This window comes from Oryzias latipes, chromosome 21 (genome assembly GCF_002234675.1).
Source record: "Oryzias latipes chromosome 21, ASM223467v1".
NCBI lineage: Eukaryota > Metazoa > Chordata > Actinopteri > Beloniformes > Adrianichthyidae > Oryzias > Oryzias latipes.
Window position 1 is genome coordinate 12,086,339 of NC_019879.2, and position 278,452 is coordinate 12,364,790.

At 41.4% G+C, this 278,452-nt stretch overlaps 6 protein-coding genes across 35 annotated transcripts; 4 read left to right on the forward strand and 2 right to left on the reverse strand.

Moving 5' to 3' along the window:
* Window positions 1–1,698: 1,698 nt before the first annotated feature.
* On the reverse strand, window positions 1,699–28,251 carry dnajc10 (DnaJ heat shock protein family (Hsp40) member C10). Its single transcript, XM_023950818.1, has 25 exons — window positions 28,163–28,251; window positions 25,552–25,775; window positions 24,886–25,048; window positions 24,720–24,770; window positions 21,112–21,194; window positions 19,551–19,682; window positions 14,699–14,792; window positions 14,519–14,596; window positions 14,310–14,353; window positions 13,752–13,817; window positions 13,458–13,523; window positions 13,291–13,380; window positions 13,083–13,193; window positions 12,894–13,008; window positions 12,325–12,452; window positions 10,902–11,018; window positions 9,653–9,754; window positions 9,510–9,570; window positions 5,744–5,838; window positions 5,516–5,649; window positions 4,662–4,715; window positions 3,279–3,426; window positions 2,992–3,114; window positions 2,572–2,685; window positions 1,699–2,497 (listed from the first exon to the last, which is right to left on the reverse strand). Exons 2-25 carry the CDS (start codon window positions 25,759–25,761, stop codon window positions 2,486–2,488), a joined length of 2,391 nt encoding a protein of 796 aa, XP_023806586.1. The 5' UTR covers window positions 25,762–25,775; window positions 28,163–28,251; the 3' UTR covers window positions 1,699–2,485.
* A 1,549-nt stretch (window positions 28,252–29,800) lies between these two features.
* nup35 (nucleoporin 35) lies at window positions 29,801–38,764 on the forward strand. The gene is made up of 9 exons (XM_004081601.4): window positions 29,801–30,093; window positions 31,201–31,368; window positions 31,443–31,576; window positions 35,197–35,254; window positions 36,388–36,496; window positions 36,579–36,648; window positions 36,858–36,986; window positions 37,088–37,222; window positions 38,554–38,764. Exons 1-9 carry the CDS (start codon window positions 30,081–30,083, stop codon window positions 38,629–38,631), a joined length of 894 nt encoding a protein of 297 aa, XP_004081649.1. The 5' UTR covers window positions 29,801–30,080; the 3' UTR covers window positions 38,632–38,764.
* A 5,538-nt stretch (window positions 38,765–44,302) lies between these two features.
* Window positions 44,303–56,487, forward strand: ddx3x (DEAD-box helicase 3, X-linked). 13 transcript variants are annotated; one of them, XM_011489475.3, is made up of 21 exons: window positions 44,303–44,614; window positions 45,495–45,546; window positions 45,721–45,768; window positions 46,299–46,355; window positions 46,811–46,861; window positions 48,347–48,454; window positions 48,793–48,925; window positions 49,007–49,111; window positions 49,193–49,292; window positions 49,376–49,511; window positions 49,605–49,702; window positions 49,778–49,876; window positions 49,947–50,107; window positions 50,192–50,336; window positions 50,417–50,561; window positions 50,823–50,873; window positions 51,478–51,659; window positions 52,632–52,749; window positions 52,844–52,994; window positions 53,065–53,183; window positions 53,417–53,502. In XM_011489475.3, the coding sequence occupies exons 1-21, from the start codon at window positions 44,570–44,572 to the stop codon at window positions 53,500–53,502; spliced, it is 2,190 nt and encodes a 729-aa protein (XP_011487777.1). In that variant the 5' UTR covers window positions 44,303–44,569. The 13 variants fall into 13 exon arrangements, with proteins under 13 accessions (XP_011487777.1, XP_020568635.1, XP_011487779.1 ...); XM_011489474.3 differs by having other exon boundaries at window positions 44,304–44,614; window positions 46,296–46,355; window positions 53,417–56,487; XM_020712976.2 differs by lacking the exon at window positions 48,347–48,454 and having other exon boundaries at window positions 46,296–46,355.
* Window positions 56,488–71,082: 14,595 nt separating this feature from the next.
* nyx (nyctalopin) lies at window positions 71,083–79,788 on the forward strand. The gene is made up of 5 exons (XM_004081634.4): window positions 71,083–71,194; window positions 72,103–72,167; window positions 73,734–74,020; window positions 75,354–75,658; window positions 77,786–79,788. Exons 2-5 carry the CDS (start codon window positions 72,146–72,148, stop codon window positions 78,603–78,605), a joined length of 1,434 nt encoding a protein of 477 aa, XP_004081682.1. The 5' UTR covers window positions 71,083–71,194; window positions 72,103–72,145; the 3' UTR covers window positions 78,606–79,788.
* A 3,980-nt stretch (window positions 79,789–83,768) lies between these two features.
* cask (calcium/calmodulin dependent serine protein kinase) lies at window positions 83,769–210,967 on the reverse strand. Of its 18 annotated transcripts, none has more exons than XM_023950886.1 (29): window positions 210,236–210,967; window positions 163,382–163,494; window positions 148,513–148,618; window positions 143,690–143,767; window positions 143,523–143,595; window positions 125,996–126,098; window positions 121,379–121,554; window positions 120,874–120,999; window positions 120,328–120,411; window positions 120,147–120,246; window positions 119,941–119,958; window positions 119,193–119,314; window positions 112,757–112,834; window positions 109,373–109,420; window positions 107,795–107,875; window positions 104,395–104,583; window positions 104,213–104,291; window positions 100,993–101,078; window positions 99,675–99,743; window positions 95,247–95,315; window positions 94,582–94,617; window positions 92,774–92,815; window positions 90,876–91,072; window positions 89,759–89,874; window positions 87,122–87,202; window positions 86,959–87,039; window positions 86,684–86,886; window positions 86,524–86,607; window positions 83,769–84,752 (listed from the first exon to the last, which is right to left on the reverse strand). In XM_023950886.1, the coding sequence occupies exons 1-29, from the start codon at window positions 210,292–210,294 to the stop codon at window positions 84,576–84,578; spliced, it is 2,874 nt and encodes a 957-aa protein (XP_023806654.1). In that variant the 5' UTR covers window positions 210,295–210,967; the 3' UTR covers window positions 83,769–84,575. The 18 variants fall into 18 exon arrangements, with proteins under 18 accessions (XP_023806654.1, XP_023806655.1, XP_023806656.1 ...); XM_023950887.1 differs by having other exon boundaries at window positions 120,874–120,996; window positions 210,236–210,524; XM_023950888.1 differs by having other exon boundaries at window positions 87,122–87,187; window positions 210,236–210,524.
* Window positions 126,118–128,678, forward strand: LOC105356782 (probable G-protein coupled receptor 34). The gene is made up of 3 exons (XM_020713029.1): window positions 126,118–127,099; window positions 127,504–128,042; window positions 128,123–128,678. Exons 1-3 carry the CDS (start codon window positions 127,091–127,093, stop codon window positions 128,670–128,672), a joined length of 1,098 nt encoding a protein of 365 aa, XP_020568688.1. The 5' UTR covers window positions 126,118–127,090; the 3' UTR covers window positions 128,673–128,678.
* Window positions 210,968–278,452: the final 67,485 nt, after the last annotated feature.

Below are 278,452 nucleotides of genomic sequence, written 5' to 3' on the forward strand. Positions count from 1 at the left end.
TTCTAAAGTGAACTATTTGTTTTTAACATTCCTTTTAATTTTATTTCCTCGTCAGCTATCAAAACAGTATCATCGGTATAAGATAATGTGCTCAAGTTCAAATTATTAATATAGATACCCAAGTTGTTTTTCTTAATTTCTTGAGCTAAGTCATTGACATAGATAGCAAAAAGGGTTGGTGAACGAACATCTCCCTGTTTGACTTCAAATGACGTAGGAAACTAGCTTGTTTTTAGCTCATTCACCTGAACACAGGCTAATGGAGCCTTGTACAGAGCTTTCATTGCTTCATAAGACTTACCATCAATACCATACATGAGTAATTTATATTCTAGAAGATCGTTATTTATCCAGTCAAATTCTTTATTAAAATCCACAAAACAAATAAAAGTATTTTTACTTTCTTGCAATGTAGCTCTCACTACCGAGGACAAAACATAGATATGGTCAATACATGCTCAATATTTCCTGAATCCAACCATTCTGCTTCTCTATAAGGACTTATAGAGTTTATTTCTAGATATTCAGATAACCGGTTATTTAGAACGCTAGAGAACACCTTATACGCGGTACTCAGAAAACCAATGCCTCTATAATTCATAAGGAATCTTGAGTCTGCTTGAAGTGATTTTGGAATCTGCTTGATAATCGATTTATACCAAATAGATGACATAAAGTCCTTTTTAAAACAAAATCTAAAAAAAACATGTAAAATATTTAACATAAATTGTAATATCCTGATTTATTTTATCAAAGCAATTCAGAGAATGTTTTATACTAATGTCTTCAAGCAGTTTTTTAGATTTGCAAATATTCAGAAGAAACTGGTCATCAAACAGGAGGGAACAACTACTACAGGCAAACAGGTTCTTATTATCTGACCCCCATATGTTTAACCGCTGCTCTGTTAGACAGACAGATTCTCCTGAGTCTGTTAGAATCTCATGTGGAATTGGTCTTCAACTTTTAGGTCCAAGTTTATATTTTTTGTCTCCAAATTTGCTGTGAATTATTATTTTGCAAATGGAATTGTAGCTGAAACGTCTTTGATATGATCTTCAATTTTTATCAAAATCAATCTGGCAGTTTCTAAACTAAAGTCTGTTCCAATGGTTTTAAATTGCATCAAGTAGGTTCATCAGATAAGACTCATTGCTTTAAATAAAACTGAGTTGAACTGACTTTACTGCACACATGAGCTGACTGATGTCAAATGAGACCCTCTTCCTCCCAGCTTCTTCCTCCCAGCTTCAGGACCAACAATTGACATCTCTGTTTTGTCTCTTTTGTCTTTAGGGCGGTAAAAGCTTTTGAAAAACGAAAAACGTATTTTGTGCACACAAAATACTAATTTGTGGCCACACATTATTATTTTGCTGAATTTAGATTTGGTGGTCACAATTTAGTACTGTATGGCCACAAATTAGCATTTTATTAGCATTTGTGGGAACCAATTGATATTTTGTGTGTTGAATAAAACATTCTGGGGTCACAATTCAATATTGTGTAGCCACAAATTAGCAATACGTTGGGGTTGTGTGGACTCAAATTGGCCCTTTTGTGAACACAAAATAGAATTTTATTAGCATTTTGTGTTTACAAATTAGTTGCAATAGAAGTCTGTTGTGGTTACGGTCTTCCTCTGCACCCACTGAGTAAACAGTGCTGCTGGCCAATCTTTGAAAAGAGTAACAGCTCAAAATTTGAACGTCCTTATGGACAATTTTCTTTATTACAGACAACTAACTGATACACAAGATGTTTGTCGAAATTTCAGAGATGGGGGAAAAAAAAGGTAGCAACGATATACAAAAAACCCATCATAAAACAAAATATTCCACAGACATCTCCCTATAAAATCTGTCCCCTTTTTTAACAGTTTCAACCATTGCGCATGTTTTTAATGGTTGGTTTATTACAAATGAACACTAAAACCAAAAAGGCCCCCAAAAACGTTGTCATTTATTAAACGTGAAAACCAAAAGCATTTCAGAATAAATACTAACAATACAAACCCCAAAATGAACATGGATGTTTAGAAAGTCTGGTGTGTTAGCTATAATGCCAAATATAAACTCAGTTGAAATGAAAATAACAGTTGCCAGTAACTTTCTTTGGACAGAATCTTGTAGTTTTCTTAGTGACTTGAAAAATGCAGTAGAAGCAGTAAAAGTGAAACATTTTTTTTCAACAGAAACACCGTTTTTATCCTGTTCCAATGCTAAAAATAAAGCACAGTGTGATGGATTTACATCTGTCTGCATCAGTAACCTACAGTAACCCTCAGTGTCCCACAGCTTTACTTCATGGAGTAAATACAAACAATGGAGACCAGAAGAAACCAAAGAAATCAAGGCAGGAGTGTTCATCACGATGAAGAGCACAGCGGCTGACAGTCTGTCTGTGCACATGAGAGCGCTGACTGATCACAGGCACTCCTCTCCGACCAATCAGGCTGCAGTTCAGCCTCACCACGCCACCTCTGTCAGAGCTCATCCTGTGAACCAATAAAACAAAACGTTGAATTCCAGCCCTTAAAGCAAAGGCTTTTATTTTGAAGAGTTGGTTTACCTTTGGTGTGCTGTGCAAGCGTGGGGCCAGCTGTTTTAGTCGCTGTCTGATGATGTCAGAAATGGTATTAGCGTCCCGGCTGTTGATGGGCTCTCCACTCGGCTGATGCTGCCTCTGAACACATGTAACAGCCAATCAGGAAGAGGACACTTCTGTTCTGGAGCAAGAGCCCAATCACGCTTAAGATTACCAGCAGAAATGGAATGTCATAGGAAACCCACTACAGACCACTCAGGCTTGTGGCCTTTTTTCTAATGCCTCAGGACTACTAAAAGCCCAAACCTGTTTCGGGGCCTGTAGGAAAAAAACCTGCAGTGCCACAGCAACTGCATGAGTCAACCCCTTTACGGGTATATGTGACTAACACTTCATGTTGGTTTGCCTGTGTGTGTGTGTGTGTGTGTGTGTGTGTGTCTTCACCTTCTGTGATCCCAGGTAAGGGTAGAATTTAACAGTTGGGTAAGCTGTGATTCCAGCTGATTGGCAGGTCTGATAATGAGCCTGACAGTCCACCTTTCCTGCCCGGACCTCCCCTTTGAGCATCTGTCAATCAAAAGAAGCACATCCCTTTAAAAGCCCTCCCCACACACACACACACACACACACACTCAAACACAGAGGACCGTCGGCTCTGAAAACCAGTCAGTAAATGCGTCATGTAGCCATCTGAACGGCTGCTGCAGACCAGAAAGAGAGAAGTCTCTCACCCGGGCCAGAACCTCAAACTCTGGGGCAAAGTGCTGGCAGGGTCCACACCAGGGGGCGTAGAAATCCAGAACCCAGTGGTGCTGGCCGGACAGAACCTTCGATCTAAAGGTTTCTGGATTCAGATCCACTGAGGCTCTGGGTAAAGAACTGAAGACAAAAAAAACTCCAAACATTTGAACAAAAACTTTCACCGGAAAACTATTTTTTTAAATCCTTTCAAAACAAAAAGAAGGAAACCCAAACCGAACACAAAAGACTGACGTCCTGCTGGAGATTTTACTCACTTAATTCTCCATTTTGACAGACTTTTCTCTCTACCGTCACCCTTTGCATGATCAGTACAGAGATTCCTTCAATGTCATTTGTTGGTCCCTAATATTTACCATAATCAAAATAGAAGTAGAACAATCTGTCCTTCTCAGACTCATCTGAATTCAGTCATAACAACCGCAAGGAGGCTAAGCTGGTGTGGTTTTTCTCTCCTGATGTAACATTTCTCATGAAAAACTGGAAGTTTCTCTTTTTTAAAGAAAATAAAATTTAAAAAAGTGAAGCTGAGGGAATAAAAAAGATGGATGAAAAGAGCAAACGTAAAAGGAAAAAATAAAAATAAAGTCAGGGCAAAGAAGAATGAATGAAGAGATAGGAGCTAAAAGAAAGAAAGAAGGAAGAAAAATGAATAGAAGTAAGAAAAGTAAATAAGTGAGTAAATAAGTGAGACAAAAGGAGATGGATTAGATCAAGTGTAAAAACACGGGTTCCTTAGGAATTCACATCTGCGTTGTGGGCGAGACCGTTGGTGCAGAGCAATCCCCCAAGCTTACAGCCCCTCACACCCCCAACCTAACTTTACAGGTGGGACAAAAACGGGGAGCAATATTTGAGTAATCCAGTTTTTATCCAGATACCAGCCCAAAAGAGGAAAACAAAGACGTGCGTGGATCTATTTGTCTGCAAGTGAATGCATCAGGACGGCGAGGAGCAGAGAGTTTGAGCCCCGCCCAGCCTATTTTCTACGTCACAAATACAATCTTTTTCTAATTTCATTTTTTATCTGCTCCTGATTTACAATAATTTGAATAAAGAAATACTCAGAAATCCAATTTTAAGCTTAATTTTCTTTATACATGTTCTTTATCAAAACAAAAAAACAACATGTTAAAACACCAAAAACAGCATTTTCATTGCAGTAGGTCTTTCAAATAGAGGAGAGTGGAAGGTAGTGGAGATGAAACGAAGACAGTAGAAAAGAAGATGAGCTAAAGCAGGACAGAAATGCTGAAGATGAGAAGTTTTTAGCAAGGACAGAACAAAAGAAGGTAGAAATGCAGACTAAAATGACATAAAAACCTTGCGGAACATGAGGAGAAGATGAGTCTCACCTGAGAGCCCAGGCTCTGAGCGAGTGTGCGTCTCTATGCCAGCCATTGTAGGACCTGCAGACAAACAGTAGAATGAACCCTGAATGTGTTTGGGCTTCAGAGTCCTGAAGACTCAACCCCAAAACCAAATCAATCTCTAATTAGAAGATACTATATGATTCATTAAATCCAGTCAGGGGAGTCATTTCCTGAATGGTTTTGCAGGCAAAAAGCTACTTTTAGTTAGTATTGATTGTAAGAATTGCTTGTCTCATTTATAGTGGCTGGGTAGCTTGGTAGGTAAGGCGAGAGGCTACCATGCAGGAATCCAGGGTTCGACTCCTGGAGGGGAATGAACAATGAAACAATGGTACTGGGGCAATTATCTTATCAATGGTGAGCAATTAACATCATATGTTTAACGCTATAAGTAGAGAACATGTTTTGAGCAGCGATCCCGTCGTGATTTGGTGAAGATCACAAATCATTGAAGAATCCAGATGACCCCACTGCCAACATTCAAGTGCCTAGGATAGCACCTAGACACCGAACCCCATGTTGCTCCTGGTAGTTACAGGTTGGCACCAGTGGCGAACGTCTGTGTGCATGTGTAAAACACTTTATATACTTTATATACATGTGTAAAACACTTTATATACTCCATTTGTTCAGGAAAGTCTTTTTCTACTTTAGGACAGAAATTTGAAGTTTGTCGTCAATCCAAGTATCCTGTAAACTCAAGAATGGACAAAGAATTGCTGTGTCCAGCTTCTTCCAGCTGACTGTGCTGTGAAAACCTCTGCGGTTTGTGTGTTTGTTTGTGTATGCACGCTATAACACCTCAGACATTCAGGACGAGCGTCAGTGCGACTCACATGTAGCGGTTTGGCTGCAGAGTGTTGCCGGGATACAGGCGGATTTCCGGGTACCCCCTCACACCCTGACTCTGGCAGAAGGTCTGAAAGCGCTGGCAGTCGACTGAACCAACCAGGATCTGACCGGCAACCAGCTGTACAACAAAGACACCAGAGACTTTGTCTGCTGTGGACTTGTGTGCTGGTTTCTGCTCTGTGCTCCGTCGGTACGGAGGCTGTGTGCTTTACCCGAGCCATGCGCCTCCACTCCGGCATCAAGGCTTGACAGGGACCGCACCAGGGGGCGTAGAAATCCACCGCCCAGGTCTGCCCCTCGTCTCTACCTGCAACAGACAAATAAATACCTCATTTTTGTTTCTGTGGAGAAACTGGGGTGTCTGACTGCAGGTCTTGTGGGGCCAGTGTCTGGATTTTTTTAAATCAAATCTATCCAGCCTTAGACTTTTTCATCGGCAAACACACCTAATCCAAACCATAAGTCACAGGTAGAGCAGATACATCGGAAACCTGCAGGGCACTAATGCTCCAGCTCTGGAGTTTGTGAGAATAAAATGTAGTAAAACTTTTGTTTCCAAGGCAACACTGTCACCTGCAAATGTACTCAATCAGTTCAGCACGCAGCCGCTGTAGGATACAGAGTAGTTTGTGCATTTGTGAGATAAACCTTCTGATGGGTTTGGTTGGCCTCTTTAGAAACAACACAGTGGATGACTTTCAGTCCATTTTTGACATGCTGTGACATGTTTGTGAGCAACAGATTTCCACCATTTAAGTTTTCCATGAGCAAAAATAAATAAATAAATAAAAAGCCAAGCATCAATGTGCAGATGTCTTCAATCAAAAGGATGTCCCTCAAATCACCAGAGACGTGTGAACCTGACTTCATTTAAACGGGTATACATAGTGGCAAAGAAAGAAACGTGGAAGCCTCAAACCCGAAAAAGCTCGGGCCCACATCTCCTCCTGTTGGCTCACTAGAGAGCTGCATCCCCGTGTCAATCATCAGAATCCAAATTCAATTTGTTGGCTTTCCCCAAAACTCTGAAATTCAGCATGTCAATGAAAAGTTAATCAATTCATTAAGATTCCAAATATTAAATGAAATCTTTTAAGGCCAAACTTTTTCAGGCAACGGACCAGTTAAATGTCAAACATTATTTTCATGTATGAGGTAAGTGGGCGCCTGATATTTTTTAGCTTTTAATTTCCCTAAACCTTTGAGGGTCAAGTTTCTGTAAAATATCTGCAGCCGCTGTAAACTTTATTTGTTCACTAGATCTCTTTGTAGGAACCATTCAAATGTGATCTATAAAATCAGATGCCAACTTCGTCCGACTTTTAAGGTGCAATGAATAAAAAGAAAAAAAGAAAATAGGTCAATAAAACTGGTATTTTTTAAAAATAATAATAGACATGAATTTACCATTTGAACAACTTTATTAGCAGCATCTTCATAATATCAGATAGCCGATTGATAAATATCATGCATCATTATTTATTTATTTTTTTTTTTTTATGCATCATTATTATGGTCTGTGAGAACAACTGTTGCAATAAATAACTCCTGGTTCTTGTCTGTTTGGACTCTTTTTAGCCATAAGAAACTTTTCAAACAGGTTTGGTTTTTGTTAACTCTTTTAGCTTGCAAGTTTCAAGTCCGCCGTCGGCGCAGCCGCTTCAAGAAAGTAACGGATGCATTTCTGAGACATGACTGAGGAACTTGGCATGCATCAAGAAGGGTCAGATGTGCCTGGAGTGATCGTTGTGCCATTATTCCAAGTGTAGTACTCACTGTTTGAGCAGTGAATGCTCAAAACTCACAAATACGTGAAAACAAAGTTATTTTGATCACGGACAAACATGCCCATATTTTTGGGGTTTCAAGGACTTTTCTGTTTCAAGTGCAAAATAAGTTTTTGAGCACAAACAATATTTACTGTTTTATGCTCCAAATGGTGTGACACATTTTACTGTTCCAACAGGGGGTTGTGGATTTTCTAACACACCAGGTGTGGATTTTTATTAACCCTTTTTGTTATTTAGGCTACATTTTATTTAAATTGATTACATTTGTATCCTTTTTTTCGTTGGACCGGACGGAAAGAAGAAGAGGAAAGTAGGGAGAAATGTAGGAGACAGGGGAAAAGGGGAGTTAAGGAGATGTGGAGGATGATTACAGACGTGGTGGTGGGGTCCAATCATAAAGCAAGAAGATGCTGGAGGATTATTATCAACACTGTCTGGGGTAAATGTTAGTCAAAAGGGGCGGGGCCTGTCCACACACACATACACATTTGTGTTACAGACATACCTGTTGGCTACCAAAATATTCACATACAATAATCTAAACAACTACAGCTCACACGCACATTTACATAAAAACCAGCACATGTAAAGCATTTCCTTCTGTCACACACACTATTTGTGTAAACTGAGCTGACAGCTCTGCTCAGGTGGGGGTCTATGTTCTGCTGAGGTGGATGATGGAATGCCAAAAGAGAGAGAGTGCCCGGCCGTCCCCACACCAAGACCTCCGCCAAAGTGGTAGCAGTAGCCAGCCAGCCAGCCACCCCCCCCCCCCCCCCCCCGCCCCACACCACACACACACACACACACACACACACACTGACATAGTATAGCAGATAAAGGGAATCCAGCCGCCTGGCAATCCAGTCAGATACCCAGAACAGGGCTAGCAGGACCGCCCCACGGTTCCCAACGCCAAAGAGCAGAGAGGCACAGTAACACATAGAGAGCAGGCCTCAGCCCAGCCAGGAGGATAGCCCTGTGCCCAGCATGGGACACCACCCCCAGAGAGTCCCCCAGCCCCAAACGAGCCGCCCACCACCACCCTGTAGTCCAGGGGTGGGCAAAGTACAGCCCGCGGGCTCGATCCGGCCCGCCTCCTTGTTTGGTCCGGCCCACTGAACAATATCAGACCCATGTTTTATTTTGTTTTTTAAATCTGGCCACACGATCAAGACGTGACATTTTCTTCCCCCCTTCTGCAGTCTGTGCTCCAACCTGAAACCCTCTCAAAATCTCTGTCAAACAGAAGAGAAGACAAACTTCCCTTTCTACGTCGCAGTTCATCTTTCCTGGTTTAGCTCATTCTTTTAAAGCGATTATGCTGTTTCTTTTAAACAGCGCACCCTGTTCTGGGTCCTGATTGGCTGGAGACCCTGTCAATCAATCTCCACCGTCCGTGCCGTGTTTCCTGTTCAGATCAGAAATCTGTGATCAGATCTTTGTTTTCATTCTAAGATCCTGGACCTAATTTCTATAAAGGTTTGAGAATTCAAACAAAAGAAAAGGGTGAAAATGTTCATGTCTGTGTGAGAAAAGTGCATTTAGGCAGTGAGGAGTTTTACTGCCATAAACGTCTGGAATCAGACTCCGTGGATTTCAACAATCACGGTTATCAAGATCAATCAAGAGGCCCTAAATGTCTAAGGTGCAGTCAAAATTGGCGGGTGGGGCACTGAGAAGACATCTCAAAATGCGCATGCTACTCATAGTAGTTTTGTTCTGTGGGCACAAATGAGTTTTACTAACCTAGCAGCTCCATATTTAACATCACCCCCCCCCCCTTTTTTAAATACTAAAGTTCTGTGATCATCAACGGTTTACTTTGATTTCTTAAAGAATAATTCTCTGCTGCTACTGCTGCAGAGGTTTATTCATTTTGGTCTTGTTCCGTCTGCTAATCAGCACCACAGCTATCTTTTATTATGGTAGGAGTTAGACGGACTTCCAATTTTTGTTTTGAAATCAAGATATGAAGGTGGTTGGGGCCCCAAAATGTCCCTCAGGGATTTTACATAAAGTTTCCAGACAATTTTAGGTTCTTCAGACAGCTGCTTACAAAAACAGGCGTCTAAATTCTGGTTTATATTAGCAGTTTTCTAAATCCGGACTAGAACACACTATGGATGAAACCAACAGTTCCAGCTGCTGGTTTGCTGTCAGAAGAGACCTCAAAGCAGAATTTTACCTTTTACCCTCTCTTTGAAGCTGGAAGGATCGAGTGCCAGAACAGATGGGCTGACCAGGTCCTGCAGAAACAGGCAGAAGCTCTCACTGAACACCAGTCCACGTAGAGAGGAGGACATAATGAGGAAGAAGTGGAGGCAGCACCTGTATGAACTCCAGGATGCCGTCAGCAGAATGATGGCCTTCATACTCGTGAACAGAGGAGCCATTAAAGATGACTGTGGTGGGGTAAGCCTGGATGTTGTACTGAGATACCAAAAGATACAATCATGTTGTGTTCTTAATGCAGGCTGGAGCGTATGGAAGCGATTCTGTAGCATAATTAAAAATAAACGTCAAAACCAGAAATGCTTTTTCATTTTCAAAATGAAGCTGCATTTTTTGACTCAAAATTAAAATGAAAAAGCAATCCGCCAAAATGCTTTTTCCTTCTCTTTTTCAACACAGCTTATTCTCTCACTTAATTCAAATGATAATGAAAATGGTATTTGACATTTCATTTTTAAAAAGTTCTCTGGTAAATGTGTAGCAAAATTGATTTAGAAATGTCTAATTTGACAATTTAAATGGATTCACAGAAATGCTTTTTAATTTTCAAAATGTAACAGCAACAAATGACTCAAAATGAAAATGAAAAATCAGTACTTCAAAATGCTTTTTCATTTTATAATTAAAACCGCTTATTCTGTGTCATAATTAAAACGAAAATGCAAAGGGGGGGATGCATTTTCATTTTAACATCCACCCTGCAAATAGTGTCGCATAATTCAATTCGATTTAGCATTTCCTCCTTCGGACGCACCGCAGTTCGTCGAAACTCCCCCCACCGGACAACCTTTGTCTTCGGACCGGCAGCCGCCCCGCCTCCCCTCTGGAAATGCTAATTTGAATTGAATTATGCGACAGTTTCACAGTGGATGTGAAAATGAAAATAAAATCCCCTCTTGGCATTTTCGTTTTAATTTTGACACAGAATAAGCGGTTTTAAGTAGAAGTGAAAAAGCATTTTGAAGTTTTGATTTTTCATTTTCATTTTGAGTCATTTGATGCAGTTACATTTTGAAAATGAAAAAGTATTTCTGTTGTTCCATTTTAATTGTCAAAATAGACATTTCTAAATGAATTTTGCTACACATTTACCAGGGAAGTTTTTGATAATGAAATGTTAAATACCATTTTCTTTATCATTTTAATTAAGTGACAGAATATGCGCTGTTGAGGAAGGAAATGAAAAAGCATTTTGGTGGATTGCTTTTTCATTTTCATTTTGAGTAAAAAAAATGCAGCTTCATTTTGAAAATGAAAAAGCATTTCTGGTTTTGACTTTTAGTTTTAATTATGCTACAGAATCGCTTCCATAGGAGTGGACCATGGAGGAGGTCCATGACTTTACCGTGGAGCAGAGGTTGTGGTGGATGGTGCAGTCCAGAGTACCAAACTTTATCTGTCCGGCCAGCTGGATTGAGGCTTTTCTCAGCTCGGGCAGCAGGGCCCGGCATGGGGGACACCACTGCACAGAGGGGGGAGGATTTTTGAGAACACACAATCACACACAAACAACTTTATGACCCACTCTGATGAACATTGTATTTTGGTGTTTTTAACATGTTCTTGTGGCATTTTTCTGATGATATAAGACATATATAAAGAAATGTAAACATAAAATTGCATTTTGGAATGATTCTTTATTCAAATTGTTGTAAATCAGGAGCAGACAACAAAATACTGTTTGAAAAATATTGTATTTGTTACGTAGAAAATACGACTGATGGAGCTCCCTGCTCTGCTCCTTTCTGATGCATCCACTTTTAGACAAATAGATCCATGTACGTCTTTGTTTTCCTCCTCTGAGCTGGAATCTGGATCTAAACTGCACGGATGGATAGCTCTGATATTGCTCACCATTTTTGTTCTACCGCTAATGTTTGCGTGGGGTTGTAAGGGGAACACTTTGAAAATAAATCAAAAGATGATCGGAGTGGAACTACAGAGTGAAACTCCCACTTTTGTTCTCAAACCAGATACAAAGCAGGAAGGACCAAATCCTGCAGTTCCTCCCAAGACCACTGAAGGCTGGTGTCAGAAAGGAGCAATTCTCCATTGACTCCCATGTTAAAGCTTCAGATTTTAAAGCAAAAACAAAACATATAAATAGCCTGGTGTTGAAAACTTTTTTTGTAATTCCAAATAGTCCCTATGTATCCTTTAAAAAGCAGGTTTCATGGTGCCTTTGGTCCCTCTGCTGCTCTCTATCACCTTATGTGGAAGCAAACAGGGAATGTAAACAGTTAAACCAAAACCACCCAAAAGAATGAATGAACAGATTTTAGCCACTTGAAAGCGCAAAGATGGGTCCCACAGAACTAATGTTTGATTATCAGATCTGGTCATGCCAACACTAGTTAAGTTATTTTTTCTCAACTAAAGACCTTTTTGTATTTAGACATTTTTTCTTTAGATTAAAAAATATATATATACGGCAGCCTCGGGAGCCAGTTTTTCCACACAAGGGTAAAACATCTCAACACGGCAAAGGTCCAGTCAAAGGAGGCTACTGAAGATCCCTGTGGTGATGCTGTCAATAAGTGAGCATGTATGGTCTGTGGAGCTGCTGGCAACTAATGACTTCTCAGGTTCACCTTCAGAAAAGCTGTTCCTTTCTATAAATCAAATAAAGTGGTCTTTAACTTGACTGTATTAAAATACTGGATGTCTTCGCATGATAAGAACATTTTATAAAATATAATCAATCATTTAAGGCACAATTTTTCAAGGAGAATAAAATTATTTCCATGCTGAACCAAAAAAGTACAAACCGGAGCAAAGAAATCCACCAGCCAGGGTTCCTTCCTGTCAGAGGGGAAGTTGTCCGGCCTCAGGGTCGTCACATGGGCACGAACGCTGTCCTTTGCAAAGGCTGCGATGTTGTACAACACATCTTTACCTGCAAGAAGACACAATGTCACAAAAATACACACGTCACAAAAACAGGCAGAGAGGGCAAAGGTACAGATGAGCGTTGAACTATCGTAGAAAATATGCTGGGCTCCGTGCTCCACTCCATTCTGATGCATCCACTTGCAGACAAACAGATCCACGAACGTCTTTGTTTTCCTCGTCTGAGCTGGAATCTGGTACTAAACTAGATAGCTCCAATATTGCTCGTCATTTTTGCGGCACCAGTAATGTTAGGTTGGGGGTGTGAGGGGCTGTAAACTAGACCTAGACAGGAAGTGGGAGTAGGCTTAGTCCATGCTAATGTTCCCGGGAATGCTTTGTAAATAGATCAAAAGAGGATCGGAGTGGAACTTTAATTCTGCAGGAATAAAAAGATCCGGCAGGTGAAGCGTAGACAGATGCAAGACAGAGAAGATCCAGTACTGACCATGGTGGATCTCAAAGTCGTGGATCCCCAGACCTTTGAAAACAGCCACACAGGGTTTGTGGATGTAGAGAGAATGACACAACTCTGAGTCGGCGACACAGTCCACTCTGCCGATCTGGACACAGAAAAACAGTCTGTTAGCAGGAAAACAGCCAAAAACGTGGAGTGGGACAGACGGACTGAAGGTACCTGTATGTGGTCATTTCGCAGAAACGCTTGGAGCTTCTTGTACTCATTTGTGGTGGAACTTCTGTCTCTAAATGTGAAGCTGATTAGCCAGCGGTGATGGGCCAGTTTCTCCTGCACATGAACATATTTAAACATGTATTTTTAAGCTAACCTAGACACGTGTGCTAAAGCAGTGGTAATCTGAGAGATTTCGTTTTTTTTTGAGTACCTCAAAACTCTCTGCAGTCAGCAGCTTCAGATCTGGTAGATGGTTTAGGACCTGGTTGTAGATCTCTTTACTGTCGAGAGTCTTGATCCACTGAAGCACATAAACAGAGGCAGAGCTGCAGCGATAGAAAATACACTTCTGCAGTACTTCACTGGTTCAGGTCTTACCAGTACACTGCCTTCTTTATCCAGAGAGCTTCCAGGGGGGAAAAAGGCTGTCGCTCCACTCACCACCTCAAGGAGGAGGATTAATGTTAAATACCAGCACTGCACAATGCACCAACACAATATGAAACTTATCAACAAGCAGAACAATTAATGGGACAAATGAGAGAAATCTGATGTCAAAGCAAAGAAGCAGTTTGCAGATGATGATGTGGTTTATTTGACCTTTAAGCAGAGCATAAACAGAGCTCTAAACAATCAAATATTCCTGAAAGGAAACAAGTTTTTGACAGTTACCTGGAAACTGTCACAGAGCTGTGGCTGTACGGTGCAGTCTATCCATCCCATCTTCACCAGACCTTCCTTCATGCAGACACACATGGATCAAATTAATCAGATAAGATCAGTTTCTTAACCACTGTCTAAAGAATCCTGATGTTTTCAGACTCTCTGCCACTTATCTAAAGATAATACACAGATTGAGGACACATGCTTCTCTGCGCATCAAGACCGTCTTTGACTTAATGTTGTAAACTAGCAGAAGAAAAATGAGGCAAGTGTTGTTCTAAGGCCTTGGTGTTTTATTCCAGTTCTTGCTCTTTGACCTCAACTGGTTCCTTATAGCAACTGGCTGCTCTACTGAGTCTGGTTCTGCTGTAGGCTTGTCTCTATTCATCCATTTAGAGCGAGTTTCTCCTTATAGATGCCCAGTAGCCTCCCAAAATGCTTTCATTTAATCTGTTGGTTGTTAACATAGGCCATCATTAGAGTTCTAATAGTTTGGCTGCACTGGAATCATCTGGATCAATTTGGAATTGCGTTCTTTCAACTAAACTGGATGGGAAGAATTCTCACCAGCATTCCTGCCAGCTTCTGTCTTGTTCTTGGCTCCAGACAATCTTAGAGACAAACACATGAGGAACACAAAAAAACATTAAAATGACATTAAAAAATTTTAAAAACAACAACTATATGGTAAACGTGTGTCTCATGACACCAGGTGAGCACAGACGCTAAACTTTCCACTGGGAGCTGTGAAGAGTTTGTGGCAGACTGATGTTTACCTCCTGTGTCAGAGCAGAAGGTGATCAGCCAGCCCAGCCCTGACAAAAACGACTTCTCAATCTCAGTGAAGACGTTCCCTGAAAAGGTGAAGATCTAGTCACAAACACTTCATTACAAAGAAAAAGATTTTTAAAAAGTGGATCTCAGCTGAGGTTGTAAGGGTCACAGTCGTATCTCACCCTGCCAGAGCTGAGTGACGGTGGTGGTGATGAACTGCATGGCAAAACCAACCAGATCGTCTCTGGTGCGCTCTCCATTAAACTTCTCTGGTCTCTGCAGAAGCAAAAGTAGTTATTGATAATTTACGACAGAACATCGCTGTGGCTGCAAAATCCAGTTCAAAACTTGAGGAAAATGTGGTTTACAGGCTACGACTTCTAAGTCATGGCAAAGAGAAAGACGGGAACACCTTAGAAACCCAAAGTATGGGGCTTCTAGTGGTGGAAATGCCATATAATGTTCATGAGACGGAGTGAAAAACAAGATTATTGGTGGTAAATGCTGTAAACACACACACACTGTGTACAGAGGAAACACAGGACGAGGAGATTCATGAATCAGCTCAACCGCATTTATCTAGCTATGCTTCTCAGGTTCCACAGCCCAGCACAATTTCTCAAACTACCGTAAGTAGCATTTTAAAGAAAGTATTCAATCGCCGATTGGAAGATTGCAAGTTCGAGTCCCGACTTGTCTGCCCATGAGTCGAAGTGGCTCTGAGCAAGACACTTAACTCCACATTGCTCCTGGTGGTTATAAGTTGGCGCCAGTGTTTGGCAGTGGAGCCGCCATCAGTGTGTGAATATGTGTGTGTATGGGTGAATGGGACTGTAACTGTAAAGCTGTAAAGCGCTTTGGGCCTTCGAGGGAGGTAAAAGTGTTTTACAAGTAGACGCCATTTACCATCTACCATTTAAAATGACAAGATGAGTAAATGCGCACACGCCCTTTAAGGTTCGGACTGAAAAAGAACTAAAACGTCAAACTGAACGTGCATTGGTGGCAGTTTACCTAAAGACCACAAGACAGATTCAAGTGTCAATGAATGTCAGAAAAAGCAGCAAACATTTTGACTATTATCACCCTCCAACCCCCCCCTCTCTCTAGCGTCCCTCTCTCTTCTTCCCCTCTTTCCTTTTCCGTCCGGTCCAACACCAAAGATTTTCAAACATGATTGAAATTAATAAAGTTTGGCCTCAATTACAAAAGGGGTTTATTCAGACATACCTTTGGTTTGTCTGAAGATGAATAACCCCTGTTGTTAAAATAAAATATGTCCAACACAAGAGGCCCTCAGCTCTCATCTGTTTGCCTAGCTGTTGGACAGGACAAGTTAAAAAAAAAACAAAAAAAAAACAAAACATTTTGACTTGTTTGGCTTGAGCACTTTTGTATTCAGCATCATACACCAATGATTTATTGGAAAGTCACTTACAATAATATCAACTCAAACAGATTTCCATGGCTGACGAGACTAGCTCTTCTCACGTTACCTGTTCACTAAAGTTACTAAAAACTCAGTGAATATCTGTGCTTTTTAACTTCTGACTTCTGATTTAGAAAACCAGAGGAATTGTAAAAAGAACAGACAGAAGAAAAAATTTAAAATGGAATAAGAGGCCAATCCTGGCTGTTCGGACTAGAAAGGATGTGGAAAACAAGTGTTTCTGCTAAAACAACAGCAACAAAATCTGCTATAAAACATGTTTGGAATGCAAAGACAATCCTCTGCTGATAACCCGCATTCTACACCACAGATTGTAGTGGCAAACTGCAGTGACAACTACATACAATGGAGGAATTAAGTATTTTATTCCCAAGTAACCATCAAGAGTTCTGGTCCACACAGACCAGTTAGACCAGGGGGGTCAAACTCATTTTGGTTTGGGGGCCACATTTAACCCGTATGATCCCAAGTGGGCCGGACCAGTAGATAAGATAAATAAGATAAAGATACTTTATTGATCCCAGCTTGGGAAATTGGGTTGTTGCAGCGTCGGCGTTAGGCTCAAGATACAAACATACACACAATAGACGACAACAGAGGACCAGAACCATCAATCGGAAAGAAACATCAGTGAATAAAAACAGTTGTATTGCGTGACACATCAGGAGAGAAAAACAGACAGACCATAATGACTTTATCTATTGCACATGGATGACAAGTCATAGAGACCAATGGAGTGAGGTATGAAAGATCTCCTGAAGCGGTTTGTGTGACAGCGAAGCTGCCTTAGCCTGTTGGAGAAGGAGCTCCGCTGACCTTCCAGTACAGGATGGAGAGGATGCTCAGGATTATCCATGATGGATACCAGCTTATTTAAAGTCCTCCTCTCCATCACAGATTCAAATGTGTCCATTTGACAACTGATTACGGAGCCAGCTCTTCGGATCAGTTTGTTCAGTCTATTACTGTCCCTAGCAGATATGCTGCCCCCCCAGCAGACCACCGAGAAAAACAGTAACATAAAAGTAAAAAAACAGCTTCATTCACAGAGACCAATGGGTCTCAAATAAAATGCATTTCACTTAAAAAAAAGGGTTTATTCAATTTTATACAGTCTGAAAATTTTACATCTGACACTGAAGCAATCCTAATAATAAACTCAAAAGGGGCTACGGGAAAAAATGAAACACAGGATTCAGATCCTGGGCAGAAACATATTTACTGTCATTCAAGTGTGCAAAACACAATGAAATGTCCAAGAATCTTGTCCTGGTTTGCTGCCTGAATTTTGTGGCAACACCTGTCGTCTTCCTGACCTTTGAGGGACAGTGAACAGACTGACATCACATGACCGTCTGGTCACATTATCCAGCGCAGGAACTAGAGAGCTGACTATGTCATCAGCTGTTGTTGTGTCAATCAACTCAAGAAACTCCGCTGTGACGGCCTTTTTAACACCTCTAATATTATGCAATATCTGTATCTGTGCTTTCATCAAGTGACCAAAAATACAATTAATGACTGGATTCCTTCATTTGGCGCCCAAGTCTCCTCAGAGATGTTTTATCTGCAATTGTAATCCTTTACAGATTTATGCTAGTAAAGCAGCTGAACTGCTTTTTTTGGGGCACTAGACTTCTGCAGCCTTCAGTATTTTTCAATAAGATCACCATCCGAAAATGGTTTGGATGTTTGCTCCAACTTTTTTGCAATAGGGTGTCTGTCACTGCTCCATCACTGACGTTACGGCTGCAGTAAATGCAGACGGTTGTTTTTTCAGTCCAGCTAATAGTTGGTAAATCTTTGCTTTTCTTAACTCCAAATGGTAAAACGTTTCTTTATGGTGAGTCTCATTGTGGTGCTGAATGTTGTATTGTTTGAGTACTGCGACCTGTTGATGACATACCAAGCATACAGGTTTTGCATTCAGCTCCGTCAACAAGTAAAACTCTTTCCATTTTCCTGGAAAGCTCAGCACTTCACTTCAACCTTTTTTTTCTTTTTGACAACATTTTGGTCATTAGGGTGTCACTACTGATCATTCTTTTAGCAGTGTAACAGTGGTGAAGCTCACGAGAAACCAAACTACATCGTACACAGAGCTGTTAGGTTTCGCTTTTGGCACATGCAAAGATTTTCTGTTTCACCTGTTTGGCTTTTCCTTTGCTCCCCCTAGTGGCGGAATTGCACATTTTGGTTATTTCTTTAAAAAATCCTAACTCGCCACAGGAAGGGACTTGAAACGTGCTACTTTTTTTAAACATCCTTATAATTTTTACTCTTCATGACTGGGCCGGATATAACCATCTGGCGGGCCGGACACGGCCCGTGTGCTGGATGTTTGACATCCCTGAGTTAGACTCTCCTAATCAACCCGCACCTGAATTAAAGACGCCTGTTTGAACTGCTCACCTGTAGAAGAGTCACCTGTCCACAGAATCAGTCAGACTCAAACTCTCCAACATGGAAAGACTAAAGAGTGGATTTAAGGGAGAAGATTGTAGACCTGCACAAGACCAGAACGGACTACAACACCATCAGCCAGAAGCTGGAGGTTAAGGTGACAACTGTTGTGCCAAAATACAGGAATTACAGGGACTCCAAACCAGATCTGACCTGGTGGGGTTGACATAATCATGAAAATGGTGAGAAATCAACCTAAAACAATAGGGCAGGAGTTGATCTCAAAGCAGCTGGAACCACAGTCACCAAGGAGACCATTGCTGATATTTTACGCTGAAATGGTTTAACATCTTACAAACCTCACAAAGCCCCCCCTGTTTAAGAAGTCACATGTGCAGGCCCAACTGAAGTTTGTCAATGAACGCCTTCATGATTTAGAGAGTGATTGGGAGAAGGTGCCACGGTCAGATCAAACCAAAACTGAGCTCTGTGGCATCAATTCAACCAAGCATGGCGGTGGAAACATTATGGTCTGGGGGTTTTTATCTGGAAAGAGGTTTCTTCAATTAAATACAATTAAATGTATATAAACTCTTTAAAGCTGATTTTTTTTTCTAGCTCTCACTGTTCAAATGAAGCTACCATTAAAATGACAGACTGTCAATTACTTTTTAATTGGGCAAACTCACAAAATCAGCAAAGGATCAAACACTAATTTCATCCATTCTGCACGCAGAACAATGCACAGTACCACAAACTAAGGCAGTGCAAGCTTGAACAAAGGCTACCCCCACGTCGTCCTTATTGTAATGCTTTGCTCTCTAAATGTTATTCAGGAAGATGCAGTGTAGTTTGTTTTAATTCCATGAAAAATAAACCCCTTTTTTTCCTGATGTTTTTCATAAAGAATGATACAAGCTTGATACATTTTGGCGGAGTATGTAAACGTATATATAGGCTCAGCTGCAAGTAACTGTACTAGTACTTTCCAAACGACACTTGAACCGTCAGAGCCTAGTGCTGTGTGGATGCTTTTGAGGATTCTCAAATTCTCAGAGGGTTCGCCTATGCCTTTGGGCGCTGGGGGGCCCCCTGAAGGAGTTTGCATGAATTGTTATCAGTTGAATACATCCATCCATCACAGTTTAGAAACACTGACGCTGCTGTGTGGATGGTCCCACCTGTCCTGCTCTGTAAATGTACAGGCTTGGGTAGCTGGTGACGCCTTTCCTCCTGCAGAGGTGGTTGTTGTCTCCGCAGTTTACTGCACCAATCCGGATCACTCCATCCATTTCTTTGGCGAACTCCCTCCACTGTGACACCAAAAATAGGTTTGATGGGTTCAATTTATGATTTTTGTAATACAAAACAACAAAGAACTAAGAACTCATACATTTTTATTATCCTTTTATAATGAGGAGTAACAAACAAAGAAAGGCCTTTTATTTGGTTTTATTTAACCTGGCGTGATGTAATAAAACAATACATCAATTTTTTCTTAAATTTAGCACAACCCGTTGTATGCAATAGGAATGCAAAGACTAACTTTCTCCAAGATCTGGTTCAATGGTGTAACAAACGGTTCAGTTTTAAACCCAGAATTGTGGCATTCCAACTGTACATGCATCTGCACACGTCTCTGTGCACAAGCCTATGCGTGCAGACGTTTGTGTGCATATCTTTGTATATGTGAGTGTTTGCATCATTTCTCCTCTATGATCAATTTTCAAACAGTTGGCACTTCCATGTATTGAAAGAGGACGCCATCCGTACATCGCTACCATCTCCCAGCCCTTGATTGGTCAAAGTTCAGCTGTTTGACATTCAAGCAGTCATAAGTTCGACTGGTTGAACTGTCAACACATGTTCAATGAACGCCCAAAACGGACTTAAAAAATTGTGTAGCCATGCATGGACACGTTAGTTTTGAACGCTGAGGCTTCAGACCTCAGCTCAGGTTTACAGGCATTTACATAGACTTTTCATTTAAAGCGGTCGCTAGAACGCCATGTGCCAAGGCCGGTGTGTACGTAGCTCGACTCAGACCAATCACTTCTTACTGACTGAATTGACGTCATTTGGTTGGAGCCAGAAGAAAGCCATTTTCCATTAGTGGTGTTACAATCACTCTGTCCAGTTTCATTTCCAGTCAGTGGTTTGCATCCATGTCTCTGTGTGCATGTTTGTGTACCTGTGTGTGTGTGCATTTGTTCGTGTGAGATCAGTCTCAGTTTCTTTTTGACTGGTGTCATGGTTGGTTCTCTGTAGCTGTCTTCACTTGTTGCCCAAACTGTTGTATCTAGGTATAGGCGATATATCGGTGTCAGTATCGGTATTGGCCGATATTTGCATAATTTGAGTTTATCTGTGTCTGCCCCATATTAAAAAGATCTGCCGATATTCTTCTGACTGTTTTCTGACACCCTTTCTCTTTTAAATGTATACTTGGTCCAATTAGATCCCCGGCAATAGGGAGCTTATGTTTTACAGTTATATCCAGGAAATGTAAACCTTGTGTGAATGTAGACACTTAAGTATCGGTGTCTGCAAATCTTGGCCATCGGCCACAGTTGCAGGGGAAATGTCTGTTATCGTATCGGACAAGAAAAAATGATATCGGCCCATCCCTAGTCTTGTTGTACAAAAATTGGCAATGAAATGAAGATGAGAGTCTTGGGATATTTTCCTGCAAAAGTCTATCTGCATGTTAAGAGCGTTTTTTATGTATTAGTGTTATATTACCGTAGGAGCCAGCTGGTGACAGTGTGAGCAGCGTGGAGAGTAGAAGTTGACAAACCAGAGTTCTCCAGAGTTTACTGCCGCTTCTGCAACAGACACACTCCACCTTAATACCCACAGTTAAGATGTTATGTTCATAGCAGTCCTATTTTTCAGAGATTTAAAGCACTTTCATGACCTTAAAAGATGACTCCGTCATTTAAATCAATTTAATTTCCATTGTTGTGTTTTTATTTTTATTTTTAAAGTCTAACTCCGATCATCTTTTGATCTAGTGTACCCAGTGGTCTTTTAATTATGATGATCCCATTTGTGGACAAAATAAAGAAATAAAAAAGACAGTCGTTTTCAAGGACATAGTTACTGCTGAGTTGTGGGTGGGATCATTGGCGAAGAGCAACCCCGCCCCCTCTTCCCCTCCCCATTGCTGAGGGTTTGGGTTAAGGAACTTGTGTCCCACCCAGTATATTTTCTACGTCCCAAATAAGCCATTTTTTAAAACTACACTTTTTCGTCTGCAACTGATTTACAACAATTAGAATAAAGACAAACTCAGAAATGCTATTTTAAGCTGAATTTTCTTAATGTCTGTCCTCCATCAACAGAAAAATGCTCCAAGAACATGTTTAAACACCATTTTCATCATTTTAGCCGCGGTTACATGGGCAGAATATCTTGATCGGATCAATGGTCGGGTTAAAATTCACCCGTGCACATGGGCACAGAAAACCTTTTTCCGATTAGAACAAGCGTTCCCATGGCTCACACCTTTGGTCGGAATAAATCGTTTGGGCATGCGCAGCAGTGGTAAAAAAAAAAAAAAAAAACCCGGAAGAAGAGGTGCGCCTCGTTGTAAACAGACCGCTGCCACAGACTTTTATGCAACAGCTCCGTAACACGAGGCGATCTTCCAAACGTGCTTTTATTAATGTTATGAATAGTATGAAGCGCCTGCTCGCTCATCGTTTATTTAATCCGTGTGGTCATTGCTTTTTATGTTGAAGAACGGAGCTGGAAGAGTTAGGACAGGCTTTAAACACGCACTAACAACATTAGCCTTGCTTGTGGACACAAAATCCCGGACCGTGCGAGAGACGCAGCAATCTATCTTGGCTGCACATAAATATGTGGGAATAACATCGGCCTTTATTTTGCCGGGACAGCTTCTAAAGGTCGGAGCAACATTTATTTCTGCTCTGAAACGTTCACACACCGCCCCAAACAACACGGTTCCTCCTGAGTCCTGCAGTCCCTAACCCAGAGCGGCGGGACGGCTCGCAGTCTGAATTCTCCCACACATATCAAAACAAAAAAGCGCACATGTAACTAAGCATCCCTCCCTCCCTTCACACACAAAGTTATCTGGCTCCTCTGCTCACTTGGTCCACTGGCACCGGGACTCGGGTGCCAGTGGAACAAAGCGCTGCTGCCCCGCATACCCCTCGTGAAGGAGGGAGAGGCAGACAGCCAGAGGGGCGAGAGCGGAGCGGCGCTTTTCACGGGGCGTCCGCAGAGCAGCTGGTGGTCCCGTATGCGCTTCAAAGCTTTCTCTATGCGAAACACCGTCTATGCATGACGTAACCCAGAGCAGTAGTGACACACGATCGGAATGACCGTTTACATGCTCCATGATCGGATAAACGATCGGTATAACCCACCTATCTCGATCGGAAAGAAATTCTGATCCGAATGAGTCTGATCGGGGCAGAGTATTCCGAACGGCGCTCTTACATGACGCATTTTCTTTCCGATCAGGCGTTCTTTCCGATTACTTTTGCCCATGTAAACGCGGCTATGTGGGTCTTTAAAGCATGATTGGACTGAAAATAATCCATCAGGAAAGTTTTTTTCGAACTAAACTGCTGCCGCGGTTACATGGGCAGAATATCTTGATCGGATCAATGGTCGGGTTAAAATTCACCAGTGCACATGGGCACAGAAAACCTTTTTCCGATTAGAACAAACGTTCCCATGGCTCATACTCTCGTTCGGAATGAATCATTTGGGCATGCGCAGTAGTGTAAAATCACCCGGATGCGGATATAGGTCCCGTTGTAAACAAACCGCTTCCACAGACATTTATGCAGCAGCTCGGTAACATACGAGACGATCTTCCAAACGTGCTTTTATTAATGTCATGAATATTATGAATTGCCTGTTCGCTCATCGTTATATTTAATCTGTGTGGTCAGTGCTTTTTTTGTGGAAGAATTAAGCTGGACGAAAGCTTAGGACAGACTAACACGGGCTAACATCATTAGCCTGATGGATGGACACAAAATCCAGGACCGTGCGAGAAACGCAGCAATCTGCAGCTTTCTAAGGACTGAGCGACATTTATTTCTGCTCTGAAAGTTCACACAGACCGCCCCAAAGCCACTCTGTGAGCTAGCGGCCCGAGCTCTGTTCAAACACGGTTCCTCCTGAGTCCTGCAGCCGCTAACCCAGAGCGGCGGGACGGCTCGCAGTCTGAATTCTCCCACACATAACAAAACAACAAAACGCACACGTAACCCCCCCGACACAACATTATTAATCCAGCTGCTCTGCTCACTCGGGTGCCAGTGGACCGAGTGAGCGCTCCTCCTCCGAATCTCCCCCGTGAGGGGTGTAAGAGAGGGGAGAGCCAGCGGGGCGAGAGCGGAGCGACGCTTTTCAAGGGGCGTCCGCAGAGCTGGTCGGTCCCGTATGCGCTCCAAAGCTTTCTCTCAGCGAAACACCGTCTATGCGTGACGTAAACCAGAGCAGCAGTGACACACGATCGGAATGACCGTTTACATGCTCCACGATCGGATAAACGATCGGTATAACCCACCTATCTCGATCGGAAAGAAATTCTGATCCGAATGAGTCTGACCGGGGCAGAGTATTCCGAACGGCGCGTTTACATGACGCATTTTCTTTCCGATCAGGCGTTCATTCCGATTACTTTTGCCCATGTAAACGCGGCTACTACTGGCTCTTTTTCCAAACCGATTTCTTCTGTATTATTATTTTCCTCCCTGTGGATCAATTAAACAACCGTTACTTTATGTGATGACTGAGATGTGATTAAAGTTCATGAAAATGAAAAACTCCAACTGTCAGAATGAAGGGGAATAGGAGAAATGTCGCTAAAGAATTACCAACAGAACTAATGTGTTTAGAAGAAAATCCAGTTTTAACATTGACTTTGGTCTTATGTATTCATCATTTGCCATTTTTGCAAAGCAAAACTACAGAGTAAAACTCACAAAAAAACAACAAATACTTTCATGTCATAAACTACATGGACATGAAAAAATTGTTTAAACCCAAAAGTATTTTTGCATTTAAGCCTTTGACGCCCATTGATCCAAATATGCACGATACCACTTTAGCTACCTTATTTTAGAATCTACCTGAAAACAGAAAGTCTTTTTTTTATAATTGAAAATAAATTAAGGCGTCAAGGGGTTCCTTCATCTATTTCCAATTTGGCATTTTTCATGTTACTTTGTTTTATGATTTATTTCACGCCGGCTTTCAAACAGATAGCTGTCTATTCACTGCAATTGATTTGATTCTATTTCATCTGAATGATTGTAATTATCTTCTGTCTTAGATAAATGTCAGATTTAAAATAATCTTACCAAAGTCTCCGCTGTCCAGGGTGATGATTTCCAAATCATCATCATAGATACCTGTCAACAGATCAGAACTTTAAAAAACCTAAAGACACAAACGTCTCCGCATTTCAAAGAGTTGACGGAACAAACAGTAATGTGCTGCTGCAGTGTCTGAACAGAGGAAACTCACCAAAGTCGTATCTGTAATAGTTCCAGCTCTCATAGCGTCCTCCCTGCTGGTCATCCAGACCCTTTTCTCCATACTTATCGTACTTTTTCCTCAGATCTTCATCTTTGAGAACTTCATAAGCACGGTTCACCTTCAGGAACTTTTCATGAGCTGACGGGTCACCCTGAGAAGAATCGATCAGTTTAATTGAGCTTTTCTGAGGGAAGGCAGCTTTTATTTTGAAAACCAAAGTGTGTTTTGGGGATAATCCATGTGCAGTAGTCCTGGCTCAGAGCTAGGGCTGCATGATATGAGGAAAGCTTGGGATGCTCAATATTAATGATCAATAATATGTGTTGCGATACATGATCATATAGTAAAACAAAAAATATTAATACATCATTTTCATTGCATTGAAAGCGTTTCATTGACATAAAGTCAACATAACTTAAATTGTACAACAAATGATCCTCGTCTTACAAAAAAGCTCCACTTGATTGGTCAAATGGATAAAGGACTCTATTTGATTCGTTAAATACTTCAAGCTGCCATGAGATGGTTGGTAAACATCAACAGTTATCGCAATGTACATCGTCTTTACCGATGCGGGTATCGCACAGGCTGATATCGCGATGGCGATAAATTTGCGATTCACTGTGAAGGCCTAGTCAGAACTATGGGGCTTACCGGGTTTTTGTCGGGGTGCATGGTGAGCGCCAGCTTCTTGAACGCCTGCCGAATCTCTCTGGTGGTGGCGTCTCTGCTGATCCCCAGCAGGTCGTAGTAGTCCGACACTCCTTCAGCGGGCGCCGCAGCCAGCAGGAGGATGACGAGCAACAGCGGGAGCCGCATGAGCCGGACAGGCCGCAGGGCCCCGAGGACCGACCTGTTCTCCATCACCGGGGCTCCACCTTTAACATACAACTCGAAGCTTACTGGCGCTGGCAGCCTCATTCACCCACTGATAAACCGTTAAAGATGGCAGCCCTGAGGGCATCACCACCTCACAAGAGTGTGAACTTCAACAGACAGCAAAGCACATCCTACCGCATCAGGAAAACGTTATGAGCCTGTTTGATTAAGAACCTGCTAACAAGTGAGGAGCGTGGGCAATAGTCTGAAACGTCCTCCAGACTGCAGACAACAATTAAAGACAAAGTATGAGATCATAACCCAGTAACACTCTTTGTTGGAGCTGAGCTAGAAAATATCCTTCCTGAGGGAAAATTCTGCATTTTTTTTTTATTTCACAACTTATGCAGTACTTTTATTTTGGCAGTGAGCTTCAAAGCCTTCATAGAAAATCTCCTGCAAGAGGAAACGACAAGCATGATCAGATTCTTCAGCTGTGCAAAGACAACAAGTGCTGAAGCATGAAAAAAAAAACTTTATACAACTTTATTTACCAATCAAATGAGAGTTCTGTTTTTTGTTTTACGTACTAGCCTTCAAGAATGAGCCTGCCTGATGCCCTTCAAAATGTTGGTGACTGATAACGTTCTTTAGGCGTCAGTTTTATCAGGCGGACATATATTTTTTCTTCTTTGACGGCGGCTGAAATCTCCTCTGTCCTCTTCCTGAATTTATTTTGGTTCTTCATGTCACATCATGCAGTTAAGGAACCAAATCCCAGCTCATCACAGAAAAAGTCAGCCTTCTGAGACAAGTGATGACATCACATCCTTCAGGAACCTCATCCTGGAACTTCTGCATATCCTGTCAATGTCAGACATTTTTGCAGAATACATAAATATTTAGACCAAACAGAAAAAAATGGAAGAATTATTGGTGTGGGATCATTATCTTGTTTGATTGCTTTTAAATGATTGTTAGTGATATGGATATCTTTGAAAACTGTCTTTTTTGCCAAACCAGACACCTGCAGGAAACACCATAGGATGATGCAGCTGTTTAGCTCCATGAGAACAGCTGCTGGATCTGCACTAAAGTCCCATTAAATCATAGCAGAATTTAAAGAGCTCCAAAACATTTCTAATCACGGGAAACTACAAAAAAAAACCTAAACCGTGATTGTATTTGTCACGGCTCATCTACCTCACACAACAGCAGAGATACATATTTCCTTTAGATTGCAGTTTAAGCTCCTTTTCCAGAACTTGTGATAGTTATAGTTAGGGGTGAAACAATTCCAAATCATAATTTGTGGTTGACAATACAATTCATAGTCAATATTGGTTCATTCTGAACGATCCGATTCACTGCCCTAAAATCTGACTCAGAGATAAATACCTGCTACTGAACAGTGCAGGTGAAGTTTTTCAGATTCCTTGGATTTTGCAAGATAATCAAGTGTAAATTAAATATCTATAAGTAAACAAGAACTAATGTCAAGTCCATTCATATTTTAGTTTCCTAAAGTTCAGCCCACTGTTGTTTTTCCACATCAACATAATCCAAAGGGAACATTAGTAGAACATTCTAGCACACTGTGTGATGACACTTGTTTGTTTTTATATTATAGTAAAGTATGCCTCAACCCAAATGGTATTTTCCAATATCATAATAATAGATTTATTTCATTTTGAAATATTTTTTAATGGTATAGGGAAATTCAATTCGATTAACAAACTGCAGGTCAATCTGGTTGGATTATAGGAAAAATAAATCAACTCAATGATTAAGTCGATCAATCATCACATCCCCAGTTACAATTAAGACTCATCCTTTCCTCAACTGTGGATGTGCAGTTTGCAATTAACCCCCAGCTTTTATTTTCTCAGTCCACCACTGTTTCGGGCCACATTAGAGAGGAAGAAGCAAGGTGTGGTGAAAAAAGATCTAACAAAGAAATTCACCAAACCTCTAGTTGGTATAATTGATCCCTGTCTAGACAAGTACTACCAAAATAAAAGTCTCCAATTAACAATTATCGTGCTAAAACATAAAAAAACAATTAGAAAACTTGAAACTCATATGCAGTCTCTTCAAAAACATAAAAAATAATAATATAACATAATACACTTACACAAATTGCAACTACTAAATACTAAAGATAAGTACGAACAAAATTTAATTTTGAAAGATAATAAGACTGTTTAAGACATTTAACAAACTGTTAGACTGTCCTCATTCACTATTAAACTATAACTTAGAAAATGAGCTAAGCTAGGTTAGCTGCAGCTCTATATTATTAAATAGATGCATTTTGTTGTTGGGGAAAATATCAGCCGGAAGCACAGGCTACATGATTTTATATGAATGGGGTTTTAATGGTGGGTCACTATTCACCTATCGCTTCAGAAAAGGTTCAAATCAGATAAAGAAGACGGGCCGTTACCTAAGAGGGATCCCAACTTCCAGAAGTCTGCAGATCCGCTTCAGCGTCCGGCTTGCGCCGGCATCAAGTTCCACCCAAACACAGCTTGTTCCGTCCCTGCCTTTCAAAATAAAAGACCTGTGGGTAAGTCAGACTGAGGTGACACTGCGAGAGAACTTGTGATGATCATCCTATATAAAATATAATAAACATGTTTATTTATGTCTATTCAATTCAATATCTATTCTATTTTATTTATATAGCCCAATATTACAACAATAGTTATCTCAATGGGCTTCATACCGGTAATTGTATCATAAACAAGAAATCATAATGAACATGAAGTCACTTAATTCAATAAGTAATGGCTAAACTAAACAGACTACGCTAAACTGGGCATCCCTGCCCTTTGACCCGCCTTCTCGGTAAGGAAAAACTCAAAAAAAAACGGATTCTGGGAAAAAAACAAGAAACCTCAGGGATGTCCACATGAAGGAGGGATCCTCTCCCAGAACTCACAACCCCAACCTAATATTACCACTGCAACAAAAATGATGTGCAATGTCAGAGCTATCCAGCCGTCCAGTTTAGAGCCAGGTACCAGCCCAGACGAGGAAAACAAAGATGACATTGATCATCAAAACATGGATCTATTTGTCTTCAGGTGCATGCATCAGAATGGAGCAGAGCAGGGAGCTTGAGTCGTACCAGTGTAGCTTCTACATCACACTTGCAAGCTTTTCCAACAGCGTTTTTGGTCTGCTCCCGATTCACAACAATTTGAATAAAGAAATTCTCAGAAATGCAATTTTGAGCTTAACTTTCTTGTTTTATGTCCTCATCATGATACAAATGCCACAAAAACAACAAAATCACAATTTTCGTCAAAGTGGGATTTGAAGGCCAGTTAAGAAACTGCATGAATTTGCATTTTTTTCTGTCTAGATTATAACAAGGTTCTAAGTAAAACTTTATAACGTAAAAGAATAAGAAGTGGGGACAAGAAACCAAACTTTCTGTACAAACCATTTAATTTAAAAGAATAACGGAAATGGGTTTTGTTGAAGACCCATTTTTTTAGAACCTTTCATAAATCCAAATTGTTGCATATTTTCTTAACTGATCTTAAGATTTTGATCAGGAGTTTATATTCCATTAAAAATTATGTATTAGGTCTAATTCAGCAGCTGTGGTTTACATGCGCATTTACATTGAAACCGGAAGCTTTATGATGGACGTGTTTGATTAACTTGAAAATAGACAGACACGTCTTTATGACGTACTTTGTTGCGTTCGGGTTTTGTTAAATCAAAATTTCGAACAGAACCACGGGTAGATTGACAGCAAGGACATTTTTACTGTAAAAGACTGATTCTAAAACATGTTTGCTTCTTGGAATTTACCCATTAGTTCATACGTAACTTAACTGCATACCGACAGATGCCGCTCAAAGAACATCTTCATAATCTTGTAAACGTAAATAATTCGAACCATGATTTCTATCGATCTATTATGGTAATATTTGCTCTCAGCTTAATATATGTGTCTGCCTTTTCATACAAAGGCCCCAAGCCGATAGTTTTTCTACACACAATGTCGTATTTTCATATTGAGGATCTAGCAATTACTATTTAAAACAACAGACCTGAATGCATCATGTCAATGACGTCATCTAGAAGAGCCTGGAGCGAGCGGCTTGCTGCTTTAGCGTCAGCCCACGCTAGAGATCCATTAAGCAGTTGAAGAACTGGGTTTGTGGAAGCAGATAATCAATCGATTAATACATCGATTGAAACCGAACCTTCATTGTAACTATTTATTGAATATAAACAGACATAAGAATCAGAACACTGAATTTTAGAGGGTAAATACCTCTGCTAGCCATCAGTTTCTCCATCGTCACTTCCTACGTTTGAAAATCGCGGCTAAAGAAGCTCAAATGGAACTACAAGGTACACCGACTTTTAAATAAATTATTCTGTTTATGGGGAAAATATGCAAACACTTTAAAGACAGTTAACTTAATCCGGTACTTCCTGGCAGCTTCTATCGACGTTTATTTTTCTCTACTAGAGACTGACAAGATAATTGTAAACTAGCTAACATTTGGTCAACCTTTGGTTTGTTAAAACAACCAATCCACTTATTGTTTCATAACGGATTGCTTTATGTTTTATGTGCTGCAGTGGCTTTTTACCGGAGGTTTATCTTGATTCAAAAGAAGAAAAGTCTTTCACTTTTCCATTTACACACTATGAAAAGTAACGTCTCACTAACTTCTCATGCTTTAAAGTTTTATAATTCAGACATTTGGTCCTCACATTTCTAATGTAGCTCTCAATAGATGGGTCAAAGTGATCTGCTGGGGTGAATCAGACTGCCTCAAAGAGCCTCTAAAACGTTTTTCCTACCCAAAAGAACTTTTTCTAAGTGTAATATTTACAGCAAAAAATAAATAAATCCGTCCAAAAACAGTCACAGCCCCTCGATGGGCTGATCAGAGGAGGACATCTCTTCTAAGTCCTGACTATTTAGTTTAAAGCCGTTCTTTCTTTTTTTTTTAATACAAAACACAATTTTCTTTTCTTTTTTCAACGTTTTTTTTCTTTTGTTTTGGATGAATTTTAAAGTAAAATCCATTTTGAAGCGATGGATTTCCTTCATACAAACGCCAGAGAGCAGCATATAGGATGCTGATTGGACGAACTTAGCTTGCTGAAACATGTCTAGTTTAGCATACTTTAAGGCAGGGGTGTCCGGCTTGCTGATGGTTTCCACCTGTGGTAAGCACCAAAGGCAGGAGTAGACCGAAAAGAAGCAAGACACGCTTTGAGAAAGGTCACTCCTCTGTTACAGGAAGTCATAAAGATGGCTTTGGATGTCGTCCTTGGTGTTTACTCTTTATTATTATTTTGGATTACTGATCATTGATTTTTACCTGGCCTAAAAGGTAATTGGGGTGAGAAAATGAAGACACAAAGATCTTGAACGTTCCAGTTCTTGCTGCATAATAACAGAAAGCTGCTGCTAACCTGAGCATAAAATGTTGTCTGTTTCAGTGGGTACTGAACCAATGAGTCTGGGTTCTCCCACCTCTCCTAAACCAACCTCTGGAGCTCAGTTTCTGCCTGGTTTCCTGTTGGGGGATCTTCCTGCTCCTGCCAGCCCACAGCCCCGCTCCTTCAGCCTGTCCACCCCCATCTCAGAGAGCAAAAGTGCACACCGAGGTGAGCTGGGGGACGCATCCGCTGCCTCATTTGGGATAACCGTACGGTCATTTGTCCTGAAACTGTGTTTGCAGGAGGACCAGGCGGTGTCGGTTCACCCATGCAGCCTGTTGTCCCAACACCTAAAGACAAGAGTGGAGCTCCTCCTGTTCGCAGTATCCATGACGACCTGGTAACAATGGGCACGCCCCTCGGTGCTCACAGGCAGGTTTGTATGCTTGAAAGTAATTGTTGCATTGCAGCATCCACCAAAAAACATAACTGCTTAAGATTTCTACTGTATTGTTGGAGAGTTAGAGTTCCATGTGATGAATTTGATGCATCAGCTAGGGACATTTAGGTTAACTTGATACCACAAAGTTAGAAAAACTTATACCATGGTCCAGGTAAATACCTGATTCTGATTGGCTGCTGGGTGTGCATTAAGTAAGGGTTAATGGCCGACGAAGTGTGCGTTTATTACTTTTTAACGCACGCCGTGGAAGCCTGAACTTTGCTTCCGCGAAGCGCGTTAAAAAGTAATAAATGCACACTTCGAAGGCCATTAACCCGCTTATACCATGGTCAGTTACAAAAGCAATACATACTAACCAGGTTTTAGTCCTTAATTCTTGTTTTTTTTTTTTCGATTTGGATCGTTTTTCTCACAAAAAGCAGACTATATGTTACGTTATGCAGCGCATCTGCAGCACCACTGCAGTCAAGTTTCGGCGATATATATATATATGCTGATCGTCCCGATGGGTTGAATAAAGCATCAGTTCAGAGAGAAAGATCACCTCTTACCGCTTGTTTTTGTCCAGATGATGAAGCAAAAGGTTATTTTAAAGAAGCTGGCGCAGTGATACAAAACGTTTAAGCTAGCTGACCGGAACTTCTTTTTTCACCGTGCGGTTATCATGTTTTAATGCATACCCAGCAGCCAATCAGAATTGAGTATTCAACCGGACCATGGTATAAAAAGTGATAATCCACAGTGATAAAAAAGAAGTTCCGGTCACATTTTCTATATATTTTCTTATAATAACTGCCTTTTAGATGTTCTTAACAATTTCGCTCCTGTAAAAACCCGGTCTGTTTTATTTGTTAAATCTTCCCCCTGGTTCACCCCTGAACTCCATAAAATGAAAGCCAAATGCCGCCAGTTGGAGCGGCTCTGCAAAAAAACTGGCTCTCCCGTCCATAAGGAAATATACAATGAACGGATTTTACAATACAAGGACTTGGTTTCTAACACTAAAACAAAATACTTCACTCAACTGATTGATGCAAATAAGGGAAATTCCAAAATGCTGTTTTCTCTAATGGATAATGTCTTTCAACCCCGTAACAGTTTTCCCCCTCATTTTTATTCAGATGAGCACTGTAATTCTCTTCAATTATTCTTTAACCAGAAAATTCTAGATATCCATCAGCATCTCCATTCCTCCACCTCTCCTCCCACCCCGTCTGACTCATTTTCTGTAACTCATACATTCACTTCCTTTTTCCTCCCTGATCCCAGTGAAATTTCCCACCTCATCCATAAGTCCAAACCATCCACATGTTTGCTAGATCCCCTACCAACATCCCTGGTTAAATCCTGCCTTCCTTCTCTTCTTCCTTTCATTTGTGCCATTATTCACTCCTCATTGACATCAGGTATTGTCCCCTCACTCCTCAAGATCGCTGCCGTCAGACCCATCCTAAAAAAACCCGGCTCAGACCCCAATTCCTTTCATAATCTTCGTCCTATTTCTAACCTCCCCTTCATTTCAAAAATTCTTGAAAAAATAGTCGCCTCCCAACTTTCCCATCATCTCACCCAAAATGATCTTTTTGAACCCTTTCAATCTGGTTTCCGTCCCCTTCATAGCACAGAAACTGCCCTACTAAAAATCACCAATGACCTTCTCCTTGCAGCTGATTCTGGACTCTTCACCATCCTCATCCTCCTCGACTTGAGCGCAGCATTTGACACCATATCTCACTCCATCCTTCTCCACAGACTTTCAGCCCTCGGTATCGAGTCCACCCCCCTCCGCTGGTTTCATTCTTATTTTTCAAGCCGCACTCAGTTTATTCAACTGAATTCTTTCAAATCCCAACCCTCACTCATTTCATCTGGTGTTCCTCAAGGTTCTGTTCTCGGTCCCCTCCTCTTCATTACCTACCTGCTACCCCTTGGCAATATATTTCGTAAATTCAATATTGATTTTCATTGTTTCGCGGATGACACTCAGCTCTATCTGTCCAGTAAACCCAACTCTTGTATTCCACCTGCCTCCCTCTCCTCCTGCCTGTCTGAAATAAAAACCTGGTTCACCCTAAACTTCCTCAAACTTAACAGTGATAAAACCGAATTACTCCTCGTAGGTTCCAAATCCACCCTTTCCAAAATTCCTAATTTTAACATTTCCATCGATTCCTCTCCAGTTTTCCCCTCCCCTCAAGTAAAGAGTCTGGGTGTCATCCTTGATAGTACATTATCATTTCAATCCCACATCAATAGCATTACTCGGTCAGCCTACTATCATTTACGTAATATTAATCGTCTCCGCCCCTCCCTCACCATCCACTCCGCCTCCATTTTAGTTCATAGTCTGGTCACTTCTCGTCTCGACTATTGTAATGCTCTTCTCTATGGTCTTCCCAACAAAACTCTAAATAAGCTTCAATTGGTCCAGAATTCAGCTGCCCGCATCATCACCAGAACCCCCTCCTTCCATCACATCACTCCCGTTCTCCAGCAGTTGCACTGGCTTCCAGTAGCCTTTAGGATTAAGTTCAAGCTCCTTCTCTACACTTTCAAAGCCCTCCATAGCCTGGCTCCCTCCTATCTCTCTAATCTCCTCCATGTTAACACTCCCTCTCGCTCTCTTCGATCTTCTTCCTCCCTTCAGCTCTCTGTCCCTCCGGCCCGTATGGTCACCATGGGGAGCCGTGCCTTCAGTCGCTCTGCTCCCCAACTCTGGAACTCTCTCCCCCCAGACCTCCGTAACACTGACTCCTTTCTGATCTTCAAATCCAGACTCAAAACCTTTCTGTTCAAGCTTGCATTTCCGGAACACAGTTTCTCATTTTCTGTCAGCTGATTTTATTAATGAATCCAATTTATTTATTGTTTTTAACTTGTGATTTTATTGTGTTTTACCTCTAACTTTGTACAGTGACCTTGGGTGTTTTGAAAGGCGCTTTTAAATAAAATGTATTATTATTATTATTACATAGCTTAAATGTTCTATATCACTGTGCTGGCTTCTTTAAAAAAAACTTCTGCTTCATCATTTGGACAAAAACAAGTGGTAAAAGGTGAACTTTCTCTCTGAACTGATGCTTTATTTAACACATCAGAAAGATCAGCATATATATATATCGCTTTCCTTTGGCGCTGCAGTCGAGATCGGTGCCGACTCAAAACGCCGCACCAAGTAACAAATAGTCCGCTTTTTGTTGAAAAAAAACAAAAAAAGATCTAAACTGATAAAATACCAAGAATAAAGTACTAAAAACTGATTGAATTATTTTTTTTGTAAGTGACCATGGTATAAGCAGGATAATGGCAGTCGAAGGGTGCATTATCAGAAATTAGCGTACTTCATGGAAGCAAAATGTCGGTTGCATCCGCGAAGTGCGTTCATTTCTGATAATACACGCTTCGTCGGCCATTAGCCCTTACATAAGCTACCGTTTTCAGCTGCACAAAGACAAATGATCAACGTCTTTGGCAGCAAAACATGAATCAGACACTGTGAGGAGTAGATGACAGCTTTAATGTGAACACAAGGTAGCTATAGATGGTCAACTATAGGATGTTTAACGTTTCTGAACGTTTTCTCTTCTCTTCAGTCTTTTCCTGTCATGCAGTCCCCCCTTTCTGGACGCCAAGCTTCCACTCCAGGAACAGGTGAGCACTGAAGCCGTTTTGTTTCTTTTTAAAAAGCACAGCCTGAATCAAACAGCTCACTGTGACTAAGCATGTTTTGCATGATATGAAGGAACATTGAAAGGTCAGTCCCTTCAGAAAACACGTCTCCTCCCAAACCTTAAAGGAAAGCTGCACAGTGTTCCATAAATAACCCGCGATAGGCGAAATAGTAGCAGCTAGGACCACAGATGTTTTAAGGATGTAAAACGCCTCACTAACTACATGCTTTCTACACTTTTCTCTGACAGACGTGAACATTTTCACACTTGCATCTCTTGTTTAAACTGTCAAAATTCCAACCTTCATAGAGAAATAACCTGAACAGCAGGCCCTCTGACCGCATCCACAAGGTTGTGGACGTCACGTCACAGCGTACTGACCCACCGATCCGTTACCAAAGGGAACATCCAGCTGTGGATGTGAAGTGCAATTAAATTCTATTAGGGCTGCCCGATATGAGGAAAACTCGCGATATTAGAGATTAATATTGCGATAACGGTATAATTTGCGGTATATAAACAAATAACAAAATAACCAAAAACATCATTACCATTTCATTGTAACAGTTTAAAAATTATACTCCAAATGACCCTCGTCGACATAGGAGGCAAACATCTAACATAACAGGCCTCCATCTGATTGGTCAAAAAGGTGAAGGCGTCCATCCGATTGGTCAAATGCATAAAGGGATTTATTTGATTTGTTAAATGCTTCAAGCTGCCATAAGGTTGTATTAACACATTTAAGGTTTACGATTTATTGCGATTTTCGCTACCTTCTGCGATATGCATACTGCAGAGCTGGATATTGCGATAACGTTACATTTGCGGAATATTGTGCATGCCTACTAACTATAGTTTGTGAGGACATGATTGGTCAAGTTTTAAAAACCATGGAGTTTATCTAGAGCAAAACCTTCATTCATTTCAAAATGAGAAGCATTTGATTTCGACTTCATGGGGAACCACATCAATTTATCCATAACAAACGGCTTTGATAGTCTTACTGCAGCACTTGTAGTAAATGTAAAATGTTATATCAATTCTCAAATGTCTCATTTTGTTTCTTTTTTTTTAATTGTCTGGTATGTTTTTTACACTGGTGACACTCAGGTATGCAGCAGGTGTGCATGTCTCCAGCTCAGGTGGATCCCTTTTACAGCCAGGGCGAGTCTCTGTCGTCTGACGACCAGCTGGACCAGACCTGGGTCACCGTCTTCGGGTATTTCTTGTTGGTGGGAGCACATTGCACCAGTTAGGTTCTCTGAAATGTGTGTGTGTGTATATATATGTGTGTGTTTCAGCTTCCCCCCAGCCTCAGCCTCATACATCCTGCTGCAGTTCGCTCAGTATGGAAACATCCAGAAACACAAGGTGGGACAGTTTGCATCTCTTTGACTGGACTGAAGTCACATTTACAGTGTTTTCGCGTTTATGGCAGGAGTTACATGGTAAAAATTAGCCGCAATAGGTGAAATCCTCAATGTAGGATTCTAAATTTTTACAGCAGTAAAACTCCTCACTAAGTTGTAGTTTTCCCACTGATTGATGTTTGAGATGAGGCTCTGATGATGTGTTTACAGATGGCGTCTCCTGGTAATTGGATGCATCTCCAGTACCAGTCCAAGCTTCAGGCCAGGAAAGCTCTGTCAAAAGACGGCAAGGTGTTCGGCGACTCCATCATGGTGGGAGTGAAGCCCTGCATAGACAAGGTGAGCCGGGCTGTTGGCTTCCTGTTGCCGTCACTCTCTGTCATGCGATTGGCTGTTCCATCATGAGAGTTTTAGCTTTGATTGCTGTCTGTTTTCCACAGAGTGTAATGGACAGCGGTGAGGCTGTCTCTACCCCTCGCTCTACTTCTTTTTCATCCTCTGTCTTCCCCACTACGCCTCGCTCAGCCATCAGACCACTCAGCGCCACCTACAGGAGCTCAGGCAGTGACTACCAGGTAATTTCTGGAGCTGCCTTTAACCTTTCAGCAGCAGAGATGTCGTTGTCGACTCTTCAATAACACACACTTCTACCGTTCACGCAATCACTGCAAAAGTAATGTAAAATGTCGCATATCAATGCAAAGCCGCTTTTCTCTGCATCAGAATCAGCTGATTTACATTGATTAAGAACTTCACTACGAATGCTACGTTCACAGCAAGCATGAATGTACGCTCAAGAATGTGCTAAAAGGATGTTCTGGAAGGCGTGTTTAGCATATGGCGTCCTGATTAGACTGTTGCTACCCGATACTAGTGCATGTCTGCCACCTACAGTTGGAAGAGGCTTGGTGTGAAATGTCAGAGTGGTGCAGATCTGGTATATCTAGCTCTTAGGCTTTTTCTTTCACGGCTCTATTCCAATTTTTGAATGACTTGGTTTCATGGAATTCCGTCCGGACACAAACTTCAACTAGGAGCTGCATTTCCATAAGAAAAGGCAGGGTTGTATGCTATGTTGCTGAATGAAAATGAAACTTAAAGGGTAATAATTGGCACACAAAAAAATAATAAAGAAATGATCAAAGTTTACCATAAATAAAGTGGAAAAATAATATTTAATTGAATAATTGGAATATCTTGAAAGGTTCAAGGATTTGAAGGACCAAAAGTCATAGCTGGAATAAGCTGAAAGAGCTGAACATTTTAATAGCTTAATGGTTAAAATAGCTGAAATTGTAGAAAGAGTTAAGTGCCAAAAAATGGCAGAACATACTTTAAAAAAGACAGAGAAAATGGAAAACAATGGATTGAATTCTTTATAGCATTCAACCAATTAGTAATTTCTTCTCCATGATCAACTTTTACACGGTTGGCACTTCCTTGAAGTAAAAGAGGAAGCCATCCATCCATACGTCACTGTCAAATCTGAGTCCCTGATTGTTCAAAGTTCAACCTGGTTTAACTTTCAATGCGCGTTCAATGGCTCTTTTAGATGTAGAGTTCAAATACTCATCTAAAGCTTGCGTAGCAATGCGCACACGCGAGGGTTTTGAAGGCGGAACGCTCATACATACGCGTTTACATGGACTTTTCTTTGGAAGTGGTGGCTTGACGTGCGTTGCCAAAAGCTACATAAACAGAAAGTGTTGTTAAAAGTGTTGCATATCAGCACGAAGCTGCTTTTCTTCGCTTCAGAATCAGTTGCATGATTGCATAAACGGTGGAAGAGTTATGATAGTCAGAAGAATGTCAACACTGGAGCTAAAGCTCTGGTGTTGAAGGGGTGAGGATATTCTCTTCTTCTCAACACGTGTTGACTGGCTTCTAAATCTTTTCTCATCTGAAGGTGGTTGAAGATAGACAGACCCCAAGGAAAGACGACAGTTTTGTTTCCAAAGCGATGGAGTACATGTTCGGCTGGTGAAACCTGCAGCCGAAGAAACTAACTACAGTGCGTTTGTGTGTGTCTGTGTGTGCGAAGTGAAAGATCTTTCTGCTTTTATAATCTCTATTTTTAATCTAATTTTTCCAATAAAACCTGTCTTTTTTGTCTGAGATTGTTTGTTTCATTTATGGCTCATTTACATCCTACAAATGAGTCTTTTTGATGAAAGTGTAGCACTCATTATCACTTACGCATCTCCACGTTTTGAATATTACGGCCTGGTTCTTCTTAATTTCTTGATTAACCTGAGAGCTTGTGAAATTGAAAAAATGATTTATGAGAGAAAGATAGGAGGAGGAATCCTCACATGTGCAGGTAAAATGTGCAGTGGGGCAATAAAGAATGTAAAGAAATGGAACAGGAAGTCACATTAATGGATTTTAAAGAATGTATCAGTATAATGGCGCAGAAAGTAAGAATTTGGTCAATATGTATTTTTTTTTCATTTAACCTTTATTTTACCAGGAGGATCAGATGAGAATAAATTCTCATGTACAACAATGACCTGGCAGCAAAAGGTCACCTACATACTCTATAACGTGACCCTGGTCTTCAACTACAGAGGTCAAAGGTTTCTTGTAGGCCTTCAGCAGGTTTGTACTGTAGCTGCTGTTTTGGCCCATTCCTCCATGCAGATCTTAACCCTTGTGCTATCCTAGGCACTTTAACATTGGGAGTTGGGTCATCTAGACCCACTAGACAGTGCTCTGAACCTTTTTTCTTCAATGATTTGTGATCTTCACTTGTTTCCATGGATTAAATGAAATCTTTCCACCTTTATCCACCTTTGTCATGGTAGGAAGAACACGTCCATGCAAGGTTGGGGTCATCTAAGATAGCACAAAGGGTTAAGAGCTGTGATATTTTTGGGCTGTCGCTGTACAACACTGATTTTCAACTTCCTCCACAGATTTTCTCTTGGATTAACGTCCAGAGACTGGCTAGAGTACTCCAGAAACATTGAAATGTTTTTTGTTGTAGCCACTTCTTCATTGCCCTGGCGATGTGTTTGAGAGCATTGTCTTGCTGGAAGACCCAAACCTGTTTCATTCTCACGTTCGCACTGATGAAAGGAGGTTTCTGTCCAAGACCTCATCATACACGGCTCCATTCCTCCTTTCCTTAATACAGATCAGTTGTCCTTTCCCATTTGCAGAAAAGAAGCTCCAAATCATGATGTTTCCACCCCCATGCGTCACAGTGGGTATGGATTTCTTGGGATTCAGTATTCTGTCTCCTCCAAACAAGGCGAGGGGGGGTTTATACAAAAAAACAATCCATTGTGGTTTCATCTGAGTCCATGACATTCTCCCCATCCTTCTCTGGATCATCCAGATGGTTTCTGGAGAACTTTAAACAGACCCGGACATGGTTTCGCTTAAACAGCGGGACCTTTGGAGAACCAAAGAATTTGAATCCAGGGCTTGTAATTCTATCTCAAAATGACAGAACTCTTATCATTTTAAGTGAGACAACTAGCAGAATCAATGACTGACAAATAGTTTTCTCTCTACGAATGCTTAGTACTAATTAACAAATATTTCCACAAAAACAAAACCCCTATATTCAATCACCCACTGTGGTTTTAGAGAAAACTGTGGTGTCTGGTAAAGTTTTATGAAATACAACTGTTTTCAAATCAAATGTTTTTACATCAACTGACTTTTCTAATATTTACAAATGTTTAGTACTAAAGGCTTTACCAGCTGCAAAAAAATTACTTTACTTTTTAAATCATGTGACATTTCTGTACAAGAAACTGATTACTGAAGAAAACAGATTATTGTTTTTGACTGCTGTTAAAGTAATTTATTTCTTGGGTGGACTTGGAAAGGCTGTTTGGATCCAGAGAATGTGTCCAGCAAATGAAGTCACACCAAGCTAGAAGCTGTGCAGCATCAAGAACAACTGCAGGCCAAATTCAGAAACACTCCACTAAACCCCAAAAGGAAATGAAGTTGATGTTCAAGTCACAGGTAAAGTATTTTTGTTCTGAATGAAGCAATAAATCTACTGAACAGAGAATCTCTGCGAGTCTCAACATCCAACAACACAAGACCTTATGAGATAAACGACATGTATCACATCGTCTGGGTCAGAGTTTCTGCATTTTGCAAAAGAAAAAAATAACAGTTGGAAAGACGAAGCTTTCCTGACTGCTTCCATAATGACGATATGATTACGGGGTTCGTTTGTCAGAGTAATCTACATGTCTGGAGTGGGTTAATGTATTTATACAAAACCCAATCTGTGTCACTCCATGACAAAGAGGAGATAACTATTCACTTCTGCTGACTGTGCAAGAAATGTCTGGATCTCTATCAATGACACCAAAACCCTTTCTTTCTTTAATACTGAATGATGATATGTATACTAAATCTCAATGCACATTATGGAGAGACGTTCAGACGTGGATGCCCAAGCTTGTAAATAAAACAAATCAGCAGATTAAATGACAAAAGTTTGACTCTTTTGTATAAAACACGTATAATAATGATCTGTAGAGGCCAAGACTTCAGCAGTTTTGTCAAGGACACCTAACTCTTCATATCAGTAGCGGATTAATGGAGATTATGTTCCACACTGCAGCCTGGTCACCTTCCAATGAGCCAACAATGAGGTCGACCATCAGCATTTGTGAAGCAACAGTTAAAGCTTGGCCAAAACTGGGTCATGCAAAAGACCTAGTTTCAGCTGAGGGACAATTACCCAAAGAGCAAAAGCAAATCTGTGTCAGAATGACTGAAATAAAAAGTAAAAAAAAAACAGTTCTTTGATTGGGTTGGTCAGTCGCCAACACGGCGAGGTCTGAGAATTGCTGAATGCCCCAAATCTAGATGAGGTTGAGCAAAAAAGAAGAATGGAAAAGAACTATAATTGCATATAATATCTGCTGAGTCATGAAGGAAAACAACCAGGTCAGGTTGATGATACTAAAGATTTATCTAGAAACAACTGAATGGAGGACATTAATCCACTTTTTCAGTTTTTTGGCCCCACTTGTCAACCTCAATGATGGAAGGTTTAGTTCAGGGCTCTGTAACCTCCAACTCCTAAAGAGCCATTTGGGTCGATTTGTCACTGACAACAGTTGGAGCCACAAAGTCGGATTTCACCCTTTAAAAAAATAAAACAGGGATTTGTAACTAATATGAGAAATATAAATGAACTTTTTGGCATAAAAAAATATCCACATAATAAGAATATTGCCTTTTTTCATAATACGAAGTAGTATATAACTTTTGACAGGGTTTTATGTGACATCCTTTTCAAAATAAGACACCCTGTGTCACAAGGATCATCTCATGCAGCAAATACAGCAACAGCAGTAAAGAAAAACACACTGCTTATTTTACCATTTGTGGTGCATCTCTGCCAGAAGTTTGTAAATCGAACTGAGCTAATTAAATACAGAGCTAATTAAATTACCCTTACCATATTTTCAAGCCATAAGGAACACTTAAAAAACCCTTTGTTCAACCTATTTGTTCAAAGATTGGAAATCTGCTTTATAATCTTATGTGCCTTAATTCTGCTTACTGACCTCAAATTGATTTTATGTGGTATAAGAGGCGCAAATTTCTGTCAACATTTTTTTGGGTTAAACTTTGGTAAGGTACATAGCCAAACCGCTTGTTGGATTGTTAGAGCATCATGGGTACTGTAGTCAGGATCCTCACGGAGTGATACGTTCTGTCCTTCAACTGTCTGTGAATGAGCTGAATAATGTTGACTTTTTTTTCTTAGTTTTTACTTTTTACTTTACTGTTAATTTAAAAAAAAACTTTGTTGTTGACCTTTATCCCTTCAGGGGTTGCCCCAGCGAATCAGCTCTCACTGATTCACACAGGTGGTTTGGCAGAGATTTTTACGCCGCATGCCCTTCCTGACACAACCCTGTATTTAATCTGGGCTGGGGACCGACACAGGGGGACCCAGATCGGTTGACCCTTGTGGCCACATAGTTAGGCAGTAGCATGAAGGGTCTTCCCCAAGAATCCACAGTAGATCCTGGAGCTGCTTCTTTATAAACTTTTTATTTTTCTTTAAAAAGAGCTATATGTGACAAAAGCCTTTAGTTGCAAAGACCATGGTACAGTATGAGAGTGTAATTATCAAAAACAAAGACCTTGTGCATTTTTGAAGGTGTGCAGTGCTGTCCATAACATTCAGTAACAAGCGGCCAGTTTAATATTAGAAGAAATTAGAGGTTTTAGAGCAAATGTTTTAAGTATATGATACAGAAGAATCTTCAGTGTGGACCTGGTGTTTCTACATCCATTGTGTCTGCACATTCAACAGCAATCCACAGCACAGAAACCTTTTTTCCAACCCATATTCATTCAGGGGAGGCCTGTTGATCAAACTTTCCTTCTACACAGACAAACTGTTCACACTCTGACCAGATCATCTGCAAGCTGCATTGTGCAACCAGTGAATCACCTTTGGGGAGTATGCAGGCTCAAGTGTTTTGCTCAAGGGCACACACTCAGAGTAAGTTAGACTGGGGTTGATACTGCTGAGAATTTATCTCATCCAAGGTTAAACCTGTCAGTTCAGGGACTTCAATCACAAAGTCGACAAGGCCAACATCTAAGGACCCTCTGTCCTTTTCTGTTAACAGTCTTGGTGATGTGGCAATGCCATTAGCACTTCTATCAACCTGATCTGGACATTTTTTGTGTGTCAACAGGGGGGAAGCCTAAAGGAAAAGTAACAGTAGTCAATCCAAGATTCTGTTAATAATACATAGAACTTCTTGTTCTGTTCTTTTAAATGTAAATCTGACTCCTGACAAGTCAGCGCCTCACCAGACATGAACCTCGCTGCACTCTGCAAAGGTCAAAGGTCAAAGGTCATAGAAATCAGCAGTGGATTTTTCCATGTCTAAGCTTTTACTGCACATCTAAACTCTCAGAGGCTACATGATTAAAGAGGTTTTTCTTTAAACCAGTTTTTGACTATGTTATCGAGATTCTGTTACTAGTTAAATTGTTGTAGTAAATACACATACCGTGTAAAATGGAGTGTAAATTTGCTACACTCCATGTAAACTCAGAAAATAGACTAATTTTAATTTAATTTTATAATTAATTTAAAAGGGGACAGTTAAATTAAATATATATATATATATATATATATATATATATATATATATATATATAACAAATAGTTTTTGAAAAGCCATAATTAGCCAAAGGCTAGTTTTCATCTGTAGTCCTTTAGCCATGATGTAAAGAAAAGCACACATATACATACAATAATATACAAAATAAAAGTACAAACATTGCGATGCAAACAGAAAAAATACATAGCCTTCATTTATCTGAGCACACACATGGGTGAGTGATCTTTGGAGGTTTGGAATCTTCATGATAAGCTTAAATCCCTCGACATTTTGACAAAAGAGCTCGCATTTATATGGGTTAATGCATTAGCAAACTGTCTTAAACAAACCTATCATTTAAAATTTGTTGTTTTGATAACATACGCAAATGTATTGCAAAGACAAGTGTACTCTTTCACTTATTTTCTTGATTGACCTCAATAATGTTTCTTTCCTTGATAGCGTGTGTGGGGAAGCATCGCGAGAGCTGCTCAGCCCACCGCGTGCCTGGGGTTACGAAGGCAATATCTCGCGCTACCTGTACGATGAGAGTCTCATTCCGCCACGGTCAGTCTTGTCGGTCGGAGTATCCTTACAGCAGCTCCGCAATAATAATTTCATCTACGAACAAAATTGAAATTTCTATTTGAAAGAAACATTTTTATTTATTTAACGTCAACTTTAGCTTACTGTCGGTACAAAATTTGAATTTGTTTAAAAAACAGGCTAAGTTTTAGTTTAGGCTCTGCCGATAGTGCTAACAAAGAAAATCGTTTCTCTTCAGAAGTAATCCCTCGACCTTCTTTAGTTATGAGTCATGTGGTCGTTGATAATCCACACGGTCTAGATCAGCAGGTAAGCACTTTAAATTTTATATATTCATATATAGTAATACTTGGTATTGGTCTGCACATTTCGTTGTGGTGAAGAAAAGAGTTTCGCTGGCTCAGCTACCAAAATGGAGGTGATGTCGCTGCGGAGGGGGATTGTGATGGCGGAACTTCGTGTTCTTTTTTGTTCGAGAACTCCTCGACCAATTCCAACTAGTTGAATTTTAAGCTTTTGATAACGGGGTTTACCGTTAAATGTCAAAAATATGTTTGGGGTTTTCCATCGTCGACTAAAACCTGTCGAAGTTGATGGAAAACTACTGGGTTAACTGTTGTTTCGTCGACCGGCCGGCACACCGCGTCGGCTAAAGTGAGGCCTCCTCTGCCTGAAACGTGGCGCAGGAAAAAATGTTGGCTGCGGTTTGCCTTTAACAGACATTTCTTTTTGAATGGACTTCATCCATTACTTTCACGGTACACATGAAAATAGGTTAAACGTATTTTATGTTCTAAATGCGACATTTAACTATTTTTTCTTTCTTTTTTAAATAGTCTAAAGTAAAGGCCTGTCCACCGTTGGATAAGAACTAGATTAACGTACATTTATGACCCACATACAGACAGAATTATTTTTAAGTTGGTTTTAGATATATACTCGACTTTACGCTTTTTAAAGTTGAGAATTTGTTTGTATGTAAATACAAATGTGTAATGATGTCACCACCGTTCTGACATTCTTTAACTGCTATTATTAACTTTTAAATTTTTAAATGAATGGTTTTCAAGTAAAAAAATTAGTAATTTTTCAGTAGGTTTTGATTGTGGCGTCTTTGTTGGACCATTTAGCCCTTCTAGGCTTAATTTTAGCCCCGATTTCTGCTCAAATTGTTCCTTTGTTTTTTCAGCTTGCTGCCCTAGACTTAAACTCAGCTGACGGACAAGGCGGCGGAACTGGCAGTAAGTAACAAAAGTGCCCTTAAATAAGAAGACTTGTATACTTTTGTTTTTTTTTTTCAGTGGCTGTCTAGTTTTGTTGACATTTTAATAATACAATATTCCTTTATTACTTGGTTTTCTCACTTAACCTTAGCTGGATGGACACATCTAACTGTTGGTGTCCTGTGCTTGCAGGGCGTTACATTCCACCTCATTTAAGGAACAAAGATGCTCCCAGAAACGGTGAGTTTTACCTTCATCCACGGAGTCCCTGTCACACCACCAGTTCTGGTCTGACATGGGGTCTTTTTATGAATGAATTAAAAACCAAAACATCAGAGCATGGTAAAAGCAAGCACAATCGGGAGTGAGCCATTACATTGGTGAGGCTTTACACAATGTGTTTTGTAACATATTGGTCTTTACCAGTCCAGATAGAGAGGGAGGTTCTTCTTGGCTTTAGTTCAGCACATCTTCCTTGTGCACAGAAGGCAGCCATGTCAGATGGGGTTTTGCTCCTGTGCATGGTGAATTGCAGATTGGCTTCACCCTTGAATTCACTACAGATTGTTCATAACGAGGATAATTGGGATAATTTGGTCAAAGAAATTCGGAGTCATTATCTCTGGAGGCTGGTGGAGGGTCTCACATGTGAACATGAAAGCGTGCTAGCTGTTGGCTGCTCTGATAAAGGGAAATTTGGAATCATGGTACTGTGTGATTACACACTTGACCTTTTTTCTCGTTTTTACTGTCTGCTTATTCCACAGCAGGAAATGCTTATTCCACTGGTAGACAGTGCGGTTATTCAGTGGCACCAGTAAATTTCTGTAAGTCCCTTCTGTCTGCTTTCGCTGAGGGCAACTTGCATTTTCAGATGCATGAAACAGCCATTTTACACACCAGCAAAGCCAATGCGAAGGGGGAGTGTTAGTTTAGATCTGTGCTCGACAGTCACGATATCTTTCACTCTTTTGAAATGCTTGCATTTAATTAGATGTATTAGAAAAGACAGAATTGAATTATAGGTTAGATTACTAAAATCCTCATTTACAAACATTTGGTTTTCTGATGAACAAGAGTTTACTCTCGACTCGTGCCAACCACCACATCCCTCACATTTCCTCAATCTACCATGGCAGGTTGAGAGTCAGCAAAGGCTGTCTGTGAGGATGGAGTTACTAAGATTTGTAACTGTTGTGTAAAGTCAAACACATGATAGATAACTGCATGAGCCAGTATCCTTGGGTGACTCTTTATAGCCTGCTTCCCTACTTTTGCTCAGGTTACCCAGGACTGGCCTCTCAGGAGCTTGCCTTTTACCATGCCTACAGTGGTGGGTGGAGAAACTGATGTGGTATACTTTGACCACTACCTGCATGTTATGTACTTCTGGGTACACTTCAGTGTTTTCAGCTGAGCACTGTGGCGTAACTGTTGTGCTCTTGCTTCTATCAGAAGTGCCACTTAGAGTCAAAGCTTGCAAAAAAGACAAGTTGCTTGTGGTGCATGTTTATGGTGCCTTCAAGCAGACCTTGTACCTAGCTTGTACTTTAATTACAAAAACTTCTTTTTGTTCTGACCTCACCTGCAAGAATCGCTTTCACGCCTTAGAGCTGTTTAAAGACATAACACATTTTCTTAACTAGATTTTATTTTTTTGTGAAGCTTGTGTGTTGCGTGTCTGTATACTGCCTTTATATCACTACTCACACGTGCTTCCCTCGCACATTTAATGCGTATGAAGCTCCACAGTACCAGGCAGTGTAGTTTGTCCCTTATGTCTCCATGAAATAGCTGTTTGGAGCGCTGTTTCCCCTTCCCTGGTCCCTAAGCCCCCCTCCCCCCTGCACGTTATACTCGGCACACCTGATGCGGCTCATCAGAAACCGGACCATGAGTCAGTAATTTGACTCAGGAGTGCCAGATAAGTGAAAGCAGTAAAACATGCAGGATGGAGGTAGTCGAGTACCAGAATGAGAAACACTGCTGTAGACTACATTTGGATGGCATACGTCTTTGCGTTTACATTTTTACATCATCGCTTCAGTTACATTTTACAGATTTTTCCAGAGTCCAGCAGTAGTGATGTCCATATTTTTGTTTAAGCAGCTTCTAATTAACATGGCACGGCACTGCCCCCTTGTGGTTTTAGTTCAGCTTTGTCACCATTAGTGATTAAAACCAGAGAGTTGCAAATTTCTAGAGTCTCTTAAATTTGTTTTTCTAAACACCATGAAGTTCAATCAGACTTCTCAGGATCCTTCCAGCATTTAACGAATTTATATTGGTTTGCTTAATTGGCTGGAATCTTTTTGCCGTTTGTAGTGACGCTCCAACTTTAACTGCATTGTGTGCATTGCTGTGTTTGCCAATTTAACATGCGACACTTTTGCTTGAGTAACTAAGGTCCACCAGAAGTCTAGTTTTTAATCATTACATTTCTATACGGTTGCCTTGTTTTTGTGAAATTCCAAAGCTAGGATCTTTGACAAATGCTGCTTTGACATAATGACCCACTAAAACAAACAAAAGGGCACAAAAATGTTTGGGAGAAAAACAACCATATGCAAACCCTAGGCTTGTTTAGGAGACTTAAGAAGCAGATTGGCTGATCTACATTTTCAAGTGTAAATCTTGGATCTTAATGTCAATGACAGCCATTCCATACTGAGGCAGCGCGTGTCATCGTAATGCTAAACTACTCACCAATTGGAAAAGCAACTATCTGAAAATAAGTTGTCTAAATCAGAAGTTACATTTTCAACTTTGGGTTTTGGTCTTATACGCCTTTCATGCAGTTGTTTTTCTTCCACTTAAGATGCACCAGGATGGGATGGGGGACGCACCAATGGATTTGTGAATGGTTACCATGACAACCGTGCAAACGGGGGCTTTGGTGGACGTGGATCCTCTCGCAATGATAGAGGTGGGCGTGGCGTTTACCTTGTAAACAGGGGTGGAGATCCTGCAGACGGTCCCCCGAGATGCGAAGCTCTAGATGTAGATTAGAATTCTCCAAAAACCTCTTATGTACACTCCACCCTACTCCACCTTGTAAAAACATTTTCATTTAAGTCGGGTATTTTTCCCTGACAAAACAGGTGGCACGTTTCATTTGGTAGCCATAACAATTTAGTTTTCTTTAGATGAAGTTTGGTTTAGCATCTCCTCTCAATATGAAACTGTCATCAAAAAACAAGTCCAATGCCATAAATCCGCAAGTGTCTAGAATCCACGTTTCCAACTTCCTTTCTTCGGTTTTAGCTTTTGGTGGTTATGAGAACAAGGAGGGGAGCTGGGGAGGAGCATCCAGGGATTCCTACAACAGCTTTGGAGGACGCAATGACCGGACCAAGTCATCCTTCTTCAATGACAGAGGGGCGGGCTCAAGAGGAAGGTGTGTAAAGGAAACTTGTTTCTTCTGTATCAACTTTTGGCAAGCAGTAAATCACCTACAGCAATATTTGTGAATCTGCAGATATGAGCGTGGGGGCTTCAGTGGGGGAGGAAGTAGCCGCTGGGGGGAAGACACTAGAGAAGATGACTGGTCCAAGCCTACTGCTCCCAATGAGCGTTTGGAACAGTAAGGCTGATTCTTTTCTTAAACTACTAAAGGAACTGGTTTCTGTGTTTGCACTTTACTCATTCTTATAAAATCTTTTAGGGAACTTTTCTCTGGAGGCAATACTGGAATAAACTTTGAGAAATACGATGATATTCCTGTGGAGGCTACTGGATCCAACTGCCCACCCCACATTGAGAGTGTAAGTCTGTCTTCCCTTTCATGTTAAGGTGACAGTTTGATCTCAACTGCTTTCCTCTATAAACTGGATGAATTATTGTGTAGTTCCATGATGTGGACATGGGGGAGATCGTCATGGGGAACATAGCATTGACCCGTTACGATCGGCCCACCCCAGTTCAGAAGTACGCCATCCCAATCATCAAAACCAAGAGAGATTTGATGGCCTGCGCTCAGACCGGTACGTCTTTTGGTGGAAATGGGCTGTTTTGGATTACTGTTTAAAACTTGCTGTTTATTCTACTGCATCTGTGTGTAATCCCTGCTGTTTCAGGTTCGGGAAAGACGGCTGCTTTCTTGTTGCCGGTGCTGAGTCAGATCTACAGTGACGGGCCAGGCGATGCTCTGCAAGCTGCAAAGAACAACGGACAGGTACTACCTAGTTTGAAATGACTTAATTGCTCCTGTGTGTTTCACTTGGACTAAGCATTAGTTAAAAACCCTCAGGACAATGGCCGATATGGACGTCGTAAACAGTACCCACTTTCCCTCGTTCTGGCTCCAACCAGAGAACTGGCTTTGCAGATCTATGACGAGGCGAGGAAGGTGAGTTCAGTGTGTAACTTGCATAGTTTTTGTTTTGGAGAAAACCCCAATTTTTTCTTTTTCTCTCTAGTTTGCTTACCGGTCTCGTGTGCGTCCTTGCGTGGTTTATGGCGGTGCTGACATTGGGCAGCAGATCAGGGAATTGGAGAGGGGCTGCCACCTGCTAGTGGCCACACCTGGACGTTTGGTTGACATGATGGAAAGAGGCAAGATCGGCCTGGACTATTGCAAGTCAGTAAACTTGATTCTGACCGAAAGGTAATTGTGTGTTTGGCTTACACTGATTCTAAAACTTTTCAATGGCTTTACCTCCAGCTACCTTGTTCTGGATGAGGCCGATCGCATGTTGGACATGGGTTTTGAGCCACAAATCAGACGTATTGTGGAGCAGGATACCATGCCACCTAAAGGCATCCGACAGACCATGATGTTCAGCGCCACTTTCCCCAAAGAGATCCAGGTCTGTAGAAGCTGTGAAGCACACAACCAGGCTCATTTGCTGTCTGCAGGGATACTTAAGCATTTATAATTCCCCTGCAGATTCTGGCTCGTGACTTCCTGGAGGATTACATTTTTCTGGCGGTGGGTCGTGTTGGTTCCACTTCAGAAAACATAACCCAGAAGGTGGTTTGGGTGGAGGACAACGACAAGCGCTCATTTCTCCTTGATCTGCTCAATGCTACAGGTACAGAACAGTTGTTTTGTGAACGGGGTTTTTATTTTTATTTTCATTTTAAGTCGATGTCTTCTCTCCCTCCCCCCCCCATGCCGAGCTAATCTTGACACAGATTAATTTGTTAGTTGGTGTAAAGTTCCAGAACGTAAACGTGTGCAGGGTTACGCAGTGACAGGTGGCTTTTGGGGTTTTCTTTTCATGAACATCTAAAGTTATAAAACTGTGTGCTGTGCAGCCTTGCATTTACTGGCTGGTCTGGTTTTATCTTAGTTATTCCAAGTGAGGTTCAGGAAAGTATCACAGAGTCTACAGAGAAAATAGGTGAGTAAACAACGCTGTAAATGTATTCTAAAGCAGAAGCATCACATCCCACAGCTCATCCTGTTCCCTGGCTGACATGCTGCCTCAGTTTCCTTTTGTTTTCTTCCTCCCTCATCAGAGTTTGAAGGATGAGCGGTGATTTTTGCTGCACTTGTTTACCATCCATGTAGATAATGGGAGCTGTACTTGGTGCTCGGCCGGTAAAAATTGTGCTCAGGTCATGAGTTAGTGAGGTTATGGTGCATTACCTAACTGACCACTTCAGCTTGTTTAAAGTGGTTCACATTAAAATGAAAGTTTAATAGTTTATTTCTAAACCATTTTTGGTAGAAATCGAGATAAGGACATTTTTCTAATGCTCTAGTCTAAATTGTTTAAGATGAGGAATGAACATATTTTTAATGCTTCCTTTGTCTCCATTTTCAAGTTTTCATTTTTGGTATATTTTTTGTTTTGTCTTGAAGTTTCTTTTAAATACGTTTTTTCTTTTATCTTTTATATTTGATTTAAGAGTCAATTTCCTGCTTCACTGTTCCTATGGACACACACCTGGTGCTGCCCCATTAAGATACATTTTTTTAAACTGTCTGTACTTGTTTCACAGGCAAAGACTCGTTGACTCTGGTCTTTGTGGAGACAAAGAAAGGAGCTGATGCTCTGGAGGACTTCCTTTACCGTGAAGGTTACGCCTGCACCAGCATCCATGGCGATCGATCACAGCGTGACAGAGAAGAGGCTCTGCATCAGTTCCGCTCTGGACACTGTCCCATCCTAGTGGCTACAGCTGTAAGTCCTGCAGACTTTCTTTCCCCTAATGTAAACATTCTTCTGCTTGTTTTTGAAATTTTGTTTGTAAGTTGAATACATTTTTAGAAAATGGTATTTTATAAAGGGATGGTATTTAACCAGTTGAATGATGTTGCCTTTTAAGACTGTTTTTTTTTTTTAACTGTTTTTAATAATTTCTTGTGGGATTTTTCTGATGGAGAACTGAGTATAAAAAGTAATCCCAAAATTCAGGGTTTGTATGGTCATGAAAAACAAATACCAATTTCTATGTTTTTAACAAACTTTTCAAGGACAATCTTCTGTAAAGCCTAAATACTTTGGGTGCAAAAAAATAGTTTAACATGAGATTGAAATTGTGGCAGAAGTTCAATCTCAGGCTGTCGTGATGGGAGTTTACGTTGCTGTAAAGCAGTTATGAGTTGCGGTCAGTTCAGCGCATGGCAAACTCCGGCTGTTACTCGTTTTCTGCGTCACCGCAGACAAAAATTCACTGTCTGTACTGGTCATTAGAAGTACGTCCAATGTTTTGTTCTGTAATGTAAGTTGGAAGAACAGAAAGGGGATATTGTGATGAGCACAAACAAAAAGGATCCTGGTAAATGGGGTAGACTTGTATAGCGCTTCCTCAAAGGCCCAAACTGCTTTACAGTCACAGTCCCATTCACACACTGATGTCCGCTCCATGGCGAACACCGGCACCAACGTTCCACCAGACACTCTGACATATGGGTGGGCAAAGCGGGAATCAATCTACTTATGCTCTTCCGATCATGTCTATGACACGGTCACTTTGTAGTTCTTTATCCTAGAAAACCACAAAAGTTCTTTAATTATGCCAAAAGACGACATAATCATCCTTAAAAGACCACCAAAAGATGACAGGAGTTTGATTCTGAAAGAAGTGTTACATTTCAGTGCTTGAGCCCATTTTTAAGTTACTAAATGTTTGTTTTTTTCCTTCTTCTGTAGGTGGCTGCTCGAGGTCTGGATATAAGCAACGTGAAACATGTCATCAACTTTGACCTGCCCAGTGACATTGAGGAATACGTTCACCGTATTGGCCGTACGGGACGTGTGGGCAACCTTGGTAAGCTCAAATGTCTTTTTTTTTTTTTTTAGGAAGCTGTTACCTTTACCATCTGTCTGACTGCAGCATAAAACACTTGAATTCTCTTGCTCAGGTCTGGCCACGTCGTTCTTCAACGACAAAAACAGCAACATAACCAAAGATTTGCTGGATATCTTGGTCGAGGCCAAGCAGGAGGTTCCCTCCTGGCTTGAAAGCTTGGCCTATGAGCACCAGCACAAGAGCAGCACCCGAGGCCGGAAGAGGTAAATGGTTCAGCCATGTGGTCAAAACAGGAAGTTGTAAACGTGTCCTAAGAGCGTGACATTTGTTTAGGTTCTCTGGTGGATTTGGAGCCAGAGATTACCGTCAGACATCTGGTGGCTCTGGAGGCTTCAGCAGCAACCGTACAGGGCGCGGCGCTGGAGGTCATGGAGGGAACCGTGGCTTTGGAGGTACGTGTTGTTGCTTCTTGACTTTTCTGCTCTGTGATGCTCACCATAATGGTTCCATAAGAACTAAATGGCATCAGCTGCACATGTTTTGTAAAATGGGATTGGCTGAATGTTTAAAGCTATTTTTTTAAAATATTGGTAAGAACGATGACCATGTTTTGTCGGGGGTTCTTTTCTTTTTGCCACTTTTTAATTTTAAAGGCTGATGAATAATGACACCCTGTTCTTTGCAGGTGGCTTTGGTGGAAACTTCTACAACAATGATGGCTATGGAGGAAACTACAGCCACGCCGGTAGTGTGGATTGGTGGGGGAACTAGTCAGCATAGGAATAGGTTGTCATGCCAACCAATGGAAACCACATGTTAACTTAAGCCAGACCATAACAATCCTCCCTGTGTAGCTTCACTGACACACAGTACATTACCAGCCCTGGATCTCTGCCATTCGCTTCACACATAAGTGCAGCACAGCACGAAGGAACTCACCAGCACGTGCACGGCACCAGAGACCGCAGAGATTCGCACTCCTCAGAGTGAGCATGGATGCTGACATGCTTCGTCCGACAGCAACCTCGGGCGTTTGTCGTTTTCAAAGTCTTTTTTTTCTTTCTTTTGTGGCGATTTAAAAAGCCCGACTGAGTAATCTGAGGATCATTCGTTTGTTAATGTACTGTGCCTTTTGAATTCAAACAGGAAATCTGTGCTTTCATTTCACCAAATGAACATGGCCAAGATTTCTAAATTTGTTTTTACTATTTGTTTGGAAAATCCAGTGAAGGGTTAAAAAAAAAAGCTTTGATCTTAATCAAACCTTGGCAAAAACTTTGGTGTTGTGACTCCTGAGTTGCAATTCCATTTGAACCTCAAATTTATTGCAGGAACATCATGTAGCCTTTTCTATTGTCGGACAGCTAATGGAGCCATTACTGTATTTTAAGGAACTAGGCCACTGTGTGAAGCAACTGTGTTGAACCGGAAGGGACAAAGTTACTTTTTTGTTTTTGTTTGCTCACTCTATCCTGGACAGGCTCCTTTTCTGGATATGGTCGTCTTTGGAAATAAAATAAAAAAGCCATTCCTCTTGTAATCTTAAAAAAAAAAATCACCCAAGTCATTAAGCTCGGTGCCAACTATCACTGAGGTAGAAACGGAATAACCAAACTAGCTGGAAGTCGTTACTCCACTCTTACTGATTGACTAACTAACCAGTGTTACGGCAGCTAGTATGTTACCAAGTGCTAGCTACATGAAGTGGGCGGTGTTTTTGTTTTTTACTTGAGACATTTTCAGTGCAGGCATATGTGAATCTGAATCTTCACCCAAAACGAGCATCAAACCGGCGCCTGCCGCCTCGAGTTTGGTTCGGACCACAGCATTGGGAGGGCGCGGCGTTGATTGGGGCGTGCAGCTGGAAAGCCTGCATAGTATTTTACGCTTGCAAGTGTTTTGTTTTTTGGTCAAGGAGAAAAGACGTGAACAGAGTCGCTGGCTTAACTTGATTACAAACGTTTTCTCTTTTCAAGCTGCGTTGGAGTCGTGCTTCATCCTTAAAGACTGATCACTGAAATTTTCAATTTACGGAGGAAAACTGCGCGGGTATTAGCGGCACCCCTACTTGTAGGAGTGGGGGGGTAGTTTTCTTTTTAGTTTTCTTTTCAGTGCACCATCAAGTGGCTATTGCTGCATAGCCGAGCTTTGGCTGCAGCCAAAGAAGGGGGGTGGGGGGTGTTTCCAAGACTCCTGTATGGAACCTTCAAGTACTGTCAGACCTCCTAGACCTCATCTGCTCAGACTATTCTAATCAGGGGGTGGAAAAACCTGCCGTTCGGGGTGGGAGGGCTTTTCTTTACTAAGAGAAGCAGCCGTGGAGGGGGGCGGAGAGGTGGGGGGGTTTTCCACAAAAATGCTCCCATTGCTCTCCGGGGGTGCGATGTGCCTTGAAACTTATGCTTTTGTTTAACAAATTGAGCTAACAGCAGATGCACTGACAGTCTGGAGAACTTGAGATTGAATGGTGCTACTTGAGTTGGGTGTGTAGGCCCGTGTACGTCTTGCCCGTGGAGTTTTACAGAAGTTGTTTTATTGCACATCTAGAGTTTTATATAGATGTCTTGGATATGTGTCCTTATGCTTCCAAATATTGTGTGTGAGGACGTTTGTGGAAAAGCGAAACGCAGCTTGTTTACAAAGGGGGATGGGTCGTCAAAGTTTAAAACCAGGATTTATTTGGGACCAGGGGATTTAGCAGTTTGGGGGGAATTTAGCCATTTGCACAGATTTCTAGATTCAACTTTTGCTGCTAGTTTTGTGTAATTTATTAAGCATTTTTGACAAATATTTATTTTTGTAAGCCTCAAAGTGATTCTTTGAAAGTTTGAGAAACTTGACCAAAAGACAGTACAAAAACACTGGCACTTGAATGTTGAATGTCACCTGTATGCGTGAAATTTATATATTTCGGGGTAGTGTGAGCTTTTTAATGTTGAGATTCATCGATAAATAATATCCACAGCTGTTTCAGGGCCAGTCGTCTCTAATAGAATTTGCCAATTGGTGATCAAAATTTGAAAATGGAATTCAACAAACATGCCAAGGTTTGGAATAAAGCTGTCAAAAAGCAAACAAATTTCCTGAGCACAAATGTTGCAGAAACGTTCAGATTGCCCAACTGTGTGCATTCTTAGTTGAGTCTGATTTGACCTAATTTTTCTCTAGTCAATGTCTGGCACATGGCAATCCTTAAAGAAACATGTGGTTTGTTCTCATTGTTGTATTTTTGCATATAAGTCGTGGGTTCTCCTGAAGCGTGGAGCACGTCTGCAGCTGGGTCTGCCCCCACAGCTGTGGGGGGAGCGCACCTCTGCACACCTGCTGACGTGTTTGTGCGTCTTTGGAGAACGCAGGAGTTCTTTAGATGTAGACTTTGCTTTTCTGTATTAGCACCTAGGCTACTGCACTGCATGGGAAATACTCAGCTGTGCATATGTATGATTTTTACCAAAATAAAATGTTTGAAAGTTTTTCAGGGGGGAGGGGGTCAAGCATGTTTCATGAAGGCCTGTTTACTGTAGATGTGCACAAATGTGTAGCAAGCCGCCTCTGGCGCTGCGGCCCAGAGGCGGCCAAACTGAATTTGGCGTGGATTGAATGGGATTGTTGTTTTTGAAGAGGTTAAATGCATAAAGATTTCATTTGTAAACAGATATGTGTCTTTGGTGTGCTTTCAAAGGTTTGAGTTGTTGGAGCTGACCTCTGAATGCAGGAGCCTTCTGTGAAATTCAATAAAGTTGAGTTCAAACTAGAGGCCTCCAAATCCCACTTTCATGACTTCAAAACAAATCTACAGTCCAGAAAAAGCAGACCGGTCAGAATCTGAGGGCTGCGTCTGCCTTTCCACGTGATTGCATTCATGTTTCTAACTCAAGATTAATTTCTCTCTAGTCTGTTAAGACCGAATAATTTAAATCAAGACATTTGAAGCTCATGTTAGTTGGAAGACATTTAACCCTGAAAAACATAAGAACGGTTATTGTAAATTTGACCTTTTTGTGTGTTCATATATGAGCAGCTTCTAATGGTCGCAAAAAAAAAATTTACATGATAAACAAATTCAGCCGTGGTCTAAAGTGAGGGTCTCGTATACTCTCCCCCCCCCCCCCCCCCCCCCCCACACACACACACACAAACACCAGCTGTAAGAATGTGAAGAACAGAGAAAACGGTTCCTGAGGCTTTGAGCTGCAGGTCGCTCTTAAGGTCAGATATGACCTGAGCTGGACTTAGATGACCCCCTTTGGTTTTTTCAGTCTCCTGCATTATCAGTCTTAAAAAGAGACTGCAGTCTAAATAGTAAAGATTCTTGAAAGTTTTGTAAAGGTCTTTTTATTTTTTATAAAGTGAACTTCCATTGGTCTAAACCAGGGGTCTGCAGCCTCAGGCACCGGGGCCACTGACGGTTCCTTTATCCCTCCATTGTGGCTCTTTGGTTTTGGACAAAAATGCAAATGGTTTGAGGTCTGCACAATAAATCGCAAATTTAACATTACAATATCACGCAGTACAATATGTATATTTTTTTAAATATTAACTCAATAAAATTATGCCTATGACCAATCGGACAGACCCCTTTGATCTTAGATGCCTGGCTTCTTTGTAGACTAGGGTCATTTGGAGTCATTTAAGGTACCGTATTTTCACGACCATAGGGCGTACCGGATGTTAGGGCGCGGCTCAGTCACGGGATTTCTCCGTCTTTGACACACACAAAAGGCGCACCGGGTGTTAGGCGCGGGCACGTTAACGCCCCGTTCAGAACCTCAGCGCTTCTAGAGTGGGTTAATAAAACATCCAGTCTCTGATTTTTTTTAGAGGAAACATTTTTATCTTGTTACTGTTCTCCCTAACTGATCACAAACTGAATGGTCGCGCACTTGCAGCGCTCTGTCTCCCTTCCTCCTTACAAGCGCTAAACACACAGCACACACACAGACGCTGCGTGTGCCGTCTCCTTTCTTCCTTTCTATGCGCTAGAAAACTGAGCTGCTTTCAGCACACACACAGAGACACACACACAGACTTGCTGGTCTCCTTTCTTCATACGCGCTGGCGAAAACCTGCTCCTTTCAGCACACACACAGACACACACAGAACTGCGCCAGTCTGTCTCTGCATTTCTCCTTTGCGCTAGCGAAAGCAGCAGTTTAAAGCAGTGGGCCAGCTGCTTCTCTGCTCACTCCTCCTGTAATGTTTGAAGGCTTTGAGGTAGAAGGAGCATAGAAGGCTTTAAAATGTAGATAGTTGCACTGCAGTTAGGTTCCACTTGGACTTTACGTCTCTCTCCCTCCCTCACTCCATCTTCTACGACCAACAACTACACAATAGACGCACCGGCTCATAGGGCGCCCCCTGCTGGCGGAAGAAAATTTATGACTTTTAAGCGCGCCTTATAGTCGTGAAAATACGGTATGTTGACTTTCATTTTTTTAAAAACTTGCAGTGAAATAGAAATGATATATTTAGTTGTTTTGCTATTTGTTCATGTGTCGCAAGTTATTTCGCAATATTGATCACTAACATCGCAAATCGCAATATATTGTGCTGCTTTAGTTTGAAGTAATATCTGGTTTATTATTTTAGGTAATCTGTTTATATTTATAATAAAACAAATATTGTTAATGTATATTTTTCCCAGTTAGTTTACTTCTGTTGCTTTTGTTTTCATAAATGTGAACTAAAACTTGTTTTTCTCTGAGCTCCGCCCTCCGCTTCACACGCTCCACCCGAGCACAGCAGAGTCCCACAGATGGAGCAGTCCCGCTGGGAATGGCTCTGCCTCTGAAGTCAGGTGGAGCAGACGCGAGCAGGTGTGAAAGAACAGCCTGTTCCTAAACACAAAACAAAAGGAGCTGATGACTCCATGTAGGAGTAGAGGTCCTCGCTTTCTGCTTCCTGGGAACTCAGAAAGAGGAAGACCTGACCTGAAGCACCACTGAAAGCTGACACTCGGAGCTCTGAAGAATCCTCTAGCAGGAGTGAGAGAAAAAAGCCCTCCAAAAAACTTTTACCTCCTAGACACCAAATCTGCATAATATTGACCCAGCTACTGTCTGATGAAGGAGGGTACAACCTGGATGGGTTGCCAGCCTCAACAGGCACAAGTTCCCACCTAGGAACCAATTAAACATGTTTTTATGGACTGTGGGAGGAAGCTGGAGTGTCTGGAGAAGGTTCACACGTGCACAGGGGGAACATTACAGCTCTGGGATTTGAACCAGGGCCTTCTTGCTGTGAGGCAAGAGCGCTAACCACTGCACCACCATAAGAAACAAAGAGACTCAAAAACCATGAGTCACTGTTAACCCAGGGCCATAAATCCCCTTTGGAGATGTTGCTTCAGACTTAATTAACCCTTGTACTGTCCTAGGCACTTTACCATTAGGAGTTGGGTCATCTAGACCCACTAGACAGTGCTCTGAACCTTTTTCTTCAATTATTTGTGATCTTCACTGGTGTCCATGGATTACATGAAATCTTTCCACCTTTATCCACCTTTGTCATGGTAGAGAGAACACGTCAAAGTAAGGGTGGGGTTATCTAAGAGAGCACAAGGGTTAAATGATTTAAAATCATATATTCAAATTTCAAATGAAAGAAACAGATCAAATCTGATATGTTGGGCTTTTTCAAAGAATGACGGATGACACAAAGTCTTGTTAAAAACAATATTATGATCATAAACACCATATCGTACTATATATAACCTTACATTAGACTAAAGCTAGTAAAAATTTAAATATGCTAAACATAGTTATAAAGAAATATTAAATGGAATTTAGAAATGTAATAAACTTCTTTACTTAAAAGGTTTAGTCTTAGTCATCCATCCATCTATCCATCTTTCCATCCACATCCATCCATCCTGCTGAATCCCTTTCAAGGTGACAGGTTGCTGGACCCTATCCGGGCAACTGTTGGGTGAAAGTGGGCTACACCCTGAACAGGTCAGCAATCTGTTGCAGAGCTGGTCTTATAGTAGAGATAACTTGATCTTTTATGTTTTACGGCAAAGAAAGAAGTGGATGTGGTGTTCATTATTGATTCGAATGCTCTTGAAGCTTTAGGTGCTCTCTTGAGGATTCTTTGGTTTCTCCGTCTACAGGAGCTCTAATCCGACCACATGCAGAACCTTATTGTTATCTGGTCTTTTGGGGGTAAAGAAAACATACCGTCTCATTCTGCGTCATTTTCTTTGGCCAGGCTTGAAATCTGATGTCTCTAAGTATCCCTTGTGCTATCCTAGGCACTTTAACATTGGGAGTTGGGTAATCTAGACCCACCACACAGTGCACTGAACCTTTTTTCTTCACTGATTTGTGATCTTCACTGGTGTCCATGGATTACATGAAATCTTTCCACCTTTATCCACCTTTGTCATGGTAGGGAGAACACGTCAGTGTAAGGGTGGGTTCATCTAAGATAGCACAAGGGGTATTGTCGTTCATGTCACATTTGTCAGATGAGTGAAAAACCAAACCAGGTTATTCCACCTGGACCTTTGCATCCAATAATTAAACACTGCACAGGACTAAAGACTTTTCATTTATTTATTTAGTCATCTATGTTGAGTAACAACTCTTTGAGAGATGATAAAGTAAAGAATAAGTAATGACTAAACATTTAGTAAAAAATAAAGTATATTACAGTTTTTCTCAATTGCTAAAACGCTGAACCAAGTGCTCAGTTGCCAGAACCCACTGAACGAATCACTCGTTCTTTTGGCAAAACCAGAAGCACTTCTCATCTGTTTAGACACAACTTGCCAACACATTTTCATTGTGATGAACCCATGCTGCATGAATGGTGTGCCCAGGTGACAAAAGTCAAACACAAACTAAGCCAAACAATCACAAGAGTGGCTAATGGTGTGAGAAAACAAATACCCCTTGTGCTATCTTAGATGACTCCACCCTTAAATTGACGTGTTCTCTCTACCATGACAAAGGTGGTTATGTGGAAAGATTTCATGTAATCCATGGACACCAGTGAAGATCACAAATCATTGAAGAAAAAAGGTTCAGCGCACTGCTCTAGAGGAAGATCAGCACAATTATTGTAAGCATTTTTGCAGCTTCGGTGGCAACGCCTATTCACTCATTTCTGTTGCTTTTGGCTTTGCATTATGGGTAAAAATTCCCTGAGTTGACTTTGTTCGATAAAATCCCAAACTATATTTACAACATTACATTTTACCAGTAAACCACTTTCTCTTTACCTAAAAATGACATAAAAAAGGAATGCATTAAAAAAACAGGAATACATACATATTTTTAAAAAATTAACTGAACAGACTGTAAAAAGCAGTACGGTAATAGATTACTTAACAGATCCTTTTTTCTGTAACTAAATAGGCATTACTAATGAATTTTGAGTTACATTTTTCCCATTGCTTGTCCAGTAACTTGTGTTTTGCAACAGATTTACTGCCCAAAATTAAGTATTAACCATTGTGCTATCTTAGATGACCCCACTCTTACTTTGACGTGTTCTCTCTACCATGACAAAGGTGGATAAAGGTGGTTAGATTTCATGTAATCCATGGACACCAGTGAAGATCACAAATCATTGAAGAAAAAAGGTTCAGCGCACTGTGTAGTGGGTCTAGATGACCCAACTCCCAATGTTAAAGTGCCTAGGATAGCACAAGGCTCAAAAGCCAAAAGTGCTCAAAACAAAACAACACATTTGATCTGCATATCTCATATGAAAATCAGAGAAACAATCTTCTATAACGTGTCTTAATTTTTATGGCCCGCAGCGGCAGTCACTGACTGCAAGGACCATATTGTTTTCGCCACGAGGGTCAAACAATCAAAATGCTTCAAAACGCCAAAAAAAAACATGTCAGAAGTCGTCAAAAGCCCAAAACGACATGATAAATGTGTAGCAAAGCAAAAAATACACTCACACACACACATCACCACAAAAGCGTCCACATTGTCATAGCAAAAATGACGAAAAAACACAAAAAAAGTTCAATAAGCCCTAAAAGGAAATGTATAAGCCCAAAAAGACATGACCAGTACATAGTAAAAGAAAAGCTGCATTGAAAGACATTGCCATCTCAACCACAAATAGGATTTTGGTCTGATGATGTAATCTGTGGTTACATCATTAGCTCTTTTATGAGACATCATATGACATCATATGATATCATCCTGAAATATCATGCTGATATATCAGGATGATATCATATGATATCATGCTGATTACATCAATATGATATCAGCATGATGTCATTTGATGCCATCATACAAGAGCCGATTGGTGTGACCACAGATTACATCATCAGACCAAAATCTATATATACCGGTAGGAGTCAGGTTAGTGTTTATTCTGGTCTTTCTTAGTAAAGAGTGATCACGTTTGAAACCTTTACGTTTTCAAAAACTCAATTCAATAACTAGAGTATTTTTACCAAGCAGACTATTTTTAGCTCTCATCAAATTTCAACTAAAATGGATTGCATCACAAATGACCAACCGGAAAAATGTTCCCTTTGGAAACTTCTTCACACAAAAGAAGTTTCTTCTTTTAAACTGAATCAGATCAGATCCATTCTGCGTCGAGTGGCAACTGCTTTTCAGGACCCTCAATACGCTGATGGAATTCTGACGCCAGAAAGAATTCAGGTGGTTGTTAAAAGAAACCAGAGACAACAGGTCATTTCTACTAAATTTAGTGGAGTTGAGAATCTTCCTCTGGATTCATGCCAACATTTCAGGTGGTACATGGCCCCAGAGACACTTCTTGGTTTAGAGACCACTGAAAAATCCCATGTCTGGTCCCTTGCTTGCATTGTTGCTGAGATGTTCCTTGGCTCTCCTTTCTACACTGCCAATAGTGATTTTGAGATGATCAGGAACATAACAAAAACTCATGGCCGCTTTCCAGACCATCTCTTAAATGCTGGATCCAAAACCAAAGACTTTTACTTCAAAACCTTGAAAAAGCAGTGGCTTCTGAGGACACCAAAAGAAGATAGAAACAGGATCCTTAAAGATGTCAGCTGTGTTTCAGCAGATGACTTCAGAAAACACCAACAGAAGTCGGGAATCTGTTCAGAGACCAAACAGATGAAACTGGAACAATTTATTGATCTGTTCAAGAGAATGCAGTTATTGGATCCTGCAAACCGTATTGCTCTTCATCAGGTGCTTCAACATCCATTTGTAGCAGGTAACACGGATCTCCCAAGAAGCTCTGTAGGAAATGTTACCAGTTTTACTGGCCAGCAAAATCTGTCTTCATCAGAAAAGATAAAAGAGAAAGACACACCATGCCAGTCTGGTAAAGAAAGAAAACTGCCTACGGTCTGGATCATGGGATCAGAATATTACATCAACGGAGCACAAAAAACAGCAAATGAATGCTATGGAGAAAACTTTGGACTCGATTCAAAAATAAATTGGATTGGAAAAGTAAACATGCGCTGGAGGGATGTCTTCGATCATTTCAAAAGTGAGGTTTCCCAACAAAGGAGTATACCAGACATTTTAATTCTCCATGTTGGCAGCAACGACTTGGGGAACACAAATGTGTCTGATCTTCTCTGTCAAATGGTGAAGGACTTGAAATGGCTGCATGACAATTTTCCCACAATGAAAATTGGGTATTCCTTCATAACTCCAACGTCAATACGGGGAACAGAGAAAATAGATAACGACAGGATCAGGATCAACAAAACAATTCAATCCAGCGTCGAATTATTCAATGGCTTTGTGATAGAGCATCCAAGACTGATACCATTTAGCCATCTGTTTAAATCGAATGGAATACATTTCACCATAGAAGGATTTGAAATGTTTGTAAGCTCTATCTATGACAGGCTTGAGCAAATTCTCAACTCGACCTTTTCAGGAGGCCAACCTCAGTCAACCTCAGTCCCACACATCCTTCCAAAGGTGCAGGTACCAACACCAGAGAAAGAAACCCCTTCAAAAGAGTTTGTCAATGGAATGTCTGCAACAGTGAGACAGCTGGAAATGGAGACATCCTTGCCAAAGCACAAAAAGTGTAATCTGAAAAGGAAACACATTTCAGAATCAGACTCAGAAAGCTACTTACCTGCACCAAAGATAATTAGAAAGATTTGTCTGAAATTCACAACAGAAAATGCACAGTCACCACCTGAGGATGAACACTGGCCTAACAAGAAAAAGCCTTTACTGAAGAGAAAAAGAAGTTCAGAGGAACCCCCTTCCCCAGTAAAAAAGATCAAGCTAATCTATGAAAATGTCTCTGAGGATGAACTGGGTTTTGAAAGTCCTTTTGCCAGTTCACCAGAAACTGTGATCCAACCTGAGGAGATGGAAGAGGACACATGTAGCATTACATCGGACAGCTCACCAACAACCCAAACACATCATTTAATAGGAGCACCTGATGTCTGGATCGTTGGCTCACAATACATTTCCAATGCAAAGCATGCAGCGGTTGATGAGTCCTTTGGAAAAAGCCTTCATTCCAACTCCAATGTTAAGTGGATTGGAAGTAAACACTCGGCCTGGAAGGACATTGTTAAAGCAGTCCATCAAACAATCTCTAAGGAAAGTGGTCCCCCTGAAGTTTTGGTCATTCATACTGAAGGTGAGGAATTAGGAACAATTCCTCCAGCGGTGATTGCAAGTCAGATGGCAGAAGACCTGAGGGTTCTAAAAGAAAAGTATCCTCAAATGAATGTAGCTTTATCCCTCATCATCCCAAGAAGACATTGGAGATTTGGAAATCCTGCTCATATGAATAAACTCCGGACCTCTGTCAACAAAATGATCAAGGAGTATACTGACCTGTTCGATGTGGTGGTTGAACATGAAAATTTGGTTCCAGCTGAACAGAACATCTATCTACCTGATGGAGTAAATTTAACCAAAAGAGGGAGTCAGGTATTTTTAAATAACATTTGGACTGCCATCAAGACATTACTCCCAGAAGAACAACCAGACTTGATCACTTCTTTTCTTGATGATTTTAGTGAGAGGGATTTTCTAAATTGGGTGAACCAAATGATCACAGGAGATTAAATGATGAGTTTATGTAATCTGAATTTTTTTTCGTGTGGGTTATTATTTCTTTATCGTAAGGACCTGTTTGTTTGGATTAAAAATGACCTATGCTTTAGGTTCACAATGTTTGGGTTTTCTTGTAGCACTTTAGTTTAATGGGGATTCTGGAAGTGACTTAATTGTCTTTTGTATAGTAAAAAAAAAAATAGTTAGATTAAGTTTATAGGTTAATAACTTTTTTTTATTCTATTCTGTGAAATTTTTATCTTGTGTGAAAATAAAAATTGGGAGTTGTCCCCCACACACATACTTTGTAAATTCTTAAATTTTTATTTATGTTATTGTTTTGTGTAAATATTTTATTCTGGAAAAAGACAAGGTTTTGTTCGGGGGGGGGGTTGTTCATGAACTCTGCCCTCCCCCTAGACACACACTTTGTACATCTGTAAATTCCTTTTTTCTGTAAAACCTTCACTTTGGAAAAAAAAAGACAAAAAATATACTTTAGGGGGGTTTCTTTGTAAATTCTTAGGTTTTCTTTTATTCTTTTCTGTAAAACCTTTACTTTGAAAAAAAACTTTGGGGGGTTTTCTCCAGGTACTCTGGTTACCCCCCCATGCTTTGTAAATTCTTAGGTTTTCTTTTATTCTTTTCTGTAAAACCTTTACTTTGAAATAAAAATTGGGGGGTTTTCTCCAGGTACTCTGGTTACCCCCCCATGCTTTGTAAATTCTTAGGTTTTCTTTTATTCTTTTCTGTAAAACCTTTACTTTGAAAAAAAATTGGGGGGTTTTCTCCAGGTACTCTGGTTACCCCCCCCCCCCATGCTTTGTAAATTATTAGGTTTTCTTTTATTCTTTTCTGTAAAACCTTTACTTTGAAAAAAAAAATGGGGGGGGGGTTCTCCAGGGACTCTGGTTACCCCCCCATGCTTTGTAAATTCTTAGGTTTTCTTTTATTCTTTTCTGTAAAACCTTTACTTTGAAAAAAAAAATTGGGGGGTTTTCTCCAGGTACTCTGGTTACCCCCCCATGTTTTGTAAATTCTTAGGTTTTCTTTTATTCTTTTCTGTAAGACCTTTACTTTGAAAAAAAAACGTTAGGGGGGTTTCTTTGTAAATTCTTAGGTTTTCTTTTATCCTTTTCTTTAAAACCTTTACTTTGGAATTTTTTTTATAAAAAATTAAAAAACTTTAGTGGGTTTTCACCAGGGACTCCTGTCCCCCCCACATTCAATTCTTAGGCTTTCTTTTGTGTTCCTTTAAAAATATCCTCTTTCCTTGTAAATGTATATTTTTTTGTAAAATCTTTGGTTTCTTTTACTGTATTTTCAGTTTCAGTTTCCTTATTTCAAACACAAATGAAAAAGTTAACACAGTAGTTTAAAAAAAGACAGAAAACAATAAAGTGGGCTTGAAAAGGAGTTGGTTGAAGAGAAATCTTGTCTGATCCCACCACTTGTTTTACAACACCTGATGATGCATCTATTTCTATTTACAGATATTTACAGAACATTCACATTACATTCTGCATGCCAACTTTTTCTTTTATTAATCATATCTTGCTCCATAAAGTTCTATTAGTGAATTCTTCTAGTTTTTTTTTAATACATGTACATTTTTGCTTTGTTTTAAACCTTCATCCAATCCGTTCCATAAATCCACACCACAATTTGATAAACACATTTTGTTTTTTAGTACAAATTCACTGCTTTTTGAAATTCAGTTGGTTTCTTAGATCGTAACTCCCGTCTCTGACTCTGAACATTTGCTGTATGTTTATTGGAAGTAAGTTGCTTCTGGCTTTATACACGATAAGTGCTGTTTACAGTTTCACTAGTTCCCATAATTTCAATAAACCCAACTTTAAAAACAATACATTTGTATGTGTCCCATAATCCACTCCATGAACTATTTGAATGGATTTTTTTGTAAGATGTACAAACACTCTAGATTTGTTTTATAAGTATTTTAACAAGCATGTGATACAAAAACAGGTTATGTGTGATAGTTTTTAAAGTTAATAGACTAACAATTATTCCAAATGTATTAGATCATTTAAAGTTGCATACCGGTTGGACTGCAGGTTTTGCTTTACCTTCCATGTTCAGTCAAAAAAACAAAGGCACTGGTAGATGGTACTCTGGCTTCAGCTAGACGGGGTTCAACTCCCTGCAGTGTCCTTGAAAATTCTTTGACTTTGACATGAAACATCAAAGTAAATAGTATTCCAAAAAAGATTATTCTAAAGTTTTAAAGATTATTCTAAAGTTTTAAAGATTATTCTATGTTGATAAAGAATAGTTTAGGAATTAATTAACCCTTTTGCTATCCTAGGCATTTTTACATTGGGAGTTGAGTCATCTAGACCCACTAGACAGTGCTCTGAACCTTTTTTCTTCAATGATTTGTGATCTTCACTGGTGTCCATGGATAACATGAAATCTTTCCACCTTTATCCACCTTTGTCATGGTAGGGAGAACACATCAATGTAAGGGTGGGGTTGATATAGCAATAGGACATGTATGTCATGTAAATGTTTTCTTTTTTTCTCAATTGGTTGCATTGGTTTTGTATTATGATGGTTCCAAACAGTGTTGCCAGATAGTGTCAGTTTTCCAGCCCAAAAGTCATCTGAAAAACCGCCAGACGTAGCAAAAAACTGCCCACCCTTTTATGACCGCGGGTTGGGGGGCATTGAAGTGCGGTGAGGTTGATGGCTGGTGAGGCACTGACTCCTCTGGAGTCAGATTTACAATTAGGTGTTAGAGAAAAGAAGAGCACAGATAGACAGCAAGTGGGATTGGGGGTGTTGGGGGTGGGGGTGTTAGAGGGGTTACTGATGAACCTGACTGCAGTGGGAGCTGTTTATGAAGTGGAAAGGCTGGACTGACCTGAGAACAGCTCCTTGGAGGATTTTCAAGTTCTTACTGATGAGCTTTTTCATCCCTCTGATGACCATGGGGCACAGACTCTGGGAGGGGGGAAAGAGCTAGGGGGAGTTCCAGGGCCAAGGGAGAGATTTATTTTACCACCATGTCACACTTTATGGGCCAAACCTCACAAGACGGCCTCAAATGTTACTCTCCTCTAGAGCAGTGATCCCCAACCTTTTTATCGCCTTGACCCGGTATGACGTCACAAAAAGTTTTCACTGACCAATCTTTTTTTTCTTTTTTCAATAAACTTTATTGCACATTTTTCAATTTAACGGACCGGTCTTTAAAATGTCGACGGAGGATTACTGTAGCAACGCCACGCAGAAGGAGGAACAGAAACGTGACAACACAAACCCCAAGCTTTAATTTTGACACGCATGGATACAACATCGCACAGGAGTCATCATCCTCTCCCCTTGCCACACTCATGGTGCAAAAAAGAAGTACTGTCTATTAAATGTAGATTTCTTTTTTTGGAAGTTGACGGTTCCTCTTCTGTCTTCTGGCTGGGCCTTTTCCCCCTGGCAAAAAAACTTTCTAAAGATGTTTGTTTTTTACTCTTTTTGCTAGTTCCTGGGTTTTATTTTATTTTATTTCACATTGATCGTTTGATTGACAGATTCCCCCAAATTTGCTTTCAGATGGTAAGGGGTGTGGCCTTCCAAAAACCTCACTACTGATTGGCCAGAGTGATTGCCATAGAAACGTTGACTTAGACCGATTCAGTCTGCTTACTGATGATAATTTGCTGTTTCATTTCTCACATGCGATCAATGGAAACACTCCACGGTGAATGATATTACATTTGGTTATTCATTTCACTTTCAAAATGACATAAAATGTGTTTTTTTTACAGGCAAATATCTGCAGTCAGAAACCATAAGCGAGTGTTGTGTTTGTGTTGTGTTACGGTGATGTTGTCCTCTTTACCCAGGCTCAGCAGGTGAAAAAAAATGGACTTTCCATTTTCTCATCTAAGCTTCAGCAGACGGGAACATGGAAGCCGCTCCTTATTACACAAATTTTGGTACTTGAGTCACAATGACCACAACATGTAATTCGTTCACCAACCTTCAGAACCAATTCTGCTAAACTACAAGCACGGCTCCTGCTTTACACTCAAATTACAAATCTAAACCACCACACAATATTCTATGCTTTTGGCACAGTTTTCAAGCAGAAAATATCTTGTTTTCCCACTGCCATTCAAATATGCCCACTGACTCACCACAAGGGCAAACACCCTCCACACAGTTTTACAGTAAACACTCAGAGCATTAGCATGAAAGGACAAAAGGTGTTCTATTCTGTTTTGGAGCAATGGATGCCAACATTGGGAACAGAGGCAGAGCCAGAGGAGTGATAGTAATAGGAAGAAGACGAAGAAGGCCAAGGACCGTGATCTCTGATGACATCTGAACCACTTTGGTTGATCATGTGGTCAACAATGGTCTAACAATGAGGGAGGCTGCGGGAAGAGTACAGCCAAATTTGAGCAGGTACACAGTAGCATCCATCATCCAGACTTTCCAAAGTGAGAAGAGATGTTTATCTCCCTCCATATTCTCCATTCCTCAATCCTATTTTTTTTCTGCTTGGAGATGGAAAATGTATGACCAAAATCCACAAGCGCGTGTACCTCTTCTCCAAGCTGAGGACGCACATGAAGATCTAGCAGCTGATGCTTTTCATGGCTGGATTCCTCATGCTAGGTGATATTTTCCCCCCTGCTTGGCCAGGGAAAACATTGCTTGTGAAGACCGTAACATGCAGCATAGTTTTTTATTCGCTTTTTTCCTGTAACTGTATCCAGTAAATTCTTTTGCTGTTTGCTGTTATCTAACGTATGTGCAATGTTTTTGTGGGAAAAGTCAAATAAACTTCTACCATGTATTTGTGTGTTCATTCAGTATGAAAATAATATTATCAAATATCTTAAAACACATTTAACCCTTGTGCTATCTTAGATGACCCCAATGGTAAAGTGCCTAGGATAACACAAGGGTTAAGTATAGACTGTCTGTTGTAAGTGTAACAAGTATTATTTTCCCTTCATCATAGTGTTCTACATTGAGCACATCAGTGTTCAGCTGGTTCTTATACATGCTGATCCCTTGTGCTATGTTAGACGACCCCACCCTAACATTGACATTTTCTCCCTACCATGACAAAGGTGGATAAAGGTGGAAAGATTTCATGTAATCCATGGACACCAGTGAAGATCACAAATCATTGAAGAAAAAAGGTTCAGCGCACTGTCTAGTGGGTCTAGATGACCCAACTCCCAACGTTAAAGTGCCTAGGATAGCACAAGGGTTTCAGTGCCTGGGATAGCACAAGGGTTACTCATATGATGGTATGTGTGTATCATTTGAAAACACAATCCCATTTGGAGAGGACATAACATTGTTTTGAATGTAAAGTTTCATTATGCAGGAGAATTGAAGGTGTTTTTTTTTGGGATATGTGTGTAAAGTTGTGAGAATGAGGCATGCTTTCAGAAAGGTGTAAATGATTTAGAAAAAAAAAAAAAGGTTACCTGTTTTCATGAACAGCATCTCTGAATGTGACCTGCTATTAGCTTTTAGCTTGATTACAAATGTCACTTTTAATGAGATTTGAGTCTTCCTGGAACAAAACCCAGAAATTGTGTCACCTCAGCTTTAATGGTTCGTGTTGTGTGTCTGACCCAGATTTGTGCTTCTCTTTCCACTCACCCAGATGTACTGGAGACGGGGGGCATGCAGAGAGGAGAAACCTCTGGAAAACAGAAACCCTGACCTCCTGTTTTTTGGCCCAACTGATGGTCTCTGCTTTCACCATCTGCAGATGCTCTTTAGAACGGGAAAGAAACTCAGCTGGTTTCATCTTCCTGTTTCATTAGAAGTGGACTTTACCACGTTTTCAGGGGTTTTCCCATGATACTTTCAAGAGGTTACATGATCCTTTGTGTGCTTAAGCACCAAGCAGGTGACACCTACCACAGCTCTGTAGTACCATTCCTGTGTGGTGTTGAGAATGAACATAAAGTGGGGTCAGCTCCTCACACACCAAACCTTATTTAATCAATGGGATCGATCGCCTCTGTCCCCAGATCAGGCCTCTTACAGTCTGCTGATCCTCTAATCCACCTCAACATTTGCATTTCTGACCATTTAAAATCCAACTTCATGCTCTGTAAGTGTGCTGCATTGTGTAAGTCACTCCTCTGCACTCTGAGAGCCTGGCTTCACTCCCGTAATCCCGCCATCCGCCCAGCCCCGGCTCCATCACTCCTTCCAACGCCACATCAGGGGGATTTGAGGGCCATTAAGAGATGGCTTTTGATGTGTTTGTGTGTCCAACCATAAACACACACACACACAGAAGCTGGGAGGGTGAATGTGAGAACACACCAACACATCGGGTGGAGCAGAGCCACATGCCAGGCAGAAGGACGGGACGGGCGTGATGGACGTGTGCATTTGGAAGGTCAATTTTACGATACATGGATGTTTGGAAAGACCTGCAGGTACGTCCGTCTGGCCTCCATACACCTTCATGTCTGAGCAGCAGCTGCTCACACGCTGACCAAACTGTGTGTGGCGGATTTTACTGCCTCACGTCATTTGGTTTGACGACTGGAGAAAGATGAATTGTTTTCTATTTATTTAATGACAAACAGGAGCCTCAGCGGTGCGATAAACAGAGACATGAGACTGACACCTCCTCATTCTGGTCACCAGCAGTATGCAGTGGGAAGCAGCATCTGTGGAATGGTGTTTCATTCTTCCAGCAGAATTTATCAGCTAACGTCTCAGTCTCTCTGGCTCCAATGGGTGGTCAAGCCAGTCCAGGAAGTGCTGAGTGAAGCTGGCATCAGGACTGGAACACTCCATTCTCTCTTCTGATGAACCTGCACTGTAGGGACGATCTTTGAGTTCTGACTGGGAATGGCTTAAGATCACCTCCAAATCACCAGTTAGGTGATGCTGCCCCATCCCATCACTCTAAGTTTTTGAGAAAATAATTCGTAAAGCAGGACAAGTGAACATTTACTTAAAGTGAGATCATTTTGCAAAGTTCCATCTCAGTGAAATGTTGTCAGTCAGTGTCTTGTATAAAACAATACGAGTGAATTAGACCAGAAAGGACAAAAATAGATGAGTAGATGAGTTATTGCTGTGAAGAAAAGATTTATGGATTCTTTTTCTTACGTTTTAAAGCTTTTTCTTTACAAAGCAGACACCATGTGAGGGTGAAACAAGCAGGTCTGACAACGATTCAAGGTCTTTCTGCTCAGCAGCATTCTTATTCCAGACAAATAACGTCATTTGCTTCTGCCTTGTGATGATTGAATGCCAACATTTTTCCAGACAGTGCTCCGATCCTTTTTTTTTTTTTACAGATGTTGCAACTGCTGGTTTTGTGCCATTTCAGATCTCCCTTAATCCTGGCATGTCCCAGATGAGAGACTGCAGTAATGACTGTCATCACGTTTACTGGTCAGTCCCCCCCCCACACACACACAAAAAACACTATTATTTGTTGCCTCTGCGCATCAGAAATTGAAGACACTTTGAGACTCCATTCCTTACCTTTTGCACAGAGAGTGACGGATCAGCCTAAACAGGACAGGTGGAGCTAAGTGAACAAGGCTGAGCTCAAATCCAAGGTGTGGACAATACCTATTGTTGTGAGGCTTATGCCAGATGTAGGCTGGCCTGCGTTTTAACCCTTGTGCTATCATAGGCACTTTAACATTGGGAGTTGGGTCATCTAGACCCAGTAGACAGTGCACTGAACCTTTTTTCTTCAATGATTTGTGATCTTCACTGGTGTCCATGGATTACATGAAATCTTTCCACCTTTATCCACCTTTGTCATGGTAGGGAGAACACGTCAGTGTAAGGGTGGGGTCATCTAAGATAGCACAAGGGTTAAGCACACCATGGTACCCCAGCAGCTGACAGCAGGCGGTTTAACCTTTAGACTGTCCAAAGAACCTGTTCCTGCCAAGAACTGCAAGTTCAACATTGCTGGGAGTAAACAACATAGATGCATGTTGTTTATGCCTGTTGTTATTTGTTTTTTGGGATTAAGTGCATCTTGTATTTTCAGGAGAAAATGTCAGAAAAAAATCATTTATGACTGCAAAACAACATGGCTAAGATCTCATACTCATTTATCAAAAATCTGATGAGGCCTCACTCAAAAGTCAGGTTTTGGATTATCAAAATAAAAGGATGACAGTAGACTGTAGACAAAGAGCAGCTGCAGATGTGAGTCAGAAGATTTCTGACAGACAGTAAACTGTTGAACCTGATTCTTTCAAAGTACCGGAACACATAAAAAAGGTGAAGCTTAGTCCCTTCATATAACGCCTTTCAATGGTTGCTGGACAGAAAATATAGTTCTTTTTTAAGAAAATCCCTGAAACTGTTCATTTGTAGTTTTTATTCTAGTGGTGTTAATACAGTGAGGCATTAAGTTTTTTTCAGTCACAGATTCTGTAAGTTGATCCATTTACATAGATGAGTTTGGTCTGTAAAAAAAAGTGACAGACAGAAAGAAAGAGAATCCAGGGAATCCCACTGATTGATTTAGAAATGATGATGCAGTAAATAAAAAAAGAACAAAACTTCACCTGAGCTCTTTGACTCTGTCATCAACAACAGAGGTCAAAGGTTTCCTGTAGGTCCTCAGTAGGTCTGCTCTGTAGCTGCTGTTTTGGTCCAGGAAACTTGGAGAAAAATAGCTGACACTCTCCTAGGATCAGATTTATTTCTGATACAAAGATTTCTTCTTCCAGCAGCGAAGAGAAAGCTGGATCCATTTGATGAATTCACTTTCAGTCATTTGATAAACACAAACATTCAAACTGAGTCCACATCTGCTTCAGAACCAGCAGCTTGCTTTGTAATCAGTCTTTGAAGGTTTCCACGGCAACACACTCATAACGTTTGGATGCCCACTGGTAGACTATATAAATAAAATGAAATCTGTTGGATCATCAATTTTTGCGCCGCAGCCTGAGACTGTCTTCTAGCTTGATTGTGTCCTCCTTTCAGTCTCTGTGCTGTGCCTGCTGCCACCGGCAGTTCTGGCCCGCTGGGCCTGTGTTCGGGCCTGCCCCCCATCCTGCAGCTGCACCGCCGAGAAGAGCTGCAGCGTGCTCTGCGACCGCTCGGGCCTGGCCGAGCTGCCCAAAGAGTTTCCCTGTGAGGCTTCGGCCATTAACCTGGAGAAGAACAGCCTGAAGTTCCTGTCTGAACGGGCCTTCGGAACCCTGCCCTCTCTGAAGATGCTCACTCTGGACCACAACAACATCTCCTTCATCACTCCAGGAGCCTTCAAGGTCAGCTGGGTCTTTGGTTTGCTCTGGCACAAACAGTTCCGATAAAGAGGAAGATCAGTCTTGGTTGGCGTCCTTGCGGATGCTTTGTTAATAAAAACATTCCAGGTTTACTCACATCCCCATGAAGCTGCTCTATAATGTTCGGCATCTTGGGCATTACTTGTGTTTAGAATACTTTGCAATCCAAAAAACAACAGTAAGGACGCTTCATGTGTAGGTCAGTCTTAATCTTCCATAAAGGTAGATTATTTTATTTTATGATAAGGCATTGAAATGTTCAACTGTACAGTTTCCGTCTTGAAGTTATTGAAATCGTAGGCGGCATGCTTTGGCCCACAGCCCCCACCCTTGTGGGCTCCTTTTGACCCGCCTCCACAGCCCTCACTCCACCCCTCTGCCTCTGCCACCCTGGTCAGAGCTGCATGGGTCCAATTCATGAAAAAACAACACTTTTTTCAAAATGGCGGCTTTTCTGTTGGTTTCATCTCCATAGCAACCATTATATTTCTATGTCACCTGGGAGGGATGAACCGATGTATGTACGTTTTAGAAGAATCGGCAAAAGTAAACTTTTGGATTTCCTTGGCAACAGAGGTTTTGTTCAAATCGTAACCCTTGTGACATCCTAGGCACTTTGACGTTGGGAGTTGGGTCATCTAGACCCACTAGACAGTGCTCTGAACCTTTTTTCTTCAATGATTTGCGATCTTCACTTGTGTCCATGGATTACATGAAATCTTTCCACCTTTATCATGGTAGGGAGAACACGTCAATGTAAGAGTGGGGTCATCTAAGACAGCACAAGGGTTAAACCAACATTTTTCCCAATTAGTTTCATGATGATGCTTGAGGAATTAGAAGGTGATAGGTCATAATCCCTAGGAGGAGTTGACATTTGTAGCTGGTACTAAAGGTGATATTTTTTGAAGATTCAAGCCTCTTCTCAAGGTCAAAGGTCAACAGAGCTTCAGTTGAGGTTATAGACTTAACCTGGTGGCATGTGGTACGTTTTGTGAAGTTCACTCTTACAAAAAAAGTTATCATCCCATTTTGTGGAAAAATGTAAATAGCAGCAAATATTCCTTCTAATAAAGCCACAAAATGGCTGTCAAGCTGTAGGTCCTTTGTCCATCCCATAATAATTTCCAAACTTCCTTTAGGTAACCTAGACACGTGTGCTTAGGTTTAGTTGGTGTATTTGGACTTTTTGGCTCCCTTTTTTAGGATCAGCTGTTTCCTGTTTGTGGAGATCCTGTCTGATTTGACAGGATGGAAGAAAACAACTTTTGGAGCAACTCAGTGGGAAAAGTGTTTACTGAACTCTGTCCTGCAGGGTCTCTCCAACTTGGTGGAGCTAAAAATGGCGCACAACGAGTACATTAGCTACCTTCACACGCGGACGTTCACGGGGCTGAAGAAGCTGCTGCGGCTGGACGTGTCAGACTGCAACCTGTTCAGCATCCCCGACCGCATCTTCCTGGAGCAAACAGCGCTGAAGGAGCTGCTGTGCTTTCAGAACAACTTTAGGAGGATCCCGGGAGCCCTCAGAGGCATGGAGAACCTCACCCACATCTACCTGGAGAGGAACAAGATTGAAGCCGTGGCATACAACTCCCTGCTGGGCCTGGGGAGTCTCAAGTAAGTCTGCTGTGGGCGGGGCCATGTCATGCCACTGCGTGTTACTTCACCAAAAGTGGGGGTTTGTGTGTAGACGAAACACTTCAGCTGGAGTTGTTCCTCAGTGAGGTCTTCGTCGCCGTTTTACAGAATGTCCCACCTCAGAAACAATCCTGTTTTAGAAAAGACTCTTTATCCGCCTTTTTCAAAATTTTTAGAGGGTTTTTCTGCTTCATGAAGGTCTGAACTTGACTCCGTCATTAAACTACAGCCTAAAGGAGGTCAGTGATGAAAGTATCCAGACCTCAGCACTCCCTTCTTCTGGAGCTTTTCATTTTCCTGAAACCAGGAGTCTGCAAACTGAGGGTTCGTAGTAAAAACCATTTGGACAGATTCTTGGGCGCCATTTACCTCAGAAAACCAGCTGGAGGTCAGAAAGCACAGCCAGAATTAAGGGACACTGTAGTGGGAAGCAGAAACTCTTTTTTAAAAAACAAATGCAAGGATTGTAAATGTGCTCTATGGTTAAAAAAAATAATAGCTTGATTTGCATCATTTCTGCCTCAGATGCACCAAACAGTCAAATAAACCATTTTTTTTCTTCACTGCTGACATCACACTACACTATATTACACAACACAGGGTGTCTTTTATTTCTAAAGGAATTCTGTCAAAATTATACACTATTTCAGATTTTGAAAAAAAGCTATTTTTTTCTTTAAATTCATCTTTTATTTATGCCAAAAAACTTGATTTTTTTAAAAATATTTATCGTAAAGGTAACAATAACAGATACAAAGTCGTGCCTAAAGGGTTTGGGTTGTTGTCAGTGGCTCTTCAGCTGTTGAGGGTTGCAGACCCCTGCCCTAAACCAAAGGAACCTCTTCCTGCTCTTCAAGCATCCGTCGGATACTTGGTCTGCAGTTAGAAAACCGTCTTTGCTGCACATTAGTGATGCAGAAGTGAATGTTTATCCAGCCTGTAACTGGAGCAGTGATCATCTTAAAGCAGAAACTGAAAGTGACAGCTGCCACTCAACTCTCTGTCCTCGACTCTCCTGCGTCTCCTCAATCTTTGTTCTTCCTAAAGAAACAACAACAAACAGCTGCTTGGAGCTGCCTATTCATTTCTTAAAAGGTCTAGATTTTAGGTTTGATTTTGATAAAAAAAATGGTTTATTTCAAGCACTCAAAGCAGAAAAGATAAAGACAAGACAACCAAAATGTACAGTGGTGGACAAAATTGTTGTTACCCTTCAGTTAAAGAAAGAAGGTCCACAATGCTGAATGAAATGTCTTGAAACGTTCAAAAGTAACAATAAATTAAAATTGATTGAAAATTAAATAATCAAAATCAGCCATTACTTTTGAGCTGTTGATTAACAGAATTATTAAAAAAAAAAAAACTAACCATCAATTTTGTCCACCACTGTATATCTATGCAAAGATATAACCAGCTTTAGTCATAAAAATTGGTTGCAAAATACACATCTATTCATATTACTCGTAAACATAGTGAAACATTTACGGTTTTGCATACAGTTCATGACACAACATGAAACTATTACAAACTAAAAGGACAAATGTTTTCATATTTGAGTAAAGAAGTCAAGTTTTGCTTTGCTTGAAACTGTGGTTGTCATTATTTGGAAAAGTCTTGTTAGTTGGTGAGCATCTGCAGCTGGGAGGCTCCACATCTGGATCCCTGTTGGGAGAATAAAAACCATCAGTGTGTCGCATTTTCACGATGATTTTAGGTCATCAAGCACCACAGCTAAACTAGAAACAAAGACTTCTCCAGTCATGGGCAAAATAATAATAAAAAAAGTGAAATTAAGTCTTTAATTAAGGACTTAAAACTGAAACAAGGTCCCACAGCATTGCTCTCCCGTCACTATGGAAACTTTTTTTTTGGTTGAGTACGGGGTTAACAACCCTTTCCTTAAGAAAATGCTTTTATGATTCTCCCCGTTTTAACCAGCTTTCTAGCAGACGGGAAAGGGAGAATTCTAAAACAGACCAGGCTCTGTTGGTCAGAAACAGGTTTGTAGTTGAGTCTTTTTAAATTTGACACTTTCGTAGCTCTAAAAGCAGAAACAAGGAAACAAAAGTAAAAACTCCAGGATGTGAAAATCCAGTTTCTTTCCAGGTACCTGAACCTCCAGGAGAACCGGATCAACGTCATCCATGACAATGCCTTCCAGGACCTCATTCGTCTGGAGAACTTCTACCTGAACGACAACCTGCTGTCCGATCTGCCCAGGTCCGCCTTCAGAGGCCTCAGCCGCCTCAAGATGCTGAACCTGGGGGGGAACCAGCTGATCAATGTGTCCAAAACCTGGTTAAGTGACCTGGTTGAGTTGGAGGTTCTGTACCTGGACAGGAACCAGCTGCAGAACATCGAGGAAGGCACCTTTGAGAATCTGACCAGCCTGATCACCCTCCACCTGAACAGCAACAACCTGACCACCCTCCCCTTCAGTGTCTTCCAGCCCATCTACTTCCTGGGCCACCTGTACCTCTTCAGGAACCCCTGGGAGTGCGACTGCTCCCTGGAGTGGCTGAAGGACTGGATGGAGAACTACAAGCTGGTGCGGGACATCCCCTGCGCCTCGCCGTCCTCCGTGGCAGGGCTGGATCTGAGTCAAGTGGTCTTCGCCAACATGAACGGTACTTGTGTGGACCCGACGGACCTCAACCTGACCACGGCTTCCTCAGACTTCATCCCCACCACGGAGAACCGCTTCAACAGCCTCATCTCCAAGCTGCTCCAGCAGGAGCTGCGGGAGGAGACGGGCAACAGCACGGACGGCCTCCGCAACGGGACGCTGATGGAGTCGGAGGAGGGGCAGCTCTCCGCAGGGGCGGGAGGGCAAGGCGCCCAGAGGAAGCAGCTGCTGCTGTGCTGGGCTGTGGCCTGGCTCCTCTTTGGTTTGGCTGGCCTCTCAGACGACCTTCCCTGCACATGAGAGCTGCTCTGACCAGGGAAGAGTTTTTTGGGCCTAGTTGCATGTCAGAGCGGCAAACACAGGCGTGAGGAAGGGCGTCCGTGCTGTGGCAGTGCTGCACCGTCACATGGGATTCATGTGTTTACAAGTGCTACACGAGTTCCAGCAGAGCCGGTTTCAGGTGAAAGGCACACAGACGTCCTCATTTCCTGCCAAAGGCTCTGTTTGGATCGTGTCGTATTAGTTTTCTACTCCTGCATGTCAGCTGCATTCATTCACATCTGTGTGTAAAGTTGAAGGAGATGAGCGATCTCCCAAACAGACCTTCTCGCCGCGCTTCATTCTGCAGCTTTTCCAATAAATGCATTCATATTCTTCTGGCGTGCAGCTCTGGGTCGCTGCTGCTGGCGTTTGCCACCACGTGACGGAGGCTTTGGCCTCAAGTGGACGTCCTGTTCTGGAGCATCCGACGTGCAACAGCAAGAAGCAGTTGATGGACGGACGGCGGGGGGAGATTTCCACACTAGATGTGTGCTCATGTGGGGGCTTTCATTTGCAGCTTGGTGTCCCAGGCCGTTGGTCCGCTTCTTCTCAGAAATAAAGAGACGTCTGCTGGCGATGCGCCCGCTCAGTCACTCGTTCAGCCACAGTTGAAGAGTTGACCGCTTTCCGAGGTGAGCTCGCATTAATCCCTCAGCCATTACTGCTGGATTATAGGCCGGTACTTAGATTACTGAGGGGGCAGCACACTCTCATGCAGCTGTTTGTGTCCTGGAGTGCAGATGAAATGTAACAGAGACTCAAACAGCAGCTCTGGGCAGTTTCTTTTGATGGCTTTTTCATTCGTTTCTACAAAAGAATTTTAAAAAATTCATTTTTAACCACCATCAGCTTTATTTCCAAGCAAAGAAATTTGTATTGAAATGTTTTCTTTTCAAGAATTTTCAAGTAAAATCTGAATAAAAAAAGCATTAAATGTTTGAAAGAGAGACAGAAAAATCTGAACTTTTTAATAGAAAATGTAATTGTGTTTTATTCTGGACTGCAATGATCACATCGGTTTTGTAATCCTTCTTTCTTTCTTTGCCTTTAAGTAAAAAATACTTACAAAAAGAAATCAATTCGCAGATATATAGTACCTAGAGTGAAAATACATTTTTGGCATAAATACCCCCCCTCCAAAAAAAAAAAAAAAAAAAAAAAAGAGATCACAGCAGGAGAAACAGTCAAAAACATCGGGCTTAAAAATAAATGTTAAAATTCACAAATGAAATCCATACTCGCGTGTCAGGGATATCCAAAGGAAGCTTTTAAATTATTATAGGATGGATCTATGGCTTGGCTTGACAGACATTTTGTGGCAAAGTATGAAATCTGACGATTTTCACATTTACCCACACGATCGAGTGATCTTCACAAAATTTCACACAAGCCACCAGGTTGAGTCTACAACAAACAACTGAAGTTTCATTGACCTTTGACCTCAGGATCAGGTTATCATCTTGAAAAAAAAAATCCCCTTTACTACGAGCTACAAATGTAAACTTGGCTCTATTGGGATTTGAATTGATCACATCCTAACTCCTCATTAGGAAGATATTTGGGGGAAAAAGTGTTAGAATTAGAAGTTTTGAACGGTGTTAGCACAGCGAGCTCTCAAAAGTGGCATTCCCCTGTTAATCGCACTTTTTTTTTACCAGAATATTGCAAAAAAAATGTTATATATTACTCATTGAATCAAGCTGAACTAAATAATATAACATGTGCTATGACTTTATTAGGAATGTGGGCGTGGTTAGCAAAAAAAACCTCAGTTGCCAGGGAAAAAAGATTTACTTCTGCAGATTCTTCTAAAAAAGACACAAGGAGAAAAAAGGAGAAAGAACCAACAGAAAAGCAACCATTTAAAATGAATTTTGTCCCATGCCACTCTAATCAGGGTAGCAGGGGCAGAGGTGAAAGTGAGGGGTGGGTAACAGCCGCTCAGCCAGTGAGGACGGGGCCCCAAGGGCTGGGGTGGGTAGCACCAGTAGGCCGCACAACGCCGCTCGTGGCTTTATTTAGTGTTATACCATGGTCCGGGTGAATACTGGATTCTGATTGGCTGCTTGGTGTGCATTAAAAAGTGATAAACCATAGGATAACCGCACGGTGGAAAAAGAAGTTCCGGTCACCTATCTTAAATGTTTTGTATCACTGCGCCCGCCTCTTTAAAATAACCTTTTGCTTAATCATCTGGAAAAAAACAAGAGGTGAACTTTCTCTCTGAATTGATGCTTCATTCAACCCATCGAAAAGATCAGCATTTATATATCGCTTTTTATCGCTGAATCTTGACTGCAGCGGTGGTGCGGCACAACACGGACTATTTGTTACGTGCGCCGCACCACATATAAAATAGTTGGCTTTTTGTGAGAAAAGCTATCCAAATTGGAAGAAAAACAATAATTAAAGACTAGAAACTGGTTAATATGTATTGCTTTTGTAAGTGACCATGGTATGAGCGGGTTAATGGCCTTCGAAATGAGCATTATTACTTTTCAACGCCCTTCGTCGGACGGTTCAGGCTTCCACGGTGTGCGTTAAAAAGTGATAATGCACACTTTGTCTGCCATTAACCCTTACTTACTTACTCCTGTTGAAATTTTGCAATGAAGGACCTAAATTTCTGGCGAGCAGCAGCACCACCTTCTTTCTTCGCCTCACCCCTGTTTTTTTCTAGCAGCAAGTATTTCTAAATGTATCTATGAATACTGAAGAATTTGGGGCTAAAAGAAGAAAAAACCTTTAAACATGCTGTGTCATTTGGTGCGACCTTGTTACATACAGACAATGACCTGACCGTAATCATACATCAGCCTTTGTGCTGGAATAATGTGGATTTGTTCAGATATTTAAAGTCTTCGTCCCATACGGGGAAAACAAACTGTGCCGCACTCTCTCAGATTGTGGGGGATTATGCAGGAGCAGTAACTGTGGCGTTCAGGGTCCAGTTTGCTCTAATCACTCACTTGCATTGATTGAAATGGCTGGCGGAGGCGAACTGAGTACGCATTCACCTGGAACATGTAAGCCACGGGACTGGGTCACCGTGTTTCCAGACACTGGGACTCTCCAGCAGAACTCAGGATCAACTGTCTAAAACGTTCTGAAAGCCAGGACTTTGGATTTATTCTACAAATGTGTAGTTGTTTGTTTGTTTTGGTGGATGATTAATTCCCTCCCCCTGGCGTTCCAAAACAAGAAATACCTGCTGGCTTCAAGAAGGCAAAAACCCATAGACTTTCTATAGAGGAATTAACAGCTATTCCTCACTCATTGCATTGGTCAGAATAAGCATTCTTGCCTTTGGGCATCCTATGGGCGCCTGCACGCGGTCAGTAAGGAGCCACTACTGCACCTTACCAATGACTAGAGTAAGGACAATGTACGACTGCATCACTCGTGTGTCAGAAGCGCGTGGAACTTACATTATCCTTACAAACACTTCACAATACATTTACCACTGGCACAACAATGGTACGAGCTCAGTTGGCTGGGTGTAGGACTGTCATGCAGGAAACCTGGGTTAGCTTCCCTGGGCGTGCTGATCTTTGTGTAATGACCCTTGTGCTGCTATCTGGGGCTCTGTCCGAATTCCCACCCCAACCCCTACATAGCGCACTATATATCATTTTTTAGTAGTCAGGGTGGGAATGCGGACAGAGCCTGAGTCTCCATGAGCTTTGATGATTAAAGGGTTGTGACAGATGGTGTAAAAGCCAAACCGCCAATACGAAACCACCTGTGCGAATCACTGCCAAATCATTGGCTGTGGCGACCCCCGCCATTACTTACATTTACATGTAAACGTCTGTGCTTTAGAGCACACCCATGTGAAGAAATGGTTTCCTGTCCATGAATCGATTATGGACACCCCTATCCCTCCAAATGCCCCTACAATGGGAGGGGTAGGGGAAGAATTCAGCCTAAAATAAATAAGATGCAACAATGAAAAAGAAAACTAAGTGAACGGTGGCAGTAAAGTTTTGCTATCCTGTAGTCCTGTTGTTTCAGACATGACCATAAAAACACTTCAATCCACTTCTGACTCTGACCCCCTTGGATGACCCATTATCCTGATGCCACACCCTAATGCCCCCTTCTGGACGGGAAGGGCTCTGCAGCGCATTTGAAGGATGAGCCGTTCGTCCTCTGCAGTCGTTTTGGTGAAGGGACCTTCAAGGTGACGTAGCGGTTCATGATAGGGACACTGAAAGGTAAACTTTTGAAAGACAATAACTAATAATCAATAGTGTATTATAGTTGGGAAGTGAACCGCACAACACTGACCACTTTGGGGACTTCGCTGGTTTCCTGCAAAAACCATGACCTCGTCAGCAGAAGACCGGATGTCAGCGACTTGTGTCAAGTCCTCAAAGGGCCCCCTGGGCTGTGCTGCAGTGCCCCCTGTGGACTCAGCTGTTAATGCAGGCTGTGAGCACCAGGAGAACATCTGAACTTCAAAAATGAAGACCTTAAATTAGCTCCAGAAATAAACAATTCCTTTAGGTTGAACTGTCATGTGTTTACAGCACTGACTGTATATGAGAACTGGACTGAGTGAGTGTGATGTCACCCATAGAAAACGGCTTACTTCCAGCTCCAAGCACGCAATTCAGTCACCCCCCCCCCCCCACATACAACCGTTGCCATGTTGGAACCAGACATCAGTAACCAGTTTCTATGGGAACCACTCTCACCAATCAGAAGCGAGCTTATTGGAAGTCCACTTGAAAGCCGGCTCTGGAGGCATCCGATTGGCCAGTTTATAACTTGAATAACTAGAAGTACAGAAAAAAATAATAAGGATTCTCAAGACCATGTTAAAAAGGTATCTGAGTAAGAATGGTTACTCTGACCAACAGAATGGAACAGCTGATTATTTCTCTTTAGAAATCTATGGGATTTTGGCTTCTTGCAGCCAGCAGGTTCTTCCTGTTTAAAACACTGGGGGGAGGGGTCAGTTCACTTCTCATATACAGTCAGTGGTTTACATTAAAGCTGACCTCTGAGTTTCATTTTATTTTCATTTTGTGAAATGTTGTTGACCTGGAAAAAACACATTTTTGAGAACTGAAAGACCTCTGGACACCACATTTCTAAAATGCTTCAGTTAGATGAAGATCCTTTCCTTTAATTAACCAAAAAAGAAGAAAAAAAATCAAGACTTTATTAGAATGTTTCCTTACAAACACATCGGACACACATCCTTCTGTTCTTCCTATAAATCAGGTTTAGAAACGTCACTCAGACTGGAGGGATGTGCATAGGCGTTGAGTCAAGGTCCAGATCCATCACTGTTAGTTAGTTTGTGTCTTCCAAACGGCAGGAATGTTTGCTTTTTTGTTTGTTTCTTTTTTTCCTGTCATGTCACAGAGGGACACGGGGAACACCGACTCCACATGCATGACGACCTCATTCAAACCTCTAAAACACGGAGGGCTTCATTTAGGAGAAACAGTCCGTGGGAGGGGGGAGGACACAAACAGGAGCGATGGGAGGAAAGCAGCTCCGCACAGAACCAACAGAGGGGCGGCGAGGAGCCGACCACCTCGCCCACCAATGGGAGGCGTCGGCCGGGTGCTTGTGTGCTTTTTCCTCGGTTAGCTACAGCAATGACAGGGAGGGGGCACGGTACTGCCTCTTTAAAACCAACTGATGAAAAATGTCACCTCCTAGCTAGAACAGACAGGACAACAATCACGGTTTGTTTTCTCGGTTTTCCTTTTATCTTTTTTTTTTTTTTTTTTTTACAAGATCTCAACCGGGTCGGGCCAGTTCTGAGCTGGGTCTGAGCGGGACGTGTGCTCGGAGTTCTGGAGGGCTTCACGGAGGATCTTCAATCTCATGATTCTTTTTTTTGCTGGGAGAATGACCAGAGTTTTGTCTCAGTGCTGCTGCAGGAGGAAAGCTGGAGGCGCAGAGACCTGGAGCAGGAGGTGGAGGAGGTCAGTAGACCCAGGACACGGGGACCCACTGGCTGGTGGTGCTCACCGCGTCCATGGCCTCCTCCAGGTGTCTGATGGTCTCGTCGATCTCGTTGTTGATGATGGTCATGTCAAAGCAGTGAGCGTAGGTCTTCTGCAGGATCTCAGACTCCTTCTGCAGCCGCTGCAGTGACTCGTCCTGAGGAGGAGGAGCCAAAGAGAAGGTGAGAGAAACATCACCACAACATGTGGCTTTTACGCAGAGGAGGAGGAGGAGGCTGAGGGGGAACCAGAGGAGGCGCTACCTGCTATAACAGTACCAGGAGCCTATGGGCTTTATGAACGGAACTGTGTGACGGATTTCTGCTTAAACAGAAGACCGCTGAGTTACTTCTGCATATCGATTTCCCAAAAAACAGAAAACAAGTCTGTGTTTGAATTGATTTAGGTTTTTTCTCCTTGTGTATGTTAGTCACCAGAAGTGACTGAGCGGTCTTCAATCAAACGAGGAAGTAACGTGTGCATAAAGCCCATGGAGGTCCAGGACAGGATCTTAGTTCTGTTTTACTTACGGGCAGCGTTCGACACCACCGGGGCGTCTGAGAGGAGAGCCGAAGAAAAACAAAGACATGCAGCGTGCATAAATGAAGTGACAGAGACCGAAGTCATCAACATGCACGGAAAGTCATGGAGGAGCACTGACAACATGACATGGGACAAAAACAGAGACAATGGGTTTTAAAAACCCAAAATAAGAAACAATAACTTATGAGAATATAACAGGAATCATCAGAGCTCTGCTCAGACTGTATTTCTTTTTATTTTATCTTGTCCAAACAGCTGAGACAGCAGATCAGAGCTGAAGGCCTCTTGTGTTGGACAGATTTTACCGTTACAATAGGGGTTTATGGATCTTCAGACAAACAGAGTGTATTTTGTATAAACCCCTTTTGTGTTTGAGGCTAAGCTTTATTTCTAATGATTATATTAATATGCATTCCTTGTTGGACCGGACTGAAGAACGGAACAGAACAGAATACAGAGAGAGAGAGAGAGTGGGATGGTAGAGATAGGGGGTTAAGATGGGGGAGGCAGACGGGGTGCGGTCACGTGACATATAGTCCGCTTTTTGTGAGAAAAGCGGACTATGTGTTACGTAATGCGGCGCATCGCTTTTTGTGAGAAAAGCGATCCATATTGAAAAAAAAAACAAGAATTAAGGACTAAAACCTGGTTAATATGTATTGCTTTTGTAAGTGACCATGGTATAAGCGGGTTAATGGCCTTCGAAGTGTGCGTTTATTACTTTTTAACGCACGCCGTCCGACGCAAAGCGAAGTGCGTTAAAAAGTAATAAACGCACACTTCGAAGGCCATTTATCCTTACTTAACCTCTGCACACAGACAGGGGTATCAAAAATGCCAATATTTGTGCAAAAGTGAATAAGCTGGTGGGTTGAATGAAAGTGTGCTCACTCTGATCATCTTTTGATCTATTTTCAAAGCGTTTTAGACAAAATCCAAAAAATTAATAGCTGTATGAACATTGACTATGAAATTGCCTAAATTGGATTTGCGATCATAAATTTGCCTAATGGAAACGCAACAATTTGATCAAAAAATGCTCTCCCACTAACTTACAGCCCCTCACACCCCAACCTGGGGCTACCCAGCTGTCCAGTTTAGATCCAGATTCCAGCTCAGACCAGGAAAACAAACACGTTCATGGCAGAGAGTTTGTTTCTTTTTTGTCACAAACATGATCTTTTTCCTTCGTCTGCTCATGATTTACAACAATTTGAATCAAAAAATACTCAGAAATACAATTTGGAGTTAAATTTTCTTTCTCCACCTCCATCGTCAGAAAGAAGCCACAACATGTTAAAAACACCAAAAACAATCTTTTCAGCAGAGTGAGTCTTTAATTAAAGTATTAAGGTGTTGAGCATGTGACCCCACTGTATTCTTACCTCGCTGATGCCTGGTGTGATGGTGGGGGCTGCAATAAAAACCACATAGGGGGCAAACTCTGCTGTCCGCAGGACCTTCAGGGCCTGGTGGGTAAAGTACGGTCAGGATCGACGTTTCATTAGCATCCTCCCGGTAACCCCCCCCTGCCCCCCCACAGACCTGGGGCTCCACATCCAGGATGGCAACCAGCCCCTGCTGGTTAATCTTCCTGATGGTCTCCAGCCGCGTCCCGTACATGGCGTCTTCATGGCTGCCGTACTCCAGGTACTCGTTGTTGCTGATGTCCAGCATCATCTGGTCGTGGGAAACAAAGTAGTAGTTCTTCCCGTTCTCCTCGTCTTTCTTTGGAAGTCTGGTGGTGTCTGGGAGCGGAGACGAGAGAGTTAAGGCCGGGGCCGCCAGGCGGGGTGAGCACGCTCGGATGTGCGTCTTACGTGGAATGGGGTACGCAAATCTGTCGGGGTGTTTGGTGATGAGCGTGTTCTTGATGTGTCTTCTGCCCACTCCATGAGCGCCTGAACACAGATACACACACACACAGGTCACGGACCCACAAACCCCTCCGGGTCCCTGCGGGTCTCACTCGGCAGCACTCACCCAACAGAACCAGAGTTTTCCTCTTGAAGGCGGGAAGCTTCACCACCTCCTCGTATGTCACCAGATCTAATTGATCAAAAACTGCGGGGAAAAACAAGCAAACCGCCGTCAGAGGGAAAGAAAAGACAGAGAATCACCTACAATAGAAACTATGAGACTGAAGGTGAGAGGATTTAATGAGGGCCGGCTTCCTGCCGTCAGACCTTCTACCCTGTTTACCATCACAGATGGGAATGAGGATCTTTCTAGAACTCTGTTCTGTTATTTCACTGATAAACATGGAGATTAGACTGCAGTTTGCAGTCAGCTGGTCTCCAATGCAATAAAATCTGCTTATTTATGAAAAAAAAATGTGTTACAAGGAAAACAATTCTAAAATCTGATAAAGTTTGCTCCCCTAATCTCTCCTCTCTTCTCTTATCATTTGCAGCTGCTTTTCTCATCTACCGATTATTTAGAGGTTGGGAGTTTTCCTGAGAGGTCAGGGGGGTCAGCCTGTTGTAGGCACTGCAGAAGGTCTGTGAAAGAGGAGCTCGAGCAGACGGGGATACACAACACCTGAACCCTTCTGGCTTCTTCTGCTTCACACTGACTGTAAATGAGAACTGGAGCTTTTTTGACAAACATGTTCTTTGTAATCCTCTTTTTTTAAATGATATTTATTCTGTAGAGCAAGCTATTCAAGTTATAAACTGACCAATCAGATGGCGCGAATAAAGTATGTGGTCTCACGTTCAACGTTCAAAGCGTTTGAGCGACATATTCTCTTGAGTCCGCTTTTAAAATGGTGATTGGTTGCCATAGAAACGAGGACTCAGCCTGAACGTGATTAATCACTGCTCGGTGATGATTTCTCGCTCCAACATGGCGGTGTCCATCCCTAAAAAATGGTGACTGAATTGCCTTCATTTGGTGACGTCACACTCAGTCCAGTTCTTAGATACAGTCAATGGACCAGACTCACTAGCATGACAGGCTGCAGTGAAGCACAAAACCATTTTGGCCTCTCTAATGAACTCTCTATGTCGGCAAAACTGTACGAGAAACAGAAAAAAAATAACCAAACCACAGAAAGGAGAAGGTAGAATGATCTCAAACTGGTTTCCAGACAGTAAACATGTAGAATCAGTTCAGATCACAACGTTTCAGGCACTCAGACTGATCCATGAGGCTTCACTCTTTTGTTCCCACTTCCTGTTGTTGCACAGGAACAGGAAGCAGCGTGAAACTGCAGGTCTCATCCACACACACACAGGCACTGGTTGTTACTTACATGCACAGAGGCCGTTCAGCAGGGGGAGCAAGAGAGATGGGGGGGGGGGGGGGGGGGGGGGCAATAACATTGTTTGGTTACAACAGCACAATTTCAGAGACGGCAACAAACAGCAGCTGTGTGGCTTTGGAGGCAGACAACATGATGCTGTTGTTGTGGTGGTGGGGATAAGGGGTGTCACCAACACCACCTATCAGACAAAACTCAGGGCGGCAAGCCACACAAATATTTATTTCCTGGGAATTTGACCCTCCTAACCAAACAGAACCACAGCAACATTGAAGCGTGGTGTGTGCCCTACCTGCTGGCAACTTGTGTTTCCCAAAGTCCAGATCAGTCAGATTATCCTGAACAAACAGGCCTGTTTCGGCTTCAGTCAAAAAATAAAACCAATTTGAAGTAATTTGGTAATTTGATTAAAAAATTCCAAGGAAATAACGGGAAAACCTACAGATATTAATTGGGATAAAAATGTTTGTCACATAAATGATTTGGTTTTAACCGATGAATGGTTCTTCATCTGCTGCTGAGAAACCTTCTGCATTACACGCAAACAGTTCCACTGTCAGATGACAGCTGGCTGTCCTCCACTTTAGAAAAAAGCCGCAACAATCGACAAAATATTTATCTTGGTTGGTTTCTATGCAGCAGCACCAAAGGGTGTATTCTCCACCAATGTCCTGTTCGACCTTTCCACCATTCTGCTATTGAAGTTTGTGGTCTGCAGAACAAACCCTGGAGGAGGACAGAACCTTTCCTTCACGTCGATGAGGCTCGCAGACGGGCCTTTCAACCAAGCCTGCTTTCAATCAAAGCATGCAGAGCTTTACAGACAGATGAATGACTTCTATTAAGCTTACAGCACACAGCGAAAGCTGAATTTCCTAAATTACAGTGAAGGAAATACATTTTCGATGTCTTGCTGATTTTGAAGGTTTTCCCCCCTTAAGAAGAAATTGACAGTCAGTAATTTGCCTCCTCTCCTCTATTGGAGAAGAAAATGTTACTTTTATTAGCGGGCAAACCTTCAAAATCAGTAATGATGCGGCTTGAAGTCCAGAAGCTTCTCTGACAGCTTTTGTTTCTGTGGTTAACAGTGACCGTCTCTTCAAAAACACAGATAATGTCATAGAATTAGGTCTGAGAAGCCGCCATGAGCTGACTCCATCCACGAGGGCTGCCGCTCTGCTCTGGTTTCTGCTTCACATGCAAACCTTCCTGTCAGTCCTGGCTGAGGCGCTGGGACTCATGCTCCGCCCACACAGACACACACATGCTTATGCCTGCTCACACACGTGAAGCGTTGGAACACGCGACTGCAGCCTGTGCAGCGTGTTCTCTGAACCTGCAGGTGAAGCGCGTACCTGCATTGTGCTTTGCCAAATACTTGTCCTTGTACTGCTTCTTCTTCTTGCCAAACCAGGTGCAGCTGGCTTGCTGCTCCTGCTTGGTCTTCTCCATGGCCATGCAGGCCACTCGCCTGTCAAACACACAACACAAACACGTTCAGCTGCTTTTTCTCACACTCAACCTTTGAGATCTTATCCATGTTCTAAGTTTACCTCCTGCGATTTGGGCGTTTTTCAGTTTTCACCATTTTGAAACTTTAAAATCATAACAGCTTTTCCAGATGTGACGATTTCCGCTTTTAACATCAAATCAGGAGCTGCATAATACGCGCATACTCCGCCCCTGTCTTGACGCCAAGCGAATTCGCTGCTGGATGCTTGTAGAAAAACGTGTTCATAGACCTGACGCTCCCGCTGCGTGTGGGAGGAGCAAACCGTTTAGCCTCATGGCTACATGAGAGCATTGACTGTATTTCTCATGTTTAATGTAGACACTCATGATGTTGGGAGATCAGGTTTATTTATTTTGATGAGTTCTACAAAAGCGACAGTAATCACGCCTCCACGTCTGAGCTGTTCATCAGATCATTCAGAGACTCTCCCGGTACGGTGAGCTTCGCCATCCACTGCATCTACTGCTGAACGAAGGCGCTTTCTGTCTCTCTGTGACCCAGTTTATTGACTCGCTGTCTCGCATTAGTCAAAGAAGGAAATAATTAAAAAAAAGAACAAAATAAGAGGATCTTTTTATCATTGTCTTGTTGCAATTAAGAAAAATATCAAAGTTCAGGAGGAGAATGCTCAGCTTCTCCTGTTGGTTTTGGATCCACCCGCTGATCATGCCATCAATATGTCACGGGCCAAAGTCAAATTCCTTAATGGCTGATGCCACATATCTTCTTCCTCAAAGTTCGGTGCGCCTGAATCAAGCTGCTGCCATACCGCTGTGCCGCACTCGAGGCTCGTGGATTAGTCTGAGGGCCTGAAACGTTATGATCTGAACTGATTTGACATGTTTACTGTCTGGACAAACATCTTAGAGTCAGTGCGGCCGTGTAGACGTTTCTTTGTTGATGCTTGTTACATGTTTGTTTTTCTCTCCACCAACCCTCTGTGCGTTTGCTCCACCCACCATTCTTGCAGCTCTGGCGACGGGATGAGGCCCGCCGTGCCGTTCTTGGTGTTTTCCAGCTTTCCCTGCCACCAGTTGTGGTCGTCCTTGGAGATGATCTGGATGATGTCCCCCACGCGAAAACGAACGCCCGCCTCCTTGCAGGGGATGAGTTCATCCTTGGAGGGGTCATACTCGAACTGGGCTCTCACGTAGATCTGTGTTGACAAAGAAAACTGGAACTGAGACGGCAGTAGAGGGCGTCTAAAACAGTGTTTTTCAACAGGTGTGTCGAGGGAAATGACCGATTTTTACTGATCTAAAAACATTTCCCATCTCCAGGATCTCCGCTCTGTGTTCATTTAAACAGGTCCTCTTAAAACACTGAGTAGTTAGAAATATGAAAGATCATAAAATACTTTTTTCTTTGGGTTTATTTGTTTCTGTTAAAAATACTTTGATAAGAATGACAGTACTGTGATTTAGCTGCAGCTTCAGCTCTTTTTGGAAAAGTCCCGCCCCTTTAACTGTCTCCACCAATCATTCTTGGACGCCTAATCATACGTCATCAGTCTGACCAATCACAAGTGGTTAAAGTCTTCACTTCCTTGCTCTGAGTTAGCTGATAAAGTCTCTCAGTTCCAACAAAATACAAGCTAAAGCTCGTCTTTAGCAGTGTAGCTTTCCACAGAATCCGGTGTCAGACCGTGAACAAGTGAACAAAACAATGAAGCTCAGATACGTGAGTCTGTCTGGCATCGGCGTCAGTTTTTGCACTACATCTCCCATAATTCATTGGGTCCAAGTGACAGCACATCTGAGCTACAATGAGTCTTCCCTGTTAAAGGTCTTGAAACCACAATGAATAAACACATCAAACAGTTTTTAAATCTTCTTGATGAAATCAGAGGTCAACAGTTTAGTTCTCCTTCAAGGTTTGTGTTTATTAACAGCCAAAAATCCCAAAGTTTGGTCCAAGTCATCTTTCTAACTCAAACACTTTTCTAATAAGGTCTGGATTGAAGGACAAATTCAGTTTCAGACTTCTAAAGTTAAGGTTGAATAGAAAAAATAACATTCAAGAATCAGGATTAATGTGAAGTGGCCAACAGACACATTTAAACTAAACTGAAACAATTTATTCACCTAAAAAGAAATAAAAGATTTTTGTTAAAGTTTTTAAAGACTTCATCTTTGTTTAAGACAAGAGAAAAACTAATAAAACTTCCAAAGCAACACTTTTTGTGTAGCTACAGTAAACATAAATATAATGCTAGTCTTTTTGTGTAAAGTTTATCAAACATATTGTGATCATACAATTGTTTACTGTTGCTTTTACACAGACATTTGAAAAGTAAAATATTTCTAAAAAAAATCCCTATTTTGAAGTATATAATTGGTTTTTGGTAAGGTTACATAAAATTGCATATTAATAAACTGGAGGGAAAAAAACATCAGGGTAAAATTTCATATAATTTAGTTTAAAATCATTACTGAAAAACTATCTCAACTTTGAGAAAAAACATCTGCAACTTCCAGCTTTTTCTGCCTCAAATATTACAACAAAAGCCTGTGAGATCATGGAGGGACTGGACATCAATACAGACTATAGACTTTCTCCTTCTTTTAAAAATATTTTTGGATGCTTGTGTGGTTGGTGGGATTTTTGACGAGGAAAAAGTGTATCTTGGCTCAATAAAGTTGAAAAACACTGTCCTAGAAGATGTGATTTTTTTTGAGCGGGGGGCTACTTGTTTCTGGTTTACTGATCTGCAGTGAGATCGACCCAAACACAGACAGGGTACAGGTTCTATCAACAATAACAGGTAATAACAGCACAGGTATTGTTGTGCAGGTTTGGAGGTAAGTCACTATTCTCAGGGGGGAATGGTGTGGGGTGGGGGTGGGGGCATTCTTACCTTAACTGACATTTTGTCCTTGATTGGAGTTCTGGATACAATCTAGGATGTAAAAGCATCATACACATCATGCAGCAGAACGACGGTCTAATGTCTGAACTGCAGCGTGGCGGGGTGGAGGGGTTTACAAGGATTTCAGTGATTCAAGTCTGCTGCCCCCTGCTGGCCATGTCTATAACTCCTTATTTAAAATTGAATGAGATGCAATTACCAAGTGGAGGATGTTGGGAGGGGTGGCATGAGGGGGTTGGAAATACTATACACTGACATTAATTTAGTTTCCTTACATGCATCAACTTCTGAAACTAGACTGTAAATATTTTACTGCAGATCAGTTAGAAGATTACCAATGCCTGTGCTGTTATTACTTGACATGGGAGGAAAGAAATTTGGATGAGGTGCAGGTTCATTACATGTGATCTGTTGTTATAATGTTAATTAAACAAAGGAAGGAATAGCAGGGTATAAAATTGGATATTTTTCATGAAATATAAAGAGAGATGGATCTAGCTTAAAAGTAAGCTTTTATTATTTTAGACATATAAAAGAGACTGATAATCATAAGAACGTCACAAGAAATCTAACATTAGGACTGAATTTTGCTGATGATCAATGGGTCGTCTTCGTGGTTGTGCTGCTGCTATAACTGCTGTCATCCTGACATGTTTCCCCCTAAACCAATCCAACATTTTCTTTAGAAAAAGAACAGTTTGGATTTGGACGTTTGGCTGCTACACAAATGTCTGAAGCTATGGCAGAATTACCTCACCACACCCTAGCCCAGGGGTGTCAAAGTCCAGGCCTCCAGGGCCAGCGTCCTGCATGTTTTCCAACCATCCTACCATTGAAGCTCCGTATTGGCTAAACACAGCTGATCCAGGTAGTTAACAGCAGATTAAGCAGGGTTTTCTGGAAAACTAGCAGGAGGCCGGCCCTCGAGGCCTGGATTTGGGGACCTCTGTCCTAACAGGATATATAGTGTGGGACCATCCAGTGCCCTGGACTTTAAAGCATTTGGACACATGAAAACTATTAATGAATCCACTGTGTTCTGATGATGAAAACTTGGATGATTAAAAAAAAAATCCATTTTAAAACATAATTTTTCAATGAAAAATTGGTAAAACACAATGCATTGTGGTCTATATTTGTAAATCTAGTGAGTGGATGCAATGGTTTTGCGCACTGGGAGGAGTCCTGGAACTCACAGAACCTGATGCTCTTTGCACATTAAGCAGCTAAGAAAGCCTGTGTAAAACTACGGCCAGGACAGTTTTTCAATGTACTAGCTTCACTTCCATTTTTTCTAACAATCTCTACATACCAGTACTGGAAATTAAGCTCAAATCCTTTGCATAAAAACAACCTTTTCTGCATATATTTGTTGAGTTTTGTTAAGCATGGAAGAGGGTAGGATGAAGGGAGGGATGCGTCTTTCCCACTGACTGTATATGATAACTGGACTGAATGGGTGGAATGTCACCCAAAGAAAATGGAGATGGTCTGTTTACAGTATTTGATCAAAAATAATCGTGGTTAGAAAACTCAATTTTCAACAAGTGAATGTGAGATAAAGAAGTTTCAAACAGCACAATTTTTAAAGGCTCAGATATCAATATTGAATTCAATGCTTTTAAAAAGTTTTAAGACCCGTGTGAACCCTGTTTGATTCTCTATAGAAGTCTCTGGGATTTTGGCTTTTGGAGCCAGGGGGTCGGAATACCAGCGGGGGAGGGGGGCCTCAGTCCAGTTCCCATTTAAAGTCAGTGGTGGACAGAATGACAGAGAGAGTCATTGAAGTAGATTACCTGTCGACCATGGGGCTGGATGGTGGAAGGCAGGTCCTGTGGAGTGATCATTTTTTTTCAGAAAGACAGAATCCGTCAGATACAGACATTAAAAGGCAGACTGACACAGAGGACACACAGAGGACATGCATGCTCAATGGTCTGCATCTCCTGACAGAAGTGAGGAGGACGATAGAGGAGAAACAATCAACTCTTCCTAGTGAGAAGCAAACAAGCAGGCAGAGAGCAGTCCAGGCAGCTGCAGAGACTAGACTGCAGCGTCTGCAGGGAGCCCGAATGAGGAAACAGCAATCTGCAGAGCCGGAGAGGTCGGACCTTTCAGGGCCCAGTTCTACAGCCAGCAGCGAGACGCAGCATGCAGCAGGCTCTCTGTAGCACACCAATTTGTTAACTTAGATATCGAACTCGAGGGTGTGTGTCTCAAATAGAGGACTAGGGGGGTCAAGACTTGGAAGCAACATCAGGACCCGGCTGGAGCTTCTCCTCCTGAGAGCGACTCAGAGTGAGACACGAACAGAAGCGAGGACGTTTACAGATGTATGTGGAGGACGCGCGGGGCGCCATGGATGACACGCAACGGAGGGGTTGGTGGCGGTGGGGGGTACAGGTGGGAGTGGGGGTTTCATAGTTAGTGGGAGGGGGGGGCTCTAAAGATGGGTCCTTACCAAGATAGAACTGTTAATGCTGGAATGGCCATTGGCAGGGGACTGCCTGGATGTGGTGGGGGACTCTTTCTGAAATAAGACACACAAGTCAGCAACACACACACACACACTAGGCAGCAGGTAAGAGTTTATAAGAGGAGCGCCATTGTGCCAACGTCATGAAATGCTTCAAGAAGAGGCCTCGGACTTGCAGGGCCTTATGTCACCACAAGGAGGCACCAGACAGATGAGCAGCACAGACCATGAGGTCCGGATGGTGGGAATGGAGGAGTTTAACAGACAAATGGACTAAAGAGAAAAGTTGTTTCAAAGTCTAAACTTGTTCCAGCATTAAGCAACTTTATTTATTTTTTAAAGCATTTTTAGCTTCCATCATTGTCATCCAGCTTCTGTTGTCTTGAATTCTCAATTTCCTTAGGCCCCTCCCACGCCACCAGGAGAGGAAGATGACCTTCCAGCTTTTAAGATTCAAATATGGACAACGACAACACACATGATCAAGAGGAAATTACTGATTTTTTTTAGACCCTTTGAATACAAACAGATTCAGAGAGAGAACATGTTTTCAGGCCAATTTGGGACCAAAACTGCTTTTCCTAATGAGGCAGAGAAAGTACTGAGACTTCACGCAGATTAAGATGCAGATCTTAATGTTCATGTTTACACAGCTGAGTGACAAATATCCTGTTTTCCTTTTTAAATGAATGCAGTGTGAAGGCAGCTCTGCTGGGTGTCTGGAGGCGGAAGCGTAAACCGCTTCCCATGAGTCTCTACTTCTAGCAGAGAACGAATCAAATGCTTGAAGCCTGATCTGTCCAGTTTTCTAAATGTATCTAGTTACAAAACAGATACTTTTATCTTCTTTCACAGATAGAAGCTGTGAAAATCCACATACAGACCCTTTTCAAAAAAGGAGATGTTATGAAAAAGGGTATTCATTTCCATAATTTCCTTCAAAAAATGCAACTTTCATAGAAAATTAGGGTCGACTGTTTAGTTGATTTCAAGTATTTGTTTATTTTTTCATAAAATAGGGTTCCAACTCATAAAACCCATGAAAGGATTTTAAAAAAAGCAGAAAACAGTCAAAAACTCACTATTTACTTCTGAGTTTAAACAAAAAGATAAAGACAGACATTATGATCACATCCAATCAATCAAAATAAATGATATATCCATCTTCAATAGTACAGACAGAGAGCATGTCCTGCTGGAAAATCTGCATCTCCATCCAGATCCTCAGCAGGAGGAATCCTGAAGTCCTCCAGAACATTCTGCTAGACTGTTGCAGTGATTTTGGATTGAAGAACGTAGAGTTTACCAACACCAGTGCTGGACATTGCAGCCCAAATCATGACTGACTGTGGAGATTTCATTCTGGATCTTCAGCAGTTTGGGTTCTGCTCCTCACCAACCTTCCTCCAAACCCTCGGACCTTGATTCCCAAATGAAAGGCACACTTTCTTTTCACCAGAACCAGGACCTTGGATCACCCTCCAACGGTCCAGTCCTTCTTTTCCTTGGTCGAGTTGAGACGTTTCCTCCGTTGGCCCTGGCTTAGAAGTGTCTGGACCCGAGAACCCGACAGTTGTAGCCCATCTCCTGAATGTGTCTGAATGTTGTGGTTTTTGAAGCTGTTCCTCCACCTCCTTCTACTCTTTCTGGATGTCTGCAGGTTCTGGAATCTTTTGATAATCCGCTGAAGCCCACAGTCGTGTCTTTTGCTGCCCTTTCTTCTCCTGCCACATTTCCTCCTTCCATTAGACTTTACTTTGATCTGCTTGGACACAGTCTGTGAACAGTCAGCCTCCTTAGCTTGGAACTATGGCGGCTTATGCAGACTATGGAGGGGATCAATGATGGTCTTCTGGCTTGTTGTCAAGTCTTCCCCATTATGAACCAAACTGAGACAATGTAATGTCATCTGGGGAATCTGTGCAGGTGCTTTGAGTTTAGTAGATAAGTTGGTGAAACTCAGTTGAAAACATTCATGTCCTGCAGAATTTAGGCAGATTTCTCATTAATTTTATACTTTGAAATCCTGTTTCTGTGGGTTTTATTTGATAGATCCTCAATTTACAGTGGCTTGCGAAAGTATTCGGCCCCCTTGAACTTTTTGACCATTTGCCACATTTCAGGCTGCAAACATAAAGATATAAAACTGTTTTTTGTTGTGAAGAATCAACAACAAGTGTCATGATCATGAAGTGGAACAAAATTTATTAGATAATTCAAACTTTTCTAACAAATAAAAAAAGTGAAAAATTATGTGTGCAAAATTAGTTTAAGTTAATACTTTGTAGTTCCCCTTTTCTGTGATTACAGCTGGAAGTTGTTTGGGGTTTGTCTCTATCAGTTTTGCACATGGAGAAACGGACATTTTAGCCCATTCCTCCTGAAAAACAGCTGGACCTCAGTGAGGTTGGATGGAGAGCATTTGTGAACAGCAGTTTCCAGTTCTTTCCACAGATTCTTGATTGGATTCAGGTCTGGACTTTGACTTGGCCACTCTAACACCTAGATATGTTTATTTGTGAACCGTTCCATTGTAGGTTTTGCTTTATTTTTTGGATCATTGTCTTGTTGGAGGACAAATCTCCGTCCCAGTCTCAGGTCTTTAGCAGACTCCGTCAGGTTTTCTTCCTGAATGGTCCTGTATTTGGCTCCATCCATCTTCCCATCAATTCTAACCATCCTCCCTGTCCCTGCTGAAGAAAAGTCGGCCCAAACCATGATGCTGCCACCACCATGTTTGACAGTGGGGATGGTGCGCTCAGGGCGATAAGCTTTGTTGCTTTTTACGCCAAACATCACGTTTTGTTTTTACCAAAAAGGTACATTTTGGTTTCATCTGACCAGAGCACCTTCTTCCACATGTTTGGTGTGTCCCCCAGGCGGCTTGTGACAAACTTTAAACAACACTTTTCATGGATATCTTTAAGAAATTGATTTCTTCTTGTCACTCTTCCATAAAGGCCAGATTTGTGCAGTAAACGACTGATTGTTGTCCTATGGAAAGGCTCTCCAACTTCAGCTGTAGATCTCTGCACTTCATCCAGAGTGATCATGGGCCTCTTGGCTGCATCTCTGATCAGTCTTCTTCTTGTTTGAGCCAAACGTTTAGACGGACGGCCGGGTCTTTGCAGATTTGCAGTGGTCTGATCCTCCTTCCATTTCAACATTATTGCTTACACAGTGCTCCTTGGGATGTTTAAAGCTTGAGAAATGAATCACCCCAATAGAACACAGGGGTTCCTGTCTGATATTCCCCATCAGTTACACAAGAACAGAGAAGGAAGAAACCAAACGCTCTCAGATTCACAAATGTCAAGATCAGTGAAGATGATGACTCAAACAGCCTACTGAGTTAACCTTCACTCATTACCATGACGACGCGCAGCAGATGAAATCCTTTATGTGACAGAAAACAGCTGTGCTGTCATGCTGCCATTTACCTGACTGATGACAGAGACGGCAGAGGCATGACAAACATCTTAATACACGCTACCATCCAGCCAGCCTCTAACTTTGACAGAGTCACTGACAGGTGATAACGTTTTAGGGAACTTTTGGAACACAGAAGTTACAAGAAGACATAAAACTCTCCCATGAATTTAGCCAGATAAGTGACCTAAGAAAACTGCTGGTGGGCACCAAACAAGCTGTTTGGTGCCATTCAGTCCATGAGGTCAAACCTGACATTCAGTGCGATGGATACCTGCTTTTGTTACTTAAAAGAAAGCAAGAAGCTTCCAGATTCTTTCAAATATGCTCTGGCTGTGGAACACATAAAAACCTCATGTTAAAAGGCGTTAAAATGTACGACCCGTCCTAACGAAGGAGATCCTTACAGAGCAGGTCAGGGTTGGTCCTGTCCATGCTTATAAACTAATTGTTATTATTATAATGATGTTTTCATTCATCATCATTAGGAAAAACTGTCTGGGACGTGTCATAAAAACAGCTGCCAGATCAGGACTCTCCTGACCCTTCACTTCTGGGGAGAGATTACAACCGCTGGGTCGAAGAGGACCCGTGTCGCTGCAAAGCCCTGTTAATGTGGCAGACTGCTATCCTGTCTTCTATATTTATGTGTGTGTGTGTGTGCAGGTGGTCTGTAAACAACTGCAGGGCGGGATCACACAGAGAGGCGTGGCCTATCAACGGAGGAGAAGAATGGGGATGAGGCAAGTTCTCGTATCTTTGTTGTGAAATTGGTGTGCTGAATATCACACCCAGCCACAGCCAAACCAAAACACACACCATGAACACAACAACATCCTAGGGTTACACACACTCGCCAAGTTAAAAGGCCAACAGTTAGTACCCAGATCAGAAGCTCGTCTTCAGCAGAAATGAGGAGGAAGAGCAGTAGGAGGAAGAGGAGGAGGAGGAGGAGGAGGAGGAGGAGGAGGAGGGGGGTGTTACCTCACATGAAGAGCCGTGCATTTGGTAACTTGGTACTATTTTGAACGTGATGCTGCCTCGCATCTCCCTCTGTGGAGAAACACACACAGTTTGTGGTCTTAGGCAACTCAAAAACAGCAACATAAACACAGAAACACTGTAGAAACAACGACACACACACACATATACAAGCACACAATACATTCGGAAAGACAAAGAAATGACATCTGAAATGAAGTTTTGAAGGTTGATACTGCAGTGAAGCCTTATGTATGTAAAGGTCTAACCAGTATGTGTCACAAGCAAACACTAAACTGTACAGCCTGATGTCAGGTGCTTTCAGATCATTGACTATATATGAGAACTGGACTGAGCGGCCCCTCCCCCAAGCATTTCATACCTGAAGTACCTGCTGGCTCCAAGAAACCAAAAACCCATAGATCTCTCTAAAGAAATAAACAGCTATCATTCTTTTGGTCAGAATAACCGCTCTTGCTCCTTTTATTTTTTAACAGGTTCTTGATAATCTTCATTTTGTTCATGATATTTTTTCTGTAGTTCAAGTTATTCAAGTTTATAAACCAATCAGATTCCTCAGTAAAAGTATGTGGTCTGACGTACAAAACGTCTGACAGTTTCTCCTGAGCCTGCTTTCAAGTAGTAGACGTGTGGACTTCCAACAAGCTCACTCCTTATTGACTCAAACCAACTGGGACCAATCACTTCTTCATACAGGCATCGTCTGGCTCCAACATGGCAGTGTCAAGCGTCGACACTCACTCAGTCGAGTTCTCATATGGTCAATGGGTCTCGGTTAAAGCGGGGAGTTGTTTTTTACAGTCTGGTCCTACCAGACGTTTCTTCCTATCTTTATAGAGCATTCAGCATGATCAGTTTAATCTGTTGGTCTTTACTAAAGGTCATTACTGAAATACAACAGGAACTGTTTGGTCTGGTCAGAATGATTTTGGCCTGACTGGACTATAAAAACCTTGAACTGAATGATATCATTGGTAGATTATTATTAACCCTTAATTTAACCAGGATATTCCTACTGAGATTAAAAACCTCTTTTGCAAGGGAGTCCTAAATGTAGTTTTTCTTCTGCTTTAGTGTTTTTCTTCAGTTAGTGCTTTGATTTGACATCGCTGTGAATTGGACAAACTCAAATGGAACTTTGATGCCTCCTTTTAAAAGGCTTATAGTCTAGATCCTCACAATTAGAACACACTAAAAACCAGAGAAGATCAGAGTAAGGAAAGTATTCTGCATGAAGATTCATGGGAAGATGTAGTGCTGATGGGGATCCATCTGTCTGTAAGGTCACAGGGGGACTCACCAGCATCTTCTGCAGCTGCTCCACAGTCTGGTTGAACACACTGATGCCGTTGATTTCCCTGATCTCATCTCCGACGTGCAGCGTTCCTGCAAAAACAAGAGAAGAGGTAGGGAAGACGGGGACGGTGGTGAAACCTCCAAACCATCTGTGCATTTCATCCGCCTTTGTTCCTAATTTTCCATCCACAGCAGAGAAAACAGCAGTCTGTATCTGAAGTGGCTTTTTAATTACCGCAGGATAAACGAAGTCAGGGTTAATTAACAGGATGTCGCTACAACAAAGAATCCGAAACAAAGAAGCTGCCACTGTGATGTAAAACAAAAACAAAAAAAGAGGGAAAAAAGTAGGGGTGTGCATTGGCAAGAGTCTGGCGATACGATAAGTATCCCAATATTGTGCCGGAACACATTTGTTCTCTCTTTTTTAAAAAAAAATTATGACTTAGGAAAAACTCTACTTGAATTTCAATGCATCTTTCATTGTAATAAAATTGTCAAATTCAGTTTAGTTAAAAATCAAAATGTTAAGCAATGCAACTGTATCACATATATAAGTTGCTCTTACCCAGGCAACTCATAGTGCTTTTATTTTGGTAACCTAAAATATAGAAAGGGAACAGTCAGCCTTATCTGATTTCCACCACAAAATATATTTCAGTATATGAAAAAACAAAGAATGAATGTGCTTTAACCAATAGGGTTGTAAAAGCATAATTGGGGTAATAAAGCACTTTTTATTTTCAATATTGCTTAACCCTTGTGCTATCTTAGATGACCCCACCCTCACATTGACGTGTTGCATTCAAAAACTTTTTTCTTTGCTTTCAAAAACTTTTTTTGCGTTTGCAAAAAAGGTTTTCGCATGTGTTGTGTGTCATCTCACTTTTTTCCTATCTTTGATTTTGCTGAGTTAAGTTTCAGTTTGACATGACAAAGCTGCCAACAAACAACCCGCTGATTGGTCCAGATTCTAAAAAAACGCATGCGAAAAGATGTGTTTTGCAAACGCAAACAAAGTTTTTAAAAGCAAAGAAAAAAGTTTTTGAATGCAAAAAAAAATTGAAAGCAAAATAAAAAATAATTTAAAAGCAAATATTTAATATTTTCATTTGCAACTTAGAAAGTTTTGTATGCAATGTGGTGGCCGAAATATCACTCCATAAGAAAGTTCCTTTAATGTGACAAAGATGCTTTGTTTACATATCTGCACCGCACCGCTGCAGCCACGCTTTCGCACGCCGAAGTAAACTACCGCCGATTGCCACGATGTTGGCCTTTTTCAGAGCCTTGTACACATCACCCTGATCCATCAGGTCGCTGAACTAGAATCTATTGCTGGGAGGTTCTGCAGAACTTTGGCATTAGCCTATTAGCTGCTGTGCAGCTGCAGTACTTCACTCGTTCTTATCAGAGTCCGCTAAAAAGCACAGCAATCCGAGTTTTTATATGTTGCTGGCAGCAACATTGCGCAGAGTTTCAGTTCGGTACCCATCCCAAAGAGAAAATAAGTAGTTCATGTCTCATAACAACAAAAAAAGCTGCTTCGGGCCGAGGTCTTCCTGTTTTGTGCATAGTTGAGCTGCTCAAAGAGGCTCCGTGTGCTCTGCTGCCAACTAGCGGTCGGAGGTTGAAGTGGAAAACAAGCATCAGACACTGAAGGACACTCAGAAATAATTAAATAAATATCGTTCTGACAGCATTTTGAATCGATACAAGTATCGCCAAATGAACTATCGCGATATATTGCTGAATCGATTTTTTCTAACACCCCTAGAAAAAAAGTTTAGTATGTTTATCTCACACATTATTCATAAAGAAACCCTGAGAATATTTGCTTATTGAAGATTTGCATTCAATTCAATTCAATTCTGTTTATTAATTAAACACCAGTTTACAATAAAGATTTTCTTGAAGTGCTACAAAGCAAAAGAGATAAAAAAAAAGTATTCAGTAAAGAAGTTGCGGAAAAACACCCAGTGCTTCCTAACATTCAGGAAACAAATAGATTTTGGGATGAAGCTATTTCTGTTACTTTAAAAAGTGGGAGCCAGATAGCATGAAAAGGAAGTGGGAGGAGTTAAAACATCTTCAAGCACAGCCTTGACCTTTCTCCACACCTCCTCTTGTCCCTAAATGTGAGTGTGGTGGGAGGAATTTGAGGTCTGTTTCTTGTCCTAAAGCAACCCTCAGCAGTCTTCCACAGTAGGAAGACAAAAGACGTGTCACCTATATGTCTTCTTTAACCATTACCTTAGTGAAAATGGAAGGTTATAGGTCTAGAATTGAGGACAAGTATTCAGTCTGGAAATTATGGAACTATGAGCTCTTTGAGATAAGATGTAATTCTGTTTAAAGCTTTATATGTTAGTAAAAGATTCAATGTTCTGCTTTTATCAGGCATCACTGAAGAGAAACTAACACTGGTGGAATCTGATCTTCTGCCAGTTTTCATTCAAACTCTGGCTGTGACATTTTGGACCAGATAAAGGTTTTGAGAGAAGTTTAGGAGCAGCCTGAAAGTAAAGATTCACAGCAATCTCATCTTGAAGCCACAAGTCCATGAACTTATTTCTCTGTGTTATTCTGAGATACTCTTGATTTCAAAAATATAATTTTAGGTGAGAATTAAAAGTCAAGTCCTTATCAATAATGATTTCAATGTTTCGCACAGCAGAACTGAGAACAAATCAATGCCATCCAGTGAGATTATAGCATTACAGACTAAATGAATGAAGATTTCTGGTCCAAAAAGCACAATCACTGTTTAGAAAAAGCAAATTATAAGCAATTTCAAGTCTTTGACTCTATAAAAACATGCCTTAATTATTGCAGACCGTGAAACATCTTCTGGTTTAACGGATGAGTACAGCTGAAGTATAGCTATGGGAAAGTATGCTGTACAGCCTAATAATGTTACCTCATGGAAGAATATTTGGAATATTTGGACCGAGCACAGAGCCCTGTGGAACACCATGATTTTCATAAAAAAAGGGGAATCAGAGTAATATGACTACCTGCTAAAATTTTAAACAAACTAAAAAAATGACCATAAAATGCTTTTCTTAAAATGCTTTCTAGGTTTTAAAAATGTTTTCTCCTTAAATCATTTTAACGGTAGAAAGTCGATGCCTCCTCCATAAGGTTTACAGCAAAAGATCAGGCTTATGCTCCTCATTCAAAAATAATCAGCTTCATCAGGTGTATGTCTGGGGAACCTTTACCTTGCCTGTGTATCATTCCACCGTACATTATCCTCGCCACAATGCAGTGGTTCAACTCGTTCAACTTCAGAGTGATTCCCTGAAAAAAACAAAGCCCTTCAGAGCTGCAGTGTGAGCTAAAGCCGAACAAACGTTTCAGAAGTTCGGCTTCTCAAAGTTGTGCTGCTTTTTCTACGATGTACCATGGGCTCATCTGTGTTTTTCTGAAACTGGACCAGGCGGACTCTGGTGACGTTTTCCAGGTCCAGGTCTCCATTGGCGCTCTCCGGAGAGTCTCCATTCAGGTAGGGCGAGGCAGGTGGGGGGGTCACTCGTAGGGCTTCATCACTGTAAACCTCGTGGGCGACCACGTCATGGGCTTGCAGCAAGGCCTGTGGTGACACGAAAACAAAGCCAATGGAGAAAATCTGTGCACATCACGGAAACAAAAGACCTGGAAGCCATGTGGAAATATTGTCTTTAACCATTGATGTTTGAATTTATTTTCCTGCCATAAAAAATAGTGACTTATATGTTTGCCTTTGAGTAGATGCTAAATTAAGGTAATTATTGAGCTGAAGGGGTTTGATGCACCAACAAGCATCAACAGGGTTAAGTTTAAGTAGATATAAAGATGAAACTGCTCCAATGTCAGCTTTTAATGTCCCACTCTGTTTTAAATATGAACTGCTCACAGCTTTTCTGTGACCTGTGTTTTATTTTGAAGGATTTCCAAAGGAAACCTTTGTTTTTCTTTGGATTATCTCACTGTTTCTCTGTCACACTGAGGAGACCTGAAATCCACGTTCAACTGTCAGGGTTTGGTCTGTATCCGAATCATTTGGATCTACTCAGCCCCCAATAGAGTGGGACAAAAAGTATTTAGTCAGCCACCAGTAGTGCAAGTTGCACCAGTTGTGCAAGTTGTACCTGACTAAACAAATAAAATAAAAAAAACAGTGTCGTTTTTCTAGGACATAGTTTCTGGAGAGCAGCAGGAGCTCATCCCTGCATGGGATGTACCACCGGACCATAACTGAAGTGGCTGATGGGAACTCCTACCAATGGCTAGAAAGGGCTGGCCTACAGGACAGCACCGAACCGCTCATCCTGGCAGCTCAGTAACAAGCCCTGAGCACCAGAGCAATAGAGGCTCAGATCTACCACACCAGACAAGACCCAAGGTGTAGGCTGTGTAAAGAGGCGCCTGAAACAATCCAGCACATAACTGCAGGATGTAAGATGCTGGCAGGTAAAGCATACATGGAGCGCCACAATCAAGTGGCTGGAATAATATACAGGAACATGTGTGCAGAATATGAACTGGAAACCCCAAGGTCAAAATGGGAAACACCTCCAAAGGTCGTAGAGAATGAGGGGGCAAAGATCCTGTGGGACTTCCAGATCCAGACTGATAGAATGGTGATGGCGAACCAACCAGACATTGTAGTGGTGGATAAAGAACAGAGGAAAGCCGTTGTGGTGGGAAGTGATGGGAACATCAGGAAGAAGGAACATGAAAAACTGGTACCAGGGACTCAGAGAAGAACTGGAGAAAGCCTGGAAAGTGAAGGTGACAGTGGTGCCTGTGGTAATTGGAGCACTCGGGGCAGTAACCCCCAAGCTGGAGGAGTGGCTACAACAGATACCTGGAAAGACCTAAGACCTCTCAGTCCAGAAAAGTGCAGGACCCTCAAGCTCCCAGGCCTCTGGTAGAGGACCCGAGCTTGGAGGAGAAACCACCCGCGGAGGGTGAGAGGGGCGTTTTTTATTTAATAAAAATCTATTTATATTTAATTTTATTTAATATATATATATATATAAACTGGGCATCCCTGCACTTAGATCCTTCTCAGTAAGGAAATACTCCTAAAAAAAAAAGATGAAACCCCAGGGGTGTCCACAGGAAAGAGGGATCCTCTCCCAGGACGGACAGGCGATGTAACCGAACTCTCAGAGAAAGAAGAATTAGCTTATACAACTACATGTTTGAATATTGTAGCAGATAGGCTTCATCCAGATGGAACTGGGGGACGGCTTTGGGCGCAGGATGAGTCTGAGGCGAGGTCCACACGACCAAGTACAAGAGCACAACAAGCCAACTGTGCTCTATAAACATAAAATGTTCAAAATGTGTGGATTATTTATTGGAAATAGTTATACTCAATGTGTTGAAGCCACAAGGAGAAACTCCACCATCAAGCTACGTTCACATCGCCCTTGGCAACGCGAGTTCCAGCGACCATTTTATATGAAAATGTGCGTAAATGCATGTTTTTGGCTTTCACGTTTAAAACTCTGGAATTTATGTGTAGCGATGCACGTTTAAGACCCTTTTTAGGCTCTACATCAGTGTTTTTCAACCTTTTTTGAGCCACGGCACACTTTAACCTTGACAAAAATCCCGCGGCACACCAGCATCCAAAAAAATAGATAAAAAAAAAAAAAGAAAAAGCTCAGTCTGTATTGATCTACAGCCGCTCCGCAACCTCACATGCATTTTTGTGATAATTGTTGCAGAAAACCCTGGAAGCTGCAGCTGTTTTTTCTAAAAGATGTATTAAAAATTAAGTCAAAAGATTCAAAAACTGTATGATGTGTGTTCGTTGTTTTAAGACGTTAAGAGGAGAGACTCATTGTTTTTATTTTGTTCACTTGTTCCAGTCTGACACCAGATTCTGTGGAAAGCTACACCGCTAAAGACGAGCTTTAGCTGGTATTTTTGTTAGAACAGAGACTTTTTTGCGCTAAATCGAAACAAGGAAGTGAATACTTTAACCACTTCTGATTGGTCAGACTGATGACATGTGATTAAGCCTTCAAGAATGATTGGTGGAGACAGTTAAAGGGGCGGGACTTTTCCTTACACACTTATAGCTGCAGCTAAATCGCGCTATCCCGTTATTCTTATCAAAATATCTTTAATACAATCATATAAACACAAAGAAAAAATAATTTTATGATATTTCATATTCTTAACTTCTCAGTGTTTTATCAGGGCCTGTTTGGATGAACAAAGAGCTGATTTCCTGGAGATGATAATTGCTTTTAGATCAGTTAATGAGGGCAATTTCTCACGGCACACTTGACCATCTCCCACGGCACACTAGTGTGCCGCGGCACACTGGTTGAAAAACACTGCTCTACATACAAAACATGCAGCCGTTTAACCACGCTGAAAGTTAAACCAGGTCGAACTTTGACCAATCAGGGACTCCGATTTTGTAGTGACATATGAATGCATGCCTTTTAATTCACAGAAGAGATAACTATTTGAAAATTGATCATGGAGAAGAAATTAATAATGCGGTTTGTGCTCAGCTGGTTCTTCCAGGGCAAGTCCTCCTGAGAATGAGCAGGTCGCTCATCAGAAGAGAAAGCTGGACGTATTAAAATGATGGGGCCAGTGCAGGGAAGCTGTAAATAGGCCCAGAGCAAATGTTAGCAATGCAGAAAATAACGTTTCCCCTTTATTTAGCTCCAGACCTTAAGCAGAGAAAAAGAAATAAATAAAAAGGATGGTGGGTGGGTTGAGTGAGCCTATTTCTAAACAGGAAAAACCAGAGGTTCAAAACGTCCGCAGTGAGGGGGTTTCTGACTCACCATGAAGTGCGGCTGGGTCAAAATCCGCCTGAGCTCCTTAGCTTCGTGGTTCTCTGGGTAGCAGGAGATCTCTTCCAGCACCTGATGACATTAAAGGGAGAAGTTTGGTTTTAATGGCTGATGGCTAAAGCCCGCCCACACCTTTATAACCATCAGTATCTGCTGGATCCCAGAGAGTGCATGCAGAGCAACTCATCAACCTCTGCGTGCGACTCCAGGGTCCAAGTATGAGACGACGCTTGGACCACACGAAGAAAGTCCTGGTCCCTTCCCATGAACCTGCCTGATGTGATTTAGCTCGATGTCAGCTGCAGTTATGTTGCACCTGACTGGTAAATGTAGCATGGTGGAGGTGAGACCTCATTCGTAGAAATGCTGAGGGTTTTAGAGAGTATCTGCACTTCCTCGTAGTCATCATGTATAAACCACAATGACCAGAGACACCAGTTTCTTACATGTCAAGGAAATGCCACAAAACAACACAACAGACCATCTGTGACTGTTTCATACTTTATTTAGATACAACTGCAGGTCAACTTGCTTGACAAAAAAACCCAGGAAAACCTCAAAAAGTCACAAGGGTTCAGTCATCTTCCTCTTGAGTTGGATTCTTGAATTTATAGTGGCAGGTACATTTATACCACCAAGATATGTCCATCTGGTTAACAACCATTTTCTTGATTTGGTGGCAAATTTAGATGGCTTCCACGCATGAAGTGTACTTTGGTAAGAGGTCAGTTTAGCCATCAGCTGGTGATCAATGAGTGGAATTTTTGGAGTTTCTTTTTCCACAGGAGTGTCTGAAAGTGACATGGGCATCGAGAATCCAGAGTGCTGCAATGATTCAGCCTAAGCCACTGAACAGCTGAAGTCAGCTGAAGAAGCTGTTCACTATCCCATAAACCAAAGCTGCGAACATCAGACCCAGTCATAATTAAGGGGAATTTTTTTAAAAGCTATGTAAAGTCGGAAGCCAGCATTTTGGTGGAGTAATCATCACCAAACCCCTTTTCCTAAAGATCTGGTGAATACGATTGTATCCCCAGTACAGTTATGAAAATAAAAGCCAGCCACAAACTTTCCTCTGAATTAAACTGGAAGTTCATTTTTGTAGCAAAGTAGTAGATTTAAACATCAATCCGAATGTGGACTGACTTGCTTCAGCAATAATCTGCTTGATGAAATCCAACCGAGGTGTGCAGACGTGCTCATGCACAGCTCTCTCATGTTCCTGATTCTGCATTTCAGTCTGGACTTTGGGAAACTTGGAAAGACTAGAGTTTACATAAGACCGAGGTGTAGTTCCTTTATTGTAAACCTTTTTATTTGTCACTTTCTGGATGGTGGGGACCTCCTGGGAGACGTAAAAGCCATAGTTTGAAGGGGCGTTCCACCCATCTCTCTGCTACCTTCAGCCTTTATGGTGTGGATTCAGATCTAGTTCATTAAAGCTAAAGAACACAGACCAGAGGTTGACAGAACCTCCACCTTCAGGCGCTCAAAGCCACAACTCTCCAGCCTCCTGATGCTCTGCTTAGCTGCGATTGTGAACACAGCAGCAGTGTGAGGAGCTCTTACACATTCCAGATGCATCAAAGCGTCACTCGCTCCATCTCGGAAGGAATTCTTAAGCAGAAGAAGACACAAAAATAAGGATTACAGGAGGTTTCTCACTTTAAATGTCATAACCTCTGCCCAAACTCTGCAACGCCGTCCGAGGGTTAGATTATTTCCCGCAGCCAAAGCAACAACGTGTTTCTAAAGACAAATGTGAGTGACAGAAAAGCTGAGAAGGTTCTTCCTTAAAAATGTGGGGAAAGACTTTTAATCAAGCCAGAAAAAAGTTAAAAATGGAAACCCCCTCCTAAAGACAGAGCAGGAGACGCAGCCAGAGCGGTTAAAGCATCCCAGCTGGAGAGCATGAGCAGAGGAGGAGGAGGAAGAAGCACGACCATGAATGAACTGCAAAAAAGAAAAAAAAACACAACCGTGTCTGATAACAGAAGAACCTAAGTAGTCAGTGCACAGCAGCAGTTAGCGGCCGGCGCTTCTTAAATACAGCAAACTGAAGATCTGAAGCAGCATTTCCATATGACAATAAGGTAGGGACCTTTTGGGAGTCAGAGGATGTTTTGGAGGTTATATAAATGCACAAGCTTAAAATGCAAAGATAGAGCGCTTCGCTTTTGTCTCTTTTCTAAAGAGAGATGGGTGGAATATTATCACAATCTAAACAGCAGCTTCATTAGAATTCTGCATCTCCCAGCTAAGCTGTGGAGCAAACTGTCGTCTGGAAGGTCTAAAAGAGAAATGCTCCACCCTAACAGACCTCCGAACAAACTCCAACCATGAGGGGAGAAAACCTCTGTACACAGGATTAACTATGAGCAGATATGATTGAACTTTTTTTAAATTCATAAATAAATAATATTTTTGTTCATGCGTCATCCATGCCATCGCCTCTGGTTCATATCAAAATAGAGTTTGTGAGGGAGGCGTTTTCAGGAAAGTATTTCAAACTCAACTAACATAATGGAAGGCCAACAGTTCATCAACGTAGTTTGATTTAAATTATATGTGAAGCAAATTTATAATTGCATTTGTTAGCCTATCAAGCTTAATCTTTTTTTTGTTTTTGCTTGAATTAATTAATTACTTATTTAAATTGTAATTAATTTTTTAGCATCACAGCTGAGCACTCTTTGCAAAAATATTTAATTTTTTAAAAATTTTAAAGTAACAGCTGGACAATCCCTGTGGTCACATGACTTGTTGGGGGTTTTTGTGGGCTAAAACAAAGGCCTTTTTTTTTTTAGCTTTGAAGATATGATGACATTAAACCCCTGGACTCAAACTAAAATCCTTAACGTCACTAAAAATAGTCGACCATGATTATTGCCCGAGTTACAACTGCCCATGAATCTGTACGACGTGTCGCAAATGTACAGCATAAAATATCAAGATCATTGATCACTGATCAGTGACACTAATGTTCATGCACATTTTTTTCCACAGACAGGCGGTAGTTGTAGAAAACACGTATACAACATACAAGGTAAGTAAGTAGGTATGACGCAGGCGTCTGTAGAAGGAGACTGCTCGTGCCTTTCAAGTGTGTGCTCCCTGCGTGCAGCCAGACTGTTAGGATTTAGGATCTTAGACAGAGTGTAGTTTGTGTTGGCGTCCTACAGGCACTTACAAATCACGTGCACACCCCTTGCGTGCAGCATTCGTCAGTAAGGAGGTACGCGCACACAGGAGGTACGCGCACCTCACTAACGACTATAGAGTGTGGCGTAAGGGGACGCTTCAGCAGCATCATCTGTACATCATAAGTGCTTGTAACTTCCACTATTATAATCATAATAAAAAAATGCTTAATCAATTATTGAAGATGGTCTAAATGAATGATTTCTAATTATATTACTTCACTTGCTCCAAAAATTGATTCAGGATTTTTCCTAATGATATATAATTTGCACATATTTCTAACTTTTAATGCTTGATCAATATATGCTATGAAGATTGCTGAAACAGTGTTATGTTTATTTTTTCTGATAGTGTTAGTTTTAATCATAGTCATAATTTTTCTAATGAATACAATCTGCATTTATTTTAGATAACTGATCTGCATTTGCTTTGTTGATTTCTAAAATAGTTATGTCTATTTTTACATAATAAGTAATTCATCATTGTCATGTTTGTCATATTGAGACTTCAGGATTCTTAAGTCTGTCTGATAGAAGTTAGGAACCGGATTATGATAAATTATGAAATACAAATGGTAGTAGAACAGGGGTGGGATTATATAAGTTTGTTTCCTTCCACTCCCTTTCAAGCAATCTTTAATTTAATGTCTAATTATCCTAAGTTTGATACATCTTTGTATGAATGTATAACTGATTATTGAATAGTTTTGTGCACTATTCTTATCTGATTGCTTGAAAAAACCATTTCACATCAAATCAAATTATCTTACCACACACCGGACAATGGTACGTTCCGTTTTCTTTTCGTTCCTCTTCTACGACCCTCCACACAACCCGATTTGTCAAGTGGAAGGACAGAAGAACCCAAAGCTATGAGATCTTTACCTTTCAAAATAAAAGTTACTGCAGTGGAATGCTTAAAAAGGACATCTATCTGAGATGCACACGCAGTAAAACTCTGCTTTGGTTATTAGAGCGGTTAGTCTTCCTCAACAAGCTGCGATGTGCCTCCCTTTAACTGCCAGCATCTGCACCTCATCCCCCTCGGCTGATTTAAGTGGGAGGCTTGAATGTTTTATACAAAGATCTGTGTTAATTAGCGAGCTTCTCTTTGACTTGACGCAGAGCTTTGTAAAAACGGAGTTTAAATGTTTTCCACTGCCTCCGCCGCTCTGGGATTTACATCGCCCACTCCTTCGCTGTTCACACTTTAATTGCTCCCTAAACAAAAGACGCAGCGCAAACACAACAGCCTCCCGTGTTAGTCGCCTGCACGCACGAACACATCCGCTCGCGCTGCACGCAAGCGATCCTAACTGTCTGGCAGGCGTTGCAGCGCGCCATGCAAAAGGCCACAGCAGTGTTTGAGGCGAGTCAATGGTGGCCGGCAGTAGACCTTTGTGGAAGGAATCAGGAGCAGCTTTAACAGCCCGCAGATCTGCTGGTTGTTACACCCAGCAGGCTCTGTAATGAGCACACGGATGGGATCTTCATAAAAACTGCTCTGCTGAAGCGAGAAGATGTGATCCTGAAGGAGAGCAACTTCTACTGAGCAGTGGTTTTTCCCATAGTGACAAAAGTTTTACTCAAAATTTTAAAAACTCTGGTTGTGTCTTAAACCACAGATCCCCCCCAAAGAGGGCAGAAGGGTTAATGCAGCTGGAAAAGTGAGGAAACAGCGTTTTCAGGAAGCAGTCAGCTCATCAGACCCTCCTCCTAAACGTGTGTGGATGCAGAGCGTCCGCTCAGTCACCTCTTTGGCTCTTTGTACTGCATCGCTGGGAGGGGTTCGGATCTGCGGGGAGGACTTGGTGTTGATCTTGTCGTAGAGCTGAAAGGAGGAAAGAAAGGAGTCAACAACCTGGTTATCGACCACCAGCTTTACGCTCCAGCCGCCCAGTGACACCAAGCCGCTGATGGCAGCGCTTCAGTGAGTCCACAGTTAAAAAATGACCGTTGGTGGAAGTCTGACTTTTACAGAAATTATATTATATTTTTACTGTCTTTGCTTCACTTCAATCCATGAAAATGCCAAATTCTTAATGAACTCTGTAGAGCTTTTAGACACAAGAGGCTGGTTTCTAAAAAATGAGGAAAATGTTTGAATTGAAATGAGCAGGTTTTGATCTGGAACAATGTTCCTCTGACTAGACCACTTTAACACCACAAATGCATCATAAACTCCAGATGATTTTAGAGCTCAATTAAAAAGTCATTTTAAGACCCACTCAAATGAAACCGGAGTTCTTAATAAGTTCTCGTGGCATTTTTCTGATAATGGAGGACATATTTAAAGAAAAATAAGCTCAAAATTACATTTCTGAGTGTTTCTTTATTCAAACTGCTGTGAAACAGAACATGAAAAATTGTGGTTATTGAAATTGAGTTTGTCTGTGACGTTGAAAAAACACTGGGCGCGCAACCAGCTCCCTGCTCTGCTTAAACAGAGAGGTCCCACCAATGGGGAGGGAAGGGGGCGGTCCTGCCCACGACTCAGAAAGGTTAAATTTCTAAAGAACTCCTGCTGCTCTGCAGAAACGACATCTTAAAAACGACACAGGTTTTTAGATTTTAGCTAAAGACGGAATAAAAAAAATCTCTAAAAAATTGTTTAGTAAATGTTTTTTAAAGCTTTGATCTGTGCTTCATTTCCCACTGACAGTAGGGTGGCAGATGCAGGAGAAGAGTTTCCTTAAGCCGACTCTTCAGTGCATCAGGTCTGGTTCCAGGTGTGAGAAGCCTGACGCTGCTTTGGAGTGGAAAGAAACTCAAAGGAAAGCAGCAGCTGCAGCTTAGATAACTGCTGCACTCTGCAGCTTCTGTGATCATCCCACCTCAATTTGCCCTGCTGTTCAGCTCTGAGAGCACGGGGAAACGTGCACACGTGCACACGTGCACGCACGGCAGACAGACAAACAGAGGCTTGTGTCCGGCGGTTCAATGAGAGCCCGCTCTCCTCTGTCCTCGCTCTGACAGCAGCCGCTCTGTTAAAGATGATGCTCCACATTCATGGTCAAAACACGCTCGACCACAAGAAGGATTCCAGAAACAACCAGAATCATTAGGAAAAATGTCATCTACACCCTTTTCTGTCTTAAATGATTAAAACATTATGAGTTGACAGGAAAAAAAAGCCATAAACAGGAAACATCTCATTATAAACTCCAATAAAAAAAATGTCTTCATCAAAAACTAGGCAAAGATTTACAGAAATGCAAAACTTATTGGAATATTAAATATTTACAGATTACACAGAAGCTGTCTGGCAGGAATACGACCTTTTGCTGATGACGCTTTAATCTGAAAAATGTAAAGCATGCTTAAATCAACGATGGTCTTTAACAGAAATCTACTTTCTCACATCATCGTGATGGATGTCACCTTCAAAGGAAGACAGTTCACGAGCTTTTACTGTATTAGAAAAGGAAACCACAAAGGAAACATCACAGAGCAGTCATCCCCTCTCTTGAAGACAAAGCTGCTTAGATGTTCAGTTTTCTAGCTGAAACTTCCACTGGCATGAATGGAATCTCAGGAGTGTGGAGTAAAAATGTGGATCCACAGCTGAGAGGCTGAAACACGTTCTGTGTTGAATCTCACTCGTCCCAGGACGAACCTTGTGGTCACATGACTTGTTGGTGTTTTGTAAGCTAAACCAAAAGATGTATTTTTTTTAGTTTGATAATGAATGATACGGTGGAATCAAACCCTAATCTCCAAAAATGGACAAATAAGAGAAATAACACACAGGTGAAACATAAAAAAACAAAAACAAGAAAGGAGCCGACTGTCTGAGAACTATCTGATATTAAAAAATTTCTACTTTTGAGAAAATTAGATGTCCGACATGAAACAAAAAGATGAAATTCATAAAACCTCCAATGAAGTTGTCTTAGATGTGAGCTTTAATCCCAGATTCACAGAATTATTCATGTGTTTGTTGGATCAATTGTATAAGACAACTGGACTGAGTGAGTGTGACGTCACCCAGAGAAAACGGTCAATTTCCGGTTCCAATGAAATGAAGTCAATTCAGTTGCTATTCATTCACAAAACGAACACAGTCATGTTGGAACCAGGTGACTTCTTTTATTGAGACATCTGATTGGTCAGCACTACAACTTGGAACATCAGAGGGGGAGGGGGCACTCTGTCTAGTTCCCACATACCTGTTGCAAAGAATTGGGATGGGGGGGGGGGGGTTGCCACAAGAACCAGAATCCATCATCCCAAAATGAACACATTGTGTTAAAAAACACAAGAAATGTCATGGAAATAAAAATGGATGCCACAATGTTCTGTTTTGTTTTTTTCCTTTTTGCTTTTTTTCTCCAGGGCAGAGAAAAAGGCAGTAAAAAGGCAGAGAATCCCTGCTTTGGGGAAAACATCCTCAAACCCTCCACTGCAACAAGTCAGCTACATAACACGCCCCACGCGTGTAGCAGAGCCCAACAGACATAGACAGGATCAGCAATGACTAGTCTCTCTGTGTCACTGTGGAGAGCAACATTCAGTGAAGAACAGGAGTGTTGTCAGCTCCGGCTGTCTATGATAACAAACAAAAAGCCATCAAAAAGCTGACACAGCATCTACTGAGGCGTGCAGACTAAAAAATGACAAATGAGGGTTTGGAACTACAAACCCTGAGGAGGGGTTACGTCTAACATCTCATTTTAAGAAGCCTCTTTTTATTTTCTGTTGGGGTTTGTAGATCTGAACACATCTCTGAAGCGTTCAACAAGCTCTTATTTTGAAACTCCAGACAGAAATGTTGATTTCTAATGACTAACAAGGGAAAGTGCGTGTTGTTTCCTGTTTCCTTCGCCTCTTTCCCTGGTGCTTTAGGGTAAAATACTAAGCATGTGTTCGGTTCCCGCGCCTCATAAACAGCCTAAACATGCATGCTGGCTGTCTTCAAATGCCAATACCAGGAGTTAGCACAGGAAGAAGACTCACTCACCCCACAGATAGCAAGCATTTGTCAGACAAACACCAACCGAGCGCTAACCACTGCTCCACCGCTCCATCAGCTCTGCGTGGTAAACACCTCTGAGCTCTGCGGAGGCAGCTGCGAGCGACGGAGGCTGCAGCCTGCGAGTGGCACCGACAACAGACACCATTGTTTCCTGGGAGGCTCAGCTCCGCTCCGCTCCTCCTCTCAGACATCAGCAGGGGGGTGACAGCAAGGCTGAGCTGGAGACGTTTGCAGCCGCAGGCTGATGGTGACAACGCTGCACACAAACGCGGTACATCAACGTGCTCAGCCGGCAGCAATCCAGTGAACCTTCAACAGAACTCACACTGCGGGCCTCATCCTGTTACAGACGCTGCAGCTCATCCACACTTCTACTGCTCAGCCAGCAAGGCAGGAGTTCTCCCACTAGAATGAACACATCTTCCTGCTTAAACTGCCAGAGATGCTGAATGACCCTCACAGCAGAGCGCAGGGTGTAGCCGACCCCTCCATCTAAGGGTCAGACGGCCTCACACGCTTACAGGGGATGACTGCGTGACGGGTATCATCTGCCACGAGGAGCTGATCCCATGCTGGACAGCTCTACCATTTCTAGTAGAATTAGCTCTACTTCATCGTGATGAAATTTTTTTCAAATGTCAAACTGAACACATCTGTGCAAGATACAGGAGGCAACTGATTGACAAGGTAAATAGCCAATAAGGACACAGAACTCTGTGGGCTGCGGAAAAAAGAAAGGGCTTGCTAAACTGCACTGAAAAAACCCAAAGAACAGCAAGACTGTGAAAGATGAAACCCGATACAGTGAGGGACACGGCACGCTTTTTTCCATCTGCCCCTGATTCACAACAATTTGAGTAAAGAAATTAAGAAATGTAATTTTGAGCTTAATTTTATTTCTATATGTCCTCCAAGAACATCTTTAACCCTCGTATTATCCTTAAATATTACTAACACATTTCACCCTTGGGGTCATTTTGACCCCAGGGATATTTGCCTCCTGAAAATGATTCACATACAATAATTAACCAAGTTTTTTGTGTAAGGCACATTGTTTATTTGTTGAATACATAAATAGACCTTGATAATGAAACAGATCAGTGAGGTGACCGGTTCTCTAGCGCCACCATCAGAAAAAACTTTAAATTGGAAAGTTTTAATACAAATTTTATCAAATTTACTGACAACATTGATGACAACAAGAGTTTGTACCCTATTGGTTTTGGTGATGATATGACCTTTGCTGTAGTGCAACCATCAGGTCAAACTTTCAGTTTTAGAGTTAGTGCATCTTGAATATCTTTCATCCAAATCTTTTCTAATTTTGGGTGCACATTCATGACTCTCTCAGAATGAAGCATATTGACTGATGTTTGTGACCCCCCCCCCCTTTCCTCCTATAAACATATTTATTTACCTATTTATCTCCTTTTTTTGTAACATATGTGTGGTTGGTCACTATAAAGTCTCCCTCACCTCTCCTCTTTTGTTTACCGGGCTTGGGACCGGCAGGTGTGAGTATCGTAGGTCAATCAGACACACACCTTCATGTGCGAGAAAGTTCTCATGAGAATATTGTTTCCCCCTTCCTTAATATCACGTTAGCACCAAAAATGGAAAATTATGGTCCCTCTACTCACTTCAACAACAAGGTAGACGTGCTCTAAGAGTTTTCCGCCAGACATACAGTCAGTTATGTTGAAGATAAAGTCATTAGTCGAGCTCTTCATATAACCACCAATTGAAAATATTTTACTTGAATGGTAAAAAAAAGGCATGTACTTATATTGTGCTTCCTACCTTCCTTGAAGGCCAAAGCCCTTTACAGTCACAAACCCATTCACACACACATTCACACACTGGTGGCGGCTCCGCTGTGTAGTTACAAATACTTGAGCGGGATCAACTCACAAGTCTATGTTGGCTTCCTCATTTTGGCTGGAGTCAAGTCAAGTTGTTTCTCAGAAGTCAAGTTGTTTCCCACATAGCCACACAACGAGAAGTATCAAAGTTCTCGTGGGAATAGCTGTTTTCCCCACCCCCCCGTTATGTATCAACTCAAAAGTATCAACTCTGGACCTGCAGGTGTGGGGATGTTAGGTCACACACACAGACAGACACAAGTTTTACCAAGCTAACTAAGCCTGGGGTCAAACTGACCCCAAAGGAGCACCAAAGTATGCAATATGTGTTTAGCACATTGAAAAATATATCATGATAATTCTTTGCTTATCAGTTGTCCCCATCAAATTAGGAAAAGTCATGAAATACGAAGTAAAAGCAAAAAAGTCAACTATTATTTTTTGAATGACGAACATTGAATTGGGGTCAAATTAACCCCAAGGATAATAGGAGGGTTAAAACACCAAAAACCCAGGTTTTCATCAGAGTGGATCTCTAAAGTTTTTCTCAAACTACAGAATAAAAAGATGCGAGTAAAAATAAAAATTAAAAATTATAAATAATTTTATTTCTGACAAAAAAAATTCAATCTATGGCCACAGTTGTTTTGATTTTTGAATGAGTTTTTTCTAAAGTTTTTCACAAAATTTGAAAGTAATAAACCTATAATGTAAAGTAAAGATGATTTAGCATTTTATTTATTTATTTATTTTTGAAAGACAAACTTCTTTTCAAAAATCATTTGCAGGGTGTAATCTGCACATTTTTGCAAAGCATAAAAAGTGGAGGTAGATGGATGCAGCAGGCGGGGGCATCAGCTCGACCACGGCAGATAAGAGACCCCCCACTTCGCAAAGCAAGTCAGAAATTTATGGTATATTTAAATAATAAAGATGCAGGGAGGAAGACATGGATCCGTTTCAGACAGATCATAAATCAAACTTTGAAAGTGTAAACCAACCAAAAAATAAAAAATAAACAGAATTTAAAAACTAACCCCACTTAGACATCAGCTTCAAGAGTGAAATATATTTAAAATGAATTTTATGATTGATTTGTTAAGGGTCTATTTTTTGATTCTACTACACATATTTTCAAGATCAAACAGGTCTAAAGTACTCCAAAAGTTTTAAAGGAAAATCTACAAAGTCCCTGCAAAAAAGCAGCTCTGTTTGGACCTCAGACCCAAAAACACAGACAGAGCTGTGCAGACACTGTGGGTGGATGTGTCTCTGCATGGAGTAAACAGTTTCTCCACTAAGCAAAGACTCCTCCATCCTGCTGCTCTTTGCTGCCGGTGTGAGACACTTACATCCAGCAGAGTGTGCAGATGCTGGTCCTGGAAAACGCTGTGCAGAAAGTCCAGATCCTTCTCGCTGCAGTCAGTCAGCGCGTGGATCTCCTCTAAACTGTCCAACACCTGAGACACGGCACCTGCAAGACACATGAACGGGCACGCCTAGAGTCAAACCTCAATCCGTGCACTAAACACAAATACAACAATATAAAAAAACCTTTTAAGACCAGGACTCATTCAAACTTCTAAAAGTGCTCCTTTTCTGTCTGTAACGCATATGGGTGGCTCAGTAAGTGCTCGAAAGTCAGTGAAAGAAATTGGGTTGGGAAAGTCTCAAACAAAAAATATGATTTCCATTTAAGTTGTGCTGCAACAGAAGCTTAGGGGTGGAATGCCTGTGTCCTTCACAATCAAAGTGGTGGAAGGAGTGAAGATCCTGATAATTTAGTGGGACTGCTTTATTCCTGTCTGTCAATTATTATCTGGCTGATAGGAGCAAAAACAAATCACCTCTAAAACCAAAATACTAAAGATTTTTGACAAAGCACTAAAAGAACTTTTTTTAAACAAGAATCTGACGTTCAGCCGGAGCAGCTTGACCAGAAATCAAATGTGCAAACAAAAAAAGACTCACAAACTGTCAAAGAGCCCAGTCAGTAAATGACAGGATTGGGTTTTAGAAAGCTTTTCAGAAACCTTCTAACAAAGAAAAGAAAAGCAAACCTTGGAGGCAACCACACAGGAAGAACAATCAGATACCTACGTTCTGCTGCTAGAAGTCCTAGCAGGCGGGAAGCATTAACAGAAACAGACAATAAAAACCATCAATGAGTCAAAGCCGATGATATTTATGTGACTGTTTGCCAAACGACACACAAACACATTGACGAACAGAACAGACAGGCGTGGGCCTCTTCCTCACAAATACTCTGGAAAGGTTTGTGGTTGAAATGAAACGGGGCGCGGCACCTGAAGAGGAGGGGTCCTCCGAGAAGTCGTGGAGCTCCTCTGGAGGATCTCCATAGAAGGAGTTAAACTTGTGGCTGGACACTGCGGCCAGCACAGCCCCCTGGAAGATCATCAACAACGGTGGGCGTCAGTTCTTCACACCTACCGACAAGCGGCTGTAAGGCGGCTCAGACTGACTGACCTTGAGCTTCCGCCTGGCGTTGAACTTCCTCAGCTGCTCCACAGTCTCCGGCAGGTGGATTTTGTAGGCGTAGCGGTCCCTCTCCTTCAAAAAACAAACAGGCTTAAAGGTGATTTGACTGTTTATGTAAAGAGGAAAAACAGAGAAATGTACCAACAATGAAAACAGTAAAGACACAGTCTGGAGGAAAACAGATTCAACAGCTTCATTAAAACCCGCCACAGGCCACACTGAAGCCCAGATTCTGGGAAAGTCGGATAACACGGAATAGACTGAAAAACAAACCAAAACAATGAAATCACTCCAATCTCAAGAGGCCTCTGAGGGTCTGTGCTCTCCTGTTCTAGGATGGCCATTTCCTCACACCTCCAGAGAGCCCAACTTTATTATCCAGGCAAAAAGTTTACTCACAAGTCAAAACATGGCTTTTCCAAAAACAGAAACCGATTTTAGACTCCTGTCATATTGAAGACCATCCTAGGCTTTTTCCTTCAGCAAAGTAAACTGAGATGATTTATGGATTCTTGCAGTGTGATGCCATGCTACCTTCAGCCAGGGGTGGTTCAGCGCCTCGTACACGGTGATCCGCTCAGCTGGGTCCAGCATCAACATGCGCCTCACCAGGTCTTTGGCGCTCTCCGAGATCTGGTTCCACTGTCGGGGATTCATCTGCTTACAGACATGACAAGGAGCAAACACAGGATTCAGACTTTAGTCTAACCCACCCACCCATCCATCCATCCTTCCATCCACCCAATGGGATGGCTATAAAAATAGATCAGAAGATGATCGAAGGGGTTTTTTAAGAGTCAGACAATGTGATTTCTGTTTGTCCAATTATTCTCATTCTGTTGGGAGTGTTTCTATGAATGAAAATTACAGACCAAACGTAACTTTTTAAGCGAAACAACTTGCAGAATAAGTGATTAACACTTTTTTGACTGATAAGCAAAAGGGCTAAGGTATTTTGAGTGTTGGTACTATGGAGAAGGCTGTAGTGGAATGCCCCCAAAAACAAATAAAATAAGAACTGCAGTGGTTCTGTCAACACCTTGTATTTGCCTTTGCAGATGGAGTCGAACAGTCGCTCTTTGGTGCCGTAAAAAGGCAGACAGCCTGACAGAAGGATGAAGAGGATGACTCCGCAGCCCCAAACGTCCACCGGTTTGCCATACGGCTCCCTCTTCACCACCTCAGGAGCCATAAAGTGAGGAGTTCCCACACGACCTGCAGGGGGGGCAAGCAGCACAACATTTCCAGCTGGGATGGGGGGGGGGGGTCCTTCTCTCCTTTATTTCTGTTTTCATGGCAGAGGAGGGAGGCGGTAAGTGTGTAAAGCCTTTCCTCTCCTTCTCAGCTGTTCCTCAAGACGTGCTTTACAGAAAAAAAGAACCACAACACTGAGCTCCAAGGCAATTTGATTACATTCTGATGAAAACATTCATCTTTTTTTTCTTGCTCATGACCTTAAGCCTAATTTTTCACAAAAAAACGTATTTTACAGAGCACATGGGATCATAAGGTGCAACACTGATTGGTCTATTTTTGAATTAATCTCATATATCAGGCGCATCGAACTTTAAAGCTATTAAAAAGAGCCAAGAGGAAAGTTAGTCATTCAGACTTCATTAACGGCGTTCACAGAGCTTGTTTGTAACGCGCTACACATTAGCCACCTTAGCAACGTTAGCCGTATTAGCATATTAGCGATACTTATAACTCCCAACCTTGTTTGCAACACGTAAAACAAACCAACCAATAGCACTTAAACATACGTGACAGCGCAAACTCCCATATTCGTTATTGACACATAAAAAAAAAAAAACAGTCCATCGCCACAATATGTTAAGCTTTTATACAACACCATATGTTGTTTGGAACTCAAGAAAAAAACCCCAAAAAAAACAGAAATACTTTGCCAGGGCGCCATGTACCTCTCAAAATTACTTAAATAATAAACATCAGTAAACACATCCACAACTAAACCATATATAAGGCGTTCCAGGTTATACAAATAAATTAGGGCTTTTGATTGCGCCTTATAGTGCGATAAATACAGTAAAGATTTGAAGAGGTTTCGGGGTTTGCATCTGAAGATGACAAACTACAGAGTTCAACATTTAGCAGTGAGTCTTTGTGACAAGCCAAACGGGATGTTTGCTGTCAGCTGAACATCCTGAAGGTTTCAGAACCAAACGGAATACATCACTTATGTCAACAACCACCTACCTGTAAGACTGGCTTTACCCCTTTCACGGAAATAAATAAGCAGATCTTATAGATGTGCTAACCAAACGGATGAACAGACACCTCAGCAGACACAAACCACAGCAATGACATTTGCCGTATGTTTGAACCAGCCGCTCAGTATTTTATACATTCAGATGAATAAATCCAAACTTTTCTACATATATAATCACTAACAACTGCTACAGCAATGCCAAAGAGTCGTAAAAGGATCACATGAGTAGTGTGTAAACAAAAAAAAGGGAAGGAAAACTGTCGTAATGTCATGATGAGGAAACAATAACTCTTTCTGCACCATTACACAAATAAACACTTTAAAAATTTGTGCTTTTTATACATTTGTCTCTCACTGTGAAAGTGTATCTATGATGGACCTCTGTCAGCTTTAGAAGTTTGATAACTTGAACCTTAGTGACTGAAGAAAACTATCTTTCCTGCACTGTAAAAGACGTAAACATCCTGCGATAGCATCAACTAGCTGAGGGTTCTCTGTGCTTTGTAGGCATAAATTTACAGACATAGTTATAAGGAAGTAAATCTGCTTTTATTTGTTTTTCTTATGGCCAGGCCCTAAAATTGATTCAAATGAATGAAATATAGGAGGATGTGTTTTACTAAAGACACATTTAGTCCATTTGCATGTTATGTCACAGCCTTAAACAAACGCCAGCTTATTGGGCAAATCTATTCAGTTTACCAATACATACATTTTATCACGATCCTCAGCAAATGTTTACTGCTGAGCAATGCCTGAGAGTTTTATGGCATAGAAATGTCACAATGGGGTCAGAAACAGGAGGGACAGTTTTATAGAATATGAGATCCGGATAGGCGTGTGAAAAGCATATTTGCCATCCGGCAGGCAGATCCCAGCAACTCCAAGGCTTGAGTGCATGTTGGCACCAACGATCACTAGTGTCTATGTAGAGATCATTTCATTAAAAGTGAGTCTAGTAAAAGTCAATTTAATTTAAACATTAGCATCAATAAAGCCTTATTAGTCATATGCACTCCTACAGTGGTTGACCCCTACGGGTTGTGACAGTTTTAGGTTGTCTAGGCCCATGGAGGGTCATAAAAAGGATTGGCTGCATCATAAGGTGTGTATTGGAGTTCCCTTGAGGCTCATGCAGCCACCTCAAGTGACGTAATTTAAATGTAACTTACCATTGTCGTTCATGTTGTAAATGTATAGTGAAGTATAGATCAGGATAATGTAAGTTACACTCATTTATGTCGTATGGCTGATACTGTCATATGGTGCCCTTGCGCCACACTCTAGTTGTTAGTACGGTTCGAGTACTGGCCCCTTACTGACCGCGCACAAACGCTGCCACGAAGTGTACAAGTGATACATAGAGTGGTATGAGAAAGTTTGGGCACCCCTGATCTTTTCAAGATTTTTCTTCATAAATCATTGGTTGTTCGGATCCTCAATTTCAGTTAAATATATCATATAGCAGATGAACACAGTGATATTTGAGAAGTTTATTGGATTTAAAGAAACTGTGCAACAATTACTTAAACAAAAATTGGCAGGTGAGTGTATTTGGGCCCTGTTGTTTTATTGATTTGACTACCTTTGGCAATAATTATTGGAACACAAAATTAGTTTAATAAGCTCATTGACCCTTGACCTACATACACATTTGAAGCCAATCATGAGAAGAGATATTTAAGGTGGCAAAGAGCAGGTTTTTCTCTTCTTTGCATCTTCTCTGAAGAATGTCAACATGGGAACCTCAAAACCGCTGAAAACAAAGATTGTTCAACATCATAGTTTAGGTGAAGGATACAAAAAGCTTGCTAAGAGATTTGAGCTGTCAATTTCCACTGTGAGTAATATAGTGAGAAAATAGAAGACCACAAGCACAGTTCAAGGCAAAGGCCCGGCATGGCGGCCCAGAAAACTCTCAGAAAGGCAGAGACGAAGGTTGGTGAGAACAATCAAACTGAACCCACAAACCAGCTCCAAAGACCTACAACGTGATCTGGCTGCAGACGGTGTCACTGTGCATCATTCAACCATTCAGCGCACTTTGCACAAGGAGATGCTGTATGGAAGAGTAATGCGGAAGAAGCCTTTTCTGCGCACATGCCCCAAACAGAGTCGCTTGAGGTTTGCTAAAGCACATTTGGATAAGCCACGATCATCTTGGAAAAAGGTGCTGTGGACTGATGAAACTAAAATGGAGTTATTTGGACATAACAAGGGGCGGTATGCTTGGCAAACAAAGAACACAGCATTCCAAGACAAACACTTACTACCCACAGTCAAATTTGGTGGCGGTTCCATCATGCTTTGAGGCTGTGTGGCCAGTGCAGGTGCTGGAAATCTTGTCAAAGTTGAAAGTCGCATGGATTCCAGTCAGTATCAGCAGATTCTTACAAACAATGTTCAAGAATCAATGACAAAGTTGAAGTTGCGCCGGGGCTGGATACTTCAACAAGACAATGACCCTAAACACTGCTCTAATTCTACAAAGGCATTCATGCAGAGGAACAAGTACAATGTTCTGGAATGGCCATCTCAGTCCCCAGACCTGAATATTATTGAAAATCTGTGGTGTGATTTAAAGCGGGCTGTCCATGCTCGGAAGCAATCAAAACTGACTGAACTGGAGATGTTTTGCAAAGAGGAATGGTCCAAAATACCTTCAACCAGAATCCAGGCCCTTATTGGAAGCTATAGGAAGCGACTAGGCTGTCATTTCTGCAAAAGGAGGATCTATTAAATATTGATGGCATGTTTCTGTTGGGGTGCCCAAATGTACACACCTGCCTGTATTTGTTTAAGTAATTATTGCACAGTTTCTTTAAATCCAATAAACTTCATTTCACTTCTCAAATATCACTGTATTCATCTGCTATATGATATATTTAACTGAAATTGAGGATCCGAACAACCAATGATTTATGAAGAAAAATCTTGAAAATGATCAGGGGTGTTCAAACTTTCTCATACCACTGTAGGTGCCTGTAGGACGCCCAAACAAACTACACTCTGATCGTCTAATGTCATAATTTCTAACAGTCGTGCCGCATGCAAGGAGCTCACAAGGCCCGCAACAGCACCAACTCCTTATGCCATCCGCAGGATTTGGGGAGGGTCTAAAAACGGAAAAATCTGTTCGACGCGGCTGTGTTTCACCTACTTCACCCTAACTCATCTTTAGCTTTGCATGTTGTATAAGTGTTCACTTTGAAAGGGTTCACATATTTTTCTACCACACACTTTGAAAGTAACATTTTGTTAAATATATTATCGACTTCTATAAACCATTTATTTTTACGAAAGTGATTTTTTTTAAATCTTAACTTCATTTCACAAAACTGGCAAATACATAAAACTCACAACAAAGTGTCTTACGCATCTCTAAGTTTGATGTTGTGGTGGACTTTGTTGCGTCTTGTTTCATACCTCCTGCCACTAATCCGGACTCTCCAAGCTGGATCGCCACGCCGAACCCTCCGAGCTTGACGGGGGCGGAGTTCTCTTTGGATGCCAGCAGCACACAGTGGGGCTGAGAACGAGAAGGAAGACCACAGCATGATTTTAGGGTCTCTTGATGCTAATGACAGAGTGACGTCTACTATAAAAGCTCAGAAATAAATGTTGTGACACGCATGCAGACCATCACCCACACACACACAACCAGCACATGGCAGCAGGATCAATCATGTACATCCATCCTTGACTTAACACAAAAAGCTGCAAAAAAAAAAGACAACAACTTTTTCTTCATGAAAACAGGATTGCAGGGATGAGGCATGTGACATTATGGCTTTCACAAAACATTTTCCAGGCAAGTCTTTAGTCAAGAAAGACAAGCACAATGGTGTAAAATGTGTTAGAACCAACAGATGATGTAGATTATTTGTGGCTGCAGAAAGCAGCCAGCATTTGTTCACTTCCGTTTTTAAACAAAACCACAGACAGATTGGCATTGCAGCACATAAATCTTTATGTGCTTTGAATGCTGTTTTTGCGCTGAGTGAGATGGTAAGATAGCTGAGTTTGGATTGCAGTCTAAACCTCTCCTGCTGTAATTAGCAAGAAAACATCATGAAGTCATTTGGAAAGCTTTTCTTTTCACTGATGGCTCTACTCATGATCACCAGCACAGTTTACAAAAAGACGAGCGGAGCACGCTGTGCACGCCCTCATATACGATCAGAAGGAACTTCTTGTTTATCTGTGCATCAACACGGGGGGGAGAGAGGGTGTTATCTCTGCACAGCACCACAGTGATGTGGACATCCGCCGAGGAGAGCTGCTCGCTCTTCAGTGCTGCAGATGTATTTGACAAAGGGAATAGGGCAGATAGAAGCTTCTAGATCTACTCAGTTTGTCTCTGATCATTAAATAACAACCAGATGCAGAGAGAAAGTTACAAGTCTTCCAAAGAAGTGAGCTTTGGAGCATTCCTTTAAACTCCAAAGGACCTTTGTGGAGTCACTGAGAGGAACCGTAAAGGACGGCTGAGACAACAAGTTGGCGGTTTTCCTACATCATATGTTCTGGGTGAGTATGTACGATCACCAAGAAATCCTTAAGTGATTTGTTGAGCACCAGATTTAAAAACAACATTGTTATCAGTTTAAAAACATTTTTGATTGGCATCTGCATCGATCATCTGAAAGAGCGTTTTAGATGGCTTTTTACTTCGTTGCACTAAGAAAAAAGCTAAAACCTCGGCAAAATTACTCCAGGGTGAATTGGTTTGACTTCGGGTTTTGCTTTAAACATGTTCGTGAACAAACAGAATAAACCAAAATGATAAAACTATTTTTGTGCACAAGTTGATGTATAATAATTTCCTTTTTCCCCCAAAAAATTTTAGGATAATAATGATTTCTTTTTCTGTTTCCGCACTGAAGTGACTGAACAAAACAAATATTCCATTTGCGGTTTTCTTCTCCTGGCAGGACTGGAATTTAACAAACATGGAATCAAACAGCTGCACCACAGCAGACGTGGCCAGACACTCGTCTCTGCCGGAGGACTGTGTTGATGAAGAAACCATGCGCATCCCACTGGCGGTGCTCTACTCTCTAATCTTCCTTGTGGGCCTTGTTGGGAATATTTTGGCTCTCTGGGTTTTCTTTTGTGTTCAGTCTACCAAAAACTCAGTGCACGTGTTTCTTTTAAACGTTGCCTGTGCCGATCTCCTGCTGATCTTTTGCTTGCCCTTCAGGATCCTCTATCACAGCCATGGTAACACCTGGACACTGAGTCCAATCTTGTGTAATCTAGTTGGTAACCTGTTCTACATGAACATGTACATCAGCATCACACTACTGGGGCTGATCAGCGTGGATCGCTACTTAAAGATGCACAACAGAGCTGGCAGGCGCAGGCTGCTGTCTACAAAGAGGAGCGTCTTTCTTTGTGCTGTAATCTGGACTGTAGCTTTCCTGTTTTTTTTGCCGTACATGATCTTCCAGAGTAACACAAGGCCAGGCAGGTTGGTCCTTTTCCTAAGTGAAGTCTTTCTGTTTGGGTCAAAGTCTAAAAATGTGTTAAAATGACGTTTGGTGTTTGCAGATGTTTCCACTACAAAAACCTCAATGAAGACAAGTGGAAGGCCTACATCAACATTTGTGGGGTGCTCACCTTCTGGTCGGTATTCATTTCTCTAATGGTGTCTTACGGAAAGATTGCCCTGAAACTTCTAAGAAGATCACAAGAGAATCCAGACCTTCCCAGTTCACCCAGTTTTTTTCAGAATGCCAGAAAGTCCTTCTTCATCCTCCTTGTCTTCACCATCTGTTTCTTGCCTTATCACATGGTCAGGCCTTTCTACATAGCAACCCAGATCCAACCCACTTCCCTTTTCTGGAGGAACGTAGCTAATACAACCAACGAGTTGACTTTGGTGCTTAGCGCTCTGAACAGCTGCCTGGACCCCGTCATGTACTACCTGCTGTCCTCCTCTGTGAGGAAGGAAGTGTTGAACTTGGTGAGCAGAGTCTTTTGTCTGCCGCATGCTCCTGAAGTCAGTGCAACCAGCTACACTGCTGATATGGATGGTAGGAAGACCACAGATACACCAAATCAACTCTCATCAGCTAAGTTACAAGAAAATAAAAGCTGAACTGCAGATTTCTTTGGAGACATTGAAAGGCACCTTATTTCTCGAGGCAAAGATAACTGCAATTGAGATGTAGAACAGAAAGAACACTGTGGCAAAATAACAGTACGGAATGTATTTACAACCTATACGTCATGCTTTTCCCTGTCAACTCTTTTTGTTTATGTGTTCAAGTCCCACCTCCGATAATCTCTTGATCTATTTATTGTAAAAGTGTTCCTGGTGATCTTTTAATTATGATTAGGACTTTTTTTAGACAAAATCTCTAAAACTGGGTTATCGAGGAAATAGTTGCTCCAGAGCGGCAGGAACTCATTAAAAATTCACCTGAGCTGTGGGCGGAACTGTTGCAGTAATGATAATAATAATAATGAATCAGATTTATCTGCGCTTTCCCAGACGCTCAAAGCATTTAAAATGTGTCCAGTATTCATTCACTCTTCATTCATGCTTGGTAATAGTAACTACTGATGTAGCCACAGCGGCTATGGGGCAAACAGACAGAGGCGTGGCTGCCAGTTCGCGCCTACCTCTGACCAACACTGGGACATTCATACACATTCACACACATAGGACACAACGACAGTTCACTGGGGGGAGCGGGGATCAAGCTGCCGACCCTTCGTTCATTTGCCAGCTTGCTAAACCTCCTTAGTAGGCCTGCACAATATACCGCAAATTTATCGTTATCGCAACATCAAGCTGTGCAATATGCATACCGCAAAAGATGTCACAAATCGCAATAAATGGTTACCTTAAATGTGCTAAAACAAACTCATGGCAGCTTGAAATATTGAACAAATGAAATAAATCCCTTTATGCATTTAACCAATCAGAAGGACCCGTTTATATTGTTGATCAATCAGATGAGCCCTTTTATGTTTGATGTTTGCCTCCTACGTCGACATGGGTCATTTGGAGTATAATTTTTAAACTGTTGCAGTGAAATGGAAATTATGTTTTTGGTTGTTTTGCTATTTGTTTATATACCGCAAATTATATCATCATCGCAATATTAATCACCAATATCGCATATCGCGAGTTTTCCTCATATCGTGCAGCCCTACTCCTTAGCCACTGCTGCCAACCCCGCCCCCCTTTCCCTTCTCGTTGCTGAGAGCTCTTTGTTTACACCGTGTCTCACTAGCCAACAGCTCCTCATTCCCCCAAGTTAACATTAGTGTTGCAACATAAACGAGGAGCTATATTGCAGCTATCCAGCCGTACAGTTTGGATCCAGATTGCAGCTCAGGAGGAAAACAAAGACGTACATGGATGGAGAATTTGACTGCAAGGGGATGCATCAGAATGGAGCGAACAGAGAGCCCATCCAGTATATTTTCCATGTCAGATATAAGATCTTTTTAAAACTGCATTTTTTCATCTGCTCCTGATTCACAACTATTTGAATAAATAAATATTCAGAAATGCAATCTTAAGCTTAATTTTCTTCATAAATGTCCTTTATCATTAGAAAAATGCTACAAGCACATGTTAAAACACAATTTCCACTGGAGTGGGTCTTTAAACAGAGACAACATTCAAAGACTGTGGTAACATTTCCTGATGTTCTTAAAGCTTAATTAAATAAATCAGTATGGAATTACGTTTCTGCCATAAACTGAAAGGGCGTAAAGACAACTAAGCGGGCGTATTTAGGAACTGAGCGAGTGAACCTTAAAACCGCGCAGGCGCAATTCTAACTGAGAAGTGATCTTGCGCGGTCAATTCCTTTTTGCGCGCTCATGTGGATTTACGCTCAGTGTTAAGGGGGCGTTTTTGTCACTTTTGGGGCAGGAACCTTTCTGGTTGATCTGATTGGCTGAAATTTGCATGGCCTATCGGCGAGGCAGAGGGGCGGGACCTTCATTTTTCAGTGCGGTGGGGGGGTTGACAGGCGGCTCTTGAGCTGCGTGCAGCTCTCTGCCTTTTATCATATTTTCTATTTTCAGTACTTTATAGTACAAAGGAGCAGATATGTGAATAATGCAGAACAACTTCGTTTGGAAACCCTGGAAATGCAAAGAGACACAATTATGAGGCACAGTTTAAACTGCAGCTGTCAGCTACGCGGAGGAACACGGGAATAGAGCAGCTGCAGTTCGGTTAAATTAGATCTTCACAGATTCGGACTTCCTGCTTCAATAACTCTTCTGATAAACGTTCAAATGTGTCAGCAAGTATCTCACTCATTTTGTATTAACACAGAGAGTGAACTACAAAAGCATTTTTAAAGAAAAAAGTTCGTTTTTATTGCCTTTTAATCAGAATTGTGCGTTTCAAGCTGTGAATGCAAACAGAGCAGCGAGCCGGCTGCCAAGGGAGCGTCAAAAAAGTGCAACCTCTGTGAAACAGCATTATGTAAAAATCAGTGAACTTTTAAAAAGTGAATAAATGTCTATATTTATATGAATTGGTAATGAAGACTTGTCAGCATAGTCATGCTACATTATTATTTATTATACTAAATTTTGTTAGAAAGTCAACCTCCATTTTATTGCTTATAGTTTTTAAAATTTAATAAAGATATGAATCATAACATAAATACTCAATAGCTCTGAAGATACTAAAGCTTCTGTCACCAAACCTCCTGTACTGACTAATCATAACCCTATTGTCCTACTGCAACAAAGATTATGTCATAATTCACGTTTATTGTAAGGAATTTTTCATATTAAAATATTGATCAGATTTGGTCAAAAATGCTCAATGGCTTTGAAGATGCTGTAGTTAGTGACACAAAACTTCCTGTACTGACTAATCATGACCTTATTTTATTTTATTATATTATATTTTCCTACTAAAATTAAGATTATGCAAAAAAAAAAAAAAAAAAAAATTCTGGCATCTTCAGAGCTATTGAGGATTTTTGACCAAATCTGATCCATTTGTAATTATGAAAAATTCCTATAAATAAACAAAGTGAACTATTGACATTCTTTATTTTAGTATGACAATAAGCTCATGTCAAGTTACTGATAACTTTAGTCATGATTCAAATCTATTAAAATTTGAAAAAGTATATGCAACAAGATAAAATGAAGATGGACTATCCTACAAAATATGTATTGTAACAATAATATGCTTTATAATAGTTTTATGATTATTGATTTTTACACAGTGGTGTTTCACAGTTCACAGAGGTTGCACTTTGTTGACGGTCCCTTGGCAGCCGGCTGCTGCATGTCTGCATTCACAGCTTAAAGCGAACAATTCTGATTAAAAGGCAAAAAAACTATCTTTTTTCTTCAGAAATGCATTTGTGGTTCACTCTCTGTGTTAATACAAAAGGATTGAGATACTTACTGAAACATTTGAACATTGATCAGAAGAGTTATTGAAGCAGGAAATCTGAATCTGTGAAGATCTTTCTAACTTATCGAACCTCAGCTCCCAGAGAATTTAAAATAATGAATCCATGGTTCACAAGTGAGAACGCTGGAAAACCAACTCCGACAAGACAAGAAGACGCAGCAGCAGCTGAGTTTCCGCGAAAAAGGAAAGGCATGTGTTGGAAGAGCGCCTCGAGGCTCAGCGCTGCTACTTTCAGCAGATGACCGTGAAAAGAGCCATCCTCCTCCCCCCTTACCGGGACACAGCGCCGGCAAGTTACTTTAGGACTGCAGGACTTAAACTTGGCCCGAGGTGTCTGCTGTCACTGTTCTTTGGATCCGCATAGCAAGGAGACGGACTCTGATGATGAGGAAAGTGATAGAGATGTAGCCCAGCTGTTCCAGATGCAGAAGATGAGGACTTTGATGGATTTTAAATGCTGATTGATGACTGAAAAAATAAATCACAACCAACTCAGTTTTGCGCTCGCTGCCCTTTTTAAACACACACCAGCGTGCACGTTTCACCGGTATGTGTGTTAACGTTAAATACAGAAAAAACACTAAACTGAAACGGCGCCGTTTAATCCAGTGCTGTTGTAAGGAGAGGAGAGGAGGGGGTTATGAGAAATAACATGGCTTTAATTGTGTGTTTGTCTGGCAGGTCAGTGTGTGGTGTGGCTTTTTGACTATCACAGTTAGAGATGTCGGCTCTTTGTGTCAAACTTGTTTGTCCCCCCCTGTTAGAGGCAATCATAGAAAAAAAACGCGGATGTAACGTGGATTAAAACATTAACCAACGACCCAAAACTAAGGTAAGAAAGTGCAGCGGGTTTTTCTGTGCTGTATGTTTTTCTCATGTGAAATTCACTGTATTTGTTATCGTTTTAATGCTTTTAATACACGTTACAGACGCTGTTCGATTTCTATTAAAGCCCCAAAATGAAAGTCCCGCCCCGCTGCTTGGCATGCAAATTTCAGCCAATCAGATCAACCAGAAAGGTTCCTGCCCCTAAGTGACAAACACACCCCTGAATGCCGCCCCCAAGTGACAAAAACGCCCCCTTAACACTGAGCATAAATCCAGGTGAGGGCGCAAAAGAGAACTGACCGAGCAGGATCACTGTTCAGTTAGGATTTCAGCCGTTCAGTTGTAAAATACGGGGTCGCTTGGTTAGAATTGCGCCATCACAGTTTTAAGGTTCACTCACTCAGTTTCTAAATACGCCCGCTTAGTTGTCTTTACGCCCTTTCAATTTTTGGCACTTATGTAATTCGATAAATCAGTTTTATTACTTTCCCGGTGTATTTATCTAGTTAAATACCTGGTACTTGAACAGTGCAGGTAAAGTTTTCCAGATTCCTTGTTTTTCTTGCAAGTTAATCAAGTGTAAGGAGCTCGCCGCTCCATGGCCTGAATAAGACGCCGACGTCTCCTTTGATAGTTGATGATGAGCGCTAGCGCCGTGGCAGAAATGTGAATGTATCTGCTGTAAATCATTTTTCGTCACATTTGTGGCCCTGTTTTTGAACGATTCATCGCGTGAGTTGGTTTGTGTTTTTTTGCATAATTATGATTGAATGGAAACAATGTAATTGTGTTTTTTTGACATTTCTAGAATTTTGATACCGTTTTGGGCTATGTGTGATGGAAACACAGCTAGGGTGATGACTGTTGTGCTTTTTACACATCACTTCAAATTATATAAGGAACTTTTTTTTTTCCTACACAATGACTTTTTAGACACAGTTAAACATGTTTGTATAAATTAAGTCAGATTAAATTGCATTAATTAAATTAAATGTCAGGTTTTCAGGGAGAAACCATTTTTGTGTCCAGATTTAGCCTGGGTGTGTGAAAGGAAAGAACAACACTGCAGCATCTAGACAGCATAAAGTGGGAGGATAAACCTCCAGTACTGATTAAACTCCGTTAAATCTGACCCAAAGACAGAAAAACACAAATTATACAGACAAAAACTGTCATTTAAAAACAGAAAACCTGCCATTTTTCCCCCTTTAGGACTTCAATGTGCTTTGGGGCATCTCTGAAATAGCTGCGACTCCTCATGAAGAAATGTTGACAGCAGCAGGACCGCTAAGAAAAACAATGAGGGAAGACTCAACAAACAGCCCAACCTGAAAAAAAGCTTCCTCCCGTGATGATTTAAAGGGGCTTTGAGGAAAAAAAGCCTTTTTGAGCACATGCCCATCTCTTCTGTTTTACATTTAGAACAACAGCGCCCTCTATGGGCCAAATAAATGGAAAATCTTGTGACCCTGAGTTACAAATCACATCAGCGCAAAAACCTTTTAATAGATCACGACAAATAAAAAAGAAAAACAAATACCCAACAGACAAAACACAATTCCCCAAAAAAGAGAAAGGAAATAAAAAGTAAACGTTTTGGAAAACAATAGTAATTTCCAGAAAACAAAATGAAATGTTAAAAAATTTTAAACAAAATAAGAACCCAGAGAAGGTAAGATTGAAAAGATATTACTGACTGGATGATGATGTTAGTTCACCTTTAATTGGCATGATAACATCTTACCGATGTTTGCTTAAGATGCTGATCACAGCCACTGGAAAGGTTTGGGGATTGTTCAATCAACTCTTTACAACAGTCGACGTAAACATCATCCTGCTTTCCCTCTTCTTCAAAACTCAAAGTTAATTTCCTTGTAAACATTGTAGATTTTATAAGTTATAAAACTATAACAAATGTTTGTTTATGTCTTTGGAAAAACTACCAAACAAAAAACTACCCAAATGACCCGATTATATTGATTTCAAATGCTTTCAGTCTTATATTTTTTTGTTTGTCTATTGAATTATAAATTATTTTGAAGGTTTATTTGGTGTCTTACTTAAATGATTAGTTATGGTGCCTCTTTGCAGCTCGATGCACACAGAATCTAAACCTTTAAAATGCAGCCTGAAGTCAGGCAGACGTTATTGACAGATCATTCTATTAAAGGAAAGAATGCACCACTTCCTATCACACAGCCTCAACGCCACCAGCTTGTTTATGGCAGAGCAGCACAAAATAATGCAAAATATTACATCATATAGGAGGCTATTTTCTCTCTAAAGGTTATTCACCGTCTCATGTGGAAAAGAAAATGAAGGCAGGAAGCTGACAGAATCACATCCTTGAAGTTTTTACTTGGTTCACATCATTGAGCATCTTTAACCACAATGATGATGGAGTCAGGACCAAAATATTCAACATGAAAATGATTCTACTTCCTGTTGTGAAATGCTCCAAAGCAAAAGCTGTAAACCCACCCTGACACTGACAGAAGTGTTCAGCAGAGATAGGGCTGTGACGATAACCGCATCACCGCGGTGATGACCTCATCACCGCACTTTTTTACGCACTTTTTTTTTTTAACTTTTTGCAAATGTTGCGTGTTTGGAACTATAATAAACACATTAAACGCTTCATCTTTGCTGCTAATTTCCTTTTTCTGCTAGTCCTGTGTTCAGACTTTCCTTCTTTCTTTCAGACTGTTGTCTCCTTTTCTCCCACCGCTCGCGTGCTCTCACTGTCTGCCTCTGCGCTGCACGTGGCACGCGGCTCCCTTTACACACAAACAGGCGCGCGCTTTCAGAAGCACACATACTTATTCTACAACAGAAGTTTCCGTCTTGCAAGGAAATACGACAAATTTACTGCTTTCTAATTATTAATTTCCATTGTATTCATTTCCATTACAAGCTTCGTGCGTTCTTAAGTGCGCGACACGGCCGCCCACCGGAGGAATTTGTGTTGGAGGGGGGAGGGGGGTATTACTGTCCTCCTTCACTCCGTAACACCAAACATGAATGCGCGCTGTTAGATTTCCCTGAATATCACTAAATTTTCTTGTTGGGAACTATTTTTTGTAGCGTAACGTTACGTGTCTGTATAAACAAAGGTGGAGCCTCCTGCCCCGCGTTCTTCATGGGTGTCAGGCTTCATGGCTACCGGAAAGTGTCTGCAGTCTGCTTATTACTGGGCAATACATAATATTCTGAGAAGATGTCTGTACCAGAGACCACAGGTGAAACTTGCGTGCAGCTCCAGTCCGCTGCAGAAGAATCAACACGCACCCCCAACACACGTGTGCGCACCTTCCCACTAACTACACAAGACGCTCCGCGCTCACACACACAGTCAATCTACAACACCTATAGTTAGTTCACCAGTTAGATATGTAGTTGTTAGTTGTTAATGTTATTTGTTAATAAAGAATAGTACGTTGTAATAGTATTTATTTCCGATGCGGCCGCCGGGGGATTTTGTGTTTTTTTTTTATTTATTTGGGGGGGGGCGGGGGGCTGCGGTTAACCGCGACACCGCGCCCCCTGGTGGTTCGACACCGTTCGACACCGTCACAGCTCTAGCAGAGACACACAAAAAGGTGGGTCATCTGCTGAATCAGTAAACAACAAAAACACGCAAAAATCTGACAAGCTTTTAGAAATGTAAGACCCACAAATTTACATTTTTTGGACCACAAAACTGCTGCTTTACATGATCATTTGAAGTAATTTGATGTACTATTGATAAACGATTTTACCAAATTTACTTTACACACTGAAATGCTTGTAAATAACAGTTACTGACAGGATAATTTGCAACGAGTTACGGACAACAAATCTTTAGCTCAAGATTTTTGTGAAGGTAGTAAAGGATGACATCAAGGAGTCCTATTGAGCCTGGTTGGCTTATGGGACTTCCAATGCGGCTGAAAGGTACCAGCAGTTCAGGCAGGAAGCAGCGTGGAAAGCTGCAGATTCAACAACTCGGGTCTCAGAGTTCGCGCCTTCTGCCCCTCTGGCAATTCATTCAAAGCCTCAAGAGGGGGAAGCAGTTCTCACGCTGGATGGTGGTCCCTCTTTTGAAGAAAACAGGTCTGAAGGTTGTGCTCCAACTATGGGGTAAACACACTTCTCTGTCTCTGATGGGAAAGTCTACTCCAGGGTTCTAGAGAGGAGAGATCATCAGAAATCTGAACTGTTGGCGAAAAAAGTTTTCCTGCTACTTATTGCCTTGGGGGAATAAAACATACAATGATATTAGTGGGTCATGTGACCAAAACCCACAGAGATATGGCACTCAAGAGAACGGTCATCTTCTGTTGGCCAACCGCCGTGTAGGGATGCGGAACAAAACAAAATGGAAAGAACAGCCTGTAAAGTGGATGCAAGTGTTTGCATGGAGGAAACTGTCAGCAACCAAGTGTGCACCAATGGCTGCCTACACAGCTGGTAAAAGGGGAAAACAGCCGAGTACAAATATGTGTATGTGTGTGTGAAACGCCAACTAGTGAGTGAGGCATCTGTGTGCACCCGGACCCAGGCCATCGCACACGGAATTGTGGGCCAAAGAGCAAAGTTGATGTGCGGGATGCTGAACCAAACGGCTTCTCTTAGGCTCGTAAAATTGCAGAGACAGATGACTGATGAGGATAAGCACAAAGAAGCTTTCTTGCTTGTTTGCAAGTCACTTTAATCGCCGTTTATGCTGGCGTTGAGCAAAGGAAGGAGTGGCCGCCGTTGAGGCGCGTATGCTGTTCTTTTTTTTACTCAGTTTGGGGAAGACAGTCATTGTTGAGTTTGAAGGTTTACAGACAGACAGGTCGCTCTGAGGTCCAACTGGACTTGGGTCATTTTCACGGGTCACAGAGCTGACATTCAAGTATTCGCAAGGATTGTTTTTTCAATCTGTCAAATCTGTTGAGTTGAATCTGACATTTGACCCTCAGGTTTACGATTCTATTTCAGCAGAAAATTAGCTGCCATCTGCAGTGGACCAGCAGTCCCCACAAACACGGTTGATAATCCTGTGGACTGCGTTCAATGCATTGACTGTCAATGTAATGGGCAGAATGAGTGTGACGTCACCCATTGAAAATGACTTGCTTCTGAATCAACAAAATGAAGTCTATTCAGTCGCCATTTTTCACAATACAGACGTCGCTATATTGGAGCCAGAAATTGTCAGTTAGCTGTTATTTCTCTGAGTTGGTTTGAGTCAATGTTTCTATGCCAACCATTCACACCAATCAGGAGTGAACTTATTGGAAGTTCAAACCCCTACCACTTGAAAGGCGGTTACAGGAAATCGAATAATCGAATAATCGATAGCGCAAGAAGCACCCCCCACCCCTTAGCTTCTGCTGATGCTGTCATGTAGCTTTAGTTAAAGTTGATGAAGCAGTGGAACATGTGAGGATTTTTAACAGGATCCAGAAAGAACTGGAAGATAAACCTGTTGGACTCACAGCAGCAACAGAAAGTTTAATAAAAAGTGTTGATTTGGGGACAGCGGTGTCGTTACACACTGATGCTAGGATGCTAAATGCTATGCTAACAAGCTGTGCTGTGTGTTGACTACATCAGTATTTTTCAACCTTTTTTGAGCCACGGCACACTTGACCATCTCCCACGGCACACTAGTGTGCCGCGGCAAACTGGTTGAAAAACACTAGACTACATGTTATCACAGACCGGTTTAAAAATCACATATTTTCATGGAGCGGATAAATGCAACGAAATGTATTCATTTCTAAAAACTGTATATTATAAATATAATAAGAGACACTTTGGATGAAACTTTATTAGAAGTGTCCTTTAACATTACAGAGCTGAAAAAAGCCCCCCCCCCTCGTGAGAGCGCAGCATCTTTACTGTCATTGACAAGAATCAAAAATATGATCATGTTCAGGCTGTTTTTGTGATGATTTCATGTAAAAATGAATCTCTTGGATGCAGAATTAGGAAAAAATGCTTTTTCTGTCATTTTGCTCCCCTTTAGTAAATCCGTCCTTCTTGTCTCAGCAGGTTTGAATTTGACTTTTGACTACAGGTGACTGACTGAAACCCCTCTTCTCATGGGGGTAAAACGCCAGAAGCAACTTGTTTGTGATTAAAATAAAACATTTCGAAGATAGCATGAAAACGCCAATATAATGACTGAGTAATAGCTGTTTATTTCTCTATAGAAGTCTATGGGATTTTGGCTTCTTGGAACCAGCAGGTACTTCCTGTTTGGAACGCCAGGGGGAGGGATAACTCAATCCAATTACAGTCAACGGTTCAAATCAACGAGGATTTTCACACCTTCAATTGGTTTGCTTTGCTTTCACACATTGAGTTCTCTGGAGCAAACCAAAAGACAGAAGAAACCACCTTGGAAAAAAAAAACTGCAGTTCCAACTGCTGCTCATTAGCAGCTTTTATGAGCTCATGCTCTGCTTTAGCTACCAGATGTTTTTGATCATTTTTCTGATTCACACTAATCCAGATTATTAGTATTCAGTTTCTTTTGCTGCTCTTAATGCCCAGTGCTTACATTGAAATACCTTTGTCTTTACTCATGAAAAGTGTGAACTATTAACAAGTGAAGGACAATGGAGTCTGCTTACAAGTGAACCATCACCCTGTTTTGATTGAAAATGGACCAGGGTCCACTTGCTTGATCTGCACCAGAGTTCAGGTGAGCTTCCACACTTGCTAGAGACCAGTTTGCTTTACCTGACAATGGGGTAATGTGTGAGTGGGAGTTTTCTGATCAGGAACCATTTATTTTTTAAAGGCGTGCAAAACCCTGATCAATTCAATTGTTTGAAACCAGCTTATTTTATTCCATTTTACTAAATGTGAATTCAATTCTAGGCCTAGAAGCAGTTATTGTTTAAAAAACAAAAAACAACAAAACATTAATTTTCATCCCATTAGCCAATGATTGCTAATTAATAACATGTTTTCCTGTTCCTGATCCTTTTTCCTCAAAAAGCGTTAACCCAATCCTGCTGCTGTGTTTGAGACAGTTAAATGTTGCTGTGAAATTGACTCATGTATGGTTCATTTCACTGTGATGCTGTGGCACACTGACAACCACAGGAGTTTCAACTGATTTCCGCTGTGGCTTCTCACTTGCATGACAAAAGGAAATGCCAACAGTGAGCAAACATTCATGTTCAGTTTCAGTTCAATTTCACACAGCTTGTTTTACTCCTGTGGGGGGATTTAAAAATATATTTTTTTCTCTCAAAGACTGGTAAAAGTATTAACTTTGTTTGATGTTATTTGGGACAGATGTTCCTCACCTGAGCATACCTTGAGTCTTTGATGAGGGAGGTATAGGTCTGCTCTGACACCATTTACGTTCATCATCATACCCTCTGCAGTGTTTATACACTCCAAAGAAGGTTTGGTAGAGTTGGAGCTGTGTAAGAGTTCTCAGAAAAGAAAGTTCACCTTCATTCTGTGCAGGCAGAAAAACAAGGCGTATCTGTTTGGCGTGCATGCCTGCAGAACGCACAGATCCACGGAAGCAAACAGGTTACCGTCACCTTGGGAGACTGGGATGGAGTCAGTGGAAAGATAAACACCAAAGAGCTGAGGTGATTCATGAGTGAGAGGATTTAACTGATTTCAGTGACTGGCATGCAGAGATGCTGATCCATATTCATTAGGGACATCTGTGTGAAAGAGCTGCAGGTGTGTGTGCCGTTTCCTGACAAACACGCACATTTTTCGGTTTGTGCGTCTGATAAGTTGGAGAACGCCATTGTCAGTGATAAAACAGGCCAATGTCAAAGCTGCATCTTAACTGCACTAAACACAAAGAGCACCCCCCCCCCCACACACACACACACACCACCATCACAAGGATCATCACCTCATCATAGCTGATGCTGCACAAATCCAGAACACGGCAGGTCATTCGCTGACGACGCACTGGTGTTCTTCACACCTCTGCAGCAGGGAGAGGCTCAGGGAAATAAAGACCAACTCTAATGAAAATGGTGTTTTTTAAATGTTCTTGTGGCATTTTTCTCGCAGTGGAGGACATATTTAAAGAAAATTGAGCTTAAAATTGTGTTTGAGAGTATTTCTTTATTCAAATCGTTGTGAATCTGGAACAGGTGAAAAAAGTGCTGTAGTAGTGATGTAGAAGCTACAATCAGTGGCTCACTATGTTCCTTCTGTACTCCATTCTGATGCATCCTCTTGCAGACAAATAGATCTTCGTTTTCCTTGTCTGAGCTGGTATCTGGCTTAAAACTGTACGGTTGGATAGCTCAGATATTGCTCGCCATTTTCGTTACATCGCTAATATTAGGTTGGGGTTTAAAAATATCGATGAGGGGAAGTAGGGGCAGGCTTATTCCAAACCAACAGTCAAACCCAGGACTCGGAGGTGAATTTCTAATGAAGCTCCTGCCGCTCTGCAGAAACGATGTCATAGAAAACAAAAAAGATTTTTTTTTGGGCTAAAAACATCCATTCATCTTCTTCTGTTTGTTCCCTTTCGGGGTCACGGGGCTGCCGGTGCCTATGCCGGCCACTTATGGGCGAAGGCAGTGGAAAGGTCGCCAGTCCGTCGCAGGGCCACAATCACACACCCATACACACTCACATTCACAGATTTAGATTAACCAATTAACCTATGAAGCATGTTTTTGGATGGTGGGAGGAAGCCGGAGACCCCGGAGAGAACCCACGCATGCACGGGGAGAACATGCAAACTCCACACTGATGGGTCCCCCGTTGATGCTCTGTTTTAGGTCCCCCAGCCGGTACTTATTGTATTTTATACAACTGAAGACTTGAACCGGGGGCCTTTTTGCTGTGAGGCAAGAGCGCTAACCACTGCGCCACCGTGCAGCCCCTGGCTAAAAACAGCAAAATCCTATTTAAAAAAAAAAAAAAAAAAACACTGGGAACACTTTGACAATAGATCAAAAGATGATCGGAGAGGGACTTTAAACACTGCAGCTTGTCAGCCAGACATCTAATGTGGTCCTTTTGGCTCCAGGACACAGGACCGTCTCAAAAATGTTGGCTTGTAAAACATGTAGCAGTCTTGTTTTGTGAAGAAAAAAAAAAAGTCATTTACTCTGCATTGCCATGACTAAAATGATCCTCACATACAAACAACATCTAAATATTATTTGTCCTCTAAGCTGATCCGCCTTTCCACTATACGTGCAGCATTTAAAACCATTCATTCATTTTCTTAACCCGCTTTATCTCTTCCAAGGTCACTGGGCCTGACCTTGCTACTGTTAGGCGAAGGTGGGGCACACCATGGACAGGCCGCCAGCCTGTCGCGTGGCTCATTCAAGACTAACCAAGTTCTATTGTGAATACAATTTGGCTGTAAAGTCTCCTTTCACCAAGAATGTCAAACACTGCAGACAAAACTGAAATGTATCTATACCAAATTATTAATTACTGGAACTAAAGAAACAGATTTAGGAGGGCCGGTATTTTGGCCCCAAAAACAGTTGAATTGCATACACCATTCCTGGAGTTATTACAGTAACGCATTAAGAATTCAGCCACCTCTAAATATAAATCCTAAATCACCATTCTCACTTTCCCAGTCCCGCCTTTGCACTTCATTTCTACTCTGATTCGTTTGCTGCCTTTGCGCTGATATTCCTTTAACAAGTTTTTCTTCATTTGATGATGATGAGAAGATTTTATTTCGGAAATATATGCTAAAAGGAAAAATCGGACCAAAAAAAAAAACAAGAAATATCTGAAAGGAAGTGATCATGAGTTCTCACCCCCCTGCCCTAGCCTAGACCAAATACATTACCACATAGAATGCACTTACTATGTATTCCCTCTCTAGTGAGTAGACATTCAGTTTCAGATCCCCATATACACATGGAAACATCCCACATGCATTTGTCATGTATAAACACTCATTTGGATCCATTTAAATACTTAAACACATCCCCACACCATTCAAATTTATATTCCTAAATAAATCAGGTCATGGCAAACACTTATACAACACACAAGGGTAAAAGTAAGGATGAACTAGGTGAAGCACAGCAAACCATAACAGTCTTAAATGTTAACTAAAAACTTACTTTTTTAGAATGGAATTCTATTTCTCAGTAGTTGATGGCAATTTACTTTGTTTTATTCATTGTATTCCATTCCTAATTGTCTATTATGTATTTTATTGCCAATTGCTTTGTGTGATTTTATGCAGTTTATTTAATTTTTGTCCTTAACATTATTTTGTCTTTCTTGTATTGTAAAGCATTTTGGTACCCTGAAGGGGTTGTAAAGTGCTTTTTAAATAAAGCTTCATTCATTCATTCTTTTATTGACAAACTGAACTGCCCTGTAGTTTCTGCTGTAACCCTCGTGCTATCCTAGGCACTTCACCATTGAGAGTTGGGTCATCTAGACCCACTAGACAGTGCGCTGAACCTTTTTTCTTCAATGTTTTGTGATATAAGATAGCACAAGGGTTAAAGCCATTGTTTTTCTATAATGTGCATGAGCTCACAGACTGGTGACCCTTATTTTGAAGGGACACACAGATCAGTTGCGGTTGCACACATGTCAACACTTCCTCATAGACAAAACACATTATCATTCCGCAGCAGTGTCAAACAACAGGACGGCACACAAATGTCTTGCAGCAGCCCTCAAATGGCCTCTCCATGAAATAAAAATGCAGCGAGGCATGGAAATAAACGAAGTCAGAGATACCTTGACGTCTCGGTGGATGATGTTGTTGTCGTGGCAGTAGCGCAACGCCTCCAGGATCTGTCTCATGTAGTGACTGAAAAAATGAATGATAGTCTTTAGCACATCTCTCTCCGCCGAACCTTCAGACACGCTCCTCACAGAGGAAATTCAAAGACACATCGCCTCACCTGGCCACTGCTTCACTGTAGACAAAGCCGGCATCTGCCCTCTTCACGATTTCGAAGCACAGGTCGGCTCCATCCATGCTGACAAACAAAACAGACAAACGCAGTGAGACAGGGCCAGTCTGATGAAAAGGCCATGGCTGTAACTGCAGTAAACAGCAAAGGTCAGGGTTCTGAACACTGATGGAAGTGAAGGTCAGAGGATAATAAGATCCCCACAGTTCAAGCAGCATCTGGACTTGTTATTTTTGTGCTTATTTCAGAATACGATGGCAAACCTAAAGTTTTTTTGGTTTAAATGTGGGAGATCTGCAGGTATTTACCAGCAGGAGCTGTCAATAAAAGAGTGGGAAGAGTCGTGTTCCATTTCTGAAACATGCTGCAAATGAAGGAAGGCAGACTGACAGCCAGCTGGGGAGCAGAAAGACTGAGTGCTGACAGACAGACAGACAGACAGCGCCGACAGTCCCATCCAGCAGACCGGACCGGTGCAGCATAAATGTGTAATGAGGGCGAAAGAAGAGCTCTCTTCGAATTCTCTGCATTGTTTTCCTGGAGGTGAACAGAATGGGAATGATTATATCTCTGGCTACTCTGGTGCTTTGCTGTAACACAACCTTGGAAGTATTTTTTATCTAGGAAATCTGACAGATCCCCACGCTAAATGAATAACAGCGCCGTGCCAACGTTCCTCCTCTGGGGTTTTATCTCCTATAAAAGCTGCAGAGCCTGAACGATTTTTTTTAAAACATATTCAAACAAACGACCAGTAAAAGTGCTGACTTCTCTGGTATAATGTGGACCCAGAGGTGCAGCTGCAGCCTCTCCTCTCACATGATGCTTAGAAATTCATAAGCAAAAAGACACAGACTTGAAAAACAGCTGAATGGAAATGTAAAAACTTGTCAGGAGTTAGCTCTTCCTCTGCGAGGCTAATGTTGATTTCAGGTTTTTTGTTCAGCAGAGGTGAGGAACACCAACCATCCTCTTCACTTTTTAACCACAGAAATAAACTGAGTGAACCCTGAAGTCTCGCTCTTCCATCATTTTGGATGACAAACCTCATTTTTTTTAAAGAGACGTGGATCCAGACCATCATATTTCTCTTCCCTAATATTTTAGAGGAGTAGAATTTCTGCTTTGAGTGAAATTTGAGATAAGCTCCTCATACAGAAATGCTAAGCTCAAGTGAAACATGCTCAACAAATTCCTACAATGTGAGACAGTTGTAGCATTTGTTGTCCTCTATTTCTCTCGTTGGGGTTATTAAACTAATTCTAAATTGGGTTAAAACATTGTAATCTGGAACATATATACCGGTACTGTAAGCTTTCGGTGGCAATTCCAACAGTTTGAGATGCTGCTGTGGAAAAACAAAGCGTTCTAGAGGTGTTTTTAAACCACTTTTTCCTTGAGAAAAATCCCAACAGTACCGTCGGTAACTAAAAGGTCAAAGAAAATGAATCTCTATTGTGTATTAACCATTTACGCTCTTGAATAAAGAATCAAATAAGGAAAAAATATGTTATGATCTTTTATATTTCTACCTACTAAGTGTGAAACATGGGCCTATTTGGATGAACATGGAGCTGATATCCTGGCAAAGATAAATGTGTATAGACCAAATTCAATTGTGAATATTACAGTTAAACAACTGAGTCAGTGGCATCTTAGACTTTTTAATTATTATTTCATTTAATACATTTTTAATTTGCCTACATCAGCAGGTCTGAGAATAGATTATCTGTATTGTATGTGTGTTGTATGGATTTTACTGATGATTGTTTGTGTCTGCTCTGTGTTCCCACCACCAAAGGAAGTTCCTACCAGAAGTAACTTTGATTTGATTTGATTTCCCATGACACACCTGACAAACTCTCCTGGCACACTAGAATCTGTGGGCACACTGGTTGAAAAACCCTGTTCTAAAGAAAGATGTACAGACCCTCAAAGTCAACATAAAGTCACATTGTGTCTGAAATGTCTTTTCAATTCCTTGGTGCCAAGTTGGGGGTCAAAGTGGTAAAATATTTCAGATTTCACCTTCCAGGAATTTCATCACATTTTTTGAATGGTAAATGCTGTATTCTTAAATATGCTGCTCAAAAAATAAAGGTAAAACCTAAACAACTCTATGTTACTCCAAGTCAGTCACACTTCTGAGTGACCAACTGTCCAATTAGTAAGCAACCGCGACTGACAATCAGTTTCACATGATTTTGTGCAAGTGGAATAGACAACAGGTGGAAATAGACACCTCCATGAAAAGAGTGGTGCTGCAAATTGTGAAAACAGACAACTTCTCCGTCCTTATGTTTTCTTGCTGATGTTTTGGTGACTTTTGAATGCCGACGAAGCTGTCACTCTGGCGGTACCGTAAGACAGCGTCTACAACCCACACAAGTGGCCCAGATAGTGCAACTCATCCAAGACGGTACATCAATGAGAGCTGTGGTGAGAGGGTTTGCTGTGTCTGTTAGCGTAGTGTCCAGAGCGTGGAGGCACTACCAGAAGACAGGCCAGTACATAAGGAGACATGGAGAAGGCTGTAGGACGGCAACAACCCTGCATCACGACTCCTACATTCTCCTTTGTGCAAGGAGAAAACAAGGAAGTGAAGACGTTGACCATGTCTGATTGGATTAGATTTATGACAGAGAGTATGTATAATAAGCTTCCAAGAATGATTGGTGGAGACTGTTTAAGGGGTCTGACTTTTTCCACAATGAGAGCAATTGGTCAAAGTTGCGGCAAAACCTCAGTACAACCATTCTTACCTAAGTGTCTTGAATAGCAATCAAATAAACACAAAGAAAAAAGTCTTATGATATTTCTAACTATTCAGAGTGAAATGCGGTCCAGCTGATATCCTGGTAATAGTGACTGTGTTTTAGAACAACTAGATAAAATTGAATAATCTTCCACTGCACACCTGACCATCTCTCAGGTACTAGTGTACCTCGGCATTTCTGGTTGAAAAAAACAGTCCTAGAAAGCCAGAGGTTTTTTAATTTGGCCAAAAAACGGCATAATCATAAGTAAAAGAACACTGGGAACCCTTTGAAAATAGATCAAACGATAATAAGAGCGGGACTTTAAAATCCATTCAAATGGACTCCTGCAGTATTTGCTTGAGAGTTTCCGTCATTGCAGTGATCTGTATGTGTAGCCCCAGCATTTGCCTGTTCAGCGGTAACAGAATTACACGATAAAAAAATTAGTTCTGGAAGAGGAGGAAGGAAGTGATGAAGATGAAAATATAAAGAAGGCTGGTGGGAGCTTTTGAACAGTAAATCTTTTTGGAAGAGCTTGAGGTGGCATCAAGTGTGAAATCTTAATCTCATCTTTTTCCCTTTTGTATCTATGCTACCCCCAACCCCACCGCCTCTCCTAATCCTCAGCCTCCTCACATCTTCTGATTACATAAAACCACTGCAGGCCTCACTTCCTTTTTGCCTTGCAGTTTTTTTTTCTTTTACTTTCTCATTGTTAGACTGTAGATTGTTAGACTCTACTCCTCATCATCTTCTCGTATCTGTGGAAATGCATCTAATGGTATAATCTCCAGGATATGTCAGACTTCCTGAAAGCTCACTCCTCATTGGTCCGCCAGTTTGTGTGTGCTTGTGCAACGTGGATTTTGCTAATGTGTCAGAAGATCCTACATGTCTTAAATATCCTTAAGAAAATACATTTTTCACATTAAGTAGTTGACATCCGACTGTCTAAAAGTGTTAACAGACTAAACACTCCAAGACATTTGTTCTTGCACAACGGAGAAAGAACAAAGATCTGCTTCATATTTGCACAGGTCAAGTCCTCATAAGGCTGCAAATTACTTTGTTTTGTGTTCAGGATGCTTTACTGCACAGTCCATATCTTTCTGGATTACTTTACCAGAAATTTCTGACCAATCCCACAGTAGTTGCTGCACAGCTGAAAGGACATTGATTTACCTGGATGACGTGTCAAGAATGAACCGTGACGACTCCAAACTTTAGACCGCAGGACAACATTTGTGTCATTTTTCTTTGATATCTGTGAGTAGGAATCAGTCCTTAAGGCCGGTTTTATACCTCGCAGCGATCGGTCGTCACGTCAACCGCATGCAGAATTGTGCGGTCTGGTTCAGACCGACGTATGCTGGGTTTGATGGTGACTGTCCGAGAGAACTGCGATGAACTCCTGAGTGACTTTTATACTTTCAAGCGACGCGATTGTCTCCACCGTTTATTTTTAACATGAAGGACACTTTGCCCTGACACTTGCTGCATCTGTGAACGGTGGTGTGAAGTGGTGTGTTTGTCACTAAACAGAAGCAGGCAATAAAGAGGCGGGAAAAAAATAAAGTAAAACATTTTAAAAAGGGATGAATTGCATTCTCTAGTGCTGCAAGATATGAGATTTAAGATACATATTTTCAGTAACACGCTGTATTTTCTATCTAGTTGTCCGCTCTCTGTCTCACTCTGTATGTGAAGTTAGGCATTTCCAATAATTTCTTCAGTTAAATTTTCATCATCTGCAGTATTAAAAAGACATTTTTCTGGACAGATTGCTCTGTCATTGTGTACTCTAGTTGCTGAAATAGATTCAAGCTAAATGACGTGATTGCACTACGGCGTAAAATTCCAGCTGCAGATGATGTCATCAGCAGGTGTCACTCTTCCCACAGATCAGGGCGATTCTGCTCCGATGGCCCTGTAACCAGTGCGGCCCGAGTAAATTACAAATCGCTTTGAAGCATGAACCGGCCCTTAGAGGCATCTTCTTTTTTTCCTTTGAGCCCTGCCAGGTGTTTTTGTGACGCCACCTGCATGACTTACAATTCAAACACCATGTAGAGCATCCCATCTGAGCTGTAGGTCTCCAGTAGCTCCACGATGTGAGAGTGCTTCAGCATGTGGCAGATGCTGGCCTCCCTCTTCAGATCTGCAAGCACAAGAAGAAGAGCAGGACATGAGCTTTTCCTTCTTCAAAGCACCTCTCATTGGGACAATAAATAAAGACACACAGTCATTAAAAAAAAAAAAAAATAGGACACCCTATGAAAGCCTGTATATTTTCCCACATATTTGGATACAGACACATTTAATATCAATTTGAACATCACTGAGTGACCCAAGCTTTTTTTCAAACTTCTATGAAATGCGATGTCAAAAGAAAGTAATTTCTGCTTATGATTAAGTTTAGAAACTACATACTTAGAGGCATTTAGGGGCTGGTAGATGCCACAAAAAAAGTGTCTCAATGACGTGATTTCAGCCAAAGAAGCAAAAATAGCTAATAGAAGGCAAGAGGTCCAAACTTTGACCTCCATTAAAATATACATTTTTGTTCTGCTTATTTTTTCTAGGTGTAGAATAATAGTAACGGTTTGGTTTGATTTTTGTAAAATCCCTTTCTTCTTTAGAAACTTTAAAAAACAAGATTGGACGTTGAAGTGAACATTTTTAAGACAGAGCAGATTATTGAATGAGGGTGTTGGAATTTCTTCCCATGACGTAACTTTTGGAGTAAAAGTCTTCATTTTTTTGCGTAGTATGGCCGAGTTATACTCAGGTGTGACGCATGTGTGATTATTTTTTAAATAAAGAGCAACAACCGTTAGAGGGCACTGTATGTCTGTGTGTATCAGTATTTGCTACTGACAGCATTGCAGAAGATGAAGAAGCATCAAATATTTGTTCATATTTTTCCCTTCTATACTAAAAACCTATTCAATTCCTTTGATGTTTATGAAGCCAAATAAGCAACGTGTTACGGTAGTGAAGTGAACTTTCGAGTTTAAAACTGTTTTTAAATTTTAAAAAGTAATTTTTTAAATTTGCGATTGGGTTTTCCATTCACTTTAAGCTGATCCTGGTTTGACCCCATATAATTACTTCATTCCATCATATTCAATAAATTATACAAACAGAAAAACGAAAAAGCCATTAGAAATGTATGATGTAAGAAAACAGCTCATCAATGAGAGAACTCAGACCCTACAAGCTTGGTAAAAGTTAAAAAATAATAATAATATCTTCTCTATAAAACAGATTTTGATTTACCTCTGCGAGTGAATTTACATCATTGGCACAGATGAGGTGAACATGAAGGTCAGGGCTGGCTGCCATGGGCCTAACGTACCACCTCAACATTAATTGGCAAATCAATTTATATTAATATCACACAAACCATACCAACTGAGGTTAGTACCGTAGTTAGGTTTACGGGCAGATTCTGCGTTGGGCTGCATTGTGGTGTAGTGGTTAGCTCTCTCGTTTAGAGCACGAGAAGGCCCTGGTTTGAATCCTGGCTGGGACCTCTCTGTTTGGAGTTTGCATGTTCTCTTTCGTGCCTGTGTGGGCTTTCTCCGGCTTCCTCCCACAGTCCAAAAATATGCTTAAACAGGTTAATTGGTGATTCTAAATTGTTCTTAGGTGTGTATGCCTCTCTACAACAGTGGCAGGATTGGCTCCAGCAACCCTGTTACCCCAAAAGCGATTCAGTGAAGTCTGATGATGGATAGATGGCTGGCTGGTTGGATGTGCATTTAATAAATTGCCTAAATTTCTTTGGACTCACGTTTTAGGTAGCCCACACAAACAAATTAATCTGAATTTATTCAAAGACCTTAACCTTTTCTCTAGCTCATCTAACATTTAGCTTTTAATTTCCAACATTGTTCAGAGTCGTTCTTTAACTTTTTACCTTCAACAGCATAAACTATATTTACAAGTCATCACAGTACGGCACCAAGACCAAATTGAAACTGTACAGCAGCTGTGTTCTGTCAATGTTACTGGATGGAGCAGACTGCTGGAGGATGACACTGCAAGACTTGACAAAACTCTCCAACTTTCACACCAGAAATCTGAGGAGGATATTAAAAATGTTCTGGCCCCAAAAGTTCTCCAATAAAGATGTATTGTCCCGTTGCAACCAAGAAGACATGTCAACAATCACCTTCAGAAGATACTGGACATGGAATGGACATGTACTGAGGAGTCAAGAAAACACGATCATAAAGACAGCACTGCATTGGACACCTAGCGCCGAACAGTAGAAGCCGAGATAAAAGAATTTGGACACACCTGGGGAAGCATCTACCTTGGCGACCATCAGAAATGGAAAGATTTCTTTGCTGCCCTAAGACGTAAAAGGCAGTAAGAAGAAGATTTCTTTAACTAGCTCACATTTTCTTTGGAAGGCATTTCTTTTGGGCTTGGACCACAACTCATTTTACACTTGTGAACCTCGAGCTGTCTTGTTTTGTTGCAAAGGAGAAAAAAGATGAAAACAGAAATCATCTGTTTATCAGAGGATGTTTGATTGTATGAAAAGTATCATATCCCTGTTTTAACTCCATAGATGTGAGATCCAAATCACCTCTCTCTGTGCAGATCAACTGCAAACGCAGATCAATCCAAAAGAAAGGAAACTCACCAAGACATATTTTACCAGGAGCTGCTGCCACATGGACTTTCATGAAGAAATGACCTTCTTGATAAGACCTTACTGGAATGTTGCAGCAAACGTTCCCACATTCCTTTCATTCCCCGTCATCGTATCCTGACACAGAAGTGTCAAGTGTTTTAACTCAAACCTGTGGGGCTGGAGCTGTCTCAGCTTCACGGCTGTTATTTTTTTGCTATTTCAGTCCATTCCGCCTTCCTCCTCCAAGCAGAACAGATTTAAATGGAAATGCAAAACACAGCGTGAGGCGTACTTTCCTGAAAAGCTGCGGTGATGACTCATCTGCAGACACGTCTCATATGTAAACCGGCTTGAAGTTTATGCTTTCCTTTTATTTAAGTGCTGTGTGTTTGTAACTAAACTGTCATTTTAGAGCTTTTTACTGTAGCCTGACTGTGAGAGTCTACCCCTTTAATTGGTTCCTAATGGGAGGGGTTATTGAAGCTGAAAGCAACAATGTGTGCTGCTTGTTTAGAGAACTCACCTGGGAGAAATGATAGACACACAGAAGAAAGAGGTGGGAAAAGCTTAGCATATAAAGCAATAAGCTGTTCTCCTCAGGAGATAGAAGGGAGACATTTTTGTTACAAAGACAGGCACAAAAGCATCGGAGAAGATAGAGATCATTTGATGGAGGCACATTTGTGACAGCGCGGTTGTGCACATAGACAAGGAGAAGCAGCTTAGACAATTCAATATTCTGTCAATGTCTCTCAGAGGCAAAACCCAAAATTGCTCTGTCATGTCAAACATGATGAATGCATCGCTAATGAGAGACGGATCCCGGAATCTACAAGTCTTGCGCACCAGAGGATTACCGAGCATTTAAATCCCATCCATTTTGAGGAGTTTTTGATGGTATTTTAGCTTTTGTATACCCAATTTTTCTTAGTATAATTCACAGTTTTTTTTTTTTGCATAGTCTGGCCGAGGGTGCGAGTCATACTCAGGTGTGACGTATGTGATTATTTTTTTAAATAAACAGGAACAACCACTAGAGGGCACTGTAGGTGTGGGTATCACTATTTGTTACAAAGACAGGCACAAAAGCATCGGAGAAGATAGAGATCATTTGATGGAGGCACATTTGTGACAGCGCGGTTGTGCACAGAGACAAGGAGAAGCAGCTTAGACAATTCAATATTCTGTCAATGTCTCTCAGAGGCAAAACCCAAAATTGCTCTGTCATGTCAAACATGATGAATGCATCGCTAATGAGAGACGGATCCCGGAATCTACAAGTCTTGCGCACCAGAGGATTACCGAGCATTTAAATCCCATCCATTTTGAGGAGTTTTTGATGGTATTTTAGCTTTTGTATACCCAATTTTTCTTAGTATAATTCACAGTTTTTTTTTTTTGCATAGTCTGGCCGAGGGTGCGAGTCATACTCAGGTGTGACGTATGTGATTATTTTTTTAAATAAACAGGAACAACCACTAGAGGGCACTGTAGGTGTGGGTATCACTATTTGTTACTAAGGGTGACCCAGAAGAAGAAGCGCCACTCGGTCTTAGGCCAGGCTTGGCCGAATTGTTCCAAAGCAATTTAGTTCAATTCAATGGTGACTAGAAGTGATAGAAAAAATTAAGTTGACTTGTTAAATCAAATCAAATCAAACTTTATTTATAAAGCACTTTTCATATAAAAATATAACACAAAGTGCTTTACATTAAAACACAACAAAATATAAAAACAAGCATGACGATTACAATAAATAAATAAATAAAAACAACTAGGGCCCCCCACTCCTTTCACACCTCCCACTCCCTAACTGATGGGAAAAGACAATGAGAAATAGGCTGAGCACAAAAACAAGATGCTGGAAACGCTGATAATTGGAACCTCCCCCTCCGTGAACAGCCGCATAGACAGCCAAATGCAGCATCACAGGCCGGGACCGCTCCACCACAGCAAAGTGGAGAAGCAGGTCCCCATCTAGAGCTGCAGTGGCTGAACAGCAGCCGACCCAGAGGGAGAGGTTCCATCATGTTCTTTATGGTTATCTGAATAATTGTTCCTGTGTTGCACTAATATACTAGATTCCTCTGAAGTTTCACGAAGCTAAATAAGCATCAATGTGATGTGGTAGTGAAGCGTGCAGAGTCTGTTTTTGTCATCTATTTTGTTCTTATGATTTGCCTTTCAAGATAGAATGTCTGTTCTTGTTCAATACATTTTTCCCAAGAGTGTAACTTATCCTCCATTGTGACTCCTATATGGGTTTTTCTCCTTTATTATGCATTTTTTTGGCTGCTACAACTTACACTGTGCAGTGGCTAATAGTCCAAAAAATATGGTAATCATGATGACTTCAACAACAGAAAATAACAGCTGCTCAGCATTTTCACTGAAACAAAAGATTACTAAACGTTTGTAGGCCGTTGTTTTTCTTTCCCGAGTTCTTAAATGAGTCTTCACGCTTTCTGTAAGCAGCACACCGCTTCTCCAACTGCAGAGGAGAAGACATCACACATTTCTTCCTCCTGCGTCCAAAACTGTGTCACTAATTCAACAAAAAAGGTTTTTCATTCCTTCACACGATCCGATCAGAACCAAATCTTTACCTCTGCCGTCACAGCAGGGTTATACAGGTGTCAAACTTCTTTATGTAATAATGATGTTTTAGAACTAACAGGATTGTTTTACTCTGCTTACATATAACTGCCATCTGTCCATCATGCAGTACATCCTGTAGATTCATTTAGAGTTTTTCTACAGAAGTATTTTCAATTTTGCAAGACTGTAACTTTTACAATCAGCTTTTTCTGGTTTGTAAAGAATTTGCATGTGCTGTGCCTCTGTGTGTGTAAGAAGTGCTACACATTTTTTACATTGTTTATTCATTTGTTGGAAAAATAAAGATAAAATTAGATTTTCTATTTGGCCCCAAAAGTTTTCTATTTGTACAAAACCTGGCTGGCCCAACATTAATTCAGCCTCAAAGACATTTCAATAATCACCTAACTTTAACAGAATTTTCTTTTCGGAAACGTTTGCAAATTTATCCTAAAAAGAATATTTACAACCATAGCTCATATTAGCCTTTTTTAAAATGGCTGATGAAGGTTTTAATTAATAAACTATTAACGCCCGACCACAACCACTCTCTGTACCAGAACATGATGTACACCAGAAAACGCCAAATATTGCAGTTCCTGCAAACACCAAAGGAGGCCCATTGCAGAAAGAAGCAAAGTGGGTGGGGTAGCTCTGATTGGCAGGTGGGTGGACCCATGGGTGGAGAGCTTCAAACTTTACCTTTTTCCCAATCAATTACCATTTTCCAAACTGACTTCATGAGTGCTGTCAGACATTATCCAAATGTTTATGATCCCAACTTCTGTGAAAGGTGGCAGAGACGACAAAAACTCAAGCAATCCGCAATGTTAGGTTTAATTCACGCCAGGGTTCGTTTCCTCGGATACTTCACTTCACTAGGCAGGTGTGAAAGCTCACCTGGACTCTGGCGTGGACCAGACAGGCAAACGCTGGTCTGCTTGGTAAAAAGAGTCTCTGTGAAATTGAAGATGAGCCAAGGTGCAGAAGTGAACTCAAAGGAGTAGATGATGTAAGCGCCATGTCTAACAGATGTGACACAAACATTACATGAGTAATGATTTCTTTTTTAATTGATTTTTTAGACATTTTTAGAATCTGACCATCAGCTGTAAATGAAATCTTCGTAAACTAAATGTATATGGAGCAAGAGCATGAAGCATGGCTCATAAGGTCACAGTAAAGCATCAAGGACTTGGAGGGATCACGGTGCAGATTACTCAAAAGCTTTGCTGATTCCATCCCTGAAGACGTCTGACCCTCCACAGACATAAAAGCAAACATCTGTGTGCTAACAACGGCCCTTACAAGAGGATACTGGCTGTCCACAGGCGGAAAAAAGGCAAAGCTGTCCAAAGCATGCAGGTGGTCTGCAGGAAATATTGAAACTGTAGATCAGTCAGCCAGCCCGTAGGGCAAAAACATTTATACCCTTTTTTTTTTTTAAACGGGCAGGCTGCGGACGACAGGTTGTAGTGAACGCTTATACAACATGTAAGGGTAAATAAGGGTGGAGTAGGTGAGATGCAGGCACATTGTACAGTTTTCTAATCTTTTCACCTCTGAACCCTGCGCACAGAGCCCCTTAGTGTTACCCAAGGGGCTTGGCTGTTAAAAATGAGGAAATTTGACAGAGCGTGGTTTGTGTACTTTGATCATCCTTGCAGACACTTACGCATCATGTACACACGCTGTACATGCGACATTTGGGTGTAAAGGGGCAGTGTGTGCACCTTACTAAAGTGTGGCATGATAAAGTCCCTGTTAGTGTAATGGTCAGGAGGATCTTCGGTTGTTTTTATTTAGCTGTTCTGTGGAATCACTGTAGCCAAGTCAGAGTTTTTGTTTTTTTCAGATAGACTGAAAATGAACCTTTCAGCTGAAAGGTCACAGCTTGCTTCTGCTAATCCATGTCTTGTCACTGACTGACAAATTAAGAGGAAATGTCTCAGTATGAACATCTTTCTGGCGTATCCGGCTGTCATCCTTCCACAAAGGTCTCTTCAGCCTTTGATCTGTTCATCCGAGCCTGGCAGCTGCTCTAAAGGGCTTATTCAGGCTGCACCCTGCCCCATCTTGCTCATAACCTTTTGGGATTAAAACTATCTCAATCAGTCCCCTCAAAATGCATTGTCAACTGCACTTAACTAAATTAGCTGCCACTAACTGAAACGGCCAAATAGAAGTACTGCGCATACCCAATATGCAGTTTATGGAACTTCAATACACCACATCCACAGAGCAATATATTTGAGTCTACAACTGCTCGACGTGATAAATGGACCAGGACACCAACGGGCAAAAATGAAAAGCTGAGCAGATATTTCTGCAAACATATGAGAATGTGGCCCACAATCACACCCATGTACAGCTCCACACTCCAATGAATTATTAGGAGTTCTTTTTGTGTTGTGATATTTAATCGTGCCTTAAGCTGAAGTCCGAGCCACGTGAGCCACATCAAGCCTGGGTGCCAGCAGTCAGTCAATCCTCAGAGAACACATAAATGGCATTGGTTGGTTTTATCAAGATGGAAATGCTGCTGGCGCTGGGAAAACAATGGCGCCTTGTAGGCACTGCAGTGTCCTGGATTTTAAAAGCAATTTGGACACCATGTTCACTACTTTTTGTTTTTTAAACAATGAATATGATGCCATCGATTTCACGAAGGGAAAAATCTAATTGATATAAGGGTTTTATGACATGAATCCAGTATTTTCTGATGATGAAAATATTGATGGTTTATTAAAAAACTAAATTTAAATACGTTTTTCTCTGCATTGTGGTCTATATATTCATCTAGTGAGCGCTGATGCACCCTCAATTGATTTTGATTGATTTGGCAATTGATTTTGGAATTCTAGATTTAGACAGCACTACAAAATATAGTGCACAATGTAGTGAGTAGTGAAGGAATTCGGACACAGCCACACAGTCCTCTGCTGGTTTAAAGCCCCTCCCACTGGTTGCTGCAGAGCAGCGGCTAAATAAACCTGATCACTCATCATCTGCACCCTCTTCCGTGATGAGGTCCAGAAAAGCTTTTGACGGAAGCTCTTCCCAAACGCAGTGGGGATTCAGGTTAACACACATTTGGACTAGGGTCAAGAAGCAACTTTGACACATGTTAAAACAAAGATGGTCAACGCGAATTTTATACATGAATTGCGTTCGGTCTGAACGGACAATTGATTTAAATGATGCACGCATGAGATGCAGACAAGGGGCGGGGAGAGCGATGGGGTGGCGGTAATCTGCCGTCCATGTGTTTGGGTCTCTGGTTAGTGATTCAAAGTGAGCCGTTGCACTCCTCATTTGTTCCAAACATGAATTAAACTTCTCAAAATTGTATTGAATTCTATGATATCTATCTATGATCTATGATATTTTTGAAAGTGCATAGTGGTGCGTTCATGAACGCACTTTATGTGGTTTTATGAACACGCTTTCAGCAGTGTTGTACACAACGGACCAGCGCCAGGCACGCAGGTCGCGGCACGGAAGGGGATTCTTCTTGTTTTGTGTTTCTACTGTTTACTAGCATCGTCTGCCTCCTACAATAGGTAGAGGCTCAGAACCAAATGTCAAACGGTACAAATCCTGCAAATCTAGCTCCAGGCCTTTTGTTCCTATGAATGTCCGTCTTGGTGTCATTAATTCAGCCAGACACAAACCGTGATTATTCATTTCTCCTTGCTGTTCATGTTTACAACGGTTGACACTTCTGTGTTTCTGAAAAGGATCCTACATACCCGTCATTATCAAATTCGAGTGCCTAATTGCTCTACAATTTGTACGTACAGCCAGGATCCGACTTAAAAACGTATCGACACGCAATCATGTGTGTTCTAGACGCGGCACGTGTTTACATAGACTTTTCATTAAAAGTGGCTGCTTGAATGGAGTCGACACAGCCGGTGTGTGTGCACCTTTAGAGCATGCCATGCGGTTGCTTTAAATGGTCCTTCCGGGTGATCATGAACCCGTGAGAACTGCATTGGTGACCCCTGTTGTATACCATTTCCATATAAATTAGATTTAAGAAAAGAGTGAAGACAAATAAGCTAAAAAGGCTACTTTTTTACTTCTGTTGCTGTGTTTCAAATGTTTGTATCCTTTGAATCTAAGATAATGAGTTAAATATGAGTCATATGTACTTAAACCACCCAAGTTGCGTTGGATTCTAGTCTGCTGAATCTTTACACTTCAAATCCATAATGACAGCCAATTCATACAAATCAAGAAAACCTTTCTGTTTATATTCACATCTGGTGCAGAGGTGTACAGAGGAATAAAGCTGATGAATCACGGTGAGGTTATGTGAAAAATTAGCTGAAGCTAGACTGAGATCAAAAGTGAGTAACAGTTTGGTTTTGTGCAGAGAAGGAGAACCACAGATGTAGGATGCTTTAAGGATGTTTCTACAGAAGAATAGAGAAGATTGTGTCTTTGCAGATCTAGAAAAAGTCTATTACAGGATCCAGACATAGTAGCTCTGGTTTGGATAGGGAAGACTGGACAACAGAGAAGTACAGTGGAGTTCTGCAGGAGATAAATGAGAGGTTCCCAATTTGTCTCCTCAAGTGTAATTGGGCCAGACACTGAACTCCACATTGCTCCCGGTAGGCTGGTTGGCATCTTACATGGCAGCACCATGGCTGTGTGACTATAGGTGTAAATGGGACAGTGAGAGTAAGGCCCTTTGGGCCTTAAAAAAGGTAGACAAGCGCTACATGACTTATTTACTACTAACCATTAATTTACAAATAATCTTGCGTTCTAATAACCCCGGTCCTTGAGATCTACCACCTTGCTTGTATTGAAGCTGTTCAAACCCCTGTAACTGTTAAATCTGCGGTAATCAAAGCTTTTGTTGACTGAAGACATATGATCCAGGTATCTAGCAGAAGATGAGACATGGATCTATGCAGAATGTAAACAGAATGTAAATCTTCAGTACCAGAACTGACCATCACTAATACTATTTCCAGTGTAAACTGGAACAGTTGCTCGGTCGGTCTGTGATTCATTCCACTTAAATGTTGGTCAAAACAATAATTCTATTATCTACAAGTCTTTATGGTGACAAAAACAGCTAATTAGCTGCAGTGAATAGCCATCACTAAACTGAGTTACAAATGGAAAAGCCTGGGCGAATAAAATGTACAAAATACATTAATGTGCATCTCAAACAGAAATACTTGAGTCTGTACCAAATTTTTCCTCCAAATGAACAAAAACTCACCTGCAGGCTTTGCCAGCAAATTCTGATGGTGTAAATGGGAATCTAATAGGTAGTTTCTGTGATGCCCCCAAGTGGAAATGTAAAAACGAGGACACATAAAACCTTAGTCGCACCCGCTCAGGAGTTGACCCGTACAGGTGCTGCAGATTTTTGGGTGGTCTGGACCTGTGGAGGGCCGTAAAGAGGAGTGGCCACATCTTAAAGAGAGCGCAGCTGTGTCTTACAGTCCCCTTAAGGCTCATACAGCCACCACAAGGGACGTCATAAAAAATGAAACGTACCATTGCCGTGCGTGGGATAAGTGTAACACGGAGTATTTGTAAGGCTAATGGAAGTTACATGCACTTCTGACGTGCGGGTGATGGTGGCGTAAGGTGTCCTTGTGTCACTCTCCAGTCATCAGCGTGGTGCGCTGACTAGCTCTTTTTTCGTCCCACCCAAATGCTCACGCACAGGCTGGTTACATGCGCCCAGAGGATGGCCACAACAGTCAGGCTGCAGCAAGAAGCGTCCAGGAATCACCTGAACACCAGATCAGCACTAATGGGCTCTTTGCTTTGCGAAGTGGACAGAGTATGGGGGGTCCGAACAAAGTCTGTACAATGTTCCTGTGTCTCACCTACTTCAACCTTACCCTTACATGTTACAAGTGTTCACTCCGACCCGTCGCTCACAGCATGTATCTCATGTACGGCCTGCATTCCCTGTCCAGATTTGCCCATTTTTTTACCTGCAGACCGCCCATATCCACCTGTATACACCTGCAAGGGCAATTATGGCTAAGGCCTAAGGCAGCAACTGAAGTGACTAGATGTAGCCGTCACCAGTTTCCTGCCAGTGACGAGGCTGCGGCCACCCCGCGGGGAGTTTGTGTGTGAGCCTGAATAAGCTCCATTTACCTCTGAAGCGCCAAACCCTCAGGAATTAGGCCTTTTTGTGGATCATTTAGGAAGAAAAATGAGCGCAAATAAAAGAGTCAGCAAGCAAGGAAGTGCTGACAGGAAATAAAAAAGAAAACAAAAACAACAGCAGAGAGGAGATTGAAGGCAGATGTGATCTCTGCTGTTCCTCCTGCAGGGAGTCTGCAGCAGAGGCTCATCAGAGGAGTTCAGCCTCCACTGCACTGGTGAGGAGGGTAGTGGCAGCTGTGGATGCTTGTTCAAGATCAGACTGGTTTTCAAGAGGCATGATGAGTCCAACAGAAACAGGAAAGATGCCCCCAAAAAATCATGGTAAGAGGAAAGGCATGAAAGACATGAAAAGGGGCGACTGCAGATGGCATGTGAGGAAGATGGCATGCTTGCTTTTCTCTCTCACCCCTTTCATCACACAGACCTCTGCACAGGATGAAGAGACATCAGCTGGTGTGAGCATGTGCGCTGCCTAGTCCACCGCCACTATGACCCACTTCCTGTGGTCTGAGCCGTGTGTGTGGTGGTGGTGTGTGAGTGTGAGTGGGTGTTCAGCTGCGGGTTTGGTGTGTCTGCGCGTGCTAGAGCCATCCACTCATGTGAAACGTAAACCGGTTTCTGCAGGCGTCCAAACAGGGGGGAGTAAAAGAAAATCAACGTCGAGAGCGGCTGACAGGCATCAAGCGTGGAGAGCAGCGTTTGATGGGCGCCTCAGAGGAGGGACGTGACTGGGTACTAATGAGTCTGCTGTGTGCTGGACCTGCTGCATGTATTTAAATGCACAAACAGCAGAAGTTTTATGCTTTTTGGAGTGATGGCACAAAAATTAGAAACTGAGAGACTCTGGTGACGCAGTCGACTTCATAAGGTTAGCAGGAATGACGCTTACATCAGATTTCATGATCATGAAGCAAACAGGTTCTTTCATCCATAGGATCCAAAGGCTTTCTGCTTTCCAAACTCCAACAGATTGATACAAATGTCCAAGAAAAGTGTGGTTCAATTTTGTTTCTTTTTTTTTACTGCAGATGATGAAACTGATGGAAGATCTGTGTGAAACCAGCAGTTCCGGTTTGTGGCTCTGGGTGTGAACCATAAAAGAAAAACAAATGTGAGTGTGTCACTCTGCAGTTTGGTGATCATTTCTGCAGAGTTTTTGTTTTTCTTAACTTGCTCTGGCATGCAGACGTGGATTTTGAACCCATATCAGCTGGAAAATAAACATTTGTTGTGTGATGCAGCAGGCAGAGACTAAAGCCGACTGTGGTTGATCAGAACAAACATCAGCGTCTCATGATGAGTTTGACAGCCCGGCTTGTATTGACATGCCTTCACAGCTCTCCTCTTCTCAAATTCTTAGAATCCCACGCCAGGATGTTGTTCTGTCAGTTTTTGGAAACATTTTCATTCAAAGTAACTTACATTTCAGCCTAAAACTTCATTTACAAACTGCCATAATTATTTTAAAGCATCAACTCGTCTGGTAATAGTGGATGATTGTGGATTATAGTGAAGGTCACTAACAAGGAATACAGAAGTCCTGTAACACACTACAGCTGTGAGACTTTCAGATTGGAAGATAAAGGATCACTTGGAGGTCATTGCTTAAAAAACTCTGATATTCTGGATTTGTTCCCTAAAAGCAGAGTATCTGAAATCGCTGATTTGCTATCTTTTTAAATATAGTAGAGTGGAGCTGTGACGGCGTGGAATTTTGATCAACCAGCAAGAGTGGCGTTGTCGCGGTTAACAGCCGGAGACCCCGGAAAGAACCCACGCATGCACGGGGAGAACATGCAAACTCCCCCAGTTCAAGTCCCCCAGCCAGGACTTGAACCGGGGGCCCTCTTGCTGTGAGGCAAGAGCGCTACCCACTGTGCAGTCTAGTTTTTACAGACATGTTTATTTAGGTGTTGTTGTGTCTTCATTAACTATCTTCCTGTCATTTATCTACTCAGCTAAACTTTGAGGATGGAAAAACATTTTCAGTGTTTGTTGTAAACTGATCCAAAGTGACAGTTCTGACAGTTAATCAGGAAGTTGACAGGAAAACGTTAAAATCTTTGTATTTTTATCTGTTATGTTTTGTTGATTTTGATCTCCTGTTCAAGATAACAGTATAAATGATAATGTTTAAAACATTTATTACAATAATAATACATTCAGTAAGAAGAGACAATAACCAATAAAACAGTATTTATTGAATAGTGGTTTAATCTGTAAATCGTTGTCTGTCGTTCATGAATCGAATTGGATCGTCGCTCAGTAAGGATCCACAAATCAACTTTTTACAAGTCCTGCTGTTTCTATTTACATTATGAAGGCGAGCTCATTGAAAAATGACTTAAAATGAGCTAAAACTGGCATTCCCAAAGTTCCAAAGTGCCAACAAGGAGTAGTTGAGCCTTTTTTTAAAGAACCAACATCTATTTAGTGGCTTTATTATATAAGTTTTGCAGTTTTCTTTCAATGAATTCCCAAGATTTTTGAAAGCCAACTTAAGAACTTCATCTAACATTCATAGATAAAATCAGTGACTTCAACCAGGAAAAATTCAGGTCAACTGAACTCCAGAAATGTGCAGGTACAGCCAACAAATACAACTCTTTTCAGCTCTTCAACAAATGGCAATTTTGGGTCTTTCCACCTCGTCCACGCACCAACTTAGACTTCAGTCAGATTCATTTAGAGAAACTGAAAATCGTTTCCTCATCACTGGAATCGGTTTCTCCAGGTTGAATCAAGTACTTAAAAAAAACAAACACATATGGATTCCATTTTATGTTATGGTTGATGTGGAAGGGAAAATGTGCAAGCACTGATGGACAAAACAGAGTGGAAATTGAAAACTAATAAAACACGGGGGGGGGGGGGGGGGGGGGGGGGGTCCCGGCCCCAAGACAGAATCTCTCAGATGGTCCTCTCCCTCTGATTAACAGGGCAAAGCGTGTTCAAACCCCGCTTAATAACAACAATTAAGAAAGAAAGAAAGAAAGAAGCACGAAAGCAAGGAAGAAGCAAGAAAGAAAGACATTGAAGGGGAGAAACTGCATTTTTTTACATCACTACTTCACAATGACCCATAGCCATGAACCAAGAGAAACAACACATAATGCCTTAGTCGCAAATGCCCTTCCGGGTGGATCTGGGCTGTCTGCGGGCAGAAAATGGGTAAACCTCCACGGGGCACACGTGAAATATTTAGCGCTCGGTTCATTTACATGTCTTAGCAAACACTTAAACAACATATAAGAGTAAGTGGGAAGTAGGTGAGACGCAGGCGTGATTTCGGATTTGTAACTTTTTTCAAACCCCACGCAGCGAGCCAGACAGTGCTGTTCACGTGTTAAGTGCACACTGCTCAACAACTGGATGACACACCTGCACGCCCTTTACGATGCAGCTGCTCCTCCCCATGACCCTCTAAGGGCCCAGACAACCCAAAAACCCACAGCATCCATACAGGTCAACCCCCGTCCGGCTGCATGTAAGCTAAGAACTGAGTTGATAATCTTTTACCTTCTGTGCTGAGTCCAGGGCTGGATGTGAACTGAGCAACATCCACGATCTTGACAGCAAACTGCTGACCCGTCTCTCTGTTGATGCATCTTCTCACCACACTGAAGGGACCCCTGTGGGACACAAAGACCAGACCGGGGGCCTGTTAGAGTGCGGTGGAACAAAAAGGTCAGATATCCAGAAAACAATTAGCAGGTAAAAAACGTCAGCAAATGATTATCAATGACACTTTTGAGTTTTTTTAGACAAGGAAACATTTCAGAAAAAGTGCAGAATGTGCTAGAAATGACCATAAACGCATTTCAGACTCTTCTTTTTATCCACCTCAAAATACATACTCATCACAAGTCAGGTTTAAACTTTGCCAGATGAAGCTATTTACTATTCCAACTTCATGTGAATGACTCATTAGAACATCTACTCAAAAAACATTGAATGAGTTTCTATGATTTTAAAGGTAAAATTTTTGGAACCTATTAAAGCTTTCACGTGAATTAAAAGAAGCTCATTTCTAGTGGAAACTGCATCTTCCTGTAAAATAACATTTAGACTCCCACCCTCCCATTCTTTATAAACTGGAATCAACAAAAAGAAACTTTAGAATACTCTTTAAATCCACTCCACATAAACATGAATACCTGTATGAATATTGTGATGTTTCTTTTTACATTTCTCACTTGTAAATGTTTTAGAATAAAAAACTACTCAACATAACCCAGTAAACATCTCAAAGACGTCAATTAGAAACTTTTCTAATTCTATTTTCAAAAGGGAGTTCCAATTGAACAGATTCATAAATGCTCTTCGTATAATGTTCATACTTGGATTTTTACTTCAGGAAATCAGTGAGGTCCTAGTTGCCATTTAAAAAAAAGTAGCGAGCATGTGTCCGACTTTGAATTGCTTTTAAAATCCAAGGCACTAGACAGACCCACACAGTATTTTTAAGTAATTAGGGAGTATGGAGGAAATTCAGACACAACCAGAGACTTCAGAGTTTTGAGGCTCATGATTGGAATCAATTGTATTTCCTCTCATAACCATCTCCCATTGGTTCCCAGCAGAAAAACATCAAAGGACCAACAATGAGGCCACAGGGATCTTTAAAGGTGTGAAGCAGCACAATGCAAAAGATGACCGCTCCAGTGTGGACCACTGTGGATCCCTCAGAAATCTCCTCAACAGCTCACCAGTAGATTAGAGTTCAAAGGGGAAAACTGCCGTAAGAACAATGCTGACTCTAGCTACTACTTCATCACCTGTATGGGAACATGTGTGCAGCCGACCAGGGTTTAAGATAGACATGCAGGCGAACTTTGGAGGCACAGAATGGCTGCTGTTATTCCTTTTTATTGCTGATTATTCCTGAAACGCCTCCCACAAGGATCCAGACTGGAAAAGTGCACCGCACACCAACGGGATGTGAAATGGCAGATTAACAGCTTTCAGTTCCTGCTGAGCTGTCATGAACTGACGGGATGAATTTGACTATTCCAGTTCACTAGACCATGAAATTATCATGGAGTGTCAGACCAAGTCATTTTCCTTATTTGTTCCATTTTTATTATGGAATACACTTCAGATTTGAAGAGAGTGCTAGGTTAGCATCCCATCTAACTAAGCTCCAAATAATGCCTTTCAGGCCCTCATTTATTTTACATTTCAACATGTAATGTATGTGTAATGTATGTGTGCACTTTTGCTTTTATCTTTACCTCGTAAGGTGATGAATGATCATTTCTCAGTTGGATGGCTTTGAGCTAATTGTTGGTATTGGTAGTTAGGTTGGAGTGAAGCATCTGCTGATGATGGTTCAGGCTGAAGCAAGAGTTCAGTGTATTCAGTGAGTTTGGGTGTATTCTGGTCAAGTGTGCCATCATTGGCGACACAAAATTTGTCGAACGTTTTGAACAATTAATGTGGGGGGTCACTGGCACTATAGAAAAAATGTATCGTGCCAAAAACATCTTTAAAAAAAAGTATCAGAGCAAAAATGTTTATTCTGACAAATAGTATGAGTGAGTAATAGCCGTTTATTTTTCAATAGAAGTCTATAAGATTTTGGCTTCTTTTGGGCCAACGGGTACTTCCTGTTTGGAATATGAGAGGGGTAGGGGTCACTTTGTCTAGTTCTCTTACATAGTCTATGGTCTGAAGGCACCTGACACCGACCATCCTGCTATAATCAGGTTGATACCAATAAGGTTACTGTTCAAGTCCTTGAAAAAAATGACTTCATTATATTCCGACTCCAGTAAAAATCTGTGTTTCTCGATTCAAGATCAACTTTATTAATCCTGGAAGGGACATTTAGTTGCACTGGTGTTACACTTGATGCACTGGTGTTTGCCTTTTTACAGTGTTTGCTTTGTAAATTCTGATCTGGCAGAAAATGATTTACTCAGAGAGTAGGAGAGGGGCTTTTTGCTCTCAAGTGGAAAAAAGGAAGACTATGACTTTGAAGTGCACAAGTTAAACCGTAAAAACCAACAACCACAAAACAGGTTGTCACAGGGGTTTCCTTCATCTTCTGATCTTTCACCCATTTGTTTTGAAATCTGTCATCAATCTACAAGGAGTGACTAATGTTCCACAGATTTCACCATTTCTTTTTAAAAATATACATTTCAAAGGGGATATTTCTGACCTCGGAGTGTGTTTGAGGATCTTCTCATTTCAGAGGCGAATGAAGTGTTAGTGGGTTCAGCACACCCTCGCAACTGTGCACACAAGCGCACACCTGTGAATACACGTCTCACAGGAAGCAGCAGTCGGCCCAACCTCAACCCGCGTGCGTGCGGTTGACGGCGGCGCGGTGTCAGGGTCAAGCCCCCACACCAGCAGTGTTGCTCAAGTGTGAGTCTTTGTGCACAAACACAGATTGGTGAACAGATGGCAATCATGCTTAAGCTGCTTAACGCCACAACGTGAGACCCGGCCAAATGCCCACTTTCAATGCTGCACACACAAACGGTAAAAAGCAAAAAAATGTAAAGTTTTATTTACACTTCACACCCAACAAGCTGGCTTTCCCACCCACAGGAAGGTTTCCATGACATGACAGGATCCTCATGGTCTTTGATGGATGTAACAACCCAGGAAGCCTGTGAGGCGGAGCCCCTTTTGTGGAACTGTTTGCTTAATAGGGTGTTAGCACTTACACATCTTGACCATCATGACACACGCACACACATACACACACACAGCTCTAAGAGCCCCAGTTCAAATGTCAGAAACACTCACAGATGTCTCCCGTCCTCCATCTGATAGAAGTTTATTTTTACTTATGAGGGCAAGTTAGCTGAAGCACAATGAGGGGTGGGGGGGGGGGCAGATTCCACACAACTTCACTCTTCCTTCAATGTGTTACTCTGGTTAAAATGCCGCCTCTTTGTTAGAGCAAACTGTCAAACCAGTGACACCAAATTTTGCACCTCTTTGTTTGCTGTCAAGAATATCATTAATAGCCCGCCTCTGCACTGTGCAATAATAAATCCCTCAATTTCAGGAAGTCAGCACTCTGAGAAGTCTGCCCGACATCCACCTCAAAGAAGCCAAATGTTGCAGCTTTAACTCTGAGAACGTCAGGCCAGATCCTCCATCAGGTGATCAGACAGTCAGAACCTGGAAGCACATGGAAAACCAAGAAAAACCCTGCTCAGACAATGGATCACCCCTCTAAAGATACGGAAATTGGGGAAAACGTTTGTTTGTTTTTTCTTTTCATTTTGGTGCAATTGCTTTGTTTTTAACCCTCCTGTTATCATTGGGGTCAATTTGACCCCAAGGGTGAGACGTGTTAGTAATATTTGAGGATAATACGAGGGTTAAACACTACAAAGGCGCTGGATGGAGAAGGATTGTAGTTTCAATTTAGATGAACCTCTATGCTAACATTTGCAATGGAATATCCTCAAACTACTTTGCAATCACTAGCAAAGAAAAAACTGTTCAGTGACATCATTAGCGAGCAATGTGGACATTTATCGTATTAATGACTTTAAATTATTTGTACACATTTGTAGCAGTCTGGGTATATTCAGGCAGTTTATATATTCGTACACTACTCCCGATCAGATTCATGATCATGGTTGGCGACCAAAGCTTCATGCCATTTGCCTCTCTAACCCGACAGTCTTTTAAATCTACGTGAGGATCAGGTAATTGTTTTGCATCAATGCAGAAAGTTTCCTCTAGCATTCGGATCTGTTCAAGAAATAGAAGAATATTGCATGCCTTTAATGAATAATGTAAATCAAACCATACATAGTCCATATGACATATTTTAACCTTCTACTGGTAATATAGGTTTCTTGTATATTAATGTATCATATAGATAAAACAGAGACAACTGTCATGACTTATCAGTATAAATTCTCAAGTTCAGTCATAGACCTGTCAAATGCTCTGCATGTATTCCTCTATTTCTCTTTGTCTGCCTTGGTCAGAATGAGTGATATCTGCATCACATCTATTGAATAGAAAGGCGTCCTTAATTTGTTCATTGACTGACCAACGGGCAAACCGCATTTACGCAGGTGGTCCGGTAATTTTGTTTTTGTATCATATTGGCTATGTTTTGGCTAAGCGGTCCCCATGTTTGTTGTCCGATGAGACATTGACCTTTGAACCTGCCCATGCACAGTCTTATCTGTGAGCTGGTATATAAAACTCCTGTGAGAATGGAAATTCTTTAAAACACATCTGGCTGTTGGATCCGCACGCAAAATCCTCTGAACACACACTTTATATGCAGCACACACATACAGAGTGTGTATTTTGGAAGAACTTGCACACAAACACATTTTTACACTCACACAAATTTTGATGTTTTCTGTAAACCCCAAGAAAAATCTATAGATTTGGCTGCAATAAAGGTATCCAGACGTCCAAGGTTTGATGTAGCGTCAGACTTCTATCCGAGGAGAGGAGTTTTGCAGGCAAAAGGAGAGAATAACTGAAGGGTGGAAGAGTGATTTAAAAAAGCAGATGGCTTAAGTAGCGGAACCAGCTCCCCACAAGAACTCAGCTGCACATGAAGGAGCCATTCTGCCTTTGAATGAGCCTCAGCTGCACACAGCTGCAGCCATTCAGCGCTGAGTGAAAGTCAGCTGCAGCCACCGTCATCTCTGCTCTGCAGCCTCTTCCACTTCAGAGCTGAGGAAGGTGGTGAGGAAGAGGATAAACAGGAGAAAATGGGAGGTTTTTTCATAAGCAACGAACACCAGTCTTTCAGAGATAAATACCAACATTGAACAAACTAACAGTATCTTCATTTAACAATGTCCATAATGTTCAAAGGATTCTTTAGCGGAACTTATTAACTCAATGAGGCATCGCTTTTAAAAGAAAGTACATCTCTCTGACTGCAGCTTTTTATTTGTGCATTGGAGTCAGCTCAGCAGTCTTCCCACTGAAGAGGCTCTTCTGTGTTTCTTTAATATAGAGGACATAGGCTCCTCCCTCTTACCACTCAATTAAAAGAAAACACAAACGGATATGTTATGGAAATACAAAAACTTAGTAGCAGCAAGCCAAAGTTAAAAAATAAAGATTAAATATGAAAGAAAAAAGTTGAATAAAATTGGAATTTTACTAATCAACATATAAATTAGTTAAAAGGTTCAATCACTAGCATTAGATAATTTGAATCAGCTTTTGCTTCCTAGAAGCTTTTATTTAAGAAGAATAAAGTCACCGATGAAGTGGTTTCAATGCACATTAAATTAATTCATGTTTTCAAGTCATGTTGTTTTGGTTTATTTATTTATTTATTTATTTTTTTACACAGTTTGGCTGAGGGTGCAACTTAAATGCGATTTTTTTTAACCTACTACACTAGCAACCACTAGAGGGCACTGTATGTGTGAGTATCATTATTTGCTATTGACAGCAACAAAGAAGAAGAAGCAGCATGTTTACCGAAATGACAGAGGATAAAGAATTCAAGTGGTTTTGTAATATAAAATGTTATAAAAAGTTACGTTGACTTATTCTTTCATGAAGCTAAATGAACATCAATTTGTTACAGTATTGCAGTGTGGATTCAGTCTTTTATTGCTTTCTATTCCATTTTTAAATTACCTGAATAAATTTTCAGAAATGTCAGAAATGTATGCAGAACATTTCTTATAGTATAGGCTATGTATTGTCTATTGTAAAAGAGTTTTCAGTGGTCTTTAAATTATGACTATGCACTTTTTAGCCAAAATCCAATAGCCTGTGATGTTTTTTAAGAAATATTGTCAGCAGAGTAGCAGGAGCTTATTAGAAATTTGCCTCTGAGTTGTGGGCGCGACTTTTGGTGTGAAAGATAGCCTCCGCTAATTTCCCATCAGCTCTTTGTTTACACTATCTCCCGCTAACTTTTAGCACCCCTCAAGCCCATGCTAACATTAGCGTAGCACAAAAAAAAAAAAAAAAGGCAAGCAATATCAGAGCTATCCGGCTGTAGAGTGTTGCGTCAGATGGCAGTTCAGACAAGGAAAATAAAGACACTAATAAATCCATTTGTCTGCAAAGAAATGCTTCAGAATTGTAGCGGAGAAGGGAGGCTTTGGCCCGTCCGTGGCAGCTGCTGCGTCACAAACATGAGCTTGTTTAAACTGTGGGTTTTCATCTGATCCAACACGATCTGAATTAAGAAACGATCAGAAACACAGTTTTAATCTTAAATTCTTTTATATGTCCTCCATCACAAGTAAAATGCTACAAGAACATGTTTAAAAATACCCAAAACACATTTTTCATCGGAGTGGGTCTTTTAAGAGAAATTATTAACATAAAAAACTTTTGTTTTTAAACCTTTATATTGACTTTGCACCATTACAACATTTGATTGTCCAATTCCAACAGCTGCTTATTTGGGAGCAGTAATCCCCAAAACAAGCTTGACCAGAACAAAAAAAAGCTTAGTTAGGAAAAAACTAGTTCATCGTGCTAGTTCCGCTAACCCTAACCTCCCCAATGCACCCTGTGTAACCCACAAAACCTTTTGTGACTGGAACTTTTTCCAAATTAATAAAAGTCCAAAGAACATTTGTGCCAATCAAACGTTGTATCATGAATTTAAAAGTACAGTTTAACGGATTGAACAAATCCCGTTATTTCTAACAGCTGTCTTTTTTCTTTAACATTAAAAGCTCCAGTATCCCTGAAAACAGCACCGTGTGCATGTTGCTGCAGTTTTAGCAAAGCATATGCAATCCAACTGCATCGCTGTTTGAATAACTTCTGAGATCTCACAATAACCACCTACAACACGGGAGAACCGGCCTGATCTTAATCTAACGAACGTTCAGTGTGTGTAAATGCACGTTTCTGACAAACATGCTACATAAGAAATGTAATCAAATGTCTCAAAAACATTTCTCCTTTTTCAGAAACACGTAGAAACAACATTGTCATTGCAGCTTTGTGTATGCATTAAGTGTACCTCCAACTTAAGCATGACCTGCTGAAGTTTGTAGCTTTTAGTGAAGATCAGAGGTTATAGGCAATCTTCACTCCTATATCCCACAGCATCGGTGATGCCTAACGGAGCGTTAGGCATGCCGTCGACCCCACAGGTATGAGGCGTCGCCGTATTACAGGCGGAAAATTACGACAGGGTGTAAAGTATTCGCTGAATTCCATGTCAGGGGAAGCGCGGGGGATTTACTGCTGCATCAAAAAGATGGGCTGCCTGGTATTGCATGCAGCTGCGTGTGTGTTGCTGTAGTAAAACGTGATTTGCTGGCTACGCTCCTTTCCCACTTCTTAATCCATCAATCTCCTCATGTCTCATTCTGTAAATGTCACAAGCCTTACAAACAGCAGTCTATGGTAAAGCTCACACAGCTCCACTGCAGCAGACATGCAGGTGAGTCAAGAGGTCACTCATGCAACAATGCAGGAGGCTGCCACGCATGATGTTTTGCTCAACTTTTTCTCCAAATTATTAGCCTTCCAGCATGTAAACCTGCAGAATGCTCAACTGGGACAAAGACCTGAGTTATTAATGCACATCGGTTCATTAAGACAAATTAAGGCCTGGTCACATGCATCCGTACAGGGGTTGACTCTCATGGGTGCTGTAAATCTTTGGGTTGTCTGGACGAGCAGTTTGATCATGAGGGGAGCACAGGTGTGTCTTTCAGTTCCTTTGTGGCTCACAGCCACTTTAACGAACGTCATGAAAATTGAACGCACCATTTTCACGCATGTAGCAAGAGTATCATGAAGTATTTGTACGGCTAATGGAAGTTACATGCACTTATGACGTATTGGTGATGTTGTTGTACAGTGCCCTCACACAATACGCCCTTACGTATGATACACGTGTCTCATACAACACTCAAGCGTGAAGTGGGAAAGTGTTTGCTACGACCCATCACTCGCAGCATGCCTGTAGGAAAAATGTGCATGAACATTTTCACTCTACAGCCTTACTTCACGGTCTACGACCTAGATTTTTTGCGTAGGCAACCTGCGTGCCCCATACAGATTTGCCCTTTTTTGACCCCAGACACTAAAAAGGGCAGTTGTAAAACAGGCTTTAGCTGTAGCACTATCAACATTCTTTCTTCTTTCCTAATACTGGTATTGACAGATGTCAGTGCAAAATATAAAAGTATTTGAATTTAAACGTTGGATCAAATATCAATATTTTAACGACTATAATGAGATGGTTTCACCTAAAGGCAACATAACATCTTTTGGTTTACATGATACCAGTTCATAAAAGCATTGACATTTTTAAATGGATCAGTTTTGCACAAGATGAAAGAGAAAATGTATCATTTAATGACATGCACGCCTAAAACAGAGTTAAAACTAAACGTTTACAAGTTTAAAATAATCTTGTTTAGCAACATGTTAGATTTGCGGAAGGAGCCATTTTAAGGGTTTTCTCTGTGGTTTTGTTTCTACACTAACACATGTTTCGTTTGGTTCTTTAGAGTAGAAACAGAACGTTGCGTGTTCGGCTGCAGGACTGTTGTCTCTGAACAATCAATTCTTGACTTTTTGTGGATTTACAAATAAAGACAATGTCTTTGTTCACTTTCCAAGAGTGAAAAATCAATTTAATAGTTAATAGTTATAATATCTTTGTATATCAGGGCATGCATGGTAGGGATTGTTTTACAATTCCTGTTCAGTTAGTACTTTCTAACGCAAACATACCGATTTTTTACAACCAGTTATGTTAAACAAGGAAGAGGCCCTACTGTTGTTCCTTAAGATAAGTATCTGTCTATTGATTACACTGGAGGGACATCAATATTTGAATTAATATTTCAGCTAGGGTTGGGCGATGTCCCCTAATTTGGCCGTTGACGATGTTTGCTGTCAACCATCGGGATGGACGATGACATCGTCGGGGGGGGGGGGGGGGGGGGGTATTTTTACATTTTTCGTTCTTATATAACTGCTATTCGTTATTTTGCTTTTTTCATTTTATTTCCCAACTAATGGTTAATCCGCGATGATCCAGTATAAACTGAGGGAAGTGACTTTAACAGAAAAAGTAACAAGCAAAATAGAAAAGAAGTAGTCCGCTCCCGCACTTAACTAGCGAAGTGGACCGGCGGAGGGCGGATTTACAGCTTTATGTTTGATGGGAAGGGGGGGGGGGGGGTACATGAGCGGTATGTGTGGGAGATTTAAGACTGCGATCCGTCCCGCAGCTCCAAAGCTAATGTTGTTAGCCCGTGTGTTAGCATACTGCTAATCCTGGCTACGTTCAGAAAAAGCACTGACCACACGGATTAAAATTCAAATGATGAGCGAACAGGTGTTTCATAATAACCGTAACATTATTAAAAGCACGTTTAGAAGATCGTCTCGTATTTTACCGAGCTGACATGTCAATGTATATAGCCGCTCGGCGCTGTTATCGTTTTGTATTGAATTGTTACCTTCAATAAAGTTTGGAAAAAAAGCCGCTCGGCGGAAGTTGTATCCTCTTCCGGTTTTCAAACTGCGCATGTGCGAATACTGCGCGTGTGCGAATGATTTATTCCGACCGAAATTGTGACCTTAGTGAACGTTTTTATATTCTGAAAACATTTTTCTGGGCCCATCTACACGGTTGGATTCTAATCCGACCATTGATCCCATCAGGATATTTTGTACATGTAACCGCGGCTTATGGTGTCGACGCGCAACGTGGCGGGGGCGTGGCATCACGATGGTGGTCTCTCCATCGGGATGTCAGTCACCCATCACGATGGACGATGATATCGTCCATCGGCACAACCCTAATTTCAGCAACTCTTTTATTCTTTCAATGAGTTTTTTATTCCTCAGAACCCCCTTCATAACAACTGAAACAAAAAAGCATAGTCAGGTTTAAACCTAAGCAGGTAAAAAAGTGCAGAAATAATGAAAGTAAGAGATCCACCATTTCTCTGTGGACGTCCGTTCTCCAAACACATTTCAACCCAGACTGAGAACCCGACAGCAAAATCCCAGACAAGAGGAAAGCCAGACTGAGGAGTTTTGGTGAATTTTTCAATTTCACGGCTTTCTGTTCTTTGAACTGCACAAAGCCAGAGGTCCCTGTTGCTGTTTGGAGGAAGAAGACTCATCAAGCTGGGCTTTCAACTGATGAACTAACAAGGCTACAAGAAGCTAAGATTGATGAAAAGGTCAGAAATATAAAAGTGAGCTCTAACATTTGACAATGAAAGCCGGTTTTATATTCACATTAGCTTACTGACAGTAGCTTGATAACTTGACATCAGGTTCATAGCAACATTTCAGGTTTCATTCAGGTTTTGACTTTTGTTGTGCTTTTGATGCCTGCTTGCTTTTTGCATGATGCCTTTTATTGTTTGGTCTTTTTTTTTATCTGTAAGACTGTGAGTGACCTGAAAAGTGTTTTATATTAAATGTGTTCTTATCATAAAAAATTAATTATGCACTTGCTCCAAAACCAGCACAAGATGAAGGTGATGGTGGCAAAGGCCAAACAAAGGTGTATGAGAACTTGTATAGCAGATTGGATACAAAGCAGGGAGAGATGGATCTGTACAGGTGAGGCAGAGAAACAGATGGAAGGAAGGATTTACAGCAGGCTAGAATGATCACAGAGAGAACTCTGAAGAGGTGATGAATGAGGAAAATGTTGGGGAGCACGGAGAAGAGGTGGTTGTTGAGGAGCAGGAAATAGCAAAGATCAGTAGGACTGACATGAGGAAGACATTGAAGAGGATGAAGAGTGTCCTGTAATGGTGCAGTAATGGTGGAGTTGTATAGAGAATAACATGAAGATAAAGAGCTGCATTGAGTCATTGTTGATCTAAAAAAAAAGTCTACGACAGGAAACAGAGACAGGAGCTGTAGTATGGATGAGGAAGACTGGAGTGGCAGAGAAGAACGTTGGAGTTGTTCAGGACATGGATGAGAGCTGGAAGATAGTGGTGAGATGTGCTGTTGGTGACCATAATGTTTGCAGAACAGGAAGACTTTAACCCTGGGTTCACACGCATCCAGTCCGGCTCCGGTGCAGCCACCAGAGTGGTGTATCTACGGCACATGACTCACATTGGCTACGGATGGCTGCAGTTCTGCTGCAGCTCTGCTGCAGCTCAGGCTCTGTTCTTTTTGCTGTTATCCTTATAAAAGGCTTGTGCAGTATCATAAAAGATTCCCCCACGGTGGAATCATAGCCAGTTCAGCGGAAAATAGGTTTTGTTTTGATAAATATACAGGATGCACTTTACATTCGCTCACATGATTTCCGGTTTAGGTCGTTTCATTTGCCCATACTTCACTAAAAAGGGCTCCGGTTCGCTCCGGCGTCCTGCCAATATATGAAGCCAACAAAGCTGATTCAGAGCACCAGAGAGGCCGGACCGGACTGGATGTCTCGTGGGTGCCTCTCGCACTTTTCAAGTTACGTAAAAACTCCAGAGGCTGCACCAGAGCTGGACTGGATGCAGTGTGAACCCATTGTAAGAGTGTAGTAGAAATGAGCCTTTACCATTAGCCCCTTTCTGCTGAACATGCTCCTATTTTAAATGGCCTTCAGAAGCATCAGCACTCCCAGGATTTCATTACATCTCGACATTTTTCCACCGTTACTGGACAACTTTTAGTCTGGGTTCACCGCAAACCTGAAAAAAGATTTCTGGATGTTGACAATGCTCTGCTTGCCATTAAAATCTAAATTTTTCCAGAGATGAACACAGTTACTTTCTTTACAATAGAAAGAAATGCTCCAGGTTTTTATACTTTATTTTTGCACCCACAATTTTTTTTGGTGATATTTACCCGGAAAAACAATTTGGCATTTACAGTCTGCAGGATTACAGTCTAGGAAAGTGATGATGTCAGGATTATTTATCCCCAGAGTGATGCTTAAGTCTATATGTGCAGATAGTTCATCCATTCCTTCATCAAACACCCAAACTTTTACTTTGAGGCAAAAACTTTAGACTGTGTCCGAATTCTTTGCCTAGCCCTACAGCTTCTCCCTACCCTTCCAATTGTAGGGGCATTTGGAGGGGTAGGGGTGTCCAAAATCGTTTTTTTAAGAGCTAACCCTCACTAGCAGAGTGATGCCAAGCGCTCTGCCGAGTGGTAGTAACTACTGAATTTTGAAGACACTATTTTTCCATAACTCTGTTTTTGAGGACTGAATGTAGGGGTAGAGAGAAGGCATAGGGGTAGGGGAAGTATTCGAACTTTGCCTTTAAATCCTGGTTCTATGAACTGTTGATCACATTTTCATCACATTTTCATCACGACAATAATACTTGGATGTAAGATAGAGTTTTTAGAATTAGAGGCCGACATCCTCCAAGCACAAACCGATTGATTTGCTGCATTTGACAGAGACTTAGAAGGACCAATTATCTTGAGATGATTGGTCCTTCTAAGTCTCTGCAGGAGGTTTTGGAATTATCCAGAAACAATCAGAAATAACATTTTCTGATTATTGCCAGGTCTGTATATGTAAGGAGCAGCTTACGACTTCTGCAAAAGAGATATGATGTCAAGGTTTGCTGTCATGAAGCACTGTAAACATCTGGCATTTCCTAAAAACCAATGAAGAGCTCTGATGTCCCACAAAAGGCAGAGGGAGTGACGTAGGTCAAGTGGATTCACAGTGAAATGTTGGTGTTTGGAAGATAAAGCAGATAAGTGAAGGTTTTCAATGAGAAGCACAGTAACCCCCCTGTCTACCAGCTGATTGAACCATTTCGTCATCAGTGCTGCTGCTGCATCCAGCAGTCTCTGTTCAGCTCTTCCCACTCAGGCAGGGTTGTTACGTAAGGCGGCAGAGCTGCCCGTTTTATTTACGCTCCCGTGAGGATTAGGACATGCGAACACCTGCGAGGTTCACTGGCTGTTCACACATGTACACGCACAGACTCACACCGAGCCGCAGCACAGTTGACAGCTTTCTCTTAAGCCTCCTCACTGGAAAGCTAATCAAAGTGTAGGATTTTCTTTGTGGCGCTCGCGCAGAGGCAGCCACAGCAGGCCGCTGGGCTCCTACAGAAAAAGGCCTCTGACATGAATGTTTAAGTCTTTTTAGGGGCTTGTTAAATTAAGTAGTAACAAGGATGATGCCAAATCATGTTCATCAGCGCTGAAGCATTTCATTGAGAAGTTTTTCCTTTTCCAGCACACATTATTACATCCATCACGAAGGGGTGCAGGTTTTGCTACATTCTGTCACAAAACTACAAAAATAAATGTTTTAAGAACAAGAAGCCCGACACCCATGAAGAACACGGGGCAGGAGGCTCCGCCTTTGTTTATACAGACACATAACTTTGCGCTGCACAAAATAGTTCCCAAACAAAACATGTAGTGATATTCATCGAAATCTAACGGTGCGCGTTTGTGTTTGGTGTTACAGAGTGAAGGAGAACAGTAATAACCCCCCCCACACACACACACACACACACACACACACACACACACAAAATCCTCCAGCAAGCGGCCGTGACGCGCACTCAAGAACGCATGCAGCTTGTAATGGAAATGAATAATTAGAACGCAGTAAATTTGTCATATTTTCTCACGAGACGGAAACTTCTGTTGCAGAATGAGGATGTGTTTCTGAAACTGCGAGCGTGTTTGTGTATGTAGAGGGAGTGACGGTGACGTGCAGCGTGGAGGCAGTGAGAGCCGTGCACAGGCAAGAGGGAGTGAGAGGCGTGGTGCAGGGAATGAAGGAGAACAGTAATGAAAGGTTTCCCCCAGAAGCCCTTGAAGTCTGAACACAGGAATAGCAGAAAAAGTAAATTATCAGCAAAGATGAATTTGTTTAATGTGTTTATTATAGTTCCAATCTTGCACCATATGCAGAACTTTAAAAAAAAAAAAAACTTAAAAAAAAAAAAAAAAGGTGCGGTGATGAGGTTATCACCGTGGTGATGAGGTTATCGTTACACCCCTAGGGCAGACTACATCAGTGCAGATTATGGACACGCAAAAACAAAGGTATTTTCTCTGACTATTAATTCCAAATAAGTCACATATAAGAAGATCTGAATATGACAAGAGGAAATCAAACACCTATATTCCAGGAGTCGGCTCCTGACTATCTCCTTCAGCTCTCACTCCTCTGCCAGCACCACCATTTCATTAAACCCTTCTCAAGTTCTGTTCATTTACTTAGAAGCCTCTGCTCTACACTGACGTGTTGCAGCATCAGATGCACTGAACTGTAGAGCATTGTGGGTTCAGAGCAACAAAAACATTCAAAACAAGTGATAAACGCAAATGTCATTTATAAACTGATGAGCAATAAAAGTTTATTTTAATTATTGTAACAGACATTCAGCACTGAATAAAAACACAGGACTTTCTTGTTGTTTGCCATCGGCATGCTGCCGTCTTGAACTGCACCAAAGAGTTTGGTGAAGTCGCTTTTAAACTGGAAGAAAAAAATCAATCCAATACTGCCAATCTCAGTTCATTCTCATTAATCTTTCTTCCTTTACAATAAAGAAGCAGATGAACCTTCTCAACTGCTATTAATGCTAGGGATACTGCGGTTAAATTTCCCCACGGTTCCGTTCAAACATCGATTTTTGGGTCAGGGTTAGCCCTGTTAGTCCAGAGTGAACATCATTGGCAAAATACACGTTTAAGAATGCGTGTTTGGTGTATTCATGTATGTGCATCACATGCCTGGTGTGAACAGCAAAATAATTCAGCATTATATTGTTGTGACTTTTCCAGAAATAATGGTTTGCACATTAGCAAAGCTAAAGCTAAAACAGCTAGTACAGCATTTCAAAAATTAAAAAAATCTGTTTTTAAAAGTTGCAACTTTGAAACTTAGATCATAACTTCTGTAGTTACCCAAAGTAGATTTAGAATATAAGAGTAAAACATGTAGAGTATCGTTTTCTGATGACTGTTTCCACAGACAGTTTGCATTTATCTGATTAATCCCCCATCATCTGATTTCAGGGGAAATGTAGATGTTAGATGTTGTTCATTATGGAATAGAGCAGCAGCAACAACAGAAGGTTAGCATGACAAACCATTACTCTGATGTGGGACGCAGAAAAAATAAAAATGAAAGCCAAGCCTGCAGGTGTTTATACTGATGGTTCATATTCGCTCCATACAGTTCTTTATGTTTCCTGATGAACACTTTGAAAGCCTGTGATCAGCAGTCCTCGTGAATTATTTAAACGTAAAATCAACTTTTTGAGCTCTTAAGTGTATCATACTGTTTATTTCTATGGGGTAAGGAATCTGGAAAACAGATGTTTTTATAAAGACAAAGTTGTCCACAAATTAATACTTTGTGCAAACCCTTTGCAGAAAAAATATGAACATGACTTTTCTTAGTCTTGAATACGACATTTCCCGCCAACTCACTGTCAAAATGGACTCACTGTTGCGGGGGTAAATAAAAACAAAAAATAAATAAATAAAGCATCAGTAGGATTAGAATACCAAACTTTCTTTTTTTTTCCTTTCTTTTTAACCATCACTACGGTCGGCCACCAGTTAGCCTACTTTAGCGAAGAGTTAGCTTTCTTGATTTGGATATTTTTCATCCCCGCTTTATCACTTTCGGGGTCATCGCGGTGTTGCTGTAGCCTACTTGGACAGGTACACTTGGAAAAGGTCCGGGGGCTGGACCAGCGCACCTGCTCCGCCTGTACTAGGAATAAACTGACCGGTGATGGCCCTCCTGCTGGTCGCTGCCCGCCGTTGGCCGGTAGAGCGGTGGCAGCAGGGAAGGGGGGATCCCTCCACTGCCTGCTCGGATTTTACTTATTTTGTTTTATCATAATCATATCTTTTTGCAACGAACATGGACTTTTTACACCGAATAAGAGGGATGTCTTCTGCTCTCTTTTCCCACCACTTCCGGGTCCAGAGCATTATTTATTTGATCCGCTTTTTTCACCTGACAACATAAAAATGCAGGAGACCACTGTTATAATAGGCTTTTTTTTATTTAACAAAGCTATGGTATCAAGATAATTTCCCTTCCAGGGGATCAATAACATTCTAATAAAAGTTTCGTTCTGTTTTAGTATAATAAATGAGGCTCAAAGCACATGCTCAATCAGTTGAATCGATGTTTCGGGACTCAATGTACAGGCCCTTTAAAAATAACTGAGTTAAGACAAGCAAATGGGCTGGTAGTGGACCCAGACATATTTTGAAAAAAGAGCCTAAGGATGAAGGAAACCTGGAACACACTGACTGCATGAAGCTGCACTGCCTGAAATCTATTGTTTCTGCTAATGTCTTCAATGTGTTTGATCTGACACCCAATTCCATTATTTATTGTTTAAGTATTGATTCTATAAAGGTGTTCATGAGCCATGACAAACATCAATGTAAATGCTGAATAAACATTGACCGTATGAGAACTGGATTGAGTGACCCCTCCCCCCTTATGTTCCAAACAGGAAGTACCTGTTGGCTCCCAGAAGCCAAAATGCAATAAACCTCCTTAGAGAAATAAAGAGCTATAACTCAGCCATTTTATTGGTGATAATATGATAATCATTCTTGCTCTGATACATTTTGAAATGTTCCTGATAATCCCTGATTACTTTTCATGATATTTTTTCTTTAGGGCTCTCATCAAACATTCAAAACATTAGATTGACAGATTTTGTGTAGCCTGCTTTCAAGTGGTAGGGTTGTGGACTTCCAACAAGCTCACTTCTGAAATGGTGAGAGACAACGTTAAATCAGACAGACTATGACCAATCACTGCTTACATGCATTTTTGGTTCCAACATGACGGCGACCACATCACAAAGACAGGCGACTAAATAGACTTCATTGGGTTGGAGCTGGAAATGAGCCATTTTCCATGGATGATATCACACACACAGTTCTGCTACACAAAAAGGATAATTGCCATTATCTTCTGCAAAATAGGAGAGACTACGTCTCTTGACTGGCCTGGTAACGTCTCGGGGAAGTGGCCGGGGAGAGGGAAGTCTGGGCATCTTTGCTCAGACTACTGCACCCGTGACCCGGTCCAGATGAGTGTAAGAAGATGGATCATCTCTGTGTACTGTCAGTCAGGCGTTCAAGGCTTTTCCGTCTTACCCCTGCACCCACTGCACCCCTGAGACTTCCTCTGCAGGTGCATCAAAGATGGAACAAAACATAGGACCCACAGGGCATAAAAAAGATGTATCAGAGGTGGAAAAGAACGGTGCGGATGACAGAAATGTCCTCTTCCCGTTCAGACACCTTTTCCATCATTCACCCAACTGCTTGGTCAGCAAGTCTCATGCAAGGCCAGGGCATCAAAAAATCTCACACAAGCAGTTTATCATGTAATGAATTCTAATGTCAACACAAAAAGCTTCACGTAGAGGAAGCATGTAAAGAAGACTTCAGTGAGCGCACAAGCTTTTATGTTGCAGCGTGACAAACAGGAATGGCACAGCACTTTATAATCAGAATGAAGCAGAAATAATCTGATGACAAAGTTAGATCCCGCTTCTTTTTGTGTCCAATCCACAAAAAGCTTTATGTGATTAACACCAAACACATTTCTGTTACACTAATTCTACCGCTAATGCTAAACAACTTTCACGCACCGTGGATGAATAAACATGCGTGGGGTTCTCAGGTGGCTGAATGCAAAGAGCCGTCTCTCCCATCTCAATGACTCATAAACTGATTCCTTCTGTCAATGTTGGGTTCCTCAGCCTCAATGACCAGAGATGGCATTTCATAGGTGCATATTCAATCAAATCTGGGCCTTTTTCTTCAGTGGCTGATTGGTTTGTTTTTGTCATGTTTGCTGTCATTTTTCGTCTGCTCCTGATTTACAACAATTAATAAAGAAATACTCGGAAATGTAATTTAAGTTTAATTTTTCTTCTAATGTCCACCATTATCAAAAAAAATGCCACAAGAACACATTTTTTGATCACCTGGATCAGGTGTGTCCTTTCAGAAGCCACAAGGTAGAACCGGAGAAGAAGAAGGAAACAGTCCCATTTGAGCCTGGAGTACATACTCCTACTGCGACATGAAGGCACCATAGTCCAGGAAATTACAAAAAGAAGAATTCTACGGTGGCCAACAGGGCTCACACTATATACCAAAGAAACAACGCAACGGAATTACCCGCAACACAACGACATAAACCGCAACACAACGACATTACCCGCAACACAACGACATAAACCACAACACAACGACATAAACCGCAGCACTATGGAAATGACAGAAAAAGAGGAAATGAGGACTTTTTCTTCCTACCGGCGGACAAAAAAAAAAATCAGTTTTAGGGCCACAAAAAAAAAAAAAGTAAAATTACGAGATTTTAAACCGTAAATATACGAGAAAAAAAGATGTGTAAGTGTAAGTGAGCATACAGAGCAGCAAGTGAATGCCGCGCAGCATGCAGCAGAGCAGACCGACTAAACTTAGTTGAACAGGTGAGCTGAATGTTTATTGATAACGTTCCAGATCTTTGGAAGCTCATTTGTTTGATTTACGATTTAACAATGTTTTATTTATGGGTGGGTGGTTTACAGGATCTCTGCAGCCCGATGAAGCCATATGTGTCCCTTCAGCTGTCCACTTGAATCCTTTCTTTCTCCACCAAAGACAAGATCTCCACGTTTGTGTGACGCTTCCGTCTGATGAGCAGCAGTTTTTAGCATTTTCAACGTTCTAATGCTAATAAAGCAAACTATTTTCATTCATCTTTATTGTTTTATGTTGAAAAAGGACGTTTCATCTGGAAGAGTATGCAACACTGTTTACTTCCACATTGGTATTAGGAAGACAGGTTCATGACTTAAGGTGACAATTGAACTTCAGGGTGTGTGAATGAAAAGGAAAATAAAAGGCTGCAGCGGTTCTCTACACCCAAACGTGTCTCTGAGCTCCTTATTTTACATATGAAGTCGGGAAAGCCAGCTCTACTGAAAATAATCCGATTTTGAGTCGCCAAAAGGTTCAGAATCTCTTTGTTTTTTAAACCTATCTGGAAATAAAGCTCTCCACATATTTCATCTTCAAGCTAGGCTCCTATAAACAGACAACTTTGGTGTTTTTTTCTTGTTAATCTATTAATTTTTTTTTTCGTAAATTTACGAGATTTTAAGTCATATATTTATTAGCTTATTAACTTGTAAATTTACGTGAAAAAAGCTTGTTAATTAACAAGATTTTCTTTCGTAAATTTACGGCTTAAAATCTCGTAATTTAACAGTTATGACTTTCTTTCTCGTACATTTACGACTTAAACGTCGTAATTAAAAAAAAAAAGACAAAGAGGGTTAGATGCAGATGTCACTATGTGGAGTGCTGGGTAAATTGATATTTTTAGACAAACGTATATTTGTAAGAAATGACGTTATCTAGTAAGAAAACACCCTAATGTAGTACAAACATCACGTAGTTCTCAGGAGCGCTGAACAGTTTGAAACAGAATTTTTCTTTTTCCGCCAGTAGGAAAATAAAGTCCTCATTTTTTCTTTTTCCGTCATTTCCGCTGTGCTGCGGTTTATGTTGTTGTGTAGCAGGAAATGCCGTTGTGCTTCGGGTAATGCTGTTGCGTTGTTTCTTTTGTATGTAGTGTGAGCCCCGTCGGCCACCGTAGAAATCCCGATATAAATAATATATTTACAAACATATTTTCTCTGTTTTGAATTATACCTTAAAGGATAATTTTAAAAGGAACTTGTCATTACTTCTAAGGAGAGAATGAAACGTTGTTGCTGTTCCTACTCTTTCTGTGAAAACGATGGACATTTGTCACATGATTTAAGCTTCAAACCTAAAACTGTTTAAAAGTCGAAAAGTAAAAATGAAAAAAAAGGGAACAAGATGTTAAAAGACAGAAAGTTAATAAAAGAAAAACAAAAGAACGTTGGCTTGAAAAGAGTAAAAGAGTGCAGACATCTTGATGCACTAAAAAAAACACATTTATACTTTGTTGAATTTTATGCTGTCATTAAGCTTCATCCCTCACCTGACCTCAAATAAAATTGATCTGTGTAGGTGATCTGCTTTATACATTGTTAGTATATTGCACATACTAACAATGTCAACACACAGCATTCGACTTATCCAATTGTCTTTTTCCTTCATGGATGCTGACAACAAAGCCAAAGTGTTCCCACACAGGTGAGCGTACCTAATCTCTGGCCTGGCGTCTAACATTACTTCCGCCTCAGCGCAAAGTTAATACTGTGGTGACCTGGGGGTTAGCCCCGCCTATAGCCACTAAGACTCATGGGAAGTGTGAAATATTGCGTGTTGAATCCTTCGTCATCACTGAGAGAGCTGTGAAGAGAAGTGAGGTTCATGTTGTTACACTGTTCGTGTGTGTTCTTAATAAGTGGGTCTTAATGACGGAAAGGAGATGGAGTAATCTATTTCTCTGTCTACTCCTTCTCTGAGAATGTTTGAGGGCGCAGCTAGCTAATTAGTAGCTCGGCTCTCGTTTCCCTGCTACGACTGACAAAGCTGGTCGTTACAATGCATGTGCGGGATAAAAAAGAAAAAAAACGTACCGAAACGGTACAGAAGTGAACCGAACCGAAACTGCCATACTGAAACGGTTCGGTTCAACTACGTGTATCGTTGCACCCCTAAGTATTCGGGGTAAGTACTTTGTAAACTGTAATAATCTAGGTGATAGTGCAGTGATTGTTTATGATGGAAAGTTTGGTGTTTGAGGAAATAGTTGGGTTGATTTTCCCAAAAGGCCATGCGGTTTCAACCCTGCAATTTACAGCTGCTACAGTCTCTGCTGTCCCTCCAAACCATGAAGCAATTACAAAGACACTCATGTCATTCTGGTTCTGAACAATCTTCTGTTGTCACAGACGGGTTTCTCCAATTTGATTGAGACTGCAGAGAGCCAGTCTCACCGCAGCAGACGCTGGGCCTTCTGCTCAGTTTGACATCCTCCTGCTGAAGCTCTTATGTTTTAAATATTATTTCTGTATGGTACATTGTTTTTTTTAGATATAGAAAGGAGAAAAAAAAGGTAAAGAACATATCCACTGTAGCACTATAGCTCAGTTTAGATCCTACTGGCACACTTTTCATGGATTAAAACAAAATTAAACTCATCAGATGAATTATTTTGAAGTGACTGATGGGTTCAGTCTAAGTAAAGATGAACCTTTTAACCAAACATCTTTTCCATGCAATCTGCAGCTCCCAACAAACTCGATACGAGGGTAGAAACACGCAAACATGATTCCCGACAAAAATGCTACTAACGTTTAACCCACTTGGGTAACTTAAAGGTCATTACCTCATCGTTGTAAGGCTGATATGAACGTAATAACTGACACTAGAAGTTCCCACCACATAAATGGTCCAAAGTGCAGCTGATGTCATGGTCTTACACCCTATGAGTGTATCCGCTGCATCTCTGATGGGCCGGATGGGCCATTAGTTCTATGCCATCATCTCTGTGTTAAATCTTTGATAAGCTCTGGGACCATTGTGGGATCAGAGGGGAGTGGCATTTGAAGTTGTGAATGAGGAAGCCCCAAGCAGGTTAAAATCAATCATGATGAAGCCTCTGCAGGCTTGTCGATGTTTTTTCGTTTGGACGAGGCAATGCACGAATACTTCAGCAGTGTCTAGTCTACAACCGTCAGGCCTCTAACCGACAGGTTACAGGTTTTTCTGAGAGCAGACACACTGTCTGACTTTAGCCAACTACAGCTCAGAAGGTGAACACTGAAGAGGGTAGATCTGGGCAACAGCTTCTGGGATTAACTGTCAAACAGGTTTTCATTATAGATAAAACTACAGGTATGTATCCTAATAGTTTGTAAATGTAAATTTGGAAAACTCTGAAGCTTTCTGGCGATGTGAAGCACAGTCAAAATGTAATCTGGCCGTCTAAAGAAATCCAAGACGCACAGGAAATAATTTGGTTAATGAGTTTGTGTCTGGAAAAAAAATCAACTCAACACTTTTGAGAAGGGTCAAAGGGCATCTAATCCAGACTTTTTCATTCATCCAAAGAACATCAAAGAAACAGTCAATGATCCTGAAGTTAGATAGCTTGCCATAAAATTATGGGGTTAATTCTCTGTGAGAATTATTTCAGTGAATCATCCAAGGTACCCCACCTTTGCCCAACAATGGCTGGAACATTCCCCGGTGACCCTGTAACCCCAAAAAGGATCAAGCAGGTTTTTAAAAGAATGGATGGATGGTGAATCTTACTATCTTATCTTACTATAACAGAGGGAATAAGGTCGTAAGTAATGACCTCAACTTCAAGAGCACTTAGGTTCTGCATCAGGAATGATAATGACAAACCAGTACACCAGTGAATGAATTCAAACAAAAAAAAAAAAAGAAATGTAATAAGCCTTTCAAAAGTGGCAAGGATAAAGTAAAAACTTCCTTGCAAAGGGACACCTGTGATAAACAAAAAGTGTTGTTTTTGGAAAAAATTCCAAAAAGGCTTAATTCAAACAATTCTGCAAAGACAAGTGGAACAAACATACTGCACAGCCATAAGAACAACTCCAATCCTCTTTTTGCAAAAACCTGATTGCAGCTGTTGCTTCAGCAGGTAATGAGGTTTGAGGGGAAATTCCTTTTTCCAAACAGAACTGCTGGTTTCAATTTTAAATTGTATAAAAAATGTAGAAATAAATAATAGAAATGGGTCTAACTAATAGAATGGGATCTTTAAAATTCCTTGATTTACTGTAGTTATTTGACCATTTATGCAATTAGAATAACTGATTCCATTTCCAAATCTGTTAGAATAACCATATTTTCCACACTAGCTCTGGGGCTGTTTTAATCCAGTAGACATAGAGCCCACCAGATTATAGGGGTGTACCGTCAATGAATGGTCTAGTTTTGAACTTATCACATGTAAGGTGCACCGAACTATAAGGTGCATTAAGCGAGACAAAAGAGTCAGAGATAAGTTAGTCAATCAGACTTTATTAACTGTGTTCACAGTAACTCAAGAACTCTTTTTGTAACACACTAGATGTTAGCCAAGTTAGCAAATTCACAATACCTGTAATTACCAACCTTGTTTGCAACACGGAAAAAACAGACCAATACCGCTACAACAAACGTTACTGTGACTACACTAACTCCCAACCTGGTTAGTAACGTTAAAAAAAAGATCACAGCTGACACTGGAACACATATTCACAAAAACACCCAACCTTGGTTGCGACACGCATAAAAAAAACAGACTGAGATTTTGACAGAATGCCATGTGCCACTCAAAATAACTATAACAGAAGTAACCACAACCAGAACAAATCCACATAAAGTGCTCTGGATGATAAGGCACACAGACATTCATTGAAAAAGATTTGAGCTTTTAAGTGCGCCTTATCCATCCATCCAACAATCTTCTTCTACCCATCCGGGACCCGGTTGCGGGGGCAAAGGTGCCCAGACTTCCCTCGCCTCGGCCACTTCCTTCAGCTTCTCTGGGGGAACCCTGAGACGTTCCCAGGCCTCCAGGTATCTGGGAAGTGCGCCTTATGGTGTGGACAATAAGGTGAGTTACTGTGTATTCGGTAAAAGAGTTAAGATAGTTCAAAGAGTGAGTCATTTGCTGTTGCCAAAAACAATTGAAATTCATTATAGGATTGTAAAACCACCGTTAAAAAACCACCGTTAAAAAAGCCAAATTAACATTCTTATACCTGTTAACTCTTTGAGGAAGAAGCATGTCATTTAGATAATAAATGTAGATTTTTTATCTTAATTAAAGAGGGCTTTCAATAAATCCAGTATCAACATTTGAGATCTCACCTGTTTACAATTTAACTTTAAATAAAAAGTAAAACAGACAGTTACATATCACTCTGGAAGTAACTGTTCAACAAACCTGTTTGAGATCAGAAGAAGAAAAACCCAAACTCTTCATCATCTCTGAGGAATTTCTGTATTTGAGAAACTGAAATTAGAAGCACTGAGCAGATCATGTGTTTTGTCCTTTTTAATCATTTTCATTTGGAAGCGCTTATGTTTCATCAGTTTAGCATGCAATGCAAAATGGAAAGAAATGATAAATTAGGCCAATAAGAAATTCCTGGAGTTGATTTTAGTCTAAAGGAACCTCATCAGCCCAAAACACCTAAAGTAAACATCATGCACACCCACTCACCGCCTGTGTGTGTTTTGGCCCAAAAGCCCAGAACTCCCAGCTGTTTGCAGATCATCTGTGGAGCAGAATCTCATTCTGAGCTGATGCTTAGGCTGTCCTTGGCTATTTTAGACTCGCCTGTGTTCAAACAGCGGTCAAAGAAGAAGCCTCATATTACAGGGGACGGATATGCCTTTGTGATTACACCGAGCCAGACCTCCCAGAAGCCTCATCTGGAGCCCAATCACCGCAGTGATCTTCCCCATGCACTCAGCTCACCGCAAAACACAGCGGCTGTAAGAAAAGCGGGAGCGGAAAGTCTGCCACTCAATCCCTGACATCCTCTAATGTGCAGAGAGCAACTCTAGGCTATCACTGCAGAGCATGGGCAGGAGCCAATCAATGAAATAAATTTCTTTTGATTAACACTGCAGCACTTTCACACAGGATGGAAGCATGAGTGAGCCGAGTCCACCAAAAGCACAAATCGATTTTATGATTTCCTTTTTGTGGACAATTAAATATAATTTAACAGAGCAATTAATCACATTAAGGGGTTTTGACCAAACAGTGTGAGTTTGTAAGTGTCCTTTGTAGGAAATGTCTGCACAGTTCTCAGTATATTGGCATAAATACTTTTAGAAGTCTGGGAAACTTCATTATCTGCCACTCGCCAGCATGACTTCAGCTGATAATACTTCATATAGCTATGTAACAAAGGCACCAAACTTCCACTCCTGTACATTTCTGTGTGCCAGTCAACGCACAGGACTAACAGCATGTAATCCTTTCAAAATAAACTCTCTTTAAATGTTTTTTTAGGAAAGACATGGCAGAAAGGACAGAAAAAACAAGACTTAAGTGTTTTTCTGTCTCTGTTTAAAGGTTTTCTGCTGCAGTGAGAGGTTTTGTCTTTTTTTCCCCTTCTACATATGTGCACAGATTGAAGCCCCAATTGTCCATAGCACCTGATTGGCTGAGGACGTCCAGTTCAGGGTTTAGATACTGCCACATCATCTGTTGGGGTATTTAATTTGTTCCTTTTACCTTTATGTTGCATCCTTTTACAAGCCTGTGGACAGGGGTGGAAAAATGTGACTAGACTTTTTAGGAAGGGACATGTAACATCTGTTATAATTGGTGGAAAGGTCTGTTGACCAACCCTTCAATGAAAAAAATGAAGAAGAAAAAAAGGAAAATGTTGCAGATTAAAGGATTGCAGCATTTTTTGGATGCTTTCCAAAGAAATAAAAGGTTTTTATGAAGGACAATGTGACTGAAAGGGGGCTGCACTTGCTTAGTGGAAAATCCCTCTTTTTAGTAACCAATGCATGACAAAAACAAAAACCCCTTTCATTTTATCTTATTCCCTTTCCTGTTGTTTGCCTATTTCAAATACTATTTGAATCATTTTGCAATTTTACCGTGTTTTCCGCACTATAATACGGAATTAAAAACCTGGGTGTGCCTTCAACTCCAGAGGGCCTTATATATGGAATCATTTTGATTACTTTTGTTGAAGCGATGTTGAGAGGAACACGGCACTCTGTCAAAAAGGTTTGGTTTGGCGTTACTGTGAATGCGCAACATGGCTAAAGTGTGGCAGTGCTGGACTGTTTATGTTACAAGGCTGGGAGCTAGCGTCGTGACAGTAATGTTTGTTTTTGCGGTATCAGTCTGTTTTTTTACGTGTTGAAAATTAGGTTGGGTGTTATGGAGAATTAACTTAACATGTCACAAATGACTGTGAACTCAGTTAATAAAGTCTGACTGATTTATCTCTGACTCTTTTGTCTCACTTAATGCACCTTAACGTTTGGTGAGCCTTATATATTATAACACACGTTCCAAAACAGACCATTTCTTGACAGGGCGCCCTTTAATCCGGTGCGCCATGTAGTGCAGAAAATATGGTACTTCCTAAACAGTACCTAATGCTAGAAGTAAGATTAAAAAATGGCAAATATGAAATGATTTGTCTTTTTTTTTTTTAAAGTAAAGTTGGTAGCTAATTGAGAGAATGGTATATACGGAATGCTCAAAGGAAAAGTCAGTTAAAGTAATGGTTTTAGCTTTAGTAATTTATTTTATGACACATATTACTGAATGACTAATGAACACATGAGTGTTGCCTTAAGTATTTTAAGGCATTAAACCCCCTATATAACCACTTTTCTCAAAGAGACATTCATTTTTTCACACCTTTCTCTTGTTTAAATTCCCAAAGTTCAAACCTTCATAGAAAAAAATAAGTCCAGGTTTAAGATGAAACCAAAGATCTGATCGCGATCGAAGATTTATGTCAATTTGGCAAACTAAACACGTTGATTGACAAGGTCAACAGCCAATCAAGACGCAGAACACAATGCACTGTAAAATAAATAAATAAATAAGAGGGCACGCACAAACAAACAAAAAATCTGCTGACCATCAAGACCACAAAAGGTAAACTGCGATATAGCAAGGGACCACTTTATACTGGGAAGTTAGAAGAAGTCTGAGGCAAAAACAACAGATGAGAAGGAATTGGAGGGAAAAGAACTACCGTAAATTCCGGACTACAAAGCGCACCCGATTACAAGCCGCACCCACCCATTTTTACGTGTTTAATTAATTTTATACATACACAAGCCACGTCAGAGTACAAGCCGCGCATGTGTCAGGCGATATTGTCATCCTGACAGATCACGGCCAGCATCCCAGAGTGAGTGCAGTTCATTAGTATGTTGTGGGTGTAGCCAGCTTTGCCTCTGACCCATGCATTTGAGTGTATCGACATCTGTCAAACAGCATGGACCTGTATTCTGTTCACAAGTTCCTCAGTTATGGTGTTTTTATTTCCTTCTTTTTTTTTTCTTTTTTTTTACTTATTGACAATCTAGGTATCATACATAAAATTACAAACAGTAACCATATAATCAACATTACATCCCTCAGTTATGATGAGGAAATTTACATCCGCGATTCCACATTTCCCATGAGTCTTAGGGGCTAAAGGCGGGGCCAACGCCCGGCTCGCCATACTGTTGTATGTGTTTAAGAATGAGCAAGTATCAGCAGTGCATGGAGGGGTGAACGGGAAAACCTCTCCTTCCGCTTGTGTCGCGGCAGCGTTATGGGAGTAACAGGACTGGTTAAAAAACACACCGGTAAAATAAAGCAGCGGCGGCTGAAAAGCGCGCGCCTCAGCGCGATACGCGCGCCTCAGTGCGGCACGTGCGTCAGAATTCAGAAGCCTCTGCACTCCGCGGACGCCTCTGCGCTCCGCTCCCGCCCCGCGCGCTCCTTGTCTCCCCTTCCTATCTACTCCGACACCTCTGGCCAGGGCGGCTTCAAGGAGGAGCACTTCGTCCCCATTGCGCCGGTGGACCGAGCAAATCGTTTCTGTGCAAAGCAATCGGACTTAATACTGTACGTTTTGTGTATGAGGGGCGGATGCATTGTTACGTGTGGGAGCCTTCAGACTGCCATCGGCCCCGCAGCTCTATAAGAGCAGCAGGAGAAGATGTCTCCAACTCACACGGAGGCTGTGAGCTTTTCAAAGCAAAATTCCGCTTTTACGGTTTCCTTAGAAACCGTAAATGGAGTGTACATTCACTCCATGCGCTGTTCTCTCCGTCACGCAGCAAACCGGCTTTTCCAAACCCGTTGGTGATGGTGGACTTTTTTACGCTGCTTTTAACGATTGCTTTTAACTTGAAAGCTTCATCATATTGTAGCGGCGATCACGTGCACGTTGGGTCTAATGGCCCCAAAGGATTCTGGGATGCGGCCGGGCATGCGTGTTTCGTTTTGTTGAACCATGACTGAAGTGTCTAAGACCTAAAGCCAAGTCCATGCTGTTTGGCTGCCAGGAGGTGTGTTGAAAAGAAATGCCTTGTGCTTGGAGTTGGATAGAGAGTTCAAACTATTCACTGCGTTCAAAAGTACATACACGGCGGCTGTCAATGAAATCCATAAATTAGCCGCGTCACTGAAAAAGCCGCAGGGCTGTAAGCGCAGGAAAAAAGTAGCGGCTTGTAGTCCAGAAATTACGGTACATAAATGTCTGCAGAGGTTCTCAGTCATCCAGATTGTGTTATTACAGGATTTCAGAATACAAGCACTGAAGAACATATAGCTGGAAAACAAACATGTAAAACCGTTCTATACTCTGACCTCAGACTATTCCATCACCTGGATCTATGTTGGAAAAGAGAGCCAGCAGTAATCAGCTTTTAGATTCTGTGCTGTGCTGACAGACCTTCTTCATCACATGCTGTGAAACACCATGTTTCTCTTTAGGTATAAGCTTTTAGATTATGCTAATATTCCTCCACTGTCTGCTTGATTGTGAATCTCAACAGACTTTTGTCTCAATAAATCAACGACAATTTCCTTACAACTACAGAGTAAAACCACAAGCAAAGGGTTTTATCGGACTTCCTTTGACAATATGCGCTGATCAATCTGTAAGTTCCAATACTCTGGTCTCTGCCAGGACCTCACACAGGAAACACAAAATCTATGCGGCACAGACAATCGTCTAGAGGAAAAGCTGATGAAAGTGGCTCAAGAACAACTTCCATTCAGTTTATTCATAGAACCTACTTCACAATCCAGGTTGCCTCAGAGCTACAACTGAAAGCAAAGAAACATGAAGCAGAAGTCAGCAGGACAACAGATCAGTACTTAGCAGTTTGCTTTCTCCCAAGAATTTGTCCAGGAGGTTTCTGTGTGTATGAGGAGGAGTCGTGTCTCAGAAGCACTGAAGTCCAAGACAGTCTTCTTGTTCACAAGGAATTATGTATCACAGAGTCTAAATATTTTAGCAAGACATCAGAGAACAGAAGAATCCTCCAACAGGCAAATCATCTCCAGTTTAGTACTAAGCTACCTGCAAATGTCTTGGTTGACAATATAGCATCAGTGTGCAAAGACCCGCATGGGGCCTGTGGGTATGTGGCCCATTTAAGCTTAAGCGCAAAAGAATTTTGAAATGTCAATTAACTGCCAAAATCTAGCCAAAAAAAATAGTTATTAACACTAATTGAATGAATAAGGTTATATTTGTGATTACCTAAATGTTGACTAACCTGTTCAATATTCCATCAAAGAATCAAAAGGATGAATTCCTAATAGCAACCTATTTCCTTTTTTCCTAGTTTTCCTGGTTTCAACCAAAGGTCCTACTATCTTTGGTAAATTAGGGCTTTTATATGGTTTCCTCGGTAAGTAGTTTGAAAGTTTCCAACCTTCTACCCCCTTGTCCTGTGTTCAGAATTTTGACATGACATCATCTCTTTGGGATCACACCTCGCCAGTTTCATGGTCACAGTTGTCCCACCTCAAACCGCCCGTCCTGCATTCCACAACACTGGCCAAACTCCTCTTAGGAATGAAGCGGCCATCTGTCTTTCCTCCCCCTTTCTTTCACCTAAATGTCAGCAAAGGTTTTTTTTTTCTCCACATGCCTTGGAAGTGAATAATTAGGGTTCCTTTGTTTCTCATTTTTACAGCAGGTTTAGCCTTCTGCTCGAAGAACAACATAGATGCCTCCAATCATAGTTGTAACTTCTTCTTTTCTCACATATCATCAGTCATGATGGTGCTGCATGACAGCAGGAAGGCACAGTAAGTGCCCTGATGTTTTCACAAAACAGCATAATGACAGTAGGAAAGGCATTTAGGAAGCAACACTGCTAGACAATTTTCTAAACCAAAACGAGCCAAGGTTTCACCCTGCAATTGTGACAAAGACCTTTCACAATGTTGGATGTAAATGACTTCTTAATTACAATATTTTAGCTTTTTTCTGACATTGACTCGTCTAAACAGAATTAGCAGGAGTATTTAAGTGAGTGATTATTGTGTGTTACAAATGTAAGTTTAACTGCATTAAGACAAACACTGATGCCTGTTTTTTAGCCAAACGATTAAAACTAATACATTTCTGGAGGGAAACGTACCAGAACACATACAGGTGATGTTTTAGGTATATTATGTACAATGAGTTTAGGCTCAAAATGGGTTTTCTTCTATCAGGAGCTGTTTTGTTCTATAGCTCTGTCCAGCAGCAGAAGCAGTCATGCGCTTAGGTCTCTTAAATGTCTCTTAATCCGCAACTAAAGCTAAGATTAGCCCACATACACACCAAGGAATCCCACACAGGTCTGACACACACACATACATGCACACTGTTACATAGTATGGGATCAGATTCGGTTTGCATAAATGGAGTGGCCCAGACTAAAGAAACACACGACTACACAAAAACAGAAAAACAAACTTTCTTCTTTGCTTTTAAAGTGGTTTCAACACTTGAACCACAGACAAAAAAACAATGGAAACATTGAATTTGAATGCACACTTTCAGGTTTATTAAATACAGTTTGAGCTGTTGCTCCACAACAAAGCAAGACTGCTGATGGAAGTCAGACTGAATCCTTGAAACAAAACGCTGACAGACAGACGTGTCAAACCTGGAAACAATAAGGCAAACTAAGCTCAGCCTGCATAATGCTACCATTAAATCACGTAAAGATGACAACATTTCCATTATAATCATCACTTTCAATCCCAATGCAGCTCACTGAACGCGTCTATGAACACCACTGGCTACAATATTCCCACAACCTCTTTTCTGCTGAGTTCCTTTTCTTGTCAGTAGTTTACCGAGGAAGCTTTTTGACTTCTGCAACAACAATTTCATCCCAATTAAAAACACACATTTCAACAAATATAGTCACAAAAAATTAAAAATGCTAAATAATGAACTCAGTCTTTTAACCTCTTAAGCTTTGGCGTCATCATGCGAGGACATCACATTTTGGGTTACATTAGCACAGTTGGTTAGTTCTGCTTACCTGGGGCCCTGTGGCTACATTGGTTGGCTCAAATATTAGCTTGGGTCTTGACCGGTTACTGAATCAAAAGTCAAAAATTCTCTTTTAATTTACTGTTCAAATGAAAAATATCCAACTGTAAAAGCTTCAAAGTGTTGGTTACTGTTTGACTTAAGAATTCCCCCCATATTGAGCTAACAATAGTTTCTCTATCTTCCTACCATTCAGTTAGTGTGGAACTACACTTTACTCTCTTTTATGGTTTTGTTGCATTTTATTGAGGTTTACAGGCATTTGTTTAGGCTCTCCCAAGAACCACGAAAGCATGAAACCCTGTAAAAGGAATGGACTTTGCCTAATTGCAACATCTTGTTTTATTTTTTCTTCCATTTTATTGCAGATGTGCTGCTGATGAGTTTGGAGATGATGTGCTCAAAGCTGTTCAGGCCACATGAATTAAAAACTGTCAATCACCCCTCAACCCCCATGTTTCACTTTTCAGACATGGGCTCATTATAGATGATTAAGGAGTTTAACCAACAAACTTTCAGCACAGCTTTTTATAAAACTATGATTTTTCTGAAGTGTAAATAATGAGTTTTATTATACCAACAATCTAGAATGATCATTGTGCACAGCTGTCTAACTCTCCAGTTGGTGCAGCTTTCCATTCAGCTGTATGATGTGTGGCTCTTTGAATGTTTTTAATGAGTCAGTCAGGCCAACTGGAAAGGGATGAAGCCCAACTTGTGATGTAATATGTCAGTTGTTGTTTTTTATCTGGGGTTGGATTTTGGCTACTTTTAAACCTGGTGAGAAGGTTTAAGAAGTGAGAACCAGGATTTGGTGACACAACACATAGGAGTTTGGAACTGTTCTTCAATTTCTCAGAATGTTGCAGGAGAAAAACCTGCTAGGCAGGGAGCAAATGTGCAGATGTGTGGATCTTTTCCTAAACAATATTTTAATGTGAATAATTGTACTGAAGTGCGAGGGTTAGCACTAATGTGTGGGCCATAAGATTCAGGCCTGGGGCATAAACAGACGCATGAAGAAATATGAGTTAAACTGAATGCTCTTTACATTTAATTACCAGTGCTGGCTTATTATGGCACTGTCCTCCAACACAGATAATGCATGTTTCTCCCCCAGTACTTCAGCAAACACACAATTAGACGTGGCAGAAAAATGCTAAGAGATGAATGAGAGGCTGTGTGGGTTATAGAATGGAGCTTGCATGTCAGTGTTGTGCTTTTGCAGAGGAAAACCCAGGGCTGCTAAAGAGGCAGATGATTGAATCGGCGCATGCTCCTTTAACCAGATGAGGACACGTCTCTGCACAAATGCACAGACATTCGATTTCCTCACCAAACATCAACATCCATCATTAACCCCTGAAGATCTTTAATCTACAGAAACTAGTCATGCTCAGTCTAAACACGTTTGCCACACTGGTAGAGAATAAACAAAGCCAAAGCTGAAGCACTCGACATGTCATTCACCTGTGAGAACAGTAAGTGCACCTGCAACCTTTTTAATACATCACTGCATCTGTCAGTTTCCTCAAAAACTGGGCTTAGTTTTTCAAGGTACAGACATTACATGACGTCCTATGTGCTGCATAAAACCCCTGCATTTGTTCTGGTAAGTGTCAAAAGCAGCATTGTGGTTTTTGGCTTGACCAGGATAAATAAATTAGCCGTATCCCCTAATAAATACATTGTAACCTTAACGTGTTGCTCTGATGGATCACATTGAACTATGTTAATGTGCAGACTGGCAAAAGAGCGTAGAATAACAGATAAATGGAGATGACCATCTCCTTTAAACTAAATCCTGGTTATGGTAGTTGTTGGTCTGTAGATGTGGCTGCATTTCAGGCTCCTGAAAAAATTCTGCAGTACACCCTTTCTACACTTTTCATATTTTCCTCTCCTGTCTAAATTCTTAAAGTTCAAGGAAAATAAGTCCAATACGATAGAATGAAAACAAAGATCCGACTGCGACCGAAGCTTTATGTAAATTTGATGAGCTAAATGTAGTCCGTACAAGGGACACAACACGGAGGAAGTTGATCGACAAGGTCTACAGCCAATTAAGACCCAGAGCACAATGCGCTGTAAAAGAAAAACCATGAAAACTTGGACCAGAAAAAATGTGCAAAAAGAAGCAAGACCGCAGAAGGTAAACTGAGATAGCGAGGGACAGCCAATCAAGATGCAGGAAGAAAAAAAAAAGAATGGAAACTTGAACTGAAAAGAAAAAAACCCAAAACACTAGGACAGGGGAACGTGAACCACCATATAATGAGGGAGCACTGTAAACTTTTCTTTTGGGGGAATTCTTTTTTGTTATTGTGGTTTTTAAAGAAAATATTTTTCAACACAGACCAACTTGCTCATTTAGGACACAGGTGATCTAAAAATGTATTTTGCAGTTAAAAACAAGGACACAATGCGTCACCGCGAAAGCATATCAGCTCATTATGGTTTTCCGTGGTTCCTAAAATAGCCTTAGACTTCTATAAGCCATTCAATGATCAATGTTGGGTCGGTTTAGAACTGTGCAGTTTATGCATATTTCACGTAATTTTTACAATATTACGAATATCTTGCGCAAATGTACGTGATTTTTGCGGGATGAGCAAATTTGGAGCTTTCCACGACCATTTCATGTATGTCTAAAGGACTTTTTACGCATGTACCACCAAAGTATAACTTTTATTTATTAAATTATTTATTTATTTATAATATCAAAATTACATAATAGATGCACAAATTTTAGGCCAAATTTCTTGATCTTTGCGTGGTTTATTCGTACTTCTGTGGTTTTAACGCGATCCATTTTTGATAAATCTGTGAAAATTTCAGGTACAGACCACAACTTTTTCTCACTTTTTCCACGTATATTCATGTATGACCAATTTTCATTCGTGCAATATGCGAAAAATGTGCGTAGTGGCTGTGTGGCACGGCCTTCAAACTGCAGAAATAAAGACCACAGCTCAATCTTCTGCAGGTGCATTACCTTTTCATTCTGTGCTTTACCGATTTCCTTATCTGGCAGGAGAGCGAACATGATGACTTTCCACCCACTCTCCATCTTCTCTCCCTTCAGACAATGACTGCCTTTCAGAATGGCCTCATCTCCACTCATTCTCAGAGTGTCCTGAGCAGCAAACTGCTTGTAGATAGAGAAGAGGGCAAATATTTGCAAGGCTCCGTGTGTCAATACAGAGAGTCAGTGCCACACTCCAGCACATCAGCAGACTATCTGCTATGTAAGCACATCATGAACATTCAAGGAGTTCCTACAGATGAGCTGATCTTTAGCACTGCACACCAGTCTGAGCCAAAAGGTGTGGTTTCTGCATGGTCTTTACCCTCACAGAGCAGTCTGAGGGCCAGCAGCTCCTTATGGAGCTTCAGGTGGACCAGAAGACGCAGCACTGTTGCATTCATGTCTTTCTTTATGCAACGCCTGAACCTGAAGGACTTTTCCAGATGCTGTATGCAGTCAGGGTGAGTAATGACTGATTTTTCTGAGCTGCTGAGAAGCTGAACAAAAGGAACAAACAGAAGCTGTGATTCTGACCAAGGGCAGCCGTGGGAGGACATAAAAGATTCAGCGGCCCACAGTGTGTGAGTGTCTGTGCGGTTGTCTGTTCAGTACTTAGAAATGTCACCCAGCCTGTGGTGTGAACAATCAGCCACATTCAGACATCTGACAGGTTTAGGCTCTGAAGGAACCTTTGATCCACGTTTCAACATGAAGTGGGATGTCTCTGCTGCTCCACAAGACTCTGCTGTTGGCCATCAAAATGTCAGAGCCTGACAGAGCAGGAGGATTCACTGCTTAAGTCAACGATGGCTGGATGTTTTATAGAGACGCAGCATCTCCATATGCTTCATTTAAAATTTATCCAAACATTAAATAAAGAAATCAACAGCTCTTGCAGAGGGAGGCGTTATTAGGCTAGCAGTCAGGAAGCTAAAGCAAATTCACTTCAACTCAAATTTTAAAACAAAATTGTTTGTTTTTACATGTCCTTGTGGCACTGTTCTGATGAGCACACGGAAAAATTCAGTTTGAAAAAGAGTTTATTTGTGACATAAAAAATATGCTGGGAGGGCCACAACTTACCTGCTCTGAGCTGGTGGCAACAGGGAGGGGAAGGGGGGGTGGGGCTGCTCTGCATCAATGGTCCTGCCCACAACCCAGAGGCAAATTTCTGATGAACTACTGCCACTCTGCAGAAACTATGTCCAAGAAAACAACAGTTTTTTTTATTTTTTATTTAGGCTAAAAACTGCATAATTGTAACGAAAAGACCACTGGGAAAAGTTTGACAATAGAACAGATGATTGAAGAGGGACTTTAAGCATAAAATTCATTATAACAATTTGGGAAATCCTATTGAGGACATCAAACCAGAACCAGAGCCAAATGAACTTTGGTTAATACACTAAATCCCCTTTCATACATCAACAGTGGGAAAAGAAAAGCCGGTCAGTAAAATTAACAAGTCATGACTTTGCCAAAAGTGAAAGAAAAGCTCAGAGATGTACAGTGCTCAGCATCAATGAGTACACCCCACTACACTTGTCAGAAAACCTTTAGTGTCCTGTCAGAATCAACATTTTCAGTGAACTTGCATGTGCATGTGGCATGCATGGGTATCGTCCACGAACGAAGCCTCTCCTAAAGCCCATGCACAAAAAAAGCATGGCTAAAATTTGTTAGGGCCCATGCTAAAAAAGATGAAGCCTACTAGGACTCAATACTGGGAGTGATGATTTTGAAGATTGCCGTTTTTGCAAATAATGGTTTTAAAACTGTATAGCGTCGCAAAGGTGACGATTTCAGAGAAAGATGCATGGTGTCTACAGTGAAACATGGTGGTGGCAGTGTCCTTATGTGGGGCTGCATTAGTGCTACTGATGCAGGGAGCTGCATTTCATTGATGGTATCATGAACTCAACAGATCCTGTCATCACTTCATCCTCAACCAATATAAGTAAAACTGTAGATTATGTGATCTAATTTAGATCATTAACCTTAATTTCATGTTATGGAATTAAAGCAGTGTTCAATAAAACTCCACCTATAACAAAGTTTGGACATTTTTCTTTTGTTCATTGAGCTACTGATTAAATTAGTGCTTTTAAAGGGCTCTACTCATTTATGCAGAGCACTGTACTAACTGTGGTCCCCACAGATACTCATCCATCACTAAGCCTCTAGATGGACCTACAGTGCTGCTGGGACACAGAGCATGTGTCACCATCTGTCTGACAATATGTCAACACAACCACAATTGCCCAGCTCAATGCGCCAGCAATCCATTAAGACCCTTTCATATCAAATATCTTTCAAAAAAACTGTTTCCACCTCATACGTTTTACTTAGCTGTTTGGATCTGCTCTTCATTTTCCTGTTAGTGATGCCAAATTCCGACTAAAAACCTCAGAACATTTTCATTGCCATCAAATCAATGATTAGATGTTTTAGTATCTAATCATCACAGAGAAGGTAATGAAGTATTCCTACTCTTTGTCCCGATATTTGTATTTCAAAGCATCCAAAACACTTCCAAGAAGGAGCGACCCGGACCACAGAGCACACAATCCTCTGCACTTTACCATCCATCAATCCATTTTCTACACCTGCTTAATCCTGTTATGGGGTCACAGGGATGACGGAGCCCGCCCACCTACAGTAGGATGGTTCACCAGTCCATCACAGGACCACACACAGACAAACGCACACTCACAATCACACCTAGGGACAATTTACAGTCACTCTTTAACCCATCAAGCGTGTTTTTGGACTGTGGGACGAAGCCAAAGCACCCAGAGAAAACCAACACGTGCAAAGGGAGAACTTGCAAACTCCACACAGAAATGCTCAAATCAGGATTTGAACCAGCACCTTCACAGTGTGAGGCAAGAGTGCTAACCGCTACACCACCATGCATTTTGCATCTTTATGCAGATTCAGGTAGTTTTAAAAGTTTAGTTTTTCTTTAGAGAGACTTCACTTTGTTTGTAATATAGAAAGAATATAAAAACATCAAAAGTGACAAAATAGTAAGATTGATGGTGATAAAACGATTATAAAACAGTGGCATTTTTCCATCACTATCATGGTTTAAGCTCTTAATTACTTAATTCCACTCTTGCATTGGCAGTTGAGTGAGAAAGCTGCTGATTTGGGAACTAGGGATGTCCCAATCGGATCACGTGATCGGAAACTGGGCCTGATCACGTAGTTTCAGACTCAACTGGAATGGTGTGTGTATTCTCATCAGGGATATTTTATTACTAGTTTGATCAGCGCTATATATTTCAACCTCATCATCTTGAGGAAGCCTTTTATGTTAGATGTTCACCTCCTATGTAGACGAGGGTCATTTGGATTGCATTTTAAGTTATTTTAAATTAAACTGTTTCAGTGAAATGGAAATGTTTTTTGGTCGTTTTGCTATTTGTTCATGTATCGGAACTTTTATTGTCATCGCAATATTGATCATTAATATCATGGGTTTTCCTCATTTTGTGTAGCGCTACTCACAGACTCAGCAAATCCCACACTTATTTAGTCTCAACCATTTTCGCAACACACACACTTCAGTGAGAGGAGAAAGCACTGCACTTCAAAACAGTCTTCTTTTTAGTTCATTTTTAAAATACTTCTCTTGACCGCTCCGTTAATGTTTATTAATGGTGTGATTTATAGTCTTGAATCTAACCAACAAAAAAAAAAAACTAAACAGAATTTAAAAAGTTGGTTGTACCTGTGAATCCTAAGAAACTCCACAGCAGCGTGCAGGACTGTCAGGTCCAGGACCTGAGGCTGCATCACGACGATGATCTTCCCATCATTGAGCCAGTGCATCTTTTAACTGCATGGCTGAATGAGAGAGCCGTCATGCCTCGATTTTAATTGTTAAATATATCTGAAGTTAATTGACCTGCCTCATTAAATAGAGGTTAATTTACAAATAAACCTGGTTTTTACATATTGGTCAGGCAATAGAAGGACAGATGGCTGCCAGAGTTGCAGCACTAAAGAGGTCAATCTTTCAAAAACTGTCCCCGGTGAAGAAGCTCAATAAAACTAATCCAAACTATCAGCATCCCTGCACACCCTGACTTCTTGCAGAGTCTCATAATATTTGTAAACAATAAATAAGGATTAGAGAACCATGACTAAAGAATTTGAAATAACATCTTCTAAGGGAAATGTGTTTCCAGTGTGCATTACACGACAGGCGTGGGCCTGCAGCTGTAACCTAGGTGACTGTGTGCTTTGGCCTGTGCCGTGGAAAATGCTTCTAAGTGAAAAGAATTGCCAGAAAAGAATTGCACATCCATTCCCAATACCACAGCAGTTTCGCTCTTGTTTTGTTCTTGTTTTTTTTAAGATGACTGATGAGAAAACTTGCAATTGAGTTTTCTTGATGACAAGTGGTCATAATTATGATTATGCAGTTTTTAGCCAAGGTTAAAATCCTGTGTCGTTTTCTAGGACATAGTTTCTGCAGAACAGCAGGATTTAATCAGGGGTGGGACCATAGGCACAGGGCAGTCCCCTTTCACCTCCCCGTTGATGAGAGGTGTCTGTTTACGCCCTCTAACAATAACTTTCAGCCCCTCACACGCCCAACCTGACATCACAGGTACAGAGAATACCTGATCATGAGCAGGCCGGGGAGGGAGCAGGGAGCTTGAGGCCCACCCAGTCCATTATCTAGGTCATAAATAAGCTATTTTTCAAACTGCATTTTTAATTCTGCTCCTGAGTCACAGTGATTTCAATTAAGAAATACTCAGAAAAACAATTTTAATCTCAATTGTCTTCATATCCCTTGTGCTGTCCAGATGACCCCACTCCCAACGTTAACGTACCTTGGAGGCACGTTAACGTTGGGAGTTGGGTCATCTAGACCCACTAGACAGTGCACTGAACCTTTTTTCTTCAATGATTTGTGATCTTCACTGGTGTCCATGGATTACATGAAATCTTTCCACCTTTATCCACCTTTGTCATGGTAGGGATAACATGTCAATGAAAGGGTGGGGTCATCTGGACCCCACAAGATAGCACAAAGGATATAGGTGAAAAAAATAAATAAACACCACAAGAACATGTTTAAAAAAAACACAAAAAAATAGATAAAACAATTTTCATCGTAGTTGCTTTTTAATTACTTCTCCAATGAATGTCATCTCTGTGGGGGGGACACATGGAAAGAAATTCATCAATAATGCACAAAACAAAGGTGCTGGCTCTTTGTTAGCCAACAGAAACCGGCCGCAACCGCAGTCCCCTGTTCTGAGTCAGACAAACACGTGTGCCCACACACAGAGCGCATGCAGCTGGTGCATTAGCCTTGTGTCAGTTGGTGTGTGCACAGTCAGCCATGCTTCGGTGCTCTTCCTCCAGCTCGGGGCGGGGACAGGGAAAAGGACAGCTGGCCCGACATGGAGGGTCCTCATCAGGCTCTCATGGCTTTCCTTTGTGTGACAGTCAGGTGATGCTGGGCTTCACCCGTCAGAAAAACAATCAACCCCAACACGGATCATGTTAAGCGTTTATCTGCTCGTGCCTCTAGTGGTTCTATTTTATGTCCAGTAGGTACACACTGTTTTTCTGCTGCCACCTGGGGCACCAGTTTTCATTTTATTTAAAAACTGTATCCTCAGGAGGACAAAAACATTTACTCGACAATTGGATCAAAGTGTGAAGAAGACACTGACAGCATTATTCTGATGGCTGTATGATGGTATGGGCCACCATCTCCCTCACTGTAAAAACCAGGCTTGTCACCTCAATCACCAGCTGATATTCTGACACCAATGGGAATAGGGTCCCTCTATTCTGGAACAGAACTGCGTCCTCCAAGAAGACAGCACTCCATCCCACAATGTTTCATCAGAGAAAACCTCCAGAATTTAGAAGAGCAGAGGATGAACGACCCATCAGCAGTCCTGACCTTAACTACATTAAACACTTTTGGGATCAGCTTGACTTTCTTGTTTACAGAGACACCTGCTTGTTAAATTGATTCATTGTTAAACTGTCAATAAACCGTGTTTCTTTAACCTCTAATCCTCCAATTCAAACAATTGGAGCAAACAGCTTCTTTTGCCACCGTCGGTGGCAAAAGAAGCTGTTTGCTTTTGGCAGAGATTTTCTTTCTTTGGCACAACTCACGTAATTCGTTCTGCTGCTCATCCCATTCATTCCTTAAATCAAGTAATTAACAGGCCTTTTAACAGTAGAAGAATTTTTTAGAGTCCTTTCTTTGTTTCATGACACAGTGCATTGTTGGTTTTTCCCCATTAATTCTTCATGTGTTCTGGCAGAGTTTTGTTTTTTTTTAAATGTCCAAAAGGATGCTTTAACACTGTGTGGGACCACAACTTCCTATAGAGTAGTTGATTGGAAAAGTCCCTGAACTTGTTAAGACTATTATGCTTGTTACAGACACCCCAATACACGTGTTCCCAATCTAAAGGGATAGAAGATAAAAACCCAAAATGTGGATTTAGACGGCTAGAAATTTACAGCCACTCTACCAAAAAACATGACTAAATACTAAACAAATACATCCAGTCACAAGTCAAGCTCCTGAAAGGACTTACACCTCAACTTTTCTCTTTCCTGAAAATCATTCCCAATGATACGACAGAAGCTTGCAGGATGGGCGGGGCGAGCAGACAAGTTGTAAGTACCCGTACTGACAGGTAAATAAAGAGTGGCGAGTGAGGACCAACAGCAGTTTAAGCTTTTAATTGTCGGTCCATATTATCGGCTAATTTGTTTCTTATCGTAATTATCATCATGACGTCAAACAATTTATCGGCTGATAATTATTGGTAACCAATATTATCGTGCAACCCAAGGCCTCCAGGCGATCAGTATTTAGGTACAGATTTGCATTTGAAAGACCTACGTTTGTGCAAAATGCAACATTATTTTCTGTAGATATCCATTTTTAAAAATCTCCCTATAGTCATAGAAAACTGTATGACCTGCAGAGCAAAACAGTTTTCAGAGGAGACTCTTTTCTAACTAACCAGGGAACTTTTTAAAAACAAAATAAAAGCCAGATTGTAAACAGTTTAAAACGGAGTTTTGTCTTCGTCTTGACATCAGAAGAACATCCAATCCATTTGAATCAGTGAAAGTTTCAAAAGGTGTTTTTTTCTGCAGTGCTTGATAACAGATTAAAACAAGTCAATTTTTAGTTGAGAAGAATGAAAATAATGCTTAGTTTCTCAAGCTTAAACATAGATCACAAATGTTTTCATGGATTAAACAGCGGTTTGTTGAGCAGTGTAGCCTCTCCACCATCATGAGGCAGGAGACAAACATTTTACCCACCAGTGTAAGACTTCGCTTCTGCATCCCCTTTGTGTAGTTGTGCGTGCAGAAACCAGCCTTTCAGCCTTTTATTCCTGTTTACCCCAAAGGTTCTGCAGGCTGGTAAACTCTCGCCATGTTAGCACATTAGTTTAAAGTATTTTTTTAAGCAGGGTGTTTGAAAAGCAATGCAGTCTCTACATTTAATAACTCTGACGTAAGTCTTTGTCTAGAGACCTTTATTAAAGCATGTTTAGAAAAAAATGATATATATAAAAACACTCAGATACATTATGAAGTGCATGTTACATAGGAATGATCGGATCTGGACATCCCTAATGTTACATGTTGATTCAGCTGAAACAGCATTAAATTAAACCTATAAACAGGCCTAAATGATGTAATTCTAATTCTAAACTCACTTTTGATTTCAGATGAAGGGAAAATGTTACATTGTCTTTACGGAGATACATCCTTTACATTTAAGAGGTAAATCTTAGTAAACAGCACACTCTGTGTGCACAGCTATAGTGATGAAAGAATGACTGCCTTCAAGGAAACTACTGACGAGTTCTAATGTCAAGATGTCCATTAGCAAAGACATGTGACCATACAGTCTGCTAGAATGTTCTACTAATGTTCCCTTTGGATTATGTTGATGTGGAAAAACAACAGTGGGCAGAACTTAAGGAAACTAAAATGGGAATGGATTTAACATTCATTCTTGTTTACTTGTTTGTTTGTACACATATTTCATTTTCACTTGATAAACTTGCAAGAAACACAAGGAATCTGGAAAACTTCACCATCACCGTTCAGTATCAGGTATTTTTCTCGGAGTCAGACTGGTTAAAGTTTTGGCTAAAGATGTCCTGGATCGATCTTAGTTCAGTGAATCAGACTGTTCAAAATGAACCAACATCAACAATGAATCGTACCAGCAACCACTAATTATGATATTGAACAAATTATTGTTGAAATGAATTATTACATCCCTATCCACCATATATAAAGTTAAACTTTACCCATAATACATCTGTCCACAGTCAAAACTTTTCTGATGCTTACTGCTTTGTTTAGCAGTCAGCTCCACACTCAGTTTATGGCCCGAGGATAAAATCATTTCCAGGGTGGTTATTTTTAAAATATGTTTATGGAGTATGGGCTGCAAGGTGGTGTAATGGGTAGCACTCTCGTCTCACGGCAAGAAGGCTCTGATTTAAATCCTGGCTGGGTTCTCTCTGTGTGGAAATTGCATGTTCTATCCGTGCATGTGTGGGTTTTTTCTGAACACTCCGGTTTTCTCTCAGTCCAAAAACATTTTCATAGGTTCAGAAACACACTGGGAACCTGTTCATTGTTTACCTCGCCTTCGTCCAACAGTAGCTGGGCTTGGCTCCAGCAACCCTGAGAATCCAAATAGGATTCAGCCAGTTCTGAAGACGGACCCAACAGAAGGGAGTGGACCCAACAAAACCCTCACTTTACCACGGCCTGGCTAATTGCCCATTTCCAGAATGACAGAAAGAGGTCTCACCAGTGGGTCATGTTAGAGACTATTGGCCAAGTTTTATATCTATGAACCTGACAAGCACAGAACATTTCTCTGTTTATTTAAAGTTAAGTCTAATAGAGTAATTATAATGGTCACTGTACATTTTTCAACAATCCTTTATTTGAAATACCTTATAAAGAAGTGACTCAGCTGATTCAGGGTAAACGTCTGTACTTCATGGTAATAAAAGAACATAAAACTTCCTCTAAGCTATAAAACAGTCCAGCTGTTAAGAAAACAGACTGGACGGGAGTAGACCCAACTTGGGTTTATTACTCTCTAAGACAAAAAGACCTTTCATTGAATCCAGCTGTGGACAGAATGCCTTTATAAATTAGATTATCTGTGGTTATGCAGCTGGGCGAGTGTGCTATTACCAAAGCAGCTCTGGTTGATTCATCAACACACAATGCTAATGGCAATGGCCAACTTTAGCCAGAAAAAGCCAGCTGCTGCAAACAAGCCAAGTCCTGGAGGAAGCTCTAAGAGGCTGGGCTGCAGAGCATGAGGAACCCGCGCTGATCTAGGTCAGTATTCACACGGTTAATTAAAGAAAGCATGGCTGAATTATTCTGTTCAAACACAAATGCTCAAAGCAATTTAACTGTTCAAACTCACAATGACCGACACCTTTCTCTTTGAGAAGCCAGAAGAAAAGCTGAAAAAGCCAGGAGTGAAACTGAACTTGAGAACGGACGGTCCCAGTAGATTGTGTGTGGGGGGTGAGCTCCTTCCACAGGGACACGGGGCCAAGCCTCGGCCTTCTCTACTGCTCAACTCTTTGAGGGGAACACATGAAACATCACAGCTGCATGGGAGACCCACGCATACATACAGCTGCCTGGGCGGATGTTGAATTTAGCCTTAATGTGCACCTGAGTGTTTCTGGAAGACCACAAGGTATGAAAATGAAAAGCAATTCATTCTAGACTTAGTGAAGCAGATGTGTACTGTTGGGATGAATAGAGGGGAATTAGACTCATTGTTAAAGACCCGCTGTGATGAAAATAATCTTTTTGGTGTATTTAACATGTTCCTGTGGCCTTTTACTGATGATTGAGGACTTTATAAAGAAAATTAAGCTTAAAATTGCATTTCTTAGTATTTCTACATCCAAATCATAAATCAGGAGGAGCAGACAATAAAATGTTTATTTGTGATATAGAAAATATACTGGGCAGGTCATATCTGCTCTGCTCCATTCTGATGCATGTCCATCTTTGTTTTCCTGGTCTGAGCTGGAATCTGGATCCAAACTGTACGGTTGGATAGCTTTGATATTGCTCACCATTTTTGCTGCACCGCTAGAGAGGGAGAGTGTGTAAACAGAGGGATGATGGGAAGTAGGAAGGGGCTTACTTCGCAATCTCTCCATCAACGGTCCCACCCACAACTCAAATCCACATTATTGATGAACTCCTGCTGCTCTGCAGAAACGATTTCCTCGAAAATGACAGTTATGTTTTGCTAAAAAACAGCAGAATCATGATTAAAAAGACATTGGGAACGCTTTGACAACAGATCAAAAGATGATCGGTGTTGGACTTTAAGCTGTGCAATATGCATATCGCAGAAGATGGCGAAAATCGCAATAAATGGTTACTTTAAATGAGCTAACACAATCTATTTATGCATTTAACAAAATCGGATTATGATAGATGCTCGCCTCCCATGTGTTTCATTTGGAGTATTCCGGTAATTTAAGGTATGTCGACTCATTTAAATTAAACTGCAGTGAAATAGAAATAATGCTTTTGTTTGTTTTGCCATTTGTTCAAATATTGCAAGTTTTATCGTCATCGCAATATTGATCGCTAATATAGCACATTGCAAGTTTTCCTCATATCGTGCAGCCTTAATGAGACCCAAACAGATCCTGAAATCTGTAGCATGCTTGAGTTTAATCAAAAGTAAAGCCTGCAGTTTGTGTCTTCCTGCAGAAGGCTGCCGTCTCTTCTAGTGGAGAGAAGCTCAGGAACGCACTCTTCTGAGGATGAACTAGAAAAGTCCAGGGCCTGCAGGCACAGCATGTCGCTTAATGTCTGAGTCAAACTAATGGACTGCTTCCTTCTACATGCCTCTCACTCCTCCTGCTCTCTTCTCATCTCCAGAGCAATGGCTTTTTTTTCATCCCAGATTTACCCTCTTGTCCTCTCGGTGTCTTTATTTGAATCCTCCCATCCATCGCATCTCTTCACTCTGTTGTCCCGGCAGCCTAACACTTGGGCAACAGCGCTGAGGTTTTCATCACCGAGTTTCTAAATGCCAGCACAGTAAAACGATGAACGAGTGTTTTCAATAACACACACCGCCTACACAAGTCCACTTCACACAGCCCAGAGGAAACACACAAAGCCGCACAAGCACAATTCCAGTTGACCTATATTTAGTCCTGCATATGTGAATATGTGGATCCAGCCCAGAACACGCACTCTGACACCACATGCAGTGTGCCGGGTTCTGGGTCTGATTCCGCTCAACCCAGTCTGCTCCTCGATCACACGCCAAAACTGGTCCTTCAGAAGCATCTTGAAAAGAAGTCGTGGCTGCGGCAGCTCTCCACACAGCGAACAGCGGATGAAACGGCTGCTCTCGCCCCCTGCACATAAAATCACAGGCGACCTGCTGAAGAACCCCCAGTGATTCTGGGAAGTCCAACCGCGCTGGTGCAGCTGACTCAAAGCGGTCCTCTGGATCTTTGATTAAAGGAGCCTTTTTTAAATGGCCATTAGAAGTTTCTACATTATGCCTCATGCTAAGCTGACGGAGGCTCTTCCTCTCTTTTGGTTGGCATGCTTGGCAACCTTTAAGTGAGACCGGCTGTCTGAAAGAGATAAAACAGCACAAACCATTTTCAGGCTTGCCTAAACAGGCAGGTCTGATCCCGGCATCAGCATCAACCATCTCTATGACATCACAGACTAGTCCCCTAACCAGTTAGCTTGCTCAGCCTGAGTGACAGCCAACACTGGGACTTAGGTGGAGCTTGCATTTGCACATCCACTGAAGTGTTGGGTTCAGGTTAGCTTTTCCTCAGCACTCATTTGCGATGGATTGGAATTACAGGATAAAAGTCAGCCATACATGAGGATTTGTGGCAGCGCAGATGGCTACAACAGGATTGGAAATGAAAGGTGAGAGCAGAAGTAATACTTAATCTGAGGGAATAATCTGTGGTTGATGCACAAAGTTGAATGGTTGACTGGAAGTTGAGCCACCGTCAGTGTGAAAAATGACACCATGGGAGCAGATCCAGACTGTCACTCCAGGAGGCCTGGATTACAACAGATGTGTGAGACTCCCTGAGCTTCCTGCCCTTTCATCTCTGCAACAACTGCCCCTGCCTCAGACTGGCACCCCGCCTTAGGGCGCTTTGAGATTAAATGACAGCAATAAATTCAGGGCGCAAGGATCACGTCACCTTCTCTATGTTCTGCACAAAACACATCATGCAGTTGGTGCGCGCGCGCGCCCGCGTGACAACCCATCAGGAGAAGCTCATTACAAGCCCAGGTGGCCCACGGCGGAGGAACACTTACTTGCCGATGACCTCGCAGAGCTCGTACACATCTTCAAAGAGAATGTCGTCGTCCGCCATGGTCCGAGTCCGGCTGGGGAGAAAAGGTCTCCCCCTGAAATATATGTCCCAAAACGGATTATGTTCCTGAGTGGAAGGCCACGAGCGTCAGAATATCTCTGCCGAACGCCCCTCGCGTGGACAGCTGCGGGGGGGCGGGTTGCGGAGCGATGGTCTCTGCTCAGCAGCTGCCTCCTTCGTCGACCCCACGACCCATCCGCCCCCTCACCGAAGACACCGCGAGCGGGAGCAGCGGCGCTTTTAGCTGCGGGGTGGGGGACAAACGCAGACCTCACTAATCCAGCTCGAGAGCCCACCGGTTTGGTCCCGCCTTTCCTGAAGCGTCGGTGTCCTGTCTACGTGCTAAAATACGCGGCGCAAGAAAAGTGACACACAGCGAGAAGTAGTCCACCGCGCGCGCGCGGCTTGTCTCGCGGCTGCAGTCGCAGCGGAAGAAATGCCCGCACGGACCCAGTGGGCGGTGTTGCTCATCAGACTCCGGTTACATTGGTCCAGGTGGGTTACAGTGATCCCATCCCACGGTCTCTTATCTTCAGAGTCGCGCACACGCTCCTCCCTACTCTCGGGCCAGACTCCAGCCTCGCGTGTCCGTAGCTGCCTTTTTCTTCCTCGGTAGGCTCTGCGGCCCGGAGTTTACCTCCTATTCCTCCCACCGTCGCCGTGAGAGATCTCCCGGCTCGCGGCTGCAGGGAGCTTCCAGAAAAACAGACTCCTCCCACTCCCGAGTTATGAAACTGCTCCCTGATTCTCCATTTTGGCGCTTTTCTGCGCTCGCCGTTTGTTGTTCAGGCTTGTGGACTTTGAGCCAATATGGCGGAGGAGCCTGGAAAAGTTTCCGTAAATCTGCAGTTTCTTAGGGGTTTTATCAATGAACAGGGAAAAAGCAGTGAGTGGAAAATATGAAAGGGCTCAGACAGCTTCTGTCTCCAAACCAATAAAACATATTTCACAACCAGCAGCGACTGTTGTCATTCATGTATTTAATATTTTAGTTCCATAGCTTTTAAACTACATATTTAAATAGAACACAATAAAAACATTTGGTATTATACTATGGTCTTGGTGAATACTCGATTCTGATTGGCTGCTGGGTGTCCATTAAAAAGTGAAAATGGACACCTAAAGAAAAGAAGTTCCGGTCAGTTAGTCCTAATGTCTATATTATTGCGCTGGCCCATGCACTAGTTGGTAACCTGAACAACAGAAACATATTGGTTGACATACGTTATTCAACGTTTTATCACAACTGCAAAACGATAGAAATGTCTTTCAAATGGCTTTATGATTGACATTCCAGTGTCTCTATTAAATGTAACCATCAATGGCATTGTTGCTTTTAATGTTTTTGAATTGTTCCTCAACTGTCTTTACGTCTTGCTTAACCTATTGCTTGTGTAACTTTATCAATAAATATTGAAAGAAATTGTTTTGTTGATGCACATTTATGAACAGACTTAATGGTGGATAATTCTTGCAATCAACTAGTAAACTTTGTTTATTTCAAACAAACAAGCAATAAGAGGTGAATTTTCCCTCTGAAATTATGCTTTCCATTACTCAACATGACATTTAGCATATAAACTTTCCTCTACTGCTTAGTCTTTAAAAACCAACTCCAATGAAAATGGTGCTTTTGGTTTTCTTATAGCATTTTTATCATGATGTAGGACATACATAAAGAAATTTAAGAATAAAACTGCATTTCTGAGTATTTCTTTATTTAAACCGGGAATAATCAGGAGAAGATGGGGAAAAAATGCCATTTAAAAAAGCTCTCTTTTAGACAAATAGATGCATGTATGTCTTTGTTTTCCTATTCTGAGCTGGAATCTGGATCGAAATTATTCAGCTGGATAGCTTGGATATTGCTTGACATTTTTGTTGCACCTCTAATGTTAGGTTGTGGTTGTGTGGGGCTGTAAGCTGCTAGCAGGAAACAGTGTAAACAAAGGGATGATGGGATATTAGCGGAGGCTTACCTCTGCGCCAACAGGAACTCAGAATTTAATTTCTGATGAACTCTTGCCGCTCTGCACAAACCTTCTATTAGAAAACGGCAACGTTTTTTTTGATATTGCCTAAAAATCACAATTATGATTAAAAGACCACTGGGAACACTTTTGGAATAGATCAAAAGATCATCGGAAGAGGACTTTATGCACCAGCTGCATCAGTGAGAGGCGCAGGCCTGATACAACCTGTCTAGCTGCTTATCAAAGTAAGGTAGCCTTTTTTCATGATTGAACTTAATTTGGTTGGCGCCAGTGTTCGTTAGCGAAGCCGCCATCGGTGTGTGAATGTGAGTGTCAATGGGTAATTGGAACTGTGACTGTAAAGCACTTTGGGCCTTTGAGGAAGGTAGAAAAGCATTTTACAGGTATACGCCATTTACCATTAATACACATTTTAAAGGATTGCTTTAATTCGAAGAAAATAATTAAATTATTTTCTATGATTTATGAGGATTACTATAAAGATTATAAGCAATTTGGTCTAAATATATTATTCTGTAAAACAGGTTTCATTACTTTACATATTAGTTATATTTATTTACAGAGGGGGGAAATAAGTATTTGATCCTTTGCTGATTTTTTAGGTTTGCCCACCTGAAAACAAATCAGCAGTCTGTCCTCCTTATGGTAGGTTCATTTGAACAGTGAGAGATGGAAAACCACAAAGAAAATCAAGAAATCAATTTAAAGGATTTGTATAAATTTACTTGTATTTCCCTCCTAATCAACCCGTTACCTGAATTAAAGACACCTGTTTGAACTGATCACCTGTGGAAAAGACACCTGTCCACAGAATCAGTCCATCAGTCAGTCTCCAAACTTTCCAGCTGGGGATTAAGGTGACAACTGTTGTTGTAATTCTGCCAAAATACAGGAATTACAACATGACCACCTTTAGGTTTGGGGCTCCACACCAGATTTGACCAGGTGGGGTTTCCATGATCATGAGAACAGTGAAAAATCAGCCTAAAACAACACAGTAGGAGTTAGTTAATGATCTCAAAGCGGCTGGAACCACAGTCACCAAGAAAACCATTGATAATACTCTTTTCTGCACAGGGCTAATTCACCATGTAGATTTGAGGAGGGCCGTAAAATACTTAATTAAAATCTTCTTCCCTCTGTCTGGAGGCTTAAAACTGGTGGTGGATGGGTCTTCAACAGAATATTGACCCAAAACATACAGCTAAGGCAGGGGTCGGCAACCCAAAATGTTGAAAGAGTCAAATTGGACGAAAAAAACAAATATGTCCGGAGCCGCAAAATATTAAAAACCCTACGTAAGCCTTATAATGAAGGCAACACATGCAATATGTATCTATATTAGCTATATTAGCCTACTATCAAAATGACTAAGTTGCTAAAAATACATAGTGAGCATTAACGATTAAATGTTTATTTGCCCTGCAGTGTGTTCTGCAGAGAGCGACGCGTCACGTGACTGTTGTGTTGTGCAAGTTTAACTTCATTACAATATCAATGAATTATGTTTCATTGGTTTGATAAAATTAAAGAAATGTAATAAAGAAATCTGATTTTTGATGTCATCTTATTTTGAGGATTCGAACACAAAACATTAAAATGGAACGTGCGTGCCCCATGACAGTCAGCCTCCGCTCGAATGACAGAACAGCTTCAAGCATTTGCGGCGCCTGCAGAGTTTCAATCAGCTCGTTTAGGTGGCTTGTCACAGTCATATCCACCAAAAAGTGCAGCTTTTTGAGCCACTCAGTATCTTCCAGTTGCGGGTAGTTCACGTCTTTGCTTTTCAGGAATTTTTTCACATGTTCGAAACAGACGAAAAAGTGACGCAAAATGTCCCCCCTGGACAGCCATCGGACTGTGTTGTGTAGCAGGAGATCAGAATATTTGCTTTCAACTTCATCAAGTAATGCACGGAACTGACGGTGGTTCGATTTACATCAGCCACCTGCCTAGCTGTCTGCCATAAGTTGAAAAAAAAAAACCTGCTGGTAGAAACGTGTGTCGCAGGCTATGACGCAAATCTTCGTTGACAGAAATGTTGAAATTTAATATTGCAGTGGCGGTCATGTGCATTTTAGGTCTGTTATCAGCAGGGGATTGTGGGATGCGGTCTCCTAATCTAATTAGGGCTCAGCATGAGCGTTTCTGTTTGCCCAGGTTTCTTTTCATTTGGCATTTTTGTTGTTCCACCTTAGTTTATTTTTCCTGTTATGTTGTTTCTTTATGTTGCACCATGAGTGTGGGAGGGGGAGAGGTTGATGACTCCTGTGCAATGTTCAATGTGGTGTGTTCAAAGTAAATGCACTTGTTATGCTGGAAAGGAGACTGCGCTCTCAGCTTCTATTTCTGCCTCATCCTCTCTGAGACTTTACGGAGTCATGCGGTGTTTAGGACACGGACAGTTCTCCAGCGCAGCTAGTTGATTGACAGCTCAACTTGTTGACAGCTTGGCTTCCATATTTCCCGCTGCAAGTGACGGATCTGCTGGGCGTTAGAATATTTGTTCTACACATACTTACAGCATTGGAAAACATTAAGAATGTTAGTGTCTTGTTTTTCCTCCTACAGAAACCATATTAAAACCTGAAATATATTTCTCTCCCCCATCTTTTAACGTTTTCAAACATTTTTGAAAATGCTCCAGGGAGCCACTTGGGCAGCGCTAAAGAGCCACATGCGGCTCCTGAGCCGCGGGTTGCCGACCCCCAAGCTAAGGCAACTGAGTTAGCCAGTGGCTCAGCAAGTCAAAGAACCTCAGTAGCTGGATGACCTCCATTTTTGTTGTTGTTAGCTCCACCCCGCTTGGATCATTCTAAACTGGACTGGACCAGACCAGGCTGGACTGCACTGCTCAGTGAAAATTAGGCGTTACAGGCAAGGGTTCAACCAATCAAGTATCAAAAGTTAAAAATATGTGCAAATTATGTTTCATTAGGTAAAATCATGAATTATATTATCTGTTGTGATGGCACAAGTTAGATATAGATGGGGGTGGAGGATTCACTGTGGCGACCCTACTTGGTTTCCATTGTTACTCGTGAATTTGATGGTCTGTTGGAAACTGAATAAAACAGATCTTAATACAGCGATCTCCGGCCAGTCCCAGGCGTCCACAGCTGATGGTGTAAACCAGGGATTCTCAAAGGTTTTTTAGCCGAGGGCCAAATTAGAAACTTGACATTAGACTGAGGGCCAATTTTGGTCAAAAAATGGATAAACAGAAAAAGTTTGTTTGCTTAGGGCTGAAGAAAGAAAAAGTTATTTTAAACACGTTTTTCTGTTTATCCATTGAATATTATTATTCCTATTTGACCCTAAACTACAATATCAGCTGGCTGTCTGTCAACCGGCAAGCCAGCGGGCCGAATGCCGGCATGACAAGTAAAAGAGCTCCGCGGCGGAGCTATGTCCGGTGAATCGTATGGCAAAGCAGCAAGCCTAGGTATCCTAAATCTTATGATATTTTTCTTATTTTAATTGAGACAATAATAAATTCATCATTCTTGGTTTTCTTTTTCCTTTCTTAAACGAATGTGGGTCACAGAGACTCTGAAGTTACCACTGAAAGCTGTAGACCAAATCCATGTTTTTTGAATGACTTATGACGTGAATAATTATTCGGTTCGCACAAATTAATTATTACGTTCACATGAATTGATTATTTCGAGGGAACGAAATAATATAGTGGGAACGGAATATTATCTTGTGGGAACGAAATATTAATTTGTGGGAACGAGATATAGTTTAGTTTTTTGATGTCAGAACACGGGCTCCGTAGTAAATAATAACACTCATGCTAATTAAAATACAGACAAAACTCACAATGGACAACCACTGCTGATATTGTTTTGGTCAAGATAGGCTACTGACTGCCAGATGATTGGCCAGTCAAAGCCTTGTCAATTATTTAAAAGGTATAGGTATACATTAGTGCTAATGAGCCATAAAAATCTTTAGACCTCCCAAAATGTGAATCCTCACTGATAATTTGAGGTTGTGTGAGTGAGTATATGTAAGCATGAGGCATGTTTGGCTTAGGGCTGAGCAAAATCAGGACATCAGAAGAAATCATCTCTCTAAAAACACATCAATCCAGTTCTAAGCTGGCAGAGTTGCTATGATGCTTATGGTCCCTTTTGAAACCCTTCAAAAGACAGAGACACCAACCAAGGCTTTTTAAAATGTGAATCAGTGAAAAAAAAGGACAATCTTGTGCATCCAGTGCAGTCCCCCCTATGCTCTTTGCTTCATTTGTTTGAAATGACTGTCTTTTATTTTTTCAATTTGGCCCAAAAATGCAAATATTGCGAAACTTTTTTTTGTCTTTAACTGTCCAATCGTTATGTATCATTATGAGCTGAAATCAGAAAAAGGATGAAACAATAATAAACTATGAAGACTGTAGTACAAACAACATACCTTTACAGAATGAACTGACATTTTAGTTTGCTGCATTTACACCTTGGATTATTTTAACTCAATATTAGCATTTCAGTGTACACTCTCACTTGCTCTTATTATAGGTAGGTACACCTCCTGGTATGTTCCAAATAACGTCACCAATAGCTGTTAAAAACAAAACACTATTTTGGGTTTTTTGTCATCCATGTCTGCATGGTAAAATTAAAAAAAAACATTTTTTCAAAACAAACTTCTCACCTATGTTTTACAAGGTTTTACAAAAAGTATTTAGAAATGTGAGTTCTTAAATTATTTTTTTAACAGACACTGTTTGTTTTTTAGCGTAGCGTTTCCATAAGGTTGGACAACAGTGCTCCGGTGCAGAGCACATAAAATAATCAGAGAAACAGGACGCACCTTCATAACAAGAAAAACAGAACATCAAAAAGAATGCGAAAAAAAGGAAACAAGTAAAATACTAACAAGAGCAAGACGGCAACAGGCAGTTCAAGAAAATATCGGACCACTGCAAACAAGAAAACCACATCATGGACTGGGAAAAGGCCAAAGTCCTCCGGACTGAAGACAGCAGACATGGGAGATGGCTCATGGAGGTGGTGGAGATACGAAAGCGAGCCCACACTTCCATGAACTGGGATGAGGGGGTCTTCCTGCTCTCTCATACCTGGAGCAACATCCTCCAGCAAAAAACGGACAGCAAGGGGCGGAGTCACTTGTCAAAGTCTGACAGGTGACTCCGCCTCAGTCACAACCATCTATTTTTAAAGACGTCACATCACCACCACCTGATGACGACTCTGACGAAGGCGGAAGGTAATCCGCCAAAACATGTAAGGTACGTTTGACAAAAAAAAAACGTGTCTGATAAAAAATAATTTAAGAACTCAGTTTAAATTTGTACATACAATGAACCTTATTGAATTAGTTAGAAACGTATTTGAGTATCTGTGCACTTTTGAACTTTTTATATGCAGTCCTGTCTATGTTTCCTTCAAATGTTGCCAAATTTTATTCTGGGCAAATCTTGGGGGCCATAACTTAGATACAATGCCACATTCATTTAGCATTTCAATTCAGTTCAATTCAATTTTATTTTTATAGCCCAATGTTAAAGCAATAGTCGTCTCAATGGGCTTCATATTGGTAATTGTATAAGAACATGAAATCAGTCATAAAATACAATAGGCAATTGCTAAACTAAACAGACTAAGCTAAACTGGGCATCCCTGCCCTTAGACCCTCCTTCTCGGTAAGGAAAAAAATACCTTTTTCTGGGAAAAAAAAGGATAAACCTCAGGGGTGTCCACATAAAGGAGGGATCCTCTCCCAGGACGGACAGGCGGTGTACCAGAACTCTTAGAAAAGATTTAGCTTATATAAATCTACAACTACATGTTTGAAAAGTGTAGCAGATGGGCTTCATCCAGATGGAACAGGTGGACAGCTGGGGGCGTGAGACGAGCCACAGGTGAGGACCACGTCCAAGTACAGGAGTAGAAGCACAGATGAGCCAGATGCGAGGTCCACGGCCAGGTACAGGAGCACGGACGAGCCATATGGAATCTGGAATCTCCCTCGCTCACCTGGAGCGTAGTGGGAAAGAGGAACAACACATGAATCGCACTGTACCAAATAGAAATATGGAGAACTAAACGATAAATAAATGTTCAAGAATATAGGAGAGGAGCAGAGGAGAAGTATCACTTTTAAATAGTATATTTCTGATCCTAAATGTATAATGCAAGTGAAGAAAATGCAGTTTTACACACCTGTGATGAGTGACCCTTCAATGATAAATCCTGGTCAAAAAAAACCCAAGGTTTCTAACTGAGGCTATATTTACGCCATCCAAGGAGACTATCTGATCAGACAGAGCATCTCTCAGGTTTTTAGGACCTAGTCTAATGACCTCAGTTTTTTCTGGGTTTAGGAGGAGGTACTTAATTGTCATTTAGGCTTTGATGTCTATGATGCAGGCATTAAGTTTCTCTGTATGGTCATTCTGGTCAGGTTTAATGGATAAATACAACTGCGTATCATCTGCATATCAGTGAAAATGAATGCTGTGTTTCCTGATCATGTTTCCTAAGGTTAGCATGTAAAACATAAACAGGGGGGACCTTGAACTGAGCCCTGTGGGACTCCATAGTTGACTCGAGTGCAATAAGTTCCTTTACTTTAACAAACTAGTACCTAATGGATAAATAGGATTCAAACCACTGGAGGGCAGATCCTCTGATCCCCATGTCATGCTCCAATCTTTGGAGTAAAATACTGTGGTCGATAGTGTCAAAAGCTGCACTGAGTTCTAACAGGACCATGATAGAGAGTTGTCCCTTTTCTGAGGCCAGTAATAAGTCATTAGAGACTCCAACTAGTGGAGTTTCAGTGCTGTGGTCTGAACCCTGACTGAAAATCTTCAAAGTGGCTATTGTCCCGTAGGTGGCGGTAAAGCTCCTTAACTACAACTGTTTCTAGGATTTTTGAAATAAAGGAAAGATTTGATATTAGTCCATAGTTGGCCAGATTGCCAGGATCTAAACTGGGCTTTTTTAGAAGAGGTTTAACAATTGCATATTTAAAATACTGTGGCACGTAACCTGTTTCTAGAGAGGTGTTTATTATAGTTAATATGGCCCGGGTCCCGTCTCTGGGTTGTCAATTTGCACAGCTAATACTAGCAGAAATTTTCCTAAAAAGAATCTTGTTCCTCCTGGTGGATACATCAAGTCTCATAATTGATTTTGAGTTTGCTGAGCAATCATGAATTCACCAATCCGTCTTTGGAACCCACTGAATCCCTTTCAGGTTCACAGGGTTGCTGGAGCCAACCCAGTTACTGTTGGGCGAAGGTGGGGTACCCCAAACAGGTTGCAAGTCTGTTCCAAAGCCACACTCACACATGCACTTACACTCATACAATTCAGAGACACCAGTTAACCTATGAAGCATGGTTTTGGACTGTGGGTGGATCCCGGAGTATCCGGAGAAAATAATAACTTCAAAAAGAAAGAACCCAGGTGTGATTTGGACCACGCACTCTAAAGACAAAGTGCTAACCATCTTTTACTGAACACTGATCCAGTTTCTCAAAGTAAAATCTGTGCCAGTTAGGGGTACTGCGATTGTAGGGGCACTCTGCGTGACAGTATCCTGTACCACCGTTTGAAGTCTGTGCAGCAACTGTCATTCGAAACGCGAGTGAGATGTGCTCTTCATTTAAATTTTTATTCAAAAAATTAAAATTACACAAACACACGGTCAAAAAACGATGTCGCTTACATTTTTCTCAGGCTTCAATCTACTCATGCAGTTTCGCTACCAGTGTCTCTGTGACTTGGCATTATTTAACTGGAAGCTCAAACAGGGATTATTTTAATTTAACAACTATTAAATGTAAATAGTGAATTTGGCTCCAACAGTGATCATCAACTAACAAGTCTGATCAAACCTGATGTCTGTGGTCTACAGAAAGATGTGAGTTTACTCTGTAAAAGGAAAAAACACAAATATATTTGGACTCATTGTGTTAACAAGCCAGAAGTTTTAGATTTTAATTACGGAATTGCAATGTTAGGTAAACTAAGGGGGGAATTAAAGTAAATTTAACTAAAATGAAACCACTGCTGGTGATGGTAAATTCAAAAAATACAGTGAGCCAATGACACTTCATTTGATGGGTAAGGAAGATGATCACAGATTGTGTTCATGTCGACAGGACTGCATGGAAGCCAACATTTATCCTCAAGCATCTGCTGGAAGAGGGCGCTAGCGAGCAGGCAATGGATTAGGTTGCATGTTTAGCGTGCTCTGCATAAATTAGCAAAAAAGAGCCATAATACTCTAAAAAGTGCCAAGAAAACTATTGCAGTTGAGCAACCTATCTTCTCTCCTGATCGCCTGGATTTTATTCTGCAAGCTGAGATGGCAAGTAGTCTCTGCAAATATAAATATGCGGGCAAAGCTGCCGCGGCTGCCTCTGCTGGCAAAACATGCTCAGATTCAGCTAGCTCCACACTTAGCACACCACCTGAAGAGCTAGTAGCATCAATGGAGCCGTGTGAACTCCCTGAGACGGGACTTCTAGATCTGAAGAGCGACATACTTCCTCTTTCGGCTTCTCCCATCAGGGGTCGCCACAGCGAACAAGTCGCATGGTAAACTTGGCAATGTTTTACGCCGGATGCCCTTCCTGACGCAACCTTCTCAAACCGGGCTTGGAACCGGCACAGAAGTGGAGAAGGGAACAGGGAACAGCCCGGAGTCGAACCCTGGTTTCACGGACGGAAGGCGCCGCAAACCAGCACGAGCTAAACCGGCTCTGAAGAGCGACATACTGCCCTCGATTAAAAACAGAGCTCTTCCAGACGGAACTCGCAAAAGTTATAGCAAAGGAGTTCGGGGAGGTGAAAACGGAGATGCAAGCAGTCCGAACAGAGTTGGCTAACAACACTGCCACAGTGCGGTCAGAGTTTAATGCAATTAAATCAACTGTGTCAGAGATGGAGCGAGGACTTTCAGGGTGTTCAGATGACATTTCAACTTTACAAAAATCTGTCCAACAGCTGAAAAAAAACGTATCGATCCTCGAAGAAAAGTGTGTGGAGATGGAAGGACGCATGCGGAGATCAAACATTCGCATATTGAATGTACCCGAGGAAGTTCCGAGCACACCCGATTCAATCTCCAAAATACTCAAAGAGGTGTTGAAAATCGATAAAGAAGTGCTGATTGACAGATGCCACCGCGCTCTACAGACGAGACAGAGCAGATGGGAAAGCCAGAGCGATCATCGCGAAGATGCACTACGATCAGGATTACACAGAGATCTTCCACCGTGCCTGAGCTGCAGGTCCTCTCCTCTACAAAGCTGCCACCATCCCCATTTTTCCTGATTATCCACCGAGTGTAGCCAGTGCCAGGGCGGCCTTCAATGAGGTAAAAAAGCTTCTGCGTGGACGGGAGAATGTGTGTTATGGGCTGCTTCATCTAGCACAGCTGGGGATCACACACAATGGAATTGAAAAACGATTTCGGGATGCAGCACAAGCCCTGACGTATGTGAAGAAAAATATTCTTTGAGGAGTAATCATTTTTGACTTTTTTTTCTTATTCTTTTTTCTCTCATTTTTTTACCCATCTTTGTTATTCCTGTGGGTTTTTTGTCACACCGGGAGACTGACGGAAATGCTCATTTGTCATACACAAATCATACTTTTGCTCGATATGATTACTAAAAGGATGGTAATCTGAATGAATAGGTAAACTATGCTCGGAATGGGCCATACCTTTTCCTTCCTTTTATGATTATTTAATTTTTTAAAATTTTTACTTATTTCTTTCATTTAAAATTTTTATTTTTGTGTGTGACCTCTTCACCTGCACCATTTACATGGACATTTAATCTGAATGTCAAATGTTAAAAGGCTTTTTGCTATTTCTGTTCTTAAATATTTTTGCAGAGCAAACTGGACGCTACAAGTGGATTTTGTTGTAAGAGGGTTGGTTGTTCATGATTACCATGTTCTTGTTGGTGAGGGTTGGGGTGGGTTACCTGTTGCACCTAAAGTTATATTGTTTTCATCCTTTTGTATCTATTTCTGTTAAAGTGATGAGATCTCATGTCTTGCAGGTTGTATTTACTTGCCCAGATTAATGCCTTAAAAATACTGTTCTTCACAGCATATGACTTGTCAATTATTCAATATTCAGTATGGCTGTTGCACAGTTCATTTTTTTAGCTGGAATGTCAAATCGTTAAATCTTCCATTAAAACATAGAAAGGTGCTCTCACATTTGCAGCAGTTGAATACTGACATCGCCTCCCTCCAAGAAACCCATTTAAACACCTTTGATCACTCCAGACTTAAAGGGGGGATGGGTGGGACATATTTTTAATTCTACCTTTCATTCTAAATCCAGAGGTACAGCCATTCTGATTAAAAAATCTGTTTCTTTTAACATGACAAAAGTAGAAGCTGACCCGTCTGGAAGATACATAATAGTAGTGGGAAGATTGAAGAACACTCCTGTTATACTGCCAAACATACTGTGTATGCTCATAATTGGGACAATGGTGTTTTTTTTACTGGAATTTTTTCCGGAATACCAAACAGATTTGCACCATCTCATTCTCGGAGGTGATATAAATTATGTACTAACTCCCTCCCTTGACCGTAGTTCGCCTGAATCCACACAACCATCGCATGCGTCACAAGTGATCCACCAGCTTCTTAAAACACATGGAATATTTGACGTCTGGAGATTCCAGAATCCCAATAGCAGAAGTTACTCTTTCTACTCACCAGTACATAAAACTTTCTCACGAATTGATTATTTTTTCCTTCATAGCAACCTTCTTTCTCTAGTCAATGAGTGTGAATACCAAGCAATAGTTATATCTGACCATGCGGCATTGTTAATGACATTGAAAATGCCAAGTCTAGGTAGTAAACATTGACCATGGAGATTTAATACTCTACTGCTTTCAGATAGAGAATTTGTTAAATTTATGTCAAAGGAAAAAAAGGAATATATTACACGTAATAACACCCCTGGAATGTCCTCTGGCTCAATTGGGAATCATTAAAAGCATACCTAAGAGGCCAAATCATATCTTATAGTGCTAGAATGAAAAGAGTTCTAACTGAGAAGATTAAGAGGATTGAAAATGATATTCTCCAATTAGATGATATGCTAGCTAACTCCCCTTCACCTTTTCAAAAAGCGCCTAGCTCTTCAGACCGAATATAATCTGTCGACAACACGGCAGATTGAAAATCTTTTAAATAAATATCGATATAAATCATATGAACATGGGGAAAAGATAGGTAAAACACTCGCCCATCAGCTTCGTCATCAGCAAGTGGCTCAGGCTATTATAGCCATCAACACTGAACAAAATGTGAAGTTAACTGACCCTTTAGAGATTAATCAAAGGTTTCATGCATATTATACACAGTTATACACCTCCGAATCTAAGAAGGATCAAGTACTTTTTGACAAGTTTTTTAGCAAGCTTAATCTGCCCAGAGTAGATGAAAGTATCTCAAAATCTGGAGAGACCTTTTAAAAGAGAAGATATTCAGAAGGCCATAAATTCTATGCACAGCGGGAAATCACCAGGACCAGATGGCTTCCCAAGTGAATTTTTCTAAAACCTTTGCAAAAGATTTGTCCCCTATATTACTTTCAATCTATGATGATTCCTCCCTCTCAGGTTCTCTCCCAGAGACTATGAGACAGGCTGTTATCTCTTTAATACATAAAAAAGGTAAAAGCCACTTAGAGTGCAGTTCTTACCGGCCTATCTCGTTATTGAATGTAGATAGTAAAATCTTTGCTAAGATACTAGCACATCGCTTGGAAACTGTTCTGCCCTCTATCGTATCTGATGATCAAAAAGGGTTTATCAAAGATCGTCATTCTTTTCATAATGTTCGAAGATTCTTCATTATCCCTCTCCACCAGATACACCAGAAATAGTTCCCTCTCTCGAGGCTGAGAAAGCATTCGATTGTGTGGAGTGGGACTACCCTTTTTATACACTTAAAAAATTTGGCTTTGGCCCAAGGTTTATCTCATGGATGCGTATTCTCTACTCTTCCCCAGTCGCAGCAATTCGTACCAGTAATAATCTTTCACCTTTTTTTAAGATGGGATGTGGAAAAGGGCAAGGATGCCCCTTGTCACCTTAATTATTCGCTTTGGTCATTGAACCTCTGGCAATTACTCTTAGAGGTGATGATTCTATTAAAGGTATTCAGAGAGGAGATTCTGAACACAAAGTGTCTCTGTGCGCGGACGACACGCTACTATATACTGTATATCTGATCCACTTCAAAGCCTTCCTCATTTACTCACACTTTTGTGTGACTTTGGAAAAATAGCAGGTTACAAAATAAATATGCACAAAAGTGAACTGATGCCCATAAATCCTGTTGCACTTAAAGATGTGTCAAATTCCACACCATTTACATTAAGCCAGGATTAATTCAAGTATCTAGGAATTTGGATCACAAGCAATTATAAACATATGTACAAAACAAACTTTATTCCATTGTTAGATAGTGTAAAACAAGACCTGCAAAGCTGGCAATCCTAAACAATTTATTTGGGAGGCAGAATTAACGTTGTTAAAATGAACATCCTACCTAAGTTTCTATATCTTTTTCAGTCGATACCTTTATTTTTAACAAAAACATTCTTTTCTAACCTAGACAACCTCACGCAATCTAGCCTTCCTTTTCTTGAGGCTTATGAGTGGCTTGCATCTTGCAGTGTACCCTCTGTATCTACCTTCATGCAGTCTTCTTTTTATGGTAGACTTGGATATTGATACGCCTACCTCCTGGAGAGTGTTGCTCACTTGGTTGGCTGTTGTGAACGGGTTCCTCTTCACCATGGAAATGATTCTGAGATCATCCACCACTGTTGTCTTCCGTGGACGTCCAGGTCTTTTTGTGTTGCTGAGTTCACCAGTGCTTTCTTTTTTTCTCAGGATGTACCACACTGTTGATTTTGCCACTCCTAATACTGTAGCAATTTATCACATGTTTTTTTTCTGTTTTCTCAGCTTCATGATGGCTCCTTTCACCTGCAAGGAGAGCTCCTTCAACCGCACGTTGTCTGTTCACAGCAAAATCTTCAAAATGCAAGCACGAGTCCTCTAATCAGCTCCAGGCCTTTTAACTGCTTCACTCATAATGACAGAACAAGGGAATTGCCCACACCTGCCCATGCAATAGAATGGAAGTCAATTGTCCAATTACTTACAAGCCCATGAAATAAAGGTATTGTGTTTAAAAAAATGCTATAGTTTTTCAACATTTTCATGCAATGTTTTTGTTCTCATGGAATCAAAGCCCGAAAGTCTGCACTTCAAAGTACCAGCCCCTTACTGACTGTGTGCAAATGGTGCATGAACAGGGTGTGAAGTTGATGCATAAGTGCCCGTAGGAGGCTTGTAGGATGTGCCCACAAACTACACTCTGAATGTCTAATTTCCTCATTTCTAACAGTCAGGCTGTGTGAAAAGAGTGCACACTTCTCACTTAAACAGTACTAATGGGCCGTTTGCACAATGTGCAGGGTTTAGGGGCGTTTGAAACATAGAATAATCTGTACGACATGCATGCTTCTCACCGTCACCCTTACTCTACTCTTGCGTGTTGCATACATTCTGGCGCCTGTTGCCCACAGCATTCCCACGGTAAAAAATCTTCACAAACATAGGGTTTTATCAAGCGGGCCACCTGCATGTCCTGTACAGGTTTGCCCATTGTTTGTCCACAGACAGCCCATATCTACCTGTAAGGGCAGTCCTACCTGTCTTTGCTGTCCTGCCCAACCTCTTGAATGATCTTGATTTGATCTAGCACATAACTTCAAGGGGACAAGACTTTCATATTGCATCCGGTCATGGAGTGAGGTGGGAACAACCACTTAGCCTGATTGGTTCAACATTCAGAAGATTGAAATTTGTACTTGCGTTTGCTGTGCTGCTTAGTAATAATACCTTAACTTTTTAAATTTATAAAGATGCTGAACATGTTTAAGAACCCTGGAAATTAAGGTATTGAGGGGATACAAAGTAACAGAGGGAAGCTTCACATATTATAAAACCACATGGAGACTTCCCAATTGCCAGTCTATTGATGCATGATTGATGCATTGAAAAAGCCAGTGGATACAACTCTGCTATTTTTTTACATGGTTTCATGGGCTGCTTCCACAGAATTGATGAACAATTTAGATGTTGAAACACTAAATAAAAGCAAAGATATGTGCTTGTCTCTTCATTCATGCATGTGTGTTCAAATAAAAGTAACAGGAAGCTCATCTGTCAAGCTGAATGCATCAACTTGTCTTGGAGGGTGGAGGGTAGAGGGAAGGAGCGACTTGAATGGCAAATAGTGTGCTGACATTTTGAAAAAGCTGATTTTATATCCAAGACCCACAAAGACAGAGGAAAAAAAAGATTTCTTCTGCTAAATTATGGGACTCACACTTTTGCATAAAGACAGCAGAACAAATGAGGAGCTGAACCCTGCTGTTTCATATTTCTTTCATCTTTGCCAACTTTAGAGCCTATGACATCCTGAGAAGACGACAGCAGTGTGAAAGACCAGCAATCATGTTGTCACATCCTTCAGTCAGTTTACATCCTACTGTGGCATGAATTGCAAACATTTTAGAAAGAGTTTAACATGAGCACTCGCTGCTGTGTTTAGTGCCCTCAGCACCCGAAGGATGAATTCAGAGCAAAACAGCTGAAATGTTCAACACCTTAAACTTTTTAGGTCTGATGACCCACACACCGGCCACATGTAGAACATGGCACACGCAGGTTAATAAATGGAAATCCAACTGGTGATGTTCATACAGTAAACAAGCAGAGAGTAGCAGGGAGGTGCCTTTTCTTCTGTTGTATTTTTTATTGTTTACTTGCGCTTGTCCACCACCTACAGTGGAATGAGGATTCATATGAAATTTGGAAGTGGGGCAAATCCCGCAAATCTTGTTCCAGGTGTTCCAGGTCTTTCACAGGTCTGTTCCGATGAAAAATTTGGTGTCATATAAATACAGCTGGGCAGAAAAAGAGCAATAATTAATTTCTTATGTTTACAACGGTTTGCACTTCCGTGTTTTGAGAAGGACGCAACCTACACATCACTACCAAATCTGAGTCTCTCCCTGGTCACAGTTTAACATTGTCTTGATTTAGCAGCCAAGTCATTCAACTAGTTGAACTTCTAGCGTGCGGTCAATGAATGTACATAGAGCCCACATGTTCATTCAAGCGCCGCTACCCACGTTTCTATGATCATTTTCAGGTGCGGCCATTAAATGTGCGTTAAAAGTTAGACTAGTTGAACTTTTTTTTTTTTTTTTTTACTTGTCCTGTCCAACAGCTGGGTAAACAGATGAGAGCTGAAGGCCTATTGTGTTGGACATATTTTACTTTAACAACAGGGGTTATGAATCTTCTGACAAATCAGAGGTATGCCTGAATAAACCCCTTTTGTAATCGAGGCCAAACTTAATTCATTTTAATCATATTTTAAAATCTTTTGTGTTGGACCGGACGGAAAAAGAAAGGAGGGGGGAAGAGAGAGGGATATTAGAGAGGGGGGATAGGAGGGGGATTATAAACCATGAAGCAGCATAAAGCAACAAGTTTCTGGATGTTCATACTCATTACGGTGAGGTTCAGATGTGATACAAGTCCACACACACACTCAAATGTTATAAACATACCTGTTGGCTCCAAAAGATGTTCACATGTCAACATGTACACAATACAGATATCTTACTTATGCTTTCAAACCAACTAGTGTGAAATATTTCTGTAAAGGTGAGCTAACACCTGTGCTCAAGTGAGTGTTTATGTTCCTCTAAGATGGACGATGGAATGTAAAAAGAAGGAGGGAGAGAGCAGCTCCAGCCCAACCAGGAGAGCAGCCCCCCTGCTGCGCCGGGAAGGCCCAACGCAGGGCTCCGCCCCAGAAGAGCGCCCACAGCCCCCAGACGAGCACCTCATCACTACCCAAGAGTTATGAGCATCCCCCTGCCCCCCCAAGGGAGACCCGCCCCGCGCTCCAGGCAGCCACCCACCTGGCCCACAGTTGGTCCAGAAAAGAACAAGGCAGGGGCCAGCCGTCTCCGCCCAGGAGGAGGGCACCCAGGAGAAGACGGGGTCAACAAGATGTGTTGTAAACATGGCCCGACCAGGCTCACCCACAGTTTGAAATTTGGCGAGGCCCAGCGCTCAGGGGCAAGAACCAGAACCCACACCACAGGGTCACGGACACCCCCCAACTCAGGTGTGATGTGATCCGGCTCTTGGCATTGCCAGAAAGCTCAGGGATCCCTCTCCCTGTGTGGAGAGAGGGCTGCTGGGCCCAGGAAGCCAGCACCCAGGGAACACAGCCACCGTTGCCAAGGGCCCAGTACCCCCTACCAAGGATGGGTAGGGGACAGATGGTCCAAGGTCCCACCTTCCTTGCGAAATGTGTGTGTGTTTGTGAGGGTGTGTGTGTGCATATATGTATGTTTATGTTGGAGTGTATATTTTGAAGAGTGAAGGGTGTGTGTACTAAGGGGGTGCAGTTAAAATTGGTGGGTAGGGCACTGAGGGGACATCTCCTGATTACAATAATGTCCCATCACCCTCTCAACCAAGGGGCCCAATATGTCTACGGTGCAGTTAAAATTGGCGGGTGGACGCTAAAAGGACATCTGCTGCTTGCTGGCAGTGATGTCCAAGCACCCCCCCACCAAGGGCCCTACATGTCTAAGCTGCAAATAAAACCGAGAGTAGGGGGCACATTCCATACGGCAACCATGGGAGGGGGACAACTGCCAAGTAGGTCCTCCCCCCAAGGTGCATTGCAGGCTGACCCCCCCCCCCCCCCAATCACCCTAATAAGAGATTAAATGAGTAAGAGGGTAAGTCAGAGCAACCGCTGGGCCCCAAGAGGGTTGCCCCGCTGGAGTCATCCCAGCCCCAGGTGCAGATGGGCCCCCTGCCACCCCCCCCCAGCACAGGCAAAAAAAACACCCCTCGAGCCAAGCCAGACCACCACTCAACCTCCCCCCACCCCCACCCCACCCGAGCCCGGAAGACCGCGCATCACCCCAGCCCGCCCCATCCTGGCACCGGACCTGACCCCCCCGACTAACGGGGTCCCCACTGGGCACCGGTAGGCCCCGACCCCCACCCTAACCATGGCAGACAGACAAGGAGCAGCAACGACCAGGCACCCCACCCCCTAAGTCATGGAGTTAGCTATGTGAGACCAGTCAGACTGAATTCTTTCAAAGTTACTTGAACTTTGGGCTGACATTTTTTTCCAAGCCAATATGATCAAACAGAAGATTTCTGTCTTGAATTTCATTAATATTTTTCTTGTTTTTCCAGTTTATTAAAATTGTTTTTTTTTAAAACAAAGAGTTATGAAAATGATAGATACTAATCGTCCTTCTACATCGATGGGACTCATGTCACAAAGCACACAAAATGACGGTGAAGCCGTGATTGAAACCTTAAGCCAGACTGACAGATCAGCACATACCTGTTGCCAGAGAGCCTGGACAGGTGTGCAGAACCAGAGTGCATGCATGTAACTGTCCGGTAGATTACTATCACAGTGCTTGCAAATGTATGAGTTACTGAGACCCATGTTGAATATCCTCTGTCCAGTATAGTAAATTCTGTGAAGAGTTTTGTAGTGGATTAGCTGCAAGTTTGGACTTTTCGTCAGTTTAAATGTGTTGAGACAAATTTCTGACCAGAGGCTTTCATCTGTGCTGATGCTCAAATCTACATCCCATTTTGTTATCGGAAGTGAAATATTATTATCTAGGTTGCATAAGAGTTTGTATATTTTGGAGAGAGTTTTATTCATTGAGAAATTAATCAGAGAGGTAACTATTTCTAGTTTATCTTTAAATCGTTGTCTTTATATTTAAACTTTTTTGTAATAATAGATTTAAGTTGCTGATATTCCAGGAAATTATTTATTCCATGTTTGTCTTGAAGTTCCTGGGGTGTTATGAATCTTTATTAATAATTAAATTCTCTAGTAGTGTTACTGTTACTGTTGCTTGCCAAGCTGGGAAGTGTATCATTTTTTGTTTATAAGGATGTTCGGGTTGTTCCATTTTGCACGGTTGAATTGATGAGTTTGATATTTTGAGAAATTCCCCCCAGGCTATTAAAGTGGCGTTTATATGAATACTTTGGAAACAGTCCTGTTTTTTAACTGTTTGGCTAATAAATGGTAGATCTGACAGGTTAAACTTTCCACATAACGGCTGTTCCAAGTCTAACCATGAGTTAGTTTCTGGATTATTTTTTAACCATTTTAAGATGTATTGTAATCTAGCAAGAAAGTACTTGTGGAAGTTAGGTAATTCTAAGCCTCCACAGCTTTTTGCTGATTTTTTAGACTAATTCTTGAAGATTTATTGTTCCATAAAAAGCTTGACATTGATGAGTGTAATATTTTGAACCATTTTAGTGGCGGCTGTGTGGGGATCATTGAGAAGAGATAATTAACTTTAGGCAAAATTGTCATTTTAATAATGGCTACTTTGCTCATGAGGGACAGAGGGAGGTTGACCCAGCGCGTTGGATCGTCCTGTGTGCTTTTCAATAATGGGGTGTGGACCAGTTGAACTTTGACCAATCAGGGACTTGGATTTTGCATGAATAGTGCCTTTTTTAATTCACAGAAGTGTCAACTGAAATTGATAATTGCTGTTTATGCCTGGCTGGAATTCCATAACACTAAGTCATCTACATATCTGAATAGTTCTTTGAAAGAAAAAGCCAGGTTTACCAGATTTGCACTGCTTGACATTTCACACCAAGACTCTTCCAACTGTGAGTACACATGCTAGTATCGGGCAGTGACAGTCCAGTGTGAACATCGAATACTAAAAATGCGTTCAGGGAATTCATGCACGTGCAACACATGCACGGTGTCTACATGCCATAATGCTAAAGACCTTAGCCCTAAAAAAGAGGGAACACTTTAAATTTTGTAGATTTGCTGGATTTTAAAATTGTGGTCATCTTAGTAAAGACATAAACACTATTTTCTAACACCTAGTGAGGAATTGAAACCCTCAATTATCTTCCTTTTAGTTGACTCAGCCTTGTGCAAGTCTCTCCTATGCAGAACTTATTGCCAAATCTCCATGTAAGGTATGGTAAAATACAGCCTTAGTTTCCATGAATGAAAACCCCCATTTTATCCTGTTCTCCTGTGCTGCCAGACCTCCAGCAGCTGTTGCCCGTCAGGACTTGCCAGACTCCCTCCCCACATCATTAGCCTCATTACCCTCATATATTCTGAGCTGCATATATTTCTTTGCCTTTCTCTGCATCCCCGCCACTTTGTTCTCACTTACAGAATCCCCAAGTATTGTTGCCTCTGTTGTTGACTTCTTCTGTTTTTAGATCTGGGATTATCTGTGGATTTTCTGAATTTTGTCTGGGTTACCCCTATAAATTACCTCACCACCTCCTTGATCACCACAGCTTCTCATAATGTCCAGTTTTATTGCGCAATCATCTAAGCCTCCAGAGACTAATGTCTCCAGTATGTTTCTGAGCTTCTCCAAATAAACGCTTTAACTGCTCCTGGTTTCTGCCTTTGGATTACCTGTACTCAGTTTTGACCCATCTAGCATCTGGATTTGTGAGATTCAGTTCTTAAATTATAGAAGTACTTCAAGTGGAGGTTTTAAACCGGAGAGCCACCCTTGAACAAATTAGTTAGCAGTAAACTGCCCCTTTCCTGGACATGTTCCCAGCTGGAGTTTGCATGTTCTCCAGTGCAGGTGTGGGATTCCTCTCACCAGTGGTGGGCCGTCAGGGCCTTCAAGGCCTTCTCTGAAGGCCTAAAAATATCTAAATCATATGTTAATTGAATGCATACTCATTAAATCCTTTCAAATGGTCAATCTCTTTTATTGTGTTTATGTTGGTTGTGCTACTTCCAGACAGACATGTATTTTCACATTGGAGCATTTAACCAATCGCATTTCAGCTGTCCTTTGTTGTCAGGCAGGGTAAGGCCCCTTACCATGAGTTGTGAAGGTCCCATAATGCAAAAGCAATGTCGGTCATTCATTTCTTTCAACCAATCAGATGTTGAGGTAGGTTTTGAGCCTTCTAACAGGCTTGGGCAACGTCACGATATTCAGACCTTCTGATTGGACAAAAGTTTCAGGAAGTAACATGCAGCCTTGTCCAGTTTGACACAGAGCCGCAGAGCACTTTGTGATCTGTCTCGGTTAAAAACAGTACTGACTTTAATGTACACCATGGAGGATTTAGCAGGAAAATCTTCCACTGATCTCCTTGACTTCCTTCATCAGAAAAATCTGGGTGAGATTACGAAGCAGCCGTACAGATTTGTGTGTTTGGCGCTGACCATGCCCTTGTCCACTGCGTCTGTCAAGTGGACATTTTCAGTTCTACAGCGAATTAAAACCTATGCAGAAACACAACTGGACAGACTCGGCTGTCAGCACTGACCTTGATGGAATAGAAAAGATGTCTTGACGGAACTGAAGCGCAATAATCTACATGACAGGGTGATTTAACTGTTTTTGAGGAAAGAGATGAGGATGGATTTTGTCTTTAAATAATCTGATTTTGAGTGAAATGATAAATATAATAAATAATATTCCAAAATTATGTGGTTGTTTTTAATGTTGTGTGCTGGCTGTAGCTGTATAATGAGATGTGTTTACTTTTTTGTTAATTCAGTTTATTTAAAGACATAAAAATGGTTAAAGACGGTTTGAGCGATTCAGACGTAGCACTACTGAAGGCCAGGGTGTGTACTGAACGGTCCGCCGCTGCCTCCCACAGTCCAACAAACATGCTTCATTTGTTCATTTATGATTCTAAATTGTCCCTAGATGTGAATGTGAATGTGATTGTGTGTGGGTGTCTGTGCTGCCATTCAGTTTTGGCACAATTTTATTTTATTTACAAAACTTCATAGACCAAATAACTTCGACATGTTTTTTGTGGAGTTTCCTCAGTACTCCTAATGATCCAAATTAAATAAGCGTCTCAAAGACAGGATCAGTTATAGTCCTTAAAGCCTTGTAAAATCTGAAACCTCTGCTGGTAACCCAAAGTAAAAACAAATAACAAACGAGGCACAGATGATGTTGGTGCCAGAGTGTTGGTCACCCTGGACCCTCAATCACAAAGCAGAATGGAATAAAAGTAGCAGACTAATTCCTTTTAATAATTAGGACAGGTGCACTCAACTGGTCCTTGGTCCCTATTTGCATTTACACTTGTATCTTCTTGTTTGCATGTCTCAATAACAAAATATGAAGTCAGCCCCTGTTCTGCCGTTATGACCGGATTATAAACCCACGGCGCCTATTGATGCAAATAATCATCAAACCTCTTCTGCTCCAAACTTACCAAATGTAGCATCTACTTGAAAGCAAAAGTGACTTTTTTCATGTCAAAAATTAAATTCAGTCGCCAAGGAGTCAAAAGCAGCAAGATGCCTTTATTGATCCTATTAAAAAACTTGACTTAGGCTGTCATGAATGTCTTTATGTGAAAAATAGGTCATGGAATGAGGTGGGAGCATGCTTTTATTTTTTAAAGCTGAAAATAAAACATTGAAAGGATTTTACTGCTTACTTTTCCTCTTTTTTTCAAACAAGTTTTGACTCCAGTATCAAATTTATTGAATACTCTGTTGAGTTAGTATGTTTATTCACTGACAAATAAAATATAGATCTTTTAATTTATTAGCAAAGCTTTGTAAACATCGAGGAAGATATTTGAAGAAAATCAATCAATCTCATTTAAACTCTTCCTCATCTTCCTCATTTAAAATGTAAGACTTGCACAAGGCTGAAACGGGCTGCAAGATTTTTGGCCAGCAGCTTAGTGAGAAAGTGGCAGCAGTTGGCGTGATTATTACCAAATGAAAGTAGCACAAAGTAACTGTCAGTCTGCCTCGGTCTGGGGCTTCATGCACCATCTCAACACATGGAATCATGAGCACTTTATAGAATCATCCAAGAACTAAATGGGATGATTTTCAAATCTCTTAAAAATTCTCACACAGGTGACAAAGGGGATTTGGTAACAGTTTTTATTCAAGTTACACAGCAAGATTAATGACTGTTATTTCGGTGTTACAACATGCCTTCAAATTAAAGACGAACTCTGCTCATCTTTTGATCTATTTTAAAAGAGTTACAGCCCCTCACACCCCCAATCTAACATTTCAGTTGCTATAAAATACTGGGCTGTCAGGGAGGGATATTGAGGACTAACCAAAAAAAAGACTGTCCCAGGAGTGCAAGAACTTGAGCTTTATTGACTGCTGAGATGACTGAGGAACTGGAGCTTGCAACTTGGAGAGATGACACCAGTCGGCGTTAAAGCTTGCAATTTGGAGAGATAACACCAGACGGCGTTAAAGCTTGCAATTTGGAGAGATGACACCAGAGGGCGTTGAAGGTGACGGGAGCAAACCAGCAGACGGTGAAAAAGTGAAAGGCGAAAACTCAGTCTTTAAGAGGGAAGCGGGGGCAGTGTAGACCTTGAATGACGAAGTCCGTTAGAAGCAAGAGCTTGTGGCAGCAGAGTCTTTGGAGAAGATCAGACAGGACTTGCAGCGTCGTGGAGGAGAAGACGGAGTGAGTATCAGCAGATGAGCAGGCTGTGAGCTTGAGTTCCTGAAGCATTAACGCAGACAGGTCAGTAGACAGTTGGCTTGAGATCCTGGATCACGAACACAGGCAGGTAGTCTGAATAGCAAGATATTCTGGCGGTGAGTGAAGCAGGGTGGCAGTGATTTATACAGACGCGAGCAGGTGGAGGGAATCAACACCGGGCGGGGTGGCTGCTGTCATGACAGTACCCCTTCCTCCACCACCCGCACCCGACGGTTGTGCCGTTGACTTACTCGATAGAAGGGAGCAGGAACCCTTCGTCTGTTGGCACTGGTGCGGTAGGTTTCCACAGTCTGCAAGAGAGTCTGCTGGGCCCTGCACCAGGCCTGCTGACAACTTGGAATGGATGCTTGAGCTGAGGGCACAAAGACCTCCCCCTCCTGGTAGGCAAGGAGAGGAGGTTGGTAACCAAGCACAACCTGGAAGTGGGACAACCTTGTGGCTGACAAAGGAAGGGTAATATAGGCATACTCAGCCCAGACCAGATTACGGGACCATAAAGTTGTCTCACAGGTACAAAGGAAGCTGAGACTGGTCTCCAATTGTCGGTTGAGTTGTTCAGATTGGCCATTGGACTGCGGGTGGAAACCGTATGACAGGCTTACAGAGACCCCAAGCAAACGACAGAACTCCGCCCAGAACTTAGCAGTAAATTGGGGACCCTGGTCCAAGGGAATATCTCTGGGAAGTCTGTGGATACGGATGATCTTGTTTAGCAGAGCTTCGGCAGTCCCTTTAGCCATGGGGAGTTTGGGAAGGGAAATAAAATGGACCATTTTGGAAAACCGGTCTACAACAGTAAGGATTGCTGTCTTGCCTTCAGATGGTGGAAGTCCTGTGACGAAGTCCAGGGAGATGTGGGACCATTGCCTTCTTGGAATCGACAAAGGCCGCAGTAACCAGCAGGTGGAGATGTGGATGCTTTGACCTGAACATATTCTGGACAAGCAGAGACATATTCATTGATGTCCTCCCTCATGTTATGCCACCAAAAACACTGTCTGAATAGTTAATGTTTTTCTTTTGACCAGGATGGCAAAACATACGTGAACTGTGAAAACATTGCATTACTTTGGCTCTGTGATTATCTGGTACATAGAGACATCCTGTGGGACAGGCAGATGGAGATCAAGAGTCTTGATTTGCACACCGTACCTCCTCTTCGATGTCAGTCGTGACCACATCTAGTCGAGCAGAGGCAGGCAAGATGAAGTCTGGGGAAACTTATTTTGAAGGACAGTCATCTCTATGGGACAGTGCATCAGCCTTCCCGTTCCGTGACCCTGGTCTATAGGTCAAAGAGCAGGCAAACCGGTTAAAAAAAGAGCCTGGTGAGAGTTAAATCTTTTCATGGTTCTTAGATACTCCAGGTTCTGTCATCTGTGAACACATCAAAAGGGATTTCAGACCCTTCTAACCAATGCAGCCACTCCTCCAGAGTGTCCTTCCTGGCCAGCAACTCTCTATCCCAGACATTGTAATTCCTTTTAGCCCTAGACGGGTGGCAGAAAAAGAATGCACACGGGTGTATCTTATTGTCTGGGCTGCGTTGAGAGGAAGCATAGGAAGCGCCATCTCCACGAACTGTTTGCTGGAATCTGTTGGAATAATGTATATAGGTTATCTCATATTTGCTTATTTTATGCATCACCTAGCTATATATATAGGTGATTTAATCATGTTTGCAGAAGTGTCTGTGTGTGTCCAAATCTGTTTCACAGGAAGGTGGAGATGACACCCTTGGGAGGAAATGTTTATCTTTGTGTCTTTTTAGCATTCTCCTGAGAACCTGTGTTAGCTGTTTCTAAAATGAATCGAAGGACGCTCTGTGTTAGTTTATCTGTGAGAAACGGATTTGCAGGTCCAGAGATGATTTGAGAAGACTGTGGAAGGATGGACATGTTGTAATAAATGCTTTCTGATAGTGCTGCAGCTGTGTTTTCATCTGTTTCCCCTCCTTAGAGCTCAGCGCATGTGTAACTTAGGGACAACCCAAATCAACGTATTAAAAGAGGAGGCAGCAGAATTTGCACCAGAGTGGAGAGAGATTGTTACTGGGTAGATCTCTGTCTGCTCTCCTCGTAAAGGTACCTTTGTCTGTTGGTCTTTCTTTCCTTTTTGAATTGTTATGATGTTGCAGGTTGTTTGAAACCAACAGAATCAGGTGTGGCCAACACTGGAGCCGAAATAAAGTGGTTCTTTAAATATTGGAAGGTAGATTCAGCTTCCTGGTTCCAAGAAAAATTCTTCTTGGATGATCTTAAAGAATGTAGAGGGGAAGCGATCTCACAATTTCTGATAAAGCGGCGATAGAAGTTGGCAAAACCTAGAAAACGTTGCGAACACTTACGGTTCTCTGGTCTAGGCCACTCCAACACTGCCTGGACATTCCTAGGATCCATTTTAACGCTGCCTTCAGTGATGACCAGACCCAGAAAAGAAGTGGTAGTGACATTCACTTCTCAGCCTTGACGTAGAGCTTATTCTGGAGTAAGCATAGAAGAACCTTGTGCACCTGTTAACCATGCTTAGCCTCTAAATGAGAGAAGATCAGAATATCATTCAGATAAACAAACATGAAGCGGTTGATCATGTCCCCTGAAACATTGTTAACCAGATTCTGGAAGACAGCTGGAGCATTGGTTAAGCTGAACGGCATGACCATGTATTTGAAATGACCTGAAGGCATGTGAAAAGCCGTCTTCCACTCATCCCCTGCCCTGATCTGGACCAGATGGTAGGAGTTGCGAAGATCCAACCAAGTAAAGATCTTGGCTCCCTGAAGGAGTTAGAAGGGAGAGGAAATGAGAGAAAGAGGATGGCGGTTCTGTACAGTAATCCCATTGAGTCCTCGGTAGTAGATACGATGTCTCAAACCCTCATCTTTCTTCTTTACAAAGAAAAACCCAGCCCCAGCAGGGGGGGGGGGGGGGGGGGGGGGCTAATGACTCCAGAAACCATGGCTACCATTTCTGGAGCTGACAGGGAGTATTATAGGGAGGATGGTGAGGTGGGGGCTTTTACCTTGTTAAACATCTCCCTTAAGGTTGTGATAGACAATGGGTACTTTGGTGAGATCCTGGTATTTCTCAACTGAGGTCTTGTTCTGGTCAAGGATTGATGGAGCTTCCATAGCACCAAGACAGTTTCTGTGGCAGTCCGCACTCCAGACCAGGATCACACCCGATAGCCAATCTATTTGAGGATTAAGGCGTTGCAACCAGGACAGTTTTAGGATAACAGGAATGTCAACCTTTTTGAGTACTTGGAATCCGAAAGATTCAATGTGATTGTCGATATGCATCCTTACTGGCTCTGTAACAAGTGACTGTTAGCTCTTATGTGTCCATTAGCTGCTGCGAGGGCGGCGAGACTACTGTCATGACACTGAGCAGTATCGGAGCTATCCAGCTGTACAGTTTTGATCCTGATGTCAGCGTAGATGAGAAAAATGGAGATATGGATCTGTTTGTCAGAAAGTGGATGCATCAGAATGAAGTGGAACAGGGAACTTGTGGCCCACTCAGCGTATTTTCTACATCACAAGTAAGTTATTTTTCAAATGTCATTTTTTTCATCTGCTTCTGATTCACAACAATTTGAATGAAGAAATCATGGATGGCTCTCCCCATACGCGAATTACGCAGCCGCGTAGGGCCCTGCCATCACCACCAGGGCCCCGAACTGGCGAGAAAAAATAAGGGGGCCCCAATCTGGAAACCCATTTCATAGCACGTCCGTACCAACGTAAACTGTAATTGTTTTGCATATTAATGTTGCCTGCACTTTAATGACCCCCCCCCCCCCAACACACCTGAACCAATCTGGCAACCCAAATAATGATGTTACGCCACTCTTAGCGACGATTGGTCAACATCATTGTGTCTGAGCCTGGCATTAGTGTGCATTTATGAGCGTATTTGTCACATTGATCAAAGCGACAACAAGAGAACATCATACCAAAGAGACTTTATCCATCAGGCGCTGAAAAAAGAAAGCAAGAAGAAGAAAGATGAAGAAGTTAAACATCAATCACAAGGTAAGTTTGGAGGATGTTGGGGCCGTAGTTTTATATTAATCCTTTTCTGTGCAGCTGCGCGATTAATGTAAAATACTTATTGATTTGAGCGGGGTCAAGTTTGCACATAAACAACCCCGTTTGTCATAATGTCCAAATGGAAAACTCAAAAATAATTCTGATACCAAGTTTCCAAGATGAGGTCGGACATGACCTTCCAAAACGGCGGAGAGCAATGAAAAGTAAATAATGATGATGGTATGGCGGGCTGATAGCTGTTTTAACTCATGTTATCGTATTGTTTAATTATTTTGCTAACACATGCCTTCTGCATTTTCCAGTTTATGTCAGTATAAAACTGCTATTACTCTGTTATAGTAAGTCAGGTAGTCTTTTTCAACAATGAGTGTGCCTTAAAATCTTGCATTGGCATAAAATATGAAGAACCAAAGCTGACAAATACAAATAGGAAATAAATGTTCCCATTTAAAAGATGACAAACAACATAAATGAACTTATTTCAAAATTATACATAAACAAAAATATTGATAAAGAAGTGTATAAATGCTTATATTTCCAGTTATACACAAATTATCGTTCACAGTTCCTATTTATAAATGGGTACATTTATTTCTTATTTGTATTTGGCAGATTTGGTTCTACATAATAATGATGTTTTGCACAGTTCTTCCTCAGCAGACAGTTTCTTCTGCTCTCTTCACGTCACACATTTTACAACATTCCTTAGTGATGAAGAGTAACTACACCTGCAATGAAAACAATGCAGTGAAAGGTCAACTGTCACATAGTTAATGAATGCAAGTTTAATGGCTGCATAGTAATTTGTAGTTATAAAGAAATAGTAAGTTAAGCATTCCCTTTTGGCTATGCAGGAGCAATGAAAAAGTATTTGGGCATTGGAGGTGGTGCAGCATCCACATCCCAAGATGTTCCTGACATCACTGAAGATGTAATCTCAGGTAATGCCTAATTTTAATAGCTTGTAAAGTAATTTTAAAACAGTGTCTGCATAACCCTTTTTTTCTCATAAACAGCAGCTGAAGAGAGCCATGTTAAGGATGATGGTAGCTGTGTTGTTCTGTAAGTATTGTGCTATAGTTATTTTATTAGCTTTATCATTGATTATTGTATAATAACAGTTCTTGTCTTTTTAGCTGCAGAAGAAACTCCTGTCACCACATCATCTGTTGAAAGGGAAAATGTTGGTGTCACTACTGGGAAGTTTAAATCTACCCAATATGGAACCTATATCAAACTTATTGTTTAATAATTATTTAAAAAATTGTCGTACATTTGCGCACACACACACCCACACACCCACACACACACACAAAGGTGAAGCCACTTCTTTCCAACATTCTGCTTCCAGCATCACTGCGACTGTTATGTAAATTTGATTGGACAGTTTGACTTTTCCCTGTTTGCTTTTGTTGAAGTTATGTCTCTTATGTTCCAGAGGCTCCAAGAGAGGTGTGTATGGAAAAGGAGCCTACTGGATCCAAAATTCCACATACCTTAAATCCAATTGATCCAGCTGAATGTCCAACCACTCTGATCCAGAAAGAATGGATTTGGTGCAAAGAGGTCCTTTTCAGACTGATAAAGACTTTGACTTTCCAAAATCACCCTCAAACCGACGTTTTGATCATTTTTATATAAATCGGCAGCTTTTGAATGGTGAAAAAATAAAACTAGTGTGGCTAGTGTATTCTGTAAAAAGTGATGCAGTTTACTGCTTTTCCTGTAAACTGTACTCAAGAAAATCATCAAGACTCATCAAAGATGGACAAAATGAAAGGGTGAATATTGGAAAAATTTTGAAATTCCATGAGACAAGTGAAGACCACATCCGCAATCTTTGGACATGGAAAGAATAAGAAATAAGAATCAAAACAGAAAAAAACTTTTGATAAAACTCTCCAAGTTAAAACTAAAACATATAGGTCAACTATGGGACAGGAGCATCTTTTGGCCATGATCAGCATCAACCACCAAGTGGGGAGAGAGTTGGATTATGCTGACATCATAAATGACTTTGCGTCTGCTAAGGCAAGAAGAATGAAAGTTGAAAATTTGAGAATGACTGCTTTCATTTCAAAGCAGCTCATTGAGCTGTTGTGTTCTTTATTTTGGATTGTTTTATTGTTATTTGATTTGCTATTAAGTTGCTGTTTTTAGTAAGTTGGAGTTTTGTGAATGTCATTTGTTTAGTGTCCAATGTTACATAAAAAATATATAAATATATATATTTACATTTCTCATTCATCTTTTTTTTTTCTTTGCATTTTTAAAATTGGTTTGGCACCACTAAATGTGCATCCACCATGCAGGCAATATACTGTATTAAATTCTTCGGCAGCAACAATAATGCAATACAATGGACCAGCACAGGAGGAAGGGAATGACAAGACTTAAAAACATACAGGACTGACGACACACAGGTGAACACAATCAGGACAGATGGGGACCATGGTAAAACTCAAAACCAAAGTACAACACAGGAACCTTTCAAAATAAAACAGGAAGTGAACTGAAAAGCCAGAACAAAAAGAATCAAAACACAAAGGCAAAGAGACAGAAACCGTAACACTTTGATACTTTGCCCTGGACATGACATTTAAAAAAATTAATAGTTCCATCAAATTAGCGTTTTGTGCACACATGGCTATGTTGTGTCCCCAAATTAGCATTTTGTGCAAAAAGGTTAGTATCATGTACACAAATAATTATTTTGTGCGCACAAGTTAGTATTTTGTTAGTTAGGCAGAGCCGGGGCTGCCAGAGCTGATTTGACGAAACAAGACAAACACAATTATACTTTGTAACCACCTCCTTCATTTATGGGAATGGTCCACAGGAAGTGACAATAGAATGAAGGCAATTTTTCACTTTAAAATATTTTTTGTGATAAATTGCTGGTAAACTGGGCAGGAAGAAGATTTCTCTTTTATGAACTGATGCAGGAGTGAATAAGCTTCAGGCTACAGTTAACTGACATAGGCTACGTTCACACTGCAGGGCTTAATGCTCAATTCGGATTTTTTGAAAAAATCTGATTTGTTTGCTAGACCGTTCACATTTCCAAGTAAATCCGAACTTTTGTGATCTCCAGTGTGAACGTGACACGACCCAAACGAGACCCGCATGCGCAGAAGCCAGAAGAATACTCAACGGTGAACGACGTCACTTGTTGTTTGCGGAGCAAACGTTAACAATGGATGTCAACAACAGTGTTGTCAAAAGCGGAGCTCTTTTTGTTATATTAAATTTATTTTCACGAAGGAGCAGCACAATTACAATCTTCTCATTTTAAGAAGGCAATGGAGTCGGGATCGTCTGTACCCACTGTTGTGGAATGGAAATGTGCATGTGTTGGGCCCGCGCGCCCCGTGTGTGTGTGTGCAAGCGCGTGCCGCGATAGAGAATAGGGGGGGGGGGCAGTGTGGGCGCGCATTCATGTTGTGTGTTACGGAGGAAGGATGACGGTAATAGAAGAAGGTTTCCCCCAGAATAAATGCTATGGACTCTTTATTAACCCATTCTGGAGAATCTAAGGATCAGAACAGGGAGGAGGAGGAGGATCGCTTCGGGTCCCCCGCGCTTCTGAGCACGGTCGGAAAGGGGAGAAAGAAAAAAAAGTTATCGCGGGAAAGGTTCAACACCACGCTCGGCTATTTATCTGGAAATTTTTTCAAAAACCGCCCAGTTGCGATCAGAGCCCTGGAGTTTGGCCTGAAAAGAGCTGTCACCCCAAATATTAATCCAATCAGTGACCTCCCTTCTCTTCCACTGACTGGTCTCAGCAGCATCGTCCACCATGGTTGATGTTTACGTTCTCGTTCCCGCCTACTTCAACGCAAAATGATGATGTTTGTTGCGTGTCGATGACGTACAGTTCGGAATCAAGTCGCCTGGCCGGTCAGACGGCGGTCGCAATTGAAAAGAACGGCTACAATTCGGAATCAGGACGGCAAACCCACGGGGCCTGGGTCGCAATTGAAAAGATCGGATCTGTGTCATTCAGACTGTCATGAAGAGATCGGAATTGGGCCGCTTAGGGGCAAAAAATTCGGAATTGGGTCGTTTCAGCCTGCAGTGTGAACGTAGCCATAGAATCATTTTTTGTCAGCCTGAAGTGAATTACTTACTATAGCTGCAGAATAAATGAATTCTACATTCTAAAAACTACAATGGGGGGACTTAATGACGGCACTGTTAAAAAATTAGCTGCCATTTCTGTAAAAGGTTAATGTGTTCAAGCTGTTCAGTTAGAGTGATGCCTCTGACATGACTCGACTTCTAGATTTGTGTTGTCTGTGAAACACTTTCGACCTCTAGTTGGTGCCCAAATTGAAACAAAGTCTAAGAACAATAATAAAAAAATCCTAAAAACAAATAAGTTTTTTGTTCTCCAGACCATCAAGCTAACTGCTCTTTTTGAATGTAGAGGAGGTTAAAACTTGAGGAAACAGTTCTGTGATGACGATAACCCAAAACTCTCAACGAGGGGGCAAAATTGTAGCCCAAGAAGAAAGATATTTAAGTTTTGTTATTTCAATTTTAATTTAAAAGATTTTTAGGGCAGGGTTTTGGATTACTTAATCTATAAACCCTGATAGAAAATCTGTGAGGGGAACAAAATATTTTAATTGAGAAATGCCTGTAGCATTTCATGGCTGCCATTAACTGAACGAGCGCAAAGTCAACTGAGCCAGTGCATTCAGGAACTGAGTGACCGAAACCTTACAACTGTGCAAGCGCAATGCTAACCGAGCGGCTGCGCATTTTACAACTGCACGGTTGCAAGCCTATCTGAGTGGCGCTCCTCCGCGCTCGCTGCGCTCCTGGGTTTGAGCATCTGGGTCTGTCTCGTGTTCTGATCATGACATTTTCTGCATCGCAAAATCAGCAGTCTCCAATCAACTCTTATAAAGACCGAATCACACAAGTACTACATACATTTTGCGCATTTTCACGTATGAAATTTCAGTGGTTCTTACGTTCGTCATTCGTTGATGTCCGCAGATGTCCTTTGAGAGTTTCGGCCGACGGGTGTTTACGTGAATTCGGTTTGGAACTGTTCCAAATTTTGGGTCGGTTGAGAATTATGCCGAAGTCTTATGCAATTGTGCATGATTTTTGCTGGATGCAGACGCATAATTGTGGCTTTTCACTACCGCACACACATAACACGTTAAAATTACAAAATTGACGCACAAATTTTTTCCCAGAGTTGGCTTTTTACACCTTCTTTGAGTGATTTATTCGTACTTCCTCCGTGGTTCATTTGTGATCCAACTGTAAAAATGTCACGTAAAGACCAGAACTTTTCTAACTTTGTCAATGCTTCTTCATGTATGAACAATTTTCTTCCGTTTGTCCATCTTTTATGAGATGAACTCAAAGATCTGAAACATTTTCTAAAAACACAAAATAACCATTTCTCTCAAATATTGTTCACAAATCTCTTTAAATCGTGATTTTTGCACGTGTGCCTTAGTCTGGCCATGGCCAAAAGCAGTGTAGATCGGTGTAGGTCCATTCTAGATAGAGTTAAAATAACACGTTTTAAAAGTGTTAAACGAGATGTTTCCAAACATTTTGCAAACAGGGCCAGATTTAGTGAGATGAAAATGTATGAGGGCCAACCAATCAGCCTGCGTTCTTTGAACTATTTTAATAATATTGACTGTTCTCTGAATGTGTCAATATTTTTGCACCGTTCATTTCTAGTTAGCTTGTCGTGATTAGCCTGTCTCGTCTGGTAGTACCTCTAGATTTTGAACTCCTTGAAAACAGCTACAGTCAGTTGGCACATGTTTAACAAAAAAAAAAAAAATCTCCACTTTCCAAGCTTTTATTACCAGTTGCAACACTCAATGTAAGGCCTCGACTCATCATTGTGAACTGTACCCTCGAGTGGAATAGTCTTCTCTGTCCACCAGAAGGTTCACATACTGGTCCATTTTTATGTACAAATCTCTTCTTGGAGGGCTGCACGGTGGCACAGTGGTTGGCACTCTTGCCTCACAGCAAGAAGGCCCCCAGCCGGGTTCAATCAATGGGGGACCTTTCTGCGTGGAGTTTGCATGTTCTCCCCGTGCATGCGTGGGTTCTCTCCGGGGTCTCCGGCTTCCTCCCACCGTCCAAAAACATGCTTCATAGGTTAATTGGCAACTCTAAATTGTCAATAGGTGTGAATGTGAGTGTAAATGGGTGTGCGATTGTGACCCTGCAACAGACTGGCGACCTGTTAAGGGTGTACCCTGCCTTCGCCCATAAGTGGCTGGGATGGGCTCCGGCAGCCCAGTAAGAAGATGAATGACTGAATGAATGAAAAAAATCTCTCCTTGGACTTTAACCTTCCTACATATGCAGCTTGTTCAAGCTGTTGCTCCCTTTTCCATTTGCTCGTACAGAACTGGGTGTAGCATTCCAGCCGTACTTGATTCAGACGATGGACTCAATGATTGTAACTGATGGACTATGATGGGATATTCCAAACCATTTATTTACTCCACAGTCATAGTCACACCGTAGGAGCTGAAGAAAAACAAAACAACAAACTTACAATAATTCCTTTTTGATTTACAACCATTCTTTACCTCAGCTAGTTACTTAGATTGTTGAATAACTTCACACGGAAACATATTTTGTTATTTTAACAAAACAAATTGAAAATAATCACAAAATTTATACAGTAAATTTATACAGTAACTTTAACAGTAAACATAATCAAAAGTCATACCTGTTCGCCTTCCAGCTTTGCTAAAACAAATTACAGCTTTAGACAGTTATCCGTCCGTTATTTGTCCGTTTCTTTTGTTGCTGTAGCGTTTTTCTCTGCTGAACTGGCACAGGGATTTCACGGATAAATGTTTACATTTTTATTGTAAATGTAATTTATTATTTTCCCCTAGCCAGGCCCCCTTTGAAAGAGAGATTGTTAATCTCAATGGGACGTTAAAAAAAACCCCAAAAAAACCCACAAAATTAAAAATAAAAATGTTGAGTATTACAAGTTGACATTTTAGAAATAATCTGGGCAAGTATCACTGAAGAGCTGCACAACAGTGTTGTCACAGGTTTTCAATAGCTCAAATTAGCCAATCACAATCAAGTAATGGTACATAATATTTTTGAAAGTGCTGGGGGTCACATATTGATTTAATGAAAGGAGCCTGTGGGCTGGTGAAAAATCGAATGTGTGCTGCAGCTGGCCCACGGGCCAGACGTAGGACATAGTTCTGTTAAACCTTATACACCAGGCCAAAATTGTAGCAACACTATTTGTAGTTCAATTCTAACAGAGTTTTCATTAATAATTTATATGAAAAAATATTGCCATTCATAATGAATCAATAAAATATTGCATCACCCATAGTAAGAAAAATACACCAGATACTGCTGGAAATGAGTTGCATTTGAAACAGCACTGAATACAAAAACATTGCTCTGGGTTAGGATTAAGAGTTATGACAATGTGGTACAGTGCATGTTTTTATACACATTACAAATACTGTTTGTTATACGGTCTGTCACAAATCAACTCCTTAAATGGCAAAACAGAAAAAGAATCTACTCTCTCTGACATTAAATGATCATAAAAGTAAAGCGTTTCCACTCTACAAGTCAAAATAAAAGCTTGCTCATTATTTAGAATGATATTAGTGATTTTCCTGAAAATGGGAATTTCCACATCTGTTCCGAAGCAAACAAACAAACACACCAATATAATAGAAAAAGATAAAACAAGCGAAGAGAACATTTTCTTCTGTCATCGTCCCTCTCCATATGCTCTCCTGCTCGTATCTGTTGCTGTGAATTTTGGGAGAAACTCTGATCAACACTGAATGGAGCTGCTTGAATTTAACCCTAAGGATTAACATCAACCTCCTTTGAGGAGTCACTCCCAGATGGTTAAATTTTATTCTATGAGTGTTAAATTGACACTAAATTTTTAACACACATTAACACTAACACTTTGGAATTTGCTTTGTGAGTAACAGCCTGAGTTCAGCTGTTAGTCATGCTGTGATGTGATGAAGGTTTTGGTGCAAACGTGTTGAAGTTTAGTGTTTGTTTGTTTGTTAGAAACACAGCATTCTCACAAGAGGAACGGTGCCAGAATTGACTTTTCGTCAAATATCCACATTGATTAGTTGTCAGAGGGTGTCATATGTGAAAACATAATCATCACTTGTTTGGCATTAGAACTAATACATCATCTCAAAGTTCATGAAAGGTATCCCAAAGACCTTCATTGGTGACAAAGTTTTAAATTATGCTTATGTTTTAACCAACTCAGGGGAAGTTGGGAAAATCTGTGGACGACTTCAGACTCTTCAAATCAAAGTTTATCAAATCAAACTTTATTCGTAAAAATGAACGACCCTGGGAGTATTTCAGGCAGGCAATTCGAGCAGTGTGTTTACCTGGTTAGTCCTCCCCACGGGCGGTTCAGTCTAATCAACTCACCTGTTTTGTCCTACTTAAGTCCAGGTGTGCGGTCCAATCCCTCTTCTCCATTTCCGCGAGCTCTGCGTTCTTCATCACCGGTTCTTCTTGATCGCTGTTCTCCTTTTCGCTTTTCTATGATGTCTTTGCCCCGTTCTTTTTCGGACTCGATGGTCCCCTTTCTTCTGATGTGGGGGTGTCCGTCTTCCCCGCGTCAGTCCTCCTTTCACCTGCGTCTTTCGGCGCAGCAGCGCCCGTGTCTCTGGCATGCGTCTGTGGGGGGGAGCGTCCTACAGTGCTCAGGTCGTCAGTGGCGCTCCATCGGGAGATGTCTGGGCCTTCCAGAAAGCCGTGATCACCGGAATCTCAATGGTGAGCGTGTCATGCTGCCCTCTTCCTCTGTGTTTTCACTTGTTGAGGCTTTTCCATGTTGCGGATCTTCCTGTTTCTCTGCTTGAACCGGGCATCGATGACGTCACGCCCCTAAGGACCCTGGGAACTGCAGTTCCTGCTCTTGAAAGTAATGACGCACATCTGGTTGGGATTCTGCTGTCGTCCGGTTCCAGTTTTGGGGATTGTGGGGTTTTTCCGTGGTTATTAAGGCTGGCGGTCCTCGCTAGGACGGGTTTCTCACGCTTGCTGAATTCGTGACTTGGTATTTTTTTCTGATGTTTGTGTTGTTTACCCTTTTGTTATTCAAGAGCTGGATGTGAATTTGGCCATCATTTTTGTGCTGGCTTTGTTATAGCAGCTCTCTGTTTTTGTTTCTTTTTCTTTTAAGGTATCAGATGCAGCTCAGGCGGACACAATGGTGGAGTCAGGGAGTGGCAGAATCAGAGTCTTTAATATAAGTTCAGGAGGCCATCCAAAAGAGGACTGAATCAGGTACAAATTGCTCTATGAACTCTGGAGAGATTTAGGCTGGATTGCTCACAGGGAAAGAAAGACAATCTGGCAATGGCTTGAGAAAAGAGCACTGCTTATATAGGGAAGACAATGAGGCACAGGTGGAGCACATTAGGGAGGAAGCAGATCACACAGCAGGAACTGGAAATGAAGACAGAAAAGACAGCCTTCAAAATAAAACAGGAAGTGACAGCCAGAGGGCTAACTAATCCTGACAGTACCCCCCCTCCCATGGCCGACCCCGTGCGGCCCAGACCCGTGAGAGGCGTGGAAATCCCGGATGAGCCGGGGGTCCATGATATGGCGGGAGGGAACCCAGGACTGTTCCTCAGGCCCATAGCCCTCCCAGTCCACCAAGTACTGGCAACCTCGGCCCCGACGCCGTACCGCCAGCAGGCGGCGGACAGTATATACAGGGCCTCCATCAAGTATCCTGGGGGGCGGAGGTGGTGCAGAGGGTGGAACCAGGGGGCTTTCCTTTACCGGTTTGATGCGGCTAACATGGAAGGTGGGATGAATCCGAGAAGACCTGGGTAAGCGGAGTCTGACAGCAGAGCGATTAATTATTTTCGATACTGGAAATGGTCCAATAAATCTCGGAGCCAGCTTACGACACTGCACTTTCAGCGGGAGGTCCCGGGATGAAAGCCACACCTTCTGCCCAGGCGAGTAAACCGGAGCCGGACGACGGCGGCGGTCTGCAGACTTTTTGTATGAGTGTGACGATTTCAACAGGGCTGCCCTCGCTCTGATCCACATGCTTTTACAACGACGCACCATAGCTGCCGCTGAAGGAACCGCAACCTCCTTTTCCAAGCTCTGAAACAGAGGAGGTTGGTAACCAAAAACCACCTGAAAGGGCGTCAGGCCAGTGGAGGCAGAGGGTAACGTGTTGTGGGCGTATTCCACCCAGGGAAGAGATCTGGACCAGGACAAGGGATTCTGCCCAGACAAGCATCGCAGTCCCGTTTCCAGATCCTGATTCACTCGCTCTGTCTGGCCATTGCTTTGGGGGTGGTAACCTGAGGTCAGGTTCGGCTCAGCACCTATCAGGACACAAAACGCCCTCCAGAATTGGGCAACAAATTGTGGGCCCCGGTCAGACAGAATGCTCTGAGGAAATCCAAAGTCTTTAAACAGATGGGTGGTGAGGAGTTCAGCAGTCTGTTTGGCAGTTGGAAGCTTGGGCAGGGCAAAAAATTTGGTCATTTTGGAGAATCTGTCAACCACTGTAAGAACCACAGTGTTACCTTGAGATTCAGGTAATCCGGTGACAAAATCCACAGAGATCTCTGACCAGGGACGCTGAGGAATAGGCAGGGGTTGAAGGAGTCCAGCTGGAGGGGCATTTGAGGATTTCTGTTGGGCACAGACAGAACATGCAGACACAAACTCGGACACATCTTTTTTCATATCTGGCCACCAGAACCTCTCTGTTACACGAAACAAGGTCCGTTTCACCCCTGGGTGACACAATAACAGGGAGGAGTGCCCCCACTGTAGTACTTCACTTCTCAACTCCGGAGGAACAAACAGCCGATTAGGGGGCAATGCTGCAGGACTGGCGATGGATCTGTTGGCAGACCTTACCTTGGATTCAATGCTCCATGTGAATGCTCCCAGAACTCTTTCAGGAGCCAAGATGACGGACTCATCCACAGGCAGGTCAGCAGAGGAATACATCCGCGACAGAGAATCCGGTTTTATGTTTTTGGATCCAGGTCTGTATGAAAGTATATAGTTGAATCTGGAGAAAAAGAAAGCCCACCTTGCTTGCCGGGGATTCAGACATTTAGCTGTCCTTATGAATTCCAAATTCTTGTGATCGGTCCAGATAAGAACCGGATGGACTGCGCCCTCTAGCCAGTGCCTCCATTCTTCCAGTGCGACTTTGACTGCCAAGAGTTCGCGGTCCCCCACAGCATAGTTCCTTTCTGCAGAAGACAGCTTGCGAGAAAGGAAAGCACAAGGGTGAATTTTTCCGTCCTCACCCGACCTCTGGGAGAGGACAGCTCCTACACCAATATCGGAGGCATCCACTTCCACGATGAACTGTTTAGCTGGGTCCGGCAAGGTGAGGACGGGAGCTGTAGTGAAGGATGACTTTAAACGTTGGAAGGCGGCGTCAGCCGATGCAGACCACTGGAAAGTAGTTTTAGAAGAGGTTAGCGCATGAAGGGGAGCAGCCACCGAGCTAAAACCCTTGATGAACTTCCTATAGAAGTTTGCAAAGCCCAAGAATCGTTGGAGATCTTTCCTGGTGGTAGGGGTGGGCCACTTCAGCACACTATCCACCTTGGATGGGTCCATGGTCAGAGACCCCTGAGAAATGATGTAACCCAAGAAACTGACCTGGTCCTTATGGAACTCACACTTTTCCGCCTTCACATAGAGGTTGTTGTCAAGTAGTCGTGTGAGGACTTCTCTTACTGTGGAGACATGTTCGTCCAGGCTGGGGGAAAAAACCAAGATATCGTCCAGATACACAAAAACCTTTTTATTCAACAGATCCCGGAGAACATCATTCACTAGAGATTGAAATACGGCGGGGGCATTTGTGAGGCCAAACGGCATGACCAGGTACTCATAATGTCCGATGGGGGTGTTGAAGGCCGTCTTCCACTCATCCCCCTCCCGTATTCTGATCAGGTGATAGGCATTCCGCAGGTCAAGTTTTTTGAATATTTTAGCACCCTGCAAAATGTCAAAGGCAGAGGAGACAAGGGGAAGAGGGTACCTGTTTTTGATGGTTATGTCATTTAGTTGAGTGTAATCTATACAAGGTCTCAGGGTCTTGTCCTTTTTCTCAACAAAAAAGAATCCTGCACCAGCAGGGGAAGAGGACGGCCGGATCAGCCCCGCCCGTAGCGAGGTCTTGATGTATTCTTCCATGGCAAGACGCTCAGGGATTGACAGGGAGAACAGCCGGCCTTTAGGAATGGGTGCCCCTGGGAGGAGGTCAATGGCGCAATCACCGTCTCTGTGGGGAGGTAAAGAGGTGGCATAACATTTATTAAACACATCCTTTAAGTCATGGTAGCACCGAGGAACGCCTTCCAGGTCTGGAGTGTCGTCAGGATTTAGGTTAGGGGACACAGGAAAACAGTCATTAAAGCAGCTTTTCCCCCAGGACTTCACAGTTCCCATGGACCAGTCTATGTGAGGGTTGTGCCTGAGAAGCCACGGGAACCCTAATATCAGAGGATGAGCTGCTGAGCGAAACAGGTGAAAGGTTATCAGTTCTGAATGTCCGTCAGGAAATGACAGAGTCACGGGAGGGGTCTTGTGCGTGATGTAGCAAAGCAATCTGCCGTCCAGTGCAGTGGCTGTGTGAGGTACTGACATCTCAACTTCCTTTATGTGTAGTTTGGAAGCTAGCTCATAGCTCATCAAGTTGGTGTCTGCTCCGGAATCTAGCAGCGCACCCTGAGCGGATGTGGAGGTGTCAGTGGTGAGCGTGACCTGCGTTAATTGTCTGGGTACAGAGATCCTGGACTGGGTTGCACTCACCATGACGGAGGAGGTGTTGGTGGAAACAGCTCCCCTGATAGGGCAGTTGGCGATCAGGTGTCCCAGCTGAGCACAGTAGAGGCAGCGACCCTCGCTGAAACGCCGTTGGCGGTCTGCTGGAGTTAGGCGGGTGTGACCCACTTGCATGGGTTCAACAGCATCAGGAGGTGGAACAGCCCCTGAGCATGATGGTTGAAGTTCAGGGGCGTAGGGCAAACTTGGAGGTCTGGAGAGAGGGGCAGATAATCTCCCACGTTGACGCTCTTGTAAACGTTGATCTATTCTGGACGCCAGCGAAACCAGAGCATCCAGCTCTGGGGGGAGGTCGAGAGGAGCGAGATGGTCCTTTAAACGCTCCGACAATCCGGTGTAGAAGGCATCCACTAGCGCCGGCTGGTTCCATCCACTATCAGCAGATAGGGTTCTGAACTCAATGGCATAATCCATTACTGATCTTCTACCTTGTTTTATGTTCACAAGAGCTTTGGCAGCCTCTCTTCCAGGGACAGCTGAATGGAAAATCTGTCTGAAGGTCTCTAGGAATAAAGGCAGCGAGTTGCACACAGCGCTGCGCCGGCTCCATTCCGATGTGGCCCACGCCTTGGCTCGTCCGGACAGGTAGGATACGATGTAGGCGATTTTGGCTCTGTCTGAAGGAAAAGCGTGGGACTGGAACTCAAAATGGAGCTCACACTGCGTGAGAAAAGAGCGACAGTCTCCTGAGTCCCCGGAAAAGCGCTCTGGACTGGATAGTCTGACAGGGCGGGGCTCGGAAGGTCCAGGGGGCGTAGTAGCTGTCTCAGAGGGAGCAGAGGGAGTCACAGAGGAAGAACACTCCGAAACGGTCCGATTCTGGAGCGCCGTGGTTACGTCAGAGAGCTGCGTTGAGAGTGATGACATGGCAGTGGCAAAATCATGGCGAAGCTGTGCGAGCTGTTGGTCCTGCTGGGTTATTCTCTGACCTTGTGTTCCAAGCGCTGCAAGGAGACGTTCTGACTCCGATGTATCCATGTTTTGGCCAGATTGTACTATCAGATGCAGCTCAGGCGGACACAATGGTGGAGTCAGGGAGTGGCAGAATCAGAGTCTTTAACATAAGTTCAGGAGGCCATCCAAAAGAGGACTGAATCAGGAACAAATTGCTCTATGAACTCTGGAGAGATTTAGGCTGGATTGCTCACAGGGAAAGAAAGACAATCTGGCAATGGCTTGAGAAAAGAGCACTGCTTATATAGGGAAGACAATGAGGCACAGGTGGAGCACATTAGGGAGGAAGCAGATCACACAGCAGGAACTGGAAATGAAGACAGAAAAGACATCCTTCAAAATAAAACAGGAAGTGACAGCCAGAGGGCTAACTAATCCTGACATAAGGCTGCTGTACATTTCATTGTTTAATCAGCGTTTGGATTGGTCAGTCGTTGGACCTGTCCCTCATCTGTGGACATTTTACTTGTCTTGGACTCTCTTATTCAGGATCTGAGGCGCTTTTTCTCATTTTAATTCACTTGGTCTGGGAACAGCTCGTGTCGTCACAACCACATGCTCAGCCGTCTGGTTCTGCTCTGCCCTTCCTCCATGATTATTTCCACCAAAGGCAGTGCATGGACGGGAAAGGCTGATATCACAGATGGTTTCGCTGTCCTGCTTAATCACTAATTTATTGTTATCACAATTTCAAGCTGTGCAATGTCCATTTTGCAAAATCTGCGAAAATCGCAATAAAGGGTAAACCTTAAATGTGCTAAAACAATGTCCATGGCAACTTAAACTATTTCATGAATTGAATAAATCCCTTTATGCATTTGACCAATCAGATGGAGCCCTTCAAATTGTTGACCAATCGGATGGAGCTTTTATGTTAGATGTTGCCCCCCTAATTGGGTCATTTGGAGAATAATTTAAGGCAGGGGTGGGCAATTATTTTAAGTCGCGGGCAACATTGGTTTCTGAAATTCGAGAAGGGCCAGACCACGAGCAGATGCATGAAGTGAGAATGATATAACATGGAATTTAGATGAAAAAATTTATATTGAAAATTATATTCTTAAACAGAAGTTTTTAGTTTAAAACTTTTGTTCCCATTTTAGATCTCTTTTTATTGTGAAGCCCTTTGGTACCTTCAAGGAGTTGTAAAATGCTATTTGAATAAAGTTTCATTCATTCATGATCCTTTTAATAAAATAAATAACATTATTTATGAAATAAAACAATGACCATGTCATGGTTTGAGTTTGTTTTGTCTTGGTTTTTGTTTTAGTTCTTGTTCTGTTTCCTGTTTTATTTTGGAAGGTTTCCTGTCTTGTCACGTTTTTGAGTTTTACTTCCTTTGGTCCCCATCTGCCCTGATCATGTTCACCTGTGTCTTGTCTGCCCTGCTTGTATATAAGTCCTGTCTCTGCCTTCCTCTTGTGCTGGTCCATTAACTTCTGCTCATGTGTTTCACGTCCTCTGGTCATAGCGTCCTTGTTCCCTGTTTCTCGTCACGTCACAGTAAGTTTTCGTTTTTGTTTGGTCATCCTGCTCTGCAGCGCTTTTTGTTCTGTTATTAAACCCTTTAGTCCTGAACCCGTTGGCCTCCCGTCTCTGCATCTGGGTCCTACCGGCTCTCGAGCCTCCCCCGCACATGACAGACCAAGTAACACTATTATTTTCAAAGACAAAAATTCAGGAAAATATACTGATACATTAAAAAAAAGCACAAAAAAAAACAATACATAGTCGATCCTCTCCCTTCATAATCCTAAAAAAGACTTTGAGGGCTGCATCACACGTCTCACAGTTTTCGTAGCTGTGCTGTGTCCTGCACGTCTGTTTTTTCATCCAGTAATAATGAAATAAAGCCCATTTCTATGTCTTCTGCTGCAGCCACGCATATATATGTGTTACCTTTTCACCAATACAGAGTTCCCTTGTTTATTGCGGGAGTTATGTTCTAAAAATAACCGTGATCGGTGAAATCCACGGAGTCTGATTCCAGACGTTTATGGCAGTAAAACTCCTCACTGCCTAAATACACTTTTCTCAGACAGACTTGAACATTTTCACCCTTTTCTCTTGTTTGAATTCTCAAACCTCTATAGAAATTAGGTCCAGGATCTTAGAATGAAAACAAAGATCTGATCGATCAAAGATTTCTGTAGATCTGAAGAGCTCTGCGTTTCTGTACAGCAGACACAGCACGGACTGAGGAGATTGATTGAGAGGGTCTCCAGCCAAGCAGGACCCAGAACAGGGTGCACTGTTTACAAAAAGCAGCATAACGGCTCTAAAAGAATGAGCTAAACCGGGAAGATTACCTTCAACACAGAAAGGGAAGACTGTCTTCTGTTCTATTTGACAGAGACTGTTAGAGGGTTTCAGATCACATTTTGATCGTGTGGTCAGATAAAAACAAACAAAAAAACAAACAAACATGGGTCTGAGATTGTTCAGTGGGCCGGACCAAACATGCAGGCGGGCCGAGTCCAGCCCGCGGCCCGTAGTTTGCCCACCCCTGATTTAAGGTATTTTGACTCTTACTTAAATTAACCTTTGCAGTGAAACAAATGTGTTTTTTTGTGCTATTTGTTCATTTATCGCAAGTTGTATCGTCATCGCAATATTGATCACTAATATCGCATATCGCGAATTTTCCTCGTTGTGTAGCCCTAGGTGGTGCTCAAAGTATTCTTTGTCCTTTTACCTTTTGGCTGTCATTGCAGTCATGTTTTTCACTCTTTGTCAGAAACCCTGCACTGGACTTTGTATAATCCCATGGGCTCTCCTTCGTTTTGCATCTTCTTGATGATTTCTTGGTGGTCAATTTTCCTTCTTTATTCCCCAGTCGTTGCATCTCTACTGTCGCGACTCTGTTTTCAAAACTTGGGTGTTCGGCATTATCAAAGTCTGGATTCATCTTCTGCCATGAATCTAGATGGTTGATTGATGCAAGCCTCTCGGCCCACTAAAACTCCCTTGCATTTGTTCAATCTGTTAGACATATGACGAGGGGGGATTTTTGTCGCTGTTGGGCCACCTGTATTTTAGTATGTAGGTTATTCCCCACGGTCGTTTGTTTATTTGATTTATCGCTCTGGCTTGTTTCAGTCCCGGACCTCAGTGATTCTGTTCCGGATGTTTCTTTGTCTTGCGTTTCTGGTCTGTCCTTCTCGATGCTTGGGGTGGTGTTTCAAGTCTTCAGACTCCCTCCACTTGTTTACCGATGCTGCGCCCTCCGTTGGTTTAGGGGGGATTTTATGAAGCCAGAAATTTAGGATGTTGAACCCAAATCCACAGCTCTATTTAAGCTTTTTTCCTCAGTGGTACCATGCTCACTAAAGATCATGGTGTTCTGAGAGATTACAGCCGTGAAGATTAACAAAGGTTGTTCAAGAAGTGAGATGATCAATAGTTTAGTGTGTCGGTTGACATGGTTTAGTGTTTAAATACTTAATACTATGAGCAAATTTTATCCCTGGTCGTAGAAACAATATCGCTGACGCTCTCTAGCTTCAAATTCCAAGAGTTAAATTTGTGTCCGCAAGCCAATCCTCTGTCTGCCTTGCTTCAAGCAGATGACGCTCGACAAGGAGCATCTCCGTTTAGAGACTTGTACTCGTCAGTCTCTAAATGCATGAGGTTCGGCTAAAATACTATTAAAAACCTGTGATCCCCCATGGATCTCAAATTGTTACTCCTTTGCCAGTATCCAGACACCCCTTTGCGAATTGATATTTCAGTAGTCTGTGCTTTGTTGTCCACCTATTTGAGAACCACTGATTTCAAGTACGAAGCATCAAATCCTGCTGAGCTGCAGTCCAGTTCTACTTGAGATGTTGAACTTCATCTACGAATGCCCTTGGTCCTTGGATACCCTTCCATTCGCCTGTTCCTCAATGGTCTTCTAAAGGTACGTCCCTCCGGAAAATACTATAAGTCACTTCTCTCTTACCATTGGCACATATAAAATGTTGGTGCTAAGACTACGTGCAGGTTCCATATTTCACTGTTGATCCTCTGTTGTAATCTGTGCTTCTAATGGCTTTCTAAGGTGTGGTGAATAAACAAATAGAACCTTCTCTTTAACTCACTTCTTGATCTCACTTTCTCTGATTTGTCTTTAAAGAGCACATTTATTCCAGTTACCTGAAACTGACCAGTTCTGCTAAGATACATATATTCATTGCCAAGACTAATACTGCGTTTGTCTTTTATCCATGCATCGTTTCCTGAGCCTGTGACCCCTACTCCCTTGTCAGTACTTCCGTTTCTGGTGGATGACATAAAACCCTTAACAAAGTAGGCTGGCTTCCAAGTTCCACAGTCTCTGCTCATCCTGCGGCCTCCCTCCTGATCGCGCCCCCTGCACTCCTTGAGAATTGGTGCCACAACTCCACGTACCTATTTCTGCACATGAAGAGATGGGGCGGTGGACCTCCTCCGCGTTCCAAAGAGACATCAGACTTAAATTGACCAACATATTAGCATCACAAAGGAAAATATTTTCTTGTATTATTGATGTTTGAATACTATATTACGCCAGGTGGAAGCCTCAAATTTAGGATGTTACTTAAGCTTGTATTATAGTATGCCAGATGGAAGCGTCGAATTTGTGGACGTTAACTTCGTATCATAGTACTTCAGATGGAAGCATCAAAATTGTGGATGTTAAGCTTGCATTTTAGTATGCCAGATGGAAGCGTGGAATTTATTGATGTTAAGCTTGTGTCGTCTTACAGGTCTTGGTTCATGGTGGTTTCAATTTATAGTTCTCCTGCTGCATCTTTTTGGACGGATTTGCTACACGTTCAATTTGCCTGGCTTTCTTTCTCTTCTATCTAGATAGTATGTTCCCTTTGTGGCGCTGTACTCGAACGGGAGCGGTCCAACGGTCAATGGTGCCGGGTCACACATAGCAGTTATACTTGTAAGTCTGGAATTTAGAGAATTTCTATAAAGTTTTGCCATATGTGTAATGGAAGCACAGATTCTCCATCCTTGACTATCATCAGAATACTTTATCACATTTATCCATAAATTATCACTGCACATTGCTGATTAACCCTCCTGTTATGTTTCGGGTCAAATTGACCCGTTTTACAGTTTGAACATATAGGAAAAATAGTTTAAAGTATTTTTTCAGCATGAAACGTCTTCTGCTTGCCTTAATTAGTGTAATCAACACATATTATGAATTTGGTTCATCTCACATATTTGCACCCCCCCCCCCTGCATGTTTACATCACATAGATAATGTTCGGGTCAATTTGACCCAGCAGTCAAACTGGAGGAAAAAGGATGTCTTATTAATAGTAGTATTCCTTCATTTGCAGCTGTGAGACACACACACACACACCTACACACCCACACACACACACACACACACACACACACAGGTGCATAGGTGTTATGACTTTTGACAGGAACCATTTATGTTCTCGCGGGAAAACTCAACCCACATTCATTGGACACTCAACAGGGGAGGGGCAAAACATATGAAAGATTCTCTGCATGGGAGTCCTTCCAACATTACACTCTGTCAGGCAGACCTTTAGAAAATGAGCAACGAAAGCAGAATGATAACAGTCCAGGAGGCTCTGGAAGTCATCACTGATCATGATCAGAAGTAGACTATCTTGAGCTCAATTCTGATTCTAATGATTCTGATTTTGAACCAAATGAGGGAATTGTTATTCCTGTTCCTCCAAGCAAGACATTCATATCAAAGAATGGTGAAATACATTGGTCTTCATCCCTAAATATGCGTCAGACAAACCTGTCTGCAGAAAACATGATAAAGACAGTGCCAGGGCCCACTAGGATGGCAGTGACTCATGTGACCATATCAATTCATTCAATCTAATTCAATTCAATTCAATTTGATTTGTATTGCCCAAATTCACAACAACAGTCGTCTCGATGGGCTTCGCATCGGTAATTGAAAAAGTAAAACATAAAATCAAAAGGATCATGAATACATAGAATTCAATAGGAAAATACTAAATGGAACTAACTAAACAGACTAAGCTTAAAGGTCATCCCTTCCCTTAGACCCTCCTTCGCGGTAAGGAAAAACTCCTAAAAAAAAACAGATTCCGGAAAAAACAAAGAAACCTCAGGGGTGTCCACATGAAGGAGGGATCCTCCCCCAGGATGGACAGGTGGTTTATCAGAACCCATAGAGAAGAAAAAATGTATCTAACTCTACAACTACATATTTTAAGTCCAGACGAGGTTCATCCAGATGGATTTGGGGGGACGGCTGGGGGCGCGAGTCGAGCCGGAGACAGGATCCAGGTCAAGACAAGCATGACTTCTGCGAAATATGCAAAATTAATTTGCACAAAGCACAGTGTGATGACTGGTCACTCTTGTGCTGTGTATATGTACAGAAACACACACAACTTCATATTGCAATTTCTTGTCTGTTGTATTGTGATTTTGTTTTTTTCTGGTTTACAGTGCATGTATGTAAAACAAAATTTCAAGAGTATGTTTCAATGTTTTGTAAAACTATTGTATTTTATATGTTAGTCTTTTAAAAGTAATACAGTAGTGAAAAATTTGAAACAAGTTTGAACATGTATATTTTTAAGAAAAACGAGTGAATTATCTAATAATTGAACCACTACCTGTTAGAGGTAAGGAACACCATTTCACTAGGTTTTGATAGAATAATTAGTAATAAAGTTAGTAATGAAATATTCACACTGCTTGTTAGGATTTTTTGGGTTTCAGACATCTTTTAATTAATAAAACATGCACCGGGTCAAATTGACCCAGGGAACATCATCTCTGTTCCTCACAAATGAACATAACAGGAGGGTTTTAAGTAAGGAAAATTGATAGTTTAATAATTGCCATTTGAGAACACTTTAACATCATTTCTTTTAAATTACGCATCACGCATCAATTATAAAAACAACATTGATCATCAGAAACCATTGATTATTTGCCATCACCCTGGTTCCAACATTCTATTGGAATTAGTTTAAACACCCCACGCCGTTTAGTCCTCCCATCTCCATATTGTGGCACAAAAATGTCTTTGTACATTTTCTTGAATATATGGATTTGTGAATATTGTTATTATCAAACATGTCTAACTTGACCCAAGGAAGAAAAGCCACGAAGCTGAACCAAAAAAAAACCCACACATGCATGCTTACTTTGGTTCAAAAGTAACACTTTTCAAATGCTTGCACAAGTTGTTGGTGATTTTGCAGACTGGTTGGTAATGCAGCTTAAGAAATAAACAATTTAGGATTTAGAGTGGCAGAGATCACTGAGCCATGGAGAAGATTTCCCGCTCCTAGACCATTCGCAGAAAGCCCATAAAAGAAGAAGGCTGGAAATAGAGCTTGGATTTGGACCCCGTTGGTGTGTGCTGCACTTAAGCCATCTCGAAGAACATTATCTTCCCCGCTGCTTGGGGCGCTGCTTCTCCACCTGCTCTAAAGGGTCGAAAGTTATTTAAAATTACACTCATGCATGCTCTCAGAGTTGTGCAGAGAGGGTAGTTAGATGCTCACTGAACATGAATGGAAATGTGAACACAAATACAAATAGAAAATAGTAAGAGAAAAGAGGTCATGGGGATCATAAACATCCCTACTTCTGTTTTGGTCAGATTAGCTTTCAAATAGCTTTATATTTAACTTTTAAAATTAAATTATAAACTGAAAATGTCTATGAAGACTCTCATTCATCCAGGTTGGTTCCATTGTAGTAGGTTTAGGGGATGTCATCTGGACTTGGTTTTAAAGTTGGAAGACGTTTCACCTCTTATCCAAGAGGCTTTGTCAATTCTGAAATAGCTGGTCTAAGAGTTGGTATATATGCGCTCATGGGGGAGGAGACAGACCTGAAACTGGAGGTGTTGTCCACTTAGCCTACGTGGTTTCGGGTCGTTAATAGTCCTTTGTCCTCAGCTGGGTGTTGGGGAGTCAGTGACTCCCTCTCCAAATGGTCGTCTCTTTCAGCGGTTAATGACTCAGGTGGAACTGGTTTGGTTTGTTTAGGTTTCAAAACACTGCCGTAGAAGGATGGAAGAATAAACCTGAGACCACCATTCTTATTAAGAGAAGGTTTATCCTTCTTGACAAAGATGGCTTCTTTCACTCCTCGCTCAAACCATCCTTTCTCTCTGGCTAGAATTTGGACTTCACTGTCCTCGAAAGAGTGGTTTGTGGCCTTCAGGTGGAGATGTACTGCAGACTCAGGTCCACTTGGGTTGGCTCTGCGATGTTGGTAAAGCCGCTTGTGTAGCGGTTGTTTGGTTTCTCCTATATACTGTTCATTGCAGTTCTCTTTGCAGTGGATAGAGTACACAACATTACTCTGTTTGTAGCTGGGAATTTTGTCCTTTGGATGAACCAGTGTCTGTCTGAGGGTATTGACTGGTTTGAGATGAACTGGGATGTTATGTTGTTTGAAAATCCTTTTAAGTTTTTCAGACAGCCCTGAGATATATGGAATTGAAATACTGTTCCGTTTCGTCTCTTGTTCCTTCATGTCTTGTTTTCCTGTATGTTGGGATCTGGTGAATGCCCACTTGGGATATCCACAGGTTCGGAGGGCTTGGTGGATATGTTGCTCTTCCTTCTTCTTTCCGTCAGAGCTTGTGGGGACCTCCTGGGCTCTGTGTTGTAATGTCCTGATAACGCCTAGTTTGTGCTGTACAGGGTGGTTTGAGTCAAATAACAGGTACTGATCTGTGTGAGTAGGCTTTCTGTACACTTCAACCTGGAGCTGTCTGTCCTCTCCAATGATCACAGCACAGTCTAGAAAGGCTAGGGTGTTGTCCTTTGTGTCATCCCTGGTGAACTTGATGTTCTTGTCTACTGCGTTGATATGATCTGTGAAAGTCTCCACTTCCTGGCTTTTGATCTTGACCCAAGTGTAAATCAAATAACACAGCAAATCACACAGCGTTGTGTTAGTACAACAACCATCAAACAGATAACTTAGATGCACCATCAAGGGTTTTCTATACCAGTTGGCAGCTTGAACAGAAACTCAGCCAACATTTCAGTTTTTGGGGTTTCGTGCGGTTCAGTTGTTAGATACTATTTTTCACTTACAGGTTTTCTAAAAATGTTCTAAAAGAAAGTGGTACACTTTAACTGTGGTACACCCACAGCGCGCTTCCATCTGCGCCTTTCTGCATTTGCCTGTGACAAAGAAAGTGGCCTGGTCCTCATTTCTGGTTATTGTTTAAATGAACATCAGCAAGATGGGTGCAGCTATACGGTGCAATCTTCTCAAATGCATTGCAACTCTGATAAGTTTGCCTTTTGGAACAAAGATTTCAGAACACGTTGAAAACAGGAAAAACAGGATTTTCATCAGAGTGGGTCTTTAACAGACTCTTTGGGTAATACATTTTTCTCAAAAAGTTTGGCTTTGTTAACTTTTTTCGTTTTAATGAGTTTTATGTTCCATGTAATTAACACTTTGACAGATGTGACTTGGACTTAGCTTTTCCTGTGCCATTGAGTATATTATTTTTCAACTCAGACTTTGGGCTGTGGTTAAACTTTCTAAAGTTACACTTGTTTTTTACCCTTTGACCCTATTATTCAGTAATGAATCTGATGTGTGTGTATGTGCACACTTTTATGTGCATTTTGATTTATGGAAATTTCTGCCCCAAAGAAAAAGTGAATGTTTTTCTGGTTTTCCTCTTCTTTTTTTTATCTCCTACAATTAAAAACATCTAAATCCAGCGGCACGAAGGAAAAATTCAGTCGAGTTAAACTCACGATTTGCCATGTTTCTCTGAGATTTTGATTTTGACCTGTGAAAACCACCAATTAAATTTCTCTGGTTTTGATGTTTGGTTGGGTGTCCTGTTTTTGTAAGGATATCAAGGGTGTGTGTTTATGGTGAACCCAAAAGCAGGGTAATGGTGAATAGAATCTTTTTTTTCCAAATAAAAAATAACCCAAAACTAAAGAATAAAATAATAAAAATGCTAAAAACAATTATTAATCATGAATAAAATGGAAACATGCAAATGCAAAAGGGTCTGATAAGGAACATCATTTTATTGACTAAGGTCACTGAAACTCTGTGGTCCTCCAAACTTCCTCCTATTGTGAACATAATAATTGGAACAGCAAGCATGGAAACAGAAGAGACCAAAACTAAACATAAACTAAACTAAACTTATGTCACAAATCCTATTATTTTTATTCCAAATCCAGCTAATCTTCCATTAATGGAAAATCTTCACATCTGTGGATCTGTCTTGTTTGCTGACAGACTGAAGTTCAGCTCAAAACAGTCAGCAGCCTTTATAGGAGAGTCTTCTATTTGTGAACTGAGCCTTTAAGGATTCACTGGGTCTACAAGAGATTAGACGGGAGAGCAGCAATTAAACCATGACACGACTCTCCATCACTGCCCCCCCTCCCTTCTTACCTCATCCTACACTCACACAACCATAGGTTGCTATGGAAACTGCATTCCCCTTCCCACTTTTCATCTCTTCCTTCCTCTCACTTGCTCTTGCTTCCTCCTTTCTTTACCTCCACTCTTACCATCTTACCATTCAGTCATTAAAAGGTTCTGTGTTTCTTCATTAAGAATTGTCCTTTAATATTGTCATCTTCAACATCTAAATTTATTTGACCACAATTACATTGTTTTAAAAAAAATTTAAATTGAATTTCATATTGGATAATGATTGAAGTGAAAATAAAGGGAGAAGTGGGAAGACGACGCATCAGAGGGAATGTGACAAAGAAGAAATGTGGGGAAACAAAAAAAAAAAGAACAAAGGATAGACTTACATTTTTTTGAAGCTGGGTCACACCTTGACGTCTTCTGAATATGCAAAGTTATTATTACTGCATCAACAATTTTTAATTTGCTGATTAGCCACCGGTGCTCAGATTTTCTCAATTCACTGCATCCCTCTAAAACCAAAAACATGGCCTTTGTAACCCTTGTGCTATCCTAGGCAATTTAACATTGGGAGTTGGGTCATCTATTCTAGACCCACTGTACAGTGCTCTGAACCATTTTTCTTCAATGATTTGTGATCTTCACTGGTGTCCATGGATTACATGAAATCTTTCCACCTTTATCCACCTCATGGTAGGAATAACACGTCAATGTAAGGGTGGGGTCATCTAAGATAGCACAAGGGTTAAATCGCTCTTCTCCTCCTCCTCCTCCCCATGGTTGTTTAAGACAAAGGTTTGAACTTTGTTACGCATCTGTGTTTCAAGCATTAAAGACATTTGTTGAGAGAAAAATACAAATCCCACCATTAGACAGGCTGAAATGTATTTTAAAAGCTGTTAAAAAGATAATATCCTTTATCTTATCTTTATGATGATGAGTGACAGAGCTAAATAAATCAACCTCTTCAACGACTTGACTCTATAGGTCAGGTATGATCAAACAGAAGAAGTGGACCAGAAACAGCAGAGATCTTAAGGGAAATTCAGACTGGAAATGTCTGTTGGTCCTGACCACGACCACTTAATTTGGTCCGGATCGAGTCCTGAACCTTGTGTTTGGTCTGTAGTCAGACTGTTTTCAAGTGGACATTTATGTTTTGAATCAAGCTTGTGAACAAAGGCATGTGACTAAGGCTGCATTTACACTGCAGGTCTTGATGCCCAAATCCGATTTTCTGATTATATCCGATTTTTTTGACGACCCGCTTACATCATCTTTTAAAAGTGACCCTTATCCAATTTTTGCATTTACACTATACAATGCTGAAACTATCAAACGTAGACATTCTGAGGACTACGTAGCAGCATTTCCGTCTTCCGCGGACCTGAGCACTTACCGCACGGATTTAAAAAATTATGAGCGAGCAGGCCCTTAATAATAATTATAACAGTAATAAAAGCACATTTAGAAGATGAGTGTTGGTCCAAACGGCAGACGTTTAGCATGGCGAAATCTGCCAGAGCTGCTTGTTAGCAGCTTAGCTTATCCGCCCCCCCTTTTTGTTGTGTTTCTTTTGTGTGAAATGCGGTTGTCATGGAGGCAACGCAGCGACGGAAGGAGGCGTTGCCTTGGGCGCTTCTGGATGAGGCAGGGGGACGAGAAGGGATCCGCGGGAGAGAAAAAAGGAGGGCTGCTCGGCCGGCTTATGTGCTCTCGCTGAGTTTTGAATGAGGAAGTGTTTGATCCAAGCAAAGAAATAAACGGCTTCTAGCCTGTTCCAAGCGCTTTCCCGCTTGATTAGTTACTGTTTGCGTCCCGATCGGGACCGGACCGGAAATAACAGCGGTTTCCGACTACGGTCTGAAGCCTGAGGCTGAAAGGTAACACGCTGATGGGGGTCCAACTGTCCTCGAACAGCAAAATCAGCGCACAAAAGCACCTTAATAAGTCATGTGATCTCAGTTGGTGATGTCCTGAGTTGACATCACTGACGTACGACTTGCATTTATTGGGGAATATCCAATTTGTCTGCTTACATGGCAGACGCACATGCACGTATCTGATTCGTATCCGATTTATTTCCACATATGAATGAAGCCTGAGAAAATCAGAATCCATGCACTTTTTTCCTGCGTACACGTTCACCGTTCACATTCATTTCCGATCTCATGAGAGGAAAAAAATCGGAATTGGGTCACTTGAACCATGCAGTGTAAATGGGGCCTAAAGATCTCTTCAATCTTTGGGCAGGAATTACCCAAAGCAACAAGAGAAAGAATCATGGAAGTCCTTTGCTTTGCAATGCTTGTCAGGATAGTTCACTTATTTGAACTTTATATTTTGCTGACCAATTTTGAACATCTGTATCAACCTCAGGAACAACACTTTTTACTGCTGCTTTGGTACAGCGTAGGCATGCAGGGTGGTTAGTGAGGAAACAACAGCTAAGAACGTTCGCTGATAAGTGTTTGTGACATGAAGATTGTTGGGAAAACAGTGTGAAAAGCAATGCGTAACACGTTAAAAATGATTTTCTACTTTGTTTACATCCTGGCTCAAAGTTTTCAAATTTTCATTTGAAAACACCCAAGCGGATCCAAGTCCAGGACCAGAAACCGCTCTCTGGAAACGAACCGAGAGCACCTCGAAAGACAGGTCAAAGGGACACATGGTTTGCTCTGAGTTTCATCAGTCGACTCTATGTTTGAAATGAAACAACTGGACCAAAATGGTTATCGTGGCCGGGCATCATTTTAATTAAGCGACAGAATAAGAGATGTTGAAGAAGAAAAAGAAAAAGCAGTTTGGCGGATTGCTTTTTCTTTTTAAGTTTGAGTCAACAAATGCAGCTTCATTTTGAAAATGAAAAAGCATTTCTGGTTTTGACTTTTATTTTTAATTATGCTCCAGAAAAACTTCCATATTTAAACTTGAGGGATGCATGCAGAATACTATATATATTTTTCAAAATATTGGATTTTCCTGTGACTAACGTGCTTTTCTGAAAGACAGGGTCCTAAGGTACAACCATACTAAATTTGGTGTTTGTACCACAAAATGTATGATTATTTTCATAACCAGCTCCACTTTAGCTGGAGGCAGTTTAAGGATGTCTTAACAAATGTAACCGAGGTGCAGAGTTTCTTGGGGTTAAAATCCAATTTTACAGCAGGTGCCTTCTGAAGACAGATATTACTCAACTCTTGCAAAAACGTGGAACTTAATGTGCATGAGCTCTGTCAAAAATCCTTTAACCAACTGCAGATTAGTTTATCAACAGTCCAGTTTTGGTTTATGAAGGTTCAAGAAGGTTAGTTATGAAACTGACGTTAGCAATATTATCCTGAGGAGACGACGTGTTGAGAGGTGAAGCATGTGCTGAGCCTTAACATGGTAAACGTGCCGATCTTCCCGTTGTTGCTGCACGTCGGAGGCTGTGAAGGAATGTGTATATTAAGAGGAACAAACAAATTACGAGACTTTTTCCCGGCACACAAAGTTTGCCTCCACAACTCAGAGTCTTTTGTGTTGTATTTATAACTCCTCTGTGTCACCACCTGCTGCTCTTCAGAAAATCCCTTTTTTAAAAGTTGTGGTAACAGGAGGTTGGCCTTTTCTGACTCCCACCCCCTTCTGCTGACTTGCCCTTTAAGTTGCCTTGATGTTGCTGTGGGACAGCATTCCACTATGCCAGAAATCAAGTGTTAGCAGGGAAGCTCGTCACTTTTGATACAATACCTGCACTGCACGATGAAAACTAAAAAGAACATTTAAAAATGTACTTATATAGGGGTGTTGACCCGTACGGCTGCTGCAGGTTTTTGGGTTGTTCGGGCCTGTGGAGAATCGTAAACAAGAGAGAGAAACTGCATCTTAAGAGGAGTGCAGGTGTGTCTTGCAGTTCCCTTGAGGTTCATCTGGCCACCTCAAGGGAAGATGTGCACGTGATACAGAAGTAGGACACCTGTAGGATGTTCACACAAACTACACGTTGATGATCTCATTTCTTCATTTTTTACAGGGCATTTGTGACTAAGGCTTGAATGGAGCTGTTTCAGTGCTGTAGTTTTCTCACAGGATGTCAAGTCAGATGGCATTCTACGAAAAACGACCTGTATATTGACTTTTAATGGCTTTTTAATTAACCAGAAAAAGCTTTCACAAAGTATGTACCCACACTCACCGGCCACTTTGTACACTTCTTTCTAGTTAGTACCAGATTGGACCCCTTTTGCCTTCATAACTGCCACAGTCCTTGGTGGCATAAATTCAACAGGGTACTGGATCCATGCTTTCATGGTGACGCCAAATTCTGACCCTACTATCGGGTGTGGTCTTCTGCTGCTTTAGTCCATCTGCTTCAATGTTTGACGTGTTGTGCATTTAGAGATGCTCTTCTGCAAACCTCGGTTGTAACCAGTGCTTATTTTTGTTACTGCTGTCTTTCTATCAGCTGGAACCAGTTTGGCCATTCTCCTATGACAGGGGTCGGCAACCTTTTTTACTCAAAGAGCCATTTGGGACCGCCCCTAATAAAAAAGAAAGCACCCGGAGGCACAACCCGTTTTGACATCATTATTTATATTATGCCTGTATATATTATTCAAAGGTGCTCATTACGTCGATCTTCAATGAGTGTAGGTCGCGGGCCAGAAAAGATTAAAAAAAAAAGTACTTCTTTAAAATCCACCAAAGTCCTCACTGAGAAGTACGGGACTTGATTGACATGTAGATTGGCCAATCGGACATCGTCTGAAGCATACGTCGCTGCAAATGCACATTATGTTCTTTAAAGGTTGATACCGCGGCCGCTTGTGGGAGGAGCTACTGGTTCTGGTCTGTTCGCTGCATGGAGCGATGTGTTTATCAATGCATGGTAGACACGGAGAATGTGGAGAGATCAGGTTTATTATTTTGAAGAGTTCTACTTGGTAATCATGTTTCCATGTTTGAGTTCATAAAATCATCCCAGAGAAAGTCTCTGCTTCAACTCCCGCAGGGAAAGCTGCATCTCAATCTGACGCCCGTGTTTTCATCTCTCTGACAGAGTTTGAAGCCAAAGCCCCTCCTCCGCCTCTCTACCTGCTTTTCCTCTCTACCTCTTCACCTGTTCATATCCTCTGCAGCTGAGATTTGTTTCCCCCGCGCTCCTCAGTGTGTCCTACACAGAGAGCGCAAAATACGATAGTAGTCAGGGCGCTCCAGCACAAGGATGAAAGAGCCGGACGCAGGTTATAGCAGGGATAGAGCGGGTTAAGAAAATGAATGGAAGAAGGCGCTCCGTTGAAGAAATATTCAATATTGTACACATTTTATTATTAGTCAGAACTATCTTTTATTTAGAAAAATCGTTTATTTTATCAGTCCAGTACGGAAAAAACATCAACAAAAGATGTGTTGGGCGGTTTTTGGCTGTGTCTGCCGGTTTTCAGATGACTTTTCGGCTGGAAAACTGTGACTCTATCTGGCAACGCTGGTGCGAACTCTCAGTCTGTAATCAGCGAGTTGGTCTCTGCCCCGCGGTACGTCAAGTTCCCGGCAGAAGATCAGAGTGTTTATTGAAGCCGCCCCGCGTGTCTCCTCCTGCTATCAGCTCTGCAGGTCTCGCCCGATAGATACGAGCTCATTACGAAGCTGTTTTTTACGTGGCTCGCGCTTCGTACAGAGCCATCAGCGCCTTTGAAATGCCATGAAAAATGAACACACTAATAAAATTTAATTATTATAAAATACTCATTATTTTCCAAAGTCACAGGGAGCCACAACAGATGGATGAAAGAGCCACATGTGGCTCCGGAGCCATGGATTGCCGACCCCTGTCCTATGAGCTCTGGCATCAACAAGGCATTTCTACCCACAGAACTGCAACTCACTGGATATATTCTCTTTTTTGGACCATTCTCTGTGAACCCTAGAGATGGTTGTGGGTGAAAATCCCTGTAGATCAGCAGTTTCTGAAATCCTCAGACCAGAACGTCTGGCACCAACAACCATACCGAGTTCAAAGTCACTTAAATCACCTTTTTTCCTCATTTTGATGCTCGATTTAAACCGCAACAGATCTTCTTGACCACGTCTGCATGTCTAAATGCATTGAGATGCTGCTATGGGATTGGCTGATAACAAATTTGATTAAATGAGCAGGTGAACAGGTGCGCCTAATATTAAGTGGCCGGTGGGTGTATGTTTTATTGAACTCCTTTACCTTTTAAAGGGAAGCTTCAAATTTTTTTTTTTTTACCCCAAATTTCATGTAGCATTTTTTCATACAGTATGTCCGTGAAAAGATTTTCTGGAATTGGAGTGGTCTTTGTCTTGAGTCCCACTGATGTTTTGTCTCAAATGATGTTCAAATGTTACATTCCCATGCACATGTACCTGTGCTCTCTGTTCAGAATGATCTTGCACATGATGTTAAAGAGAGCGACAGAAACAATAATCAACACCTTCGGTTCACTCACAGTGGAACAAAAACATCAGAAGAAACTCTGATCTGGAGTTTCATCAGTTTGTTTTGCTCAGAAACTGATATTCAGGTCAGCTGGGGGAAGAAGCTACTGATTATTACTGTATGTAATTTAAGAGTTCAAATCAGCACAGTCAAAACAGCCTCTGTTTGTGCATGCAGGTTTGAGTGGATGCTGTCTGAAAGAAATAAGCTCACATGCATGTATGTCTGTCATTGGTGTCATGAAAAGAGCTGTGTTTTCCTACCCTGTATAACACCACACATGTCTGGATTACATGGAATCTACAAATTTTGATCTGCAAAAGGGAGTGTCTTCATTTGGCCAAAAATTCTCCCATTTTATTAAACACATTTCCGACTGACTTTGACTGTTAAGACATAAATGTTAGATTTTGAAGATTTGTTGTTAAGAAAGTGTTTCACTCAAAAAGAGAGATAAAATAACCAACCTTTCTTGTCTCTTTATAATGCTGCTTCAGGATCCAGTGACCTGCTTTTTACCTGTGACCTCAAACCAACAAAACAGGGAACCTGTGGGGTGCTGTGACTGCAGCAGAGATAAGGATAGAGGCAGATTACTTTGGAATTTGGGGCTATATGTCGAAACTTCTCTGCTTCCAAGGCTTGTTTTAAGCCCCATCCTTGCCTCACTCCATAATCTACTGGGTTTTTCCTCCATGGGTACATCTGTGCCTTGTTAATTTATAACAGAAAAAAAAATCATTAAAAGGTCATTACAGTTTTTTTCCTTTCATTGTTTGATGCCCTACACATGCAAAACAGTCTTTATGTATTTCAGCTTTGTTCTGCATGTCTAAAAAAGACAAGCAAATCTGTAAAAGGAGCACATTTTTTGAAGGTAAAAAAATGTCGATCCCAATGGTCTTTGTGGTAGCATATAAAATCAGATCCTGTTGGCTTTCCATCTTTATGACATGGCGCCTTTTCCTGCTAGCAGTAGCCATCAGAAGAGGGCTCTGTAAGATGGTTGACACATTCAATGTTCTTCTGCTGTCATGAAATGCTGCATGTCCAAAAATGATACTATGAAGTGATTTGTACTCCACTTTCAGGTGAGTCTAACCCGTAGCACAATTCTTATCTCAACAAAGTTGTCTTTTTCAGGATCATCTAAACTGCTGAGTGCTTTGGTCTTTGTTTTATCTTCTCCAGCAGTTCAAATAACGTATTTTCCACACTATACTGGATTACACAGTGGTGCTCAAACCCTGGAAGAAATTATGATTTTGTGGCATTTGTGCAAAAAAAGCTTTCTTCAGGCGACCCAACCATGCAGGCATTCTCAGTTCCTTGGATATCTTCTTAAATCCCTTTCCTGATTTGTACAGTTCAGTTACCTTTTCCCGAAGATCTTTTGACAGCCCTTTGGCTTTCTCCATGACTCAGGATCCAGAAATGTCAGTGCAGCACTGGATGAAGGATGCAAGGGTTTCTCTGTTGGGAGTCCAGAAACTCCAAGACCTTTTAGAACAAAGTCGTCAAGTTATGTACACTTTTGAACAGCATCATTTGGGAAGTTTCTGTTGTCATTAGGATTGAAAAAGGGTAAACATAATTTTTTGATAATAAATGGTTTCACCCAACCACTAACTGAGTGGAAAAAAGTGTTTGTGTTATCATTCATATTCTCTGAAAAACAACTTCCAGGGTATGTCAATCGCACTGTAGATGATTGGTCTATTTTTCAAGTTGTGTCATGTATCCGGCACACCAAACTAGAAGGTGCCTCAAGCAAAACAAAAGAGTCAGAGATAAGTCATACTTCAGTCTGACTTAACCAACTGTATTCACAGTAACTCTAGAATTTGTTTGTAACACGCACCGTTTGCTCAAATCGCGCCGCAGGACCTCAGATTGCGTTTGTACCATTGACTTACATAAAAACTGGCCATCTCTGCTGCGCAAATCGCATTTGCTGTTTAACCCTAACCTGTAATCCTAAACTTAACCCTTCCTCTGGGTTTTTAAAAAGAAAGTTCTGCACTGACCACACATATTTCATTTCATTTTATTTGCTGTGCAAGTAAACTCAACAATTTTCACAGTTTCTGAGACTGTCAGTCAGTGTCGTTTGTGCCCCCCCCCTTTGTCAAGCTCTCCATGTATGCAATACACAGCTTGCAGAAAAGGGGGATCGAAGGTGGAGCTACTCAGCTCAGCACCCCTTTAGAGGAGATTTTGGCAACAGAGGCTTCAGATAAACATGAAATATGGCTTTTTAGGACATTTAAGTTTTGGGATTTTGGTTAAAAACTTTATAATCATAATTAAAACACCACTGGGAACATTTAAAAAAATTGTCATAGGTGGACTTTACAGACCTTGTTGCGTGTTTAAGCAGAGCACACAGACAGGCCTCTTTGCTTTTTCTATTCTTCTTGTGAATCCATGTGACGGATTGTCCCTATATTCTATCACTGTCTATAATTTTTTTGCCCCTTAAACTGTTTATCATCTGCCTTCTGCTTAAAGAGCAGCCACACGTTCCTATGATTTCCGCTTATGGAACACAAATACTCCTGTGGTGTGCCAAGGGAACTTTCGTTCAAAAGTAGCTTGAAGTCTTTTTGGTGGCTGATCTACAGATTTTAGTTTTTTTGTTTCACCTTTGACGAGTCTAATGTAGGCAATTTCTGACGCCCCACTAGTCCTGGAATCATTGATGTTCAGCATCTTAATTGGCGTTCCTTTGTATTAGTGCACGAACAACTGTTTTCTCTGTCGTTTCAGCTGTTGAGGACATTAGTCAGAGCAGGCAAAAGTGCAAAGAGTTAATGATGTGTGTTCTGTTGGGTCAGAGGTGTGGGGGTGGATTTTTGATCAAGTGATGGCTGAAGGTCAGAAATAACTCTGTCTCTGCGAGGCTAGAGGAACAGAGGGGACCCAGACATGACAGGGGTCAGTGATAAGCAGAGAGGCCACAGGGCAAAGTTATGGACCAGTATTAGAAGCTACTTGTAGCCATGGCAACAGATTTCTCTTTTCCTTTCGATCACGAATAAGCCTGATGAAACTAATATAAAAAATTCAAGACTCTGGCTTTCTCGTCCTGTGATCTCTGACATAAATATCCTGATATTTTTAGCTATGGAGCAAAAATTTCAATTGCCAGGGGCTCCTTCCTTAGTTTGGATTTTTACTTAGGATAAAATTAAGTCAAATCTAAATGTGCAAAACTGAGAATGTTTATTTTTAACCTTTCAGATTTGAAACCCTGCGGCTTGAAATTTTGGTGTAGCATCTTTATTTCTTTTTTTTAAATCTTTCATAAATCCAGCTTATCGTGCAAACTTTTGCTCTGACAATCAAAAATCTGGACTCAGCTCACAAATACTTGAATTGAAAAATGAATTCAAGCTTTGACTGTAGATTGTCATGATCCTGCACTGTGCACTGCCTGCAGCACCCTCAGGTACTTGGCCTCATGCTTCCCACCTGTTTTGCTGCCTACTTAAACAGGTGAATTCACTCAGCAGCTCTCTGCCAGATAGTACTCCTCCTTGTTCTCCTTTTTCAGGTTTTTTTTTTTAAGCTCAGTATTTTTGAGGTTTCTAGAGTCTGACCAGTGACCACACTGTCCTACTGAGCACAGCTTTTTCCGTCTCCTGTGAAACTTCCTACAGTGGGACTTAAAATAAACACTTTCTAGTACTTCTAGAGGTTTTATTTTTTATTTATTAAATGTTCCTACTGTCATGACTCTTGATAGAGGTTCATATTTGGGATGCTTGGACATGTGGGACAAATCCTACCCCAGTTTCTGGACTATTGACTGTATCTGAGGGTGCATTCAACGGCACACTTTTGGTTCTCTTAAACTGAACCAGAGTTTGTTTCCCCCTATAATCCAGAAGAAATTTGCTGTTAGAATGCACCCAAGTGGACCCTGTTCTAGGACCAGTAACCGCTCTCTGACCCATCTTTCGAAGTGATCTCAGTTTGTTTCCAATTGGACTGAGCTTCAGTTTACTCAGAGCTTCCCTGTCTGAATATACTTTTTGTAGTTTTTGTAAATTGCCCTAATGCAAGTGTAACTTTTGGAAGACATTTTAACAGAAATGATTGAATGAATTCAAGTTAAAACATTTTGTATACGAGATTTTACTTTGGTATTGTCACAAGAACAGGCAAACGGCTGGATCCAAATGCAGCAGGCTTATTAGCTCAGCTGAAAGTCCACACAGCTGAATCAGGATTAGGCAGGCAGGGGTAAATAAGGAGCATAGGAGCATCAAAGGAGAAACAGGAGAAGTCAGGGTCCAGGTGAGATTCGGGGCAGGCAAACAAAGTCAAATACAGGATAAGGAGCCAGAAGATCAGGCCTTGACATACCTGCTCAGTAAAAGAAAGGCAGAGTGGCATAAACTACTTCCTACGTAGTGAAGCTCAGTCCCGTGCTTAAGTATCCTGTTATTGATTGAGTGAATGAAAGTCAGGTGTGCGGCCTCAAGGACGTGTGCGCTGGGGTTGCTGGGAGATGTAGTGTGGTTAGAACTCTGGAGATGGTTCCCGCTGGTGACCAGAGAATTTGTCACCAGTGATTTGTTCTTGTTCATTTTTAGGTTTACATGGAGTTTAACAGATTGTAGGAAAGAATCTCAGGCTTGAGTTCTACAAAAGCATCAATCAACACAAATCCCGACTCATTGAAATATTTTGTTCAAAGAGGGGCAAAACTGAACAGTTGTGCCAACTTTCAAAGCAAACTAAGGTGAGCACTTATTAATGAGGCTTGAAAGTAACAAATTCTCAAAAGAAGGAATAAGTAAATCACTTTGAAAGACTAAAAATCTCACAATTATTCTCAAGTATTGTCTTTCGGTTAACACTACCAGGCCTTGTTGCCATCAAGAAACACATAGAAAAAAATGTATTTTCAATTCCTTTAGAGTATTCTAAACAGTTACCTCTGGTTTAAGATTTTCTTTATACTTACTAGTTGTCTCATTTCTCCCTAATTTCTTGTTTTTTGTATTTCAGACTAAGGAACCGACTGGTGCTGAGAGGAATTTCTGTTCAACTCAGGGACAACTTTGATTTTTACAGTGCATACTCTGTAAGTAGAAATTTACATCGACAAAGGATATTAATCGGTCCTTCCAGAATTTTATGATGATACAATCACACCAATTCTGCAAAATTAAATAAATCCCACAACTTTTTCTCCAACACTGCAACTTTGGCCAATCGCTCTAATTTTAAACAAGTTCCACCCTAAAGCACTCCTCAAACACGTATAGAGGCTCAAACATAACCACTCAAATTAGCCTTTTTTTAATTGGGGTTACATAAAACTGCACTTAAAAGAAATGGGAATAAAGTCTCTGCTTAGAAATGAATATGTCCTCTTACAGACTTAAAACAAATATAACTTTAATCTTAATTTTTTGTAAAACTGTCTAAACGTCTGGCTTTTTGTGGCACAGCATACATGAGAAATGGCTGCAAGATCCTAGAGATATTGAATAATTAGATCTTAATGAAACAGAAGACATTTTTACCACGGTCTGAGTTTTTTTTTACATGCTATATATTAGTATACATACAGTATTGCATGTGTCTATTTAAATGGGAAATAGTTTTCCCTTGAGTGGTTCTGCTGCTTTACCTGATATTTAAGTCCACTTGACTGGATTCAGGTTTTTATAGAATTCAATGACATCTGGTTGTATTTTAAACGTAGTGAAATAACTGCAATCAGTTATTACAACTTAAATAATTTTTCCAATTTAGACTGTTTATTCTAATTTGATGAATTATAAAATTTGTTTTTTGCCTTCTGTCATTAGGGCAATGACTCTTTCCTGAACCTGATTTGGGGATCCTCTATGTTGAACGGGAAGGGTGTTCTGTTGCACCTCTGTTCACATCATCATCAAGAGAGATAAAGCAAAGAATAACAATGAAGACTTTCCAAAGGCTGTCTATATGGACTGCATCTCAACAACCCAAAGTCAATGAAGAACGCATTCCAGCTCATCCAAAAGGTACTGCTCATTTTAGGACACAATGAACTTAAACCAAGAATCCAGAGACTAAAAAAACCAGCTGACTCCATCAGTTCACCTGGTTTGCATCATGGTTTTTTTTTTTAAAGAAAACATTTATGTTTTGTGAACGCATATAAAACATACATTAAAAATACTAAAAGTGCAGTGTTTATTTCAGGAAAAGATTAAATTCCTCACTCTAAACTACTACAGTAAGTTATGCATGCATCCTAGTTGTTTCAAATGAAGGACTGAAGTGTTTAAAGCTGCATTTCTGCATTGTTCCTGTGAACGTGTATGCGGTAAAGTAAACATTGGGGTATATTCATTTAATTAAATGAAAGGACTTAAGTAAATTAAATGTTTGATTTACACCTACATATGGGGCCCCATACACCTACAAACCAAAGGTTGTTTTTGTATATAATTTACTTGTTATTCTAGGTTGTTATAACTTTACTGGATGTGTAAATTCTAAACTGTTTTTTGAAAAAAGGATGTACTTATGGTTATATGTGAAGACTACTATTTTATTAAGTAAACAGTACTAACAACTATGTTAACTCACCGTTGTGAGTTCATTAAACTAAACTTGTCTAGTTTTGCATCTATGTAAAAACTTTTTTTAAATAAATTTGGCAATCTGCTTCTATTCTCTGTTCTGGTAAACTCAACTAATCCAGGTTCAGAGTACCGGTAATAAAATGTTATTCTGTTAATGTGTTTATTATCTGTTTATGGCTGTTTATTTCTCTATAGAAGTTCATTTGATTTCAGCGTTTGGGGACCAGTGGGTACTTCCTGTTTGGAAAGAGACGGGGAGGGGTTCACTCAGTCCATTTCTCATATGCAGTCAATGAGCCTTGCATACACTTATAAGAAAAGGAAATTCAATTTCAATTCAATTCAAATTTATTTATATAGCCCATTATTACAACAATGGTCGCTTCATACCGGTAATTGTATATTAGACATAAAATCATAACAAACATGAAGTCATAACTCAGTAGGTAATGGCTAAACTAAATTAAACAGACTAAGTTAAACTGGGCATCCCTGCCCTCAGACCCTCCTTCTCGGTAAGAAAAAACTCCTAAAGAAAACAAATTCCGGAAAAAAAAGAAGAAAATTCAGGGGTGTCCACATGAAGAATGGAGGCGATGTACCAGAACTCTTAGAGAAGAATTATCTTATCTAATCCAACAACTACATATTTAAGTAGTCCAGCAGATGACCTTCATCCAGATTGGTGGGGGGACGACTGGGGGCGCGAGACGAGTCAGAAGTAGGGTCCACAACCAAGTGTAGGAGCAGGAGCAGAGACGAGCCGAAATGGATTGGTCTAAAAGATTCTTTAAAGCACATTAACACCTTCTTTTTGGTCTCCTGTAAAAGTCTATCCAAATGCTTCAGTTGATTCAAACCCTCTTTTTTTTGGAACCACTTTTCCCGTACGCATCTCTCCTGTCCTAAAGAAGCATCGCTGGCTCTCAGTCCATCTCAGAACTGAGTTTAAAATCCTCTTCACTTTTAAAATCCTTTCTGACCTGACCCTTTGTCATGTCTCTGATCTCCTCCAGCTCCAACTACTCGTTCACACACTCATATCCTCTTCAAGTTCTCTCCTTTCCACTCCATCTGATGCTTTGTTCACTATGTGGTTAAGAGAGTTCAGCAGATCTGCTCCTCGTCTACTGGATGACCTTCACGCCATAAATTCACAATGAGTGTTTAAATTAAAACCTTTTAGGTGGCTTGAGATGAAAAAGTATCTTCTTAACTTTTAGACATTGGAATTTATTTGGTTCAGTTGGATGGGTGTTGGACTGCCAAGCATGAAAAATAGGTTCACCGTCCAGGGAATGCAATGAGCCAAAACCCAATGTAGGTCCTTGGGCAAGATCCTTCGTGCTACTGCCTAAACTATGCAGCCACAAAGACCCAAATCTGGGTTTCCCTGTTCCTGTCCCCAGCCCAGACAAAATACAGATGTGCTAAACTAATAGCCAAACCCATGTCTACTAAACACACAAAACAGAAAGCACTAAACCTGAATCAACAAAACACGCCAAACAGAAAGTACGAAATCCACGAATACTAAATGTATGAAAGGACAAATCAAAAGCACTAAATTGGCAACTACTAAAAGAAAAACCAAAAGACCTAAAAGCGCAAATACTAAAACCGATAAACAAAAAGCACTAAACCAGCGACTACAGAACACAGTAAATGAAAAGCACAAACCCGTGACTAATGAACACATTAAACACAAAGCACTAAACCAGCGACTAATGAAGGCGCTAAAAAAAGCACTAAACCAGCAAGTACTTGTGGCAGGATGAGCTAATTGAGGCACAGGTGTAGTCACTTTTCCTGGTGCTGCTGATGAGCACCAGCCAGCTACAAAAGAGGACTGAGCTGGGCTACGGGCTATGACTGGTCACTATTCTAACCGTCACAGACTTCCAAGATCTGTGGAAGGTCAACATGGGGTAACCTCTCAGGCGGTGTCTGTGGTCTTTAGGCCATGGACATAGTTTATTCCAATTTTTGTTGTTGTTTTTTTCATTGTCAGGTCGACGATGCAAACTGTAGGGGTGGATTGTGGCAGGATGAGCTAGTCACTCATCCTTGTGCTGCTGATGAGCACCTGGACAGCTATTAATGAGGACTGAGCTGGCTCTCCCTCAGTTCCTGCTGAGACCGCCTCCTGTTC

Bases quoted from the DNA above. Each gene is read 5' to 3' on its own strand.
- cask (XM_023950886.1), bottom strand. From the start codon at position 210,294: ATGGCGGACGACGACATTCTCTTTGAAGATGTGTACGAGCTCTGCGAG. The intron at 120,412-120,873 runs GTAGCATGGCAT...TGTTTTTTGAAG, and splicing joins TGAACCACCCCTGGCTGAAG to GAGAGGGACCGCTACGCCTA. The intron at 91,073-92,773 runs GTAAGAATGCCC...TTGTCAACACAG, and splicing joins AGGACAAAATGTCAGTTAAG to ATCTACGTGAGAGCCCAGTT.
- ddx3x (XM_011489474.3), top strand. From the start codon at position 44,570: ATGAGTCATGTGGTCGTTGATAATCCACACGGTCTAGATCAGCAG. The intron at 46,356-46,810 runs GTAAGTCCCTTC...ACTTTTGCTCAG, and splicing joins AGTGGCACCAGTAAATTTCT to GTTACCCAGGACTGGCCTCT. The intron at 49,877-49,946 runs GTGAGTTCAGTG...TTTTCTCTCTAG, and splicing joins TCTATGACGAGGCGAGGAAG to TTTGCTTACCGGTCTCGTGT.
- dnajc10 (XM_023950818.1), bottom strand. From the start codon at position 25,761: ATGGAGAACAGGTCGGTCCTCGGGGCCCTGCGGCCTGTCCGGCTCATG. The intron at 9,571-9,652 runs GTGCTGCCTCCA...CTGTTTCTGCAG, and splicing joins GCATCCTGGAGTTCATACAG to GACCTGGTCAGCCCATCTGT. The intron at 2,686-2,991 runs GTGAAGACACAC...ACATGTGTTCAG, and splicing joins CTTACCTGGGATCACAGAAG to AGGCAGCATCAGCCGAGTGG.
- LOC105356782 (XM_020713029.1), top strand. The intron at 128,043-128,122 runs GTTGGTCCTTTT...TGGTGTTTGCAG, and splicing joins AGTAACACAAGGCCAGGCAG to ATGTTTCCACTACAAAAACC.
- nyx (XM_004081634.4), top strand. From the start codon at position 72,146: ATGACTGTCATCACGTTTACTG. The intron at 72,168-73,733 runs GTCAGTCCCCCC...TCCTCCTTTCAG, and splicing joins GACTGTCATCACGTTTACTG to TCTCTGTGCTGTGCCTGCTG. The intron at 74,021-75,353 runs GTCAGCTGGGTC...TCTGTCCTGCAG, and splicing joins TCACTCCAGGAGCCTTCAAG to GGTCTCTCCAACTTGGTGGA.
- nup35 (XM_004081601.4), top strand. The intron at 31,369-31,442 runs GTGAGCTGGGGG...CTGTGTTTGCAG, and splicing joins GAGCAAAAGTGCACACCGAG to GAGGACCAGGCGGTGTCGGT. The intron at 31,577-35,196 runs GTTTGTATGCTT...TCTTCTCTTCAG, and splicing joins CCCTCGGTGCTCACAGGCAG to TCTTTTCCTGTCATGCAGTC.